Source organism: Pelophylax lessonae (genome assembly GCF_965119305.1).
Source record: "Pelophylax lessonae genome assembly, chromosome: 7".
Classification (NCBI taxonomy): domain Eukaryota; kingdom Metazoa; phylum Chordata; class Amphibia; order Anura; family Ranidae; genus Pelophylax; species Pelophylax lessonae.
The window spans coordinates 276,116,948-276,405,305 of NC_138774.1; the positions used below are offsets into that span (position 1 = coordinate 276,116,948).

Consider the following 288,358-nt stretch of genomic DNA (forward strand, 5'->3'; position numbering starts at 1 on the left):
CACTTAAACTTGCTACATAGTGAAAAAGTCTATTAGGAGAAAAGGGGCAGTACCTGTATGTTAAAGATGATACAGCAATCGGTGTCCTCTCTGCACCACAGCCAGCAAACAATAGCGCTGGCTGTGTGTTTTGCGAGAGGTGCACTATAAGAGTGCTGGCCGATTGATGAGAAATGTGTGTCAGCTGGCTTCATGGGGGAGGGCTTCCCGGAACGCTGGTGCCGGGCCCGCCCCCAAACGACGTGCGTCACACATGACACGTGTGGGCGGGAGCGGCATCTGCGCTCCACCGACACGGAGATCAGAGCCGGAAGTGTGGACACACTGCGGCTCCTGATTGGTCCAGGCTGAACCACATGGGGACAGAAGATGGAAGGAAAGGACCAAAATACCACGCGCGCAGCGCGGTGTATGTCTCCCCGTGCCGGGACGTCCAGTGAAGGAGGGGCACGACCCGGAACAAAAACAATTTGCTGGAGAAAGTTCCAATAGCATAATATTATGGAATTATTAGATTAGTTGCAGTACAAAAAGATATACTGTGATTGTATCAATCAAGGGTAGAGATAATGACTATAATTATTGCATATACCTGTCAGCAAAGGCACAGCCCACAGATGTGAACAATTGGAAACACTGGAGAACAAAAATGACAGGGTCATCAACAACAGGGGAAAATACGCATAACAATGTATGGCAGTAGTAGAGAGTTGTAGAGGAACAATATAAAGTGATTTGAAACAATCATCAAAAAATATACATATATTGAAAATACATAGTATATTGAAACATATGATTTTTATAATCAAAAAGATTGCACTTATACAATATGATTTAAAAATAAGGCAATAGAACCATATTGACACATAGACACCAATATACAAAATGATATTACATGAGACCCCATTATGCTAAGGGTGGATATATAGAATGATGACAGTCAGATTGGGAGGGAGAATTAAACCTCCATCCCTCCAGAGTTAAAGCCCTCAAGGAAGGGCTTGAACGACAGGGATCCATTAAGCCCTGGGGGCTCAGTGGCCCTGAGCGAATAGATCCACCTTAGTTCAAGCTGGAGGAGGGACTTATTCCAGTCTCCTCCTCTAGGGGCAGGGTGGACTCGGTCAAGGATTAAGAACTTTACCTTGGGCATTTTGCCGGCATGTGTTATAGTACCAAGACCAGCAAGGCTTGTTGACCACCTGAGCCAGGGGAGATCCCATCAAGGGATGCTGTGCCTCGATCCTCAGTATTGGCAGCTCCTAATCCCCTCCATCCATGCGTCCGGGCGGTTTATGGAATAAAAAAGGGGGCTCCAGATGGTGTATTATCGTTTAAAAAGATTTTTATTGTTTTCCACAATAATAAAACAAAAAACACAGTAAAACGCCAGCAAAGTGGAGCCCGTGGGTGCAGAGCGATGATTACCGTACTGCGTTCCACTGGGCTCCTGTGACTTATACGGCGTGCGTTCCAACAACGCGCGTTTCGTCATAACATTTACGTCTTCAGAGGGCTGTAGCTCCCACGCCCAGAACTCAGCTTTGTTTCCCAGAGTCATGGCTTCCTGTAGGATTTACCATAGTTATCTTCTTTGCACTGACCGCATACCTGTTCAGTCCCCGCTTCTACTGCGGCCGTCTGGTGGAGTTCTGTGAGGAGAACGCCTATAAAACAGTACAGGTGAGGGGGTGGGGGGACCTGACAGAGGAACTACACAGCCCAGCATGGGGGGGAGGGGTTATTGATTATTAGCGGTCTCTGATTTCTGAAAATCGTTCGATTCCCCCAGCAATACAGTCAGTGTTGATGGGGCAATCCGTCCTGTGCAGCTATTGTGTTCTTCTGAGGGGGGGGGGGGGGCAGGGGAAGCCTTCCCAAGCAGGAGAACACACAGTGATTATTGCTAGTGGCTATAGGTCAGTGATGGAGAACCTTGGCACCCCAGATGTTTTGGAACTACATTTCCCATGATGCTCATGCACTCTGCAGTGTAGTTGAGCATCATGGGAAATGTAGTTCCAAAACATCTGGGGTGCCAAGGTTCCACATCACTGCTATAGGTTAACCAGCTGAGATTTGAACCGTCTATGGCTGGCTTTAGGCTGGGTTCTCATTTTTGCGAATTGGATGTGGATATCACCACATCCAATTCACATGTCAGGAGATTTTGACCGACTCTCTATGGAGCCAATTCACATATCTCCGGAGCAGCTCCGGTGCGAATTGCACAAACTCCTGCGCTTCTTCTGGTCCGTTTCAGGTCCAAATTCAGCCAAAAATTGGGACTGAAATCGGGCCTAAAAACAGTGAACAGGGACGCACCGGACCCCTGCTGTAAACCGCTCTCTACGGCGGTGTGAACCCAGCCTAAAGTTCGGTACACACTAGAAGAAAATCTGACGAAAATTCCCGTCCGAGGTAAAATCGTACGATTTTCGGCTAGTGTGTGCACAACTTTCAGCAGTCGATGCCGACATTTTCAATGAAAAAAAAACAGAGGGACAAACACCAACATTTTTATCGTCCGTCCCCAGCAGGACCAATTTTCGTTTAATGTGTATGCAGTACGTCCGCAAAAAAGTCGGATACGTCCCAAAAAAAAAAAAAAAAAGGACGAGAAATTTCGTGAACATTATGCACGGTCAACTAAAAACGATTATGACCGCTGAGCATGAGAGAGAAAAAAGGATATGGGGTATAGAGGTGTACCGAACTGTTCGCCGGCGGACAGTTCCCGGCGAACTTAGCATGTTCGCGTTCGCCGCTGCGGGCGAACATATGCGATGTTCGGTCCGCCCCCTATAATACATCATTGAGGCAAACTTTGACCCTGAACTTCACAGTCAGCAGGCACATTTCCAGCCAATCAGCATACCTCCCTCCCACACCCTCCCACCTCCTATAAATAAGCAAGGGCAGCATCCATCTTAGATCATTCTGAAGCAGTGTGTGTAGTGAGAGTAGGAAGAGCTGCTGCTGCTGCTGCTGCTGCTGTTAAGCTAGGGACAGTTAGTCAGTGTTCCTGGTCTTGCAGTGTTCTTGGTCCACTACTGCTGTAAGGACAGCATCCTGACAGCACCCCAAAAAGCCCTTCTAAGGGCTGGTATTTGTGTAATTTTTTTTTATATATATATCTCTAGTGCCTCCAAAAGCCCTTTTAAGGGCTGGTAATTGAGTTTTTTCTTCATATATATATATATATATATATATATATATATATATATATATATATATATATATCTATTGTACACTGCAGTTGCCTGCCCGCTGTGTGCGAGAGGCCACAGACCCACCACAGACTGTACTGTGTGCACACCACACTCATTTCGGGTGGCACAGGCACAGTACCTTGCATTTTAAAAAATATATTTTTTTTCCTCTGTCATAATTGCAGTGAGTGCTGTGTCAGGTCCACAGAGTGCACTGTACCCACTGCAGTGCACTGCCCACCACTGATATATATACGGTGGCACAGCATCTTGTTGCAATTTGAAAAAAATATATATGTTTTATTATTGCAGTTGCCTGGGCTGCCAGTGACTGTCAGGTCCACAGAGTGTACTGTGCCCACTGCAGTGCCACTGCGTGCCCACCCACCACTGATATATAAGGCGGCACCACAGCTTGCAAAGTAAAAAAAATATATATTTTGTTAATAATTGCAGTTGCCTGGGTGCCAGTGACTGTCAGGTCCACAGAGAGTGTACTGTGCCACTGCCCACCCACCACTGATATACAAGGTGGCACAGCAGCTTGCAAAGTAAAAAAATATATATTTTGTTTATAATTGCAGTTGCCTGGGTGCCAGTGACTGTCAGGTCCACAGAGAGTGTACTGTGCCACTGCCCACCCACCACTGATATATAAGGTGGCACAGCAGCTTGCAAAGTAAAAAAATATATATATTTTTTTATAATTGCAGTTGCCTGGGTGCCAGTGACTGTCAGGCCCACAGAGTGTACTGTACCCACTGCCCAACACTCCTATAGGGTGGCACAGCACCTTGCACTCATAGTACAACACATTAAAAAAAAAAATGACAGGCAGAGGCAGGCAACCCCGCAAGGGCCGTCGTGGTCGTGGTGCTGTGATTTCCTTAGGCCGTAGAATAATGCCCAGTGTTCAGAGGCCACCACAGACCCTGAACTCAAAAAATTCTGAGGACATAGTTGACTGGCTTACACAGGACACCCAATCGTCTACAGCTTCCGCTCGGAACCTTAATGCACCATCCTCCTCCAGCTCAGCTTCGGGCACCTCTCAATTTACCACTCGCCAGCCCGCCGGCACCACCACCAACACTAGCACCACAGCCGCTTCACTTGATCCGTCAGAGGAGTTATTTTCACATCAGTTGGAAGAAATAAGTGATGCGCAACTATTAGTGCCAGAGGATGTAGATAACGGGGATATGTCTCAGTCAGGCAGCATTATACACATGGACGTACATTGTGATGATGATGATGTTGTACCTGCTGCTGCTGCCTTTGCTGAGTTGTCAAGTGAAGCGGCTGATCGTGACGATGTGTCTGTGGATGTCACCTGGGTGCCTGCTCAAAGAGCAGAAGAAGAGGGGGAAAGTTCAGATGGGGAGACAGAGAGGAGGAGGAGGAGACGAGTTGGAAGCAGGGGGAGGAGGTCATCGCAAGGAGCTAGTGGCGCAGTCAGACAGCATGTAGATTCGGCACCCGGGGTCAGCCAGACAGCACGCCAATTAACGCAAGCTGTTGCCACCACCAGAATGCCGTCCTTGCAAAGCTCAGCAGTGTGGCATTTTTTTTGTGTGTCTGCCTCTGATATCAGCGATGCCATTTGTAACCTGTGCCAAAAGAAACTGAGTCGTGGGAAGTCCAACACCCACCTAGGTACAACTGCTTTGCGAAGGCACGTGATCTCACATCACAAACGCCTATGGGATCAACACATGAGTAAAAGCAGCACACAAACTGAAAGCCACCATCCTCCTCCTGGTCCAGCATCTTCAGCCACGTCAACCACTGCTGTCCTCCATGCCCCCTATCAACAACCCGCCCCTCCGCCTCTCACCTTCAGCAGTTCCTGCTCACCTGCCCACAGTCAGGTGTCTGTCAAGGAAATGTTTGAGCGTAAGAAGCCAATCTCACAGAGTCACCCCCTTGCCCGGCGTTTGACAGCTGGCTTGTCGGAACTCTTAGCCCGCCAGCTTTTACCATACAAGCTGGTGGAGTCTGAGGCCTTCAAAAAATTTGTCGCTATTGGGACACCGCAGTGGAAGGTACCCGGCCGAAATTATTTTTCACAAAAGGCAATCCCCAACCTGTACTCTATTGTGGAAAAGGAAATCATGTCACGTCTGGCACACAGTGTTGGGGCAAGGGTCCATCTGACCACTGATAGCTGGTCTGCAAAGCACGGTCAGGGCAGGTATATCACTTACACTGCGCATTGGGTAAACCTGCTGGCGGCTGCCAAGCATGGAATGCGTGGCTCTGCTGCAGAGGAGTTGGTGACACCGCCACGACTTGCAGGCAGGCCTGCTGCCACCTCCTCTACTCCTCCTACTCCATCCTCTTTGCTAACCTCCTCGGCTGAGTCCTCTTCTGCTGTTGCGTCTTGCTCCACACCAATTGCACCCCCCCAGCTCCCCAGGGGCTATTCCACATGCCGGATACGACAGTGTCACGCTGTCTTGGGGTTGACTTGCCTGAAAGCAGAGAGTCACACCGGACCAGCACTACTGTCCGCCCTGAATGCACAGGTGGATCAGTGGCTGACCCCGCACCAACTGGAGATCGGCAAAGTGGTGTGTGACAACGGAAGCAATTTGTTGGCGGCATTGAATTTGGGCAAGTTGACACATGTGCCGTGCATGGCACATGTGTTGAATCTGATTGTGCAACGCAGAAGTACCCAGGCTTACAGGACGTCCTCAAGCAGGCCAGGAAGGTGTGTGGCCATTTCAGGCGTCCCTACACGGCCATGGCGCACTTTGCAGATATTCAGCGGCGAAACAACATGCCAGTGAGGCGCTTGATTTGCGACAGCCCGACACGTTGGAATTCAACACTGCTAATGTTCGATCGCCTGCTCCAACAAGAAAAAGCGGTCAACGAGTATTTGTATGACCGGGGTGCTAGGACAGCCTCTGCGGAGCTGGGTATTTTTTTGCCACGTTACTGGACGCTCATGCGCAATGCCTGTAGGCTCATGCGTCCATTTGAGGAGGTGACAAACCTAGTCAGTCGCACCGAAGGCACCATCAGCGACATCGTCCCATATGTTTTTTTCCTGGAGCGTGCCCTGCGAAGAGTGCTGGATCAGGCCGTAGATGAGCGTGAAGAGGAAGAGGAAGAGTTGTGGTCACCATCACCACCACCAGAAACAGCCTTACCATCGCTTGCTGGACCTGCGGCAACACTGGAAGAGGAGTCTGAGGAAGAGGAGTCAGAGGAGGAATGTGGCTTTGAGGAGGAGGAACACCAACCACAGCAGGCATCCCAGGGTGCTCGTTGTCACCTATCTGGTACCCGTGGTGTTGTACGTGGCTGGGGGGAAGAACACACCTTCAATGACATCAGTGAGGACGAGGAATTGGACATGAGTAGCTCGGCATCCAACCTTGTGCAAATGGGGTCTTTCATGCTGTCATGCCTGTTGAGGGACCCTCGTATAAAAAGGCTGAAGGAGAACGACCTGTACTGGGTGGCCACGCTACTAGACCCCTGGTATAAGCAGAAAGTCTCTGATATGTTACCCAATTACCGGCAGTCGCAAAGGATGCAGCAGCTACAAAATAAGTTGAAAAGTATGCTTTACACAGCATATAAGGGTGATGTCACAGCACAACGGGAATCCAACAGGGGAAGAGGTGAAAGTAATCCTCCTCCTACCACCACAACCACGCCGGCAAGGACAGGACGCTTTACAGACGTCTTGTTGATGGACGACATGCGGAGCTTTTTTAGTCCTACGCATCGCCACAGCCCTTCGGGGTCCACCCTCAGAGAATGACTCGACCGACAGGTAGCAGACTACCTTGCCTTAACTGCAGATATCGACACTCTGAGGAGCGATGAACCCCTTGACTACTGGGTGTGCAGGCTTGACCTGTGGCCTGAGCTATCCCAATTTGCCATTGAACTTCTGGCCTGCCCCGCTTCAAGTGTGCTGTCAGAAAGGACCTTCAGCGCAGCAGGAGGTATTGTCACTGAGAAGAGAAGTCGCCTAGGTCAAAAAAGTCTTGATTACCTCACGTTTATTAAGATGAATGAGGCATGGATCCCGAAGGGACTGACAGTGGGGGATGCATTTGACTAAAAAAGGCCTGGTGATGACTGAGATGCCTTGGGCTAAAAATGGTCCACACGCTGCTGTATTTAATCATTCTCTGCATGCCGGATGACTTACGTGACGTCTCCGCCACCAACTATGGTTCAAGCCGCAATGTTTTAGTGCACTTTCTGCCTTGAAAACCTCAATTTTTCAGGCCGCTGCTACAGCAGCGGCTGCAACAATACCTACTTTTTCATGCATGTGTACATGCCTAATTTTTATGGCCTCTGGTGCTACACTGTGGCTGCAAAAAAACAAAAAACAAAAAAAAAGGCACATACATGTGTCAATTCCCCTTCGTGATCGTTACCTTGTCGTGGTGAAGGGGCTTGCGTATCACAATGAAGCGATCACCTCTAGGAGTGTGTTGGCACACCCCAGATGATAAGGTCGTTGCTTCATTGTGAACAGACCAAAAGCGATCCGCGGGATAATTTTTCATAGAAAAAACATTCATTTTCTTTCATTCTTGCTGCGGAGCTGGGTATTTTTTGGCCGCGTTACTGAATGCTCATGAACAATGGCTGTAGGCTCATGCGTCCTTTTGCGAAGGTGACAAACCTGGTGGTCAGTCGAACCCAAGGCAACATCATCGACCTCATCCCATATGCGTTTTTTCTGGAGCGTGCCCTGCGAAGAGTACTGGATCAGGCTGTAGATGAGCGTGAAGAGGAAGAGTTGTGGTCCCCATCACCACCAGAAGCAGCCTTGTCGTTGTCAATTGCTGGACCTGTGGCAACGCAGAGAGAGGAGTCTGAAGAAGAGAAGTCAGAGGAGGAAGGTGGCTTTGAGGAGGTGGAATACCAGCCACAGCAGGCGTCCCAGGGGGCTTGTTCTCACCTTTCGGGGACCCTTGGTGTTGTACGTGGCTGGGTGGAGGAAGAGACCTTCAATGATGTCAGTGAGGACAAGGAACGGGACATGGCTAGCTTGGTATCCAACCTTGTGCAAATGGGGAGTTTGCGGTTGTGCAAATGGACTGACTGACTGTTAAACGGGGAGTTTGGTCTGTCAGAGTTCGGTCTGTCACTGTGAAGCGGGTGACGGGCGTAACCCTTACACTACTTGACCGATAAAACATCATACCTGATCGTATTCACACACTGGATGTTTTAAAGCATGTTATTCCAAACAATTTAGGAATGTTAGGTGATTTCTGCCCTTTATGGATCAAAACCCGACTCTGCGTCAACTACGTAATTTTCCATGGGAGTTTTGCCATGGATCCCCCTCCGGCATGCCACAGTCCAGGTGTTAGTCCCCTTGAAACAACTTTTCCATCACTATTGTGGCCAGAAAGAGTCCCTGTGTGTTTTAAAATTCGCCTGCCTATTGAAGTCTATGGCGGTTCGCCCGGTTCGCCGGTTGGCGAACATTTGCCGATGTTCACGTTCGCCGTTCGCGAACGGCGAATTTTAGGTTCGCGACATCACTAATGGGGGACAATCTCCCAATGTGAGAGGAATTATCCAACCAGTTGCCTTTGGAGCAGGTGTTAGAGATTTCGAGTTTAATATTATTTTAAATTAAAAAAGTCTCTGAAATACATTTGAATGTTATGTAATCTGTTCGTTTTTGAAGGTTACTTCATTATTAGGTCTTGTGAAGGACAGAGAAGCCACTTTCCTATGTATGTATTTCTAATCTGAGTTTCTATGTCTATAGAGTGGGGTTTTGTGTCTTAACTACAGTATCCCACAAAAGTGAGTACACCTCTCACATTTTTGTAAATATTTTATTCTATCTTTTCATGTGACAACACTGAAGAAATGACACTTTGCTACAATGTAAAGTAGTGAGTGTACAGCTTGTATAACAGTGTAAATCTGCTGTCCCCTCAAAAGAACTCAACACACAGCCATTAATGTCTAAACCGCTGGCAAAAAAAGTGAGCACACCCCTAAGGAATACTGCCCTGCAGACCAGGTCTCCAAAGTTAGATCATGGTCTACTTCAGTATGTCACAGTAAATGTTGGCATTCATGGTTCCCTCAATGAACTGTAGCTCCACAGTACCGGGAGCACTCATGCAGCCCCAGACCATGACACTCCCACCACCATGCTTGACTGTAGGCAACACACACTTGTCTTTGTACTCCTCAACTGGTTGCCGCTACACATGCTTGACACCATCTGAACCAAATAAGTTTATCTTGGTCTCATCAGACCACAGTAGATGGTTCCAGTAATCCATGTCCTTAGTCTGCTTGTCTTCAGCAAACTGTTTGTGGGCTTTCTTGTGCATCATCTTGGGACAACAGCCATGAAGACCAATTTGATGCAGTGTGTGGCGTATGGTCTGAGCACTGACAGGCTGACCCTCCACCCCTTCAACCTCTGCAGAAATGCTGGCAGCACTCATACGTCTATTTCCCAAAGACAACCTCTGGATATGACGCTGAGCACGTGCACTCAACTTCTTTGGTCGACCATGGCGAGGCCTGTTCCGAGTGGAACCTGTCCTGTTAAACTGCTGTATGGTCTTGGCTACTGTGCTGCAGCTCAGTTTCAGGGTCTTGGCAATCTTCTTTTTTTTTCAGATCCTCAGTTGAACTTCCAGTGACCAGTATGAGAGAGTGAGAGCGATAACCCAAAATTTAACACACCTGCTCCCCATTCACACCTGAGACCTTGTAACACTAATGAGTCACATGGCACCAGGAAGGGAAAATGGCTAATTGGGCCCAATTTGGACTTTTACACTTAGGGCTGTACATACTTTTATTGCCAGCGTTTTAGACATTAATGGCTGTGTGTTGAGGTATTTTGAAGGGACAGCAAATTTACACTGTTATACAAGCTGTACACTCACTACTTTACATTGTAGCAAAGTGTCATTTCTCCAGTGTTGTCACATAATACCATAAATAATAACATATTAGATTTTCTTACTTCAGGAGTACATAGTTGCCAACAGTCCTGATTTGCCCGGTGAATGTGACATTCACAGGATTTAGACCCATGTCCCGGTCTGAGCCTGTCCTGGGCAGACTCATAGGAAATAGGCTTTGTCCCGAGCAGGAGCGGACTTGGGGTGGTCTGATTCTACATAAAAAAAGGCGCACCGCTCCAAAATCACCCGGTGGGGCATTAGCATGGTCAGATAGTTGGCAAAAAAGTGTCATCCTTGGACACCTACATAGTAAGCTGGGTGGGCTGGGAGTCGGGACTGGGTGATTAACAGAGAGATGTAAGAGAAAACTTCAGCCAGCTACTTTTTTTCCTTCTTTCCGCTTCCCTCCATTTTGCTTTCCTTCCTTCCTTCTCTCTCCCTCTTTCTCTCCATTCCTCTTTCTCCCTCTCTTTCTCTCTCCCTCACACTCTATTTAACCACACCCCTTTAGGCCACACCCAATATTTAGCATAATTTACACCACGCCAATGTTTCGCCGTGGTGCATTTAGCCCGCCGCACTTTTTCACTCCTTGACCATGCCTACAAATGAATGCCCCACCCCTAATCAAATAATACTCCGCCTACATAAAAAAGTGGACTCTATGGGAGTGTATAATGTGTTTGGAAATTCTAGAGAAATACTTAAATTATGCATTACAATTTAAACCCATTAGATTTTAGTCGACTAAAATGTACTGCAGTTTTCAGTTGACTAAATACAACTAAAACATTAGCAGATGACTAAAATGGGACTAAAACTACAATGGCATTTTAGTTAAATAACTATAACTAAAACTAATTAGAAATTTGATGCCAAAATTAACACTGGTCAGAACTGTCCGGAGGCTGAAGTGGTTAGGGGAATCTCCTGGGGCCCCAAGGTCACCAGATCTAGTGTTCCCATTAGAGGATTTCCCCTCTATTACTGTTCTGGAGGCAGCCCAAAATAGTAAGGGCGAATTACCTTAACCACTTAACGACCGTCTACCGCAGACCTACTGCGGCAGGCAGCCGCTCCTGGGCAAATCGATGCAGGTCTACGTCGCTCGCTCTCAGGAGGCTAGGGGGCGAGCACACGCCACTGGCGCGCGCACCCACCCCCGCTCGTCAGCGGGGAAGCCGATGCGTGTGTCAAGTGGCTCCAATTGCTGCCCGACACCCGCGATCGTTCCCCATTGAGACAGGAGGACGGTCAGCTGTTGTAAACACAGCCAACCATTCTTCTCCCTGAAATGATCACAGAGCTCATGTGATCCTTCTATATAGGATCACAGGTCTCTATGGTCATTTCAGAAGCCACGCCCCCCACAGTTAGAATCACTCCCCTAGGCTCACATTTAACCCCTTGAACACTTACTGTGTTAACCCCTTCCCTGCCAGTGTCATTATTACAAAAACAGTGCATATTTTTAGCACTGATTACTATAGTAATGTCACTGGTCCCCCCAAAAGTGTCAAAAATGTCAGTTAGGGGTCCGATTTGTCCACTGTAACGTCGCAGTCCCACAAAAAAAATCACAGATTGCTGCCATTACTAGTACAAAAAAAAAAAAAAACACATAAAAATTACATAAATCTTTCCCATAGTTAGTAGACACGATAACTATTGCGCAAACCAATCAAAATACGCTTATTGCAGTTTTCTTTTACCAAAAATATGTAGCAGAAAACAAATTGGCCTAAAATGTTAAAAAATTTTAGATTTTTACTTTTTTTTTTTGGGAATGTTGTATATATCAGAATGTGAAAAATATTGTTTTTTTTTTTTTTTTCAAAATTGTCGCTCTTATTTTCAAAAATTAAAAATTGCACAGGTGATCAAATACCACCAAAAGAAAGCTCTATTTGTGGGGAAAAAAAGGACGTAAATTTCATTTGGGTACAGCGTCGCATGACATCGCAATTGTCCGTTAAAGTAACGCAGTGCTGAATCGCAAAATATGGTCTGGTCAGGAATGGGGTAAAATCTTCCGCTCTTAAAGTGGATAAAAATCCGCTCATTGAGAATTTTTTTGTCAAAGACATGTAGCTAAATACATTTTGGCCTAAATATATGACAAAAATTGAATATATTGGATATTTTTTAACAGTTAAAGTAGAAAGTGTCAATTTTTTGCAAAATTTTCACACTTTTTTTATTAATTTCGCAAAAAATCAAAAGCGCAGAGGTGATCAAATACCACCAAAAGAAAGCTCTGTTTGTGGGAAAAAAAAGGACGCAAATTTCGTTTGGGTACAGCATTGCATGACTGAGCAATTGTCAGTTGAAATCGCGTGCCAAGTTGAAAAAAGTGACCTGGTCATTGAGCAGCAAAATCTTCCAGGGCTAAAGTGGTTAATGATGGTTGGAGTGGATTTAGAAATGTGGAACAAGGAGTCCGCTTTTAGAAGAAATGAAAACCAAAACTCAAAAACGAAAGTGAGGAGAGCGCATACTAAAGCAGGAAACGCCTCTCTGATTCCGGGAAATTGCCTCTGAGAAGAGAATTCTTTACATGCTCAGCTCTTAGTGCAGACAGCCCGGGAGGCAGATCAGAGGGTTATAGTGTAAATAGCCACAAGGGGAAGGGGCTACCTATAGCGCTTGCTAGGGATGTGCAATAAAAATATTACTGGTTAAAGTGCTGTCAGTGCATCGGATTATATATTGTATTGCAAAGAAAATGGTATGAAGTGGGATGGATGCATCTGTAGTGCTAGTTGGTTTTAGCCCCCGTTCACACTGGGGCGACCTGTGAGGCGACCTGGTCGCCTCACAGGTCGCCGCAGGTCGCCTCCCATAGGGAAGCTGCGGACCAGTTCTGATAGGAGCGACACAAGTCGCTCCGACTCAGAAAAAGGGTCCGGAGCTTCTTTGGGGCGACCAGGAGGCGACCGCCATAGACTTCAATGTTACGAAGTCCGTGGCGGCCGCTCCGAGGTAGCGGCGCGCTGCTCGCACCGCGACCTCGGAGGTCGCGGTGCGAAGTAGCGTCGCCCCAGTGTGAATGGGGGCTTAAGGTGCTGACAGTGCAACAAAACAATAAATGTGTGCAAATGTTGGACACACCTAAAGTGCAAATATTTAAATTGGATACTTGATAAATCAAGGTAATAATAAAACATAAAACAGCAAATAAATACAATAGAAGTGATACAAATTTAGTGCACTACTATAAGTGGTTAACATTGTTCCATATGTGCTCAAAAATATTCGTTCATAAAGCTCCTCATAAAAAAATCAAACGTTCTTAGCTGTCAGGTAAACCCACATGGTCTGATTTTTGGGGCCTATACTGGCCGACACTTCTGTATCCTGTGAATGCCTAATGTACCTCCAGCCACCAAATACTACGTTCTTAGCTGTCAGGTAAACCCAGGTGGGCTAATTTTTGGGGCCTTTCATGGCCGACACTTCTGTATCCTGTGAATGCCTAATGTACCTTCAGCCACAGAATACAATGTTCTTAGCTGTCAGGTAAACATATGTGGGCTAATTTTTGGGGCCTTTTATGGCCGACACTTACTTCTTTATCCTGTGAATGCCTAATTTTTCAGACTGGAATTGAAAATCAATGGGTCTGTAAAGGTTCTGCCAAATTGTGGAATGGATGCGGACCCATTTTACAGATGTGTGAATGGACCCTATATGTATTTGACATGTATTTACCGGCTGTTTTATGAAAGAAAAAAAAAATCTTTTGCTGTAAAAAAAAAAAAAAAAAAAAAAACGTTTTTAGGGCAACTTTTCCAATTGCAATACTTCTGTTATGACATTGCCCATGTGCTGGGACTATTTGTGCACAGCTAGTAAGTCTTTTGTGGCTGCAAATATGACCTAAAGGTTTTTAAAGTTTGCCTCCCATTAAAGTCAATGGGGCCCGCCGCAAACTTGCGGTTCGTGGACTTTTGAGAAAATTTGCGGCTGACGTTTGCGAACCGCCCCGGCCGATGTTCGTCCATCACCTGTACGTCATTTCACTTCAAGTGGTTGTACCGGATTGATGCCTGCAGCTGCAGGCATTGTCCTGATACCGTGTTTTGGAGCCGACAGTCGGCTCTCATGTAATAACAACCAAAGCGGCTAAACTCGGCTGTTATTACAAGCAGCAGGAGAGGATGTTCCTCCCTCAGCCGCTAGCACGGGCTTTCCCGTCCTACTGGGAGACCCGAGCAACCAGCCTGAACATCCGCCGGCTGACTGGAGTCCCGAAGAAAGCTGGATTCAGCTTTGATCGGGTCTCGGATATGGTAATATAACAAATAAAATTGCTGCGCTAATAATCACAATATTTAAAATACGTTTTTTGATAAACACTGGTATAAAGGTATAAAACTCGTACAAGAAAAGCTGCTGACACAAAGAGACAAGAAAACAATGTCTTCAGCTGAAATTGTGGAGAGTGGTGTCGCGCTAATCAGGATATACAACTGCAGTAAACAATAAACAATAAACGTCCCATGTGCAAAAAATGTCCAAAAGGAGAAGCAAGGGTGCAAGCAGAAGAATCCACCACCAAGATAGAGTCACTAAATTACCTTACCAGCTCCTTAGACCCCACAGGGTTTAAACAGCGTCCAAAGCTCTAATATAGCTGTAGCAGGCAAGATCCAATAGCATCCAGACCCCTCCTTCAATACCGGACCAGAATAGACTCCAAAGGACTCCTTATGCACTCAAGAGACATAAACAGGATCCTCTCATGGTGTAGTATGATCACTTATTTATTGGTAAATGAAAGAAAGCAGCTTACATGATATAACTCGGCAGCATTCAGTATAGATGAAGCAGCGTGTTGTTTTCCCCACCAACAAAATGGCCGCCGTGTCCCTCGTCTGCGCATGCGTCAATCCGTCAGCCATTTCCGACGCGTTTCGTCATACAATAACGTCGTCAGGGGTGTGGCTAGACGGAGACTTGCGCCAATAAATGGTAGAGGGAGGCGGAGTGCCAAAACGGAACCCGGAAGTGGACGTCTGTCAAGAACATTCCGACCTCCGAAAATCCTTGGTAACTTCCTGCAATGATCTTAAATTCATACAGGGAACCATAAGGAACAATCTTTTTATTGATTAATAAACCCAAAAATGCAATTGAGCGTACAATGGGTTATAATGTACAGAACTCATCCCAATATAAATATAAAGATGATAACTAAGCCCAGATTGGGAAGCGGCTCCATCTGGTGGTGGGAAACCATATCGCACACTCCAAATAAATGACAATGCATAAACACAAATCACACATTTAAAATTACTGAGGCCAAACTCGAAATAAAATACTATATACTACAATGCAGCATCTTGCAACTGCATATAAAAACTATTTATAAAAATTAATATATAAAATCCATTAGTAAATAGAAGGCTGGATATAATGAATCTAAAAAAATATATATATATATTTTTTTTTTTTGAGGAAATAATAAAACTATAAAAATGCATGATGTTGAAATGCTGGAGGTTCTAGGAGATAAGGAGGAGGAAAGGCGTTTAAGAATTGCTGATAAAAGCGTTTATGTCCCAATCGATGTTCAAACCAAAAGGGGCATAACACTTCATCTTATAGATCCAGGAAGTTTCCAACCTGGAAACACCTCGAGTCATATTACTCCCCCTCCAACTCTCCTAAAAACGATCTATACCTAAAAACACAGTGCCACTAGGATCCCGATTGTGACATAGGTCATAGTGTCTAGAGACACTATGTTTCGGGAATCCTTTCACTATGTTGGCCACATGCTCCTGTAGGCGAATATGGAGCTTGCGGATGGTTCGGCCAACATATTCCTTACCACATGGGCACCTAATCATATAGACGACGTGCTTAGTACAGCACGAGATAAATGGTCGAATCTTATGGGTCTCAAGCGTAGATGATAATTGAAAAGAATCAATCCTCCTGCCAACGTTGATTTTGCAAGTGGCGCACCTCCGGCAAGGGTAAACCCCCCCTTTCCTGAAAAAAAGAAACCCTTTTGGGTGGGTTTAAAACATTTGGGGCAATCTGTAACCGCAATGGTGGTACCCCTCTAAATACCACACAAGGTGTTTCAGGCAAAGAGGGGCCAAGCACACTATCATTGCACAACACCCCCCAATGTTTCCGCAGGATCTTTTTAATTGAATAATGTTGCACGGAGTAGGACGCGAAAAACGCATGTTGGAATGAATCATTCCTATCCCTAGTCCTCACCTGCAACAGATCCGCTCTTTCCCGTTGATCGGCTTTAAGGAAAGCATTGTCTAGTTCCCCCTCACCATAGCCCTTCTCCAAAAATCTTTTCCTAAGAACTAAAGCTTCATTCAGGAAATCTCTCCGATTGGAGCAATTCCGCTTAAGTCTCAGGAATAGACTGACAGGAACGGACCTCAACCATGCTGAGTGATGACAGCTGGTTGTTTCAATAAATCCGTTCCTGTCAGTCTCCTTGAAAATCGGATGTATGGTAAGTCAGAAACTATGTCATGACATCATTTCCGTTTAACTGGCATCCTAAAGACGGCAATTTAAAAAAATCAAAAGTATTCAAAAACGCTAATCTTGGCTTTTTGAATGCTTTCAAAGGCAAAGGAGGGATTTGGGGTCATATAGACCCCAGATCCCGACATAAGGAGTACCTGTCACGTGCCTATTGCTGTCACATGGATGTTTACATTCCCTGTGACAGCAATAACAGTGATTAAAAAAAAAAAAAATTAAAAGCAACAGTTTAAAAAAAAAATATATATATAAACTAATAATAATAATAATAAAAAAATTGAAAGTGGTCCTGTCCCCCTCGTGCTAGCGCGCAAAGGCGAACGTGTGCGTCACTCCTGAACACACGCAAACCGCGATCGTCCCACACATGTGAGGTTACACCACAAACGTCAGATCATGGGCAGTAATTCTAGCACTGGACCTTCTCTATAAATCTAAAGTGGTAACCTGTAAAGGCTTTTAAAGCGTCGCCTATGGATAGTAAAATGTATGTCGTTTGTCACCATTGTGCGGGCGTACACAATTTTAAAGTGTGACATGTTTGGTATCTAGTTACTCGGCGTCACACCATCTTTTATAATTTATATTATTTGGGTTATGAATTGTGTTTTTTTGCATTCAAATTTTAAAAAGGCCATTTCTTTCCCCAAAAGCTACTTTTGAAAAACCGCTGCGCAAATATCGTGTGACATAAAAAATTGCAAACCCACAAATTTATTCTTTGGGGTCTCTGATTTGAAAAAATATATAATGTTTGGGGGTTCTAACAAATTTTCTAGCAAAAAAACAAAGCGATTTTCACATGTAAACAAAAATGCCAGAAAATGCTTGGTCTTAAGGTGGTTAATAACAGGTAGGGGTGGATTTAGAAATATATGGCAATGAGTCATTTCTCAGAACAAAGTACAACCTGAACTCAGAAACGAAACTGGGGAGAATGTGTGCTAAAACAAGATAAAACACTCTGGGAGTGCCCCTATCAGAAGAGAGTTCTTTGCATGCTCGGCTCTCAGTGCAGACAGCCTTGAAGGCACGTAGGCTGGTTGAAGCTCCCATGGCCAGAACTCGGCACTCTCTCCTGGGGTCATGGCTGTCTGTGGGGGTATTGTTGGGTCCCCTGTTTTCGGCTGTGTTGGCCCTGGAGCCCGTCACCACAGCTGTCGCCATTGCCACCGCCTCTGTACTGGCCGGATACTTTTCCTTACCCCGCTTCTACTGCGGCCGTCTGGTGGAGTGCTGTGAGGAGAACGCCTATAACAGTAAAGGTGAGGGGGGGGGGGGACCTGACCGAGGAACTACACAGCCCATCATGGGGGATTGATTGGTTATCAGCTGTCTTCAGAAAATAGGTACAGGAACTCAATCACAAACACACACACACACTCCAAACCGCATCAAATAGTAGATTGGTGAAATTTCACTAATGGTGCAGAGTTCAGGAGTGCCCTGCATACTTAGTTCAGCAATCTTTAACAGCTGCTTACCTCTGCAACCCCTGCCCACATTTCACTTTCACCCCTCTTCAGCTCTCACCTCTGCATGCAACCCACCTCCAATGCCCCTATCTTCTCCCCACCATCTTTCTACTTTTGTTGCTGTATTACCACCTCAATACTGGGCACTTTCACCCCCTTCATTCCCAGACCAGTTTTCAGCTTTCAGAATGACAATTACTCAGTCATGCTACACTGTACCCAAATTAATTTTTTATCATTTTGTTCACACAAATAGAGCTTTATTTTGGTGGTATTTATTCACCACTAGGTTTTTTATTTTTTGCAATATAAGTGAAAAAAGAGCGAAAAGTTTGAAAAAAAAACATTTTCTACTTTCGGTTTCAAAAGAAATCCAATAAAATCAAATTTCGTCATAAGTTTAGGCCAGAATGTATTCTGCTACGTGTCTTTAGTACAAAAAAAATCCTGATAAGTGTATGATAATAGGTTTTTGTGAAAGTTATAGAGCCTATAAGCTTGGCTACGTATCATTAAAAATTGATCAATCCTGATGTACTGACTACCTAATTCATTTATTGAGGCCCTAAAATGTCAGGAGAGTGCAAATACCCCCCAAATTACCCCTTTTTGTAAATATGACGGTCCAATGTATTTAGGAAGAAGCATAGTGAGCTTTTTGAAGTTGCAATTTTTTGCCCACAATAGTTTGGAAAAAATAAGTTTTTTTTTCCCCACAAAGTTGTCATATTAAGTTATTTCTTACACATGGCATAAATAAACTTGCAATTACACCCCAAAATATATTCTGCTCTTCCTGAGTATGGTGATACCACATGTGTGAGACTTTTCCACAGACTGGCCATATACAGAGGCCCAACATCCAAGTAGCACCGTCAGACGTTCTAAAGGCATAAATCACACATTTCATTTCCTGAGTACCTATCACATTTGTGAAGGCCCTGGAGCACCAGGACAATGGAATTACCCACAAAATGACCCCATTTTGGAAAGAAAACACACCAATGTATATTCTACGAGGCATAATGAGTCTTTTGAACATGTCATTCTTTGTCCACAAGTTTTTGGAAAATGTGGAAAGAAAATGAAAATGCATTTTGTTTTACACAAAGTTGTCCATTTATAAGATATTTCTAACACATAGCATGTACATAGCAAAAATTACACCCCCAAAAAAATTCTGCTACTCGCCCTAAGTAAGGCGACACCACATGTGTGAGACGTTTCCACAGCCTGACCACATACAGAGGCCCAACATCTAAGTAGCACCGTCAGGTGTTCTAAAGGCATAAATTACACATTTAATTTCCAGAGTACCTATCACATTTTTGAAGGCACTGTGACAGATGTTGATCACTGGGATGTGGCAGATGTTGATTGTGACAGATGTGGGAGATCACGGACAGATGTGGCAGATGATGTGCACCAGATGATCAGGGATAGATGTGGCAGATGATTACAGACAGGTGTGGCAGATGATCATGGACAGATTATCACAGACAGATGTGCCAGATGTTCACTGTAACAGATTATTTTAATGGGACAGATGTGTGACAGATGTTGGGGACACTAGCTGGGTGATCAGTGAGTAAAACAGCTCAAAACTCACTGATCCCTGGCAGCACAGATCCGCTCTCCTTCTCACTGACATACTCTGCCTGAGGAGAAGCAGAGCCAATTGCCGTTACAACGGCTGTGTTGACATTACATGATGGCTGTGATTGGACACAGCCATCATGTGAGCAGGAGGGCCAATCATAGAGCCCTCCTGCCAGGCGAGCGGTGTTGTGTCTGGGGGACCCAGGTCCACCGGGGATTGCACAGCTGCGTGATCTCCCTCCTTCTGAAGGACATTCAGGAACGTCCACTCAGAAGGAGGAAGCTCGAACCCGACCGTTTATGTGCAGTTGCTGGGTGGGAGGAGGTTAAGCAGAAGCACCCAGCCTGCTCTAGTACTTCCCCGCACACTGTAGTTTCCTCTGCCTCTCTCACTTGCAGGGAGATCATACACTGAGGTTGTGGGCATCTGTATTGCACCCCGGGCACCTGCATCTCCCTTGTCCCCATCCTGCACTCAGCGGAGACACTCAGGAAATCAGATCTGTGGGAGCCTTTGGGAGACAAGCTGTCACTTAAAAACACAGAAGCCAGACTTCTATGTTTACAAGTGATGTTTACAAGTGATAGTGATGAGCAGGGAGCAGAGGGCCAGAGCCAAAGGTGGTGGAACTGAGTTCCACAAGTTCCAGCTGAAAAAAGCCTTGGCTGTCTCTGATTTCCTCTTATATCCATGAATCTGATTGTTACTTGCAGGGTATGGACAGACAGAAGTTTTTTCCTAAGCCAGCCATAGATAAATCGATTTTCTTTCCTGCAACCATGGGTTGCAGGAAAGAGAATTGATAGATTCCCCCATAAACACAGTCAGTGTTTATGAGGGAACCCCTCCCACGGAGCTATTGTGTTCTCCTGGCGGGGGAGCAGGGAGCCATCCTGACCAGGAGAGCACAATAGCTTTGTAGGAGGGATCCCCCATTCTCTATAGCTGCTAGCAATAATCACATGAAAAGTCAGACAGGCTGGTTTTAATTAGCCTGCCCATACATACAGTAGTTCAATTCTCCGCTTGTCCCTGTGGAACCAGCTGAGATTCAAACCGTCCATGGCCGACTTTAGTCTTTTATGGTGTAGTGAGGGGATACGACTCCTGTCCATTTATTTGTGCACCCTTGAGGAAATGTTCTTTCAATTCCTGTCCTGGAGACACAACAGGAAGTGGGAGACATTCTCCCAAACTGAGAAGAAACACCCAACCAGTTGTCTTTGCCTGCCGCCTGTACTGACCCTGGCCTGTTTCACTATTTTTCTGTCTGCTGCTTGTAACAATCCCATTTGCTGACCATTTCTTCCTGCCTCCTGAACTGACCCATCTGCATGTCTGTGTAACGTTCATGCGTTTTTGTTAGTGGATGGATTTACAGCTGCAGAATTATTACACTCAGTAGCCTTGTAGAGATTCTGTTGAACAAACATATCCAACTCTCAGGACTTCATCACCGTGCACAGCCTGTTATATACCATATATATATTAATTAGATGTTTAATGGAGGGATAGAATATATGAGGATGTATAGATGAGAGACAGGCTATTGTATGGTGAGCACTAGAAGTAGTATTAGGAGAGTTGCAGGTGATGGTAAAGCAGATAGGTTCTGATGTCTAGTATAGTGCAGATGGTAAGAGGACACAGATGGAGTATACTTAGACAGAGTAACCTAGTGCAAGGATAGTTGAAGGTAGTCCCAAGAGCTAACAGTCTATGCAGATGATAGTGAATAGATAGATACAGATAGTCTTGGTAATTGCAGTAGATGACAGTAGGAGATTGGTTAGTAAGAATCCCCTGTGGGGTACTTATCCCTTAGTTAGGTTAGTAGTAACAGTGTCCATAGGAGAGAGGTGATCCCATAGCGAGATACGGATCACCAGCGAGGTTCCGGCTTCAGTTCAGCAAGGGAGAATGTCAGCAGCTCCGACTTCACAGGAGTAGGTGCGGTGAACATGTGGTTTGAACGAGCGGCGATTGAAATAGCCGCTCATAGCGGTGCTCAGCAATGATGTCATCCGGTCTTAAAGGTATATGCGTCTCTTGTTATACAAGATGGGACGCAATTAGCAGAGGAGCAATATGGAGACCAGAGGTACCAGAACATTACAGTACCCCCCCTTAAGGCTGGCTCCGGAAGGCCTCTAGAACTGGTTTTTCCGGATATTTCGAGTGGAAATTGCGAATCAGTCTAGGGGCATGTATATCGGAGGTATCCAGCCAGGTGTCATCTTGGGGCCCATAGTTCTTCCATCGTACAAGATACTGGAGTCTTCTTCTATTGAAACGGGAATCCAAAATTTCTTTTATCTCAAATTCTTCTCCACCTTCCACTTGTACAGGAGGTGGAGGTGAGATAGTAGGCCTTATTCCTTGGTTAGGAACATGGGGCTTCAGTAGAGACACATGGAAGACAGGATGTATCTTGAGGTCTACTGGCAATGTACTGCAGCTTTTCCAATAAGCTTCTCTATTGGAAAAGGTCCCAGAAATAGAGGTCCAAGGTTTTTACTAGGGATTTTTAGTCTCAGATTTTTTGTAGAAAGCCAAACAAGATCCCCAATGGCATATTGGGGAGAGGGTTTCCTACGGAGGTCGTAGTACTTCTTTTGTTGGCTATGAGCATGGGATATGGTATTGTTGAGTAATCCCAGAGAATCCTTTATCTGGGCAAGATAATCAGATGCCACTGGATTACTTGATGGCAAGATACGTGGAGGAAGGAGTGTGGGATGAAACCCATAATTTAGGTAAAACGGACTTTGTTTAGTAGTGCTATGAGTCGCGTTGTTATAGGCGAATTCCGCCAGCGGGAGGAGATCTGCCCAATCGTCCTGTAGATACGAAGTATAGCAACGCAGATACTGTTCAATGCACTGGTTAACTCTCTCTGTCTGTCCGTTGGTCTGAGGGTGGTAGGGAGAAGTAAGGTTACGCTCTATTCGCAGTATCTGACATAGAGCTAGCCAAAACTTTGAGATGAATTGTAAACCACGGTCAGACAGCAGTGTTTTTGGAATACCATGTAACTTAAAGACATGTTTCACAAGTAATTCCGCTGTTTGTTTGGATGAAGGTAGTTTTCGGATAGGAGTGAAATGTGCCATCTTGGTCAGATGGTCCACTGACACCAAGATGGTGTTGAATCCTATGAAGTCTAAGGATACCACTTCCCACGGAACCTGGGGTATCGGTAAACTACAAAGTAACCCCGATGGTTTCGTGTTGTCAATTTTAGACCTTGCACAGATATCACAAGATGAAACAAACTTTTTTACGGTTGTCTTCATGTCTGGCCACCAAAATTGCCTAGTGAGTAGATTGAAAGTTTTAGTCATACCCATATGTCCTGCCATAGGTACATCATGCGACAATTCTAAGATCTTGGTTCGCATAGTAGGGGGTATGTATAATTTATTGTTGTAGTAGAGGAAGCCAGAGGCGTAACTAGAGCCTTCAGGGCCCTGATGCAAGAAACCATGAAGGGCCCCCCCAGATCCCTGGCCGGGGCCCTTCCCTTCAAGCCCAGGGCTCTTCCCACTAATCCTGGGGCTCTTTATTCTCATTGCATGGCCTTTTATTACGGTCCCGCAGCAGGATCCTTTCACAAGTTCTGCAGTGGGCTCCCTTCCTGCAATCTTGGGGCCTCCCCACAGTGGTGCAATGCCAGGGCCCGGTCGCAAGTGTGACTTTTGCAATCCTGGAAGTTCACCCACTGGTTTGCTACTGGGCCCCCTGGAGCATGGTGCCCGGTAGCAATCGCAACCCCTGTAGTTACGCCCCTGGAGGAAGCCTTCTGCGTCAGTAGTTAGTTGTGGTGGAGGTGAGTCCAATCCTATGCTGTGCAAAATCTCCTCCTTCAGGGAGCGAACGACTCCGATAATACGTTCAAGTGGTATTATAGGAACTGAGGGAACCTCAGTACAATCTTTCTCTGCTAGTCGTGAAAGTGCATCCGCTTTTTTATTTCTGTCTGCGGGCGTATAAGTCACTAAAAAATTAAATCTCAGAAAGAATAACGACCACCGTATCTGAAGGTGGGAAAGAGTTCTATTAGTTTGAAGGTATTGAAGGTTTTTGTGATCAGTATATATCAGAATTGGCAATTGAGTGCCCTCAAGTAGATGTCGCCAATTCTCTAACGCCAGTTTTATGGCTAATAACTCCTTCTCACCTACTGGGTAGTTCACCTCGGGGCTACTTAATGACTTTGAGAAGAAAGCAACTGGGTGAAGAGGTGAGGTGTTTGTTGGTCGTTGTGAGAGAACTGCTCCTACTGCCATATTAGACGCATCTACCTCCAAGATGTATTGAAGGGATGGGTCTGGATGGCATAGTATGGGGGCAGTATTAAAGCTTGATTTCAGCAGACAGAATGCTCCATTTGCTTCTTTTGACCAATTAAATGGTTTCTTCGTGCTTGTAAGTTGTGTGAGAGGTTTCACAATCGCAGAGAAGTTCTTAATGAATTTCCTATAGTAGTTAGAGAATCCTAGGAACCTTTGTAATGCTTTGCGAGTGGTTGGCACAGGCCAATCCAGAATGCAGGATATTTTGCTCATGTCCATTTTAAATCAACTTTTTAGATATAATATATCCTAGGAATAGTACTTCCTCTTTATGAAACAAACAATTCTTTGATTTAACATATAAGTTATGTGCAAGTAGTCTTGACAACACAAGTCTCACATGTTTTATGTGCTCAGGTAAGGAATGAGAATAGATAAGAATATCGTCCAAATATACTACAACACAAACATCAAGCAAGTCTCTGAATATCTCATTTATAAACCGTTGGAAGGCTGCGGGAGCATTACATAGCCCAAATGGCATTACAAGGTACTCAAACAGTCCGTATCTGGTTCTGAATGCCGTCTTCCATTCATCCCCTTTACGGATTCGAATTAAATTGTATGCCCCTTTTAGGTCCAATTTTGAAAAGAAAGAAGCCCCACGCACCTGTTCGATAAGAGGTAAAGGATAACGATCCTTTATTGTAATGGCATTTAATTGTCTGAAATCAATGATAGGCCTAAGGCTAGAGTCCTTATTGCGGACAAAGAAGAGTCCAGCAGCAGTGGAGGAAGTAGAAGGTCGGATGAATCCTTTTGCCAAGTTCTCATCCAGATAGTCCTTAAGATGAGAGAGTTTATCCTGTGAGAGAGGATAAACATGTCCGAAAGGCAACTTGCTATTAGGGAGTAGATCGATACAACAATCATAGTCCCTATGGGGAGGTAGCATTTGAGCGTTTTTCTCAAGGAAAACCTCTGATAAATCCTGATAACACTTGGGAATAATGTCATCCGGCAGTACAGACAGGATCCTATCATGTGTGGGGAGGTTACACGTCGTCTCACAATAGTGAGAAGAGAAAGCTAACGTTCTTGTTTTCCAATCGATGATTGGTTGATGTATGTGTAACCAGGGAAGTCCCAAAATGATTGGAAAATGTGGTGAAGTTAATACATCAAACGTGGTGGTTTCCACATGAGACTCGTCAGCAGTTACAAGGAGTGCCTGTGTATGACTGGTGATAGGACCAGAGGATAAAGGGGTACCGTTAATAAAACTAACGGAGACAGGTTTGGGTTTTGAAACAATAGGTATTTTATTAAGGGAGACAAAACAAATGTCAATGTAGTTTCCACAAGATCCATCATAGCCTTGGTGGTGATCCTAGTTTGGTCCCACTGCAATGTTAATTGAACAAAAAGATAAGGATTAGAAAAGGAAGTTGTCAGTCCCCCTAGCAAGACATTTGAACACTCACCCTCTTTTCTGCGGACAAGGGGACAGCTGTTTATCAAATGATTCGGGGATGCGCAGTACATGCAAAGATGTTCGGTTTTCCTCCTGGCACGTTCAGAAAGGGTCAGAGGTGGGCGTATCATTCCTACTTTCATAGGAGTAGGGTCAGCAGGCAACATCCGAGAAGGACTGGAAAATGGTGAGCCCATCTTCTCAGCCTTTCTTTCTCGTAGTCGTCTGTTAATATTGATACTGGTCTGTATCAGTCCCTCTAGAGTGCCAGGTAAATCCGCTCGGGCGAGCTCGTCTTTAACGGCCTCAGATAGGCCGAGTCTAAACTGCGTTCGCAAAGATGTGTCGTTCCACCCTGAATCAGGGGACCATCTTTTAAAATTCGCCACGAAATCTTCAACAGGTCTCCTTCCTTGTTTTAAGGCCAGTAATTGGGTATCAGCGGTACTCTGCTTGTTGGGGTCTTCATATAAACTAGCGAGTTGTGCTAGGAATAAGGGATAAGAATTAAGGAGTGGATCATCCTTTTCAAAGAGAGCGTCTGCCCAGGCCCGGGGTTCACCCGTTAAATAGGAGATGACGGTACAAACCTTAATTTGGTCAGTGGTGTAGGTTAAAGGTTTTAACAAAAAAAACAATCGACATGCGTTTTTAAATTCACAAAATTTGCTCCGATCACCAGAAAACACTATAGGAGGGTTTATCTTAGGCTCACGGGGCTGAGCAGCAGGAGGCTGTGTGAGGCGGCCAAGCTGCTGTCTCAAGGTCTGATTTTCATTTTGTACCTCTGTAAGCGCAAGGATCAATGCATCTACTTGCTGTTTTAATTGTAGTACATGAGTGGATAATTCTGCTGAATCCATATTTTTTTTTTAAAGGCTCGTTCAATCTGTAACGTTCATGCGTTTTTGTTAGTGGATGGATTTACAGCTGCAGAATTATTACACTCAGTAGCCTTGTAGAGATTCTGTTGAACAAACATATCCAACTCTCAGGACTTCATCACCGTGCACAGCCTGTTATATACCATATATATATATTAATTAGATGTTTAATGGAGGGATAGAATATATGAGGATGTATAGATGAGAGACAGGCTATTGTATGGTGAGCACTAGAAGTAGTATTAGGAGAGTTGCAGGTGATGGTAAAGCAGATAGGTTCTGATGTCTAGTATAGTGCAGATGGTAAGAGGACACAGATGGAGTATACTTAGACAGAGTAACCTAGTGCAAGGATAGTTGAAGGTAGTCCCAAGAGCTAACAGTCTATGCAGATGATAGTGAATAGATAGATACAGATAGTCTTGGTAATTGCAGTAGATGACAGTAGGAGATTGGTTAGTAAGAATCCCCTGTGGGGTACTTATCCCTTAGTTAGGTTAGTAGTAACAGTGTCCATAGGAGAGAGGTGATCCCGTAGCGAGATACGGATCACCAGCGAGGTTCCGGCTTCAGTTCAGCAAGGGAGAATGTCAGCAGCTCCGACTTCACAGGAGTAGGTGCGGTGAACATGTGGTTTGAACGAGCGATGAGTGAGAGCAAGCCGGCGATTGAAATAGCCGCTCATAGCGGCGCTCGGCAATGATGTCATCCGGTCTTAAAGGTATATGCGTCTCTTGTTATACAAGATGGGACGCAATTAGCAGAGGAGAAATATGGAGACAAGGGTACCAGAGGTACCAGAACATTACAGTCTGGCTATGTTTCTGTGAGACACCAGTCCCAGCCATCCCCTGCAGATAACTGCACTCCTAGAACCACAGGAACTATTTTGTTCTTCCTTTCTTTAGCCTTCTGTGCTTCCTGGCCAGTGAACATAGCTGTCTTGGGGGCAGCCATGTGCCAGTAGGTTAGGCTTGCTTGTCTTATGTGAACGGAACCTCCTATAGTTTATGTTACAGTAAACTATATTTCCTGACTACTTGTCAGGAACCATGAATCAGACTGAGACAGAAAATGCAGTAAAAATCATACCTTTATTGTAATAATAAAAATAGTACAGATCAGAAAAGTAGTCAAAACATAAGTCGGGCTTCGGAAGCCAAAACGGGAAATCAGCCAATTAAATCAGGAAGCCAGTGATCAGGGAGTCAGAAATCAGCGCAGTCAGAAGCAGAAGGTTGGGATCAGGAACCAGAAGGGACATCAGCCGGGCAAAGTCTTTAGCAGGAAACCAGCAGAGAAACTCAGGATATCTTGACAAGGCGAAGGCAGGAAGGGAATTAACAAAAAAGCTTAAATAGACAGAAGGGGCTGGCTGTAGGTGGGACTGACCAGCAGATAATGATAACCAGGTGAGCCACTGAGGAAACAATGAGTGCTGACAATTATCCGACAGCTGAGCAGCCTGAGCACAGAGAAGAGAGCTGCTGCAAGCGCAGCCCTGACACCACTCATACAGAAGTTACCACATTACAGTGCATTGCTTTTGATACAATTGGTTGATTTGTTTGATACACAAGATTCAAATGTCTGGTATAGAATGGGTCAAAAAAATTGTCTTCCAAAGACTCGCCATCTCTCTTTGAAAAAACTTAAGGGTGTTTTCTTTCCAAAATGCGGTCATTTTGTGGGTGTTTCCACTGTCCTGGTGCTCCAGGACCTCCAAAAATGTTATAGGTAGTCAGGAAATTAGATGTATAATTTATGCTCTTTGAAAGCCCAAATGTGCTCCTTGAGATTTGGGTCCTTCTATATGTCTAGGCTGTAAAAAAGTCTCACGTATATGGTATCCCCATACACGGCAGGAGTAGCAAAATGTGTTTTGGGGTGTAATTCTAAGTGTGCCAATGATGTGTGTTGGAAATATCATACTAACAACTTTGTGTAAAAAAAAAAAAAAACATTTCCTGCATTTTACAAAAATATTAGCAAAAATAATGTGTTACAAAAATAAAAAAAGTTATATAGTTTCTTCATTTTCCAAAAAATTGTGACATAAAATTAACAAATTAACAAGCTCACCATGCCTCTTACTAAATACCTTGGACTATATACTTTCCAAAAGGTGGTCATTTGTACTGTCCTGGCATTCTAGGGCTTCATGAAGTGAGATAGGCAGTCAGTACTTCAGAATTGATCAGTTTTCAAATATACACCGATCAGCCATAACATTATGACCACCCACCTAATATTGAGTATGGCCCCCTTTTGCTAAAATTGCCCTGAATGGCATCCACATGATTGGCAGGACCCAAGGTTTCCCAGCAGAACATTGTCCAAAGCATCACACTGCCTCTGCCAACTTGCCTTCTTATACCACATCCTGGTGCCATCTCTTCCCCAGGTACAGTAAGTGACGCATACACACTCGGCCATCCACATGATGTAAAAGAAAACGTGATTCATCAGACTAGGCCACCTCTTCCATTGCTCCGTAGTCCAGTTCTGATGTTCATGTGACCATTGTAGAAGCTTTTGGCTTTCAGTGCTGTCTATTACTATTACAGGTAAATGCACAGACCTTGCTGCTCTCCACGGGTCAGGGAACACCCAATGGAGACACTGTAGAAAAAACAAAAAGAGGGCACACCAACCTTGCGCATTACACAAGTAGTTTTTATTGATATAAGAAGAAAATAAATATACTCACAAACAGGTCAAAAATAAAAGCATTTCAAAGTCCACAATAGACACAAAGCAACCAGGTGACCGGGACCGTGTTCAGCAGGCCGGAGAACCTTCCAGATGGCTGATGCCTTTCGTGGGGGGAGCCACTCTTCCTCAGAGCCAATCTGCGATGTTGCATTGGTCCCAGGAGAGACCCATCCAATCGCACTCTCCTGGGACCAGGGGTTCTGTGTCCCCCGCTGCCGACACAGCATCGCACTTCTGGGGCCACTGGCGCTAGCTGTCTTTCTCTCAGGAGAGCATGCTGCTGTACTGCATGTCCCGCTCACTCCCCATCTGCTCAATGTGAGCCGGATGTTCCGGTTCCTAGACCCTAGGGCTGGCACGTTCCGGAACAAGGAAGTGGCGGGTGGAATGCACCAATGTTTGTTCTACACTAAGCAGTCATCCACTCCACTTCACACTATACTGAACAGTGCAGCCCATCCAGCTAGTCTGCACCCAGGACCAGGAACTACACCTGGTAGGTGGTCCTTCTTGGACATTTCACATTCAAAAATATGAGTCCTATTTTACTTAATTTCAATGTTTTTTTTTTTATATTGCTGTAATTTTAATGCTCAGGAATGTGACCTGTTCTTTTACCACTTCCACCCACCAATGGGAGGGTCTCAAGATCATGTGACGAGACCCATTTGCTATATTAAATGTGCCAATCCAACATTACAGAATGGCTCTAAGGAAGAGGGGATCTCCCCTCGAAGCGCTGGAAAGTCCTCCGGCGTTCTGGACACGGTCCCGGTGACCTGGTTGCTTGTGTCCATGGTGGACTTTGGAATGCTTTTATACCTGACCTGTTTGTGAGTATATATTATTTTTCTTCACATATCAATAAACACTATTTGGGTAATGCTCAAGGTTGGTTCGCCCTCTTTTTGTTTTTTCTACATTGCACGATTTCCACTCTATTCCTGTTATTTTCACAACCCAAAATGTTTGACTTTCTATCACTTTCAGTGATAATGGTTACAAGGAAATAAAACATGAGAGGTGTTCTAATCCCTCTCCACTCTATACAAAACTAAAACATTTTTCCTTTAGTTATACTTTAACTTAGAGTGGTATCCTTAGGATGAGTGCAGAGTTAATAGCCAGCTCTACCGACCTTACCAAAATCCACCCTCCAACAGCTACCGACAACCTCACGCAAATGCTTTCTTTCAGAAAGTCTGTGTTTGCTTAGACCAGTGTTTCTCAACCTTTTTTCAGTCCATGCACCCTTTAAAAATTATGGACATTCTCTAGGCACCCCATTCTAAAATTTAAAAACAAATACACTTTGCAAACTGGTACTGACTAGTATTCCAATGTTTCTCTACTCCCTCAGTTTTTCTCCATCACTCAGCTAATGTGACCCCCAGCGCTTATGGAGCACGGCAGAGGAGGGTCAAACAAGAATGCTATGCAGACGACTGACATCCTCCTTATCAACCGATGATGTCATTGGTCGTTAGGATGCTGGCAGCTAAAAGGCTGTAATGGTTCACAATGAAAACCTGTGACTTAGTGTAACTAAAAGGCAGGTCTCATGCACACGCTGGCTCGTATACAATTTTTGGGCAATTTTTAGGTATTTTGCCAAGGCACCCCTGAAGAAAAAGGCACCATGGTTAAAAAAAGGTGGCTTAGAAACATCAAACATAACAATGCCGGAGCCTTGTGATTGGTCACTTAAGAAGTGAGTGCTGCATTTTGGGATGTGGGAGGGTGTGGCTTGTCTCCCATATCTGCAAAATCTTTGGAGATCCCTATCTTTTTAAAGAACAGTACAATTGTTCTCCTTGTGTAATATTTTCCTTCCGCTCCCTGATACAGGTAAGGCCTCATACACACAGACATCTAGAGGCTGCAAAACCCTCTAGAGTAAACTCTCCATCACTTTCCCGCTTTGTGTACAGTCGCCCATACAAGTGAATGGCGGCACGCAGCTGTACTCGTAAACGCTGATGGCCTCTGTATTGGCTTTTACCCACACACATGTGTATGATGAATACATTTCTTTCTGCGCAGCGCCTCTGTTCACCCCTCTTTTGGCTGTTTATATGTGCCGATGGTGGCACTTATAAATGTGAGTGTATTAAATATTGATTTAGGTTATTATGAAATAAAAATCAAACGATATTGCGCAATTGCATGTCCTTTATTTTTTATGGGAAACTGTATTATCCTCCTGTCTGGTGGACAAGTCTCATACCTTATTCTGTGAGCCAGGTCGCTACCTATCAAAGATACAACATCTATCCTAGGAGGCTACCTGTCCATAATTGAGCAAGTTGGGTCCCGGAGGCCCTCTGTTTTCTGGTGAGTTACCCTCACATTAATAAGTGGAACACAACACAGGCACGAGCACTTTTAAGCAATAAGAATTGTTAGTGCACCTTATCACTAGCGTGGTGAAATTTCCTTCACATTGCATACATTTGTGCACTAAATGGACTGATGGACTTTTGCTATATCTTATTTATTTATATGTTCATTTTTAATATTTAAGTTCATATTTCAACGCTTAGCACTTTCATTTGCACTTTGGATGTATTTGTGCACTTTATGAATTGATTTTTTTTTATATTTATATGTGTTTATCGAATCAATTTATTAATTTACCTTATTCAAGGATTTATTTATTTAGCACCTAGCACTTTCAGGTACAGCGCCTCAAAACTCTCTTTTTTATATGTACAACTATTAGTTTAGTTCTTTCACATTTTAGAATGGGGTGCATCATTTTAAAGGGTGACTTGACTGATAAAAGGTAAAGAAAACATTGATCTAGAGGAGGGGTCGGGAACCTTTGTGGCTGAGAGAGCCATGAACACCACATATTTTCAAATGTAATTCCGTGAGAGCCATACACTATATTTCAGGAATCAGGAACCTTTATTTAATATTCATATTCATGGGTAAAACAGTTCCGCAGACTACCGTTCCAGTGGGGGTGGAAGCTGACTGATTGTAAGCCTCTGGGTTGCTGTTGGAGAGCGGACTATAGGTCAGTGAGTAGATGGAGCCGTGTGAAAGTGCCTGGAGTCCGGTCAGGAAGAGAGCAGAGCAGGCAGGTATGCAATGAGACCAGAGTGGTGAAGCGCCTGCAGGCCTGCGAGTGATGGTGAGTATAGGCCCTGAGAAAATGGTGGCTGGCCACTGAAGGCCTCATAAGTGGATGTGAGAGGAAGCTCCCGAAGGTCCCCGGGTGTCAGAGGGGAAGGAGATCGTGTCAGAGGGGCACAGGGATCGGATGGCAGGTCTCCTTACCAGGCAGTGATTGCCAAGGCCCTCAGATGCACAGCACACAAGTCGGTACTGCGAGTAGGCCGCGGGGTCTGTAGCGCGGCAATCCGGTCACCCAGAGACAAACTGAGGGTAGCGGTGGGTAGCCCACAAAGTGTACCGTCGATGGGTGCAGAAATCTGCTTGGCACCGGGCACAGCTACGCGGATGGCACTGGATTTAGTGGTAGACGCGGCGGAGCTCTGGGACTTCACGTCCAGCGCGGCTCACGTCCGGACACGCCCCCTTTATTAAAGATTTGTCTGCGAGCTAGATACAGCCATCAAAAGAGCCACGTCTGGCTCGCGAGCCATAGGTTCCCGACCCCTGATCTAGAGGTTGTTTTGTTACTGGAGGTAACGAAAGGTAAGCAAAAAAAAAAATCTAAAACAATTCTCCAAATGGGTGGGAGGATTGGAGGAACAAAGATGTACCTAGACTTCTTATTATTTTTGCATTTTATTTGCTTGGTATTTCACTGTAACATTTATTTTTATCAGCTTTCCAGAAAGACTTGGAAAATAAACTGATTGGGCAGCACCTGGCCCGTGATGTCATCTTCCGAGCAATCACAGGGTTTATGAACAATGAAAACCCCAAGAAGCCCCTGGCTCTATCCCTGCATGGTTGTATTGGCACCGGCAAGAACTTCATCAGCAAACTCATCGCAGAGAACATTCATGAGAAGGGGATGGAGAGCAAATACGTCCATCTTTTCATATCAGATTTGCATTTTCCACATGACACATTCTTTGATCTGTACAAGGTACTCTTACCTTTTGTAGAACTTACTACAAAATATCACAATTTAAAGAACTCCCCTCTAATAACACGCTTGGTCTTTATAGGGAAAAATGTATATTTGTTTTACATTGGTTGAAGAAGACTTTGTCCATCTCTTTAGCCTTAAACAAACCCCTCAGAAACCTAGGTAATTTTGACAAAGACAAAAATACTTTATTTGATATAACCAATCCCGTTGGAAGACTCTTCCTATCACAAGGATAGGACTGCCCCTGTGCCTAATTGGGGGGGATTTTACCATTCCACTGAATGTTCTATATGAGTCATTTTAAATATTTATTGTGATGTATTTTAGCTCATTGGTAGTGCCAAACAGTGAGTTTACGCCACGCCAGAAGTCAGTTTTATGGCTTTTTCTGCCCACTTTTATTGAAAACAAAGACAAAAGAAACACAAAAGTTTGCACGGATATCTTCCTACGCAGGGGGTTCTCAGTGCTCCCAGTGCTCATGCACAAAACGCTGTACTTCCGTTAGCTCTGACTGTTTCTCCTGCAGCTCCCTGCTGCTACATCCTCACAGGCTGTAACAAGAGCAGCCTTAAAACATCAAATGAGGATATATGCAACCGGTCAAAATTAAGAGATTTATATACCAATGCCAGAAGCCTGACCAACAAGATGGGAGAGCTGGAGCTACTGATGTTTGAGGAGGATTTTGTGGGTATAACAGAGACTTGGTTTGACAGCTCTCATGACTGGATGGCGACCATTCAGGGGTACTCCCTTTATCGCAGAGATAGAGAAGGTAAAAAAGGGGGAGGGGTATGTCTGTATATTAAGAACAGTGTACAGGTAAATATGAGGGATGATATTAATAATGGAGCTATGGACGAGGTAGAATCCCTATGGGTAGAACTTCAAAGGGAAGGCACGGTGGGGAAGGTAATATTGGGCGTATGCTATAGGCCCCCCAACCAGAGGGAGGAGGGGGAGGCGGACCTCCTTTTACAGATAGGATTGGCAGCAAGGATGGGAAATGTCATTATAATGGGGGACTTTAATTATCCAGATATAGACTGAGCAGAAGGAACCACGCATTCAGCCAAGGCTCGGCAGTACCTAAATGTTTTGCAGGACAATTTCATGGGTCAGATGGTGAATGCACCGACAAGAAACAATGCGGTACTTGACCTACTGATTACCAACAATACAGACCTGCTTACGGATATAGAAATATGGGGCAACTTAGGAAACAGTGACCATAGGTCAATTAGTTTCAGTATTAATCATATTAATAGGAAAAAGAAGGGTAATATAAGAACACTGAATTTCAAAAGAGCCAATTTCCCAAAACTGCGCTCGCTGCTAGAAAATATCAAATGGGATAGAACCCTGGGAACAAAGAACACGGAGGAAAAATGGGAGTGCTTCAAGAGCATACTTAACAAAGGGATTGACCAGTGCATTCCAAAGGGAAATACATTTAAAAGAGCAAAACTAAACCCTGGTTGGCTAAACTCCAACATAAAAATGCATATTAATGCTAAAGGAAAGGCCTTCAAAAAATACAAGTCTCAGGGGTCATTGGCAGCATTCAAGCATTACACAGAGTGTAATAAGAAATGTAAAGACCAAATCAAGGCAGCTAAAATAGAACACGAGAGACATATAGCAGAAGAGAGTAAAAAGAACCCCAAAAAATTCTTTAAGTATATAAACAGTAAGAAAGCGAGGCCAGAACACATTGGCCTCATAAAAAATGACAAAGGAAATATGGCCACAGAGGACAGGGAAAAGGCGTAATTTCTTCTCTTCGGTCTTCACAAAAGAATTGGGGGGCTACACTAACCTAGCTTGTAAGGCCAAACTAAATAACACACCTCAGGAAGTACCGCCATGGCTAACAGAAGATAGACTTAGAACTAAACTAGAGAAACTCAACATAAGTAAATCACCGGGACCGGATGGCTTGCACCCGAGGGTTCTTAAAGAGCTCAGCCAGGTGATTGCCAGACCATTATTCTTGATCTTCAAGGATAGTTTACAGACGGGCATGGTGCCAGCTGATTGGAAAAAAGCCAATGTGGTACCAATATTTAAAAAAGGGCCGAGACATATCCCGGGTAACTATAGGCCGGTCAGCCTAACATCAGTAGTCTGCAAGATTTTGGAGGGGATGTTAAGGGACCACATACAAGACTTTAGTAATGAAAACGGTATTATTAGTAGTAATCAGCATGGATTCATGAAAAATCGTTCTTGCCAAACCAATCTATTAACCTTCTATGATGAAGTGAGCTGCCACCTAGATAAAGGTAAGCCTGTGGATGTGGTGTATCTGGACTTTGCAGAGGCCTTTGACACCGTTCCCCACAAACGCTTACTGTTCAAACTAAGGAAGGTAGGTATGGACCATAAGGTGAGTACCTGGATAGAGAACTGGCTCCAGGGGAGAGTCCAGAGGGTGGTGATTAATGGGGAGTACTCGGATTGGTGTGGAAAGTGGGGTCCCCCAGGGTTCTGTCCTGGGACCAATCCTGTTTAATTTATTCATAATCATAAATGATCTAGAGGAGGGGATATCTAGTACAATCTCAGTATTTGCGGATGATACTAAACTAAGCAGGCCAATATCTTCTATGCAGGATGTGGAAACCTTACAAGCGGACCTGAACAAAATAATGGGGTGGGCAACTACATGGCAGATGAGGTTTAATGTTGAAAAATGTAAGTAATGCACCATAAAACCATAAAGCAAGCTACTCACTAGGGGGGGGGGGGGAACCTCTGGGTGAGTCTAGGATGGAAAAGGACCTGGGGGTACTGGTAGACAACAGGCTTGGCAGTGGCATGCAATGCCAAGCCGCTGCAAGCAAAGCCAACAGAATACTGGGATGCATAAAAAAGGGGATTCACTGCAGAAATAAAGAGATTATTCTCCCACTCTACAACACTCTGGTCCGGCCACATCTGGAGTATGCTGTCCAGTTCTGGGCACCGGTCCTCAGGAAGGATGTGCTGGAACTGGAGAGAGTCCAGAGAAGGGCAACAAAAATAATTAGGGGAATGGAGGGCATCGGCTATGAGGAAAGACTACAAGCACTGAACCTATTCTCTCTGGAGAAGAGACGATTGAGGGGGGATATGATATCAATGTACAAATACTGTACTGGCGACCCTAGCATAAGGAACAAACTATTCAGAGAAAGGGAATACAATAAGACACGTGGCCACTCACTAAAACTAGAGGAAAGGCGGTTTAACCTTAAAATACGTAGGGGGTTCTTCACTGTAAGAGCAGTAAGGATGTGGAATTCTCTTCCACAAGCAGTGGTATTAGCAGGAGCATCAATAGTTTAAAAAAACTATTAGATGGGCACCTTAAAGACCACAACATAGAGGGGTATACAATGTACGGTTAACAGCAAACACGCACGCGCATCATAGGTTGAACTGGATGGACGGATGTCTTTTTTCAACCTCACTAGCTATGTAACTATGTAATCTCTTCTTAGACCATTGAGTTATGCTCCTCCAATCAGGAATAGGCACTAGGCAGGAAAAAACTTTACCACGTGTATCACTGCCCCCTAGAGGACTGCTGAATATAACACTTTCTGGATTCCCTTGGGTTACCTGTAGCAACTGCTTGCAGAAACTTATCACTTTAAATACTTGGCTCAGTCAATGATCAATCCAGGGGATGTTGTTTTGTAGTTTTATTTGGAATTGGGATAGGAGAAGGGATGAGTGGGATACTCCAACTAGTAACTATTCACAGTATTGAGGACAACTGACTTGAGGAACCCATGGGATAGTATCAAAGCCTGTGTGTCAATGGCTGGGTTTCCTCCACTGTCCAACGTGCCTCCCCATTGGACACAGTGGGGACACTCCCTCTGCCCAAATGCATCACACACTGAGCACATTGAACAGGCCTAACTACAAATCATGCTCCCCTGATAAGCAGAGTTCATCTACGTTTTGCTTGCTGCTCTCCTGATAAGCAGGCAGAGCCAAAACCACTCTCCTACCTAGCACCTATCTAGGAGGGTGCTACACGCCTATGGGGGCTGTCTCTGCAGGCATAACCCCATACACTCTGCTTCAGCCTGCAGTTTGTTTCTGCCTAGTTTAGGAATAGGACATAGCTCCCTGCTGGGACTTCGGTCTTAGCTGTTAAGGGAAATTTGTTATGTTATGATTTTTTTATTTTCATTAGTTAGTTCCTAGAGAACTGAAAGCAACAGCCGGCTGTGGTTTTGGATTGAATAATCTAGATCCTTAAGGTCTCCCAGCCTGGCAAGCGAGCGTGAGCAGGTTATAGTCCAGAACTAGGCCTCGCCACGACAGTGCCCCGATGGATGGGGACAAGCCTGCGAGTGGACCACCTCGCTGGGATGCGATTAACCTGGAACCCCCTGGGTTGCAGCATTCCCCTGGCTGGCAGCTGCCCCTTCTTGGGTGGGCGGTGATCTGTTTGGAGTGGCGCCCACCTGGTACCGATGGTATGGTGAGTACTATGGTCCCCCCAAAACCTCTGGCGGTCTCAGGGGGGACGTGGGCTCCCTCCCTGGAATAATCGGACCCTCTGGGCTCCCTCAGTTCCCCTGGCATCTTGGACAGACTGGGCCCAAACCCCTCAGCCTTTTTTTTCCCTACCCCTAGCAGGTTCCTACCTTGGGGGGCGGTAATATTGCGGCCACTGCGGCGCCGTTCTGTGGGGGTGGCTTGTATTGGTAGGGTCCATTCCTAGGGACCTACCGATGCCTACTGTTTTAGGGCCCTTTTGGGGGTCCTGGAGACTGCATGGCGCTCTGTGGGGCTGCCATTTTGCTGTAGATCCATGCTTTCTATATTCCCATTGTAATACATGGACAGCCATTTTTTGTTAGTTCCCCATAGGAATGCACGGTGCAGCAATTTTCTTGTGGTCCATATCGCTGGACAGGCATGCACCAGGGCACTTTAATCTAGCAGAGACAAAGGCTGTTTTCTTTCCTTTTCCTGTGAGACTGTTTTTACTTTCATTTTCACAGAACATGCTGGCAGCCTCCTGAGCAGTTTGGTAAAGTTTTCTAGGGTCTCTTGTGGGTTTCCCCCATACACTCTGCTATTAGATTGTACTAGTGGTGGTGTTTGCAGACAGCTGAGATAGTGGTGGGATCACGATTAGTGATTTTTAAAGGGGCACTGCATTATTTCCAGATCAGTGTAAATATGGAATCCCAGAATAACATTTTACCTACAGACCCCTTAGGTGCGGCTGCGGACCCTTCTGGGTCACAGGCCTGTTTTACAAAGCCTGGTGTCAAAGGTAGATTTTGTAATTACAAGTGTTGCCAGCCGGAAACGCCATCTGCCTTCAACTCGATTGGCAGTATCCTGAGATTCTGAGGCAGATATGGCCGCTGCAGACATACCCCACCCTGATGGGTCGGTGTCTTCGCATTCTGACGGCAAAGATTCATCAGCCAAACTTTAAAATTGGCTGATGAATTTACAGCATTGGGTACGCAGGTGTCTTTTGGCTCCCGCAAATCCCAAAAATTGCGAAAGGTGTTTCCCTGTCCTGAACTTTTTCACAATATAGTTGATGAACAATGGCGGTGCATCCAGCACATGCTGGTAGTGCCTAAGCGATTTAAACGCGGTTACCATTTTGCGGATTCAGTTTCCAATTGGTGGACTGTACCACTGATAGTATATCACACGGTTTCCAGGCTGAATAAGTCTACTGTGGTTCCGGTGAAGAATCACTGTCTTTTATGGACCCCGTGGATAGACGGGTGGAGTCTCTGTCCCGCCATCTACACGTGATAGCGGATTCCATATTGAAACCTATTTTTGTGAACATTCTGGTGTCACAGATGGTTACTGAATGGGTAAAGTTACTTAAGAGTAACTTGGAAGCTGCAGAGCTCCCCCCTGCGGTGTTTAAACTACTGAACCAGCTAGCTCAAGCCCTGGTGTTCATGTGTGACATGTCCCTGGACACGGCTCTGCTAGTGGCCAGGGTGTCTGCAGTGGGGATTGCTATTAGACGCATGGTGTAGCTGAAAAGCTGGTCTGCTGACCAGGCTTCCAAAAAAGCCTTAACTGATCTTCCCTTTACAGGGAAGAGGTTGTTTGGTTCCTCTTTGGATGAGTTGATCAAAGGTCTCACTGGGGGAAAGAGTACTCTTCTTCCCCAATCCTTTAAGGGCAATGCGCCACGTTCTAGTTGGGGGCCTTCCTTTACTGCTCATAAGAGTCTTTTTTGTACCTCTGGGTTGCAAGAAAAAGGCAAATCGTTCAGGTCTTCTGGGGGTTCCAAGGAGTAATGGTCGGGAAATGCAAGGACCGGCCAGTCCGGATCTGCTGACAAATCTTCATCTGCATGAAGGGGCGCCCTCACCCACTTCTGGGGTGGGGGGGCATCTTCACTTCTTTCCGGATCCATGGACCTCCTTGATTCAGGACAAATGGGTTCATGAACTGATCCGATCTGGGTACAAGATCGAATTCCAGTCTCGACCGTCAGACAGGTTCTTCCCGTCCAATCTTCACCTATCTCCAGACTGGCGAGGACTTGCGAGGGGCGATACACGATTTGCTGTTGCAAGAAGTGATTGTGGCAGTTCCCTCTCAGGAACGCTTTCAGGGGTTTTATTCAAACCTGCTTACCGTGCCCAGAAAGGAGGGCAAGGTGCGTCTGATCCTGGATCTCAAGGCCCTGAACCGCTTTGTGTGGGTACAGAAGTTTTGGATGGAATCCATCCGCACGGTAGTGGCGTCATTACACCAGGGAGACTTCTTGCCCTCCATAGATATCAAGGATGCATATCTACACATCCCTATCTACGCTGGGTACCAGAGGTTTCTTCGTTTTGCAGGAGCAGAAGAGCATTATCAATTTGTGGCGTTACCCTTTGGTCTCGCCTCCTCCCCCAGGCTGTTTACCAAGGTACTAGTCCTGGTGTTGGCATTGCTGCACGAATGGGGGATTGCGGTACTCGGTTACCTAGATGATCTCCTGTTGAGAGCAAACTCCCATTCAGCCCTGATGGCGACCTGACAATCACTGTCAAAACCCTGCAGGAGTTCGGATAGACCATCAATTTTAACAAATCTGCCATGATACCTTCCTTGAGACTGAACTATCACGGCCTGACTCTGGATTCTGCTTTGGCAAGGGTTTTTCTTTCCCTGGACAAGCTGCAAAAATTGCAAGGGGGCGATTCCGTTGTTGTTGGGAAACAATCTGTCTTCACTGCGGATTTGCATGCAGGCCTTCGGTCTGATGGTATCAAACTTCGAGGCGGTCCAATTTGCTTAGTTCCATACAAAACCTTTGCAAAGGGAGATTCTTGTCAAATGGAACAAGGATCCAAAGTCCTTGGACACTTTGATTCGGTTGAGCCACAACACAAGATCTTCTCTGTTGTGATGGCTTAATTCACCAGCACTATGCCAGGGCAAGTCCTTCCTCTCATTGTTTTGGACGGGGGAAACCACGGACGCCAGCCTGTCAGGCTGGGGCGGGGTGCTGCGGATGCTCTGTGCTCAGGGAACCTGGACAGTAGAAGAGTCCAAACTACCGATTGGAGCTCAGAGCAATAAAGCTTTGTCTGAGCCACTGGACGACTCATCTGCAAGATTGTCCTGTTCGGATTCAATAGGACAATGTCACGGCTGTGGCTTGCAAATCACCAGGGGGGCACAAAAAGTGTCTTGGCGGCCAAGGAAGTGGCCGAGATTCTGGCCTGGGCGGAAAGGTTTGTTACAGCCCTCTCTGCTGTGCACATTCCAGGTGTGGAGAACTGGAAAGCGGATTACCTGAGTCATCAGGTATTGGATCAAGGGGAGTGGTCCCTACACCCGGAGATTTTTCATCTCCTGTGTGTTTGGTGGGGAACACCCGAGGTCAATCCGTTTGCTTCTCATCTCAACAAGAAGGTGCAGAGGTTCTTTGCCAGGTCTCTAGATCCTCTGGCCGATGCCACAGACGCACTGGTGGCTCCTAGGGGTCAGTATCGGCAGATTTATGCCTTTCCTCCGCTGAAACTCCTGCCGAGGCTTCTACGCAGGATAGATGTGGAAGGGATTCCGGTCATTCTGGTGGCCCCAGACTGGCCTCGCCAGTCTTGGTATGCAGACCTAGTAAGGTTGGTCGCTGATGCTCCATGGAGATTTTCTATCAGGGAAGATCTGTTGTCTCAAGGCCCGATCTCCCATCCTGCTTTACAGTCGCTGGCTTTAACGGCATGGCTGTTGAAAGCCAGGTGTTGAGAGATAGAGGTCTTTCTGACGCTGTGATTCCTATGCTATTGAAGGCTAGGAAGGTGACTTCCAGGAAGATATATCATCGTATGTGGAAATCGTACATTTCATGGTGTGAATTGCTGAAGTTGCATCCTCGCTTGTTTTCAATAGCTAGGGTTTTGGCCTTTCTGCAGAAAGGGGTTGAACAGCGGTTGGCTTTGGGCACTATCAAAGGCCAAGTGTCGGCCTTGGCTATATGTTTCCAACGCCCGTTAGCTGTGCATGCCTTAATTCATACCTTCATTCAGGGAGTGTGTCATATGGCTCCTCCGAGATGGTCCCTGCTACCACCATGGGATCTCAATCTGGTATTTTCTGTTCTTCAAAAGCCTCCTTTTGAGAACATTCGGGAGATTTCTCTGTTTTCGTTATCTCAGAAGGTTGCCTTCTTGGTGGCTATCACTTCTGCCCGCAGAGTATCTGAATTGGCGACGTTGTCTTGCCGCTCACTTTATTTGGTGCTCCTCAGAGATAAAGTGGTACTTCAAACTAATCGGTCGTTTCTTTCTAAGGTGGTTTGTGATTTTAATCTGAATGAAGACATTGTGCTGCCTTCACTCTGTCCTAAGCCTGAGCATCCCAAGGAATTTGCCTTGCATTATTTGGATGTGGTTTGGGCAATCAGGGTTTACCTGGAGGCAACTGAGTCTTTTAGAAAATCAGATGCTCTTTTTGTCCTTACTGAAGGACCTCGTAAAGGATTGACTGCGTCTGCTGCGACCATATCCAGATGGATCAGGCAGACGGTAGTTCAGGCTTATTCACTGAAGGGTCAAGTTCCTCCTTTCCTAGCGAAGGTGCATTCTACTAGAGCGCTGAGGGCTTCTTGGGCTTTTCACCATCAGGCGTCAGTGCTGCAAGTTTGCAAGGCGGCAACTTGGTTGTCTGTGCATACGTTCACCAAATTTTACAAAGTAGATATGTTGGCATCTTCCTTTGGCCGCAAGGTTTTGCAGGCTGCTGTTTAAAGAGAATCTTTTTTTGTTTCTCTTTGAGGGTGCATGTTTTGTTGTTTCTAGGTGAGCTCCAGTGGTTCCTGGTTGAGCTCCATGTTACCTGGTTGGCTAGGTTTGGCCTTTTGGTAGTTACTTCTCCTTTGCGTTGTCTTCCCACCCCTCATGATTATACTGCTTTGGGACATCCCAATGGTCTAAGAAGATATGGAGCTGCGTCTGTCGATGAATGATAGAGAAAACTTGATTTTTGTAGGAACTTACCGAAAAATCCTTTTATCTGAAGTTCATCGACAGATGCAGCACGCGCCCCTCTACTTCTGAAGTATAGGGTTTTTTTTTTTCTTCTAAACACTGCTTGCAACGAAACTGCAGGCTGAAGCAGAGTGTGTTGGGTTATGCCTGCAGGGACAGCCCACATAGGCGTGGTAAAGTTTTTTCCTGCCTAGTGCCTATTCCTGATTGGAGAAGCATAACCCAATGGTCTAAGAAGATATGGAGCTGCGTCTGTCGATGAACTTCAGAGAAAAGGATTTTATGGTAAGTTCTTACAAAAATCCAGTTTTTTATTCTGCATGATTGTGTTAATTTATCATTGTGTCCATTAGGGATGCAATAATCAATACTATTTTAATAGGAAAGATTGCTCACAGCCATTGTGGCCCACATTACAACTATGTTGGTAATGTAGAGCTCAACACATGCACAGGGTTAATGGTGGGAAATGCCTCAAATAATAAAATAATACAAGGAAGCAGCTGGAAACCTCAGTTATTTTCTGTTCCAATTCCTTTTTATCAGTGGAGTGCACTGTCTAACTAAAACATCTCCTAATTATGCATTTGACATACGGAGTGTTGGCTTTTTTATGTTACTTTGCCTGAGCAGTGCAATCTATATTGCTACTGGGACAGACTTTTTATGGTCAGACATTCTTCTCGACATACATAGACAACGTGATTGTGATTCGAAACTCAACAGTTTCTCTACCCTAATGCATACTCTGCATTAAGTTAAAAGGCACCTGACTACCTTTTCTAGCCCTTCGTCCCTAAACACTTACCAGACTCCTCTCACCAATCTAGAGCTGTCCCATCTGTAGCACCAGGTCTCACAGGAGACCCTGAGGGCAGCAGGAGACATAGACTCCTCCTGCAGTCAGTCTAACTCCTGTGAGGAAGGAGCAGGGGCACGGCTTGCTGGTGCTAAGTGAGTCTGTGGATGTACACAGGCCGGCTTGGGAGCATGCCGCATAGTTGCCCCCATAGCACAGGAAGGAAGAGCGGATAGTGCTGGTACGGGACCGCTCTATGCAATATTATTGCACAGAGCACGTAAGCATAACCTCAGCACACAGCCTGTGATTGACAGATTCAGCTCTGTTACTGTGTGCTGGGTGAAGGGGGAATGTCCCTTCCCTCCAATCAGCTCTCACTGAGCTCGGTAGAATGTAACTTCAGCTCCCCACTCCCTGCTTTCTGAAAACTCAGACAAGCTGTATAAATTCTGCACTTTGAGCGACTGTAGAGAAAAGAGACAGCCCAACCAGCCACCACTCAGTCTTGATGTCCGAACGACCAAGGTTTTGTAATCATTACAAATTTCCCATTAATATCACTAAGTCAAAGATTTTTCTGGTGACCATTTGCCCTGACCTGATGTCCCAATAAAATTTGCTTTTCCTTTTGTGTGGAAGGAGCATACATTTTCTTACTTGGGAATGTTTATTTTAGCAGAACTAAAATTATTCTACTCTAGTAATTATGAACAGCTGCTGCAAAGTGAGGAGAAATACCTGGAGAGCTGGAAAAACCTGCAATTAACATAGTTGGGCCACATAAATGCTATTAAAATGAACACCTTGCCTTGAATCTTATAATTACTGCGAACCGTCCCTTATAAGTAATAGAGCTTAGAAACATTAATGGAACAAGATGTCATACATTGAAAGAATAATGACACAATGTCCAAGCAGTGTAAACAGCTGAATGCAGTCCGAAAATCTAAACATTCAAAGGGTGCTGAAAATGTACCTTTAGGGTTGACAAAGAAGCAGAATTGCTTTGAAACGCGTTCCTGTTATAGGGGAGCACCACGGTTACAGCAGCGGCTTTGTGTATCTCTGCCTGCAGCATCGGTTCCTCGAGCAACCTATGTTTCTCTGCGGCCGGTGCATCAGTCCCAGCCATCTGCCATATTCCGCACCACTCTCCTACGTTTGTGAGTGCATTATTGTATTGCTTTTAATTCACATTAAAACTTTCCTAACTATACTGCACTATGAGATTTGCGCTCCTTTTTTTCCCTTTTTCTTTTATTATACCTATTTTCTCATAGGTCCCCTCTGGCTCCTTGGATGCTATTTTAAGATCTGGGGTGATGGATGTAACGTGAACTATACACCTCCTGGCCACTTGCTCTCATTAGACCAACTCCTAGTTTTTCCTAATTTGTATGGATAGTTTACTGATGGGAATAGTAAATGCCCCCCCCCTGGAATCTCAACTTCCCCCTTTAAAGTGATTTTTAAGAGGAGGAGAGAGGCTGCGGGTCAGGTAAGCGGTGATTGGCAATCTAAAAACTTGTAAAGAATGGCTTATTTTTATAAAACACAGACACAGGGGCACACAGGATTATTAAACAGACTGTAGACAGGATATGAAACTTTAAATTAAATTAGAGCAGCAGGAGGGGGCGGGGCACTGACACAGGAGCAGACAGGCAGGGAGGGAGGGGGGAGAGAGGACAGAGGAGGACAGGTGAGCAGCGGATGACGGAGGCACATAAACTGACCACGGTGTCAGGGCTCAGCAGCTATGGTATACCGTGGTCAGTTTACAGAGGGGAGGACATAGCTGAGCAGGATCAGCCAGGTATTTTCAGTGATAGAAGGGGCCAAATTACACAGCACAAGCACTGTGCTGTATAACATGCTTTAAGGGAACAGGATAATTTTTTTTTTAGGTTAACAAATGCTTTAAAAATAAATACTTGAAATAAGTATAATGACTAAGCCCCTCCCCTTCATGACATTGTTAAAAAGGGGTGGAGCATAGGTGACCTTAAAATTATGCCCCCTCCTGAAAAAAGTTATGCGGACGCCCATGGTACCAATATTTAAAAAAGGGCCGAGATATATCCCGGGGAACTACAGGCCAGTTAGCCTAACATCAATAGTCTGTAAGATATTGGAAGGGATTATAAGGGACTATATACAAGACTTTAGTAATGAAAATGGTATCATTAGCAGAAATCAGCATGGATTCATGAAAAATCACTCTTGCCAGACCAATCTATTAACCTTCTATGAAGAAGTGAGCTGCCATCTAGACAAAGGAAGGCCTGTGGATGTGGTGTATCTGTATTTTGCAAAGGCATTTGATACAGTTCCCCACAAACACTTACTGTACAAATTAAGGTACGTAGGTATGGACCATAGAGTGAGTACCTGGATTAAAAGCTGGCTGCACAGGCGAGTCCAAAGGGTGGTGATAAATGGGGAGTACTCGGAATGGTCTGTTGTTGAAAGTGGGGTCTCCCAAGAATCTGTATTTGTGGACGATACTAAATTAGACAGGACAATAACTTCTACACAGGGTGTGGAAATCTTACAAGATGGCCTGAACAAAATAATGGGATGGGCATCTACATGGCAAATGAGGTTTAATGTTGAGAAATTTAAGGTAATGCATTTGGGTACCAAAAATACGAACGCAATTTACTCACTAGGGGGGAGCCTTCAGGGAAATCTAAGATGGAAAAAGACCTGGGGGTCCTAGTAAATGACAAGCTCAGCAATGTCAAGCTGCTGCAAGCAAAGCCAACAGAATATTGGCATGTACTAAAAAGGGGATTCACTCCAGAGATAAAACAATAATTCTCCCACTCTACATGACTCTGGTCCGGCCGCATCTGGAGTATGCCGTCCAGTTCTGGGCGTCGGTCCTCAGGAAGGATGTGCTGGAACTGGAGAGAGTCTAGAGAAGGGCAGCAAAGCTAATAAAGGGACTTGAGGCTATTCGCTAAAATTAGAAGAGAAGCAGTTTAACCTTAAACTGCGTAAAGGGTTCTATACTGTCAGAGCGTTAAGGATGTGGAACTCTCTTTCACAAGCAGTGGTATCAGTGAGGAGCATGGATAGTTTCAAAAAATGATTAGATGGGGATGGGCATCTTAATGACCACAACATACAGGGGTATTCCATGTACTATTGACATACACACACACACTCATCATAGGTTGAACTGGATGGACTGGTGTCTTTTTTTCAACCTCATTACCTATGTAACTCTGTGAACAATTTGGGGCATTTTCTATGAATCAATTATGTCACTTACAGAATGACCTCAACAAAATAACAGAGTGGACAACTACATGGCAAATGAGATTTAATGTAGAGAAGTGTAAGGTATTACACTTGGGGGCAAAAAACATAAATGCAAATTATGCTCTGGGGGGAATCTCTGGGGGAATCCAGAATGGAGAAGGATTTGGGGGTTCTAGTGTAAGATAGACTAAGTAATAGCATGCAATGTCAAGCTGCAGCTGGCAAAGCCAGCAGAATATTAGCATGCATAAGGAAGGGGATATACTCCAGAGATAAAGCTTTAATCCTACCACTTTATAAAACCATGGTCCAACCACACCTGGAGTATTCTGTCCAGTTCTGGTCGCCAATACTCAGAAAGGATGTGCTGTAACTGGAAAGAGTTCAAAGAAGGGCAACTAAACTAATAAGGGGATTGGAGGACCTTAATTATGAGGAGCGATTACAAGCGCTTAATTTATTCTCCTTGGAGAGGAGACGCCTGAGAGGGGACATGATAGTGATTTACAAATACCTCAATGGCGATCCCAGCATAGGTAAAAAACGATTTAGTCTCAAGGAGTTCAAGAAGACACGTGGCCACACAAGGAGATTAGAGGAGAGGCAGTTTAACCTTAAGCTGCGTAAGGGGTTCTTCACTGTAAGGGCGGTGAGAATGTGGAACTCTCTTCCACAATTGGTGGTAGCTGCGGGGAGTATGGCTACTTTTAAAAGACTCTTGGACATGCATCTCACAGATCACAACATTCGGGGTTATGGGAAATGATCAGGCCACTGACACACACCTGTACAGGTTGAACAGGATGGACTGATGTCTTTATTCAACCTCAACTACTATGTAACTGTGTAATTGTTGGGGTTTTTTAAAAAACTGACCCCAAAGCTCTGACCGGTAACATGAAATCTGAATCCTTGTGCATGGTGAGTCACAGTCAACACCTCCTATCATCCATGTATAAACTACTACTGTCATGGTGCTCACAGCAAACCCTGCACCTCGTGAGAGAATGGGAGGTGGAACTGGGACTGGAGTTCTCCCTGGCTCAAGTTCAAAAAATGACTCGGTTGAGACACACCTCCTTGATCTGTTCCAAAATGCGGGAGATGTGGTACAAATTTTTATCACGCTGGTTACAGGACCCCCTTTGAAGCTGTCTAAAATCTTCCCAGGCGTTAATCCCTCGTGCTGGAGGGTATGTCCCCAAGAAGTTTTGAGAAGACATTTCACTCTACATTTAAAAAAAACACTCTTTGGTCTATACAGATCACGCCCCTGCATTACTTATTTAACAATGTACCTTCATCTATGAAAGCCTACAAAAATAGTGTTACACCACACCTCCTAAACGCAGCAAAAAATTTGATTCCTTGCTTCAGGCAACAGGACTGTTTCACCATGATATGAGAATGGAAACCGGAGGTAGATAAGACTATGGAGTCAGAATGTTGGCTATATATGGTTAGAGATAACCAAGAGATGATTCTGGACATTTGGTCGAGGTGGATGTACTATTTCTTCTGAAATTGATACGTTTGTAAATGAAACCCTGACCTCCTATTCCCCCTGTCAGCAGATTGTTGGAATTAGGGTCTTCTCAAAACACTTTATTTTTGAGCTACTTGCCTAGCACACACTTGAGAGAGGCAGTTTGAGCTATTTGGCCACCTCATAGATCTTATGAGAAGTCATGTAGAATGAACCACTTTTGTTGTTTGGTTTTCCCTGGACTTTCTAATTTTCTTTTCTGGTCCTATTGCGGTTATAATTTTTCTTTCCTTACTTTTTCCTTTTTTGATGATAAAGTTTTGATGATAGATATGTGCAATCCCTGGCACATGATGTGTTGTTACAAGAGCACTTGTTAACCGATATTGTATATGCCTAAGGCCCCGTTCACACTGGGGCGATCCGACTTCCCGGGGCAACCTCACAGGTCACGGCACGCTGCTCGCACCACGACCTTGGAGCGGCCGGCATGGACTTCATAACATTAAAGTCAATGCAGGTCGCCCCAAAGAAGCTCCGGACCCTTTTTGTCGCTCGTAGAACGGGTCCACAGCTTCTCTATGCCAGGCGACCTACGGCGACCTGTCAGGCGAACAGGTCGCCCCAGTGTGAACGGGGTCTAAAGGTCCACAATATATTGTTTGGTATCTTTGTATAAAAGACACTATAATGTGTAAATAATGGATCACAGGACAAATTGGGGTTCTATTAGTAAAACTGGAGAGTGCAAAATCTGGTGCAGCTCTGCATAGAAACCAAAAAGCTTATTTTTTTTTTTTTTCAAAGCTTACTTGAACAAGCTGAAGTTAGAAGCTGATTGGCTACCATGCCCAGCTGCAGCAAATTTTTCACTCTACAATTTTAGTAAATCAACCCCATACTGTTATGGTTTTGTACTTTGTTACTATCTTTATTCTTACTTTTGTATTGTTTCTGTAAATCAAGCATCTAAAAACAATAAAAAACGACCATGCAAAAAGTAAAGACTGCAGATAAACAGCTGCAACATATATGTACAAACCCGATTCCAAAAAAGTTGGGACACTGTACAAATTGTGAATAAAAACAGAATGCAATGATGTGGAAGTTTCACATTTCAATATTTTATTCAGAATACAACATAGATGACATATCAAATGTTTCAACTGAGAAAATGTATCATTTTAAGGTAAAAATAAGTTTATTTTAAATTTCATGGTATCAACACATCTCAAAAAAGTTGGGACAAATTCATGTTTACCACTGTGTGGCATCCCTTCTTTTTATAACAGTCTGCAAATGTCTGGGGACTGAGGAGACAAGTTGCTCAAGTTTAGGAATAGGAATGTTGTCCCATTCTTGTCTAATACAGGTTTTTAGTTGCTCAACTGTCTTAGGTCTTCTTTGTAGCATCTTCCTATTTATGATGCGCCAAATGTTTTCTATGGGTGAAAGATCTGGACTGCAGGCTGGCCATTTCAGTCTTCCCTGAAAGAGACGACGTCTGGATGGGAGCATATGTTGTTCTAGATCTTGGATAGACCTTTCAGCATTGATGGTGCCTTTCCAGATGTGTAAGCTGCCCATGCCACACGCACTCATGCAACCCCATACCATCAGAGATGCAGGCTTCTGAACTGAGCGCTGATAACTTGGGTTGTCCTTGTCCTTTTTAGTCCGGATGACATGGCGTCCCAGTTTTCAGAAAAGAACTTCAAATTTTGATTCGTCTGACCACAGAACAGTTTTCCACTTTGCCACAGTCCATTTTAAATGAGCCTTGGCCCAGAGAAAACGCCTGCGCTTCTGGATCATGTTTAGATATGGCTTCTTTTTTGCCCTATAGAGTTTTAGTCGGCAACGGCGAATGGCACGGTGGATTGTGTTCACCGACAATGTTTTCTGGAAGTATTCCTGAGCCCATGTTGTGATTTCCATTACAGTAGCATTCCTGTATGTGATGCAGTGCCGTCTAAGGGCCCGAAGATCACCACCATCCAGTATGGTTTTCCGGCCTTGACCCTTACACACAGAGATTGTTCCAGATTCTCTGAATCTTTGGATGATATTATGCACTGTAGATGATGATAACTTCAAACTCTTTGCAATTTTTCTCTGAGAAACTCCTTTCTGATATTGCTCCACTATTTTTCGCTGCAGCATTGGGGGAATTGGTGATCCTCTGCCCATCTTGACTTCTGAGAGATACTGCCACTCTGAGAGGCTCTTTTTATACCCAATCATGTTGCCAATTGACCTAATAAGTTGCAAATTGGTCCTCCAGCTATTCCTTACATGTACATTTAACTTTTTCGGCCTCTTATTGCTACCTGTCCCAACTTTTTTGGAATGTGTAGCTCTCATGAAATCCACAATGGGCCAATATTTGGCATGACATTTCAAAATGTCTCACTTTCAACATTTGATATGTTATCTATATTACATTGTGAATAAAATATACGTTTATGAGATTTGTAAATTAGTCCATTCCTCTTTTACTCACAATTTGTACAGTGTCCCAACTTTTTTGGAATCGGGTGTGTAGAATGATTTGTTTCATCTTTTTGTATCACCAGGCCAGTCACCTAACTGGGTATATGTAAGGGTTTTCAACCACTTTAAACATTTGTAACTTTCTTTTAGGTAAATATTAAATCATTGGGTTTAGTTCTGCTTTAAGGGTCTTAGGAGGTCTGTAATCCATCACCCTATATATAATTTGTCTGATATGTTGATACCCAAGGTCCTTTTTAATTTTTCAGGATCAGATACAGTCATGGATTATTGGAAACGTCACCATCTGTCCTCGATCCATATTCATATTTGACCAGATGGACGAGATGCATCCGGGACTTATCAACATAATTAGGCCCTTTCTGGACTATTATGAGCAGATTGGTGGTGTGTCGTACCGTAAAGCTATCTTCATTTTTCTCAGGTATCACAGAAAGAAAAAAAAAACACTTCTTATTGTGGATTAATTTTCAATGTATGTACGATTAGCTACCTAAAGTGGAATTAAACGCACTTTACTTCCATCCTCTCTAACGGCCTGAGTGCCTCGCAGGCATCTTCTCCCCATGTTCCAGTCTTCAAGCATCTCCATTGGCCAGCACGACATGAAGTAACTCCTGTTCATGCGCAGTAGTCTGTCATCCCAGCACACAGTGCCAGTGATGTAAGCTGAGCTACACATGCGCAGCTCAGTTTACATAGTTACATAGTCTGTAAAGGTTGAAAAAAGACATCAGTTTATCCACTTCAACCTATGATGTGTGTGTGTGTTTGCTGTTAACCGTACATTGTATACCCCTGTATGTTGTGGTCTTTAAGGTGCCCTTCTAATAGTTTTTTGAAACTATCAATGCTCCCTGCTGATACCACTGCTTGTGGAAGAGAATTCCACATCCTTACTGCTCTGACAGTGAAGAACCCCTTACGTATTTTAATGTTAAACCATTTTTCCTCTACTTTTAGGTGAGTGGCCTCGTGTCTTATTGTATTCCCTTTCTCTAAAAAGTTTGTTCCTTATGCTAGGGTCGCCAGTACAGTATTTGTACATTGATATCATATCCCCCCTCAATCGTCTCTTCTCCAGAGAGAATAAGTTCAATGCTTGTAGTCTTTCCTCATAGCCAATGCCCTCCATTCCCCTAATTATTTTAGTTGCCCTTCTCTGGACTCTCTCCAGTTCCAGCACATCCTTCCTGAGGACCGGTGCCCAGAACTGGACAGCATACTCCAGATGTGGCCGGACCAGAGTCTTGTAGAGTGGTAGAATAATTTCTTTATTTCTGGAGTGAATCCCCTTTTTTATATATCCCAGTATTCTGTTGGCTTTGCTTGCAGCGGCTTGGCATTGCATGCCACTGCCAAGCCTGTTGTCCACCAGTACCCCCAGGTCCTTTTCCATCTTAGATTCACCTAGAGGTTTCCCCCCTAGTGAGTAGCTTGCTTTCGTGTTTCTGACGCCCAAGTGCATTACTTTACATTTTTCAACATTGAACCTCATCTGCCATGTAGTTGCCCACCCCATTATTTTGTTCAGGTCCGCTTGTAAAGTTTCCACATCCTGCATAGAAGATATTGGCATGCTTAGGTTAGTATCATCCGCAAATACTGAGATTGTACTAGATATCCCCTCCTCTAGATCATTTATGAATAAATTAAACAGGATTGGTCCCAGGACAGAACCTTGGGGGACTCCACTTTCCACACCCGCCCAATCTGAGTATTCCCCATTAATCACCACCCTCTGGACTCTTCCCTGGAGCCAGTTCTCTATCCAGGTACTCACCCTATGGTCCATACCTACATTCCTTAGTTTGTACAGTAAGCATTTGTGGGGAATGGTGTCAAAGGCCTTTGCAAAGTCCAGATACACCCCATGCTGCAGAAGTCTGCAAACAGGCAGGTAGGTATATTTTATCACAGAAGAGACATTGCATGTCTGTGGAAAACTGCTTTCAGTTCCTCTTTAAAGCAGATCAAAAGTCAAAGCTTGATTTTAGGTCCAATCTGCTACCACAATGCTGTTTCAAAACATATATTCTTAATGGAAGCCTTTGTTAAGGAAAGTGTAGGGATGCCACTGGTGTCGCAAACCAGTATGTGGACCCTGCTCCTCCTCTGTGCAACTTTTCTGAAGTTTAAGAGGTAACTGGTAGTCTGCAGGGGGACCCCTCCTGTGAGTTTGGGCTTAGCTGCTGGCTACCCTCAGGTCACTCAATGGGTACTTGCAAGCGGAGAGTCGGTGCCAAGGGGCAGAAGTGCATTTGATGTCTGCAAGTGCAGGGATGGCTCAGTGGAGACTCGGACTATGGATGCAGTAGGGGGCTGTAATGCAGTGAAATATGCAAGGGCAGCTGATGCTGTGGGCACTGTGGAGGCTGCAAGACAGCTGAGCAGAAATGGAGGCTGTGGGTGCAATGGAGGTGCATTGAAGACTGTGGATGACGCCAAGGAGCGTGCAGAGGCTGTGGGTGCAGGGGTAACTCGGGCTATGGGTGTAGCAGTGGCTAGGCTTTAATTGCTGGGCAGACCAGACTGGGGTTCTTTGCTAAGGCAATAAGCAAACAACTTTGAGAGCTCAGGGAGCTAAATTACACTATGGTTGAACAGTGATGTTATGTCTTGTTCAAGTTTAGATGGAAGGAGCTATTGCCAAAAAATTTGGGTAAAACCTGGAAATTTTTGCAGCTCTGGGAGATAAATGAAGCCCTAGCACTGGAAGCTGGCAGGTAAGTATCTGTGACAACTAGTGAGCTCTATTTCTGATGTAGCACCACCCCCGCAGGAGCTGCTGATTATGTTATTGGGTCTACACCCTGCCTAACAACCCTATAGAACTGGCTCGATCCCTCCTCAGGCACAACTGACCAGAATAGGACTGGACCTTCAAATGGATACACAGATTGGACTACAATACTTCAATATGCAACAGTGACTTATTACCTTCTTCAATGGTAGTCTTTCTGGGTGACACAATGGAACAGCACACAGGATTGTAATTAACCAAAGCTTAATTTACTGTATATCAAATTAAGCAAGTGAGATACAATGAAATACGGTTATTTTAAAGGGTTACTTAAATCGGCTTTAAAAAGATAAAAGAAATATCCCACACTACTCCCTCATTGATGCTAGACACAGTACAAGATAGATAGGCCTATCTGAGTCCCTTCGCCAAAGTCCTCTTCTTTCTTCTTCTTGAATCTTCGCTAGCAAGATAACTGCGCAGATATATTTGTAATCCGCATTAGGAATGAAGATCAAGAGAGAGAAAAAGAGCAGTGAGCTGTTGGTTGTCACCACAGGGTATCTGTGTAGCTGAGCAATAACTTCTGTGAGAGAGATGGGCCTCTGGCGACTCCTTTACAGATATTATTGTTTGTCTATGAATCTCCTGAGAGAGTATGCTGATCTACCCCGGGGTTTATCACCTTCTGTTACACTATAGTTATCTGTGGATAACGTTACTTCTTTTGGTAGATAAAGTCAGGTTTGGGCAAGTGCCCTCTCACCAACAGGATTTTCCCTTAGAACTCTCCACGGCTGTCTTAGTCTCATTTCTCTGTCCCCAGCCGCGCGAGGTGTTTGGGGTGGATGGCTCCGGTCTCTGCAAACAGCGATGGGACCTCTGGGAAGGGTCTCTTGCTTTGCATGGAACGTTTCAGCGTCGTCACTTCAGGCCCAGAGGCTTCGGCCTAGCATGCAGCATCAGCCCACAGCGCTGGCTTCCTGCTTGTCTCACTGTGTCTCTCCCAAGAGACTGAGCCTGGCTCCTCCCTTCCTTTATAAAGCTTCCCCCAGAAGGCTGTGCGGTGAAGCAGTGCATCCTGGTAGTCCAAGAGCACTATGGATGATGAAGTCTCTCAACTTCCTGAAAGGAAAATCACATCACAAGAAATTCCATAGTAGCTGCAGTGTGTCGTTTTGGCCACTAGATGGAGCCGAGTTCCTCTCAAATGTCAAACAATCATCTTTCAGGCATATTAAACACCGCTACACACTCCCCCCACTTAAGAAACTTTGGTCCCCAAAGAGGACAACAGCATGTACTCCAGTGCATATGTTGGCAGTACACAACAAAAACATTAACATATGCATAACAGGGAATTATCTTCCTTTTCATAAGCAGAATTCAAACTCAACAACTGCATATTACAACACAGGTTCGACATAGGAACCTCCCACCAATTGTCAGGGGAGGGAAGGTAATTCTGTTCACAGACCCCCGACACTTGGGTGGCTTGTACAGATGTGCCTGGGGGTGAGCTAGGGTTGTCCTCCACCAAATCTGCGGTGGAAGAACTAGGCTGATCAAGAGATCGTTTGGAAGTAAAGATAGCTTCTTCCGAGCATTCACCCAATTGGTCATAGGTCAGTCTTTTGGGTGGGTGAATGACTCTCCTGTCCCTCTGTTCTTTGGGAGGCACGATCTCAGAGGTACTAGGACCAGCCACTTCTGGGGATTCTTCAATGTCCTCCTCCTCATGTTCCAACACACAGGAATCTGATGTTTCAAGAGCGGTCAGTTCTTCTTCAGAGAAAGGTGCAACCTCCTCCTCAGGATCTTCATCATCAACTACTTCTTCTGGAAGCATGTGAAAAGGTATGAATTCGGGGGCTTCTGCCCGAAGGGTTCCTCTTTCAGCCAATTCGGATGAAGACAGGGAGGCAGGTGTGGGTTCTGGTAACTGAGATGACCACATCCAGTCAGGTACCTCCTCTTCATCTTCCAGATCTTCAGATGAAGAATTTCCCTCCCTCACATCTGGGAGTGTCGACTGAGATCTGGTGACTGGTCTGGATAGGCGGGAGGTCGAAGGGGTATCTGGCGAATCTACGACAGGAGGCATGCGAACTGCTTCAGAGAGAGGCAGTAGATGGTTCCTATGCCAAGTCTTCAATGGGCCCACACTTCCTTCAGGCCGAATTTGATACACAGGGAGGTTTGTTAGTTGCTTGCAGATAACATAAGGTTGGGATTTCCAGCGGTCTGCCAACTTGTGTTTTCCCGGGACACCCAAGTTCCTCAACAATACCCTGTCCCCGGGTTGCAAGTCTTGGATCCGAACTTTTAAGTCGAAATTCCTTTTATTCCTCAGTCCACGTTGATCAGATGTGGCCTGAGCTTTATCATAGGCCGATTTCAGACTCTTCCGCAGTCGGTCCACATATCCCTTGTGCGATGCTGAAGAGGTGTGATCGGGCGAGATGCCAAAGGCCAAATCCACTGGCAACCGAGCCTCTCGTCCAAACATTAGACGATAAGGGGAATATCCAGTAGCATCACTGACAGTACTGTTGTAGGCATGCACAATGGCAGCTACATGTTTGCCCCAATGCTGTTTCTTCTCTGAGCTCAAAGTCCCCAACATGTCCAAAAGAGTCCTGTTAAATCTTTCCGGCTGGGCATCCCCTTGTGGATGGTAGGGAGTAGTTCTAGTCTTTTGGATGCCTAACAGATCTAACAGTCTCTTGATCAGTCTGCTTTCAAAGTCTCTTCCCTGATCTGAATGGAGGCGTTGTGGTAACCCATAGTGTACAAAGAACTTTTCTACAAGAACTTTGGCTACCGTTGAGGCCTTCTGATCCTTTGTTGGGAATGCTTGGGCGTATCTGGTAAAATGGTCTGTTATCACAAGGACATTCCCTTGGCCACTCAGATCAGGCTCTAGGCAAAGGAAATCAATGCACACCAGTTCCATGGGTCCCTGGCTTTGCAGATGGCCCATTGGGGCTGCTTGACGTGGCAGAGTCTTCCTTTGTATACATCGGACACAAGAATGACAGTATCCTTCAACTTCGGCCCTCATACAGGGCCAGTAGAACCTGTCTCTGACAAGCTGAAAAGTTCTTTCAGGTCCCAGATGGCCATGATTATCATGAAGAGCAGCCAGAACTCTCTCCCTGTATTTAGCTGGTAAGAACAGTTGCCACTTCTCCTCCAGATCTTCAGATGGGCCTCTTCGGTAGGCCACCCCTTCTCGGATCTGTAACCGGGTCCACTCTCTATGCAACAGGCGGGCCCCCTGAGGAGAATCGGTTAGAAGCAACTCAGGGCGCTGGATCTCCAAGGCTTCCAAAAGAAGTTTTCCCAGAGGGTCTTCCAGCTGCTCCTTCCTCAAGTCCCTTTTGGATAGCCGGGGTAAATCTTCCCCTTCAACCTGGGTCCCCCTGCAATAGTATTTGGGTACCCTGACAGCCGAAACCCCAATCTCTTCGGCTCTTGATCCTCCTCTGGATCGAAGTTCAGTTCCCTGATATAGGGCACGCACCCCTTCTGGAGCCAAATGGGTCCATTCTTCATCAGGTTCGTGTGGTGCATGCAACCTTCTGGATAGGGCATCTGCATCCCTGTTCCCGATTCCTGGCCGATACTTCAGGCTGAAGTTGAAGCTAGAGAGGGCAGCCAACCATCTGTGTCCTGTGGCATCCAGCTTGGCTGTAGTCAACAGATAGGTAAGGGGATTATTATCCGTCTTGACAATGAATTCAGCTCCGTACAGGTAATCTTTCAATTTGTCAACCACTGCCCACTTCAAGGCCAAGAATTCAAGTTTGTGGGTAGGATAATTCCTTTCAGCAGGTAGTAGACTCCTGCTCACGTAGGCGACAGGTCGCAAGTGACCCTCATGTTCCTGGTAGAGTACCCCACCCAGCCCATCTCGGCTGGCATCGACATGCAGTTCATATGGTTTCATGGGGTCTGCATAGGCCAACACAGGGGCAGTGGTTAGATTCTTTTTCAGCTGAATGAAAGCCCCTTCACATTCTGGGGTCCACTGATCCTGGATGGATTCCTTAGCCTTCCGGGGTCCCATGGTGGACTTCGTCGGCTTGACCAGTTCAGGAACGTCATCTTCCTCGTTCTTTAGTAGCTCATTGAGGGGTCGGGCAATCTTGGCGAACCCCTCCACAAACCTCCTGTAATAGGAGCAAAAGCCCAGGAACGACCGAAGTTCGGTCACATTTGTAGGTCTCGGCCAGGAGGAGACAGCATCCAGCTTGTCCGGGTCGGTGGCTACCCCTTCTGCAGACACGATGTGGCCCAGGTAATGGACCGAGGATTGATAGAACTGACACTTCTCAGGAGAAAGTTTCAGGCCTTCTTCGTGTAGCCTCTTCAGGACCTTTTCCAACCTCTCCTCGTGTTCTTCCAAAGTCCTGCCAAACACGATAACATCATCCAAGTATACCAGTACCTCTATCAAATTCATATCCCCAACAGTCCTTTCCATCAGCCTCTGGAAAGTAGCAGGGGCTCCTGACAACCCCTGCGGCATGCGATTGAACTCAAAGAACCCCACGGGGGTTATGAAGGCTGTCTTCTCCCGGTCTTCAGGGTGCATGGGGATCTGATAGTACCCACTCTTTAAGTCCATCACACTGAACCACTTTGCCCCTGACAGGCTCTGTAGGGCGTCTTCAATTCGAGGAGTGGTATACTGGTCTGGGATGGTTCTTCTGTTCAGTGTTCGGTAGTCGATACAAAGCCTCAAAGATCCGTTTTTCTTCCGGACTACCACTATCGGAGAAGCATATGGGCTCCTGGATTCTCGAATAACCCCAGTCTTCTTGAGTTCCGCCAGCTGCTGACGTAGATCTTCTAAGTCACCCAAGGGAACTCGCCGGACTCTTTCTCGGAAAGGTTTGTCCTCACTCAGGCGGATCTTATGAGTGGCACTCCTGGCGCAGCCCACGTCAAACTCATCCTTAGAAAATATTCCTCGCCATCGAGCAAGTTGTGCCTTGGCCCTCTTCACCCATTCCGGTGGGAGGGCAGCGCTTCCAGAGCAGAGCTCTTCTATGACAACTTCACCACTTCCCTCCTCTTTAAGATCAGATGGGACAACTGGGGTAGCCGGGTTAACTTGGCCCAACAGCAATCTGGCCGGTACCTTCACCGGTGTAGTAGAGGTGTTTCTGACACTCACTAAAACCCTTCCACGGTTTTTCTGTAACACCTTCAAAGGGATCACTTCAGGGATTACTTCTATCCCTCTCTCCTCTTCCTGTGGACCTGATTCAAAGATGATAAAAGGGCCAGGCTGTTTCCATGTGAGTTTAACTGAAGCTTTCAGACAAGCCACCTCTCCTGGCTGCAAGACCTTTTCTGTTCTGTCCAACTTCCAGAGTCTTCCAACTCCTTCTGCAGGAGTCTCTTGCTCCAATACTAGTCGTTGATAGGCCTGCCGTAGCATGGGGTGAATCCTTGGCGCTGGAGAATCCTGTCCCTGGACCAGTTGTGTCAGGAGGCGCCTTACTAGGTCAGTGTTGGTCCCTACAATGAGAGAGCTTTTGTTGGCCCCTGGCGGACGAGGACAGACCACCGCTAGGGTGTCAAAGGTTTCAGCTTCACCAGCCACTGATGGGTCAAAGGTCAACTTGATTGGCAGATACCCGTCATAGGGAAAACTTTGAGTCCCGATACCCCATATCTCCAGATCTTCCAACTTCTGCAGAGGTAGATGGGTAAGGTGTTTATCATAGAAGTCTCTATACAGAAGAGTCACTTGGGCCCCAGTGTCGAGGAGGGCTCTTGTGTAAATTCCTTCTACCTGGACGGAGACCACAGGGGAAGGCCCGACCAAGTTAGTTGGGAATTCTCTTGAAGTGGCCTTGTTGTCTGATTCAGTTCTCTGCACCCAAGCTCTTTTCTTCTTTCTTTTTTTTCTTGGATTCAGTCCCCGCTGGGCACGGTGTGCATTGATTTTCCTCCCCCCAGTAGCCTGGAGTATAGAACGAGGGGCGTTGTACCTAGATCTTACTCCCTGACTCAGTTTCCCTGAACCAGTGAGCCTCCTGGAGTCCCTTGAAACTGGCGGGCACCCGGTTGACTCCTTCACCGGGGGCCCTCTGAAGTTTTCCGCTGGCTTGCGAGGTTTTGAGACAACCTTTCCTGGGCTGGGACATACTCCTCTAACATGACCTACTCCCCCACAGTTGAAACAAGTTAACAATCTTGTAGGTCTCGGTTCCGGATCTGCTCTAAGGTTAGCAGGTTCATCTGGCTTCTCTGATATGTTCCCATTAGGTAGAGTGGATGCCTGACTAGTCAGGATAGACACCATTTCTATCAACTGGGACACCTGGGTCTTTAGGAGTTCAACTTGCGAATCACCTTCTTCTACACTTATCACTCTGACTCGAGCAGTTGAGTCAAACTGCCGACTCTTCTTTTTGTTGTCCAACATGACCTCTTCCTCTCTGACCATTCGAATCAGGTCAGGGTATTCTAGAATGCCACTGTCTTGACGAGTTCGCAACAGTATGGCAATGGGATCTAAAGGTTGAGCCCCTCTCAGCACCTGCCGTGCACGAGTCTCATCTACCTTCCGGGGGTCTATCCCTTTCTTTAACAGGATCTGGTGGATGATCTTATCCAGGCGTCTAATAAATTCGGACAACTTCTCTTCCTCTTCTTGGTAACAGTGGTCTAACTGGTAAAGAAGTTCAGCCACGTTCTCCGTCCGACCAAATACATCTTGTAGAATGTCTAGATAATCCTGTGCAGTACAGTTCTTTTTGCTTAGCTTGAGATTACGTACGGCCTCTAGTGCAGGTCCCCTTAAACTTTCTGTGATTCTCTGTTTCTTATGCTGTTCTGGTACCTCCCACTCTTCCAAAGCCTGAGTGGCGGTATCTAACCACTCTTCAAACCCATCTTCTGTTGAAGGCACAGGCTGTTTCCCAGAGAATGTCCTGAGCTTCCTATATCCAGTCATCAGATAGTTTGGGGAGTCCTTACTACATTTTGCTACGATTTCCCCGAGAACAGCACACAGTTCTGAGCTAAAGGTAGACAAAGGTGGTGACTCTGGACTTCCTTCTTGGAAACCTTTTTCTTTGCTGGATCCCCCAGGAGTGGTGGATGAGGGACCTTCAGTAAGGACTTCTGGATGTATTAAAAAAAGTTCTGTTTGGTCAGTAGTCTTTACACTGGTTCCCTTAAAGTAATCGGGGACCCCCTTCCTCCACTCACACAATGCATACGTGTGTGGAACGGTGGTGTCTGTCTTTATGTCAGTCACCCAGAATTTCCTGTCTGTGGACAGTGCCCTTAAAACTGGGAGGAGTTTTTCCTCAGTCCAGACCTCTTCCTTGATTTCAACCACCAGGCCATTTTCCACTACGACATTCTCTTCCCTGCACCACTCGGCTGCAGCGGTAGGATCCATTTCTGCGTTGAGGGGGATTCTGTGGCTGAGAGGGTTGTGTTGCAGGACTGTAGAGATCCCGGACGAGCCCCCACGTGTAGCACCACCCCCGCAGGAGCTGCTGATTATGTTATTGGGTCTACACCCTGCCTAACAACCCTATAGAACTGGCTCGAACCCTCCTCAGGCACAACTGACCAGAATAGGACTGGACCTTCAAATGGATACACAGATTGGACTACAATACTTCAATATGCAACAGTGACTTATTACCTTCTTCAATGGTAGTCTTTCTGGGTGACACAATGGAACAGCACACAGGATTGTAATTAACCAAAGCTTAATTTACTGTATATCAAATTAAGCAAGTGAGATACAATGAAATACGGTTATTTTAAAGGGTTACTTAAATCGGCTTTAAAAAGATAAAAGAAATATCCCACACTACTCCCTCATTGATGCTAGACACAGTACAAGATAGATAGGCCTATCTGAGTCCCTTCCCCAAAGTCCTCTTCTTTCTTCTTCTTGAATCTTCGCTAGCAAGATAACTGCGCAGATATATTTGTAATCCGCATTAGGAATGAAGATCAAGAGAGAGAAAAAGAGCAGTGAGCTGTTGGTTGTCACCACAGGGTATCTGTGTAGCTGAGCAATAACTTCTGTGAGAGAGATGGGCCTCTGGCGACTCCTTTACAGATATTATTGTTTGTCTATGAATCTCCTGAGAGAGTATGCTGATCTACCCCGGGGTTTATCACCTTCTGTTACACTATAGTTATCTGTGGATAACGTTACTTCTTTTGGTAGATAAAGTCAGGTTTGGGCAAGTGCCCTCTCACCAACAGGATTTTCCCTTAGAACTCTCCACGGCTGTCTTAGTCTCATTTCTCTGTCCCCAGCCGCGCGAGGTGTTTGGGGTGGATGGCTCCGGTCTCTGCAAACAGCGATGGGACCTCTGGGAAGGGTCTCTTGCTTTGCATGGAACGTTTCAGCGTCGTCACTTCAGGCCCAGAGGCTTCGGCCTAGCATGCAGCATCAGCCCACAGCGCTGGCTTCCTGCTTGTCTCACTGTGTCTCTCCCAAGAGACTGAGCCTGGCTCCTCCCTTCCTTTATAAAGCTTCCCCCAGAAGGCTGTGCGGTGAAGCAGTGCATCCTGGTAGTCCAAGAGCACTATGGATGATGAAGTCTCTCAACTTCCTGAAAGGAAAATCACATCACAAGAAATTCCATAGTAGCTGCAGTGTGTCGTTTTGGCCACTAGATGGAGCCGAGTTCCTCTCAAATGTCAAACAATCATCTTTCAGGCATATTAAACACCGCTACACTGAAAACACTAAATGCTTGGCTGTCATACTGACCCTGTTTGTGTATTATCCTGTGACCTGGAGCATGTATGCAGATATGGACCTCTGAATACTCTCTGACTTCCCTAATCTGCATACTTGTTGCGCATTGGTGACTCAAAGTAACTGGTATTAAAGCCAGTGCATCAGCAAAAGAACTAGCCTTTTCAGGAGGCCAACAATAGCAGCTAATGTATTTTTTTAATAAAGGGTTTACTTTAATGAGAGCCTTCATATGCTTACCTGCTAAACAAAGAGGTCATAATCTTCTTCCAACCCTGTGCTGCCTTAAGCCCCGTACACACGCGTCGAAAATCGGCAGGGAATTTTCGTCCGACGACCGATCTGCCGATTTTCGGCTTGTTAGTATGATGCTTCCGACAACCAACTCCGAATTTTCGGCCGAAAAAAAATCTAGTGTGCAGGCTATAAAATTTTTGTCCGCCGTCAAAACACGGCCGATTTTCGTGCAGTCAGTACAGATTTCGACAGGGAAAAATCTAATGAGCGAGACTGGGCATGCTCAGAGAAGAAAGAACACAAAGAAAGCAAACCAACACATGACAACACTTCTGAAGTAGAATTTTGTCGGGCGAGAAAATTCGTGTGCAGTCTAGGAACATTCCAACCAACAAAACACAACTCTGGACAAAAGACGGACGATCGGTCGGCCGATAATCGTTGCGTGTGTATGGGGCTTTATTCAAGTTGTGGCTAGGAGTGGCAATGAATCTCAAACAAGAGCACAAAGAGATGTGTGCAGAGAGATCAATATCCAGTCCTAAGCCGTGCACCACCTAGAGGGCTACGGAGGAGAGGTCCGTTTGCTACCATATCATTACCTATCCCCAGTGTTGTTGACCCTTTAGGGTCCCTTTTTCTGGTAAGCAGGTTTTCATTGTGGTGGCGGACACGAGTTTTGGTGGTGGAAGTTCATTTGTTCACTTTATCAATTTATTCCACTTATGGTTGGATTCCAAACAATTTCTCACTTTATTTGGACTTTCAAGATTTATTTTTGTATATTCATTCATTTTTATACATTAATTACATAGTTACATAGTTAGTGAGGTTGAAAAAAGACATCAGTCCATCCAGTTCAACCTATGATGTGTGTGTGTGTGTGTGTGTGTGTGTGTGTAATTGTTTTATTCACCTGGACTTTTTATGGTTATTAATATATTTCTTATCAATATTTTTATCACTATTTGTGCAATATTTGTCACTTTTGTAAATTTTTCTACGTAATTTTTTGTATTTAATTTCTAGCACAACTTATGTTTTTAGATTTGCTTGTATAGTGTGTATCTCACTTTGAAGTTGCAGCTTTTGACTGGTTTATTTAGCGCAGTTTCTTTGTGAGAATATATATTAATAAATTAGGGAGTGGTGAATCGGTTGGTCTGCTGGGAGATGTAAGGACACCATCAACCAGTAGAAGGCCCCTCGATGATAGCCTTCCCTTCTTCAGAATAAATAAACATGTTCCATAGTGTCCAGTTGTGCGTGCCTGCCTCTCACTTTTGCCGGGTGGTCAAATCAAGGTTCTCCATCCAATTTAACTCCTCGACCTCCCTTAACCACAGCCCAATTGTTGGAGGCTGGTTCTGTTTCCAGGTGAGGGAATGCATGACTTGCCCGCATTCAGAAGGTGTCGAAGAATAGATTTCTTGTAGACCTTGCTGGGATTGGGGAAGCATGCAATAAGAAAAAGCTGGATCCTCTGGGACCCTGTAGTCAGTACATTTTTGGATTTTCTTATGGACCTCTTTCTAGAAACTCCCTAGCTTAGTACAGGACCAGAAGGTATGTAGCAGCATCCCACATTCCTCCTGACATCACCAGCACAGAGCGGAGGTGCCCTGGAAATACTTATGAAGTGGAGATGGGGTGCGGTACCACCGAATAAGGTTCCTGAAATTGGTTTCCTGCATTTTTGTGCAAATTGAGGATTTCAAGGCAAATCTATTTATTTGTTCTACCCGGGTCCGATTCCCCTTTTGTTAAGTAGGGTAGCAGAAAGTCACCAGGTATGACCAAAAGGGTGTACATTCCCAAAAGGAAAAAAAAAGATTGTTTATCTTGCAGTACACTAACCATTTTTTCATTAAGCATTATCCAGATTAATTTACGATTCATCAAAGATAGATAAACCACTGTGCCCTGCCAGGCTGTGGCTATCACTATCCTAGTGACTAGGAACATCCACTAAATCAATGTCTGAGTATGCCTGGCAAGATTATCAACTGGTTCATTAGGAGTGAATATTACTAGGGTTGCACAATAGTGATTTTATCAGGGAGTGCACTCGCATCCAGAATTGGCAGACCTTGGGACAGGTCAACCATGTCTATGTGTGTAATATTGTTCCCACCTAACCACACCCTTAGAAGCAAGAGGAAGAAAACCTCTTGTGCATTTTAGAGAGCTGCTCGGGAAGTACCATCTAGAAAAAACCTTATAACCAGCTTCAATCAAAGTTGCATTTATAATGTCTTTGTGGATGTGAAAGGTCCAAGCCCTCCATTCCTCTTCATTAATTTGCTCATCCAGGTCTCTTTCCCACGCAAATTGGTACGACAATTTATTAGGTGTAGTAACAAACATCTTATAAAGTGTCGATATGCTACCTCCCTCACTTTCGGAAGTGAGTGTAAATTATGCAAGATTTGTTGCAATCTAAACAGGGTGGCATCCCAAGTTGCTGAGTAAATAAGAAGATGAATGAATACCCTAATGATCAAAATAATGTCCTATGTGATATAGGCCTTTATTCAACCATCAAGGGAACTGGTGGGGCTGTAGGCCAAGTCGGAATGCAGGATTATTAAATAGTGGGGGCAATGGCATGTGGCGAGGTTGAAGATGTTCTCTCTAAAGCCCCGTACACACATACCGATCGTCGGCATACAAATGTTCGTCTTTTCTCCCCGGGATGTCGGTGTCTGTTGAAAAGTGCAAAGACAGCACAAGGACAGCACAAGAATTTTGTCTGCAGACTTCAGCTGACTGCAGAAGTGATGTCATGTAATGGTTAACTTTCCCTGTGTTTTTTATTTTCTGAGCATGCCCAGTCTTGCAAATCTGCGGTCTGTCGGCCGAATTCTGTACTGACAGGCGAACAATCGTCCGTTCTGGTGTCCGCAGACAAAAATTTTCATGTTTGCACGAAAGACTTTTGTCCGCGGATTGTGCGCAGACATCTGTCGGAGGCACCATACTAACACGCGTACAATCGGCAGATCTTTCGTCCGCCGACGTTTGTATGCCGACGATCGGTACGTGTGTACGGGCCTTTACAGGAGGAATCCCACAAGTTCAAATAATGAGACTTTAGGGAGTTTAGACACCCACATTACTAATTCCAATGGTAGGGAAGCACAAACTTGTGCATCTAAAGATACCCAATCTAGCTTGTTGAAAACAGAGTCAATTTGTGTCAATTGGGTTAGTTGGTCGGCGTTATAATACTTTGTAAAATACAGGACTACCAACTTTCCCAATTCTTTGGTAGCATATAGAGTATGGCCTACCAACCTACTGCCTCTGGATCTCCAGATAAATTTCATTATCCTGGTTTGAAACCTATTAAGGGCATTAACAAGTACTGGTATAGGCAGAGTTCCAAAATAGTATAAAAAGTAACGACATTTTAACCAACTTTATCCTACCCATCCAAGACAAGGAGGTTTATTTACTAAAGCTGGAGCGTGCAAAATCAGGCTCACTTCTGCATATAAACCAATCAGCTTCTAACCTGAGCTTGTTCAATTAAGCTTTGGCAATAAAACCTGGAAGCTGATTGGTTTCTATGCAGAAGTGAGCCTGATTTTCAACTCTTCAGCTTTAGTAAATAAACCCCAAGGAGTTAGTTGATCATGTTTCAACTTCCTCCATTAGTTTGTCAAGCAGAGTCTGGTAATTGCACCTATAGAGAGATGTTATGTGTGGGGTCAGCCTAATATCCAGACAAGGTAAAAAGACTGATTGCCAGGAGAATGTATACTGGGACCTAAATCTCCGTAAGGTATGTTCATTCAAATTAATATTCATTGCCTCTGACCTATCCCAAATTACTAAGAGGCCAGAGACCTTTCCAAAGCAGCTTAGAATGGAGAATAAGTTCAGGGGAGTAGTATGTGGGGAAGTAATAGACCTCTTTTCACTTTTCTATATCAAGGATAATGGGATCAGATCGGAGAGCAATAGCTTAAGTTTCAGTAGCGTTAATAAATAGGAGGTAGAAACCCCTGTCTGGTTCCCAAAGCCATGGCAGTAGAGTCAGATTTGTAGCCCTTTATTGATATTTGGGCTGTTGGAAAGCTATATAGAGTATGTAGAAAAGAGAGGCATTTGGGACCAAAGTTCCATCTGGACAAAATTTGCAAGCGGTAGATCCAGGAAACTGTGTCAGATGTTTTGCGTATATCTAATAATAATAACATTCTCTTCCAAGGCTTTTCCCCATCCCAAATCAAATCTATAGACCTCAGAATTTGGTCTGCCGCCTGGCTATGTAGAAGGAAACCTACTTTGTCTACATACATGGATATAATGCGGCCTATAAAGCCTTTCAGTCTAATAGTGTATATCATGGTTCACAATTTTAGATTGCAGTTTTAAAGAGATTTGTCTATAATTTGGGATATCACTGGAGCCTGTTTGCAGCTTCTCCAGAAAAGAATCTGTCACTTTGTCCACTCGTCTGTTTTTTTTTTTTTTCTAGGTTTGGCTATATTAGGATAAAAAACACTGCATTACATATTTTTCCTTTGTTTCTGTTAGCAATGCAGGGCGCGATGTGATCAACAGAGTGGTGCTGGAATCCAAAAAGAGGAGAGAGGATCTAGAGCTGCAGGATCTGGAGTCTGTGCTTTCTGTGGAAGTATTCAACAACAAAGATAGTAAGTGATTTTAGATCAGGGCTGAACATTTGAATGTAGAATTTGGTCAGTTCAGTCTGATTTGTATCGGTGACCAGGCTGTCTCCTGGGATTTGTTCTGCCCTGCACTGGAGGCTGCAGGCAAAGCATACAATTCAGTAATAAATAAGTTGGATAGCTATTTTGTGCTCGCTGCTTTTTGTATTTGGAGGCTGTGTTTGAAAAAGAAGTGTTCCACAAGGATGTGAGCCTAAGCGTGTGCATGAAGATAGGAAGTGGCTAAAGAGACACAGGGGATGTATTCTGGAACATTGGTTTGCTTTTTCTTTCAGGAGATAGTATGGAAAACCCAGTATAACTCCTTCCAGTATGCCTCAGTTTCATATCAAGATTCTTTGTTGCAACTCTCTGCAGCTTTGCCCTGGGGACAGCACAAGAACACTGCCAGGAAGAAGAAGCAGGACTGGCCTGTAATGTTGCCTTCTAAGCACTGGACTTTGCATTAGATGCTTACCTAGGCTGTCAGACCACAGCTGTGGCTTACATCAACTATCAGGGATGATCCAGAAATCTCTCCGCTCAAAGAGAAGATCTGATTCTGGATTGGGTGGAACTACATGTTCCAGCTTTGACTGCCATGTACACATTCCTAGTGTTGAAAATTGGCAGGTGGACTTCCATAGTCATCATTGTCAGAATTCCAGAGAATAGTCTTTTTCACCTCAGGATGTTTCTGGACTTTGGTTGCACATGGGGGGCATGGGGCATGGACCTCTTGGCTTCCAGGTTCAACAACAACCAGAACCGGTTTGTTTCAAATTCCACTTATCCTATATAGCCTTCGCATTGGATGGTCTGGTGACTCTGTGGGATCATTTAAAGTGGTTGAAAACCCCAAAAAAAAGCCTTTTATTGCAGCTCACCAGTCATTACAAGTAATGCTTGAATTAGTTTTCTTTTAGGCTTTCTTCACTTTCTTTTCACCTGGTGTTCTGGCTAGTAAGTCTGTTTTTTTTTTTTTTTAAAAAAGCTCTCTTGCAGATGTAGCAATTACAGGCATGAGACAAACTATTTACCACTGACAGGGGTGCTTACATCAAACAGCTTTTATTTGTTAATGTAAAACCCTTATCCCAAAAGAAAAAAAAGAGATGCTGTAACTGTGTGTTTAGTAAGGTATTTAGTAAGAGGCATGGTGAGTTTTTTTAAGTTGTAATTTTTTGCCAATTTTTGGGGGAAAATGATGAAAGTAAATTTATACACACATATATATATGTATATGTATATATATATATATATATATATATATATATATATATATATATATATATATTTACAAGTTACATTTTAACAAGTTAAATCTCACACACAGCATAGGCATGCCTATATTTACACCATAAAACACATTCTGCTATGCCTCCTGAGTACACCACATGTGTGAGACTTTTTCATAGCCTAACTGCATAGAAAGACTCAAAATCCAAGGAGCACCTTCAGGCATTCCAGTAACATAAATTACGCATCTAATTTCCTGACTACCAGTCACATTTTTTGAGGACCCGGAGCACCTGGATAGTGGAAACACCAACAAAATGACCACATTTTGGAAAAAAAACACCCCAAGGTATTTTCTAAAACGCATAATGAGTATTTGGAAATGTAATTTTTTTGCCACAAGTTTTTGGAAAATGTGGAAAGAAAATGAATTTTGTTTTTTTTTTTTTTTGTTTTTTTTTTACACAATGCTGTCAGTTAATAAGACAGCATAAACATACTTAGAATTACACCCCAAAACACATTCTTCTACTCTCCTGAGTATGGGGATTCCACACGTGTGAGATTTTTTCACAGCCTAGCTACACAGAGAGACCCAAAACCCAAGGAGTACCTTAAGGCTTTCCAGGGGCATAAATTACGCATCTAATTTTCTGATTGCCTATCACACTTTTGGAGGCCCTGCAGCACCAGGACAGTGGAAAAAATTGGGAACACTGGATCTGTTGACACTGGCACTAGTATAACAGTGGTCAGGACACTGGTATGGTGTATAGCAATCTGGTGTCACTGTAGTCAGGGACACCAGCAGGTGCTGTAAGTCTGGTGACAGTGAGACAGGTTGGCAGGTGGCTGGCTGCACTGCTTATTTACACTACAGGGAGGCTAGTGATCAGGGACACTGTGGGTTTGCTGGCACTGATACGTGTGTGTTTAAAACTGTGGCAGATCCCGTGTAACACTTACAGAACCCCTGGGCTGTCCTTACAGTTCTTGTTTGCCGTTGTTCAGTCTACTTAAAACAGCGGCCTAACACATTGTTCTGAATACTTCTGTGTCTAGTAATGTGCTCCAAGAAAAGGATTTTATGGTAAGTCAAAAATCCTATTTTTATTTAATAAAAAAAAGGCAATTGTTTAGGATGATGTAAATTAGTTTCATTACATCTACTTTGAATCCTGCCAACGAGTGTAAAGCCCTATCCATCTTATCACTACCCAGTGAGAGTTCCCATATTGGCTTCTATGGTGATGCCATTGGGTAGTATGTGGAGCTTAATTCTGTTGGCGGGGTTTTTTGCCAAAGTTTCTGAAGTCCAGGCCTCTGGTGACAGGGTGTCTCTTGTGGTGACTGCTCTGAGTTTAAAATTTTCTAAACAATTTCGGGTGGAGGAGAAATATAGGTTACATCAGGGATTCGACAGCTCAGCATATTAAAAAAAGCAGTTGATACTTTAAATTACTCATCTTAATGGAGGGGGAATCCTGGGGTGCAGAGCAAAGCAGCCATCATGCATACAATTTTGGCAGACCCAGGACTGTTTGCATAGAAAGAAGATTTAACAGGGAGACAGCGTACATTATTATTACTTTATCAATTTGAGAACTACTTTAATGAAACTCTGTCACTTTAAAAACTGAAAACTGTTGACAGGTATGCAGTCACTCAGGGGTACACATACCTGCCCAGTCCTTATCTGCATACCTGCTGCAGCTTTTCATTTTGTCTGCTTTGCCTGAATGCAAAGCTCTTCTGATTAGGCAATGTTTTAGCATTTCCTCATTGTGCTTGAGCTTGCCCAACCTCTCCCTCCTTCCACACATTCCTGGAAGCCAGTGAGACTGCCCGTTATGTTGATTGGTCAGTAGAAAATTGTAGGGCTTAGTAGCAAACTCTAACAGTAAATGGAGGTGTCTAAAATATTCTTCATCAGACTGCCTGGCATTTAGTAAAGAAAGCTTCTGAAGGTATGTGTGCCTCAGAGTGCTTGCCCTTTATACCTGTGTAGCACCCTCCTAGATAGGTGCTAGGAAGAGAGAGTCGTTTGCTCTGCCTGCTTATCAGGGGAGTAGCATGTAAAACATTAGCCTGCTCCATCTGCTTATCAGGGGAGCCTAATCAGTAGTTATGCCTGTTGCATGTGTCCATGTGTGATTCATCTGGGCTGAAGAAGTGTCCCCACTGTATCAAATAGGGGAGCCGGTTGGACAGTGGAGGAAACCTAGTGACACACAGGCTTTGTAACTATCCCAGTGGGTTGGCACAAACAGTGGTGCTTCCTGGGATATGTTATAAAAGCCAAGGGCACATGTGACAGGGTGTCTTTGGGCGGGAAGTTAGGTCCCAAGAGGAGGGTGACGGCTGTCTCTCCTCCTGTTTGTTGTGGAAGGTTGTCGCAGGCGGTCGGCCTAGTGAACCAGGAGTGTGGAGCTGAGCCAGGAGGTCCAGGAAAGCTGACAAGTGGAGTTGGAGGCAGAGCAACCTTAGGAAAAACAGTGTCCATGTTCAGGAAGCTTGCCAGGGGTCTGCCCAGGAAGGGGGACCGCTCCAGTGGAGTGTCAGTGAACAGGAGTTCAGCACACACAGTGAGAGAAAGGGGGTGCCAAGTTAGACCCTGAAGAGTAACTTAAACAGGATCATACTTTCTATCTTCACTTCAGTGGCAAGGTGAAGTAGCGGCCTTGCCGCACACACTACAGTCAGTTGTCCTCAGAATTGTGCATAGTTCATAGTTGGGGTATTCCACTCATCCCTTCTCCTATCCCAGTTTTAAATAAAACACAAAAAAACTAAATCCCCTGGACTGTTCGTTGTCTGGGCCAAGCGATTAAAGTGATACGTTTCCACAGACCGTTGCTACAGGTAACCCAGGGGAATCCAGAAAATGCAATTCTCAGCAGTCCTCTAGGGGGCAGTGCTACACCTGTGAAGTGCTTTCATTTTTCAGTCTGTGTAAACCAATGTCTACCAAGGTATGTTTATAAAAGTTCTGGTAATCAGTGGGTTAAAGCAAAGCTCTCGGCTGCTTCTGTAGTCCTTAGGTTGGTATTGATTTTTAGAGCTGCCAAACAGCTTTCAGCTAAAAGTGATCCAGGTGGCTCTAGAGCTGCACAATCACTTTTACGAGGATCTGAAGGTGCACCTCCACCAGTGGTACTCACAGTAATCTCTCGTTCCTCTGGGGAGCCCCAGAAATTTGGTATTTATAATTCCCACTCTTCCAATTTTCTTTTTACAGTGCTTCCGGGATGATCAAAGCAATGCTCTGGGCCAGTGCTGACCAATCAGAATCACTCTGATCTATCCCGGAAGCACTGCAGAAAGAAGAGTGAGAAGAATGGGGATTTCAAATCTCCAGACTGCTGTACTGACTTTGTGGGCACTGACAACTCATCATCCATCGAGCTAAGTACAGCGGGGATTAGGGAAGTGGGGGTTAGGGAGGGTGCACGGTGTTAGTTCAAAAGGTCAACTAACCCTTTAAACTAAGAAAAATATAATGAAAGAAAAAGTGTTTAAAAAATAATAAATAAAAGTAAAAAAATTTATATACAGTATCTCACAAAAGTGAGTACACCCCTCTCACATTTTTGTAAATATTTTATTCTATCTTTTCATGTGACAACACTGAAGAAATTACACTTTGCTACAATGTAAAGTAGTGAGTGTACAGCTTGTATAAGAGTGCAAATTTGCTGTCCCCTCAAAATAACTCAACACACAGCCATTAACGTCTAAACCGTTGGCAACAAAAGTGAGTACACCCCTAAGTGAAAATGTCCAGTTTGGGCCCAAAGTGTCAATATTTTGTGTAGCCAACATTATTTTCTAGCACTGCTTTAACCCTCTTGGGCATGGAGTTCACCAGAGCTTCACAGGTTGCCACTGGAGTCCTCTTCCACTCCTCCATGATGACATCAGAGCTTTGCGCTCCTCCACAGATGCTCAATAGGGTTTAGGTCTGGAGACATGCTTGGCCAGTCCATCACCTTTACCCTCAGCTTCTTTAGCAAGGCAGTGGTCGTCTTGGAGGTGTGTTTGTGTTCGTTATCATGTTGGAATACTGCCCTGCAGCCCAGTCTCTGAAGGGAGAGGGATCATGCTCTGCTTCAGTATGCCACAGTACATGTTGGCATTCATGGTTCCCTCAATGAACTGTAGCTCCCCAGTGCCGGCAGCACTCATGCAGCCCCAGACCATGACACGCCTACCACCATGCTTTACTGTAGGCAAGGCACACTTGTCTTTGTACTCCTCACCTAGTTGTGGCCACACACGCTTGACACCATCTGAACCAAATAAGTTTATCTTGGTCTCATCAGACCACAGGCCATGGTTCCAGTAATCCATGTCCTTAGTCTGCTTGTCTTCAGCAAACTTTTTTTGTGCATTATCTTTAAAAGAGGCTTCCTTCTGGGACGACAGCCATGCAGACCAATTTAATGCAGTGTGCGGCGTATGGTCTGAGCACTGACAGACTGACCCCCCACCCCTTCAACCTCTGCAGCAATCATACGTCTATTTGCCAAAGACAACCTCTGGATATGACACTGAGCATGTGCACTCGACTTCTTTGGTGGACCACGGCCAGGCCTGTTCTGAGTGGAACCTGTCCTGTTAAACCGCTGTATAATCTTGGCCACCGTGCTGCAGCTCAGTTTCAGGGTCTTGGCAATCTTCTTATAGCCTAGGCCATCTTTATGTAGAGCAACAATTCTTTTTTCAGATCCTCAGAGAGTTCTTTGCCGTTAGGTGTTATATTGAACTTCCAGTTACCAGTATGAGAGAGTGAGAGCCATAACACCAAATTTAACACACCTGCTCCCCATTCACACCTGAGACCTTGTAACACCAATGAGTCACATGACACCGGGGAGGGAAAATGGCTAATTGGGCCCAGTTTGGACATTTTCACTTAGGGGTGTATTCACTTTTGTTGCCAGCAGCTTAAACATTAATGGCTATGTGTGGAGTTATTTTGAGGGGACAGCAAATATACACTGTTATACAAGCTGTACACTCACTACTTTTACATTGTAGCAAAGTGTCATTTCTTCAGTGTTGTCACATAATAAAAATATAATAAAATATTTACAAAAATGTGAGGGGTGTACTCACTTTTGTGAGATACTGTATATTTAAAAGCACCCCCGCACACACCCCAACACAAACATATCGGGCGCAGGGTGCACGTGTACGTAAACATAAATTGCACTATACGTGAGGTGTTGCCGCAACCATCTGGGGGTAATAATTGTAGGGACATAATTCACAGTTAACTCTAAACTAATAACTCAAATAGGCTTTTACCATGTTTTTTGCAATTTAAAAGGTGCATCTAATTTTAAGGCTTGGCAATGTTCGGTATCTATGTACTTTTACCAAAATTGAGATATAATACTTAATTTGCACTATAAATTCCAGAGTTTTCTTCTGAAAATATGCATTTGACAAGCAGCGTACAAATATTGTGTAACGTTAAAAAATGGCAACTGGTACTATTTTATTCTCAGAAACTTGTTTGTGGGTTTCAAAGTAATTTCTAGCAAAAAGATTTTATTGTGTGCAAAATTTTTTAAAAATGCCCAGTAGAAAAGCGTTAAAGGAGATGATATTTTGATTGAATATGGTTGATCAGATGATTATTCCACTGTTAATCCGCCATGCTTTTATCTCCAGGTGGCTTTTGGCACAGCAGCCTGATTGAGAAGAATTTGATTGACTTCTATGTCCCATTTCTACCGCTGGAGTACAAACACGTAAAGCAGTGCGTCATGGCAGAGCTAAGACATCGCAAGTTAATGCCCGATAAAGAGATGGCAACCCGTGTGGCCAATGAGATGCCATATTTTCCCGAGGATACTCGAATGTTCTCTAAAAAAGGCTGTAAATTCATCATAAGAAAACTGGACTATTATCTCTAGTCGCTGCTGTCTGGTTTAGCCAGCTGCTGGTCAGTGGAGGCACGATCCTCTTCGCTTTATCCTTATACTGGGTGTGCAAGATTTGGGTATTTCATGAATGACTGGTAAAAAGTCCAAGGAAAACAGAAAAAAGCTAGCAAGTGCGCTGTTCAGAAAAAGGATCCTCGGGCTGGCTGATATTTGTAGTTCAGTAGGAATGATGGATCATAACCTGACCAGTGCCATCTTAAGAGCATTAAAGGGCCCCGGGCAATGCAGTACACTGGGGCCCTGCCTACACAATCACCCAATAATAATAATAAAAATGCATATTATCGATAAGGCGATATTTATTGGTACAGCAGTGCCAGGTTAATGACAGCTACCAAGTTCGGCAGCTGATTCCGGTAAACACACACACGGACTGGAGTCAGACTCAACTGTCCTGTGTGTGCCTGTTCCCGATGAGGCGGACAGGCATTCCTGCCGTTGTGGGCTCCCCCTCCACGGTCTATGAGGTCTGACAGAAGCACAGGACCTACAGGTGCTTGACACCTGCTAAGTTTGGCGGCGGGATGCACACGGGAATCGGGACTAATGCTTGGCTAGGGCTGGGTCATTGGGCAGGTGGGGGCCCCCGGGCAACTGCCCAGCATGCACACTCTATAAGATGGCCCTGAGCCTGACAGGGTGTTGTAGCTCTCTAGAATTCCACTGGGTGGCCAAAACATATGTAAGCAAGTACAAAAAAGGAGAGCGCGCACGTCCACCCTAGTGTAACACACCTTTATTACGTGATTCAATAAAAAGACTTCAGCTATTGCAATTACATTTAACAATTTATGAATTAGGCACATACAATTCTTTAGTAGTGGTTTGTATAATGTGTTTATTGTGGAAACAGAATTACGTGTAGTTTTTTGCTCTTGTTTTATATAATAACTTTAATAGTGCAAGTGATTATTATTAATATGATCATTTTGTCACTTGTAGGCACATCTATTATTGTTCATCAAGGTTTGTTGGAAGGTTGGTGCCACAGTCCTACCATTTAAATACATCTTCCATTGGTTAGCCTCTCCTGGTTTGGCCCCTTCAAGATCTGTGACTGAGGAGAAATTACGAACCCTATATAATTAGTAATGACTCTTGAGTGGACGTGACTTAATAAAGGAGGCCACGCCTTCAAAACACGTCATCATGGCAAAGGTCTGACTTCAGCTCTCTCCCTCTGCCTTCTCCTCATGTTGGATTTCCATCTGCCTGGCTGGACCAGGCGCATGTGCATCAGGTTATGCACACTGTGGTTGAGTCACGGCTGAGAACGTGCTGTCAGGATTTGGGCAGCCATCTAGTGAGGTTGTGGTCTTTCTCCCCCTTGGGATCTTACAGGGGTGACCCAGGAGAGCAGCCAGAGAGAATTTTATGTGCCAAATTCATCAATTGCTAAATGTGTGTGCAATAGTTGAAGTCTTTTTATTGAATCATGAATTAAAGATAGGGCGGACATGCACTCTCTTCTTTTTTTTGTTTTTGCATGAATGACTGGAGCACATTTATCCATTCTTCTCAGGTACTTTCCAGCACTGCCTTCTTTCCTGGTGTATTCAGCCTATCATCATAAGTAAATCTACAAATTTTAAGGCTGGATATTTATGGCTAACTAAACCCCAATATACCCCCCCTCTTGAGGAGAGTATATGAATATAACTTTACTGCCCTTGTGAATAAAACAAAACTTTTGCTGGAGAAATGGAATATAGGAATACATTCCTGGTTTGGTAGATCAAATTTGATAAAGATGACTATTCTTTGTATTTTTAAAATTTTGAAATTTTTGTATCTTTTTCAAGCCTTACCTATTAAGATTTCAGTTCAATATTTCAAACAGGTTCATTCAGCATTCATTAAATTTGTCTGGGCAAAAAAGAAACCTAGGCTATCAATTAAGCTCTTAACTCTTCCAAAAAAATATGGAGGTGTGGCATTACCAGACACACACAGATATTACCAAGCCTCTCATCTTTGCAGACAAATAGATTGGTGTAGACACAGTGAATTTAAAATTATGGGTACAATTGGAACAACTCAAACGTCTATACCCTTGAATTGAGCTGCCTGGTGTTTTGACTATCTGCCGGTGACATTGAAAGTCCATCCGCTGATACGGCAATACGTTAAGAATAATTTCACAAGCCTGTGCACAGGTGATGGAGCAAAAGTTGGAATCTCCATTATTTCCCATATTGGGAAATCCAAAGTTTCCTATGGGCATCGAAAAAGGCCCTTTTGGATATCCGAGAGAAAGGGGGTGTTTTCAAGCGTCACATTTCCTGGGAGGAAATAAATGGCCGACGATAGAGGCATTGGTGGGCAAAGATGACATTTTTGGGCTTCCATTTTGGAGTGCCCTACAGGTACACCATTTCTTAAACTCTATTCCAGATCCTCAGGAATATGGAAGACAGTTGACACCTTTTGAAAACTACTGTTCAGAATCGGGAATAATAGCCCATGCTTTATCTAAAACGTATAATTTACTAGTGGTACCCAGGGAACAACTTAAAATGCCCTGCCTGGTTAGATGGGAGGAAGAAATTAACGGTGCCTTTTCCTCCGGACAGCAACAGCGAATAATTGATTGGGTCTTCAATTCATCTATGTGTTCCAAAATACAGGAGACAAATTATAAAATATTAACAAGGTGGTATTATACCCCTCAGAGGTTGAATGGCATTTACTCTAATATATCGGATCGATGCTGGCGCTGCCGGGAGGAACAGGGCACAAGGTTACATATATTTTGGACATGCCCCAGGATAACAAGGTTCTGGGAGGAAGTTAGAAGGATTATACAGAAATTCACAGAGGAAGAGATCCCATTGGACCCGGCCTTTTTTCTTCTACAGATATCAACAACGTCAACAAAAAAATATTAGATAAATTGTAAGTCAACTTAAAAGACCCGGGGGCAAATCTGCGCTTAGGAATGTGTATTGAATTAAATATATATAACAGTATATGAATAACGTGATATATAAATCATTTATAGTGCTAAAACAAAAAATATATTAACTGAATTTAATTAGGCTGCTGCTGATTAAAAAGGAATAAATTCCTTCAAAGTGTCTATTTGCAAATGTGTCAGCGCTGCTCTAAAAATTGTGCAATAATAAATTATACTCCACTATACCATTTAAATACAATGATTAAATTAATATTGTTAATATACTAAATAGACAATTACTTAATAAATTCATAAATAATACCGTTAGCATAAATAAATCTAGTGACAATAAAGTGATAAGTGCTTGTGCAAAACAGTTATAGCTGAGTTTCTCCTCCTAATATTTGAGAGTCCTTTCATCAAACTGTCCAAATATAAATCAAGGAAGTGATCAGTGTCCACTGGGTACACTGGATAGCAATCGTGAGTTCACACTGTGCTGCAGTGCTGTGCTCCCCCCTTTCCTCCCTGATTACCAAAAAACGGTAAGAGATAAGCCTTATAGATTTCCACCAAGGCACACACCTCCTCTCAGGGATGGGGGGTCACTCCAGACTGTCCTTATGATGTTATTTCCAGGGCTCTATCCTCCTCACCACCATTTACCATCTGTAATCGAACTCTAAACCAATCTCTTTTCAAATGGGTACAATCCCATTAGGGAGTAAGAGGAGTTGAGATGATTGACGGCTGCCATTGGTTCTCCCCCCCCCCCCCCCCTTTTTTTTTCTTCCTCTCTTTCCTTTTTTTTTTGTTTAAATATAAATGGGGAATGTGGGTGTGAGTAAGATGGGCATAATTTCCCCGGGTGGGGGAGTTGATATGACACCAGAGTTACGGTATTGGGAAGAGTAAATAAATTGTATCTCTTCTTTAATATGCACATTTATGTATTATCAATAAGTTATTATGTCTGTGATGTCTGAAGAATTGTTAACCCACATTAATTCTTTAATAAAAGCTATATTTGCAAAAAGAAAAACTAAACCCCTGTTTTGCCGCAAACTGTTGAACAGGTTATTTGTTTGGTAAGCAAACCGGTTAGCAAATTGAACTGGGAAATTTTTATCTGTATTTGTCTCATGTGCGTTGCCCTTCCATGTGTTGTTTGCTATGAAGGCCAGTTATAGGTGGGGGCAGGGGCCATTTTCTTTGTTGTTTATGTATACTGGTGAGCGGACACACTAGATGCCTTTGCTGTTGTGCTATTGGCTGGGCATCTATTGTGCCCCCAAGTACCTTTAGGAGGGTTGGGCCACCTCCAGGCTCACCTGCCCCCTATCTATCCATTAGCTTGCATGTGCTCCCACTGTGGAGACTCTCATAAATTTACAAGAGTTAGGACTGCAGGTAATACAAGGTGCCTTGAAGTGGCCCTGCAGCTTACACATGCGTTTGCAAATGTGTGCTAACGAAACCCCTGTTTTGATGCAAACTGTTAGACAGGTTAATTTGGTTGGTAAGCAAACCGGTTAGCAAATTGAACTGGGAAATTTGTATCTGTATCTGTCTCATATTCATGGGTTTGCATAAACCTGATCGTGACTGGTTCTCTTTTAATAATGGCATTTTTGGCCCATCAAAACTCAACTGATTCATCCAACTTATTTTTAGGGTTCTTTAGTTAGTTTAATTTGGCAGATATATATAATAGATCGCAAATTCTCACTTGGGTAAAATACTGTGTATAATGTGTTTGGAAATTCTAGAGAAATGCTTAAATTATGCATTACAATTTAAACCCATTCGATTTTAGTCGACTAAAATGTACTGCAGGTTTCAGTTGACTAAATACAACTAAAACATTTGCAGATGACTAAAACTTAAATGGCATTTTAGTTAAAAGACTATAACTAATACTAATTAGAAATTTGATGCCAAAATTAACACTGGTCAGAACTGTCCGGAGGCTGAAGTGGTTAGGGCAATCTCCTGGGGCCCCAAGGTCACCAGATCTAGTGTTCCAATTAGAGGATTTCCCCTCCATTACTGTTCTGGGGGCAGCCCAAGATAGTAAGGGTGAATTACCTTAACCACTTAACGACCGCCCACCGCAGATTTACTGCGGCAGGCAGCCGCTCCTGGGCAAAGCGACGTAAGTCTACGTTGCTCGTTCTCAGGAGGATAGGGGGCGAGCCGATGCATGTGTCAGACTGCTCCGATTGCCACCTGGGATCATTCCCCGCTGAGAGAGAAGGACGGTCGGCTGATGTAAACACAGCCGAGCATTCTTCTCCCTGAAATGATCACAGAGCTCATGTGATCCTTCTGTATAGGATCTCAGGTCTCTATGGTCATTTCAGAAGCCACCCCCCCACAGTTAGAATCAATCCCCTAGGCTCACATTTAACCCCTTCCATATTTTTAGCACTGATTACTGTAATAATGTCACTGGTCCCCCCAAAAGTGTCAAAAAAGTCAGTCAGGGGTCCGATCTGTCCACCGCAATGTCGCAGTCCCACAAAAAAATCACAGATTGCCGCCATTACCAGTAAAATAAACAATAAAAATGACATAAATCTTTCCCATAGTTGGTAAACGAGATAACTTTTGCGCAAACCAATCAAAATACGCTTATTGCGATTTTCTTTTACCAAAAATATGTAGCAGAAAACAAATTGGCCTAAAAAGTTAAATTTAGATTTTTAAATTTGGAATGTTATATATCAGAATGTGAAAAAATCGGATTTTTGTAAGATCTTACCGTAAAATCCTTTTCTCTGTCGCTCATTGACAGACGTAGTCTTCTTGATTCACAAGAACTGGGTTATGTTGTCTCCGCAGGAGTAGGACTAGGCAGAAAGAAAAACGTTCTGGCTCCACCCTAGGGGCAGTACCAGAGGGTATATCCTCCCTCTCTCTGCTACAAGGCATCAGTTCTGTCACAAAGCAGCAACAGAGAATTTAACCCAACCCAACTCAATGATAGAGGGGCGGGTACTACGTCTGTCAATGAGCTAAGAGAAAAGGATTTTACGGTAAGATCTTACAAAAAATGGATTTTTGTAAAATCTTACCGTAAAATCCTTTTCTCTTAGCTCATTGACAGACGTAGTCCTCGGTGATACACCACCTTCGGGTTATGTTGCCTCCACAGGAGCAGGACTAGACAGGAAATTAAAAAGCTCTGGCCACACCCTAGGGGCAGTCCCAGAGGGTATATCCTCTCTCTCTCTGCCTCAGCAAATCAGTTATGTGAAAAAGCAGTCTTTAGAGATTTTAACCCAACTCAAAAAACAGAGGGGCGGGGACTACGTCTGTCAATGAGCTAAGAGAAAAGGATTTTACGGTAAGATTTTACAAAAATCCATTTTTCTCTAGCGCTCATTGACAGACGTAGTCCTCGGTGATACACCACCTTCGGGACGTCCCAGAGCAGTATCACAACTGAGGGGTGGGAAAATGAAATCAAATCCCAATCTAGAAGGCCCAACCGGTGCCAACTAGAAGTTTACAATGCTCATCCTTAATGATGAGACTCAACAAAAAAAGAGAAAAAAATTTTTTTTTTTTTTTTTTTTCAAACAGAAAAAAACCCTCGAGGTAGACCACCGGTCTCCTCAAATTGCGGCCTGCAAAACCTTGCGGCCAAATGAGGCATCCGCCGATGCCGTCACATCAATTTTATAGAATTTTGTAAAGGTATGTACCGACGACCAGGTGGCCGCCTTACATACCTGGACCACTGACGCCTGATGGCGAAAGGCCCAGGAAGTACTGAGCGCTCGAGTGGAGTGCGCCCTAACAGGGAACGGAGGACTCTGACCCTTAATAGAAAAAGCCTGTACCACCGTTTGTCTAATCCATTTGGCAATGGTCGCGGCAGATGCAGGCAAACCCTTTCTGGGGCCATCCGTGATCACAAAAAGTGAATCTGTCTTACGGAAAGATTCCGTAGCTTTCAGGTATACCCTGATTGCCCGAACCACATCTAAGGAATGCAACGCATGTTCCCGATGATGCTTGGGCTGAGGACACAAGGAAGGTAGTACAATATCTTCATTCAGATGAAAATCTGAAACCACCTTAGGAAGAAAAGATGGCTTAGGATGAAGTACTACCTTATCCCTATGAATCACTAGGTATGGGGACTGGCATGATAATGCAGCCAGTTCTGACACCCTGCGAGCAGAAGTAATAGCCACCAAGAAGGCCACCTTCTGGGATAAAGTAAGCAAGGGAATCTCCCTGATGTTTTCAAAGGGAGGTTTCTGTAGAACCGACAAAACCAAATTAAGATCCCAGGGCGGTAAGGGCGCGCGGACTGGAGGAGCCAGGTGCCGCACCCCCTGGATGAAATTCCGCACCAAGGATTTGGTAGCTAAAGGCTTCTGAAAGAAGATTGCTAATGCTGAAACTTGACCCTTGATGGTGCTCAAGGCTAGCTTCTGCTCAACCCCTTGTTGCAAAAAGGCCAATATTCGAGTCACCGAATAGGTACGTGGAGGAAATCCTAAAGATTCGCACCACGCAATATAAGTCTTCCATGTGTGATAATAGACTTTGCTGGAAGTCGCTTTCCTTGCTTTAATAAGGGTAGGAATGACTGAAGTAGACAAACCTCTGTCCTTCAGTACTTGGGTCTCAATGGCCAGGCCATTAAACCCAGCGACTGTAAAGCATGATGGTAAATTGGTCCTTGAGACCACAGACACTCCCTGAGACGAAGTTCCCACGGAACGTCTACGACTAACATGTCCAAGTCGGCCAGGCCGGCTTGAGGAGGCCAGCCTAGAATTTCTAGGACCACTGGCGCTGATAGAATCTGAACCAGGCGTCCCTAGAGGTATCTGGCCCCGACCATCCGAGAAAGTCTGGTCGTTTTCTGTTCCCACACATTTATCAGATACCTGATAGTTATCAGGAAAGGTGATCTTTTCTGGTTGAACCTCAGGGACCGAAGTCACCCGACTAGAGGCTACTTGGCCTATCTGGTCAACCAGATCCGATTCCTGTGAGGTATCGGGACTAATCTTAGGAAAAGGTAAAGGAAAAGATCTATTCAGGGAACGGTAACTACCGCTTCCTGTAGTACTTAAATGTTGGAAGGGAAGAATCGCACCGGTAGTAGTGGTTGATGCTCGATCTAATGTCCTGAATACCGGTGAAAACGTCCCCCCACCCTGAAACCGGGTGGGGGCGCACCTTCAGGCTGTGTACTCCTTTGCTTCGGGTTTGGCTGGGTTGGTCCTTTGCTTGTCCGACCAGCCCTTCTTGAACCCTCCTGGAGGAGTCTTGCCTTTCCCGCTAGTACCAGCCGGGCGCCCTTTATGGGCGGTAAAGAAAGGTCCTCGCTTGTTGCGAGGTCCCTTAGCTTTAGCAGCCTGTGGCAAAAAAGTGCTCTTGCCCCCAGTGGCATCCTTAATGATTTCATCTAGGTTGGCCCCAAATAGACGATTCCCCTGAAAAGGGAGATTAGTCAAGGTCTTTTTGGAACCTAGGTCAGCTGACCAGCATTTTAACCACAGCACACGTCTGAGGATCACCGCTGACTTAGATGCATGCCCTAATAAGGGAGTAGTGTCCAAGGCTGCGTCACAGATAAACTGTAGCCCTTGTATAATCTGTTCCATCAAATCAGATGTCTCCTGGGGAATATCTTTTCCCCTAAGATCTTGGCGTACCATTTTCGCCCATTCCGTAAGTGTCTGGGAAACTAGACCAATAACAATTACTGGTCTAAATGCTGACCCTATCAGAGAGAAGATGGTGCGGGACTCTGCTTCCATCTTTCGATCCACCGGATCCTTAAAGGACGAAGTGTCCTCCACTGGAATAACCGTGGCTTTATTCAGCCTGGATATAGGTGGAGCCACCACTGGTGGTACCGTCCATTTCTTAATGATGGATTCCTCAAACGGATAGCGTCTAGCAATACGCTTGGAAATAGTAAAGGTACGTTTAGAATGCTCCCATTCTCCTTTAATCTGATTACCGAAACATTTAGGTACAGGAAAAACCTTCACCGTTTTGATGGGCTTATTAGTACCAAAGGGAATCTCTGTTTCAGTTGCCTCTGCCGGTAAAGCCTCAAGTTTTAAGGTTTCCTGCACTGCCACAACTAGTGTGTCCACCAATGCTTCTTCCTGAATTATAGCAGGAGAAGAAGCGTCCTCACTGTCTGAGGGGGCTTTACCTGGGATAACAGCCCTTGCAGAGGAACCTGCAACTGCAGTGACCATCTCTGAATCAGAGTCAGAGGTGTCAGATAGTATAGGGGTAGGCGGGGGTCGCTTCCTTGACCCCCGTCCCTGACAGGCCGCCTCCACCCTAGCCACCATAGACTCCAAAATAGCTGTAAATGACTCTATACTCTGTGCACCGGTGGGTCCCGTGGCCCCCTCGAGGGAAACAGGTGGGGGAATATGTGTGGCAGGGTCCATGATAATTCCAGTCACTTCCTGGATAATATAATTCAAAAATAAAAAACTTTTTTTTTTTTTTTTTTTTTTTTCAGACCCCCAGCGCCACAAAAGCCCCTTAGTGTTACCTGCTAGGGATCCCTATCGATCGAGAGAGAGAGAGAGAGAGATAGACCCCCAGGCTCACCACTTGATGCTCAGAGTTTAACTGCAACAGGTTACAGCGCTGTCTTGACAAACAGGAAGTCTTTTGGCTGGCTGCCCAGGAAGAAAGGAGGCGGCTCCGCCCCTCTGCACGCCTTCCGGCGCCTCCCCCAAGCTCCACGAGGTGTTTGGATCACCTCAAACATGGCCGCCCCCATGCTGGAGACACGAGGCTACGCCAAAATGGCGGCTCGTGCGATCCAGCAAAAAAAATGGCGGCGGCCTGTACTGAATAGCGGTGTGCTGCAGGGCACACAACACTCTCTCTGCATGGGGATATGGCGTGGTTGGCGGTACCGGCCCTGGCGGACCGCATGGCCATTCGGCCTGCTAATAGCTGGAGATCTGATTAGGAAGGCAGTCTACATGTCCGTGGCTTCTGACTGGTAGGTAGCTTATTCTTAACACCGTAAGATTCCCAGAATGCCACAGATTACATCTTTTTAACATGTATACAATTAGATTGTTAGCTCCCAAACCAAGCCTCCTGGCTTTTTGCACATAAAATCACACTCAAAGTAGGAGGATCTGTGTCATGTTATAGGATAGAGAGGGACTCTATCTTACCATACAGAGAGGGGCCCGCGTTCACCACAAGACCCGTCAGGGGAAAAGGGGGAACATACTACTCACCATACCGGAACCAGGCGGGCACCAACTCCTGACAGTACCCCTCTCCACCGGGGCGGGAGGGCTGTCGACCGATACGGACGCCGTGACTCATGGTCTTTGACGTTTAACTCGCGTGGACAGTCCTTTAATGGGACTTTGTCGCGGCCGACCCAGCGCGGAGCTATGGCCTGCACGTGCTCGTAGGCTGAACTGGGGTGACCACCGGATCTCAACATCCAGCCCGTCGCCCAGTTCAGCTTTCTTGCTTGAAGATCTCACAGGAACACTGGAGAAAAAAAGCTGTCTAAAAAATCCTTTAAGAAAAAATTCTTGCCAGGACCTAAGATCCCAGCAAGGTATCTAGGTCCTTACTCCTAACTAGACAGAAAATAACTGATTTGCTGAGGCAGAGAGAGAGAGGATATACCCTCTGGGACTGCCCCTAGGGTGTGGCCAGAGCTTTTTAATTTCCTGTCTAGTCCTGCTCCTGTGGAGGCAACATAACCCGAAGGCAGTGGCGGTTTCGGGCACGGGCGAACGGGGCAGATGCCCGGGGTGGCATCACGTGGGGGGCGGCACTCGGCACACGAACGACTCCTGGAGAAAAAGAAAATCATCTTTGGTGCGGCGCCGCTGCCGCCCCTGCTGCTGAAGGAGCCGATGGATGGATCGGTAAAGTTTGCCTGGTGCGCTCCGAACTAGCGGGGGCGGGGGCGGGGGAGAGGCGAGGAGGAGCCGAGGAGAGTACACTACACACACAGCCAGGGGTTATGCAGCGGCGGCGCGCTCAGAACTAGCGGGGGGGGGAAGGCGAGGAGGAGGAGCCGAGGAGGAGAGTACACTACTACACACAGATTATGCAGCGGCGGCGGCCGCGCTCAGAACTAGCGGCGGGGGCGGCGAGGCGAGGAGGAGGAGCCAAGGAGGGTAGTGTACACTACTGTAGTCACTTGCAGGTAAGTTGCTCTCGCTCTCCTCTATGTTCGCAACTGGGAATGGGGAGGAGGAGGAGGGGGGGATCACATGACAGCATCCTGGAAGGGGTACGCTGGTCTCTGCATTGAAAAGGGGGTACCCTGGTCTCTGCATTGAAAAGGAGCAAGCTGGTCTTTGCATTAAAAAGGGGTACGCTGGTCTTTGCATTGAAAAGGGGTACGCTGGTCTTTGCATTGAAAAGGGGTACGCTGGTCTTTGCATTGAAAAGGGGGTACCCTGGTCTCTGCATTGAAAAGGAGCAAGCTGGTCTTTGCATTAAAAAGGGGTACGCTGGTCTTTGCATTGAAAAGGGGTACGCTGGTCTTTGCATTGAAAAGGGGGTACCCTGGTCTCTGCATTGAAAAGGAGCACGCTGGTCTCTGCATTGAAAAGGGGGTACCCTGGTCTCTGCATTGAAAAGGAGCACGCTGGTCTCTGCATTGAAAGGGGGCACGCTGGCCTCTGCATTGAAAGGGGGCACGCTGGCCTCTGCATTGAAAGGGGGCACGCTGGCCTCTGCATTGAAAGGGGGCACGCTGGCCTCTGCATTGAAAGGGGGCACGCTGGCCTCTGCATTGAAAGGGGGTACGCTGGCCTCTGCATTGAAAGGAGGTACGCTGGTCACTGTGCTTTGAAAGGGGGTACGCTGGTCACTGTGCTTTGAAAGGGGGTACGCTGGTCACTGTATACCTTAATTACTGAAGGCCCCTTTCACACTTTTGTGACCTCAAAGTCACAATATTTTTTTTACAGAGTTTTTTGCCGCAAAGCAATGCCTATTACATTTTTCTGTTTGCGCCCCCCCAAAAATTTTGAGCACCAGCTGCCACTACCAGGCTGTGTCCAGAAGGATTTATTTATTAGAGAGCACGCTGCATGGCTGGGCCACCACCAGACCAGACACTGCTTGATGGGCCTACTTTAGGCCTGATTCACATGTATGCAGGTTGGGGACCCACATTTTCAAAGGCAAAGCATCCTATTCATTTGAATGAGCTGCTTTCCCACAGAAAAAAAGGTGCATGCAGCATTTTAAAATTTCAGTGGCATCATGCACCATGCGACTTACCTGCAGTTCATTCACTGGCAAGTTTGCTGTATTTTTAGGTATGTGGGCCATGCATTTAAAAACACAGTACATTTGTGTTAACTGTGTCATGCAAACGCACTGTGTTTTTAAATGCATGGCCCACATACCTAAAAACGCAGAAAGCTTGCCAGTGCAGGAACTGCAAGTAAGTCGCATGGTGCAAAAGCAGGATGGATTTCAAGGCCCCTGAAATTTTAAAATGCTGCATGCACCTTTTTTCTACGGGAAACGCAGGCATAGCAGCCCATTCAAATGAATAGTATGCTGTGCCCTTCTAAAATGTGGGCCGCCAACCCACATACATGTAAATCAGGCCTAAAGCAGTAGTAAAGTAATTTACAAATAAAAAAACTGGTCCCCCTGCAGGTTTAAGTCATACCGCACTAGTATACACATTGGTGTGAGAATGGCTGCAATGTAATGGGGTGTTGGGATGTTATAAGGGGTATTGCGATGTGTAAAGGGGCACTATGAGGTGAAAATGGCTGCAATGTAATGGGGTGCTGTGATGTGATGAGGGATACTGTAATTTTTAAAGGGGCACTGTGACATGAAAAATTGGACTGTTATGGAATGACATAGTATTACTACAATAAAATGTGTGGTGTGTACAAGATGTGAAGTTTTGTCATGTTATTTTTTTTTTTGGGGGGGGGGGGGCGCCGGGAGGGAGTCTCGCCCGGGGAGCAATTTAATGTAGAACCGCCACTGCCCGAAGGTGGTGTATCACCGAGGACTACGTCTGTCAATGAGCGCTAGAGAAAATCCGATTTTCTCTGCCGCTCATTGACAGACATAGTCTTCTTGATTCACAAGAACTGGGACATCCAGAAGCAGTGCCACAAATGAGGGGTGGGATTGACAGAAATCAAAATCCAATCTAGAAGGCCCAACCGGTGCCAACTAGAAGTTTTAAAGGCTCATTATAAACAAAGAATAAGACTCCAATAAAAATTTCCAACGGAAAAACCCTCGAGGTAGACCACTGGTCTCCTCAAATGGCGGCCTGCAAAACCTTGCGGCCAAACGAGGCATCAGACGATGCCATTACATCAACTTTATAATGTTTTGTAAAGGTATGCACCGACGACCAGGTAGCCGCCTTGCACACCTTGGACCACTGACGCCTGATGGCGAAAGGCCCATGACGAGTGGAGTGCGCCTTAACAGGGAACGGGGGCTCCCGACCCTTAATAGAATAAGCCTGTACCACCGTCTGTCTGATCCATTTGGAAATAGTCGTGGCAGATGCAGGCAACCCCTTTTTGGGTCCATCCGGGATCACAAAAAGTGAATCCGTCTTGCGAAACGAGTCTGTCGTTTTCAAGTATACCCTGATCGCCCGGACCACATCCAAGGAGTGTAAAGCAAACTCCCGAGGATGACTGGGCTTAGGACACAGAGAAGGTAATACAATTTCTTCATTCAGATGAAATTCTGAAACCACTTTTGGTAGGAAGGATGGATTCGGACGAAGAACCACCTTATCTCTATGAACCACCAGATATGGGGAACGACAAGATAATGCGGCCAGTTCTGACACCCTGCGTGCAGAAGTGATAGCCACCAAGAAGGCCACCTTCTGGGACAACGTAGGTAGAGGAATCTCCCTAATATCTTCAAAGGGAGGTTTCTGAAGAACCGACAATACTAAATTAAGATCCCAGGGTGGTAACGGCGCGCGCACTGGCGGAGCCAGATGTCGCACCCCCTGGATGAAATTCCGCACCAAGGAATGAGTAGCCAAAGGCTTCTGAAAGAAGATAGCTAATACTGAGACCTGACCCTTGATAGTACTCAAGGCCAGTTTCTGCTCAACCCCTTGTTGCAGAAAAGCTAATATTCGACTAACCGAATAAGACCGTGGACGGAACCCCAGAGGTTCACACCATGCAATGTAGGACTTCCATGTGCGATGATAAATCTTTCTGGAAGTCGCTTTCCTTGCTTTAACTATAGTAGGAATAACTGAAGCTGACAATCCCTTGTCCTTCAGCACCTGGGTCTCAATAGCCAGGCCGTTAAAGCCAGCGATCGTAAAGCAGGATGGAAGATCGGTCCCTGAGACAGTAGGTCCTCCCTGAGAGGAAGTCTCCACGGGACGTCCGCCACCAGTCTGACCAAGTCGGCGTACCAAGCTCGGCGAGGCCAGTCCGGAGCTACCAGGATTACTGGAATTCCTTCCTCCTCTATCCTGCGAAGAAGTCTTGGCAGTAACCCGAGAGAAGGGAAGGCATACATTAGCTGGTATTGCCCTCACGGGGCGATCAGTGCGTCTGCGGTCTCTGCTAGAGGATCGCGGGAGCGAGCCACGAATCTCTGTACTTTCCTGTTGAATCGTGATGCCAACAGATCCACATCCGGGGTGCCCCAACGTAGGCACAACTGGTGGAAAACTTCTGGATGGAGGGACCATTCCCCCTGATCCAGAGTCTGACGGCTGAGATAATCTGCCTGCCAATTCTCCACCCCCGGAATGAACACTGCAGAGATAGCTGGAACAAATTGTTCCGCCCAGCGAAGAATGCAGGCCACTTCCTTGGCCGCTCGGACACTCTTGGTGCCCCACTGGTGATTGACATAAGCCACGGCCGTGGCGTTGTCCGACTGGATCCGAACCGGGCTGCCCTGGAGCTGCTCGGTCCAGTGAATCAGACAAAGTCTGATCGCTCTCTGTTCCAATACATTTATCAGCAACCTGGATTCTTCCGGGGACCAAAGTCCCTGGACAGATAACTGACCGAGAACTCCTCCCCATCCGGATAGACTGGCATCCGTGGTCACTATCGTCCAATATATTGGCAGAAATGACTTTCCCTGGCTGAGCATCGGAGACCGAAGCCACCAGACCAGAGACTCTCTGGTCTGTTTGCTCAATCGGATCCGATTGTCCAGGGATTCCGGATTCCGATTCCATCTGAGAAGAATCTCTTGCTGAAGAATTCGGGTATGGGACTGGGCAAATGGGACTGCTTCGAAGAAAGCCACCATCAACCCCAGAACCCTCATGCAAGTCCGAAGAGAAGACCAGCTGTTGGATAGTAACAACTGGACTGCTGATTGAATCTTCCGGAGTTTCCCTACCGGAAGGAAAACTCTTGTCCTGACTGTGTCTAGAATTAGACCCAGATATTCGAGCCTCTGGGTGGGAACCAGAAATGACTTTTGCTGGTTCACCAGCCACCCGAATTCCTGTAAAGAAATTATCGTAATTTCTATGTTTTGTAGCAGGGTCTGAGGAGACTCTGCATGAAGCAGGAGATCGTCTAGGTAACCTAGAATCGATATGCCTCTTTGGCGCAGTAGTGCCAACATTGGGGCCAACACCTTCGTGAAGACCCGAGGCGAGACCGAAAGGTAAAGCCACAAACTGATAGTGGTTCTCTTCTACGGAAAATCGTAGAAACCGCTGATGTCCTGCGAAAATGGGAATGTGAAGATAGGCGTCCTTGATGTCTATGGACGCTAGGACATCCCCTGGATGCAGGAAGGCTGCTACTGTGCGAATGGATTCCATCTTGAATTTTCTTATGTTGAGAAAGGAATTGAGTGCCCTTAAGTCCAGAATTGGACGCACTTTGCCCTCTTTCCTGGGTATTGTAAATAGGTTTGAATAAAACCCCTGAAAACGTTCTGTCCAAGGAACGTGGACTACCACTCCTTGTAGTAAATCCATGACTGCTCTCCGCAGATCTTCTAGACGATCCGGGGATAGTCGAATATTGGAAGGGAAGAATCGCGCCGGTGGGAGAGATCGAAACTCGATCTTGTACCCTGACCTTATGACTTCGCAAACCCACTTGTCCGGGATTCTGGAAAGCCATGGATCCGGGAACCGGCGAAGACGTCCCCCCACCCCAGTTATGGGTGGGGGCGCACCTTCAGGCTTTGGACGACTTATCTTCAGGTCTGGAGGGGGCGGGCTTTTGCTTGCCCGACCAACGTCCCCTGAAGCCTCCTGAAGGAGCTTTAGAGGACTTAATTTTTTCACCCGCGGGACGAAAAAACTTTGTGAGCAGAGAAAGAAGGCCCTCGTCTTTGACGAGTTCCTTTACCCTTAGCATTTTGCGGTAAAAAAGGTGCTCTTTCCACCCGTGAGATCCTTAATGATCTCATCTAAGTTGGCTCCAAATAGACGCTCTCCTAAAAAGGGGATATTAGCCAATGCTTTTTTGGAACCTTGGTCGGCTAACCAACCTTTTAGCCACAGTGTACGCCTGAGAACCACTGCTGAAACTGATGCTCGCGCCAATAATGGAGTGGCGTCTAACGCCGCATCACACACAAACTGTAACCCCTGTATCATCTGTTCCAACAAATCTGATACCGCCTGAGGGACCTCTTCTAAGTCCCGGCGTAACCACTTGGTCCATTCAGTTACAGTCTGCGAAACCAGCCCAATAGCAATTATTGGTCTGAAAGCTGATCCAATCAAGGAAAACATGGTGCGAGACATAGCTTCTATCTTGCGATCCACCGGATCTTTAAAAGACGGAGCGTCTTCTAAAGGAATAACCGTGGCTTTATTCAATCTAGCAATTGGTGAATCCACCACAGGTGGTTCTGTCCATTTCTTAATGAGGGTTTCCTCAAACGGATAACGCCTGTTAATGCGTTTAGAAATAGCAGAAGTGCGTTTTGGCAGACTCCATTCTTCTTTGATTGGATTGCCAAAACATTTGGGCAATGGAAAAACCTTCGCCACTTTGATGCGTTTTTTAGTCCCAAAGGGGATTTCATTTTCAGCTATTTCCGACGGAATACCCTGTAATCTTAAGGTTTCTTGAACAGATACAATGAGTGTGTTTACCAACGCTTCCTCTCGGGCTATGGCTGATGCCGAAACATCCTCCTCACTGTCTGAAGAAACAGTACCCGAGACACCAATCCCAGATGAGGTACCTGCAATTGCAGGAATAGGCTCAGATTCTGAATCCGAAGTTTCAGATAATATGGGGTTAGGCGGGGGTCGCTTCCTTGCGCCCCCCTGACAAGCCACTTCCACCCGGGACACAAAAGTTTCCATAATAGCTGACAATGATTCAATCGTCAATGGGGTGCTGGAGGATCCTGCAGACCCCTCGGGGGGTGATCCGGTGGAGATACATGAGTGGCAGGGTCCATGTTAACCCAGGACACTTTTGTCAGAAAAAAAACTTTTTTTTTTTTTTTATGTATCCCCCTAGCGCAATAGCGCCCCTCAGAGTACCTGCTTCTCGACCCCCACAGAGAGAGAGAGGGACCCCCAAGGCTCACCACCCGATGCAGAGAAGTTTCCAACACACTGCAGTCAGCGTTTGTCTTTTACAGACTGGAAAGAGCTGTGTTCGTTTTCCCGGGTAGAAAGGAAGTGGCTCCGCCCCCTGTGTACGCCTTCCGGCGTTCCCAGCTCTCCACGAGGTTAGTTGGGCTCATCAAACATGGCCGCCCCCATACGGGAGACAATAGACTCCAAAAACATGGCGGCCGGCGTGACCTGAGGACATTCATGCACCCGGTCTACAGCAAAATGGCGGCGGATTGCCGAAATCGTTTTTTCCAGCACATCCACCTGCATCTCTGCTAAATGGCGGTTTATCGATCTGCAGGAGGTCCACTACAATTAAGGTAGGATTATACCTCCTATGACTGCTGCAATACTGCAGTCTGCTGGGTAGAGTGTTAGCTCCCAAACCAAGTCCGCTTGCCCACCAAACACATGCTGTATTTTACAAGGGGGACTTTTAGTGTCAGACAGATACTGACCATGTATGGAGGGGCCCATAATTCATACTGCCTCATAACGAGGAAAAAAGGGAACGTTTACTCACCATACCGAACCGACAGGCACCCTCTCTTCACAATACCCTCTCCACCGGGGTGGGGGGTTGTGGACCACTCCGGACGCCTCGACTCTCTGGTTCCTGGCGTCCAAGCGAGACTTTTAACTCGCAAGGTCAGTCCCTCCAATGGGACTCCGTCGCGGCCGACCCAGCGCGGAGCTCTGGTCTGCACGCGCTCGTAAGCAGAAATCGGGGTGACCACTGGATCTCAACATCCAGCCCGTCGCCCGGCCCCGCATACTTACTTGAATGTGTCGCGGCCGACCAAGCGCAATGCCATGGTCTGCGCGCGCTCGTAGGCCGGCTGGGGTGACCACTAGTGTCGCCCAGTCCGGCGTATTTGCTTGAAGATCTCACAGGAAAAAACACTGGAGAAAAACTACCTAAAAAATATTTTTTCTAAAAAAAAAAAAAAAAAATCTTGCCAGGACCAGAGATCCCAGCAAGGAACTTAGGCCCTTACTCCTGACTAGACAGAAAAAAAACTGATGCCTTGGAGCAGAGAGAGGGAGGATATACCCTCTGGGACTGCCCCTAGGGTGGAGCCAGAACGTTTTTTCTTTTCTGCCTAGTCCTACTCCTGCGGAGACAACATAACCCAGTTCTTGTGAATCAAGAAGACTACGTCTGTCAATGAGCGACAGAGAAAGGCCCGTTGGCGCTTCCATGACGCCAGCCAACGCTCACTGACACTGTAAATATTCTGTAGAACACAGAAGTGCTGAATCCTCGACTATTAGTCCAGAAGATCCAGGACTGAGAAGTGTAGAACCCCTGACACCTTTGTGCTGTAGAAGTCACTGAATACTGTCCCCCCCCCCCCCACCCCCACTTTCTCTAGCTTGAGGTAGTATGAAGTAAAACTCTGTATAGCTATACTTGCAACTGACACTCTATACCATTCAGGGCCCAACCGCAGGCGCCCCCTTTAACTTGAACTCTTCAGGGTCCACTGACTATGTACCCCCTCTGTAGCTTCAGGGTCCTCAACCTAGGTACCCCCTTTACAACTAGCTGGCACTGGATCCCAGAACCTCTTCCGGAGTGGTCCCCTCTAACTTCAGGCAGACCTCCAGGGGCAATCCTCAGTACTCACAACCTGTGTAGGCTTTCCTGGGACTGGACCCCTCTCTCGCTCTCCGCAGGCTCTCGGCACACCGGATCCCCTCAGCTCACTCAGCATGCTCTGGATACTTAGGCGACACCCCGAGACATCCACCTTCCTCAGACAGGAGGAGAGACAGCCACACTCTCCTTCCTGGGACTCTGCTCCCACCAAAGACACCCTGTCACGCTCTTCCTCCAAACTTATACCCAATCCCAGAATCCTTTGCAGCCTAATCTGCCTTCTGGGGTAGTTACAAGCTGGAATGTGTCCCCTGATTGGGCTTCCCACACTGCCCTATGAGTAGCCTCTCACAGGAACCAGTGGGGATACTTCTCCCTTCAGCAGGCACATCTGGAAGCCCTGACACCCTACCTAACAAATCACAGCCCTGCTGTTAGGCAGACAAGTCCCACTATATCTTTACCTAGCACCTACTTGTAGGGTGCTACAATGAGAAAACACACTGACCAGACAGAATGGGTCTTATATACCATATAGTACTAAGACCAGCAAGGCTTGTTGACCACCCTGGCCAACCAGCAAGGCTTGTTGACCACCCTGGCCAGGGGAGATTCCATCAAGGGATGTTGTGCCTCGATCCTCAGTATTGGCAGCTCCTTATCCCTTCCATCCATGCGTCCGGGCAGTTTATGGAATAAAAAAGGGGGCTCCAGATGGTGTATTATCGTTTAAAAAGATTTTTATTGTTTTCCACAATAATAAAACAAAAAAACACAGTAAAATGCCAGCAAAGTGGAGCCCATGGGTGGAGAGCGGTGATTACCGTATTGCGTTCCATCCGGCTCCTGTGACGTATACGGCGTGCGTTCCACCTCAAGCACGTTTCATCATAACGTTGACGTCTTCAGAGGGTTGCCATGGCCAGAACTCAGCTTTGTTTCTCGGAGTCATGGCTTCCTGTAGGATTTACCATAGCTATCTTCTTTGCACTGACCGCGTACCTGATCAGTCCCCGCTTCTACTGCGGCCGTCTGGTGGAGTGCTGTGAGGAGATCGCCTATAACAGTACAGGTGAGGGGGGGGGGGGGGGGACCTGACAGAGGAACTACACAGCCCAGCATGGGGGGGGGGGGGTTATTGGTTATTAGCTGTCTCTGATTTCTGAAAATCAATACAGTCAGTGCTGATGGGGGAATCCCTCCTGCGCAGCTATTGTGTTCTTCTGAGGGGGGGGGGGGGGGGCAGGGGAAGCCTTCCCAGGCAGGAGAACACACAGTGATTGTTAGTGGCTATAGATTAACCAGCTGAGATTTGAACCGTTTATGGCTGGCTTTAGGCTGGGTTCTCATTATTGCGAATTGGATGTGGTTTCCCCGCATCCAATTCACATGTCAGGAGATTGTGACCGGCTCTCCTTGGAGCCGATTCACATATCTCTGGAGCAGCTCCGATACGAATTGCACAGAGTCCTGTGCTTCTTCTCGTCCGTTTCAGGTCCAAATTCAGCCAAAAATTGGGACTGAATTCGGGCCTAAAAACAGTGAACAGGGACGCACCGGACCCCTGCGGTAAACTGCTCTGTGCGGCAGTGTGAACCCAGCCTAAAGTGGGGCACACACTAGTAGAAAATCTGCCGACAATTCCCATCCGAGGTACAATCAAACGATTTTCGGCTAGTGTGTACACAACTTTCAGCAGATGATGCCAACATTTTCAATGAAAAAAAACGGAGGGACAAACACCAACATTTTTATCATCTGTCCCCAGCAGAACCAATTTTAATGTGTATGCAGTATGTCCGCAAAAAATCGCATACGATAGACCGCGCATGATCTGAAGTTGCCGACGAACTCTAGGAACAAACGTAACAAGAAAAAAAAAAAAATTGGACGAGAAATTTTGTGAACATTATGCAATGCGGTGAACTAAAAACGGTTATGACCGCTGAGCATGAGAGAGAAAAAAGGATATTTCGTCCGATTTTCGTCACATGTGTACGAGCCTTTAGTCTTGTATGGTGTAATGAGGGGATCATACGACCTCTGTGTGTTTATTTGTGTACCATTGAGGACATTTTCTAACACTTCCTGTCCTGGAGACACAACAAGAAATGGGGGATAATCTCCTAATGTGAGAGGAATTATCCAACCAGTTGCCTTTGGAGCAGGTGTTCGAGATTTCGAGTTTAATATTATTTTAAATGATAAAAGTCTCTGAAATACATATGAATGTTATGTAATAAGTAATGTTTACGAAGGTTACTTCATTATTAGGTCTTGTGAAGGCCACTTTCCTATGTATGTATTTCTATTCTGAGTTTCTATGTCAGTATATTGAGTGGGGCTTTGTGTCTTAACTACAGTATCTCACAAAAGTGAGTACACCCCTCACATTTTTTGTAAATATTTTATTATATCTTTTCAAGTGACAACACTGAAGAAATGACACTTTTCTACAATGTAAAGTAGTGAGTGTACAGCTTGTATACCAGTGTAAATTTGCTGTCCCCTCAAAATAACTCAACACACAGCCATTAATGTCTAAACCGCTGACAACAAAAGTGAGTACACCCCTAAGGAATACTGTCCTGCGGGCCAGGTCTCCAAAGGGAGAGGGATCATGCTCTGCTTCAGTATGTCACAGTACATGTTGGCATTCATGGTTCCCTCAATGAACTGTAGCTCCTCAGTACCGGGAACACTCATGCAGACCCAGACCATGACACTCCCACCACCATGCTTGACTGTAGGCAAGACACACTTGTCTTTGTACTCCTCACCTGGTTGCCGCTACACACGCCTGACACCATCTGAACCAAATAAGTTTATCTTGGTCTCATCAGACCACAGGACATGGTTCCAGTAATCCATGTCCTTAGTCTGCTTGTCTTCAGCAAACTGTTTGTGGGCTTTCTTGTGCATCATCTTTAGAAGAGGCTTCTCTCTGGGATGACAGCCATGCAGACCATTTTGATGCAGTGTGCGGCGTATGGTCTGAGCACTGACAGGCTGACCCCCCACCCCTTCAACCTCTGCACCAATGCTGGCAGCACTCATACGTCTATTTCCCAAAGACAACCTCTGGATAGGACGCTGAGCATGTGCACTCAACTTCTTTGGTCAACCATGGTGAGGCCTGTTCTGATTGGAACCTGTCCTGTTAAACTGCTGTATGGTCTTGGCCACCATGCTGCAGCTCAGTTCCAGGGTCTTGGCAATCTTCTTAAAGCCTAGGCCATCTTTATGTAGATCAACAATTCTTTTTTCAGATCCTCAGTTGAACTACCAGTGACCAGTATGAGAGAGTGAGAGCGATAACACCAAATTTAACACACCTGAGACCTTGTAACACTAACAAGTCACATGGCACCAGGGAGGGAAAATGGCTAATTGGGCCCAATTTGGACTTTTTCACTTAGGGGTGTACTCACTTTTGTTGCCAGCGGTTTAGACATTAATAGCTGTGTGTTGTTATTTTGAGGGGGACAGCAAATTTACACTGTTATACAAGCTGTACACTCACTACTTTACATTGTAGCAAAGTGTCATTTCTTCAGTGTTGTCACATGAAAAGATATAATAAAATATTTACAAAAACTGTGAGGTTTTGTGAGATACTGTATTGAAAGATTGTATTAATATGCCGTATGATGTTTCAGATATATATTTCAGTTCATGCTCATTCTACGATAGACTGTGGCCCCCTTGCATTTACATATTAACGAGCTAAGACTGAAAACCATTCATCCACCTTGGTCAGCAGACAGCCATGTTTTGCATTTAGACGACATGTTAAACCACCTATCCATTCATTCATTTGAACACTTGTCAGTTGGATACTTAGCATTTAGATTACAAGACATGTTCCATAGACTAAAGGCCCGTACACACGTACCGATCGTCGGCATACAAACGTCGGTGGACGAAGGATCTGCCGATTGTACGCGTGTTAGTATGGTGCCTCCGACAGATGTCTGCGCACAATCCGCGGACAAAAGTCTTTCTTGCAAACATGAAAATATTTGTATGCCGACACCAGAACGGACGATTGTTCGCCTGTCAGTACACAATTCGGCCGACAGACCGCAGATTTGCAAGACTGGGCATGCTCAGAAAATAGAAAACACAGGGAAAGTTAACCATTACATGACATCACTTCTGCAGTCGGCGGACAAAATTCTTGTGCTGTCCTTGTGCTGTCTTTGCACTTTTCAGCAGACACCGACATCCCGGGGAGAAAAGAGGAACATTTGTAAGCCGACCATCGGTACGTGTGTACGGGGCTTTACATTAACACAGACAAGCTGAAAACAGACGGACCGACTCTACAACAAAACACCTCATATTGACACAAATGCATAGGGAAACAAAAGCCTTTCATGTACAGTTTATGTGAGATATGTCATATTGTTAAATCATGACTTGTAACCAGTTTCAAGCAGTTTCTGCTGCCGAAATATCCTTTAAATGGGAGCACGAAACTTGAAATAAACAGTTGTGACTGCACTACGTTTGAGTGCTATGTGTTGTCATAACTCCCGGCCGGACGGAGGGTGAATTCATTATCTATTGGGAGGTTAGCAACTGAAGGGCTGTAATATCATCGTGATTGCCTCCTGACGAGAATTGAGCTAACAGTTTTGGTGTCAGAAAGTGAGATCTGCCAAAAACACAGTATGGGGTAAGTGATTATATTTTCTATTATTATTATTATTACTACCCTATACTGTCAGAGCAGATAAACGGTACCCAGTTAACTGGGTCAGAACAGATCAGAACTGGATCAGAACATTCAGGGGTATGTGAGATGATTACAGCCACACACACCTACACAGGTTGAACTGGATGGACTATTGTCTTTATTCAACCTCACCTACTATGTAACTATGTAACTGCTAATTTTAGCACCTCCCGGGAATCTGAGATTCCCAAAGATGGGGTCTGATACTCCAGCGCCTGAAGCGCCAAAGATAAAATGGGGTTTGGAACCCGGTTACAAAGCAGTACTGTGTGTGATGGTGAATTCTCCCTCCAAAACCTTGTATATATTTGTATAGACACTTAAGTGTATTTAGTCGTTATATAAGATTGCATGCCATTGTATAGATGTATGTGGAGATTGTATGTGATATTAAGCTGAGCCTGAAGGTATAAAACTTGCCCACCAAAGGATAGTTAACACCAAACCATAAATTGGATATATATATATAAATCTGATTATTTAGACGCAGGAAACCACATAAATTGGGAAACTAGGTTTTTCCAATAAAGTATAAACACTGACGTCACTACCCCTATATAGATATATATAAACCTCGCTGTTTGTCCTTCCTGTGGGATCTCGTCAAGTTTCGGCTGCGTCTGCTGCAACCATATTGAAGTGGATCAGACAGACTATTGTTCAGGCCTATTCATTAAAGGGTCAGGTTACTCCTTTCCCTGTGAGGGCACGTTCTACTAGAGCACTGAGTGCCTCTTGGGCTTTTCACAAACAGGCTTCTGTGGCTCAGGTGTGTGGAGCGGCGACCTGGTTGTCTGTGCACAATTTTACAAAATTCTACAAAATTGATGTGAAGGCATCCTCGGATGCTGATGAGATTTGTTGTTCTCTTTATGGGGTAAATTTTTGTTTTGGGGCAAGCTCCTGTTGGATTTAAAGATCTTTCTGTTGCCCTGTTGGCTACGTTTTCTAGCCTCGATGAAACGTTAATGGTTGTGGTTATGTTCTTCCCACCCCTCATGCCTACACTGCTATGGGACGTCCCATTGGTGAAGAAACTATGGAGAGCTGCGTCTGTCAGAGGACATAAGAGAAAATTGGATTTTTGTAAGAACTTACCGTAAGATCCTTTTCTCCGAGTCCTCGGACAGAGACGCAGCTCCCGCCCCTCTATTTTGGGGGTTGGTTGTGTCTTCTTTCACTGCTTGCTACAAAACTGATTATTGAGCACAGTGTGTCTGGGGTAATGTCATGAGGGACAGTCCCTATAGGTGTGTCAGGTGAAAGGTTTCTGAAAAGTTTCACTGCCTAGTCTACTTCTGTAGATGGCGCATTACCCATTGGTGAAGAAACTATGGAGAGCTGCGTCTGTCAATGGACTCAGAGAAAAGGATTTTACAGTAAGTTCTTACAAAAATCCAATTTCTCAGTAGCGTTAATAAACATGAAAAAACAGGGACCTCCCTTTCTGGTTCTTGCAGTGATGCTAATAGAGTCATATTTTTAGCCCCTCATCGATATTTGGACTGTTGGAAAGCTATATAGATTACTTAGAAAAAAGAGGAATTTGGGACCAAATTTCCATCTGGACAAAATTTGCAAGATATAGATCCAGGAAACTGTCAAATACTTTGCGTATATCTAATGATAATAGTATTCTCTTCCGAGGCCTTTCCCCATACCAGAAATCAAATCTTTAGACCTCAGTATTTGGTCTGCCACTAACCTGCGTAGAGACAATCTTACTGGGTCTATGTACTGTAAATTTTTGGTTCACAATTTTAGATTGCAGTTTTAAAGAGCTTGGTCTATAATTTGCAATATCACTGGAGTCTTTATGCAACTCCTACTGAAAAGATTCTGTACTTTGCCCACTCATCAGGTTTATCTTTCTAGGGGTTAGGATAACAAACACTGCATAACATAATTTGCTTTGTTTCCATTAGCAATGCAGGGGGTGAACTGATCAACAGAGTGGTGCTGGAATCCGGAAAGAGGAGAGAGGATCTAAAGCTGCAGGATCTGGAGGCTGAGCTTCCTGTCAAAATATTCAACAACAAAAATAGTAAGTGCTGTTGGGCCAGAACTGAACATTTAACCACTTCCATACAGAGCAGTTACACCCCCTTCGGCCCAGACCAATTTTCAGCTTTTGGCGCTCTCACATTTTGAATGATAATTACCCAATCAAATTTTTTATCATTTTTTTTCACACAAATAGAGCTTTCTTTTGGTAGTATTTAATCACCACTGGGTTTTTTATTTTTTGCGATATAAGTGAAAAGAGCGAAAATTTTGAAAGAAAACACATTTTGTTTTAGTTTCTATTATAAAATTTTGCAAATAAGTAATTTTTTTTCATAAATGTGGGCCAAAATGTATACTTCTACATATCTTTGGTAAAAATAACCCAAATTAGTGGTTATTGTGTAGTCTGTGTGAAAGTTAGTCTACAAACTATGGTGCCAATCATTGAAAATTGATCACACCTGATGTACCGATGGCCTAGCTCATTTCTTGAGGCCCTGAAATGTCAGGACAGTACAAATACCCCCCAAATGACCCCTTTTTAGAAAGTAGACGTTCCAGGGTATTTAGTAAGAGGCATGGTGAGTTTTTTGAAGTTGTCATTTTTTCCCAAATTTCTTGGGAAAATTAAGAAATTATTATTTTTTTTTTTTTTTTTTACACAAAATTGTCATAATAAGTTATTTCTCACACACAGTATATGCATACTTGCAATTACACCCCAAAATACATTCTGCTACTCCTCCTGAGTATGGCGATACCGCATGTGTGAGACTTTTACACAGCCTGGCCCCGGGGACATGCATTGAGGAGAAAACGAGCGGCTCGTGCTGGAGCTGCTCATGTGATCGGCTGTGATTGACACAGCCGATCACATGGTAAACAGCCAATTTCATTGGCTGTTTAACTTGATCGGGGATGGGCTCAGTCCGGGGAACGAGCCTCATCCCTAATCGCCGCGCTGCGCGCCCCCGGGGGAGCGCAGTAGCGGCGAGAGCGGGCGGACGTCCTACGGCCGACGAGTCCTTCCTGCCGGCGTCATTTTACAATGGCCCGATATGGAAGTGGTTAAATGTAGAATTTGCTAATTTCAATACATTTTGTGTTGGTTACCTGTCTCCTGGGATTTGTTGTGTCCTATGCTGGAGGCTGCAGGCAAAGCACATCATTACATATTTACATAGTAGTTACATAGTAGATGAGGTTGAATAAAGACATCAGTTCAACGTGTGTGCGTGTGTGTCCGTGGCCTGCTCATTTCCCATAACCCGGATTGTTATCATCTGTGAGTTGCACTTCCAAAAGTCTTTTAAAAGTAGACATACTCCCTGCAGCTACCACCATTTGTGGAAGAGAGTTCCACATTCTCACCGCCCTTACAGTGAAGAACCCCTTACGCAGCATAAGGTTAAATCGCCTCTCCTCTAATCTCATTGTGTGGCCACGTGTCTTCTTGCACTCCTTGGGACTAAATAGTTTTCTACCTATGCTAGGATCGCCATTGATGTATTTGTAGATTGCTATCATGTCCCCTCTCAGGCGTCTCCTCTCCAGGGAGAACAAATTAAGCGCTTGCAATCTCTCCTCATAATTAAGGTCCTCCAATCCCCTAATTAGTTTAGTTGCCCTTCTTTGGACTGTTCAGTTCCAGCACATCCTTTCTCAGGATTGGTGACTAGAACTGGACAGAATACTCCAGGTGTGGCCGAACCAGGGTTTTATAAAGTGGTAGGATTATAGTATTTATCTCTGGAATATATCCCCTTCCTTATGCATGCTAATATTCTGCTGGCTTTGACATCCGCAGCCTGACATTGCATGCTACTGCTTAGTCTATCCTCCACTAGACCCCCAAAATCCTTCTCCATTCTGGATTCCCCCAGAGGTTTCCCCCTAGAGCATAATTCGCTTTTATGTTTTTTTGCCCCCAAGTGTAATACCTTACACTCCTCTACGTTAAATCTCATTTGCCACGTAGCTGCCCACTGATAATTTGTTCAGGTCTTTCTGTAAGATTTCTATATCTTGATGAGAAGTTATTGCCCTACATATCTTTGTGTCATTCACGAAAACTGAGATTAAGCTACTGATTCCATCCTCTGTTATTGATGAATAAATTAAACAAAATTGGTCCTAGGACTGAGCCCTGGGAGACCCCACTTACCACTCTAGACCAGTCTGAATACGCGTTATTTATCACCACCCTTTAGACACGCCCATGTAACCAGTTCTCTATCCACGAACAAACCCTGAGGTCGATGCCTGCAGAACTTAGCTTGTATATTAGACACTGTTCCCCCCAAACGCTTAATGCCATAGCAAAATCCAGATACACAACATCCACAGGTCCCCCCCCCCCCCCCATCTAGCTCACCTCCTCATAAAATGTTACCCTTCCAATAATTTACATACAATTGATGTCAGGCTAACCGGTGTATAGTTTCCCGGAATATCCCCCCTCCCCCCCTTTTTTGAATATTGGTATCACATTAGCTTTCCTCCAGTCACCTGATACAGTTCTTGTCAATATACTGTCTGAAGATTAGGAACAATGGTCTAGATATAACCCTACTGAGTTCCTGGAGTACTCTCGGGTGCAATCCATCTGGTCCAGGTGATTTAGTAGTATTAATGCTATCAAGTCTTTCCTTGATTTCGCCCTCTGATAGCCACTGCGGCAAGTCGTGTGTAAAAACTGAGAAGAAGAAAGTATTTAGCACAATTGCCTTCTCTGTGTCCTCTGTAACCAACCTCCCATCATTGTTAATTATGTGTGCAACCTGCTCTGACCTCGCTTTCTTACTATTAATGTATTGAAATAATTTTAGGGTTTTTTTTTTACTCACCTCTGCTATGTGTCTTTCAAAAAATCTTTTTTTTTTTTTTTTAAATCTGAAAAAAAAAAAAAAAAACTTTGAGAAATCTCACACCATTACAACAAGTAAATAAACAGTGAACATCAACATTGGAAAAATGTTTGTTACCCCACAGAATGCCTCTTATTCCAACAGTAAGAAACAAATACTCATTGGTATGGTGTTATGTGGACTATATGCCTTGGACTAAGAATAGCCTTCCCCCACCCCTTTACCACCAGTCAGTTATGAGGAAACTGCTAGCACTACAACACAAAGTTATGTTAACAAACGGTCCATAATGAGGTCGTTAGGAGCCATTCCCGGGCAGTTCAATCACATTCCCCATATCTTGGAAAACTTTTGCGGAGAGCGCCTATGTTGGTAGATAACCTTTTTCATGCGGAGAGTACTACCCATCTGTTCCAACCACATCCCGTACCTTGGGGAGTCCGGTGCTACCCAATGTCACAGGATAAGCAAACTGGCTTGAAAGAGAGCCCAAGTGGCGCCCTCCCTCAAAAACGTATCCTCCACTACCTGGTCCAGGATGCACAGAATACATTGTCAGGGATCCCTAAGGAAATCCACCCCCAGGGCTCTGGTAATAGCAGATATCACAGCGGACCAGTATCTGTGCAGCTTTGGACATCTCCACATCAAATGAATTAAGTCCCCCGTCGACACCGTCCACAAAGGTCATCGGCACGGAGGCCCATGGCATGGAGTTTCAAGGGAGTATGATGCACTCTAAGTAGGATGTAAAGCTGGGAGACCTGGTGAGATACATTTAGGGAACAGACGCGTACCGCCTCCAAGGCCTCCTCCCACTGCTCACCCGGGATCTCCCCCACATCAGTGCTCCATTGGTCACAAGCCCTGCCAGGGTATTTTTCCAAAAATGTACTTAGTAGTGAGGCATAGCAACTGGATATGAACCCTTTGGTGTCAGTAAATTGCTGCATAAGGGAGAAGACAGGGGTCGGGGACAAGAATAGCTATCCCAGGGCGACCTGTGCCCGCACCGCATTTTGTAGTTGCAAATAGAACCGCATGTTATCCGGAATTAAAAAGCGGTCCTGGAGTTGCTCAAAGGGCAAAAGGGACCCTTCCCATAATATATGCGTGAGATGAGTCACTCCAAACGCACGCCACCTACCTGCCTGGTCTAACTTACTCAGTTCAGGGTACGTCTGATACCAAATCGGGCTGAACTTCGTATACCCCAAGGCTTGCTGAATCCGTTTGGTTTTGTCCCATACCTTTTGGAGGAGTCGATACGTAGGGTAGCAGCTATTTGATTTGACAAAAAAAGTGGCGCCTCCACTCCCTCCGGTATCCCACATGCACAAGTGAACCTCTGCATGACCGTTAGCGACGCGCCGGCCCGCGTCCCCTAGACCACGCCCACCAAGTGTTGCAGCTGGGAGGCCAAATAGTACAGCCATGGGTTAGGGAGAGCAAGACCACCCCCGTCGCGGGGTTTCTGCAGCTTTTCCAGGCATATCCTTGCCGCCTTTCCTTTCCACATGAGGGACCTGAATAGGGTATTCACGACGCGAAAGGTTTTCAGTGTAATTACAACAGGGGAGTTATGGAGGAAGTATAATAATTGCGGCATCAAGATCATCTTAATAAGATTCACCCTTCCCCAGTGGCGGACGGTCGATAGGGGGCGCAGGTGCGCGCCGCCCCCATCATCTTCAAAGAAAAAAAAATTACCATTTAAAGCCCACTATGGGGTGCCGGACCTATTTCTGGCTATGGGGGGGGGGGGTGTTTGGCATTCCACGTGGTGCCAGGCAGAGGCGCCGATTGGCAGCCGTTCCCCCACTAGTCCTGTCCTGGCTATAATTGGTCCAGACTCCAGCCTGGACCAATCATTCAGGACATCCCGCCTGACGTCGTTGGGGGCAGTGCCGGTGCGTGCGTCAGTCACTCACCATCATCGCCCGACTCCGTCACCTTCCCGCCGCCGTCAAAGCGAAGAGAGGAGCAGCGCGCCGTGGACGTCTCGCAGTCTGAGTGTGGAGTCACAGGACAGGAGTCGAGTCAGCGAGCCAGCCCACTGCCCAGGAGAGCAGGTAAGTGAACAGTAAATGAAGCCGCTGCAGTGCGATGCCATGCCCTTACCATGACCTGTGCCATGCCCTTACCATGACCTGTGCCATGCCCTTGCCATGCCTATACCATCACCTGTGCCATGCCCATACCATGACCTCAAAGTCACGCAATTTTTTACAGCATTTTTTGCCACGAAGCAATACCCATTACATTTTTCTTTTTGCGCCCCCCCCCCCCCAAAAAAAATTTTTGAGCACCAGCCGCCACTGCCCTTCCCGCTAGCGAGAGCCAAAGTTTATACCATATTCAGATTTTGTCACGGAAGCTCATTAAGAGGGGACTTATGTTGAGTAGGCTATACTGAGTCGGGTCCGCAGAAACCATCACCCCCAGATATTTGAGTTTATGGACCACGGGGACCGGGCAGAGAGATCCCAAGGACGGAGCAGTATACTTATCCAACTGCAAAAAGTGCTGATTTGGACCAGTTTATGGTGAGTCCGGAAAAGCGACCAAACTCGGTAATAACAGTCATAACTTCCCTCAGGGAATTGTCTGTGTCACCCAACGTCAGGAGCATATCATCTGCGTATAGCAGGACTTTGTCCTGATGGGGGCCGTAATGAAAGACTACGATAGAATTCTGGGCTCTAATGCATGCCGCAAGGGGTTCAATAGCTATAGCGAACAAGAGAGGGGAAAGTGGACATCCCTGCCTCATTCCCCTATCCAAGCTGAAACAGTTATAAATCCTGCCCCCCTCCCATATGGAAGCCTGTGGCTGATGGTACAGCAGCTTTACCCATGACAAAGATGGAGCCAAATCCGTAGATTTCTATTACCGCCCAAAGATAGTTCCATGCCACGCTATCAAACTCCTTATTGGCGTACAGTGATAGCAGTGCCCTCTCTCCCACATTATCCGCCGGTGTTTGGATTGCAACAAATAGTCGACGAAGGTTAAGAGCCGTGGACCTATTGGGCATGAAGCCCGCCTGGTCTTCATGGATTATATGGGTTATGACCGTATTTACTCTGCGTGCTAATACCTTAGCCAATAGCTTGACATCCGCCTGGAGCAGGGAGATGGGTCTATAGGATCCCGGGTCCGTGGGAGGTTTATCTGGTTTGAGCAGTAACACAATGCTAGCCCTGGACAGATTCCGGCAGTACCCCCTGTCTCCCTAGCGGTCTGAAACACCTCCAGCAGCTTAGGCAGGAGCAGCCCAGAAGTGCCAATGGGGAGACCATCATCCCCGGGTGCTTTAGATCCCCGGAAAGAGGGCCACAGTTTCCAACAGCTCCTCCTCAGTAAGTGGGGCCGCCAGCTGGTCCCGTTGTTCCTCCGTCAGCTTTGGGAGAGGAATGTCACTTAAATAGTCCTGCAATTCCTCCGGGCTATAGGTAACCTGCGAGGAGTACAGATCAGTGTAGAATCTCACAAGTTCAGCCATAAACACATTCCTGCGTATTCACCAGACAACCGTCAGGCAGCTTAAGGGCCCCAATGGGGGGAACCGAAGGGCGCGCCCCCACTAACCGTGATAGCAGGCGGCCCGTCCGCTCCCCCTCTTCATAAAAGGTTGTTTTTGCAAAGAAGCGTTTTTTGTCCACCTTGGAGCGGACTTCCACAACCCACACCGATTGTGCTGATAACCATGCCGCCCTCGTATCATCATTGGGGTTGGCTATATATTCCCCCTCCAACCTTTGTGCACATTGGGATAATTGTTCCTCAAAGTGTTAAGATTTCGTCTGGACCCTCTTAATGTTGGCTATTAAAACCCCACGAAGAAAGCACTTAAAAGGCATCCCACCTCATGATCACATCCCCGGAGTGGTCGTGCTCCGCAAAGAAAGTGGCAATGGCCGCCGGAATGTCGGTGTCCGGCAGAAACAGTTTCAGCCAGAAGGCATTCAAGCGCCACTGTGCCCTGCTCAAAGCCACCTGTGGCCGTACCAGTAGCCAGACCACTAACGGAGAATGATCCGAGATCCCTCTCCGGGCATACTCTATCCCTTCCACAATGGGGAGGGCTTCCCTATTACCTACACATAAATCAATACAGGACAAGGAAGAATGCGTCTTCGAGAAGCAGGAGAACTGGACAGAGTCAGGGTTTTTCAGGCGCCATACCTCAGACCAGTCCACCTCCACCAGGAAGCGGGAGAGAGCCGTGCCCCTGGCAGAGGCCTGGGAGGAGGAGGGAGGATGTCTATCCCTGGCAGGGTCCAGTATCCCATTAAAGTCTCCAACAACATAGAGAGGTATTCCCAGCTTGTCCATCGCAAATTGCAACAATTCCCTGGAGGACCTCAGAGGAGAACGGAGGTCTAACATATACTATCGCTAGTACACACGTGACTTGAAACAGCATACAGTGTAAAAATATAAATCTCCCCTCCGAGTCGACCTGCACCCCCAACTCCTGAAAAGCCAGAGACCTGTGAATCAGAACACTGACCCCCTTGGAGTATGGAGTGGGTGGAGTGGTATCCCCAGCCCACCCATGAGTACCGAAGACACCCCACAGAGTCCCCCAGCAAATTACCTTTAATGGCCGGGTGACACTTTTGCTTTTGCAGTTGGTGTGCCACCATAGCCCTTTTCAGTGGGCACCCCAGGCCACGAACATTCCACGAAACTACCAGTACACCTGCCATGGCAAATAACATGAAAAATAAAAGACTCCAGCCCGAGGACCCCGTCCGCAGGTACCAGATCGGAAACATATGTGTTCAACGGGGCAAGAAGTGTGATAGATCCAAATAAGCAATCCAAATGAGTGAACTTGGCATTAGTTTTCCCAATCCAAATGGGTAAACTTGGCATGAGTTTTCCCAAAAACAAACTTGATGTCAGAAGAACTGTGTCTCAGTAGGTCAAGGCACAACGGTGCCTCGACAGAAATCTGGTAATGAATGGGCGACCTAGTCCAGACAAACTTTGCAACGGCCGAACAGTCCAGTAGAGGTCTTCCATTATGTGCATACAAATAACCAGGAACCAAGTCAGAGCTAACATTCGACGTTACATTCTATAGTTGGAGCCGTGCATCGATAAACGTCCCCGGCCGGGTCAGTATCAACCCCCACGTGTGATCACACCCACAGTGAAGAAAAAATGATAACAAGGAGGTCCGGTTGCTCGGTTAGTCCCCCCTCACTCACCGGGGTCTTCACGTTGCCTGTGGCGGAGAGAGGGCTCGAGTATATTCAGCCAATTCAATAAATGTTGCCCTTTGTTTTTGAACCTCCGCCGAAAAGTCCGGGTAAAAGGACACTGGCTCCGTTGAACCCAATGTCCGCCTTTTCGCGGGCAAGGCGTAGCACCTTCTCCCTGTATCTGTAGTGTAGGATTTTAGCTAGCATGGGCCTGGGGGCATTTCCAGGTAGGGCCTTAGTAGGGACCTGATGTGCCCGCTCCACCGCAAACGGGGGAGAAGCACTCCCATCCAAAAACCTCGCCTAGCCAGGTTTCAACGAAGTCTGTGGGGTCCCTGCCCTCCACCTTCTCTGGGAGCCCCAAAATGCATACATTGTTCCGTCGCAGGCGGTTCACGATGTCATCCGTTTTGTCCTCATTAGCCTGCACTTGTCTTGCAGTTGCCCTGGATTCTGTTATCAGGGCAGGCACCTGGTCCTCCAGGTCGCAGATGCAGCTTTCTGCGGTCTTGGTGCATTCGCGTATTTTTTGTAAATCCTGTCTAAGAAGGGTGACCTCCTTAGTAAGACCCCCCAGTCTGTCCTTTACAGTATTCACCAATGCAGTGCACTTATGCACCGCTTGTAATATTTGGCCCAGGGTAGGTTGATCCTCCTCCATCATGTCCCCCTCTGGCTCATTATCCAGTTCAGGCTGCGAAGGGATTCCTGTGTCTCCTAGGCCCTGTATTGTGTCCCCAGGTACCTGCATGTCTTCAGGGTGGGCAGAGTCTGCAGCGCTGGCTCCCTTTATGTCACACAGCTTCTCGGCATTAAGAAGAATGTCCCCAGCATTGTCCCTGCCTGCAGGGCGAGAAGTTTTGGGTTTTGTGCCAGTGTCCCGTGTCTTCTCCGGGCCGCGGGAGGTGTGCTGCGGTGTTCCTGGGCCGGCACCATCTTGGCTGGCTGGGACAGTGACACTGCCTTCTTTTAATTTGCTCCCGCGGGTCATGGCAGCACCCGAGCGCAACATGCAGGGTATCGCTGTATCAGGGGGGGTTCCCAGGAGACAGAATCTGGTATTCAAGTCACAGTAGCCGGCCGGGGCAAGGAGGTAATTACCGGATCAGAGGCGGGAGCTCCGCGAGATGTGACTGCTCACATGCCCGTGCGGCCACGCCCCCTTCTAAATCATTTTTAGCCGTCCTGATTCCGTTTTTTACATTCAGTAATTCTGTCATTTTGAAATAAGTAAGATGGATAGCCATTTAGTGCTAGTGCTAAGCATGTGAGCCTGGGCACGTGCACGAAGACAGGAAAAGGGACAAATTCTGGAACATTGAGTTGCTTTTTCTTTCAGGAGATAGTACAGGCAGTCCAGTATAACTTTTTTTTTTGCTAGTGTCCTTAGGAAAATGGACATTCTCTATTCTCTGAGGGAAGTAAACCATTTCCTATTGTAATTTTTCATTTTGTCAGGATTTTTTTCTAAGATCAAGATTCTTTGTTGCAACTTTCTTCAGCTTTGCCCTGGGGACAGCACACAAACGTCAACACCAGCATCAAGAAATAGAAGTTGGGCTGGCCGGTAATGTTGCCTTCTAAGCACTGGACCCTGCTTTAATGCTCATCTAGGCAGACAGGCAACACCATAGCCGTAGGACTTGATAAAGCGCATGTGCGCAAAATGCGTAGTCACCGTAACGGCTTGCTTGTGTTCACACTGGTTCCTGCACTTGAGTGGCATCACTTCCGGACACCACGCTACCCTCGGTGATCCAGTGTGATGGCTCTCACTCGCCGGCGGCATCCGGCAAGGATCACCTTCCTACTCCATGGCGGGTCCCATCCCCTGGCCATCCATACCACCTTCGAGAAGTACAGCGTTGGTTTACGTCGTAATTTGACATTTGGCATCTGTCATCTCTCAATGCCCTCACCGCCATCAAGACCATTTCTCAGTGGTTCTCAACCAGGGTTCCTCCAGAGGTTGCTAGGGGTTGAGCAATTTCTGCCTCTCAGATAAGTTCCCACTGACACCACTGATCTTTTTAGCTATCTGGAAGAAGGTAATTCTTCCCAATGTCCACAAGTGTAAAGAACATTCATTCCACTGACTAATGTATCATGAGTTGTAAATATAGTCATTTTTAGCAGGGGTTCCCTGAGACCTGAAAATTAGTTAAAGGGTTCCTTTGTGTTGAAAAGGTTGAGAAAGGCTGCCATATGTGGTAATGTGCCTGCAATCCCTGTTTTTAACCACTTGCCGACAGCCGCATGACTATTTACTGCGGCGGTTAGCCCCGTACAGGCAAAGTGACGTAGGGCTACGTCGCTCGCCTACAAGCCTCTAGGGGGTGAGCTCCCGCCCCTGCTCATTTCCTAACATGTCCGCGCGAGTGACCGGCGATGTCCGCCGGTCACCCGCGTGCAGAGAGAGAAAGGCAGGCGGCTAATATAAACAAAGCCGCCTGTCCTTCTCCCTGATCTAACTGCAGAGATCATACGATCCTGCTATGTGTGGTTACATCACTAGCCATGCCCCTAGGGACACACTTAACCCCTTGATCACTAATAAAGTTAACCCCTTCCCTGCCAGTGTCATTTTTACAGTAACAGTGCATATGTATAGCACTGATTACTGTAGTAATGTCACTAGTACCCCCAAAAGTGTCAAAAATGTCAGTCAAGGGTCCGATCTGTCAGCCGCAATGTCACAGTCCCGCAAAAAAAAAAAAAAAAATAAAATCGCAGATCACCGCCATTACTCGTTAAAAAAAAAAACCCAATAAAAATGACAAAAATCTTTCCCTTAGTAAATGCAATAACTTTTGCGCAAACCAATCAAAATATGCTTATTGCGATTTTTTTTTTTTAACCAAACATATGTAGCAGAAAACAAATTGGCCTAAAATGTTAAAAAAATTTTGATTTTAAATTTTTTTGGGGGGGAATTTCATATAAAAAAAATGTGAAAAATATTGTTTTTTCAAAAATTGTCGCTCTTTTGTTTATAGCGCAAAAAAAAAAAAAAAAAAAAAAAAAAAATCACACAGGTGATCAAAAACCACCAAAAGAAAGCTCTGTTAGTGGGAAAAAAAGGACGTCAATTTCATTTGGGTACAGCGTCGCACGACCGCGCAATTGTCCGTTAAAGTCACGCAGTGCCGAATCGCAAAATAGGGTCTGGTCTTTGAGCAGCCAAATCCTCCGGGGCCTAAGTGGTTAATACATGTCCAATAAATCGTTATTACCTATGGACCGCTGCCTGCAGATCCTCCTTTGATACCACATTGTCATTCCTGTGCGCTGTCCAATTTTGTTGCTCAATTCCTTTGCATCCACATCCTATGCCTGGGACTGGCAGTGGCAGCACAGGGATTTTCTCTTGGGCATCCAGTGTCTTCGTGGTTATTCCCTCTACAGGGGGTCTTATTTATTAGCACCTAGACTTCATGTAAATAACACCATAGGTGTGACTTACATCAACCATCAGGGAGTAACCAGACATCTCTCCACTCAAAGCAAATCTTTTTTTGGATTGGGTGAAACTACACCTTCCAGCTCTGACTGCCATGCACATTCCGGGATTTAAAATTTGGCTGGTGGACTTCCGTCACAGTCTAAACTCTGGAGAGTGGTCTTTCACCTCAAGGCATTTCTGGACTTTGCTTGCAAATGGGGGGCATGGGGAATGAACCGCCTAACTTCCAGGTTCAACAACAACCAGAATTGGTTTGTCTCAAATTCCACTTATCTTAAAATGTGATAGTAAAAATAACTGCGCGCCTATGGTATATATGTTATGTGGTAAGCTGCACGTTTCAAATAACTATAAATAGTTATGACAAAAAATCAATTTTCAAAAAACTGCGCTATTCTATATATATATATATATATATATATATATATATATATATATATATATATATATATATATATATATATATATATATATATATATATATATATATATATATATACACATATATACATATACATATACATATATATACATATACATATACATATATATATACACATATACATATATATATATACATATATACATATATACATATATACATATATACATATATACACACATACACACACACACACATACATACATATATATATACACATACATATACATATACACACACAATGTTGTATATGCAACTGTTTCATGGGATAAATATTAAAAGTATATGGAAAAACCAATATGTGTAGTGCGGAAATTGCTTACCCTCTATATCATGTTTGGCCAATAAATAGCAATACAATTTACCTAAAACACTCCCATCATATAAAACCTTTGTAAATATTCAATTTATAATTCCAATTCTATAATTATTAAAAACTTATTAAATATCATAAAATGGAAGAGGAAAAACGTTGGTATATTAGTGCGGGAAGAGTCTTAGATAAGGTGCAATGGTGCAAAGAAAGTCTCTGTATATTCGTGACAATATTGTGCTCCCTCGCCGTTCACCGCTGGTGCTCAAGTGGTAAGAAAACTCACTTACCAGACGAAGTGGATTCCTGATGGCGTACGCCAACAAGGAATCAAACCAGGCTTGGTTATTGTGTCTCCCGGCTCCTAGCACTCGGGTCCCCCGATCGTGGGCTGTTCTCCCAGGTGGGTGTTTGACACACAGACTCCTTTTCTCCCAAACGGTATTGTGGCTCTCAGAGTGGAAATATAAACAAAAAGGACTTCCCCCCCCTCGTGCAGAGTGTTAAAAAAAACTCTTTTTTATTTCCACATCAAATAAAATGCTGTGAGCAAATCTTTAAAAGCCATTCCGGAATGTGCAAACAAAATGCTCATTTAAAACTCTAGTGCAATAAAACCAAGTCCACTTCAGTGTGAAAAAAACTCTCAAATACGAACAGTCTGTAATGACAAAAAATGCAAGGATAATTTTGCCCCTGTCCTCACGGGTGCAGCTCCAGCCTCTCGGTCGGACGTTTTCCGTGTGTAGCGGTAACCTAGCCGGACCCGGAAGCGTGGTCTCCGGCGTGCGTTCCACCTGCGGACTCTGGGCGGGGCAACGTGCGTGCCAACTTGACGCGTTTCGTCAGAATGTGACATCTTAAAGCCTTCACAGTGGATGATCTGGTGACTCTGTAGATCAGTTAAAGTGGTATTAAACACAAAAGCAAACCTTTTTTTATATTGCAGTTTACAAATCCTTATATGTGATGGCTGCATTCATTTTCTTTTTAGGCTTTCTTTCCTTTATTTTCACCCCGTATTCTAGCCAGTAAGTCTATTGCTTTTCAAAATAATAAGTTCTCTCTCTCTCTCAAATGAAGCAAAAAAAGGGAGGAGCGCAATCAAAAATTTAAGAAGTGATATACATCGCTTAAAGTGTACAATAAGTACATTACCGACTCACCCAAGTAATGGGTGGGGTTCTCTGAGCCAGGGCAAGCAATGAAAAAATAATATTAACTTGAGCTTAAGGGAACTAAAGTTAAAAAGGGAGGCTCCGAATGGATACTCACTGCAGCATATGTACAAAACACGGTTTTATCGATACAAAATTCCAATAATTACCAAAAAGCAAAATCAAACCTTCACCACATCATTAATAAAACATTCATGACAACGTTGTCAGGAACAACTACAAAAACAAACCAGGCTCTCAAGCATACTGGGAGACTGACAGCAGTTGCAAATTTATGAGGGCAAACCAGCAACTCAAGGGTGGCAACTGGTGGCAGATGTATAGGACAGTGGCCAGATGAAAAATGACGCAAAGGGGGCCACAGATGACCAACAGTCCATAGGTGGATAGACCATGAGTGGATGTAACAATTCTATGGTAAAGGCGGACTGCAGACTTCAATTGAGTGGGAGGCACCTAAACGCACATGTAATGAGCTCATGTAGCAGTAAGTAAGCAAACACAGAGAGCGAGCATCAGGGGTGGACTGGGGTGGGGGGCAGGGAGGCAATTGCCCTCCAGGCTGTTCTGATGCCTCGTAAAAAAAAGGCCGCTTGCTCCGCACCGCTTCCACCACTGCAGACAGGCATGACACCCGCCGGCCGCTGCTAAACTGTGATATACTTGCAGAGCTGCAGCGGAGCAGTGCGGGTATAATGTGTGCACTCCTGCACCGGACCGGCAAAAGTCCAACACAGTCACTTCCCTGTCAGGCAGAGTGATCTCCGCCCGTCAGGTGCTTCCTAGTCCTGGCCTGGCATGATGTCATTCAAAGGCCGGGAGGTGGGAAGAAATAACAGAGGAGAGTTTGCAGAGGCTAATACACCTTACCTAAGGCACTGTTGTGTCAGTGTCTTAGCTGTGTGAATTGGCTGGAGTGATTAACTCGTTGGGTGGGTGGGGTTCATTTACAATGCTGTTTGTAATATGCAGCATGGAGGGGGTTAATGTACTGCCACTGATGCAATAGTGTACAGTGGCAGTTAATAACCCCTTTGTGCTGCATCAGTAGTGTTATTTAACCCCTTTGTGCTGCATTAGTGACAGTGGCACCAGTGGCAGTGTTAATTAACCCCTGTATGGTGCAGCGTGAATTGGTTTATAAACACTGACACTGGTGCCACTAATGCAGCACACACACAGGTTAATAACTGCAACTGGTTACTAACGCATCAGTGGCCAGTGGTGTATTTTATTTTTGTGCTGCCCTAGGCAAGACTAAGATCAAGCATCCCCCCCCCCCCCCTAAATTTGTCCCACCCCAGCCGTAGTATACTGTTCTTGTCTCAGGATCTGATGAGGAAGCCACAGCTGTTCAGAGAATGGCTGCAGCTTCCTCTTTAGACCCTGAGACATGAGGGCAGAGGATGGGATCAGTGGGATTTTGGACGGGGTCGGCAGGGCAGAGGATGTGGCGGCACTGGTGGGCACTAATCAGGAGCAATGATGAAGCTGTACTGATAGGCGGCACAGATGGGCACTAATAGGCAGCACTGAAAAGCTGATTGGGGGCACTGATAGGCTGCCCCGATGCGGAACAATAGGCTGCCCCGATGGGCACTGATCAAGCTGCACTGATGAGCACTCTCATTTTGGAAGCCAAATTTTTTTGGAAAATTGTGAAAGTAAATATTTATATATATTGTGTATATACAGTATCTCACAAAAGTAAGTACACCCCTCACATTTTTGTAAACATTTTATTATATCTTTTCATGTGACAACACTGAAGAAATGACACTTTGCTACAATGTAAAGTAGTGAGTGTACAGCTTGTATAACAGTGTAAATTTGCTGTCCCCTCAAAATAACTCACACAGCCATTAATGTCTAAACCGCTGGCAACAAAAGGGAGTACACCCCTAAGTGAAAATGTCCAAATTGGGCCCAATTAGCCATTTTTCATCCCCGGTGTCATGTGACTCGTAAGTGTTACAAGGTCTCAGGTGTGTTAAATTTGGTGTCATCGCTGTCATTCTCATACTAGCCACTAGAAGTTCAACATGGCACGTCATGGCAAAGAACTCCCTGAGGATCTTAAAGAAAGAATTGTTGCTCTGCATGAAGAAGGCCTAGGCTATAATAAGATTGCCAAGACCCTTAAACTGAGCTGCAGCACTGTGGCCAAGACCATACAGCGGTTTAACAGGACAGGTTCCACTCCGAACAGACCTCGCCATGGTCGACCAAAGTAGCTGAGTGCACATGCTCAGCGTCATATCCAGAGGTTGTCTTTGGGGAAATAGATGTATGAGTGCTGCCAGCATTGCTGCAGAGGTTGAAGGGGTGGGGGGTCAGCCTGTCAGTGCTCAGACCATACACTGCACATTGCATCAAATTGGTCTGCATGGCTGTCATCCCAGAAGGAAGCCTCTTCTAAAGATGATGCACAAGAAAGCCCACAAACAGTTTGCTGAAGACAAGCAGACTAAGGACATGGATTACTGGAACCATGTTCTGTGGTCTGATGAGACAAAGATAAACTTATTTGGTTCAGATGGTGTCAAGCGTGTGTCGTGGCAACCAGGTGAGGAGTACAAAGACAAGTGTGTCTTGCCTACAGTCAAGCATGGCGGTGGGAGTGTCATGGTCTGGGGCTGCATGAGTGCTGCCGACACTGGGGAGCTACAGTTTGTTGAGGGAACCATGAATGCCAACATTTACTGTGACATACTGAAGCAGAGCATGATCCCCTTCCTCGGGGACTGGGCCACGGGGCAGTATTCCAACATAACGACCCAAAACACACCTCCAAGATGACCACTGCCTTGCTAAAGAAGCTGAGGGTAAAGATGATGGACTGGCCAAGCATGTCTCCAGACCTAAACCCTATTGAGCATCTGTGGGGCATCCTCAAACGGAAGGTGGAGGAGCGCAAGGTCTCTAACATCCACCAGCTCTGTGATGTCATCATGGAGGAGTGGAAGAGGACTCCAGTGGCAACCTGTGAAGCTCTGGTGAACTCCATGCCCAAGAGGGTTAAGGCAGTCCTGGAAAATAATGGTGGCCACACAAAATATTGAGACTATGGGCCCAATTTGGACATTATCACTTAGGGGTGTACTCACTTTTGTTGCCAGCGGTTTAGACATTAATGGCTGTGTGTTGAATTGTTTTGAGGGGACAGCAAATTTACACTGTTATACAAGCTGTACACTCTCACTACTTTACATTGTAGCAAAGTGTCATTTCTTCAGTGTTGTCACATGAAAAGATAGAATAAAATATTTACAAAAATGTGAGGGGTGTACTCACTTTTGTGAGATACTGTAACCTTTCAGTAAACACCATTCATCCCTTTTTATTACTGAATATGTCTGAACCCATGGTGTCAGAGGACTTGCATGGTCGGGACAACCAGTGGAGTACAGATTCAGCAAGCGGCCCTTACAGGGGTAGCGCTAAACCTATTTTTATTAAATTTAAAAGGCAATTGGTACTACACTATTTTACACCCTAGGCAAGACCAGCTACTTGCGCCTCCCCCCCCCCCCAAATAAAAAGGGAAGGGGTTAAAAGCTCCTCTATGTCATATCCAGTGACCCTGATCTGATGGTTCCTCCATGTAATGCTGTCATACCCAGGGACTCCCATATTCCTCCATGTCACACCTGGGGACCCTGATGTCCCCCTATATCACACCCAGGGACCCTAATGTTTTTCCATGTCACATCCTGGGACCCCAATATTCCTCTATGTCATGCTGTCATACCCACTGACCCCGATGTTCCACCATGTCACACCCAGGGACCCCTGTGTTCCTCCATGTCACGCTGTCATACTCAGTGACTCCATGTCACACCAGGAGCCCCTGATGTTCCTCCATGTCACACCTGGGGACCCTGATGTTCATCCATGTCACACCTGGGGACCTCAATCCCCCATGGCACACCCAGGGATCCCAATTCCTCATTGCACACCTGGTGAACCCAAACCCCTGCTACACTCGTGACCCCCATCGCCCTCTCCTGGACCACAGTGCTCACCGTAGCTTCAACCGGCTCCTGGTGGAGGGAGAAGCAGCAGTCAGAGAGCTCCACACATCCTTCATCACCAACCTCCTTAGACCATTCCTGTGCCTTGTCTTTTGCTCCAGTAAAGGTGCCGCCCTCCAGTGCCGAGCTCCGGCTCAGGTTCAGCTCTCCTCCGCTCCCTGCTCAATACCGACCCAGGGAAATGAATGGCTGCCCACCAGTTCTGTGTAGAGAGTTACATCCTGCCCAGGGTTTATGCCACTCAGCTCCAGACAAAGAGGAGGATCATGCAGGCAGCACTGCAGTGGGCTCCCTTCCCTTCCTCATGGATGCGCCCCTAGGTGGCTGCCTAGTTTGCCTAGTGGAAGCACCGGCCCTGCACATGTACATAAACATAAATTGCGCTATACATAGGATTCCCAAAAAAAAAAAAAAATTAAAATGTAACATTTTAGGGCAATTTGTTTTCTGCTACATATTGCGCAAAACTATGGGAAAGATTTGTCGTTTTTATTGTTTTTTACTAGTATGGGCGGCGATCTGCGATTTTTTGCGGGACTGCGACATTGCGGCGGACAGATCGGACCCCAAACTGACATTTTTGACACTAGAGTGATCAAATATCACCAAAAAACTATTTGTGGGAAATAAAGGACATCAATTTTTTTTGGGTACGGCGCCGCACGACCACGCAGTTGTCAGTTAAAGCAACGCAGTGCCGAATCACAAAAAAATGGCCTGGTCATTAACTACTTGCCGACTGCCAACAGTAATATTACTGCGGCAGTGCGTATCCCCTGGGTCCAGCGATGTAGACCTACGTCGCTGGACTCCTAGTGTTTCCGGCGGCGCACGCGCATTGCCAGAGATCGTCAGGGAAAGTGTGAGAAGACTCGACCTGCTTATGTAAACAAAGAAGGTCTTCTCAGAGACAGGCGGAGGAGATCACAGGATTCAGCATAGCTGAACCTGCGATCTCTATGTCTGTCACACGTCAGTAAGCATGAGGCATACATTTAACCCCTTGATCACCAACAGTCTTAACCCCTTCCCTGGCAGTGTGATTACAGTAACAGTGCATATTTTTAGCACTGATTACTGTAGTAATGTCACTGGTACCCCCAAAAAAGTGTAAAAATTATCAGTTAGGGGTCCGATTTGTCCGCCGCAATGTCGCAGTCCCGCAAAAAAATAAAAAAAATAAAAAAAATAAAAAAAATCGCAGATTGCCGCCATTACTAGTTAAAAAAAAATAAAAAAATTACATAAATCTTTCCCGTAGTTAGTAAACGCAATAACTTTTGCGTAAACCAATCAAAATACGCTTATTGCAATTTTTTTTTTACCAAAAATATGTAGCAGAAAACAAATTGGCCTAAAATATTTAAAAAAAAAAATGTTACTTTTTTGTGAATTTCATATAAAAGTGAAAAAGTTTTTTTTAAATTTTCGCTCTTTTTTTTGTTTATTGCGCAAAAAATAAAAATCGCACAGGTGATCAAATACCACCAAAAGAAAGCTCTGTTTGTGGGGAAAAAGAGAACGTCAATTTCGTTTGGATACAGCGTCGCACGACTGTGCAATTGTCTGTTAAAGTCACACAGTGCCGAATCGCAAAATAGGGCCTGGTCATTGAGCAGCCAAATCCTCCAGGGCTAAAGTGGTTAAAGTAATTTTCTAGCAAAAGACTTTAACCACCTTTCTACTGGGGCAATTTTTTTATTTTTTGCACATGTTAAAGATGATTTTATTTTGATTGAATATGGTTGATCAGATGATTATTCCACTGTTAATCTGCCGTGTTTTTATCTCCAGGTGGCTTTTGGCACAGCAGCCTGATTGACAAGAATTTGATTGACTTCTACGTCCCTTTTCTACCGCTGGAGTACAAACATGTAAAGCAGTGCGCCTTGGCGGAGCTAAGACGTCGCAAGTTAGCGCACAAAGAAGATCTGGCATCTCGTGTGGCCAATGAGATGACTTATTTCCCCAAGGAAACTCCAATATTCTCCGATAAAGGTTGTAAAACTGTCGCAGCAAAATTGAGCTTTTATATCTAGTCACATAAACCTAATCGTGACTGGTTGGTTCCCTTTTGAAATTTACATTTTTTAGCGCTAAAATAAATTAAAATGTATGTCCAATACAAATACTGTATATCAAACTATTGTGTCACCACAAATTGAAAAAAATACTCCTGATGACATCTGTGACGAAACTAGTAGGACAGAGACGGAACACACACCACTACTCATATGCGATCCCACCACGGCCATCTTGGATTCTGGAATATGAGTTGTTTATACGATATGGGGTGTCTGGTTGTCATCTCTTTATTGTAAGTGCATTTACTACTTTCAATTGGTGTTTTAAATCGGGATTACACTATGGAGATCATGTCTTTCATATTACTGTGTCCGACTGAGTATATATGCACAGCAATCTATTAAAACCCAGCAGTACCATCATTTGCCATGTGATTTTTGAGGAAAGCTGGAAATCTTGGATTGATACACCAGCGCTGGTTGACCACTACTAATTGGGGGTCATATGATTCTGGTAAAGTTGCAACAAAAGTTCCAGTGCTATCGCTGCGACAACTGTACTGTGGAAATTTCCAAGCCAAACTGGTGCTGCTGCCAATAAGTTGCTGTAAACCAGCCTAAAATTGCCAGGAGAAAAAAGGAAGGCAGCGCTAACCAGGTATTGGTATAGTCAATGTACTATGTATACAACCCGATAGATATAAAAACATTTATTGAAAAAGTCAGTTTTAAAAATATATTATGGAATATCAATAAAACCAACCAATGCTGTACCAGACCAGTTCCAGATGGTGATCGGTGAAGGACTGCAGGCAGGGCCGCTGATAGGGCAGTACAGCCAGCCCTCCTGTACTAGGCCCCATCATTTCAAAAGGGGGGCCCAGGCATCTGCTGAGCAGGAGGGCTGGCTGTACTGTCTTATGGCAGACACCAATCTTCCTATGCCTCTCCCTGCGGCGATGCCAGCTTCTCCTCCCCTTTTCTCTCTCCAGCTGCACTGCAGGGGGATTGGTTCTAGCACATGTGCCCCCTTCCATGCGCTGTCCAGGCCCCCGTGTGCACTTCTTCCCTGCAGCACTTCCGGCTTCCTTCCTCTCCTGCCGGCAGCTGCTGCGGGTACACAGGGGGAGGGGTGTTTTAGGATTGAGAGCGGGGAAAGGGGCCGGTAAATATATAATTATACAATTTACTGGTGCTTCCTTTCCTGAATGAACTCAGTGAGTGATCAGTACCTATCACTCCTGTGTCCATTCATCGCAGAAGCATGATAAACTGTTTACTATGCTTCAGTCTGTATGAGCAAGAAGCTTCAGAGTGCTGCCAGCATATTTATCTTTACAGTTGAGGCTGCCGAGAAAGGGACTGATAAACCTATGTCCTCAGTCACTCAGCCTGGGGGGGGGGCCTGTCAGATAAATAAGCTGTATGGGGCCACATGATTTCTAACAACAGCCCTGACTGCAGGTCCACTGGGTGAGCTAGTCCGAACCCCTGGGGTTGTATGGGGCACCATGATTTCTAACAGTAGCCCTGCCTGCAGGTTCACTGGGTGGGTTAGTTCCGAACCCCTGGGGTTGTATGGGGCACCATGATTTCTAACAGCAGCCCTGACTGCAGGTCCACTAGGGGGGGTTACTTCCGAACCCCTGGGGTTGTATGGGGCCCCATGATTTCTAACAGCAGCCCTGACTGCAGGTCCACTGGGTGGGTTAGTTCCGAACCCCTGGGGTTGTATGGGGCCCCATGATTTCTAACAGCAGCCCTGACTGCAAGTCCACTGGGTGGGTTAGTTCCGAACCCCTGGGGTTGTATGGGGCCCCATGATTTCTAACAGCAGCCCTGACTGGGTTCGTTCCAAACCCCTGGGGTGAGCGGAAGGTGGATAACCATCCAAAGGCTATGGGAAAAGCTGTATGGAAGTCATTTGAATGGGAGCTAAGCCGGACCAGCCAGCGCTCATTGCGTGACGTGTCAGCAAACCAGAAGCGAGGTGGAAGTCTGGAACCAGGAGGTTTAACCAGCCTGGAACACATGGAGACTTTGCCATGACTGACTATACTAATGCCCGTTTAGCACTGCCTTCCTTTTCTCCTGGCAATATGATTCTGGTAAGCCTCCCTTGGTTGTACACCGAGGTGCTGTGTGTGGTTTTTTTTTTTTATCAACCTCTTAAGCAAACCAACGTACCTGTACATCGGCTTGAGGAAGTGGTTTGATGCCTGCAGTCGGAGGCATCACCCCGGTACTGTTTAGAGCCGGTTGGCTTTCTAGTGATAACAACTGAGCGGCTGCAGAGGTGCATTGGTTGTTATCACAAGGAGCGGAAGGGGGACAACCCCCCTCCCGCTGCCTTCCACCACTCCACCCCGGGTCTCCCATCCCACCGGGAGACCCAAGCGACCAGCCGGCACATCTTCCGGCTGCCTGTGGTCCCGGACTGGATTCAGCTTTGATCAGGTCTCAGATGTAGTAACCAGGAAGCAACGTCACAACCTCATTTCCGGTTTACTCGGCTGCCAATGTTGCCGATTTAACTGCTTGCCGACCGCCAATAGTAATATTACTGCGGCAGTGCGGCTCCCCTGGGTCCAGCGACGTAGACCTATGTCACTGGACTGCTAGTGATTGGAGCCGTGCTCCGCCGTTTTTTGGGGGGGGAATGTTATATAGCAGAATGTGAAAAATGTTTTTTTTCTTCAAAAAATTGTTGGCTCTTTGTTTATAGCGCAAAAAAAAAAAAAAATTATTAATAATAATAAGAATAATAATAATAATAATAATAATAATAATAATAATAATATCGCACAGGTGATCAAATACCAAAGGAAAGCTCTGTTTCTGGGGGAAAAAAAAAAAAGGACAATGATTTTGTTTGGGTACAGCGTCGCACGACCCCGCAATTGTCCGTTAAAGTAACGCAGTGCCGAATAGGAAAATAGGGCCAGGTCAGAAAGGGGGCAAATCCTTCCGGAGGTAAAGTGGTTAAAAAAAAAAAGAACGGTATTAAAAAAAAAAAAAAAAAAAAAAAAAAACGCAGATTTTGAATACTCTTAAGTGCAAAGGAGGGATTTTGGGGTCCTATAGAGTACCTGTCACTGCCTATTGCTGTCACAAGAGATTCTAAATTCTTCTGATTAAGTTTACATTATATTTAGGAGGAGGGTGATCCTTTTTCCAACTCAGTGATTTTTTTTCCCCTGACATGTTATCACTTTTACTTGGATGTTATCAGTTGAGTAAATACAGCTGAATAAAACAAGAAACTGTCTGTTCATTCCAGGCTGTAAAGCAACAAAATGATTATTGTAAAGAAAAGGGGGGGGGCAGTTAATTCTATTCTTTTCTATACCCACTGTATTTATATAAGATAAGAACATCTCCCTGTATTAAATTTGAAAGTTTTGTAACCCTTTCCTCCTTGAGCCCTATTGATATTGTTCCCTCCTCACTGCACTAACTGGTTCCACCACTTTATGTGATTTGCTGCCCAAAAAAAACGGAGATGGATTTTCAAGATGAGGCTGTACTATATTTTAACCTCATAACGACCGCCCACCGCAGTTATACTGCGGCAGGCAGCCGCTCCTGGGCAAAGTGACGTAATACTACATCGCTCGCTCAGGAGACTCTAGGGGGCGCCCCCGCTCGTAAGCTTGGGAGCCAGTGCGTGTGACAGGCGGCTCCGATGGCCACAGGCCACTCGCAATCTCCCACAGCAGAGAGAGAAGGACAGACGGCTGATGTAAACACAGCCGTCTGTCATTCTCACTGAAGTGATCACAGAGGCTATGTGATCCTACTATATAGGATCGCATGTCTCTGTGATGACTTCACAAGCCACGCCCCCTGACAGTTAGAATCACGCCCCTAGGGACACCTTTAACCCCTTGATCACCTATACTGTTAACCCCTTCCCTGCCAGTGTCATTACAGTAACAGTGCATATTTCTAGCACCGATTACTGTAATGTCACTGGTACCCCCAAAAGTGTCAAAATGTCAGTCAGGGGTCCGATCTGTCCACTGTAATGTCGCATTCCCGCAAAAAAAAAAAAATGACAAATCTTTCCCGTAGTTAGTAAACCCGATAACTGCGCAAACCAATCAAAATACGCTTATTGTGATTTTCTTTTAACAAAATATGTAGCAGAAAACAAATTGGCCTAAAATGTTAAAACATTTGATTTTTAAATTTTTATTTTGGGAATGTTATACATCAGAATATGAAAAATATTTTTTTTCCTGAAAATGGTCGCTCTTATTTTTCAAAAATTAAAAAAAAAAAAAAAAAAAAAAAACAGAGGTGATCAAATACCACCAAAAGAAAGCTCTTTGTGAGGAAAAAAAAAAAAAAAAGGATGTAAATTTTATTTGGGTACAGCGTCGCACGACCGTGCAATTGTCTTAAAATAACGCAGTGCAGAATTGCAAAATATGGCCTGGTCAGGAAGGGGGTAAAATCTTCCGGTCTTAAAGTGGATAAAAATACGCTCATTGAGAATTTTTTTTTTGTAGCTAAATACAATTTTGCCTAAATATATGACAAAAATTGAATATATTGGATATTTTTTAACAGTCAAAGTAGAAAGTGTCAATTTTTCGCAAAATTTTCGCTCATTTTTATTAATATCGCAAAAAATAAAAAAGCGCAAAGGTGATATAATATCACCAAAAGAAAGCTCTGTTTGTGGGAAAAAAAGGACGTAATTGGTCATTGAGCAAAATTTTCCGGGGCTAAAGTGGTTAATGACGGTTGGAGTGGATTTAGAAATGTGGAACAAGGAGTCGGCTTTTAGAAGAAATGAAAACCAAAACTCGAACGAAAGTGAGGAGAGCGCATACTAAAGCATGACTAAGGCACTTCAGATGTGCTCTTGAACACCAAAACCTGTCCCCAATCCAAACCCCCTTTTTGCTACCCCAACTATCTCTATAAAATGGCAAACAATTGTTGGAGTAAGCCCCCGTTCACACTAAGGCGACCTGTGAGGCGACCTGGTCGCCTCACAGGTCGCCGCAGGTCGCCTCCCATAGGGAAGCTGCGGACCCGTTCTAATAGGAGCGACACAAGTCGCTCCGACTTAGAAAAAAAGGGTCCGGAGCTTCTTTGGGGCGACCAGGAGGCGACCGCCATAGACTTCAATGTTATGTTATTTAGTCCGTGGCGGCCAATCCGAGGTCGCGGCGTGCTGCTCGCACCGCGATCACGGAGGTCGCCCCGGGAAGTAGCGTCGCGTGTATGTGAACCGGCGCTAAAATATTGGCCATAATGGCCATTTATTAAAACCAAACTATAACAAACATTCTTTAAATCAGGAAAACAGATAATACAGTAACAAGAAAACTGAGGTTGCCGATCTTTGGATCAATAATCAATCGTCCACTTTTGTATTCTGCTTAACTATTTTCTTGTTCCCCAGCCGCACCCTCTGGCTCGGGGACGACCTCGATATTCAGCAGATACCACCATTTTAACCTACCAGCAGAGATGTTTAGTAACTAAGTAGAACTACTTCACTACTGTACTTAAGTACGGAAAGGCGGTATCTGTACTTTCCTAGAGTAGAATTTCTTTCTCCCACTTTTACTTCACTACATTTTTTCGATCATTTCAATACTTCTACTCCGATTTTTTTTTTGTGCTGCATAGTTACTCGTTACTATTATAAAAATTACCACTGCCAGAACAGTAGATGGCAGGTTTCATGAAGCTCAAAACATGTGTATTATCAGCACATACGAAAATAAATGCTACTGTATTTATAAATAAAAGCTGCATTTGAAATAAAAAACAATATGATGTTCAAACTTTTGACTTCTTTCTTTAATAACTACATAACACAGTACTTGTACTTTTACTTTCAGTACTTGAGTAGCAATTTTTTTTCAAAACTACTGGTACTTTTACTTTCAGTATTTGAGTAGCAAAATGTTAAAAAAAAACTACTTGCAATACTTAAGTACAAAAAAATGTTGAATACTTTAGTACTTCTACTCAAGTCCTTTTTGATTGAGCACTTCCACTTCTACTCAAGTCACTTTTTGATCGAGCACTTGTACTTTAAAGCCCCGTACACACGCTTCGAAAATTGGCAGGGAATTTTTGTCCAACGTCCGATCTGCCGATTTTCGGCTTGTTAGTATTTAGTATGATGCTACTGACAACCGACTCAGACTTTTCGGCCGAAAAAAATCTGGTGTGCAGGCTATAAAAAATGTTTTCGCCGTCAAAACACGGCCGATTTTCGTGCAGTCAGTACAGATTTCGACAGGGAAAAATCTTATGAGCAAGTCTGGGCATTCTCAGAGAAGAAAGAACACAAACAAAGCAACCAAACACATGACATCACTTCTGAAGCAGATTTTTGTTGGGCGAGAAAATTCGTGTGCAGTCTAGGCACATTCCAAACAAAACACAACTCTGGACAAAAGACGGACGATCGGTAGGCCGATAATCGTTGCGTGTGTACGGGGCTTAAGGCACTTCAGTGGTGCTCTTGAACACCAAAACCTGTCCCCAATCCAACCCCCTTTTTGCTACCCCAACTATCTCTATAAAATGGCAAACAATTGTTGAAGTAAAATATTGTCCGTTTATTAAAACCAAACCAAATTATAACAAACATTCTTTAAATCAGGACAACAAATACAGGTTCCTCTCAAAAATTAGCATATTGAGATAAAGTTCATTATTTTCTGTAATGTACTGATAAACATTAGACTTTCATATATTTTAGATTCATTACACACAACTGAAGTAGTGCAAGCCTTTTATTGTTTTAATATTGATGATTTTGGCATACAGCTCATGAAAACCCAAAATTCCTATCAAAAAATTAGCATATTTCATCCGACCAATAAAAGAAAAGTGTTTTTAATACAAAAAAAGTCCCGCAAAAAAAATAAATAAAAAACAATAAAAAATGACAAAATAGCTTTTGCGCAAACCAATCAAAATACGCTTATTGCAATTTTTTTTTACCAAAAATATGTAGCAGAAAATAAAATTGGCCTAAAATGTTAAAAAATTCTGATTTTTTTTTTGAGAATGTCATAGCAAAATGTGGGAAAAAAAAATTCTCTCAAAATAGTAGCTTTTTTTTTTTTTTAAACAAAAAAAGCACTCGCACAGATGATCAAATACCACCAAAAGAAAGCTCTATGTGGAGAAAAAAAAAGGACGTTTGGGTACAGCATCGCACGACTGCGCAATTGTCTGTTAAAATAATGCAGTGCCTAATCACAAAATATGGCCTGGTCAGGAAGGGGGTAAAATCTTTTGGTCTTAAAGTGTATAAAAATACACTCATTGAGAATTATTTTGTCAAAGACATGTAGCTAAATACATTTTGGCCTAAACATGACAAAAATCGAACGTATTGGATATTTTTTAAAAGTAGAAAGTGTAAATTTTTCGCAAAATTTGCGTTTTTATTAATATCGCAAAAAATAAAAAGCGCAAAAGGTGATAAAATACCACCAAAAAAAAGCTCTGTTTGTGGGGAAAAAAGGACATAAATTTAGTTTGGGTACAGCGTTGCATGAACGTGCAATTGTCAGTTAAAGTCGCGCAGTGCCAAGTTGAAAAAAGTGGCCTGGTCATTGAGTAGCCAAATCCTCCGGTCTTAAAGTGGGTTAATGGGGGTCAGACAGCAATAAAACCTGACAAGTGTTCCTAATTCTTCTCCATTCTGTCCAAAACTAAAAAAAAAATAAAGTTTTGCCTTTAGTCATTGAAAGATTGTATTAATATGCCTTATGATATTTCAGATATATATTTCAGTTTATGCTCATTCTACGATAGACTGTGGCCCCCTTGCATTTACATAGTAACAAGCTAAGACGGACAACCATTCATCCACCTTGGTCAGCAGACAGCTATGTTTTGCATTTAGACGACATGTTAAACCACCTGTTGATTCATTCATTCGAACACTTGTCAGTTGGATACTTAGCATTTAGATTACAAGACATGTTGCGTAAACAATTGACAATTGCTTACATTAACACATGACAACTGAATGCAGCCGGGGCGACTCCGTCACAGGACACAAATTATTATACGGGAACACCTCACATTGACACAAATGCATGGCAAAAGCAAAGGCCCTTTCATGTATTGTTCTGTCTGATATGTAATTTGACTGATGAATTGTAAACCGGTTTGGAGCAGTCTTTCCTGCTCAACAAATGTGCTTTAAATAAGAGCTACACTTGCAATAAAATTAGTTGTGACTGCACTACGTTTGAGTGCTATGTGTTGTCATAACTGCCGGCCGGACGGGGGTGAATTCACTATCTATAAAGGGGGGTTAGCAACTGAAGGGCTGTAATATCATCGTGATTGCCTCCTGACAAGATTTGAGCTAACAGTCATGCTTTAATGACGGTTGGAGTGGATTTAGAAATGTGGAACAAGGAGTCCGCTTTTAGAGAAATGAAAACCAAAACTTAAAAACGAAAGTGAGGAGAGCGCATACTAAAGCAGGAAACGCCTCTCTGATTCCGGGAATTTGCCTCTGAGCAGAGAATTCTTTATATGCTCAGCTCTCAGTGCTGACAGCCCGGGGAGGCACATAAGAAGGTTGCAGCTCCAATGTCCAGAACTTAGCTTTGTTTCCCAGAGTCATGGATCCTGTAGGATGTACCATAGGCATCTTCATTGCACTGACCGTTTACAAGTTCTATTCCCCCTTCTACTGCGGCTATCTAGTGGAGTGCTGTGAGGAGAACGTCTAACCATACAGGTGAGGGGGGACCTGACAGAGGAACTACACAGCCCAGCATGCGGGGGGGGGGGGAAGTTATTGGTTATTAGCTGTCTCTGATTTCTGAAAATCGTTTGATCCCCCATCAATACAGTCAGTTTTGATGGGGGAATCCCTCCTGCGCAGCTATCGTGTTCTTCTGAGGGGGCAGGGGAAGCCTTCCCAAGCAGGAGAACACACAGTGATTATTGCTAGTGGCTATACATTACATAGTTGCCAACATTTGAAAAAAAATTTCCAGGGACACTTGCGGCACAGCAATTACCACGCCCACCTCCCTGAAGCTCCGCCCACTCCACATAATCTCCGCCTACTTATCAGATTATAGGGTCTACTCAATATAGAGAGAATTACAGGAAATTGAAAAGGGAATTTCAAACTTAGGCCAAAGTAGCAGAGTTGGAATAATTCTCCCATTCAGCTGCACTACTTCTGCCTAAAGTTTAAAATCCTCATCACAATTCCCTGCAATTCTAAAGTGTCAAATGTGCTCAGGTGTGACCATAGAAAAAAAAAATGTAATATATAAATATAAATAAAGTGCAAGGGACAATGTAAATTACCCCGGACAGGCTCCTATTTGCCGGGACTGTCCCAGCAAAAACAGGACAGTTGGCAAGTATGGATTAACCAGCTGAGATTTGAACCATCTATGGCTGGCTTTAGGCTGGGTTCTCATTATTGCGAATTGGATGCGGGTTTCTCCACATCCAATTCACATGTCAGGAGATTGTGGCCCGGCTCTCTATGGAGCCCCATTCACATACAGTCAGGTCCATAAATATTGGGACATCGACACAATTCTAATCTTTTTGGCTCTATACACCACCACAATGGATTTGAAATTAAACAAGATGTGCTTAGGGCTCAGTTCACACTGGGGCGGCACGACTCTGTACTACTCGGGGGCGACTTGTGCATTTCCATGCACCACGACTTCGGAGCGACTTGCATGGACTTCACATAATGGAAGTCTATGCAAGTCGCTTCGAGGTCGCCCCGAAGTAGTACAGGACCCTTTTTCTAAGTCGGAGCAACTTGTGTCGCTCCTAATAGAACGGGTCCTGTAGCAGTCAATGGACCGCGAGGGAGCGCAACTTGTCAGGCTGACAAGTCGCGCTGGTGTGAATGGAGTCTTAACTGCAGACTTTCAGCTTTGAGTGTATTTACATCAAAATCAGGTGAACAGTGTAGGAATTACAACAGTTTGTATATGTGCCTCCCACTTTTTAAGGGACCAAAAGTAATGGGACAATTGGCTGCTCGGGTGTTCCATGGCGAGGTGTGTGTTATTCCCTCATTATCCCATTTACAAGGAGCAGATAAAAGGTCCAGAGTTCATTTCAAGTGTGTTATTTGTATTTGGAATCTGTTGCTGTCAACTCTCAATATGAGATCCAAAGAGCTGTCACTATCAGTGAAGCAAGCCATCATTAGGCTGAAAAAACAAAACAAACCCATCAGAGAGATAGCAAAAACATTAGGTGTGGCCAAATCAACTGTTTGGAACATCCTTAAAAAGAAATAACGCACCGGTGAGCTCAGCAACACCAAAAGACCCGGAAGACCACGGAAAACTGGTGGATGACTGAAGATTCTTTCCCTGGTGAAGAAAACACCCTTCACAACAGTTGGCCAGATCAAGAACACTCTCCAGGAGGTAGGTGTATGTGTGTCAAAGTCAACAATCAAGAGAAGACTTCACCAGAGTGAATACAGAGGGTTCACCACAAGATGTAAACCATTGGTGAGCCTCAAAAAACAGGAAGGCCAGATTAGAGTTTGCCAAACAACATCTAAAAAACCCTTCACAGTTCTGGGACAACATCCTATGGACAGATGAGACCAAGATCACCTTGTATCAGAGAGACCAAGATCACCTTGTATCAGAGTGATGGGAAGAGAAGAGTATGGGGAAGGAAAGGAACTGCTCATGATCCAAAGCATACCCCCTCATCAGTGAAGCATGGTGGTGGTAGTGTCATGGCGTGGGCATGTATGGCTGCCAATGGAACTGGTTCTCTTCTATTAATTTTTGATGTGACTGCTGACAAAAGCAGCAGGATGAATTCTGAAGTGTTTCGGGGAATATTATCTGCTCATATTCAGCCAAATGCTTCAGAACTCATTGGACAGCGCTTCACAGTGCAGGTGGACAATGACCCGAAGCATACTGCCAAAGCAACCAAAGAGTTTAAGGGAAAGAAGTGGAATGTTATGGAATGGCCAAGTCAATCAGCTGACCTGAATCCGATTGTGCATGCATTTCACTTGCTGAAGACAAAACTGAAGGGAAAATGCCCCAAGAACAAGCAGGAACTGAAGACAGTTGCAGTAGAGGCCTGGCAGAGCATCACCAGGGATGAAACCCAGCGTCTGGTGATGTCTATGCGTTCCAGACTTCAGGCTGTAATTGACTGCAAAGGATTTGAGACCAAGTATTAAAAAGTGAAAGTTTGATTTATGATTGTTAATCTGTCCCATTACTTTTGGTCCCTTAAATAGTGAGAGGCACATATACAAACTGTTGTAATTCCTACACCTTTCACCTGATTTGTATGTAAATACCCTCAAATTAAAGCTTAGTCTGCAGTTAACGTACATTTTGTTTGTTTCATTTCAAATCCATTAGAGCCAAAACGATTAGACTTGTGTTGATGTCCCAATATTTATGGACCTGACTATCTCCGGAGCAGCTCCGGTGAGAATTGCGCAGAGTCCTGTGCTTCTTCTGGTCTGTTTCAGGTCCAAATTCAGCCAAAAATTGGGGCTGAAATCGGGCCTGAAACAGTGAACAGGGACGCACCGGACCCCTGCTGTAAACCGCTCTGTGCAGCAGTGTGAACCCAGCCTTAAGTGGGGTACACACTAGTAGAAAATCTGCCGAAAATTCCCGTCCGAGGTAAAAGTGTACGATTTTCGGCTAGTGTGTACACAACTTTCAGCAGCCGATGCCAACATTTTCAATGAAAAAAAAAACGGAGGGACAAACCCCAAAATTTTCATCGTCCGTCCCCAGCATGACCAATTTTCGTCTAATGTGTATGCAGTACGTCCGCAAAAAATCGGATATGAAAGACCGATCTGAAGTTGCCGGCGACTTGGAAGTCTAGGAACAAAAAAAAAAAAAAAAAAAAAAAAAGACCAAAAATTTCGTGAACATTACGCACTGTCAACTAAAAAACGGTTATGACCGCTGAGCATGAGAGAAAAAAGGATATTTGGTCCGATTTTCATCAAGTGTGTACGAGCCTTTAGACTCGGTTCACATTAGCGCGACTTGTCAGCCTGACAAGTCGCGCTCCCTCGCGGTCCATTGACCGCTACAGGACCCGTTCTAATAGGAGCGACACAAGTCGCTCCGACTTAGAAAAAGGGTCCTGTACTACTTCGGCGTGACCTCAGAGCGACTTGCATAGACTTCCATTATGTGAAGTCCCTGCAAGTCGCTCCGAAGTCGTGGTGCACGGGACTGACAAGTCGCCTCCCGAAGTAGTAAGGAGTCGTGTCGCGCTAATGTGAACCGGCTCTTAGTCTTGTATGGTGTAATGGGGGGATAAGACCTCTGTGTTTATTTGTGTACCATTGAGGACATTGTCCCCCATTTCTTGTTGTGTCTCCAGGACAGGAAGTGTTAGACAATCTCCCAATGTGAGAGGAATTATCCAACCAGTTGCCTTTGGAGCAGGTGTTAGAGATTTTCGAGTTTAATATTACTTTAAATGATAAAAGTCTCTGAAATACATATGAATTTTATGTAATATGTTAGTTTTTGAAGGTTACTTCATTATGTCCTTGGACAGAGAAGCCACTTTCCTATGTATGCATTTCTATTCTGAGTTTCTATGTCAGTGATGGTATTGCAGCAGAGGAGAGCTTGCTTCAAATAGACTGATAGCATATATTTTAGAAAGGGGGGGGGGGGGGGGGGGTTATGTTGAAATGCAGGGACAGGGTGTGTCAGTTATGTGTTACACAGAGATAAGAAAAAACACACTATTCCTAAAGAGCTTCTTCAGCGCAAAAAAAAAAAAAAAAAAAAAAAAAAAAAAAAAAAATCAAAAAATGCTCTTTTATTACTAATTCAAGTTAACAGCCAAGTTACAGGAAGCCTAACGTGAAGTGGGCAGGCTGTCATTGCTGTTTTTTGCTGTGTTCACACTGATGCAATCCAATTCCTGCATCATATCAAAGTTCACACTGTGGTCTGTTTCCCCATCGGGGGGGGGGGTCATTAACCACTTTAGCCCCCAAGGATTTGGCTGCTCAATGACCAGGCCCTATTTTGCAATTCAGCACTGCGTGCCTTAAACGGACAATTGCGCAGTCGCGCGACGCTGTACCCAAATAAAAAATTGACGTCCTTTTTTTCTTTTTTTCCCATAAATTGAGCTTTCTTTTGGTGGTATTTAATCACCTGTGCAATTTTTATTTTTTGCACTATAAACTAGTGCTGCAACGACGCGTCGACGTAATCAGTTACGTCGGTACTACGGTAATACGTCGGCATGCGTGAAAGGCGTCGATGCGTCACATGCCCCCTGCTCATGCCGGCCGTTCTCCTCCTCCCCCTCGGAGTGCACGAGACTGGCACTGAGGCATGAAAAGACGGAGATAATAAGGTAATCACTCAGACATCAGTTTACATTAACCACTTAAGCCCCGGAGGATTTGGCTGCTTAAAGACCAGGGCCTATTTAGCGATTTGGCACTGCGTGACTTTAACGGACAATTGCACGGTCGTGCGACGCTGTACCCAAATGAAATAGGCGTCCTTTTTTTCCCACAAACAGAGCTTTCTTTTGGTGGTATTTGATCACCTGTGCGATTTTTACTTTTTGCGCTATAAACAAAGGAGCTACAATTTTGAAAAAATCTTTTTTTATATGAAATTCCCAGAAAACAAAAATGTAAAAATCAAAATTTACCATTTTAGGCCAATTTTTTTCTGATACATTATTGCGATATTTTTGGTAAAAAAAAAAAACGGATTTTGATTGGTTTGCGCAAAAGTTATTGCGTTAACTACGGGAAAGATTGTCATTTTTTTTTTTTTTTTTTACTAGTAATGGCGGTGATCTGCGATTTTTTTTTGCGGGACTGCGACATTGCGGCGGACAGATCGGACCCTTGACTGACATTTGACACTTTTGGGGGTACCAGTGACATTACTACAGTAATCAGTGCTATACATATGCACTGTTAAATGACACTGGCAGGGAAGGGGTTAACTTTATTAGAGATCCAGGGGTTAAGTGTGTCCCTAGGGGCGTGCTTCTAACTGTCAAGGGGCGTGGCTTTTGATGTAACCACAGACATACGATCCTACATAGCAGGATCGTATGATCTCCCCTGTTACATCAGGGAGAATGACAGGCGGCTTTGTTTACATCAGCCGTCTGTCTTTCTCCCTCTCCAGCGGGAGATCGCGAGTGACCAGCGGACATCGGAGCCGCCGGTTACTCGCGCGAGGATATTACTGACCGATCGGGAGCGCGCCCCCTATTGGCTCGCGGGCGAGTGACGTACCGGTACGTCACTTTGCCCTGGAGGGGCTGACCGCCGCATATATTCGTGTGGCGGTCGGCAAGTGGTTAACCTTACACACTGGAAGGGTCCTTGGAACGGAGTCACTGACACTAATTTTGCAAATATGTGCTAGTACAGTCTGCTCTCCTCTCATATAAAGTATATGCACACTATAGAGCTTTACCCCGCTCTCCTCTCATATGAAGTAGAAGTACACTACAGTGCCAGCAGCTTTGCTTGTATGCCATTTCACTCATATAAATTTAACTTTTGATTGGTTTGCGCAAAAGTTATTGCGTTTACTAAATACAGGAAAGATGTGTTATTTTTATTGTTTTTTTTTTTCTTAATAGTAATGGCAGCGATCTGCGATTTTTTTTTTGTATGCGGGACTGCGACATTGCGGAGGACAGATCGGACCCCTAACTGACATTTGACACTTTTACCAGTGACATTACTACAGTAATCAGTGCTAAAAATATGCACGGTTACTATAAAAATGACACTGGCAGGGAAGGGGTTAACTGTACTGGTGATCAAGGGGTTAAATGTGTCTCTAGGGGCGTGATTCTAACTGTCAGGGGGCGTGGCTTGTGAAGTAATCATAGACATGTGATCCTATATTGCAGGATCGCATAGCCTCCGATTACTTTAGTGAGAACGACACACGGCTGTGTTTACATCAGCCGTCTGTCTTTCTCTCTGCTGTGGGAGATTGCGAGTGGCCGGCAGCCTTCGGAGCCGCCGGTCACACGTGCTGGCTCCCCAGCTAACGAGGGGGGGTGGGAGCGTGCCGCCAGCGGCGCGCACTAGTCCCATAGAGTCTCCTGAGTTAGCGACATAGTACTACGTCAATTTGCCCAGGAGCGCCTGCCTGCCGCAGTAAAACTGAGGTGGGCAGGGCTGAAGTGGTTAGCTGTACATTGACACCACTACATTGACACGCAGCGGTTCGCAGATGTCAGATTGAACCGCCAGCGATTTAGGTGCAATACAAGAACCCACACAGGAATCGCAGGGTTTCCCGCATAACACCAGTGTGAACCCAGCCTGAACCTCTAAGGCCCCTTTCACACTTGTGCGACTTGTCCTGTGATTTGGGACTGCAAAAATCGCATGGCAACTCGTTCTCCATGATTTCCAATGTGTACCATTCATATCTGTGCGACTTGAAGTCGCACCAACTTCAAAGTTGAGCTGTTATTAGAGTTGGGAGAGACTGATAACACTGAGCTGACTATCTGAAAGAGGAGCCAAGGAGGAACCAGGGAGAGAGAGGATGGTGAGTGTATCTACATAGTGGAGGGGGAGTACATGTGAGAAGCAGGGAGGGAAAGGCTGACTGGGTGAGAGAGGAAACTGGCAAGCCCTGCAGAGACAGTACAGGGGAGACAACTGATAGAGAACAGACTATGACAAGTTGACAGAGGCTAGTGGGGACTTTAGGTGAGGAGGGTGTAGTAACTGTACTGCTGAGTATTCGGAGTATTCTGGATATCTGTGTACTGCTGGGTGACAGAAACAGTACTCAGATACCCACAATACCCAGCAGTATTCAGAGTATTGTGGGTAACTAAGTGCCCGGGAATACCTTTGCGACTGGAAGTAAGCAACTGGGAGTAACCTTTTGCGACAGAGTAACCTCTAGCATCTGGGAGTAACCTTTAGCGACTGACTGAACTGCGAATGACTGCGACCGACTGATCTGCAACTGAGTAGCGTGTGACTTTCTTGCGACCGAGTAGCGTGCGCCTGGGAGTAACCGCCTGGCAGGGAATACCTTGTGACTGGTGAGTACCTGGGAGGACTGGTGAGTATCTTAGGGTTAGTACCAGGGGAGATCGAGGTAGAGTAGGTAAGGAAAAGCAGGTCATTAAGAATTATCCCCATAGAGTAGAGGGTAATGTGACAGGATTGGGGATGCCCCTCAGTGCACTTCTTGCTGCATGTATGCGTTCCTTAATGAACCAATCGAGGGCGAATACTGTTGTGCAAGATGTGTGCAACTTGTTTCTCTGGAAGCTCAGATCCTGGATCTAGAGAACAAAGTGGCAACACTGCGTAGCATCAACAACCTGGAAAGGAGCTTGGACATTACCCATCAGGTGCTGGCAGGGGCCAGCATAGAGGAGGGAGGAGAAGAGGAGATGCAGGCATCAGAGGTAGGCAGTTGGGTAACCGTTAGGAAGGGTAGAGGGAAGAGTGCCAGTGAGGCCAGTCCCGAGTTGGAACACCCCAACAAATATTCCAAGTTGCATGTTGATGTGGAGATCAGCTCAGGGGTGGCAGTGTTGGAGCATCCGCCCTCCCCCAGCTGCCAGGGGATCGGCGGCTCCAGGAAAGAGGGGGGCCAAGACTCAGGGAAGGTTAGACAGGTTGTGGTAGTGGGGGACTCAATCATCAAGAGAACAGAAAGGGCAATCTGTCAAAACGATCGTGGTAGCCGAACAGTATGTTTACCGGGCGCTCAAGTTCGGGTAGGCAGATTATTGGGCGGGGCTGGAGACGACCCAGCGGTCATGGTACATGTGGGCACCAAGTAAGAGGAAGGTGGAGAATCCTAAAGAACGATTTCAGGGACTTGGGGAATAGATTGAGGAATAGGACCTCCAAGGTGGTTTTCTCTGAAATACTGCCGGTACCTCGAGCCACACAGGAGTGGCAGAAGGAGATTAGGGAACTTAACAAATGGCTGAGGAACTGGTGTAGGAAGGAAGGGGTTTGGTCTCCTGGAGAACTGGGCTGACTTCTCAGTCGGCTACCGGCTCTTTAGTAAGGACAGGGTGCACCTTAAAGGGGACGGTACAGCTCTTTTGGGGAGAAAGATGGCTACCAAGTTGGAGGGGCTTTTAAACTAGGAGATGGGGGGGGGCTCAGAAGTAGAGTCAGTCAGGAGGGAGCAAAAGATAGAATGTATTAGGGTCAGCAGCGACAGTAAATCCGAAACGTCAATTGGAGGGTCTGTGCAGGCAAACATCAGACCAAACAGGAATACAAACAGGAAGAAGAATAAGCACCATTCACTACCAACCTCCACAAATCTAAGAGGGGTATATGCAAATGCCAGGAGCCTAGCCAATAAAATGCATGAGTTGGAAATGTTAGTACATGAGGAGGACATTGACCTTGTGGGAATTACAGAAACTTGGTTCAACCCCCTCACATGGCTGGCCAATATCCAAGGGTATTCTGTGTACCGGAAGGACATGGTTGGAAAAAGAAAGGGGGGGGGGGTATGTCTATGTAAAGAAAAAAGTAAGGGTGATAGAGAGGATTGATTATGGAAGGGATGATTACGGAGTTAGAATCCGTGTGGGTAGAACTCCATAGGGAAGAAGTACAGGTAAAAGTAATTGTGGGGGTTTGTTATAGGCCACCCAACCAAAGGGAGGAGGTGGAGCTGGAATGTATATCACTGTTTGGTAAAGCAGCAAAGCTGGGACCAGTCATATCAGGGGACTTCAATTATCCCAACATTGACTGGGAAGAGGGGACTACACACTCACAGAAGGCCCGTCTCTTCATGGAAACCTTACAGGACAACTACATGTCTCAGTTGGTGGATTCTCCTACTAGATAATGCAGTGCTGGATCTATTGATCACTAATGACCCAGACCCAGACTTGTATAAAGTACTCGAAATTTCTACTTGAGTAAAAGTACAAGTGCTCGATCAAAAAATTACTTGAGTAGAAGTGGAAGTGCTCGCAGAAAAAGTTACTTAAGTAGAAGTACTAAAGTATTCAACATTTTTTTTACTTAAGTATTGCAAGTAGTTTTTTCAAAAAAATTGCTACTCAAGTACTAAAAGTAAAAAGTACCAGTAGTTTTGAAAAAAAATTTCTACTCAAGTACTGAAAGTAGAAGTACAAGTACTGTGTTATGTAGTTAAAGAAAGAAGTCAAAAGTATGAACATCATATTGTTTTTATTATTTCAAATGATTTATTCAAATGATTAACCTGTGTTTGTTAGTAGTTTCTTGATGCACTTTAAGCGCTGTAGCACCATTTGTTTGTTTCATATTTTCTTTTTATTGGAAAGATTTGGTATAGCAGCTTTTATTATACACAGCCTTTATTTTCGTATGAGCTGATTTACAAATGACATTATACACATTTTTTTTGAGCTTTATGCAACCTGGCATCTACTGTTCTGGCAGTGGTAATTTTTTTAAAAGTAACGAGTAACTATGCAGCACAAAAAAAAAATACTTGAGTAGAAGTATCAAAATCATCGAAAAAATGTAGTGAAGTAAAAGTAGGAGAAAAAAATTCTACTCTAGGAAAGTACAGATACCGCATTTCGGTACTTAAGTACAGTACTTAAGTAGTTCTACTTCGTTACTATACATCTCTGCCCAGACCTAATCTCGGAGGTTGGAGTCCAGGACAACCTGGGCTCTAGCGATCACAGGATGATCACATTTAGCGTAAATAACAATGTAACAAGGCAAGTGGGGAACATAAGAACCCTAAACTTCAGAAGGGCTAACTTTCCCCAATTGTGCTCAATGATGGAAAGGGTAACCTGGGACCAAACCCTAGGAAAACTGACTACGGAGGAAAAATGGGAATGCTTTAGGAACATATTAAACAAATGCATCTCACAGTGCATTCCTATGGGAAATACATTTAGAAGAGAAAGTCAAACCTGGCTGGCTAAACCGTAATGTTAAAAAAAATTAGGGGGAAAAAAATGGCCTTCAAGAAATATAAATTTAGAGGGCACATTAGCGGCTTTCCAGCAGTACAAGGAGGCAAATAAGAAAAGTAAATACGAAATCAAAATGGCTATAATCAACTTCGAGAGACAAATAGCGGAGGATAGTAAAAAGAACCCTAAGAAATTATTTAAATATATCAACAGCAAAAAAACAAGGGCAGAGCATGTTGCACACGTAATGAACGATGAGGGGAGGATGGTTACAGAGGACACGGAAAAGGCAACCGTGCTTAATGCTTTTCTCCTCAGTCTTTACACAGGAAAAGGAGGGGTACACTGACCAAGACTGTATGGTTAGCAGTAATTCACAGGACTTGCCGCTATGGCTAACAGAGGGTGAAATCAGGGAAAGGCTGGATAAAATTAATAAATCACCAGGTCCGGATGGCGTACATCCGAGAGTACTCAAAGAATTTATTAAAACTATATCTAGACCACTGTTCCTGATCTTTGCCGATAGTATTATGACAGGAAATGTACCAGGGGATTGGAGGAAAGCTAACGTGATATTGATATTCAAAAAAAGGGCAGAGGCATATCCCGGGAAATTATAGGCTGGTCAGTCTGAAATCAATAGTATGTAAACTTCTAGAGGGGATGATAAGGGACTATATCGTAGAGTTTGCTAAAGACAACATCATCAGCAGTAATCAGCACGGGTTTACTAAAGGGCGTTCTTGTCAAACCAATCTCTTAACATTCTACGAGGAGGTGAGCTAGATAGGGGATTTCGCTAAGGCGTTTGATACAGTTCCCCACAAGCGCTTAATTTATAAAATAAGTTCTGCAGGCATCAACCACAAGGTTTGCTCTTGGATATGGAACTGACTAAAAGTGTCCAAAGGGTGGTAATAAATAGCGCATACTCACACTGGTCTGGGGTGTAAGTGGGGTCCCCTAAGGCTCAGTCCTGGGACCAACCTTGTTCAATTTATTCAAACAGCATTGAGGACGGGATCAGTTTTTGCAGATGACACAAAAATTGTGCAGGGCAATAACTGCACAGCATGAGGCAGATATCCTACAGAATGACCTGAACAAAATAAGTGGCCAACGACATGGCAAATGAGGTTTAATGTGGAGAAGTATAAGGTTTTGCACTTGGGGACTAAAAACATAAAAGCAAAATACACTTTAGGGGGGGAACCTTTGGGGGAATCAAAAATTGAGAATGATCTGGGAGTCTAGGTAGAGGATAGACTAAGCAATAGCATGCAATGTCAAGCGGCAGCTGCCAAAGCCGGCAGAATATTAAAATGCATAAAGAAAGGGATGTATTCCAGAGATAAAACTATAATTCTACCACTTTACAAAACTCTGGTCCGACAACATCTGGAGTATTCGGTCCAGTTCTGGTCGCCAGTCCTCAGGAGGGATGTGTTGGAGCTGGAGAGAGTCCAGAGAAGAGCAATTAAACTAAATTAGGGCATTGGAGGACCTTAATTATGAAGAGCATCTGCAATCGCTTAATTTTTTCTCCCTGGAGAAAAGACGCCTGAGAGAAGACATGATAGCAATTTAGAAAATACCTCAATGGTGATCTCAGCATAGAAAAAAAGCTATTCAGTCGCAAGGATTGCATGAGGACTCGAGGACATACAATGCTATTAGAGAAGAAGTGTTTTGACCTCAGTCAAAGCAGGGGGTTCTTTACTGTTAGGGCTACAAGAATGTGGAATTCTCTACCAAAGAGGTAGTTTAAGCAGAAGTATGGCTACTTTCAAAAGACTCTTGGACGTACATCTCAAGGATCAGAACATTAAGGGGTATAAGCGATTGATTACGGCCATGCGCGCCTACACAGGTTGAACTGGATGGACTATTGTCTTTTTTCAACCTCAACTACTATGTAACTATGTAAAGTACTCCCTGCACTACTTTGGCTCAATTTTAATGTTGAGGTCCAAAGACATAGGCATTGCTTCAAGCCAAGTCAAAATCGCATCAAACTCACGGTAAAACTGCCGCAGCAAAATCATGCGACCCAAGTCGCACAAATTTGAAAGGCGCTTAAAAGTCTTCACCACTGTGCTGTAAGCACACAAATTGCACATGGTTTTTGGGTGTCCAATTAGGTGGTAGTACTGCCCACCAAACTCTACAGGGGATTTATGCCATACTATGATACAAAGCATCACACCCTGGCATGTGGCATATGTATACATGGCATATACAAAACAATTTATCAAGATTTTTCCTTCTATATTTTCCTTATATCCAATATTTACTATAATCTGTACCCAGGACTAGCTACATGTTGTAATGCATATCAGGTTTGACCTGCGTACTACTACTCTCTAAGAATAAGAATGTTGTGTGGTGTGTAGACATGCATTAAGGGAAGCATGTCAAACCTGCTATGCATTAGAGTGTATACCTCCATATAGCTGCTTTTGCAATTTAGGGGGCACATGCTGTAGCCAGTACATACATTTCAGCGCTGCATATTCTGCTACAATATAAAGTAGTGAGTGTGCAGCTTGTATAACAGTGTACATTTGCTGTCCCCTCAAAATAACTCACAGCCATTAATGTCTAAACCGCTGGCAACAAAAGTGAGTACACCCCTAAGTGAAAATGTCCAAACTGGGCAAAAAGTATTAATATTTTGTGTGGCCACCATTATTTCCCAGCACTGCCTTAACCCTCTTGGGCATGGAGTTCACCAGAGCTTCACAGGTTGCCACTGGAGTCCTCTTCCACTCCTCCATGATGACATCACGGAGCTGGTGGATGTTAGAGACCTTGCGCTCCTCCACCTTCCATTTGAGGATGCCCCACAAATGCTCAATAGGGTTTAGGTCTGGAGATATGCTTGGCCAGTCCCATCACTTTTACCCTTAGCTTCTTTAGCAAGGCAGTGGTCATCTTAGGTGTGTTTGGGGTCGTTATGTTGGAAAACTGCCCTGCGGCCCAGTCTCCGAACGGAGGGGGATCATGCTCTGCTTCAGCATGTCACAGTACATGTTGGCATTCATGGTTCCCTCAATGAACTGTGGCTCCCCAGTGCTGGCATCACTCATGCAGCCCCAGACCATGACACTCCCACCACCATGCTTGACTGTAGGCAAGACACACTTGTCTTTGTAATCCTCACCTGGTTGCTGCCACACACACTTGACACCATCTGAAAATATGTTTATCATGGTTTAATCAAACCCAGTGGCGGCTGGTGCTCAAAATTTTTGGGGGGGCGCAAACAGAAAAAATGAGTGACCAGCATGCCCCCAATCAATGCAGAGCGCGACAGTGTGCCCCCAATCAATGCAGAGTGCCACAGCATGCCCCTAATCAATGCAGAATGCCACAGCATGCCCCCATGAATGCATAATGCCATAGCATGCCCCCCAATCAATGCAGAGTGCCACAGCATGCCCCCCAATCAATGAAGAATGCCACAGCGTGCCCCTAATCAATGCAGAATTCCACAGCATGCCCCCAATCAATACAGAGTGCCACAGCATGCCCTCATCAATTCAGAATGCCACAGCAGGCCCTCATCAATACAGAGTGCCACAGCAGGCCCCCCAATCAATGCAGAGTGCCACAGCAGGCCCCCCAATCAATGCAGAGTGCCACAGCAGGCCCCCCAATCAATGCAGAATGCCACAGCAGGCCCCCCATCAATGCAGAGACCAGCGTGCGTGCCCCCTTCAATGCAGTGTGGGCTTCCCCCCCTTCCCCAAATTAATAAGACTGGCACACGCGGCAATTTATTACGGGAACTCCACTGGCATCTGGGCTGGCAATGCACCCTGCGAGCTGAATTACCTCCTCCGTACACAGCCATTGCCAGCCTAGATGCCAGCGGAGTTCCCTTAATTGCCGCGTGTGCCAGTCTCATTAATTTGGACGGAAAGCTTCATCAGCATGTCGTGAAGTGCACAGTCTGCAATGAGGCCATGTGTTAGTTTTGGACCCATTGGAATCAATAGAGGATTATTGTAGGATCGTTTTCTGTTATACATGCTTGCATGCTCATAGACCCTGCAGGGTCTCTTACTGGAGGTGAGAGGCAGTGATATCTGTGGTGATGGGAATGATTACACCTCATGTATGTCCTTTTGCATGACTTCTATTTGTTCCAGCACCTGGGTTTTTGAGTGTAATACTAAGGACTTGCCTGTTACACCAGTTTTATCCTGAATCATTGGACTCTGATGGACTTATTTGCACTATACAAGAGCATTTAATTTTAGCATTATAGGAGTTTTGTGAAATTGCACTGCACTTTATATTATATGCAAGAGTGGGTGTTACTTTTATATTTAGAGTAACTACCTTCTTGGGACACACTTTTTTCTGACATCGTCTTTACATACAGTATAGGAACGCACTATGTTAGATGTTCTATAGAGAGAGATGAGAAAAGGACATCCTACACTCTGAAGACACAGAACACCTCTCTCTCTCTCTCTCTCCTGTCTATTTCAGTTTTGTTCGGTTTTCATAGGTTTTGCTTTACTTTAAGAAAATAAACAACTTACTTGAAGTATCGTGACAGCCGAGAAGTCAATTTCAAACAGCAGGCATCCCCATTGGGCGATTTTCCCTCAGCTCCTATTCTGGTGACAACTCTGACAAGTTGGATTTCCCCTCAGACTATGGTCATCTGGACTGATAGAGAGGGTGAATCTCCGCAATGGAGACAGACAGAAGTTATTTCTCAATTACATAGTTAGTGTGGTTGAAAAAAGTCCATCTAGTTCAGCCAAATAAAAGGAGGGGGGGGGGAATCAACCAATAAAAGGAAGGGGGGGGGAAATCACACAGTTAATGTAAACTACTGAGCTGGCCAGAACCGGCTCTTGAGGGAGTCAATTCCACATTTTCACAGCTCTTACTATGAAGCATTTCTGTATTTGGAGATTAAATCTTTTTCCCTTCAGACATAAAGAGTGCCCCCTTGTCCTCTGTGATGACCTTAAAGTGAATAACTCAACACCAAGTTCACTATAAAGACCACTTATGTATTTATACTTGGTGATCATATCCCCCATAACAGCAGGGGTCTGGTGTGTCGTGCATGCCCGTTCACCATTCAGGTCTGAATTTTTGGCTGAATTCAGACCTGAAATGGACAAGAAGACGCACAGGACTCCTGTGCAATTCGCTCCGCAGCCCTCCCAGAGCTGTGTGAACCAGCTCCATTGAGAGCTGGTCACAGGCTCCTGACATGCGAATTGGATGAGGGGTCATAAGTGTGAACCCAGCCTGAATCTTCTCTTCTCAAGAGAATAAATTCAGTTCCTCTAATCTTTCCTTATAGCCAAGCTCCACCTTGCCTCTTATTTTGATTGCCTTTCTCTGCACTCTCCACTTCCCCAATATCCTTTTTAAGAACTGGTGCCCAAAACTGAACTTCATTTTCCAGATGAGGTCCTACTAATGATTTATACAGGGGCACAATTATATCCTTTCTGGAGTCCATACCTCTCAATACAAGAAAGGACTTTGCTCGCTTTGGAAACCGCAGCTTGGCATTGCATGCTATTAAGCTTATGACCTGCCAGAACACCCAGATCCTTCACCAGTGATTCCCCCAGTTGCCACATCAGTAGTGGGAAATTTGAGTGGAGAGTTTTTGAAAAAAAAAAGTTCTGGAGTCTTTAGTAGCTTTTTTCTGTCAACATTAAATATAATTTTTTTTCTATTTTTTTTTCTTTCCTTCCTTCTACTAACTATAGCGGTTGTTTCTTACCTGCAAGGGAAAGGCATAATGTGCTAGTATGCAGAGCGCATGTGCCAGTGATGCAACTGGCTGCTAGCTCAGTAAATATCTCCTAAACGGTGCATGTTTAGGAGACATTTACACTAACCTAGAGGTAAGCCTTAATATAGGCTTACCTATAGGTAAAAATTAAAGATGGAAGTTTACTTCCTCTAAGTGGAGTGGGTAATTGGTCACAGGTTCTCCAGGTACTATATAACTTTTAGTAGAGCACATATTTGAGTTTGCCACATTTTGATGATTGGAAGCTAAAGAGTGGAAAACTTGAGTGAAGGGTGAAAAAACAGTTTTGCTTTTGACTGCTGGCGATTGCTGTGGTTACAGTTTTGCTTTCTTTGGGGTCTTTAGCATCTGATCACACTGAGCAATCCCTATCAATGGATTACTGCTCCCCGTTATGCAGAGAGTACTTAAATTTGCCTGACAGTCCCCCTGTTAAGCAGGGAAACCCAAAAACTATGCACTCTGTAGCACTTATCTAGGAGGGTGCTACAAGTACAAATAGGCTGCAAGCACTACTTTGGCAGATTACACCACACCAAACCACATAGAACTGTAGTGCCATGCAGATCGGTGGCTGCACGTTTGCAAGATGTATTTGGGTTGCTGTTAATTAATGGCACCCGCATGCATCTTAAAGGGGTAGTGCATTCACATGCAATGCAGGAAACGCATGCAACGTATCTTTCACCTTTCCCACAAAACATTCTAATGTGAACTGGCCCTTAAAGCACAGTCGTTCTGAGAAGTAGTACAGGAAGTGGAAATACCGTAGACACTTCCAGAGAACATACATGGAATATTTTCTAGTATTTGGAAAAAAAAAAAAAATCTGACAGGTGTTCTATTCCATCTCCGTTCTATACAAAATTAAAGAAAAGTTTTAAGAAAAACCCCTTGATAAACGTCATTGGACGAAACATGTCAGGGAGGAGATACTAGTGCTGACGTCAGGCCACTGTCCAATAACAGGTCAGTAGTGGCACCCATTGTCCTATGGTTTTATAGTTCATTGTAATTTGGCTTTTAACATACACATCCAATAAATACTACACTATGGAGACTTCATCTGACTCCCGGTGAGCTTTATTTACCACAGCTACATCTGGATTGTGCAAGTTGCTGAACAACCTTCCCCACAACAGATTTACACAGGTGAGTGTCCATTTCACAGGGGTGTGGTGGATGATTCTGGAGCACTGTACTGGATCACTTCTTCACTTTTCAAGTCACCACCAATTTTTTGTGCATATCTGTGCACTGAGCTTTGTGCTTTCACCAAAAAGTTTATATTGCTGATCCTATCATGGGACTGTGCCTTTAAATCTATATTTTTCACTATATTGTTTTTTGTTGTTGATTTTCATTTCTAGATTAGACTTGTATAAATACATTTTTTTTACTTTAGCACTTTTTTTTACTTTATTTTAATGTGTTGTCCATTTAAAACAGTTTTCACATTTCATTGTTGTGCATTTTACTTTTGGCGCCTCACACTTTTTCTTAAGAAATATACCAAACTTAAAAATAATCTTATCTGTGTCAGCTGCCGCCCCACCACAGTGCAGAGATACACCATTTTTTTCTAAAGAAAAGTTTTGCCTACAGATACATTTTAACGACCTCCTGTCCAGTCACTGTAGATCAAAGGCCGGGTGAGACGAGCATCATTACGAGAGGACTTGCCCATACATCCTCCCAGAATGGGCACTGGTGCATGCCCCCAGGGGAGCACAGCGGCATAATCTGTGACACAGCGGAACACTAATTGCCACTGGTACCATGTGACCACTGTGACCAATCACAGCGATCACTAGACCAGTAGCAAACAACAGCTTTCATTCAGATGCCATTGCCTATTACTGTGATCTCTGTGGTTGGTCCTATACCATGTGATAACTGTGGCCAAGCCAGCAAAGTTGTCCCTAATTGTTGCCACACTCCCCAAACCTGTGCAGCCAGCAACAGTGTTCCTGATCACTGCCACTCCTGTTGCCTCTGCCTGTATAGCACCCTCCTAGGTAGGTGCCAGTGAGAAAGTATACAAAAAAAAAAAAAAAAAAAAAGGTACATTATAAACAGGTCATAAAAGATAAGAATGAGTGAAAACATATCACTCAGACCACATAAAAAGCATGTACTCGATGACAATAGTGTACATATCTGTGCAATGGATTTGCAAACCAACTAAACAGCACTCAAGCATGTATGAGCCTACTGATAGCGGTTCAAACCAGATGTCCCAACAGGTTTCGAAATCCTGAAAGGATTTCTTCATCAAGGAAAGAGGAAGCACAGAGTTGTCTATTTTTGAGAAATAATGCAAAATGTAAGCATAACATCTATATGTAAGTAAGTACATGTAAAGAGTTTACAATATAAGTACACAATAGGGATTTACAGTCAAGCAAAGTCAGCTATAACGTGGGTAACAAACCATAACAGGTAGAAACAGTAATGCTTACCACACAGGAGTATGTCATCCAGGATCAAATAGCAGTTACACCTTGAAGGGAGGGAGATCTAGGAAACCTAAATCTTCCATGGATACAAAGGGATTGGAGTAAAGGGTGTAAATTTTGTGCCGCCCCAAGGGTGTTGCAACAGGCCAAACAGAGGGCCAATCATAAAGCGGTGGAGGAGAACGATAGTGGCTTCATTTCACCAAATGCATCGCGTCGTGCCCCCTGGTTGCTCACGAGAATCACCCTAGGTAGGAGCTAGTGAGAAAGTATAATTTGATCTCTGTCTGCTTACCAAAAGAGCTGCAGGTACATTTATATTGTTCTCTGCCTAGCAGAGAGCAAAATCTGTTAGTGAGGTCTGCTCAGCGTGCTCAGTATGCGGTTCAGTCAGTCCAGAGAGTGTTTCTCACACTGGTCGAATAGGGAGGCATGTTGGACAGTGGGAGGAAACCTGAAGAAAGTGCACAGGCTTTTGATACAGCCCTGGTGATTTGGCAAAGGAAAAGCGCCTCAGTGCAGGCTGGGACACTGTATAAAAGCCAGGAGCACATGTGCTTGAGGTCTTCCTGGAGGGTGGGGGCGGCTGCCTCCTCTTCTATAGAGGTGCCATGTGGCCTCAGGGGGTCGTCCTGAGGGCCTGAAGAGTAGAAGTGAAGCGCTGAACCCAGAGGTCCAGAGGAGCTGACTGAGAGGGGAAGACACAGGAGGATCGGTCTCTGCAGTACAGTGAGTACAGAAACTCATGTCAAGGGGCTTGACCTGAGGGGGGCCACCCCTGCTCCCAGGATAGTCAGTGGACGGGTGTCCGTGGAAAGGGGATGCTAGTGAGAGTGTCCTGAAAATAAGTTATTGTCCAGCAAGTCGTCTTGTCAGAGAGTAAAGAGCAAGAGACTTAACCCCATCTACACTTGTGGCAATGTGAATTAACAGCCTGGCTGTTCCTAATTACCAAGAAAGTCCTGAAGATAGAAGTCCTCAACCAATGTGAATAGTTTAGTTGGAGAATCCCACTATTTCCTTCTCCTACCCACACAAATAAACCAAAAAAAAAAAACACACCCCTAGAGTGTTCATTTGTGTGACGAGACATCGGGAGTAAGGAGGGACTTTATCCAAAAGGTAACTGTGTGCTGGTTACCAGGGGAGCCCATCAAGATTTTACTCAGTAGTTCATGTGGGGACAGTGCTACACCTGTTTGACTACATTTCTCCCTGCTGCCTGGATCAATCCTTTGCCTGTTTGCTGACCATTTTTTCTTGCCGCCAAGAGTGACCGATCTGCACGCCAGACTGACTAGGTTTCTGAAAGACACCCGTCCCAGGCAATCTCTGTGGACAAGTGCACTCCTGGAACCACAGGAACTCTTTTCTTCCTCTCTTTAGCCTCCTGTACTTCCTGGACAATAATCATAGCTTTCCTGGGGGCAGCCATGTACCAGTAGGCAGGGCCGGAGTGGGACTCATTTTCAGCCCTGGAGTTTCATGCCTTAGACCGGCCCACTTTAGTTCACGACTGACTATATTAAAATAATGTAACTAAAACCTCAGAATATAAGTTTGCAATGGCGCACTGTTCTCTACAGCCTTGTAATTCATTCAGGGAGTGAGAGAAGAAGGGGTGAAAGAAAGAGGGAAGGAGAAAGAGGAAAGAAAGAGGGAAGTGCGCTACATACAGAGTACAGGGTTTAGCAGCTTATTATGCACAAAGTGCAGAGTTTAGGGGGGAGTTATGTACAGAATGCAGAGTTGAGAAATGTATAACACATAAAGTGCAAGTTTGAGCAGTGCACTGTGAACAGTGCAGAGGTGAGGAATGTGCTACGTACAAAGTGCAGAATTCAGCCGTGCGCTATGTACAGATTGCAGGGTTGAGGAGTGCACTACCTACAGAGTGCAGAGTTGAGGAGTGTGAGTGTGCTATGTACAGAGTTTAGGAGTGCACTAAGCACAGAGGGCAGAGTTCAGGAGTGTGCTTTGTACATAGTGTGCAGTGTACAGAGTTCAGCGTTCGGAGTGCATTGAATTTTCAGTACAGGGTTCAGAATTGTGCTAAAGAGTGCAGGGTTCAGAAATGTGCTACATACAGAGTGCAGGGTTCAGGAGTACGCTACATGCAGAGCCCAGGAGTACGTTACATTCAGAGTGCAGATTCAGGAGTGCGCTGAATACAGAGTGCAAGGTTCAGGATTGTGCTATGTACAAAGTGCAGGGTTCAGGATTGTGCTCTGTACAGAGTGCACTACATGCAGAGTGCAGTGTTTAGGAGTACATTGCATTCAGAGTGCAAGGTTCAGGATTGCACTACGTACAGAAGGCAGGGTTCAGGAGAGTGCTATGTACAGAGTAGAGGGTTCAAGATCGCACTACCTACAGAGGGCAAGGTTCAGGAGCGTACTATGTGATGAGTGCACGGCGCAGGACTGCACTATCTACAGGGTTCAGGAGGGCACTACCTACAGAGTGCACGGTTCAAGATCGCACTACCTACAGAGGGTAAGGTTCACGAGTGCGTACGTATAGAATGCACGTTTCCGGATTGCACTACCTACAGAGGGCAGGGTTCAGGAGTGTGCTATGTGTAGAGTGCATGGCTCAGGATTGCACTACCTACAGAGGTCAGAATTCAGGATCGCACTACCTACAGAGGTCAGGGTCCAGGATCACACTACCTACAGAGGTCAGAGTTCAGGATCGCACTACCTACAGAGGGCAGGGTTCAGGATCGCACTACCTACAGAGGGCAGGGTTCAGGATCGCACTACCTACAGAGGGCAGGGTTCAGGATCGCACTACCTACAGAGGTCAGGGTTCAGGATCGCACTACCGACAGAGGTCAGGGTTCAGGATCGCACTACCGACAGAGGTCAGGGTTCAGGAGTGCAGTACCGACAGAGGTCAGGGTTCAGGAGTGCAGTACTTGCCAAAATGCATGTAAAAAACAGTCCTTTAGGGTGGTAAATCTCTTCCTCATCTAGATACAGAAGTGTAGTGGTGAGGAGGAGATTTACCGTCCCAAAGGACTGTTTTTTTACATGCGTTTTGGCAAGTACTGCAATTGTAAGTGTTTTTAATCTTTTTAAAATACCTCACTTTTAAAACCAACTATGCTAAAAGCCTATTCTTTCATACCTTGCGTACTCATTCCCCAGCGTAGCGTTTTTCAGCGGAAGAGGAGCATACATCTTGAGTGGAACCACACCTGACTATAAACAAACATACAAAAAGGCACAATATAACCTGTAATGGGTTAAAATTTAATTTCACATGGAGTTGTTTTGTAAGGGCTTCCTGGCACACAGTTGCTGATCTACAGATGGCGTTCTATTTCTCACACATTATATTTATTGATTTTGCATATTAAGGAGATTATAGTATGTTTTCTGTTTCACTATTATACATGCTTTTTTGGAAGATTACTTAGGATCTTGAGTATATACATGTGTATGTAGGTTAGCACTGTCACTTTCAAGTAATATATAACATTGTTCTTTTTGTCATTTCTGAAAAATTGCCAGGTTTGTGTTGGACAGCTTATGCTATGTACAGAGGGCAGGTGTGCATATCTCACAGGCCAAACCTTCCCCCCCCCCCCCCCCCAGTACAGAGCTCTCTCCAAAATTTCTGCCCCCTCCCTCCCATTACAGATCTTTTCTCTCCTCCCTGCCCAGTGCAGTACAGGGCTCCCCTCCCTGTCCTCTGCCCCACAGAAAAGAATAGACTGTACCTTACAGGCTGATGCCACGGGCTTCTTGTGATACTGTAGGCTCGAGGCAAGAGCTGTGTGCCCCGCCCCTTCTCATCGCACCATGCCCCCTGCTCATCCTGCCACGCCCCCTCATCTGTTGAATATGCAGGAAGAGCAGGGAGGGCTTTGGGTGTGCTGCCGGGATTGCTGTCACTTATAAAACACAGAAGCCGGGCTTCTGTGATTATAAGTGACTGTAGTAAGCGGCAATGCAAGGAGCCAGCGCCGAAGGTCCTGGCTGAAGAAAAAAATCCATTATTCCTGCATGAAAAAAATCCATTATTCCTGCATGAAAAAAAAAAAAAAAAAAACTGCCAGCTGTCCCCTGGGTGCCGCCTTCTCCTCCTCCGCTCCTCCCACCAGCAGTCCCCGCCCCTGTCGGCCGCACAGTGAAGATGCAGGGAGGAGGTGGGTGGAGCCACATGCCACACATTCCAATAGGCGCGGAGGAGGATGAGGAAGATCTTCCTCCGCTGTGCATTCTGGGTCCTCTTCTCTGCACGTCACTGGTTGCTAGACTCCAGGCGGCTGGCCATCTTAGCAACCAGTCTAGTGCACGCTAAAATTGCTGCTGCGGAGTCCTGGGGGATCAGATCTGGGAAACTTACACCCTGCGTGGGGCCCCCCAGGCAACTTGGCCAGTCCGCCCCTAGCAATGGCAACGGCCCTAGTGGCCAATAAACGACCAGCCCACCGGGAATTCTCCCGGTGCTCCCGATTAGCCAATCCGGGCCTGCCAGTAGGCTAGGCTTGCTTGGCTTATGGGAACGGAGCTGCTATAGGTAACGTTACAGTAAACTATATTCCCTGACCACTCAAATAGGAGGTGACCATTACAGTGCAGTTGCTTTTGATACAATTGGTTGATTTGTATTATACACACACATTGGTTGATTTGTATTATACACACAAATCGGCTTTAAAAACCCAAATGTGCTCCATGAGTTTCATCCTCCCACTAGGCGTGGTCAATAGCTCAAGCTCACCTAGTGGGAGGGCGAAACACGTCTAGCGATACCAGAGCGTACTGCGTCATTTCCGGTAGGTGGAACGCGTGACGGAACGCCACCGGAACCACCTTACCACACACAAATAGGAGGAAGAAAGTCATTTTTAATGTGAGTGGATATTTTTCTCTTAATAAATCTACAATTATATATTATATACTTCACCATGGAGATTCCTTTTTATTTGAGTCACAGAGAACATCTAGCAGTCTAACAGCCTATACCGGGGCTATAGCCATCCTTACAGACGTGACCAGTAGCAGCACTTAAAAAAACGGAGGCTTACGATCTTCATCTTTCCGGTGAGTGGGGACACCATAGGGGAGCACTATTCAAGCACGTTTGCAGCACCTAAAAAGGAGTTTAAGCACCAAGAGCCCCTTATACAGACTTTATTATTTGTGTATATTAACTGTGATTTGTATTTATACTAACGAATTGTTACTACGGATATATACATGAGATTTTTTACTGGAATGCACTGATCATTACATTACACAGATTCTGCACAGTTAGCACTTTATTTCGATATTAACACTTCTGATTATATAATATATATATATATATATATATATATATATATATATATATATATATATATATATATATATATATATATATATATATATATATATGTAGCAGTGCTGACATCTTTTGGATTTCATTTTTAAAGGCACAGGCACTTATGTTTGCAGCAGCTCAATTATATTTGCACTTTATCCATAAGCGCAAGGTTCCTTTGTTGCATTTACCCATAGCAACAGTCTGTAAAATCTTAGTACTTGGCTCAGTCATTGAACAGTCCAGGGGAGTTTTTTTGTATTTTATTTGGAACTGGGATGGGAGAAGGGATGAGTGGGATACTCCAACTTACTAACTATGCACAAACTTAAGGACTTCTAGCTGCGGTGTGTGCAGCAAGGCCGCTGCTTCACTTTGCCACTGAGGTGAGGATTTAAAGATGGACTTTACTTTAGGTTTCTCTTTGCCCCTGACTTTTATGACCAATCCCAGGATGCACTGCGGTTGTGCCCTCCCACTGGGACAGCCACAAAAGCCTGTGTCACTGGCTGGGTTTCCTCCACTGTTCAACAGGCTCCCCAACTGGATACAGTAGGGACACTCCCTCAGACCAAGTGACTCACACCTGGATACATGCAACAGGCAGAACTAGAAATCCTGCTCCCTGATAAGCAGAAGAGCAAACAAATACCTTTACCTAGCACCTGACTAGGAGGGTGCTACATGTGTTTATTTTAAGTTAGGGTGTTTAGTTATTTTTTATTTTTTTTTTTTAAGGGTTAGGGGTTAGGTTAGGAGTTCATTATTTAGTTACTATTATCTAGTATTCATTTGATTTTTTTTTTTTTTACATTTAGTAGTAGTAGTAGTGTTAACACCCTAACAAAAAAAAAGTAAAATAATAAATAACCCTAACCCCTAACAGTTGACCTACAGCAGCCTGTAAAAGAAGGTTACTGATAATATCAGGTAGTGACTCCAGACTTCAATGGTTTTTTTGGGCCTTGTGACGGACCCAACCTGGGACAGGGTTTTTTTGGAGGAGACTTATGGGCCCCCCTTCTACCCACTGATTATGGCCCATGGAGGACACCAGGGATTTTGTCTGCTTCTCCCGGTCAGAGCATGAAAAAGAGCCGGATTCTGAAACAGTTTGACTGGCTGGGAGAATCTACCAGACTATGCGGCCAGGAAATTCTCAGAACAGTGCTCCTTCTGATAGATTGTGCAGAAGCACCTTCATCAGCCAGGGATGAGGAACTCTTCTTGGGCATATTGCTTATCTTGCTCGGCCTCAAGAGCTGCATAATGCAGCATTTGCCCATTTTGCCCCGGCAATATAACACTGCACTTCACATCTGAACACATTGAGATTATATAGGTCTGTTCACACTTGAACATAGTGTTTTGCATATTGCATATAGAACACATGGGAGATTGGAGGTTATATTATAATATTATGAACTTTATTTTTGTAAATGTAATAAATTGTCACTTTATGATTTAGTGGTTAATTGATTAGGAGTGTGGATGTTTTGTAGCGCTAATTTATGGCACAGCACTGCAATCAATTATAATCTATTTAGGAATTGTGTTAAGAGTTTTAGGGTTTTTATTTGCCGTTTTGGAACTGTTGCCAGGCTGTCTGGGGTGGGCACTGACCGACCAATCCTGGCTTGTCTAGGTGCCTAGCAGTTAATTAGATTACTGATCGACCGATATCGTTTTTTTTTTAATGCCGATACCGATATTTTGGTCATCGGATATCGGTATCGGTCGATATTTTCAGACATGTAAAAAAAATTTTTATTTTCTAAAGGTACTCCTTGTGGAGGGATCTGGGGGTCTAAAAGACCCCAAACCCCTGCTCGGCCCCGAAAAGCATTCAAAACGCCAAGTTTGGCTGTTTTGAATTGTGTCATTTTTTTTAAATTCGGCACCGAGTACCCAGAAGTGATGTCATGAAATCACGTCCGGGTTTTTTTACATGGAGACCCAGCTCTTCTCTTCGGCAGCAGCGGTAGGAAACCTGGGCGAGCCGCGAAAGGGCGTACCCTCCCGCTCCTTGTAATGACAGCTGAGAGGCTTCTCAGCCGCATCGGCTGTCATTACAGGTCAGCTGACCGTCAGCTATGGACACCGGTACCGGGGTGATGCCTCTAGCTGCAGGCATCACTCCGGTACAAGCACTTTCCGAAATATCGGTAACCTCCGGGGCAGATTCTGATATATTGGGGAAGTGCATATCGGCCCCCGATATATCGGTGTTGCCGATAACTGGTTGAGCCCTAGTTTAGATCACTGTTAACTGTTAATTGGATTGCTGTTTGAAGTTTGCATTGTTCATGTGGTGACTGCCCCCATTTTCGAAATGTATTTCTGTTTATTAAAAGTGATTCCTTTGGTTTTAACCTCAACATTTTGTCTGTGTACGATGCTTGGGGTAAAGGGCTAGTATTCGCTGGAAGGGTTTGGAGGGCAGGAGGCACAGTTTGGTGGTGCCAGGCGGTCCGTCACAGGCCTCATTTACATGTGGAGGTTATAAAAATAGGCAAAGCCACAGTTTTACCAAGCTCCAAGTTAACCTGGTCAGTAACCATATTAGTACACACTGATGTGCAGTGGATTGCTGTTCAGAAACAGGTCTATCTGCTTAGTTAATGTGGTGCACTCCACTCCTTACAGTTTCCTATGCCATTATAATAGATCAGGGAACAAAGTTATTTCTCTAGATTGTGTACATGCCCAGAGCTCAAGGGAAATGTTGTACAGCAGGACACACCTACATCAATGGGGGGCCACACTGCAGGATATTGTCTTTACTTTTAGAAGAACGCGTATAAAGCCGAGTCATGGTATGACTTGAGAGCAGAACCTTTTGTTAACCAGGGTTATTAAACAGTTCTACAGGGGTGCCTTGGAAAAATTGTTAAACATTTACACAAATTTCCCTAAAATTCACCCCCACAAAAATCCCAAAAATTGTCAACAAGCAAGTGAGTGGACTAAGCCTTCCTTTAGCCTCAGGGTTTCACTGTGCAGCATTACAACCTTGGTGACCATGGGGGCCAATCACCGGCATCCATACAACCAATGACTTCACATCGACTAAGAAGTAAGATGTCAGACACCTGCACAGTATCCTTGTTTAGCCCTTCCCTGCCCCTCTGTCAGCACTAGGGTCCAATTAGCAAATAGAGGGAGAAAAACTAAAGACAAAGAAATTCTGAAATATTAGTACCAATTTGCAAACGTGGAGGAATATATCACCTCTAATGTTGGGTGGTCCACGTGTGTGGATGCCTTCTGCAATATGTACAACTATTAGTTTTTTTACATTTTAGTATGGGGTGCCTTGAGATTGTGCATCGTTTCAAAGGGTTCCTCGACTGATAAAGGTAAAATAACACTGATCTAGAGGTTCTCTCACTACTGGAGGCAAGCTAAAGAAAAAAAAAAAAAAATTCTGAAAAATTCTCTAAATAGTTGGGAGCAGATGAGTTTTGGAGAAACAAATATATGCCTGGACTGTTTTCACGGATTATTTTTGTTTTTTTATTAGCTAGTCCTCCACTGTAACACTTCTTATTTTTATCAGCTTTCCAGGAAGACTTGAAAAATAACCTGTTTGGGCAGCACCTGGCCCATGATGTCATCCTCCGAGCAGTCACAGGGTTTATGAACACTGAAAACCCCAAAAAGGCCCTGGTTCTATCCCTGCATGGTTGGACTGGAATCGGCAAGAGCTTCACCAGCAAACTCATCGCAGAGAACATTCATAAGAAAGGGGTGCAGAGCAAATTTGTCCATCATTTCATAGCCACTAAACATTTCCCACACGAAAAATGTATTGATCTGTACAAGGTACTCTTACTATTTGTAGAACTTACACACAAAATATTAAAATTTGAAGAACTCCCCTCTAAAAACACGCCTGGTCTTTACAGGAAAGAAAGGAGTATATTTATTTGTTTTACATAGGTTGAAGAAGACTTTGTCCATCTCTTTAAAGTGGTAGTAAACTCCACTTTTTAACTTGTACCTGCAGGTAAGCCTATAATAAGGCTTACCTGTAGGTACAGTGAATATCTCCTAAACTTGCACAGTTTAGGAGACACTCAGCATGCAGCCGGTGACGTCACTGGTCCATGCGCTCTGAAAGTCCGGCATACTGCACTAGACCTTCAAAGCCCATGCCACAGCCGAAGGCTGCGCGGGAGTGTCGTCATCGCAGGCAGCCCTGGTCACTCATGTAGCTGGAGGCTGTGAAACCGGAAGGAAGACCAGGGGAAGACAGAAGCCCTGTCAGCAGTGACAGTGTGCCGCTGGAGGGCTTTGTTCTAAGGCATACTAGCACATTGAGACATTGCAGTTTAGTACCGCTTTAACTTCAAACAGCAAACAAACCCCTCAGAAACCTAGTTAATTCTGAGAGAAATAGTTCGATATAACCAATCCTGTAGGGAAGACTTGTTTCTGTCACAAGGATAGCTGCCCCTGTGTCTTTTGGGCTGATTTTACCATTCCATTGAATGTTCTATACGAGTTATTTTAAATATTTACAGTGGGTATAGAAAAGAATCAACCTCCTTTAAAATAATCACATTTTATTGCAAATGAAGACAGACAGTTCTTGTTTTATCCAGCTGTATTTACTCAGTGCAACTTATAACAGTCAAGCGAAACTGCGAAAGACATAATTTCGACATGTCAAGAAAAAAAAAAATTCAAAAACAGAATCACTGAGTTGAGAAAAGGATCACCCCCTCCTAAATATTATGTAAACTCAAATCAGGTTTAGCTAATCACCTTCTCAATGGAATACAAAGACATTTAACTTTCAACTGTGATCAGCTGTGGGGTCATTTTGATTAACTCAGCATGAAAAGATCTTTTCTGGGAGCATTTGAGTCCCTGGTAGTACAACTGAAGCAAACAATCTACTATGGGTGGCGGGTGGCAAGTCACTGTCAACAGATCTCCGGGATAAAGTTTTGGACAGGCACAAGTCAGGAGATGGGTACAAAAACATTTCAAAGGCTTTATCAATGCCTAGAAGCACAGAGAAGTCTATTACGAAATGGAAGGTATTTGGTACAACACAGACCCTCCCTGGGTCAGGACGTCGCTCCAAACTGGATGAAGGAGCCAGGAGGAAACTGATCAGAGAGGTTACAAGAGGCCTACAGCAAATCTGAAGCAGTTTGATAGGGTTGCAAGAAGAAAAGTCACTCCTTAAGAAAGGCCACATGCAGTCACGTCTGAGCTTTGCCAAAACTCACCTTGAAGATTCTGAGGCCACATGAGACTAAAATTGAATTATTTGGCCTTAATACCAAATGGTGTGGCGGAAATCCAATACAGCTCACAATCCAAATAACAAAATTCTTATGGTAAAGCATGGAGGTGTTTACATCCCGTTATGGGGGGTGGTAACATCCCGTTATAAGGGTGTTTCTCTGTAGCACTTGTCAGGATAGAATGAAAAATGTATGGGGCAAAATGGTGTTAATTATTGAGTAAAATCTCCTGCCCTCTGCCATAAAGTGGTCAATGGTAAGAAGGTTTACCTTCCAACATGACAATGACCCAAAGCACACAGCAATAATGAGCACACAGTGGTTGAAGGAGAAAAAGGTGAATTCCCTTGCATGGCCTATTTAGAGCCCAGACTTAAACCCCATTGAAAATCTGTGGAATGACTTGAAGACTGCAATCCACAAACAGTCCCAATCAAATGTAACTGAACTCGAGCAGTTCTGCAAAGAAGAGTGGGCAAACCATGCAAAGTCTAGATGTGCAGTTAGTAGAGATCAATCCCAACAGACTAAAGGCTATATATTTAAGTAAAAGGTGGTTCAACAAAATACTGCCACGATGGTGATCCCTTTTCGCTCATTGATTCGGTTTTTGATTTTTTTTTTCTTTTTTCTGACTTGGTGTTTTATCTTGCACTTGTTATGAGTGTTATAAGTTGCAGGGAAAATGACTGGGAAGCACCTCTACTGCCACACCGTAAGGGGGATCCCGCGGTGAATCCGCCGCTGGTACCACCATTATGTGAAAGGAGCATCTGCAGATTAAAAAAATACTTTACCGTCAGAGTACCGACGTAAATCTGCGGTGGAAGTGGTTAATCGTAAATTTGACATAAATTGAGTGTTGACTGTTTTATGTTACTTTGCCTGAGCAGTGCCATCTATACTGCTACTGGGGCAGTCTTTATGGTCAGACACCCTTCAGAGCATGCGTAGACCACATGATTGTGCTTCTAAACTCAACAGGTTTTTTACCTTACCCAATACCTTTTCTAGCCCCCCCATCCCTAAACACTTAAACTCCTTTCACCAATCCAGTGCTGTCCCATCTGTAGCACCAGGTCTCACAGGAGACACTGAGGACAGCCGGAACCATAGACTACTCCTGCAGTCAAACTCCTATGAGGCTAAGTGTCTGTGGAAGTACACAGCCCGGCTTGAGAGCATACCGCATGGTTGCCCCAATAGCACTGTCAGAATATTTATACTGCTCTGAATATAACAGTGTCTATTTATGTCAATAAACAAAGATCTGTGAGGAAGGAGAATCTCAACTTATTTCCACAAATCAATATGTAGAGAATTCGTTTTAATTGATTTCTTTTTAAAAGCATATACCAATCTTAGTGAGTACAGTCTACAGTATGGAATATATAAAAATATTTATTCACAAGACATGTATTCACAATGATCAAACTGGAAATGACACAAAAAAAAAAGATAACTCTACATAAAATACAAACTTAAAACAATCAATGCAATGTGATGTGTAGCTCAATAATGAAAGTGAAAGCAAGATTACCTTTTCTCCCCAGGTATAGCATAAACCATAGGTAAGTGTTCTAAATAATCAGACCACAATTGTCTGAATCGCATATCCGATAGTCACTTCACTGCAGATGGCGCGAGAATAAGCCATGCAAAACCGAAGACTAAAATCGCAATAATGCGCTGAATCTAATAAAAATGTATAAAACAAAAATCAGCTTTTTAGAGAAAAATCTACTATGGTTTATACGGCTGGGATTGTAATCTTATTACCCTTAAATATGCAAGGTTAATAATATAATATCAAACAACACAGCAAGGTTATATTTACCACACTTAAGATGGCTGCTAGCTTCAAAATGGTCATTACCAGAGTCCTAAGATGAATGCCTTCTTAAAATGGTGGCTTCCCTCCAAGTTTCAGATAAATGATGGAGCAAGAGGAGTATGTTCAGATGAGTATATAAATGGATGTAGTAGTGTGTATGTTGCAAGTGTAATGTATGTTGTGTAATGTAATGTGTAATGTCTCACATCTGGGGTCTCCATTTTATATGGTATGAACAAAGGACTATTAAAATTAACATAAGTTAAACCCAGAGGGATGAAACATTATCCCCATTGGTTGGGATATTCTATCCATTAACTGGTGAGGTCATAGTCACGCCTCTCCTAATAACCCAATATTTTGTATAATAAAATTAAAGGATGATTTCTCTATATTTAAGAGTAATCATAAAAGCAACATAAAAACTTGTCCATACTCTCAGTACATACATAAATGTCCATCTAATCTCCATCATTCACCCTGGCAAGTAATGCCATTTCAATAAAGATAATTATTAATATATATCTATCTATCTATCGGAAAATACCATTTACCCCGAGACTGCATTTAGCAGCATGTCCAAAGGGGGCAGTATTGTACCGTTCATTAAATTCAGTGTTTAAAATAATTAGAACATATTCTTATCTGATGACCTTATTGACCTCTTGCTAGAGAAAGTCCATTAATTTGATTCTGTCACACACTTCAGACATTTAGGCTAGGATTGGAAGATCTATAGCGATCATAAAAACTTACACTAGACCTTCACACAAACTTCTCTAAAACGAGGTAATTAGTATTCACTCTTTAAGTAAAATTACTATGTGCAAGAATAAAACCAAAATAGGATATACAGATAATTTTTTTTAAATAGGTATATGCCTTACATAATATGACCTAATTATTGCTAATATCTTCTCACACATAATAATGTATCTTTAAAAGTATATAGTTCAAATGTCTGATAGAGTATACTGGGCTATTGTTAAATACAGACAGACTAACAACTGGCTAAAATCAGTGACTAGTATGGTGTCTCGCTAATTGACCCTTATCTGATGAGATGTCAATGTATCACTTTATTTATGACAAAAGGAATTCAAAGACCTCTGTTGAAATTCTACTCTTGTAACAGACATTTTGCAACAGAACATATATGAACTTTCATTCACCTTCAAAACAAAAGAAGCTGTGCTGTTCAAAATCTATACGAGACTGAATATACATGCCTTTTTAAATCCATTTTTTTCTATTATTTAATCCCAATAATCCCGACAGCACACAGGTTGCTAAAGGGGGCACCCGAGGAGCAGATAGTGCCAGTGGGGGATGACCTAAGAGGGAGGTAAGGGACCCCTTTGTGCAATGTGGTTGCACAGAGCATGTAAGCATTCCCGCCCCCCCCCCCCCCCCCCCAAGTTAAGAAAAAAAAAAAACCTTTAGCATCACTTTAAAGTGTAGCATAAACCCTTCTATCTGCTGAATTCGGAGCCATCTTAGCCTCTATTTAGATCTGTAGTTTCCATGGTGCTGCACGTGGTCAGCTAGGACACCAGTCATTTGAAGGCATGGACGATTGACCGTAACAAATATTACCAGAGGTCAGCTATTGCACTGTTTTTGGTTTCAGCGGGCTGGTCCCACCCCACTTTTTGCTTGTCCCCGCCCATTCAAGGGGAGGTGCTCCAGGTCCTCATGTTGTGTACGAGAGTTTAAATTCAGTGGAAGGAACTTGTGTGGTTTGAATTTGATGAAGGAGGAGTTCCCTTTGAAATGAGTTATCCATAAAGGATCCAAGTGAGGTCCCCTGCACTTTGGAGTGTGTCAAGTCGAAGACTACTAGGCTACAGATTAGTAGCTCGATGAGCGATTTTAATTCACATGCAAGTATTATTCTTGAACTTAAAAAAAATGCTTTGGGATAATGAACTAGGCTGGTGCACCCTCTTTTGTAGCCATTTATGGGACCTCTGAAGCTGTCCAAAATTTTCCCAGGCCTGAATGCTTCCTGCTGTAGGGGGATGTCCCCAAGAAGTTTTGAGAAGACCTCTCACTTTGCATTAAAAAAACTCTTAAGCCTAGGCAGATCATACCCCTGCATTACTTTTTTCACAATGTACCTTCATCTATGTAAGCCTACAAAAATAGTGTTACGCCACTAACAGTTTGATTCTTCGGTTCTGGCAAAAGAACAGTTGCCCCACGATTTGAGAATGGAAACAGGTGGAAGATAAGACTATAGAGTCAGAATGATGGCTATATACGTTTAGAGATAACCAAGAGGTGTTTCAGGACATTTGGTTGAGGTGGATGTACTATTCTTTTGAAATTGATAGGTTTCGTAAATGAAACAGTGACCTCCTATTCCCCCTAGCAGCAGATTGATGGAACTCGGGTCTACTTCAAATACTTTATATTTGAGCTCCTTGCCTAGCACACACTTATGAGCTCCTTGCCTAGCACACACTTAAGAGGCAGTTTGAGGTATTTGGCCACCTCATAGATCTTACAAAAAGATGTTGTGTAGTCTGAATCACCTTTGTCGGCTTTTCCCTGGACTTTTCTTTTCTGGTCTTATTGTACTCTTTTACTTAGTTTTTCCTTTTTAATGATAAAGTGTCGATGATGGATGTGTTATCCCTGGCACACAATGTGCTGTTACAGGGAAGTTCTTTGATATAGAGCAGGGATAGGCAAACTGTGGCCCTCCAGATGTTGCAGAACTACAAATCCCATGAGGCATACCAAGACTGACAGCCACAAGCATGACACCCAGAGGCAGAGGCATGATAGGACTTGGTAGTTTTGCAACAGCTGGAGGGCCACAGTTTGTACACACTGTATGACAGGGGGTATGCAATCGGGTGCAGCTCTGCAAAGAAACCATCAGGTTCCAGGTTTTATTGTCAAAGCTTAAAATAGAACTAAAGGCATTTTTTTTTTCTTTTGGAGTGAAGAGGAATTAGCACACTTGTCAGTTTGTATTGCTGTCTGTGCCTCTGTTAAAGCGGAGTTCCACCCAAAAGTAGAACTTACGCTTATTTGATTCCTCCCCCTTCAGTGCCACATTTGGCACCTTTTTTTTGGGGGGGGGGGGGGGAGCGGGTACTTGTTTTTGACAGGTACCCTGTCCACACTTTCATCAGAGTTTGTATATCCCTGATATAAAGGGTCTCCCTTTTGGCTCCCAAGAGTCCTTGGTAACTGATTATCATATGCTTGAAGGTCCACAATAAATTGATATTTTTGTAAAAAAGACACCATAATTTGAAGATGGACACATGGTTATGGTTTTGCAGTTTGTTACTATCTTTATTATTACTTCCTTCACTGGGTGTATGGAAGGGTTTACAAACACTTTTAAATATTTGTAACTTGAGCTTTCTTGTAGGCACAATATGAAATTATTGGGTTTAGTTCTGCTTTGAGGGTCCTTTGAGATGTCTAATCTGTAACCATATAGAATTTGTCTGATATGTTGATATAGTCTTATGTTAATATTCCAAGGTCCTTCTTAGGCTCCGTTCACATGTAGGCGTTTTGGGGCGTTTTTCTGCTCTAGGATCAGCTCTCAAAACGCCCAACAAGACAAATCCTATTCATTTCAATGGCCCCTGTTCACATCTGAGTGTTTTGACGCTGTATACAAAACACCCAATGCTCAAAAAAGTACATGAGCTTCTTTTTGGGCAGATTACAGGCGTTTTCCATTGATCTCTATTCAATCTAAAAACGCCTGCACAAAAATCGCGGTAAAAAACGCGCGAAAAACACTACGCTCAGGTGTGAATGTAGCCTTAATCTTTCAGGATGAAATACAGAAGTTGATTACTGAAAAAGTTGCCAGCTGTCCTCGATCCATATTTGATGAGATGGACAAGTTGCATCTAGGTCTTCTTGATACCATCAAGCCGTTCCTGGACTATCATGAGCACATTGATGGTGTGTCCTACCGTAAAGCAATCTTCATTTTTCTCAGGTACAAAAGAAAGAGGAAAATAACTTTATCGTGCTTCGATTTTCAATATATGTATGATTAGCTACTTAAAGTGAACTAAAGGCACTTTACTTCCATCCACTCTAACAGTCCAGCTGTCCGGCCAGCATCTTCTCCCCACGCTCTGGTATTTGGGCATCTCCATGAGCCAACTTAACTCCTGTACATGTGCAGTAGTCCGTCATCCCAGCACACAGAGACCTTGCCGGCAATGTAAGCTGTACAGCTCAGTTTACATACTGTACAAGACTGCAAACAGGCAGTGCAACAGAATTGCGACCCACACTGTACTTGTGGACTTCCATCAATATACGGCTTCCTCCCAGTCGTGAACATAGATATCAGATTTTCCCAGCCACCCCATACAAAGCTAGCCGACAACTTAGCTTGTACTGGAATCTCCTGTTTATTGAACAGGCACACACAATTTATATACACATGAGCACATCCCGCCTCCTGATCAAATTAGCCCTTCAGGTCAGGGGTTGCCGGATTACATTATCATATGCAGATGAAGTTGTATACAGAAATATAATTAACATATCTAAAAAAACAAACAGTATACCATATCCACTCAACAGATGACAATTATTCAATCAACCTGAGCCAATTAACTAGCAGACGGCCATCGTCGCTCCTCAAATACAATACACATTATCTCAATACACATCTAAGCAAAATTTTGGTTATTTAGGAGTCACAGACTTCATGGCAAAAGGCTATAGGTCTCACAGTGTAAAGTGGGATTAAATCTTCATATTTCTTGAGAGATATTGTTTACAAATATTACTCTCCCATTGAAGGTATCCAAACCATTAGTATCTGTCTTTCACTCCCAGTGACGGTGAGTACAGTCGCATATCTTCCCCCTAAAAAGGTAGACTAACCAGGTACCAGACCTTCAATCGGTCTGTGCCCGAGTTAGTCGGGTAACAAGTCCCAAAGAGATAATTCATCATGGCAGCTTCCTTGAAAAAGTTCCACATAGTTAGCATAGGCGTGCGCACAGGGTGTGCCAGTGTGCCTGGGCACACCCTAATCACCCCTTGTGGTGCAGATTACCCCTATTTAGAGCCCTGATATTTCACCAAAGCTCCCTAACTGGGCTAACAAAAAATAAAATTGTAAAAAAAAAAAAAAAAAAAAAAGTGTAAAAAAACAATAAAACTACAAACACCGATCTCTACCCTACTGACACCATCAGTATATACACAGGGATATGTGTTTGGGCTTTGGGGTGCACACACTAATGCAATAGGCTGTGCACACCTATGATAGCGAGTTTGTCCCGGCAGGGCGCATGGAGCTCTCCTAGCTGATCAGTCTGTGGAAGTCTGGTTTGGGCAGGCCAGACTGGGCTTCTTGGTCACCCTGTAGCCCTAATAGACACAGGGTGACTTACACATAAGAGGGGCCTAGGGGGCTGAGAGAGGTATTTCCCAACCACTCTAAGGTAAGCTGTGTTCCACCTAGGGTTGCCAACCGCCCCTTAATTTACGGGCGCCTATAAAAAAGATGGCAGTGGGCCACTGCGCATGCGCTGTTCCGAAGCCTGTCGGGCTCGGAAAAGCTTGCCTATTTCTGGCTGGGCGGGCGCATGCGTAGTGATGAACTGGCGACGGTTGGCGCCATTTTTAAAAGAGACAGCACTGTCACTGTCTGTCAGCTAGAGAAGAGGACAGGTCCTGTTCCCAGTATCAGTACTTCATGTGATGTGTTGGAGTAAGATAACTCCACGGCTGCCTGACTAAGACACTATAGTAAAATAGTGCAGGAGTAAATTGAACAGCCCGTCGCAGCATGGAACAATTACAGGAACTATGTACTGTATGGGGAGCAGGATGTGAAAAGGGGACAGAGAAGAACAGTGTTGTGGGGGCTGAAGGCAGGGGGCAGAGAAGGACCGTGATGTGGGGGCTGAAGGGGACAGGGAAGGACAGTGCTGTGAGGGCTGAAGGGGACATGGAAGGACAGTGCTGTGGGGGCTGAAGGGGACAGGCAAGGACAGTGCTGTGAGGGCTGAAGGGAACATGGAAGGACAGTGCTGTGAGGGCTGAAGGGAACATGGAAGGACAGTGCTGTGAGGGCTGAAGTGGACATGGAAGGACAGTGCTGTAAAGGGTACATGAAGGTGGGCAGATTAGGACGCTACAGTTGGGGGGGGGCAATGTGGGTGTCTGCAGCCTCTGAATACCTCCTGTACCATGTCTACGCAGCCTCTGACCACCCTCAGGCAAGTGACCATGTCGCCAGGCCAGTCTAAGGGGGGGGGGGGTCACTGATGTAATGGCTGGTCCCCCCTCCCCCCCACATCAGAGTTCCTGATATTCCTCTCCACATCAGAGTCTGCAGGATTCTCCCCTTACAGGGCAAGGGGGAACTCTGCGGACCCTGATGTAAAAAGGGAACTCTGATGTAAGTGGGAACTCTGATGTAAAGGGGAATGCAGTGGACTCTGATATAAAGGTGGTTTCTGGTCACCAGAGCACCCGCTTACTTCATAGTTCCCCCTTAAATCAAGATCTGCAGCATTCCTCTGTCAGAGTTACACTTTAAGGGGGAATCCTGCACACTGATATATGGGGGAATGCTGTGCTGGCTTATATTAATCTGACCTTCATGTAAATGGAGAAATATGGTTTTTGACTTGTGTAACTTAAAATCATTGCTAATAGCACTATCTGCATGTTTATAGTTTAAGTATTGATATTTGCACGGTTAGCACTAAAAACAGCCATTTTATGTACATTTTTGCAGTGCCAGTAAAAAAATTGGGGGTTGGCAACACTGGTTCCACGGGCCCCCCCAACCAAAGCGACTCCTGTCACATCTCTCCCCTTTCAGAATGAGACTAACATAGGAGGGGACCCCAAAAGGGTTCACTATAAAGGTAGTCTGTAGTTCGTCCCCCAATGTCCGTACCCACACAGTACCCCAAGCAAATTGTCCCGAATGGAGCATCACTCACCCAGCCAACCTCTGCCTCTCTCGTAGAACATACCCGCTGCGGGGGAGAAGCGTGGAATGGCCCATTTCCCTGGAGTTCTTTCAGCTGCTGGAGAGAAAACAGGGTGGCTGGGCTCACTCCCTCATGCTGTTGGGGACCTGGGCCGACTGCCCAGCATCCCTGGGATATAGAGGTGAAGACCGCAGTCCCACTACCACAGGAACTCCATCTTTTGTACGTTGAGGGCAGAGGCCAGCCGCACTCTGTTGCCAGCTCTTCTGCTAGGTTGGTGTCATTTTGGGGCACCGTCTGCTTCTGGGAAGGGGAGTCAGATGCTCCATCTTCCTTACCCTCATCTGGCGGTTGGGACAACCTTTCTCTGGTCCTGTCTCCAAGATGCAAATTCTGGCTGGCGAGGGAAGACCGTTTCTTACACTCTGACTGTTGGGGAGGGACGACAACAACCTCCTCTCCCCTCTCACCCTGGGCCTACGGAACTGCCACAGGTGTGGGGCAGAGGTCGTTGACTGTCTGGCTGCCAGCGATTCAGCTGGGTGTAGAAGCTTCACTACATCAGCTTGCTGCTGGGGCGAGGGGCCGATTTCCCCAGCTTCCTGGGACTCTGTAGCCTTTGCGGATGCTAGGCAGAGGTTGGTAACACTCTGCCCTGTTGCCAGCACTTCTGCTGGGGACTCCATATAATCCGCTCCGGCTAACTGTTGGGGAGGGAGACTGGCTTCCTCCACTCCCAGACTGTAGATCTCTCGCTGGGGAGGAAGGATGACCACCTTCTCCGAACTGTGCAGCTGCTGTTGGGCAGTGATCACCACCTGACTAATGAATCGTTTGATGCATGTGTCTTTACAGAGGAAGACGTTCTAAGATTGCTGTCTAAAGTGAAGACAAATAAGTCACAGGGTCCTGATGAGATACACCCAAAATTATTAAAAGAGCTTAGTGGTGAGCTGGCAAAACCATTAACAGATTTATTTAACCAATCATTAGCAACAGGAGTCGTCCCGGAAGATTGGAAATTGGCAAATGTCGTGCCCATTCACAAGAAAGGTAGTAGGGAGGAATCGAGCAACTATAGACCAGTGAGTCTGACATCAATAGTAGGCAAATTAATGGAAACCCTATTAAAGGATAGGATTGTGGAACATCTTAAATCCCATGGATTGCAAGATGAAAAACAACATGGGTTTACTTCAGGGAGATCATGTCAAACAAATCTTATAGATTTTTTTGACTGGGTGACTAAAATAATAGACGGTGGAGGTGCAGTAGACATTGCATATCTAGATTTTAGTAAGGCTTTTGACACTGTCCCACATAGAAGACTTATCAATAAACTGCAGTCATTGAGCATGGACTCCCATATTGTTGAGTGGATTAGGCAGTGGCTGAGTGACAGACAACAGAGGGTTGTAGTCAATGGAGAACATTCAGAACAAGGTCATGTTACCAGTGGGGTACCTCAGGGATCTGTACTGGGACCAATTTTGTTTAATATCTTCATAAGTGATATTGCAAAAGGCCTCGATGGTAAGGTTTGTCTTTTTGCTGATGACACAAAGATATGTAACAGGGTTGATGTTCCTGGAGGGAAACGCCAAATGGAAAAGGATTTAGGAAAACTAGAAAAATGGTCAGAACTCTGGCAACTGAAATTTAATGTGGATAAGTGCAAGATAATGCACCTGGGACGTAAAAACCCAAGGGCAGAATATAGAATATTTGACACAGTCCTGACCTCAGTATCTGAGGAAAGGGATTTAGGAGTAATTATTTCAGAAGACTTAAAGGTGGGAAGACAATGTAATAGAGCAGCACGAAATGCCAGCAGAATGCTTGGATGTATAGGGAGAGGTATAAGCAGTAGAAAGAGAGAAGTGCTTATGCCGCTGTACAGAACACTGGTGAGACCTCACTTGGAGTATTGTGCGCAGTACTGGAGGCCATATCTCCAGAAGGATATAGATACTCTAGAGAGAGTTCAGAGAAGAGCTACTAAACTAGTACATGGATTGCAGGAAAAAAACTTACCAGGAAAGGTTAAAGGACCTTAACATGTATAGCTTGGAAGAAAGAAGAGACAGAGGGGATATGATAGAAACTTTTAAATACATAAAGGGAATCAACTCGGTAAAGGAGGAGAGCATATTTAAAAGAAGAAAAACTACCACAAGAGGACACAGTTTTAAATTAGAGGGGCAAAGGTTTAAAAGTAATATGAGGAAGTATTACTTTACTGAGAGAGTAGTGGATGCATGGAATAACCTTCCTGCAGAAGTGGTAGCTGCAAATACAGTGAAGGAGTTTAAGCATGCATGGGATAGGCATAAGGCTATCCTTCATATAAGATAGGGCCAGGGACTATTCATAGGATTCAGATATATTGGGCAGACTAGATGGGCCAAATGGTTCTTATCTGCCGACACATTCTATGTTTCTATGTTTCTGGGCCTCTTCTCTCAAGGAGGCTGAAGCTTCTGGTGGTGTTGAGCAGCGCTCAGTGATGTTAGGCCCTGATGCCAGGTTTTCTGCAGGAAAGTAAACTGAAAAGTCGGTGGCCTTGCACACATCTTCCTGGGTCCCCAATTGTTGCAGGCAGACAGCAGCGCTATGCCTGGATGCCCGCTCTTCTGCTGTAGGCTCACTGGGATGTTCCCCCTCAGCAGAAAAGTCTATAAAATCCCCAGCCTCTGGAATAGCTTAAAGTCCAGGGCATAGGCTGGTGGGACTTGGGCCCAGTGCCAACACTTTGGCGGGTGATTTATCATCCATATCATCCTCGGATTGGAAAGTCAATTAAATCTGATCTGTGCCAGTGACAGGAAAAGGTTGCCAGAAAAAAAAAATATGGCTGCGACGCTCCGCTTGTAACTGCATGCTGAGACCAATGCGAGTGCCTTCTACAATGTCTCCCTCAGCTGTGGCGTGGGAATGCGTTTTGGGCGAAGCACTGATTTGATCAGCAGGGGAGACATTGCATGTAGATGAGCCCTCACAGTCCGGTACAGCGAGTTGTCTTCAGCTCCTGCAAAAGCCCAGAAGTCAGTCAGGTTTTTCCTTGTCCAGAGGATTTTCACGATAGCATGAAGGTGCAATGGCGAAGCATTAAGCACATGCTGGTGCCCAAGCGCTTTCAGCGCCGTTATCCCCTTGCAGTGTCACCCGATGTGGATCACACCCATTTCCCGGATGAATAAATCCACTGTTTCCCATGGATTCCCCAGTGTTTCAGGACCCGATGGACAGGCAAATGTAATTCCTTTCTCGCCACCTGCACATGTTGGCGGTTTTGATTCTCAAATCTGTATTCGCCTCCGTCCTAATTTTTCAGACGGTTACGGAATGGGTCAAGGTGCTTAAGAGCAACTTGTACGCTGAGTCGGTTCCTTCAACTCTAATTGAGCTCACGGATCACATGGCCCAGGCCATGGTGTACCTGTGTGATGCAGCCCCGGATGAGGCCCCTCTGGTTGCCAGAGTGTCTGCGGTGGGGGGGGGGCGCAATACGCCGCATGGCGTGGCTGAAGACCTGGTCGACGGACCAGGCTCCTAAGAAGGCCGTGGCTGATCTTAGTACTGGACACTTGTATCCAGGAAAACGTGGTTGCAGGTAGAATAATCTAATAATAATCTTTGCCGATATATGTCCTGGAGCTTGGGGCGATCACACTGTCTGCTCCATTTGGCACCTCAGTTACACGGTCACCCGGTTCGGGTTCCAACCGACATTGCCACGGCTGTGGCTTACATCAATCACCAAGGGGGCAACGGGTAGCCAAGGAAGTGGCCGAGATTCTGACTTGGGCTGAGGCGCACGTTCCAGCTCTCATGCAGTTCACATCCCAGTAGTGGAGAACTGGCAGACGGATTACCTGGTAAATCAGGTTCTGGATCAGGGGGAATGGTCCCTGCATCCGGAGGTTTTTCACCTCTTGTGTGCCCGATGGGGGAACTCCAGAGGTGGATCTGTTTGCGTCTCATCTAAACTGAAAGGTAGAGCGGTTTGTGACCAGGGCTTGAGATCCTCTGGCCGATGCCGCAGGCGCATTGGTGGTGCCTTTGAGCCGCTATCGGCTGATTTCTGCCTTTCCTCCGATACAATTGTTGTCTCTCGGTTCCTTCGCAGGTTGGTGGTAAAGGAGGTGCAGGTGTTTCTGGTGGCACCAGACTGGCCTCGCTGGTCTTGGTAAGGATGGCCGTCGAGCCTCCCTGACGGCTGCCTCTGTGAGAAGATCTGTTGTCTCAAGGACCGATTACATTCTGCTTTACGGTCGCTGGCTTTAACGGCTTGGCTGTTGAAGGCCAGGTGTTGGGAGACAGGCATCTCTGATGCTGTGATTCCTATCTTGTGGAGTGCTATGAAGGCTACTTCCTGCAAGATTTATCATCATACTTGGAAGATGTATATTGCCTGGTTTGAGTCGCAAGGGTTGCATCCTCGTTCCCTTTTGGTGGCGAGGGTCTTAGCTTTCTTGCAGAAAGGAGTGGAACAAGGTTTGGCTCTGGGCACGATTAAAGGTCAGGTGTCGGCCTTAGCCATTTCCTTCCAATGTCCCTTGGTGACTAACTCCTTGCTTCACCCCTTTATTCAAAGGGGTGCGTCCTCTGACTTTGCCGCAGAGATCCACTTTACCTCCATTGGATCTGAATTTGGTTTTGTCTGTTCTGCAATGACCTCCCTTTTGAGTATATCAGAGAAATCTCTCTGCCTGTGTTGTCTCAGAAAGTTGCCTTCTATGGTATTTCATAGGGATTCACTGGATGTGGTTCAGGCGATCGGGGTATATCTGTCGGCCACAGATTCCTTTCAGACATCTGATTCGCTGTTTGTCCTTCCTGTGGGAATCTCGTCATGGTTGCAGCAGACGCAGCAAAAACCTATCAAAGTGGATCAGACAGACTATTGTTCAGGCCTATTCATTAAAAGGGTCAGGTTCCTCCTTTAGCTGTGAGGACACGTTCTAGAGCACTGAATGCCTCTTGGGCTTTTCACCATCAGGCTTCTCAGGTGTGTGAACGGCGACCTGGTCGTCTGTGCACACTTTTACAAAATTCTACAAGATTGATGTGATGGCATCCTCGGATGCTGATGAGATTTTTTGTTCTCTATGGGGTGAATTTTTGTTTTGGGGCAAGCTCCTGTTGGATTTAAAGAGCTCTCTTTTGCCTTGTTGGCTATGTTGTCTAGCCTTGAAACGTTGGTTGTTGGTTGCGTTCTCCCCACCCCTCATGCCTACACTGCTATGGGACGTCCCATTGGTGAAGAAACTATAGAGAGCTGCGTCTGTCAGAGGACTCAGAAAAGGATTTTACAGTAAGTTCTTACAAAAATCCAATTTTTCAGTAGCGTTAATAAACATGAAAACAGGGACACCCCTTTCTGGCTCTTGCAGTGATGCTAATAGAGTCAGAATTTTAGCCCCTCATCGATATTTGGACTGTTGGAAAGCTATATAGATTACATAGCAAAAAAGAGGAATTTGGGACCAAATTTCCATCTGGACAAAATTTGCAAGATATAGATCCAGGAAACTGTCAAATACTTTGCGTATATCTAATGATAATAGCATTCTCTGAGGCCATTCCCCATCCTAGAAATCAAATCTTGAGACCTCAGTATTTGGTCTGCCGCTAGCCTGTTTAGAGAGAATCTTACTTGGTCTATGTACTGTAAATTTTGGCTTGTAATTTTAGATTACAGTTTTAAAGAGATTGGTCTGTAATTTGCAATATCACTGGAGTCTTTATGCAACTCCTGAAAAGAATCTGTACTTTGTCACTCACCAGGTTTATCTTTGTCGGTTTGGCTGTGTTAGGATAACAAACACTGCATAACATAATTTGCTTTGTTTCCATTAGCAATGCAGGGGGCAATGTGATCAACAGAGTGGTGCTGGAATCCGGAAAGAGGAGAGAGGATCTAAAGCTGCAGGATCTGGACTCTGTGCTTTCTGTCGAAATATTCAACAACAAAAATTGTAAGTGCTGTTGGGCCAGAACTGAACATTTAAATGTAGAATTTGGCAATTTCAATACATTTTGTAATGATTACCTGTCTCCTGGGATTTGTTGTGTCCTATGCTGGAGGCTGCAGGCACAGCACATCATTACATAGTTACATAGTACATAGGTTGAATAAAGGCATCAGTTCACCCACTTCAACCTGTATAGGTGTGTGTGTCAGTGGCCTGCTCATTTCCCATAACCCTATCCTATAGGGCAGATTTGGAGGTGGGACTAAACCTGGTACGTATGCTGCCGTGGAGTCCATCAGGAAAGGAAAATTACGGTATTTGATAGCAATTTTCCATTTTTTTAACATTTTAGGCCAATTTGTTTTCTGCTACATTTTTTTTTTGCCAAAACTCACATTAAGTGTATTTTGATTGCGCAAAAGTTATTGCACTTACTAAGGGAAAGATTTAGGTAGTTTTTATTAGTAATGGCGGCAATCAGCAATAGCTATTGGCACTGCCACATTTCGGCGGACACTAAATGATACTTTTTGGGGACCAGTGCTAAATATGCACTTACTGTATAAATGACACTGGCAAAAGGAGAAAGAGAGAAAGAGAGAAAAAGAGAGAAAGAGAGAAAGAAAGAGAGAAAGAGAGAAAGAGAGAAAGAGAGAGAAAAAGAGAAAGAGAGAGAAAAAGAGAGAAAGAGAGAAAGAGAGAGAAAAAGAGAAAAGAGAGAAAAGAGAGAAAGAGAGAGAAAAAGAGAAAAAGAGAGAAAGAGAGAAAAGAGAGAAAAGAGAAGAGAAAGAGAGAGAAAAGAAGAGAAAAAGAGAGAAAAAGAGAGAAAAAGAGAGAAAAGAGAGAAAAAGAGAGAAAAAGAGAAAAAGAGAGAAAAAGAGAGAAAAAGAGAGAAAAAGAGAGAAAAAAGAAAAGAGAGAAAAAAGAGAGAAAAAGAGAGAAAAAGAGAGAAAAAGAGAGAAAAAGAGAGAAAAAGAAAAAGAGAGAGAAAAGAGAGAAAAAGAGAGAAAAAGAGAGAAAGAGAGAGAAAAAGAGAGAAAAAGAGAGAAAAAGAGAGAAAGAGAGAGAAAAAAGAGAGAAAAAGAGAGAAAAAGAGAGAAAAAGAGAAAAAGAGAGAAAGAGAAAAAGAGAGAAAAGAGAGAAAAAGAGAAAAAGAGAAAAAGAGAAAAAGAGAGAAAGAGAGAAAAAGAGAAAAGAGAGAAAAGAGAGAAAGAGAGAAAGAGAGAAGAGAGAAGAGAGAAAGAGAGAAAGAGAGAAAGAGAGAAAGAGAGAAAGAGAGAAAGAGAGAAAGAGAGAAAGAGAGAAAGAGAGAAAGAGAGAAAGAGAGAAAGAGAGAAAGAGAGAAAGAGAGAAAGAGAGAAAGAGAAAAAGAGAAAAAGAGAAAAAGAGAGAAAGAGAGAAAGAGAAGAAAGAGAGAAAGAGAGAAAGAGAGAAAGGAGAGAAAGAGAGAAAGAGAGAAAGAGAGAAAGAGAGAAAGAGAGAAAGAGAAAAAGAGAAAAAGAGAGAAAGAGAGAAAGAGAGAAAGAGAGAAAGAGAGAAAGAGAGAAAGAGAGAAAGAGAGAAAGAGAGAAAGAGAGAAAGAGAGAAAGAGAAAGAGAGAGAAAGAGAGAAAGAGAGAAAGAGAGAAAGAGAGAAAGAGAGCTTCGCTGAATCACACGATCTTTCCCTGCCTCTGACAGGAGAGCCGTCTTACATTGTTTACATACCAGACGGCTCTCCTGTCAGTATTGCCGAAGATTGTGGGAGGCTATTGAGCTCCTTCCACAGTCTGGCTTCTGCTGTGTCCATTCACAGCAGGAGCGTGGCTCCGGTGGCACGCGCGCCGCCAAAACCGCGTGCACAAAATCACGTAGATCTACGCGATTATGCGCAGCCGAGCCGCCCTGATGCAGTAAAGTGGTTAAGACTTGACAAGGTTTGGTATCTTATTTATTTTAACGCAACCCCGTCTTTTATATTTTCCAAAACTTAGATATAATGCTGTGCTAATTTGCACTAAAAAACTCAATTTAGTTTATTTCTTCTGAAAATAGGCATTTGACAAACAGCTGTGCAAATATCGTTTAACAAAAAAAAAAAAAAAAAAAAAAAAAAAAAAAAAAAAAATTAGCAATTGCTACTTTTTTTTATTCTCAGAAGTTTGTTTGTCGGTTTTAACCACTTGAGCTCCGCCCGCCGCAGTCTTACTGCGGCAGGCAGCCACTCCTGGGCAAAGCCACGCCCTCTGACAGTTAGAATCAAGCCCCTAGGGACACATTTAACCCCTTGATTACCCATACTGTTATCCCTTCCCTGCCAGTGTCATTATTACAGTAACTGCATATTTTTAGGACTGATTACTGTAGTAATGTCACTGGTAACCCCAAAAGTGTCAAAATGTCAGTTAGGGGCCTGATCTGTCCGCCGCAGTCCCGCGAAAAACAAAAATTACATAAAATCTTTCCATGTTTAGTAGACGCGATAACTTTTGCGCAAACCAAAATATGCCTATTGAGATTTTTTTTTACCAAAAATATGTAGCAGAAAACAAATTGGCCTAAAATGTTTAACCACTTCAATACAGGGCACTTTCACCCCCTTCTGCCTAGGCCAATATTCCCCTTTTAGCGCTGTTGCATTTTGAATGACAATTGCGCAGTCATGCAACACTGTACCTACACCAAATGTATGTCATTTTCCCCCCACAAATAGAGCTTTCTTTTGGTGGTATTTGATCACCTCTGGGTTTTTTCCTTTTTGCTAAATAAAAAAGACCGAAAAGTTTGAAAAAAAAATAAATAAATTTGTTTATGTTATATAATTTTTGTAAATAAATATTTTTTCCCTGCACCGATGAGACTGCACTGACAGGCACTGATGAGGAGGCACTGATATGCAGCATTGGTCGGCACTGATAGGCGGCACTGATGGGCAATAATGGGCACTGGGGGGCGACACTGATAGATGGCAATGATGGGCACTGGTGGGCAGCACTGATAGGGAGGGCACTGACGGGCAGCACTGATGGGGAGGGCAATGGGGGCAGATTGCCATCCTTGTTGGCCATAGTGGGCATCCCTGGGGTCATTGGTGGGCATCCCACCAACTAAGGAAAGCCGATCAACAGCTCTTCCTGTTTACTATGTGACCAGCCGTGATTGGACACGGTTGATCACATGGTAAAGAGCCTACATTAGTAGGCTCTTTACCGAGATCGGAGATGCAGGGAGTCAGACTGGGGGGGGGGGGGGGGCACGCAGAGCTGCATTATCCTGCCGCCGTCATATGACGTCTGGTTAGGTTAATACAACCACAATCCCACCGTCATTTGCCTATAGGGCAGGCGGGATGTGGTTAAAAATCAATTTCTTTTTTTAAGAATTTCATACACACATATATACATACATATATATATATATATATATATATAGTGAAAAAATTTTCAAAATCTCGCCTTTTTTGTTTATAGCAAAAGACGTGTGCAGAAAATAAAATAAAAAAAACTTGCCCCAGTAGAAAGGTGGTTAAAGATGATATTTTGATTGGATATGGTTGATCAGATGATTATTCCACTGTGTTTTTCTCTCCAGGTGGCTTTTGGCACGCCAGCCTGATTGACAAGCATTTGATTGACCTCTACATCCCTTTTCTACCCCTGGAGCGCAAACATGTAAAGCAGTGCGTCTTGTCGGAGTTAAGACGTCGCAATTTAGTGCCTGATGAAGAGCTGGCATCCCGTGTGGCCAATGAGATGGTTTATTTCCCCAAGGAAACTCGAATCTTCTCCAAAAAAGGTTGTAAAAAACTGTCGAAACAAAATTGAACCTTCTAGTCACAGAAACCCAATTGTGACCGGTTCCCTTTTGGAATTGACATTTTTTCAGCGCTAAAATAAATTAAAATGTCCAATACAAATACTGTATATCAAACTATTATGCGTCACCACAAATGGAAAAAAAATACTCCTGATGACATCTGTGACGAAACTAATAGGGCAGAGACGGAACACACCACTACGCATATGCGATCCCACCACGGCCATCTTGGATTCTGGAATATGAGTTGTTTATATGATATGGGGTGTTGTGGTTATCTCTTATTGTAAGTGCATTTACTACTTTCAATTGGTGTTTTAATCGGGATTACACTATGGAGATCATGTCTTTTTCATATCACTGTCCAACTGAGTATGTATGCGTAAGATTTTTGCGGAAAGCTGGAAATCTTGGATTGATACACCAGCGCTGGTTGACCACTCCTAATTGGGGGGGGTCATACGAGTCTGGTTGCAACTTTATCAAAGTTCCAGCGCTGTCACTGCGGCAACTGTACTGTGGAAATTTCCAAGCCAAACTGGTGTTACTGCCAATAAGTTGCTGTAAACCACCCGAAAATTGCCAGGAGAAAAGGAAGGCAGCGCTAACCAGGTATTGGTATAGTCAAAGCACTATGTATACAACCCGATAGAGATAAAAACATTTATTGGAAAAGTCAACGTTTTAAAATTGTACACAGTGCCTTGCGAAAGTATTCGGCCCCCTTGAACTTTGACCTTTTGCCACATTTCAGGCTTCAAACAAAGATATAAAACTGTAATTTTTGTGTGAACAACCAACAAGTGGGACACAATCATGAAGTTGGAACAAAATTTATTGGATATTTCAAACTTTAACAAATAAAAAACGTGTAAAATTATTCAGCCTCCTTAAGTTAATACTTTGTAGCGCCACCTTTTGCTGCGATTACAGCTGTAAGTCGCTTGGGGGTATGTCTCTATCAGTTTTGCACATCGAGAGACTGAAATTTTTGCCCATTCCTCCTTTCAAAACAGCTCGAGCTCAGTGAGGTTGGATGGAGAGCGTTTGTGAACAGCAGTTTTCAGTTCTTTCCACAGATTCTCGATTGGATTCAGGTCTGGACTTTGACTTGGCCATTCTAACACCTGGATATCTTTATTTGTGAACCATTCCATTGTAGATTTTGCTTTATGTTTTGGATCATTGTCTTGTTGGAAGACAAATCTCCGTCCCAGTCTCAGGTCTTTTGCAGACTCCATCACGTTTTCTTCCAGAATGGTCCTGTATTTGGCTCCATCCATCTTCCCATCAATTTTAACCATCTTCCCTGTCCCTGCTGAAGAAAAGCAGGCCCAAACCATGATGCTGCCACCACCATGTTTGACAGTGGGGATGGTGTGCTCAGGGTGATGAGCTGTGTTGCTTTTACGCCAAACATAACGTTTTGCATTGTTGCCAAAAAGTTGATTTTGGTTTCATCTGACCAGAGCACCTTCTTCCACATGTTTGGTGTGTCTCCCAGGTGGCTTGTGGCAAACTTTAAACGACACTTTTTATGGATATCTTTAAGAAATGGCTTTCTTCTTGCCACTCTTCCATAAAGGCCAATTGAGGTTCTGTTAAATAAGCCCATTCAGGCAGTACATAAAATTCAGGCTAAACATATTGCCTCTCTCTTCATTGCAACTAAGCAAACTATTACCAGCTCCTGGATATCCCCTGTACTCTATAGCACCCTCCTAGGTAGGTAGGAGCACACAGGCAAATCTATATAGCCTTCTGCCTACCAGGGGCATAACTACAGGGGTTGCAATTGCAACCAGGCCCTCTGTTTCAGGGGGCCTGTGCAGCTCCCCTGTACACCTGGATAGGAGGGGCAGCATGTAGAGAAATCACTGTCCTCCTCCTTCCTCCTGTAGCTGCAGGAGGAAAATGGAGGAGATTGGTTCCTCTGTATGCTGCCCCCACCACTCCTCCTATCCAGTTCACTTGTGTTCTGCTGTCTCTGGGCCCCTGTGTGCTCCCCTGGTCCCCCCTCCCCCCACCGTGCTCCCTTCCCTCTCCCGCCAGCTGCTGCAGGGGATGTATCACAATAGAGAACCAGGAAGGGGTCGGTAAATATGTAATTTACCAGCTTCTTCCTTTTCTGAAATGGACAGTCCTAGTCAGTGAAAAAAAAAAAAATAAAGATAAAAATACAATTAAAATACCACAATAAATAAAAACTACCGACACCAGTGGGTGAACTTCCATGATCGCAAAGGTCACACTTGTGACCAGGCCCTGGCATTCCACCACTGTGGAGAGGCCCCAAGATGGCAGGAAGGGGGCCCACTGCAGAACTTGTGAAAGGGTCCCGCTGCGGGACTGTAATAAAAGGGCCCCACAACGAGAGTAAAGGGCCCCAGGATCGGTGGGAAGAGCCCCAGGCCAGGGGGTTTGGGGAGCCCTTCATGGTTTCTTGCACCAGAGCCCTGAAGGTTCTAGTTACGCCTCTGACTGGTCCAACAGAGAGGCATGTTGGACAGTGGGAGGAAATCTCCCACTGGGACAGTGGGAGGAATACCGTATAAAAGCCAGGACCACATGTGCTGGGGGGGGGGGGGGGTCTTTGGCTGGTGAGCAGAGTCCCAGAGGGAGGGTAGTGGCTGCCTCCTCCCATGTAGCACATGACATCAGGAGGTTGTCCTGAGGCCAACAGAGCTGAACCCAGAGGTCCAGGAGAGCTGACTAAGGAGGGGGGGGGGGCACTGGAAACCCTAGAAAAACAGTATCTTGAGTACAGGGGGATCGTGTCAAGGGGCCTAACCTGAGGGGGGCCACCTCAGAGTAGGATAGTCAGTGGACAGGTTTCAGTGGTCAAGAAAAAGGCTACTGAGCAGAGTGTTCTGAAGAAAGTTTTAGTTTATCAAGTCATCTGGAAAAAGACTTAACCCTAAATCCACCTAAGTGGCAAGGTGGATCATGAGCCTGGCTGTATCAACAGATAGATGTCCTCCAATGTCTTGTGAATAGTTAATCTGGAGTATCCCACTATTACCTTCTCCCATCCCAAATTTATAAAATACAAAACTACATACCCCTGGACTAATTATTGACTGAGCCAAGTAGTAAAGTGATACTGTGAATGTTGGAGTTGTTAATGGTAACCCAGGGGGACCCGAAGAGTGAAATCCAGCAGCCCTCAAGGGGGCAGTGCTACAACTAATTTTCCAGGAAGTTACAACTCACCTGAACGGCATCATGGGTAATGAGAAATTGATGGCCATGCTGAAAGATAAGCATGACAATTTCCTGAAAAGCTCTACTCTGTGGATGGACTATTCTCAGCCTAACCCCAAGGGCATGGGTGCTCAACCTGTGGCCCTCCAGCTGTTACAGAACTCTAGGTCCCAAAATACTTTACATAGGTTTGTGGGACATTAAATGAGGCAAATTGATCTTGGATTATATGAAACAAACATTTTAATATTTAAAAAAAAAAAAAAAAAAAAAAAAAAAAAAAAAATCCATTATTGGCCTCCCATCGTAGCAACTGTGGATTATACACCAGTAGAAAAGGTTTACTTCAATTCATGATAAATATACAAAAAATAGAAAATAATAATGATTATACATTTCAAGGAATACAACATAATAGGTCAAATTACAATTAAAAAAAAGGAGGTAGGTATGTCGAGAAGAGCTGACATGTAAGGGAATGCATTTGGTGGTTCTGTGGCCCACTTCATCAGGAGTTAGGATGCAATAGAGATATCTAAAGATATAATAGAACAATATTAGAAAAAATTCCCTATGCCACAGGGGATGACAATAGCTCCCTAAAAATTAGGTAAGAGGGAGAAAAAAAAAAAAAAAATATATATATATATCACAATTCCCAGCCGTTTTGCTGGATATGGGTCCGCCTGGGTTACCGCTAGTAACAGCACATTTAAGCATGTTCCTCAAAGTGTGAGCACTGAGACAATGACCAGTCCAGTATCTTTGGGGTTTTGTATTTATTTTGTAACTGGGATAGGAGAAGGGATGAGTGGGATACCCCTTTGGCTCAACTATGCACAAATTGCTAGGGACAATTGATAAATGCCGTTGGCGCTGACTTGACGCTGGCTGGATGCCGTTCAACGCTGGCTTGCTGACTGTTAACGCTGAACTGACTTGTGACTGCTTTCCTGAATAAAGAAGTCCTCTTTAAGCTCCCCTAAGCACTCCTTGATGAGGTAGCTACTTGTAAACTGCTGCACTGCTGAACACTTCAGGGCCCACACCGGCGCCCCCTTTCACTCTTTTATGTTCAGGGCTTAGACACTGGCACCCCCTTTCTAAGCCTTCTCTACTGGTTAGCGGTCTCCCGGATCCCTTTGACCTTCTGGAATGGCCCCCTCTCCTAGGCAGACCCCTGGGCAGTTTACAGTACTCACAACAATGTTTTTCCTGGAAACTTCTGCCCAGCATCTCCACTCGATCCACAGCACTCTGGATCCCTCTCTGCAGCCCAGCTCAGCCTTCGTCCTCTAGGCCGACTGCCCAGGACACCTTGCTTCCTCTGACAGGAGGAGAGACAGCCATTAGCCCCCTCCTGGGACTCTGCTTCCCGCCAAAGAAGCTCTGTCATGTTCTCCCCTCAGACTTATACCCCATCCCAGGCTGCATTGCGGCAGACTCTGCCCACTGAGATATAAGCCCTAGGGTGCTATTGGCCACGTTTCCTCCACTGTCCAACAAGAGTCCTCATTGGACACAGTGGGGAGAATCCCCAGACACAGACACTCCTGGAAACACATGACAGGGTAGCTGAATGATCAGGCCCCCTGATAAGCAGACAGGGCCATACAAATACTTTATTCCTAGCACCTACCTAGGAGGGTGCTACAATAAGATAAAATATTTTCCTACAGGTCAGCTCAAAAAAGCAACCAGCTCAAGGGAGAAGAATGGGGGCGTCAAGCATATGACTCACCCGAGGCTGAGGTGGGAGAGACCAGCTCCAGCCACAGAGAAACAAGCCAAGGACAGGCCAGGTCTGCGACAAACCATTTCCCAAGTAATGATATGTAGAAACTAGTATCATCCACGTAAATCTAAGGATATATAAAGTTATATGAAATGTATTTTAAAACTTGAAATGATGCACTGGGAGATGAAAAAAGTGACTGCAAATGCTGGGTGAATAGCATGAAACACGGGGATCCAAAGGGGGACCATGAGTAGACAAACTAAAACTAGGACACCAAAGACACATACCATGACTAAGAATCCAGTGTTTGAAAGAGGGGGGTGAGGTAAATGGCGCTGCCTATATTGGTAAGTCCAAACTAGGTCACACACAATTAGTATTTAAAACATAAAAAAACTCATAATGGTATTACCTTCTTAAATCACCACATTAAATCTATGTGCACAGACATAAAAACATATAGGTGCCAGCAGTGCAACAAAGTGCTATACGGTAGTGCAAAGATGGAGAATAAATATATCAACATGACTAAAGTGCTCAGTGGGACGTGTACTTCTATTACCTGTTACATGGGTATATCATAAATAGTCATATGCATATAAAAATATATAAAAAAAAAAAGTGACAAGGTGCAGCACAAATTACCAAAATATTCTATATATATTATATATTATATATATATATATATATATATATATATATATATATATATATATATATATATATATATATATATATATATATATATATATATATATATATATATATATATATATATATATAGAGCGAGCTTTTTCTCAGAAAATAGGTACAGGAACTCAACCATGACCCCCAAACCCCCCCCCCCCCAACCTTTAAACTGCATCAAATAGGGGGTGTGGTCAAATTTGACTTAAATACCAGGAGTACATTTCGTACAAAATGCAGAGTTTGGGGGGAGTGGTTACATGCAGAGTTCAGGGGTGCGCTGCATACATACAGAGTGCTCTACACTCAGAGTGCAGAGTTGAGCCTTCTTCCACTGCTTCCACCCCCCCCCCCCCCCCCATCTACATTTCACTTTCACCCCTCTTCAGCTCTGACCTCTGCATGCAATCACCCCCTCCACTGTCCCCATTTTCTCCCAACCTCCTAAAAGCTCCATTTTCCACATGTCCTACTTTTGTTGCTGTATTAAGCTGAAAGACCTGAGCCAGAGGTGGTGGAACTGAGTTCCACCAAGTTCCAGCTGAAAAAAGAGATAGATAGAGTTAGCTAGAGTTAGCTAGATAGATAGAGTTAGCTAGAGTTAGCTAGATAGATAGAGTTAGCTAGAATTAGCTAGATAGATAGAGTTAGCTAGAGTTAGCTAGATAGATAGAGTTAGCTAGAGTTAGCTAGATAGATAGAGTTAGCTAGAGTTAGCTAGATAGATAGTGTTAGCTAGAGTTAGCTAGATAGATAGAGTTAGCTAGAGTTAGCTAGATAGATAGAGTTAGCTAGAGTTAGCTAGATAGATAGAGTTAGCTAGATAGATAGATAGATAGATAGAGTTAGCTAGATAGATAGATAGAGTTAGCTAGATAGATAGAGTTAGCTAGATAGATAGAGTTAGCTAGATAGATAGAGTTAGCTAGATAGATAGAGTTAGCTAGATAGATAGAGTTAGCTAGATAGATAGAGTTAGCTAGATAGATAGAGTTAGCTAGATAGATAGAGTTAGCTAGATAGATAGAGTTAGCTAGAGTTAGCTAGATAGATAGAGTTAGCTAGAGTTAGCTAGATAGATAGAGTTAGCTAGATAGATAGAGTTAGCTAGATAGATAGAGTTAGCTAGATAGATAGAGTTAGCTAGATAGATAGAGTTAGCTAGATAGATAGAGTTAGCTAGATAGATAGAGTTAGCTAGATAGATAGAGTTAGCTAGATAGATAGAGTTAGCTAGATAGATAGAGTTAGCTAGATAGATAGAGTTAGCTAGATAGATAAAAATCTCACAGGGTATAAATAACCGTATACAATGTGCAATAGTGACGTGACGGAAAGAGAATACTAAAGTGACTAGTGCAATATCACCCAAAGTATACGCAACTGCTGACCCCTAAGGGAAGCCAAAATAAATCAAAACTACTCGGTGATGGGTACAGGTAATTCCTGAACGAATAAGTGATTGGGGTAATGTGATTGGTTGGTGTAAAGTCCAAAGAATTAATTGGGTGAATCTTGAGGTGGTCAAATCTGGATGTGCAGGTGAGGAATCAAATGCTACCCTCTCAGTAAAGCCCGCACTCATCGGAGCTATGTACCCCTACAGGGGTAACCAGAGTGATGTAAATCAGGGGTTCACTCTTATTAGGTAGGGACCCTGGTACCAGTGGCTCCAGTCAGATCTCTCAGGGGTATGTAATGTAGCGGACCCCCAGAACCCCCTAGGGCCTAGTGATGACCCTCAGAGGCAGAGAGGGCCTACATGCCTCCTGTGGGTGTGGATTGGCAGGCATGGTGGGTAGTGATGCAGGTAAAAGAAACGATGGGCGCCAGTCACTTTTATGCTGAAGTAACCAAATAGTTTATTTCTTCTCAACAGGACAAGAATAAACTGGGGGAGAGAGGGGTAGGGCTCAGGACAGAGAACAGTCAATTTGGCAGACTCGGATTACAAAAAGACAGGTACTCAGACAGCGGTACAGGATAACAGACCTTGCGATTCATTCAGTATCCATAAAGCTTCAGATTGATCTGGGAGGCAACTCCTCTCCACCAGATTCAATCTCTTTTGTGGTCTGTACTGGCTGGACAGCTGTCTTCCATATGAAACAGGCAGATTACTCACACAGGTTACTGGATGTCTATGGATGTTCTTTTCCATGTGGGTCGCTGGCTTTCCTCAGCAGAATCCCAGGCATGTGACTAGGCCCCAGGCTTCAGGCCTAGCCAGCAGCAGCACAATAGCACACACCCCCCCCTGAAGGGGTCCAGGCGGGAAGAGACCGATTATTGGACCTCCCCTCAATTAAATAGAGTCTCCCATAATGCCGCAGCCGTACTCTAATTGGCTGAGAGAGACATGGCCATTAACAGTTTGTTTAACTAATTCTCACTCTAGTGTCAGAGGCAACAGTGCCACCTACTGACGGAAGGGAGAAACGCAGTCAAACCCAGATTAAGAGAGGAAGTTCAATTGACCACAGTATAATTATAGCCAAGCTAGTTACTGCCCAGCAAACTAAATTTCAATAGCAACCCTGCATTAAGTTAAGGGTGCTACAGTAATATACTTAATAGGATCGGTATAGCATCAGCTTTCAAAAATATTTAAGGGCAGACCCGGACCATGTGTAAGAAGATCCTCATATAGTGAAGTATTGTATTAAAATATTTTTACTTTATTCAATATAAAAAAAGGTACTCACATAATAGAGAAGGTAAAGGAGCATACATGAGATAGGAAGCGCAACTTCCTTGTTAGCGGTGAACTTCCCAGAACGCGATCCATTTCCCAAGTAATAATATGTAGAAACTAGTATCATCCACGTAAATCCAAGGATATGTAAAGTTATATGAAATGTATGTCAAACTTGAAATGAGGCACTAGGAGATGAAAAAAGTGACTGCAAACACTGGGTGAATAGTATGAAACACAGGGGTCCAAAGGGGGACCATTAGTAGAGAGAAGCCAAAACTAGGACACCAAAGACAGATACCATGACCAAGAATCCAGTGTTGGAAATAAAAGGACAAAAAGATGAAATGAAACAAAAGAAAAAGTTATGGAAAAAAGTAACCAGGTAAATAAAGTGTACCTCTGCAATGAAAGAATGGTTGTGAGTGATAGTACTGAAGGTGTGCCGCCATCTTGCATGTGATATTTAAGTGTCCAATTAAGTCTCAATGAGTTGCATCTGATGTGGTAACCACACCTCACTGATTACCTGGCCCTCCTCAATCTTATACCTGCAGGCTTGGGTTCAGCCCTCCTCAGTCTTATACCTGCAGGCTTGGGGTCAGCTCTCCTACCAACATCATGGAAAAACCACACACCGATCCGACATGGACAGGTCAAGCGTGTAAGCATGATCCCGATGCACGGATAGACAGCCCCACCACCACTCAAAGTGCCAATGGCAAGGATAGGGAGGGGGCGTCCGGCCATGCATTGCAACCCTGGGATAGGACCAGCTCAAAACACACAAATCATCCCTAGAGCTGGATGCTCCTCATAACTCATGGAAAATAACAATGTAACACTTGTGAACAACGTATTTGCGGATAATAAACAATATTGAACAAATCATTTAACCACTTTACCTCTAGCCACTGTGCTGCTACTGCGGCACAGTGGTTCGTTATCGTCCAGCGGCGTAGACCTACGTCGCTGGACTCCTCCCCCTGTAGGCGGCGCGCTCCCGCTGTTTTCATTCACAGCGGGAGTTGGGCAAGGGGAGGAGCGGCGGCGATCGCCGCCGCTCTTCCCCGATCGTTGGGGAATCGAGTTAGGAGATCCACCCGCTCTGTTTACACAGGCGGATCTCCAAAGTGACAGGGAGTGACAGATCGGAGTGTTCAGCATAGCTGAACATCCGATCTGTCCCTGGCTCACTCAGTCACCTCCCCCCCCCACACGTTAGTAAGCACCAGGCATACATTAACCCCTCCCTCTCCAATAAAATTAACCCCTTCCCTGCCAGTGTAATTTTTACAGTAACAGTGCATATTTATAGCACTGATTACTGCAGTAATGTCACTGGTACCCCCAAAAGTGTCAAAAATGTCAGTCAAGGGTCCGATCTGTCCGCCGCAATGTCGCAGTCCCGCAAAAAAAATCGCAGATCGCCGCCATTACTCGTTAAAAAAAAAAACTCCAAAAATGACAGAAATCTTTCCTTTAGTTAGTAAACGCAATAACTTTTGCGCAAAGCAATCAAAATACGCTTATTGTGATTTTTTTTTTACCAAACATAGGTAGCAGAAAACAAATTGGCCAAAAATTTTTAAAAAATTTGATTTTTACATATTTTTTGGGAGGAATTTCATATAAAAATTTTTTTAAAAATATTGTTATTTTTTCAAAATTTACGCTCTTTTTTTGTTTATAGCGCAAAAAGTAAAAATCACACAGGTGATCAAATACCACCAAAAGAAAGCTCTATTTGTGGTAAAAAAAGGACATAAATTTCGTTTGGGTACGGCGTCGCACGACCGTGCAATTGTCAGTTAAAGTCGCACAGCGCCGAATCGCAAAAAGTGGCCTGGACGTAAGACAGCAAAATCCTCCGGTGGTAAAGTGGTTAAATGAGGCAAATTGATCCTTGATTATATGAAATAAACATTTAAACCACTTAAGGACTGAGCCCATTTTTGACACGTGTTGAAATCATTTTTTTTTTTTTTTTGGCGAGAAATTATATATATATATATATATATATATATATATATATGTATTTTTTTTTTTTAGCAAAGACTCTGGAGAATAAAATGGCGGTCATTGCAATATGCCATTTTTTGGGAAAAATTACATTTCACTGCATTTAAAAAAAACTAACCAGTAAAGTTAGCCCATTTTTTTGTATATTGCAAAAGATGATGTCACGTCAAGTAAATAGATACCCAACATGTTACGGTTTAAAATTTTGCACACCCGTGGAATGGCGACAAACTACAGTCAATAAAAATCTCCATAGGCGATGCTTTAACATTTTTTAACGGTTACCAGTAGCTCTTTTTTTTAAATTATTGCTCTCTCTCTCTGGCAATCGCAGCGATACCTCACATGTGTTGTTTGAACAGCGATTTAATTTGCGAGCGTGACTTCCGTATACGTTTTCTTTCGTGCGCAAGCTCACGGCGACGGGGGCGGCTAAAAAAAATTTTTTTTTTCCTTTTTTTTATTCATTTTTTTAATTTTAGCACAGGGTTTAAAAAAAAAAAAAAATCTGATCACTTTTATTGCTGTCACAAGCAATGTAAACATCCCTTGTGACAGTAATATGCAATGACAGGTACTCTTTATGGAGGGATCGGGGGTCTAAAAGACCCCAAACCCCTCCACTGCACTTCAATGTATTCGAAATTATGAAAAAAAATGCATTTTTGAATACAGTCACTTTTTAAATTTGGCGCCTTTAGCAGCCAAGTAACCCGGACGTGACGTCATGGACGCCGCCACCGGGTTACGTCATTGGAGACCCGATCGAAGCTGCATCCGGCTTTGATCCGGCTTTGATCGGGACTCCATCCAGCCGGCGGACGTGCCAGCTGGTTGCTTGGGTCTCCCGGTGGGCAGTGTTGAGGGGTTGTCCCCTCCCGCTCGCTGGGGTAACGAGCGAGCCACATTGGTCATTACCGCCTGAAAGCCGACCGCTGACTCTAAAAAGCTGTACCAGGATGATGCCTCTAGCTGCAGGCATCACCCCGGTACAACCACTTAAATGCAACCGACGTAGACCTACGTCGGTCTGCGTTAAGTAGTTACATTTTTTTTAAAAATGGACCATTATTGGCCGGATAGACAGCCCCACCACCACCCAAACTCTAGGTCCCATCATGCCTCTGCCTTTGGGAGTCATGCATTTAACTGTCAGCAGCTTGCAATGCCTTATGGGACTTGTAGTTCCGCAACAGCTGGAAGGTCGCAGGTTAAGCATACATGCCACCAGAGCTGGGACAAGGTCATCTCTAGAGCCCAGCGCGAACATGCCAAATTATGCCCCTCCCCCTAAAAAATAAAAATAAGCGTCATATGTCAACGAAAACCACCCACCCCCCCCCCCAAAAAAAGCAATTGAACACTAATCTAAATGCTCACTACCTAAGCATAAATTCCCCCTCCTCCCAGTTCAAATCTTCCCCCTGCTGAAATCCCCTCTCCCAGCATAAATATTTGTCCCCCCCATCCCCACCAGCTCAGATCCTCTCCTCGTATGCTCCCAGCAAAACAGAAAAAAAAAAAAAAACAATTTCCCCTTCCTAGCACAAATTGTCTTCCCCACTCCAAATCCTCAATTTCCAGTACAAGTCCCCTCCCCCAATCCCCTATTATAGCACAAATCCCCCTAGCACATATACCCCGCCCCTAAAAAAATATTTCCCCCTACCGTTTTAAATTTATAGCACAAACCCCCCAAATTCCATCTCGTAGTGCAAATCCTCTTCCCTCATCCCAACATAAATCCCCCCAAATTACCATTCCTAGCAAACCTCCTTAAATTTGCCCCCCTAGAACAATTCTTACACCCTGTTGCCCCCCCCCCCAAAAAAAATTTCCCTTCTCAGCACGAATCTCCTCCCCCCCAATAACCTTGTAGTGCCCCCCTAGCTCACATGATACCACAGTGCCCCAGGGCAGCTATCCCTCCTGCTCAACCCTTGTCCCGGCCCTGCATGCCACAGGGCGCTTCACCTGTGACCATTCCCTCCCTATTGGGTGTGAGGTAGTGGATTAAGGGCCAGTTCACACCACAGAAACACAGTCCAGATGCGTTCTGGATGCTTTTTTGCATGCATGTGTTTGACGCTTTCTGGTGCGTTTTTCTGGCACTTCCGGTGCATTTTTCCCCCCTTTTTTCTTCACCTTAAAAAAGAGTTCCAGTGCCTTTTTGGTGCATTTTTGGTACATTCCTGTGCGTTTTTGATGCATTTTACCACTTTCCAGTACAGCTCAGTGCATAAAAAATGCAGCATGTTCTACTTTTTCTGGAACTGACTGCACTGGTGTGAACTATGCCACTGGAAACCATATCACCTACTATCCACGCGTTTTTGATGCAGAAAAAAAAAACGCACTGGACTGCATGTGGTGAGAACTGGCCCTTAGACTTGTTGTGGCAATCTGAGGCCCTTTCTCCCTTTCGGCTGCCTGGGACTCTCCCTCTTGATTGGCTGAGACTGCACAATTTTCCATTAAAATAACGCAGCTCCTAAAGAGTAAAAAAAACCCCCAAACATCATCTATTTTTTGAAAGCAGACACCCTAGAGCAGTGATGGCGAACCTTGGCACCCCAGATTTTTTTGGAACTGCAGAGTGCATGAGCATCATGGGAAATGTAGTTCCAAACATCTGGAGTGTCAAGGTTCTCCATCACTGCCCAAGGGAATAAAATAGTGGTAGTTCCAATTTTGCATGTCACACAATATTACGCAAAGGTCTAGGAAACGCAAAAGTAAAGTGAATTTTAGGGCAAAAATTGCAATAAACTAGCACATTTTTTGATAAAATATAAAAGAGGTGGTTGCGTATATAGATACCAAACATGCCAAACCTTCAATTTGGGTGTGCCCATGAAATGGCAACAAACTTCAATACCCATCAAAAGCCTCCTATAGGTCATCAGTTTAGTGTTACGGAGGAGGTCTTGTGATAGAAATATTGATCTCATTCCAGCGTGTGCGGCGATATGTAACATGTAGCGCAATCTACTTTTTCACGTATAGGTGCCCCCGAGTTTTTGAGTACTTTTTTTTTGGGGGGGGGGGGTGATTTTATGTGCTTGGGTGTAAAACATTTTTTTGCAAAAAAAAGTATTTTTTTTTTCTTAACTTTTTTTTTTCATCATTTAGGGGACAAAAAGTCCCCTATGTGATGATTTGTAGGTGAAAGGTTCACATGCAGGGTCTTTTAGTTTCTTCTGAGCTCCACTGAATGTATTGCAATGCACATCGCATTGCAATCTATCATCTATCCCTTCCCCTGCTATGCTAACCAGGGAAGGTGACAGGGTGACACAGGAGTGACGTTATACGCGTCAAGGTGACAGGGTGACCCGGAAGTGACGTCATACGCGTCAACGTGACAGGGTGACCCGGAAGTGACGTCATACGTGTCAATGGAGCGGGATAAAGCACCTGGACCAGATGGCATTCACCCACGTATCCTAAAAGAATTGAGCGCTGTAATTTCTAAGCCTTTGTTTCTAATTTTTAGGGGCTCATTAAGGACTGGAATAGTACCACTGGATTGGCTTAGGGCCAATGTGGTGCCTATATTTAAAAAGGGATCAAAGTCTTTGCCAAGTAACTCTCTTGAGAAGAGGAGATTAAGGGGGGATATGATCACCATGTATAAATACATAAGGGGTCCATATAGTGAACTTGGTGTTGAGTTGTTCACTTTAAGGTCATCACAGAGGACAAGGGGGCACGCTTTACATCTAGAGGAAAACAGATTTCGTCTCCAAATATGGAAAGGTTTCTTCAGAGCTGTGAAAATGTGGAATAGACTCCCTCCAGAGGTGGTTCTGGGCGGCTCACTAGATTGTTTTAAAAAAGGTCTGGATTCTTTCCTAGGTGTAGATAATATAACTGGATACTAACATTTATAGGTAAAGTTGATCCAGGGAATATCCAATTGCCTCTCGGGGGATCAGGAAGGATTTTTTCCCCTGCTGTAGCAAATTAGATCATGCTTTGCTGGGGTTTTTCGCCTTACTCTGGATCAACAGCGGGTATAGGATTGTGTATATGGGATTGTATGGTTGGGTTTCCAATACTGTTTCTTTTTTTTTTTTTTTACAGTTGAACCAGATGGACTTGTGTCTTTTTTCAACCTGACTAACTATGTAACTATGTAACGTGACAGGGTGCATATCAGTGCTCCATATCAGTGCTACCTATAGGTGCCATCAGTGCTCTATTTTCGTGACTCCTCATCAGTGCCACCCCATCAATGCCCTTCAGTGCCACCTCATCAGTGCCCAATAGTGCATCCTATCAGTGTCCATCAGTGCGGCCTCATCAGCGCACATCAGTAAAGGAGAAAAATTACTTATTTACAAAATTTTCTGACAGAAGGAAAACGTATTTATTTCAAAATTTTCTATCTTTTTTAATTGTTTTTGCAAAAAAAAAAACAGCATTGATTAACCGCTTGCCGACTGCGCACAGTATATTTACTGCGGCAGTCGGCCCCGGCCAGGCAGAGTGACGTAGGTCTACGTCGCTCGCCTGTCACTCCTTCCAGAGCCAATAGCGGGCCTCGGCTCGTTCACGGAGGAGTGCGGGAGTGTGACTGGCGGACCCGATGTCCGCCGGTCACACTACGATCGCCGCTACAGCGGGAGAAAGACAGAGCGGCTTGTGTAAACAAGCCACCTGTCAGTTCTCCCTGTGTAAAAGTGAAGATCAAACAGTTCTACTATGTAGAACTGTTGATCTTTGTTTTTACACTAGTAGACCTGTCCCTGCACAGTTAGAATCACGCCCCTAGGACACACTTAACCCCTCCCTGTCCAATACTGTTAACCCCTTCCCTGCCAGTGTCATTTTTGCAGTAACAGTGCATATATATAGCACTGATTACTGCAGTAATGTCACTGGTACCCCCAAAAGTGTCAAAAATGTCAGTCAAGGGTCCGATCTGTCCGCCGCAATGTCGCAGTACCGCAAAAAAAATCGCAGATCGCCGCCATTACTCGTTAAAAAAAAAAACACCAAAAATGACAAAAATCTTTCCCTTTGTTAGTAAACGCGATAACTTTTGCGCAAACCAATCAAAATACGCTTTTTGCGATTTTTTTTACCAAACATAGGTAGCGTAAAACAAATTGGCCGAAAATTTTAAAAAATTTTGATTTTTACATTTTTTTTTGGGGGAATTTCATATAAAAAAAAGTGAAAAATATTGTTGTTTTTGCAAAAATTACGCTCTTTTTTTGTTTATAGCGCGTGATCAAAAAATCGCACAGGTGATCAAATACCACCAAAAGAAAGCTCTGTTTGTGGGAAAAAAAGGACATGAAATTCGTTTAGGTACAGCGTCGCACGACCGCGCGATTGTCCGTTAAAGTCACGCAGTAAAAAAACGCAAAATAACCCCTGGTCTTTTAGCAGGAAAATCCTCCGGTGGTAAAGTGGTTAAATACCACCAAAAGAAAGGTCTATTTGTGTAAAGAAAATGATAATAATTTTATTTGGGTACAGTTGTAGCATTCCCGTGCAATTGTCATTCAAAGAGCGACAGCGCTAAAAATTGGTCTGGGCAGGAAGGGGGTAAAAAGTGCCTGGTATTGAGGTGGTTAAAATGATCAGCTTTTATTTATTCATGGAAAACTTTTATCCCAATAAGAGAATCGCTGTTTGCTATAACTGACTATTAATTGTTGGAGTTTGGCTTCAATTTGTTTGTGGTTCTAAATCTGCTAGTACATCTAACACCCCCATCAGCCATAACATTATGACCAGTACACTCTCATCAGCCATAACATTATGACCAGTATACACCGATCAGCCATAACATTATGACCACTGACAGGTAAAGGGAAAATATCTCGTTACAATGGCATCTGAAAATTGGTGGGATATATTAGGCAGCAAGTGAACATGTTGTCCATGAAGTTGATGTGGTGAAAGCAGAAAAAAATGGGCATCGCAGTTTGTTGTGTATGGGGCTGTGAAGCCCATGGTGACCCGTGTCATAGTTACATAGTTACATAGTTAGTGAGGCTGAAAAAAGACATCAGTCCATCCAGTTCAACCTATGATGTGTGTGTGTGTTTGCTTTTAACCGTACATTGTATACCCCTGTATGTTGTGGTCTTTAAGGTGTCCATCCAATAGTTTTTTGAAACTCTCAATGCTCCCCGCTGATACGACTGCTTGCGGAAGAGAATTCCACATCCTTACTGCTCTTACAGTGAAGAACCCCTTACGCACTTTAAGGTTAAACCGCCTTTCCTCAAGTTTTAGTGAGTGGCCACGTGTCTTATTGTATCTCCTTTCTCTGAATAGTTTGTTCCTTATGCTAGGGTCGCCAGTACAGTATTTGTACATTGATATCATATCCCCCCTCAATCGTCTCTTCTCCAGAGAGAATAGGTTCAGTGCTTGTAGTCTTTCCTCATAGCTGATGTCCTCCATTCCCCTAATTATTTTTGTTGCCCTTCTCTGGACTTTCTCCAGTTCCAGCACATCCTTCCTGAGGACCGGTGCCCAGAACTGGACAGCATACTCCAGATGTGGCCGGACCAGAGTCTTGTAGAGTGGAAGAATAATCTCTTTATTTCTGGAGTGAATCCCCTTTTTTATACAACCCAGTATTCTGTTGGCTTTGCTTGCAGCGGCTTGGCATTGCATGTCACTTCCAAGCCTGTTGTCTACCAGTACCCCCAGGTCCCTTTCCATCCTAGACTCACCCAGAGGTTCCCCCCCTAGTGAGTAGCTTGCTTTCTGGTTTCTGGCCCCCAAGTGCATTACTTTACATTTTTCTACATTAAATCTCATCTGCCATGTAGTTGCCCACCCCGTTATTTTGTTCAGGTCTGCTTGCAAGATTTCCACATCCTGCATAGAAGATATTGGCATGCCTAATTTAGTATCATCTGCAAATACTGAGATTGTACTAGATATCCCCTCCTCTAGATCATTTATGAATAAATTAATTGTCCACAGCCTAAAGCTTCTACAATGGTCACATGAACTTCAGAACTAGACTACGGAGCAATGGAAGAAGGTGGCCTGGTCTGATGAATCACGTCTTCTTTTACATCATGTGGATGGCCGGGTGCGTGTGCGTCACTTACCTGGGAAAAGATGGCACCAGGATGCAGTATAAGAAGCCAAGTCGGCAGAGGCAGTTTTGGGCAATGTTCTGCTGTGAAACCTTGGATCCTGCCATTCATGTGTATGTTACTTTGGTGGCCCATGCCTCAATGGGTCAGGGCTGTTTTAGCAAAAGGGGGCCCTACTCAATATTAGGTGGTTGGTCATATTGTTATGGCTGATCGGTGTATAGTGCCTGCGTCTGGCTCCATAGTGGGAGCTTCACTGCACATTCTCCAAATCAGTGGTAAAGTATTGATATTTACATATTGTGTAATCTGGGATCAGAGGCTCCCAGGTTGCTCAACTTTTCAGCGTTTGCAAAGCAAAGACCGCCAGATTGGAAAGCCTTTATGTTAATCAGACATTACAGAGTTCTGTGTTAATCTGAACATCACATGCATTTATTGGCCTGGGCTAGGCACTCATGCCAATAGCTTTCTGCAAGGTGAGTAATAGCAACTCAGTCTGATTGTTGGCCAAAATAAACTCAACTTCTGGATGTGCTTTGCATCCAATGTTCATGTTGATGCTTTCTAACTGAGCCTGTACCCATAAAGATAACCTACCAGGATAACAAACATGGTAGCCATTGCTGGCGTCTAATTCTGGAATCTGTAACCCTTACCTTTTGCTTTTACTGCTTAATGAATCTCTAACCCAGCACTGATTTGCGGCCAATAAAATAAGTGCTGAAAAAATAGAATGATTGGCAGAGTCCTATTGATGTAGCTCAAGGTGTAGAGTGCTTAACCTGTAGTGTGCTCATTTTGTAGGTTGTGTGTTCAAATCTGCATGCATAAACCCCAGTTTTGTGTTTCTTGAGCCACCAAATGTTTTTTCAATTGTTCTCATCATGTCATCTTCAGTATATAGTTCTACAGAGAAGAGGCATTGTTGGCTTGGGCCTGTGGTGCATGGTGTTGGAGTGTTGCTGTTGAATGCTCAAAGCCCTGAATTTCTTAGTTCGAATCCAATGTCGAACAAGTGTGTTTTGGGCTGCTAAATGTTTTTCAATTGTTCCCATCATGTGATCTTCAGTATATAGTTCTACAGAGAAGCTGCATTGCTGGCTTGGGCCTGTGGTGCATGATGTTGGTGTGCTGCTGTTAAATCCTCGGAGCCCTGGGTTTCTTAGTTTGAATCCAGTGTGGAACAAGTGTATTGTAGGCCACTGAATGGTTTTTAATTGTTCCCATCATGTCATCTTCAGTATATAGTTCTACAGAGAAGGTGCATTGCTGGCTGAGGCATGTGTGGTGCATGGTGTTGGTGTACTGCTGTTGAACGTAGAATGCCCTGGATTTCTTGGTTCAAATCTCGGGTGTGGTGATAGCTTTATATTTCAAAGGCTGAGAGAGTCTATATCCATAATATAGGTGCACTAGCAACTCAGTCTGATGTCATCTGGTTCTGTGGCGCAGCAAAGAAGGCTCCTGATATTAGAGCCAGAGGACTGTAGGTTCGATTCCCATGAGTGAGCAAAGATGCTTCCTCAACGTTCCACCAAGCCTTTGGTGGTTGTGTGAAGGGCGGATGAAATTACAAGGACTCTCATGACTTGAAAAAGTTGGTGGTGCGGACCACCATTGTTTGAGCTTCAGTAAACCTGTGACCCTAGAAGTGGGACAGGAATACCTTGAAGGAGCTCAGGACTTGAAAAAGCTGGTGGTGCGGGCCACCAGTTGGGCTTCAGTGAACCTGTGACCCTAGAAGTGGGACAGGAATACTTTGAAGGAGCTCAGAAATTGAAAAGTTGGTGGTGCGGGCCACCATTGGTTGGGCTTCAGAGAACCTGTGACCCTAGAACTGGGACAGGAATACTGTGAAGGAGAATGGGCATGTTAGTGAAAACTAAGAGAAAATTGACAAAAAAAACAAAAAATTAAAATGTTTGATAGCATTTCTAATTACTGTGGTGTTGGTTCCTTTGTTCCACCACTGCTTGTGATTTTCACTCACAGGCATCTTGATGGTTTCAGGGCTGGAACTCACTTCAGTTAGGCTTCGTTCACATCGTTTCAAGGTCGACTACTCATCTGGAACTCACTTCATTCACATGGTGTCGAGGTTGTCATCCACTTCAGCGATGCATCTTTCACATGGTGTCAAGGTCATCGTCCACTTCAGCTTCATTTACGGTCGTCTTCATCCACTTCAGCGATGCTTCATTCCCATGGCGTCAAGGTCGTTGTCATCCACTTCAGCGATGCTCCATTCACATGGTGTCAAGGTCATCTTCGTCCACTTGGCTGGAACTCATTTCATCGAAGATCCATTCACATGGTGTGACGGTCCACTCATTAACCAAGTACGCTCCTTCGCTTCCAAGTACTTGGTTGCTGTTCTGCTTTCGAACAGCTTTGACCAAACTCCTGTTTGATCTGCTCTGGGAATCGAACTCACGGCCTTCAGATTCCACATTCACCACCCTACAGGCTGTGCCACTGGGCTGGTTGAAAATAACCTGCCAGCAGTGCCTATACATACTAAATGCAACCTGAAAATTGTAGTAACACATAGCAACCAATATGAAGCAGATTTAAGAGAGGATTGGTTGCTATTGATTTCAGCAGTTTGTATAACGTTAATAAATAAAACCAGAAAGGTGATCTCCCGGGGATTTGAACCCACAACCTTCTGTTTGTGAGCACACCAACATACCCACTAGGCTATAGCCTCTGATGGTGGACGGCCCTGAAAACCGGTTATAATATCATGAAATACCATATCATCGGTGGATGAATGTTAAAACATTGTACTAAATTGCCATCATCTAACAAAAACTAGTCTCCCAGTTGATCTTCCAAAAGATATTCCTATCTAATATGTTACCTTGATCATTGACCTTATTGGTGCTTTCAAAGTACAAATAACCCAAAGCAATCATAATGAAATACTACCTAGTCTGAAAGCAGTGCCTATACATCCTAAATTCTAAAAGAATGTGTAGTAACCCATACCAACCAATATGAAGAGGATTGGATGCTATTAGTCGCAGCAGTTTGTATAACTTTAATAAATAAATCCAGAAACATGATTGCCTGGAGATTTGAACCCACAACCTTCTGTTTGTGAGCATACCAACATACCCACTAGGCCATAGCCTCTGATGGTGGATGGCCCTGAAAACCAGTTATCATATCATGAAATACCATATCATCAGTGGATGAATGTTAAAACATTGTACTAAATTGCCATCATCCTAACAAAAACTAATCTAGTACAACTAATATTGTACTAAATTGACACAATCTCCCAGTTGACCTTCCAAAGGATATTCCCATCTGGTAAAACTGTATTTTCAATAATACTTTGCAAGCAGCAATTAAGATAATGATCAAGGTAAAGTATAATAACCCAAAGCAACCAATGAAATAATACCTAGTATGAAAGTTGATTGGTTATTATGGGCTTCTTCAGTTTATGTAACGTTAGTAAATGAATCATGAAAAGGTGGTTACTTGAGGATTTGAACTTGCAAACTTATCGTTGCTACCATCAGAGCCTAGACAAGCATGCCACTTGGCCTAGAGGAAATTCCTATTTGGTAAAACTGTATAATGAAGAGTCCATTGCCATGAACCACGGGGCACTATCGCAACTGCTGCCTACACAGTGCAGTAATCCATAGCAATTAATAAGAAAGGATAAGTCCTCTGAAAGTTTATTGGTTGTTTTAGGTTTTTGCAATTTTAATAAAAGAATCTGAAATTGAAATAGGAGTGACATGGGGATTTGAACTTGCAACCATTTCACTTGCTAACTCAGCGTCTTGCATACAAGACCACTGCCCCAGATGATGGGTGGGGCACAAAACTAGACCTTTAATTTAATTGAATACCATATGACTAGTGGATTCACACAATATACTAAACTGCTACCATCAGGCCTAGACAAATCTCCCACTCGGGCAAGAGGAAAACTGTACCTTCAAGACTCCATTGCCACAAACGACAGCGTACTATCTCAACTGCTGCCTACAAAGTGCAATAATGCAGAGCAAATATATCTGGATTTCTTAGTTTGCATCACTGATGTGGTAATAGTTTTAGGTTTCAAAGGCTTAGAGAGTCTAGATCCATGATATAGGTGAATTAGTGACTACTCTTGAAGTCTTCTGGTTCTGTGGCACGCAGTGTAAGGTCCTGTGTAAGGTTTCGATTTCCATAAGCAAGCCAACATTGTTCCTCAAAGTAGCTCCAAGTCTTTGGGGGTTGGTTGAAGGGCGGATGAAATTGTAAAGAACTATGATGAAGTGTTGTGGACTTGACTGAGGTGGTGGTGCAAACCACCATTGGTTGGACTTGAGTGAACCTGTACATTTTTTAAGTGTAGCTCCAGCCAAAACGTTTTAAGTTTTTTTGGATAGCATAGGGAAGGGTTAACACCCCTGTACCATTTGTTTTGCTGTCTCTACCCCTGTTCAGAAGATTTCACCTCACTTCCTGTCCCTATGACAATCGTATTTAGAAAATTTTGGGTTGTTGTGGAAACAAGGATTAGTGATAAAGCTTCATTGGAGACACCTTTTTCCCATGAGAACTCTTACAGGAGTCAATTTCCCTTCCTAGGGGTAGATTTCCTCTCACTCCCGTTTGTAAGTAGGAGTCGTTTGTAATGCCCCGTACACACGTGCAGATTGTCGGCCGAAAAGATTTGGCCGACGACCGATCAGCCGATTTTCGGCTTGTTAGTATGATGCTTCCGACAGCCGACAGCGCACTTTCGGCCGAAAAGAATCTGTCGTGCAAGCATTAAAATTTTTGTATGCCGACACCAGAGCGGCCGATTGTTCGCCAGTCAATACAGAATTCGGCCGACGGACAGCAGATTTGCAAGACTGGGCATGCTCAGAAAAGAAAAAACACAGGGAAAGTTAACCATCACATGACATCACTTCTGCAGTCGGCTGTAGTCGGCGGACAAAATTCTTGTGCAGTCTTTTGCACTTTTCAACAGACACGACAGCCCGGGGACAAAAGACGGCCGATCGTTCGGCCGACGATCTGCACGTGTGTACGAGGCATAAGTCGGATGTTTGTAACCCAGGGACCGCCTGTACTAGGGAATTGCTCTGTCCATCCCAATCTATGACATCTTGCAAAGTCAGGCTGAAGAACTTGATGACTAAGGATGGGCTCGATGTTGGAGTCGAACACACGAACAAATGGGAGGCTTGATGGAAAGTTCGCTGCCGACGAGCGCCCCATAATGCACTGCAATTTCGCAGTGCATTGACTGCAGATGATTGACCAAAGTGCACCTGATCTGTATGCTTTGGCCAATCACAATACAATGTGCTGTGGGAGCCATGATTGGCCAAAGTCAGGGTGCATTTGGCCAATCATGTTTCAGGGGCTAAGTCCGCACCCCACACTATAGAAGGCTGCTTATTTGTCAGCCGCGTGTAGTTTGTTAGTGCAGTGGTCCTCAATATCGGTCCTCGGGGCCCACTAACAGGCCAGATTTTAAGTATTGCCTTGAGGAGATGCAGACTAGAATACTGCAATCACTGAGCAGCAAATGAGATCACCTGTGGTGTAATTTAGTTATCTTGCAAACCTGGCCTGTTAGTGGGCCCCGAGGACCGGAGTTGAGGACCACTGTGTGGATATTAGGCAGGGTAGTTAGTGGATTGTGTGTGCAGTCAGTGTAGTGTAGTGTTGTGATTCTTGTGAATAAACACAGTGTAGTGGTGCCACTGAAGTGTTGGTGTGTACAATACTACTGTTTCACCCCAATGATCCCATTTTGCTTTCATTGATATTTTCTTTTTTTTGCAGCATCAGGTTCTGTTGCTGTATTATTAGTACTCCCCCCATCTGTGTGGCAGGTGCTATTTCTTCTGCAACAGCAGTGGTTTTATTTTTTTGTGGCGCAGCAGCACTAATAATATTTAGGGCATAATTGCTGACCCCCTTCTGCGTCGCAGGTGCTATTCCTTCTGCGTTAGATTTTTTTTGTGACGCAGCAGCACTAATAATATTTATGGCATGGTTGCTATCCCCCCCTTCTGCGTCGCAGGTGCTATTCCTTCTTCATCACCAGTGGTTTTCTCTTTTTGTGGCGCAGCAGCACTAATATTATTAAAGGCATAATTGCTGTCCTCTTTCTGGTTCAGCAGTGGTTCCTTTTTTTTGGCATTCTTAATTATTTCTTTATTAAAAAAAAAAACTATAATAAAATGGTTTATAGTGCACCAAGCACAAAAGTATTGTACACAAGCACCATATTTCCATCCCACGCTCTGTAATGAAAAGTTATAAGAATCCCCCCCCCCCAAAAAAATAAAATAAAAACAATAATAAAACAGATTACAGTGTTCAGGCTTCACCCAAACCCAATTTTTCTGCACCTACTTGACAGGTGTATGTAATTGCAATTTTTTTTTTTCAATTTTTTAACAGCAGGGGTCCCTTCCTGCACTCAGCAAGAGTAACTGTGAGGGGTTACAGCGTTCTGACACCACTAGGGATAGGTGAACGGTTCGGGCTGAGCATAAGTTTGGCCGGAACATTGCCCATTCAGGTTCTTGCCTAACAATTGAACATTCTCGGCACTTAGCGGGATGTTCATCCGCTGAATGCACATTCAATAGGTTGTTAAGACTTCCCTGCTGAGAGATGAATTTAAAAAAATAATTGTAAAACAAAATTAGGGTAACAACAGCTGGAGGGGACCCTTTGGGACTGGTTACGCTTTTAAGAGGAAGCCCGTGACAGAATTGAGAAACAAAATGGCATGGGGTCCCCCCCAAAATCTATACCAGGCCCTTTGGGTCTCGGGTAGATAGAACCCCTACCCATTTACCAAAAAAGTGTCAAAAGTAAGAACCACTGGAAACAGCTTTTGACAAGTCCTTTATTTAAAAAATAGTGTTCCTCAATGTAAATCCATCATTAATCAATATGCCCCCCTCCCCTGACCCGAAAAATAGAAAAAATAAAAAAAGCTGCCCCTCACGGGAGGCCTCCCGCCGTTTGCCCGATTAGTGCTTTGACAGTTCTTATATAGGCAAGGAGCAGACCCACCCAGTTACGTCACCCCATTGCACCTCCCCTTCTGACATTGTGACATCACATGACAGCAGAAGGGGCCAGTTACGTCACCCCATTGCACCTCCCCTTCTGACATTGTGACATCACATGACAGCAGAAGGGGCCAATGCCATCGGGTGACGTAGTCGGGTGGTTCTGCCCCTTGCCTATATAAGAACTGTCAAAGCGCAGAGCAGGTAGACGGCGGGAGGCATTCCAAGAGGCAGAGCGTTTTTTCTTTTTTGGGTCAGGCGGGCATCGTGACTGACGATGGAGTTACATCAAGGGACACTAGTTTTTTTATTTTTTAAAGGACTTGTCAAAAACGGTTTCCTGTAGTTCTTACTTTTTTGGTAAATTGGTAGGGGTACTATGTACCAGATACCCATTCACATAGGGGAGGGGGGATCTGGTGGCCCCCTTGTTGAAGGGGGCTTCCAGATTCTGATAAGCCCCCACCCGCAGACCCTGACAACCACAGCCCAGGATTGTCGGGAAGAGGCCCTTGTCCCCATCAACATGGGGACAAGGTGCTTTGGGGTGGGGGCCAGCGCCCCCGTGCACCAAAGCACCCACCCCACCATGTTTAGTGCATGTGGCCTGGTATGGTGCAGGAGGGGGGGAGCGCTCGCTCGTCCCTTCCCCCTTACTGATCTGTCAGGCTGCATGCTCAGATAAGGGTCTGGGATTAATTTTGGGGGGGGGGGACCCTCACCATTTTTTTTTACAATTTTTGCATGGAGTTCACCTTAAAATCTATAGAATGGACTGAGGGGGGGACCCTACATATTTTTTTTTCATTTGTTTTTATCTGTATTGCCGAGGGCCAGCAATACAGTACAGCCACAAGCAAGTTTAAATTACATTTTATTCTTTAGAAATGTCAGTATTGCTGCAGCAGGCTATATACATGGTACAGAAGTGTCACTTTTTAGGCAGACTAAGGGGACCCACCAGGCATGATATTTAAAGGAATTTTCTATTTGGAGAAACTCCATTTGACTTTTTTAAAGGGTTAGGCCACTAAAAACATATTTATTTTGTAGATGCTGGAAGGTAAAATGATGACAGATGCCTGATGCAAGATGCATATTGGCAGGGAACAGTGGCCCCTTGTCCTTAGGCCCCTTTCACACTACGTCAGTTGTCATCCATTTTTCGTCAGTTGTTATCAGTTTTTCGTCAGTTGTTATCCGTCTTTCATCCGTTGTCATCCGTTTTTACATAGAGATGCATTGATGTCCGTTTTTCATCCGTCAACGGATGGATGAAAAACTGACAAACTGACAGCGTGTGTGAAAGGGGCCTTAAGCCTGTAGGCTAGAATGATGAACTTTCAAATCCACCTGGAGATAGTGAAATAAAGGAACCCTCAGGAATGGCAAAATCACTCTGAATTCCAGAATACTGATTAGTAAATAAGCTTCCTTCATTGACCAAGTCCTTTGCACTGAGAGAGTGTCTATGACTATTTCTCAGCCTGAAAGGCTGGCATCTGTCATGAGAGCCTTCCAGACAAATGGGAGGAATGATTTCTCAAACTCCAGGCTGGGCTTATAAGCAATCATGCCACAGCAAGCCTGGTTTTGGATGTCAGGCACATACAATGATTCAGAGATTGAACCTTCTTTTCCCACATCGCCAGTATGTTGAATTGCAAAGATCTGGAGTGAAATTGGGCATATGGATTTGCTTTGAAAGAGGTGACCATCAAAACCAAGACCCTTAGGCAAAAAAGGAGAGTTTTGAGCTCAGAGAAGTATTAAGGAGAAGGCCTAGCAACTCCAAACAATGAGTCAACTCCCTCAGTAGGAAATCATCCAGGTATCCCACTAAGGGAAAACCTTTAGAGTGAAACTAGGCAAATACAAGGATGACTTCGAACCATTGAGAAAAAAACTACACCTGAACAGTGTGGAGGTCTGCTAATCTTTGCTTGGAAGTTGGCAGGTTTGACAACATGAAGCAGGGCTGTTGCAGAAATTGAAATTCTAAATTGTAGACCCTGGATACCATACTTTGTACTCAAATGTCTGAAATGTCCTTCTACCAGGTGGCAGCAAAGGCCAACAGACAACCCCTCACTCTGACAAGTTGGGGCATCCATCCCCTCATTATGAGGAGGACTTGCTTGTGGGTTTGGAGAATAATGGAGTCCAGGATTTACAGCAGCTTTATCTTGGAGGCCTGGGAGAAAAAAATATATTATTTTTAGCTTTTAAGATGGAGAGATTTGCACACTGAGGCTCAGTCTTCATATGCTGGGGCAAAAGGATGCGCTTTCCCCACGATGTCCTTGATAAAGTTATTAAGGGATTCACAAAATAGGTGTTCTGCATCAAAGGGTATACGCAATAAGCGTTTCTTACACTGATGTTCCACAAACCAACATTTGAGCCAAAGGGTCCTCTGCATGAGTACTAAATTATGACTTATTCTGGATATTAGGCAGATATCCACTGACCCATTAACACATATGATGAATAGGGCCACAGGCAGGAGCTCTTATTTGTTGGTTGACCAAGGGATCTGAGGATATCTCTGGATCCTGAGACATATATTTGGACCAGAAACCTAAGGTCTGGCAGGTGGACAAAGCAACAATGGCAGGTTGCAGGGCCATGCTTGTGAGAACAAGGCTTTGGAAAGGGCTTCTAACCTTTTAGCCACAGGGTCTATAAACACTGGAATGTCCTCTACAGTATGTAGGGATTTAGTACGCTCCCTGCGAAATCACCTGATCACCTGCCATTCTGTAACTGCATCAGCCATTTTAGAAGATATGATTATCATTTTAAAAATGCTTATAAGTATAATAGAGGTATATGGCTGGGTTTGTCTCAAACTTGGCAAACATGTTTTTGAAATAGAAATATTCTCCTATGACTACATGGAGGCCTATGACTACATGGAGGTATTATGACTTAAGGGTATGACACTAGGCAGAAAAAGAATCTGGCTACACCTATGGGCAGCCCCAGGGGTATACTCCCTTCCTCTGCTATAGGTACTCAGTTTTGTTACAAGCAGTGTCAGAAGAATTACAACTCCACAGAGGGGTGGGTGCTGTGTCAGTTAATGAACATCAGAGAAATGAATTTTAGGGTAAGCCAAAAATCCAATTTTCTCTTTCGTTCATTGACGGACACAGCTGTTGATTTTCATAACCATTGGGACGTCCCAAAGCAGTGTTAAACATGAGGGGTGGGAACAGCAAAAAAATTCCCAAGGCTAAACAGTTGCCAACCAGGCAACTGGAGCTCACCTGAAAAAAACAATACACCCTCAAAGATGACCAGGTCCTCTAAACAGCAGCCTGCAAAAACCTTGCGGCCAAAGGAAGCATCCACTTTGTGAAGTGTGCACTGATGACCAAACCTGATGATGCAAACCTGCATTACTGACGCCTGATGACAGAAGGCCCAGGAGGCACTAAGTGCCCGAGTAGAGTGCGCCTTGACAGGTAAAGGGGGAACCTGACCCCTGAGGGAATAGCCTGAAAAACTGTCTGTCTGGACTAGGGATAGGCTGATATGCACTTTCCCTGATATATCGGTATCGGCCCCGGAACTGCTCTATATTGCCGATATTTTTGTGATGTCATTCTGCCTTCCTTGGACAGCCTCGTCTTGAGTCGGGACTAGTCTTGCGGGAGTGTATCACAGCCATACACCCACCCACACCAGCCCGGTTCCAGTGAGCCACCCACATTCACAGGCCCTGTACCAGCCAGCCACAGGCACTGTACCAGCGAGCCAGCCAGCCACCCACAGGCCCTGTACAAGCCAGCCAGCCACCCACCCACCCACAGGCACTGTACCAGGCAGCCAGCCACCCACAGCCCCTATGCCAGCCAGCCACCCCCTGTGCCAGCCACCCACCCACCACAGGGTGCCAGTTTGCCACCCACAGACAGGGTGCCAGACAGCCAGCCACCCACCCACAGACAGGGTGCCAGCCAGCCAGCCACCCACAGGCCCTGTACCAGCCAGCCGCCCACAGCCCCTGTGCCAGCCACCCACCCACCACAGGGTGCCAGCCAGCAAACCACCCACCATAGGGTGCCAGCCATCCACCACAGGGTGCCAGCCAGCCATCCATCACAGGGTGCCAGCAAGCCAGCCACCCACCACAGGGTGTCAGACAGTCAGCCACCCACCACAGGGTACCACACAGCCTGCCACCCACAGACAGGGTGCCAGACAGCCCTAGTGCCAGTGTCTATCCCTAGTCTGAACCATCTGGAAATGGTCGCAGAAGAAGCAGACAACCCTTTCAGAGGCCCATCCGTGAGCACAAATAGTGACTCTGACTTCCTAAAAGACTCCATAGCTGCCAGGTACACCCTAATTGCCTGGACCACATCCAAGACATGCAAGGTAATTTCCTTTGGATGTTTAGGCCTGGGACACAGGGAAGGCAACACAATGTCTTCATTGAAATGGAAATCAGATAACCTTTGGGAGGATAAACGGACAGGGGCGAAGAACCACCTTATCTCGGTGAATCACCAGGTAAGGTGAACGACAGGATAATGACAGGATAACGCTGCCAGAGGTAATAGCCACCAAAAAAGCCACCTTCTGAGACAGCGTAAGCAAGGGAATCTCCCGAAGATTCTAAAAGGGAGACTTCTGGAGGACCGAAATCACCAAAATGTGGTTCCAAGGCGGCAACGGAGACCGCACTGGAGGAACCAAATGTCGAACACTTTAAAGAAAGGTACGCACCGGGAAATGTGTGGTCAAGGTTTGTTGAAAGAAGACCACCAAAGCCAACACCTTGCCCTTGATGGTACTCAAGGCCAATTTCTGTTCAACCCCCTGTTAAAGGAAGGTCAAGATCCAAACCAACGAGAAGGAGCGAGGATGAACCTCAAGAGACTCACACTGCGCAATGTGCGCCTTCCACGTACAATAGTAGATCTTCCTAGAAATAGATTTCCTAGCTTTTAACAGCGTGGGAATCACCGACCCAGATAAACCTCTATCCTTTAGCACCTGGCGTTCAACAGCCAAGCTGTCAAAGCCAGCGACTGTAAAGCAGGATAGAGGATTGGTCATAGGGACAGCAGATCCTTCCTGAGAGGAAGCTTCCAAGGAAAGTCAGCGGCCAGCCGCACCAGATCGGTGTACCAAGCCCAGCGGGGCCAGTCCAGAGCCACTAAGATGACCGGAATCCCTTCTGCCTTGATCCTGCGTAGAAGTCTTAGCAGAAGCTTGAGAGGAGGGAAGGCGTAAATCAGACGATACTGACCCCCACGAGGCCACCAGCGCATCTGTGGCGTCTGCCAGAGGATCCCGTGACACAAACCTCTATACCTTTCTGTTGAGCCAAGACGCCAACAGATCCACCTCGGGGATGCCCCCCTGGAGACACAACTGATGAAACACCTCCGGATGAAGGGACCACTCCCCTTGGTCCAACGCCTGCCGACAGAGGTAATCCGCCTGCCAGTTTTCCACCCCGGGAATGTGTTCAGCGGAGAGGGCCTGAAACAAACCATTCTGCCCACCTTCTAATGTCGGCTACCTCCAGAGCTGCCAGGACACTTCAGTGCCCCCCTGGTGATTGACATAAGCCATGGCCGTGGCACTGTCTGATTGAATGCGCACTGGACATCTCTGAAGATGATCCGTCCAATGGTCCATACACAGTCTGATCGCTCGGAGTTCCAAGACATTGATCGGTATTCTGGACTATTCCAGTGTCCAGATCCCCTGAGCAGAGTGCTTGCCGAGGACGCCTCCCAAGCCAGACAGGCTGGCATCCGTGGTGACCACTGTCCAATACAAGGGGAGGAAGGATTTGCCCAGACGAAGCACCGGAGAATGAAGCCACCAAATCAGGGAGTCCTTAGTTCCCCAGCTCAGCCAGATCGGATTGTCCAGAGATTGTGGAGTCTTGTCTCATTTGACCAGAATCTCCCTTTGCAGGGACCTCATATGGAACTGTGCAAACGGAACCGCTTTGAAGGTAGACACCATCAGGCCCAGCATTTGCATGCAAGTCCAGAGGGCTGACCATCTGCTGGACAACAGAAGCGAATTGCAGCCTGCAATTTCTGGAGATTGTCCAGAGGAAGGAGCACTCTGGCTAAGGCCGAGTCCAGAGTCAGACCCAGATAGTTCAGCTTTGTGGATGGAACCAGAGCATACAAAATTTAAAATCCAGACAAACTCCCGCAGAGTTCGTATGTCGATTTCCAGGTTTTCCACCAGAGGAGTAGGAGACTCTGCTCGCAGAAGGAGGTCATCTAAGTAGCCCAGTACCGCTATCCCCCGTAGCACCAGGAGTAACACTTTTGTGAAGACCCGAGGAGCAGAGGCGAGACCAAAGGGTAACACCACAAACTGATAATGCTCTTCTCCCACGACAAAGCGGAGGAAGCGCTGGTGACCGGCACAGGACACATATTGGAATGTGAAGGTAAGCATCCTTTACATCGATAGAGACAAGAAAATCCTCTTGATGAAGGGATGCCACCACCGTGCTATTGGACTCCATCCTGAACTTCTTCGCCCGAACAAAGCAGTTCATCGCCTTGAGGTCCAGGATTGGACACACCTTGCCTTCCTTTCTGTGAACTGTAAACAGGTTTGAGTATAAACCCTGAAAACATTCCGAAGTTGGGACCAGGACAACAACCCCTTGAAGCAACAGATCTTGTTGACTTTGTGGAGCCCATTGTCTTGTACCAGGGAGGTCCATGGGTACGGAAACTAACAAAGGCATCCCCCCACCCCCAATATGGGTGAGGGCGCACCTTCATGCTGAAGGAGCCTTGTCTGCGGTTTTGGAGAAGCCAGCTCTCGGCTTGCCAGACCAAGTCCATTTGGATCATCCAGGAGGCCCTAAATGCTTCGAGCCCTTGTCAGTCGACCCTGAGGGATAAAAAAACTTCTTATGAGCCGAGAAGGAGGGCCCACGTCTACAATGAGGTTCCTTGCCCTTAGCATCCTGAGGAAGAAAAGTGCTCTTCCCCCCTGTGAGACCTTTAACCACTTGCCGACCGCCCACAGTATATTTACTGCAGCAGTCAGCCTCTCCTGGGCAAACCGACGTAGGACTACATCGCTCGCCCAGGAGCCTGTAGGGGGCGAGCACGCGCCGCCGGAGGCGCGCTTCCACCCCCGCTCGTTCACGGGCATCCCAGCGTGAATCACCGGCGGCTTCGATGTCAGCCGGCCACTCGCGATCCCGCTCAGGAGAGGGAGAAAGGCAGGCGGCTGATGTAAACACAGCCGTCTGTCATTCTCCCTTAGATCATGACAGAGGCTATGCGATCCTGCTATGTAGGATCGTATGTCTCTGTTATGATCTAACAAGCCACGCCCCCCCACAGTTAGAATCATGCCCCTAGGGATACATTTAACCCACTGATAACCAATAAAGTTAACCCCTTCCCTGCCAGTGTCATTTTGAAAGTAACAGTGCATATTTAAAGCACTGATTACTGTAGTAATGTCCCTGGTACCCCCAAAAGTGTCAGTCAAGGGTCTGATCTGTCCGCCGCAATGTCGCAGTCCTGCAAAAAAAAAAAAATCGCAGATCGCCGCCATTTCTAGTTAAAAAAAAATACAATAAAAATGACATAAATCTTTCCCATAGTAAACGCAATAACTTTTGCGCAAACCAATCAAAATACGCTTATTGCGATTTTATTTACCTAAAATATGTAGCAGAAAACAAATTGGGCTAAAATGTTAAAAAATTTTGATTTTTACATTTTTTGGGGGGAATTTCATATAAAAAAATTTGAAAAATAGTTATTTTATTTTTAATATTTTTTCAAAATTGTCGCTCTTTTTTTGTTTATAGCGCAGAAAATAAAAATCGCACAGGTGATCAAATACCACCAAAAGAAAGCTCTGTTTGTTGTAAAATAAATTTGTTTAGGTACAGCGTCGCACGACCGCGCAATTGTCCGTTAAAGTCACGCAGTGCTGAATCGCAAAATAGGCCCTGGTCTTTGAGCAGCCAAATCCTCCGCGGCTTAAGTGGTTAATGATGTCATCCCGGGTAGCCCCAAAAAGGCGATCTCCTTGAAAGGGAAGATCAGTAAAGGTCTTTTTAGAAGTCTGGTCTGCAGACCAGCATTTGAGCCATAAGACATGCTGAAGGATTACTGCCGAAACAGAGAACTGAGCCATTAGGGGAGCCGCATCCAAAAAGGCATCACAGATAAACTGCAGACCCTGGACCAGCTGGTCCATCAGCTCAGCAAAGGCAGGAGGAGCTGTTCTCCCTCCAGGTCGGGGCGTAAAGGCTTAGCCTACTCGGTCAGAGTTTGCGACACCAGGGCAATGGTGAATGCCAGCCTCAGTGCCGAACCAGCCAGAGTGTACAATATTGCGGGCCACAGCCTCTGCCTTCCTGTCAGCCGGATCCTTAAAGGTCGGGGACTCTTCAACCAGAATCATGGTTGCCTTGCTCAATCTGGAAATCAGAGGGTCCACCATCGGGACTCCTCATAGGGGTAAGGCCTAGTATTTACTTGCTTAGGGAACCCAAGGGGACGCTTTGGTCGTCCCCACTGTTTAGCGACAATTCTGTCAAAATAGGCGGGGAAAGCAAACACCTTTCTCGATGGCTTGTGAGTGCCAAAAGGAACCTGCCCCTCAGTCGCAGCTGCATCCTCCATCTTCAAAGTCGCATGCACAGATACAATCAGTGCTTTCACCAGGGCCTCTCCATGCACGGTTGAAGATGTGGAGGAATCACACTTACTATCTGAGGATTCCAGGCGCGTGGTCGCAGACCCAGCAGGGTGACCCAGGTCCGCAGGATCTGATGAGACAGATGGCGCAGGGGAAGGCTGTGGTTGCTTTCTGCTAGCCCGTCGCCTGAAAGCCACCTCCACCCGGGACACCAAGGACTCCAGGACCGCCGTCAGTGAATCGATGGATGGTTGGGACCCGGACAGCCCGCAGCCTCAGAGAGGGGATCAGGTGGGGAGATGTGCTCCAAAGATTCCATGAGTTACCAGGGGGACCCCACAAAAAGTGTAAAACACTGCAAAGGGACAACCCCCACTGCGCTGGTAGCACCACCCGGTCGCCAGGCACAAAACACCAAGCGATCCTTGGCAGAGAGGGAGAGGACCCTACCAGACTCACAACCCAGCAGAAACAGGCATCTTCAGCCATAAGGATAATCTGCACTCCACGCGCAGCGATCAGAAAGTGACCAGATCTAGAAATCAGCACCGGGGGGGGGGGGTGGCGGTGAGTAGGGACTCCCACTGCCTCTATTTTCATTGGCAAACCACCGCAAAATGGCCGCCGGACTACACAAACATGGCCGCACCACGAGGCTCCCGGGGGGGATCCCTAGGCCTCAAGGACAGGCCCAGGCAGGAGACCCCACCAGGTAAACCCCCCCCCCCCCTAGTGAAGGAAGGTAGGTGCGCTAAACTTGAACACAATGTTCCCCAATTGGGAATAAATCACAACGTGATAAATTATATTACATGTGAAGAAACAAATTGCAATATACAAAGTAGGATGTAATAACGTGCTCTAGTGGTCAACTAAGCAATCAAGGGTGACATGTTCTCTTCAAAGTAATAACAGAAACTGAAGTAAAAAAGTCCAATCCAAACAAAAGTACTGAAAAAGTCCACATGGTGTTGTGAATAAAATGAACTCCTTGGTGAAAAAATCCACAGCAAACTAGAGTGCATATAGTCCCACCACCATATCTGGATTGGCTCCTTACCAAAAGGTAAAATTGTAAGGGCGTAAATGACACAAATCCAGATATAAGATACCCACACTGGATCTCTTAGACCACACTTAGGGAGAGGATGTGCCTCTTACCAGAAGGATCATAAATATGGGCCTGATCACACACTCTCATGGGAATGGGTGGTTTCCCTCCTCTGGTTCCTGGGTCTGGATGTGTCCCCTCCGATGCTTCAGATATTCTTGTAGTGCCCCAGAAATAAAAATCGTGCAATAGTGTAGTACTGTACAGACCGTTTAATATTAAAATAATAGAAACACTTACATACAGCCACTTGTTCCGGGCACAAAAAGCACAGTGGTGGAGAGGAGAGGGCCACGGCCGCCTGCAGCGCGGTCCGCGGCGATGAGTGATGACGTTGCGGCGCTCCTTTCTGGCGCGTTTCCTCCGAGAGGACGTCAACGGACTCCACACAGCCGACCATCTGATTGCCGGCGGTGCACCCCCCCTGCCCCCTTTGCCAGTATAGTGCCCTGCCCCTACCCCAGGAGGTGGACTTGACCACTCACACAGCCCCAGCAATGGTAGAGGGGGGCAGATGAAAGGGGGATGCCTGGCGGGAAGGAGGGGAACCTGGGGGTCCGACCATCCCAAGGAGTCCATGTCCACCCCAAAACCCTCCAGGGGGAGAGGGGGGATACCTACTCACCATACCAGCAACCAGACGGGCACCGCTCCAGACAGAACCCCTTTCCATCGAAATGGGGGGCTGTAAGCCAAGAGGAACACTGCGACTCAGGCCGAGACCCAGTCATATGCGACCTCACGAGGCGTTTAACTCGCAGGCCAGCCCCTGTCCAGTGTAGCTATGTCACAGCCGACCAAGCCCAGACCCAGTGGGGTGACCACTGCGTCTAGATTATCCAGCCCGTCGCCCAGTCTGGCAGTTGATTGTAGATCTCACAGGAAAATGATTGTAGATCTCACAGGAAAAAAACAGGAGAAAGAATTTCTATCTATAAAGAAAAAATTTGCCAGGACTAGCGAACCCAGCAAGGAACTAGGTCCCTTCTCCTGACTAGGCAGATTCTTTTTCTGCCTAGTGTCCTACTCCTGTAGGGGGCAGTATAATCAATATTTATGAAGATCAGGAGCTGTGTCCATCAATGAACAGGAACATTTAAAGTATTGTAAAGAAATGAAATAGCCGGATCCACTACAGGGGCGGCCCACTTTTAAGAACCCTTTCTCCAATAATCTATCTCTCTGCAAAGCAATTGGAAGAAGCACAGATTTTTTCTGGATTAGGCCAGTCACTATATAAAATGGCTTGCAATAACGAGTGTACAGGAAAAGTTTTAACAGACTGGGGACTTTTACACAGGCTGGTGATCTTGGGTATGGCTGATGCAGGTTGTTCCAAGTCCAGGAACATGTGTACTGCATCAGTAAAGACTGAAATAGTATTTTTAAGTTTTGGAGTTATGCCAGCAGACTGAGACTCTTCATGTAGTTAAGGAGGATTCTTGAGAAATGTTGTGGCCCAGGCAGGGGACATTGGTGTAGGCTATCAGTGTCATGTCTTTTTGGGTGTACATTGCAAACCCCTCCAGAAACAATAATAGATTGTGTGCTGACAAGGCCAGCAGGATTGCTGCCCTTGTGCCTATGATCTGCCATATTAAAGTATTCAAGAGAGGAATTTCCCACAGGAGATATTCAAAAAAACTCTGCGGGAGCAGGAAGCGGTAATGTCAACTGTGACAATGTCACCGTAAAGCAGCAGAGAGCCTAAGAGAACATCCTGAAGGATCGGGGAGTGGGTGAAGCTGAGGATATGTTGGGAAGCCTGAGAATGTCCCTGTTTGCTCTGTAAAATACTGCATGCATACACACAGGGGAGGACTGGGCCAGGGGGCAGGGGGGCAATTGCCCTCCGGGCCACTCTGATTCCCTGTAAAAAAGCTGCACCCGCTTCTGCCACAGACATGCCTAAAGGATTCCTGGTGAAGAAAAGTAAAAAGTCTCCACCGCTGACTTACTGAGTGCAGGATGAAGACAAGGACAGAGCGCAGGCCTCCCCCCCAGCATGAATGGTGTAAACTGTGTCTCAGCAGGGGCCAGTTCTATACACCACTGGAGACTCTCCTCCCCCGGCCAGCCCCGACCGGGCTGTCCCAGCTCCTCTCAAACGCTCCCTGCTGGCCAGGTTTGGAATGTCAGGTTCGGCCAGTGAGTAGAGAGTACCTGGAGTTGAGTTTCAGCCTGGAATGGGGGTCAGGAGGGGGCCGAGAGGAGGGAGAGTGGGAGGGAGGCCAATTCGCTGCACCATTGGCTTCTGGTTTATATTTGCCCCCTGGGCCGAAAGTTACCAGTCAGCCCCTGCATACACAGTAAGACAAGACACAGCAGGACACAGAAACTCATTAGGGGCGCACAGGTTTCAATGGATACTGGGCACCTCCCATTATGAAACTCCCAAAGGAATCTTCAAGAAAAAGGTATGCATTGTGGCCCTAGACCTGTAGATCACTAACTCTACTCTAATTTACACCAAAGGTGTCTGGGAGAGCGCCTCAGCAGAGTCCAGTGCATTCAAAGGCTATGGTGAGGATCAGGCGATCCAGAGAGCAGCGAAGTGAGCCCCATTGGCTCTGCAGAAACTAAAGAAGTCTTGCTAGGAGAAAAAAAAGGATGTTGATAAAAAGCAGAAAAAAAACAAAAGGTTTGATTCTATCTGAAGAGAGAATACATCTGTTTTTAGGCCTTTGTTTACCATTGTCCAATCTCTTGGAAGCAGCATAACCCAATGTACCTCAATTTTTCATCCTGTGTCTCTTAAGATACAATTATGAAAATTAATCAACAGAAAATACCTCCAGTGCAAAAAAAAACATGTCAAAACCTTCAGTAGATCCTGAGATTTAGACAACAGATATATTGTGCAAATCTTGACTTTACCTGTTAAAGAAGAGCCTATTGTTTCTTTCTGGTTTTCACTTTGATTTATACATATTGTCTTTTTTGTATTTTGGCCTATATTTTACGGGCCTACCTGTAAACTAAAACACCAAAAAATTTCAAGAAAGAATATCTGATTGGGGAAAAAGAATAGCCTGTCCTATTCCCTGCTTTGGTGTTGGACTGTCTCCTGCCTTTGGAACATCTGTGTTGGTCCTATGATAGGCATCTTCATGGTCAAATAGAGAGGCTCTGCTCTGTAACTTCCCCCAGGGCCATCCTTCCCGGGTTAGGACCACCTTAACGGCATTTGAACGCCTCAGGGCAGCCAGTAAACCCACACCCCGTGTGATCTCAGTTCTGCAACAATTGCGCCTCTCCACCATTCCCCCCCCCCCATTTAAACCGGGCTACATCTGGGAGTTAGAAGGTGACTTACAGAGTGAGTTCACTGAGGAGCAACTGCTTCATCTATATCAATTGACCCACTCTAGTTCGCTAGACTCCAAAATGTAAGAAAAAAAACTATAAATTATTGACCAGATGGTACGGAGTGCCTGCGACCCTGGCTCGAATCTACCCCTCAGTCTCTGATCTATGTTGGAGAGACTGCAGCCAATGGGGCACACTTTTGCATACGTGGGGGGAATGCTACAAGATCAGACCTTTCCGGAAGGAGATTAGGACTGCATAAATGATATTTTGGAGATTGACCTCCAGCTCCAACCGGCCCACTTCTTGCTCCATGTCCCCACTGTCCCTTTAATAAGATATTAAGCATTCTGAACCATCTGCTTAATGCAGCTAAACGGCTAATACCGATTCATTGGAAGAGCACCTATGTATCTAGCCGTAGGGACTGGATCAAGAAAGTAACAGAAATTATGGAGGCGGAAAAAGGGGATAGCCACATGTAGGAGAAACAAGGGCTGCTTTCACTCCATTTGGGCACCTTGGAAACAATATACTTTACACGTCACATAGGGTCTCCTCTAGTTTGGATACTGTTCTAGCACTAGCTTACCCCTCATTTTTGCAACTTGTGCAAGCAAACCATGAGCCTGAACATCTGAACCTTATCTTTAGACACAGATGTGATGGGAAAACCACGTGTTAGAGGAGCTTGTTTTTTATTCTATTTTTTCCATTTGGGCACCTTGGAAACAATATACTGTTGGGTCACATAGGGTCTCCTCTAGTTTGGATATTGCTCTCCTAGCACTAGCTGACCCCTCATTTTTGCAACTTGTCCAAGCAAACCAACAAGCCTGAACATCTGAACCTTATGTTAGACACGGATGGGACGGGAAAACCATGTGTTAGAGGAGCTTGCTTTTTGTTCTATTTTTTCCTTGCCCCTCTAAGAGGAGAAACCCCCCCCCCCCCCCCCCCGTTTTTTTTCCTTCTTTGTAGCTATGTTTGGTGGTGTTTTCCAATTCTTGACCAATGATCGTCAGTCCCTTGGCTGGAGCTTAGTTGGCACATTTAATAACCAGTCATGGCGTGGGGGAACCTTAAGCCCTGCTGCCATACCCAGAGCTTGGGCGGCAGTGCAGAGATTTTACTGCTCTTGTACAAGAAGGTAACACTCACTTGAGTGTACCTAAAATTTGTTTTCTGGTATCTAGGGAACCTATGAATTCCAATAAGCATGATTATATATGTCTCTCCAGAGTTGTTTTTCTTCTTTTGTACATTTGAGTTTTTTTTAGATGAATGCAATTGCTGTTTATAAAATATTTTCACTGATTCTTATGTGCTCTTTTTTCTTTTGTTTCTGGAAAAACTATAATAAAGATTATACAAAAAAATAGAGGTTCCTTGTTGCATTTCCTGCACAAATTGTGCATTTTTGTTGGTGGAATGGCATACTACCTTCTTCCAGGTTTACTATTTTTGAGTCCATACACATTGGACTCAAAATTGGGAGGGGGGGGGGGGCAGGGCCGTCTTTAACACAAGGAAAAAGGGGCAGCTGCCCTGGTCCCAGTCATTGTATGGGGCCCAAGGCAGCTTCCCCTTGAGCCCGCAAATAGTTGATAAGTGGATTCGGGAGGGCCCATGAAAATGTTTGCCCAGGGTCCGATCAACATTAAAGACGGGCCGGGGGGGGCATGACTCACCCTAGCATAACAGGGTCACTTGTCTTGTGTATCTAATGTTCTAGTGGACTGTTCTACATGTTGGGACCCAAAGCAGCAGCCAAACTACCTTCTCCAGCCCCTCTGTCCCCAGCCCTTGTTGGCATCTGTAACAAAGGTGTCTGAGATCCGGTCAACTTATATAGGAGGGCAGCAGCACAAGATAGTTGGCTATGGGGTAAATCCGACCCTGTTTGGGTATATGTCTAACCAAATGTATGCCAGCAAGTAGGTTGCTGGTGACAGGTCCTCTCTAGCAGCAGAAAAGGTAAGTCAAGTGCAGTCTGCGAAATAAAAGTCAACACACATCAGTTATATTTGTTTATTTCCAGCGGAACTGCAGTTCTCAGAACTGAATGGCAGACTGTATCATCATGCTTATGGTAATGGATATTCCAAAGCTTCTTTGTGTCCATTCAGCCCACAGCCAGGGTGCACAAGCCAGCCGGGCCCTGAGTGACTAGGCTGCCACGCAGACAAGCTTCTATAGTTCCATCACTTGCCATTCTGTTCAAGGGCATGAACTGCACAGTCTCTGCGGTGGCTGGTGCGAGACGTCACGTGACACAGTTACGGCAAATGACAAATCACATGGACACTACAGGTTGATTTAGCAGAACACACGGGTGAATCTAGAATATAGAAAATATCTTCTACTGTTCCAAACCATAATAAATGCAGCTTTTAGGCCTCAAGGTGCTGCTGTTTCACAGGGCCATCTACAGTTTGCATGTGTACTTGTTGGAGACAATGCAATTAATAGATTAACAACTTTTATAACCTGTCAGTAAGCAAAAACAAACAAAAAAAACATATACTGGACCTATAATTTATTAATATAGTCAGGTCTCCTCTATTCTCATATAGCAGGCAGGTCACCCAGGCCCTATTGGCACAGACACACTGAATTCCAGACCTGGCTATTGTGGCACGTGAGTGATTAAAAAATTATTTAAAAAAAAAAAACATAAAACATAGGAGAGATGACAGCAGCTGCCCTAGAATATTTAGTATACAATAGAACTATAGGGTTTGGCAGTATATTTAAAAAAAAAACCTCTATAAAGTCAACTTGTGCTGTGCCCATGTAGGCTAAAACAAGATGCCCAACCAACAGCACATGCCCATGCACCACACTGAACTATACCCTGTACCTCCAGGTATGGAGGAGCGTGTGACTCACTCTTAAAGACTTGCCCATTGCGGTCACATGGGTGCAGGCAGGTCCCTATCTAATCCTGATTGGACCATGGGCAAACATTTTCTTGGGGCCTCCAAAATCCACTTATCTACTTTTTACGGGCAGTGCGGACTCAAGGGGCAGCTGCTTTGGGTCCCACAACAATGAATGGGCCCGGGCAACTTCCCCTTTTGCCCTTTGGGTGCAGGGAGAGTGTGTTCAGCCCTGTGTTAACCTGGGCAAACAGAAGGTAAGTATATGCAGCTGGTGGGGCAGAATTAAAGCCAACTTGCTTCTCTATCCTGCATGGACAAAGCACAGGATCACTCCAAAGTGGCGACAGGGAACAAAAGGTAACATAACCTATGACAGTGCATAACATTTCTGGGAAAAAAAACACTTCTGTAACAGCTTTGGCAAGGAAATCTGTTTCCTTTATATTTACATAGGCGGGAGAAATTATGCAGTGCACAAGGAATATAAGCAAGGTCTATGGCAATAATATTTTTTTTATATACTTTTTACAATCTCGAAATGAAAAAGCAGCTGTTGAGTAAACGACACACCAAAAAATAGTTCTCCTTCAATAAACTTTTCATTAGATCTTTACGTGAGGTCAATGGTAAAGCTTGGATCTGCCACCAGTGCTGACAATAATATACTGTCCGCAGAGACTAAAATTTAGAGCAAGCTCTAGTTAGCTATTACATGTGGGAACATGAACACAAGTTACTCCTGAACAGCAGGAGGTGCCTGGACAGCTTGGAGGGCACAAGGCAGAGTTAGGTCATGCTGGGTCATACTAGTAGCTAAGGCCTGGATAGACACCAATAAAGCAGGCTTTACTCCATTTATATGCATGTCAGGGTCTGTTCACTTCGGAGTTAGATTCCTCATTCGTACCTCCTGCTACATCGGGCAGAGTCTATGGTCATTTGATGCATATGCTAGATGAGTAGAATTTAGGCCAGATGGCGGGGGAGCCGTCAGCCGAAATAGGATGCGTCGCACGGTCAAAACCAGATGTTGAGGCATTCCGACGAGGTAGCCACCTCGCAGGCTTTTGCCCCTGAGGACTGGGGCAGGTCGTTTGCTAGGCCAGGGCGCACGCATAGCCCGCTAAACGCTCGAGGGCAGGCTGGGATTCCATAAGATCCTCTGTCCTGGAGTACCAGGACGACCAGTCCGATTCCCAGCTCCGCAAACGCTGTAGTCTTCTGAAGATCCGACTAACTAAGTGCAGAACAAATAAAAAGCTAGTAGTGCAAAGAAAACACTTTTGCAGAAAATAAAAGTAATGAAACAGAAGAAAGGCTGAGACATGTAGCCCCAGCACAGGGATAGCCTATCTTACTCCTACCTAGGCAGAAGACAAACTGAGTTGGGAAGGCTGATAGCAGGGGGTATTGGACCAGAGGGACAGCCCCTACAGGTGTGTCTATGTAAATTGCTTTGTTCTTAGCAAGTCTTATGCCTAGCTTGCTCCTGTGGATAAGAGGTCAATACCCATTGGTGAAGACTGTATGAGTGGGCGGCGACTGTCAGAGGACCTAAGAGAAAATCTGTTTTTATGTAAATTTAAAAGTGTTTTTACATTGTCTAACCCAGGGATCCTCAAACTACGGCCCTCCAGCTGTTGCAGAACTATACATCCCATGAGGAATTGTAAAACTCTGACATTCTCAGACATGACTAGGCATGATGGGAGTTGTAGTAACTGAACAACTGGAAGGCCATAGTTTGAAAACCCCTGGTCTAACCCTTCAAACAGGGTTTTTCTTATGGCAGGTTGCCTTTAAAGCCCAACTCCAGATTTTTTAAATACGTTTAAGATTTGAATAGAGTAGGGAAAAGTTTGAGCCTATGTCAGGACTTTATTGTTATCTGTAACCCAATGGGGAGATGTTCCCTTACTTCATGTGACCAAGAAAGCAAGACAATGACAGCAATAAAAACCCCCTTAACGACCAGGCCATTTTTGTGCGCTACGGCACTGCGTACTTTAACTGACAACTGTGATGATGTACCTAATAAAATTTATGTCTTTGTTTCCCCACAAATAGAGCTTTCTTTTGGTGGCATTTATCACCTCTGCAAATTTTATTTTTTTGCGCTATAAACAAAAACATTTTTTCATCAATTTAGGCCAATATGTATTCTACTACATATTTTTGGTAAATAAAATCCCAACAAGTATATATTGATTGGTTTGCGCAAAAGTTATAGCGTCTACAAACTATGGGATATTTTTATGTAATTTTCTATTTATTTATTTTTTTACTAGTAATGGTGGCAATGAGCAATTTTTAGCAGAACTGCGACATTGTGGCAGACAAATCGGACATCTAACTGATACTTTTTGAGGACCAGTGACACAAATATAGTGATCAGTGCTAAAAAAAAAAAAAAAATGCACTGTGATCTGGGGTGATCAAAGGGTTAAGTGTGTCCCTAGGGTAATGGTGGCGAACCTTGGTACCCCAGATGTTTTGGAACTACATTTTCCATGATGCTCAACTACACTGCAGAGTGCATGAGCATCATGGGAAATGTAGTTCCAAAACATCTGGGGTGCCAAGGTTCGCCATCACTGCCCTAAGGGGTGGCTATTAACTGTGGGGGGGTTGCACTGTTTGGGGAAAGACAGAGATCCTGGTTTCCGCTTTCCATCTTATCCCCTTGCAAGAACAGCGATCTGCCTTGTTTACGCCTCTCCCGGTGATGATCACAGGCTGCCAGAGGACATCGGGTCTGTCGAATCCGTTGATTTGACATCTCGCAAGCCAATCATGGCGCCATCAAGTGGCTTTTGAACAAAATGAAGTATAGGTATGCTGTTTTGCGCAATAGCGCTACTTTGCCGCAGTATATACACGGCGGCTGGTCGGAAAGTGGTTAAATTCTCTGTCCAAAGGGACAGGAAGAGAGGGTAATGCTACCTAAAGCATCGACAGAGGTTTTAGTCCTTTTTTTTTAATCAATCCAAAACTAGGAAAAAGTTTTGCCTAGTGTTAGGCTTTCAACCCATTTTTTCATACAACTTTCCCATTAAAACACCTAAAAAAGTAATGCAAAGCATTCGCTAAATGGACGAGGTGGAGAATGGGACACCACCCCGCCTCTCCCCCTCGTCCAATCTGATCTGTTTTAGCTAGTTTTAGGCTTTCAACCCATTTTTTTCATAGAACTTTCCCATTAAAACACCTAAAAAAAGTAATGCAAAGCTTTCGCTAAATGGACGAGGTGGAGAATGGGACACCACCCCACCTCTCCCCCTCGTCTAATCTGATATGTTTTGGCTAGTGTTAGGCTTTCAACCCATTTTTTCATAGAACTTTCCCATTAAACCACCTAAAAAAGAAATGCAAAGCATTCGCTAAATGGACGAGGTGGAGAATGGGACACCACCCCACCTCTCCCCCTCGTCTAATCTGATCTGTTTTGGCTAGTGTTAGGCTTTCAACCCATTTTTTCAAAGAACTTTCCCATTAAAACACCTAAAAAAGAAATGCAAAGCATTCGCTAAATGGACGAGGTGGAGAATGGGAAACCACCCCGCCTCTCCACCTCGTCTAATCTGAGAACTCTTTGCATTCATTCAGAAAATGCAAAGCATTCTCTGAATGGCTCCCATGCTGAGCTGCTGACCTCCTGTGTTCACAATGCTTCAAGCTGCCTGCTCTGCAGGGGACCTGGAAGCAAGTGGAGATCACTGGAGTAGCGATGTCTACTTCAGCAATTTAGGGTGCAAAACATTCGCTAAATGGACAAGGTGGAGAATGGGACACCACCCTGCCTCTCCCCCTCGTCCAATCTAGAAACTCTTTGCATTCATTCAGAAAATGCAAAGCATTCTCTGAATGGCTCCCGTGCTGAGCAGCTGATCTCCTGTATTCTCAATGCTTCAAGCTGCCTGCTGAGCAGGGGACCTGAAAGCAAGTGGAGATCACTGGAGTAGCGATGTCTACTTCAGCAATTTAGGGTGCAAAACATTTGCTAAATGGACGAGGTGGAGAATGGGAAACCACCCTGCCTCTCCCCCTCGTCCAATCTTAGAACTCTTTGCATTCATTCAGAAAATACAAAGCATTCTCTGAATGGCTCCCGTGCTGAGCAGCTGACCTCTTGTATTCTCAATGCTTCAAGCTGCCTGCTGAGCAGGGGACCTGGAAGCAAGTGGAGATCACTGGAATAGTGAAGTCTACTTCAGCAATTTCCAGCTTCCAGGGGCATCGACCAGGTATAGTCTATACATAGTGTGAGGGATTAGCTCGGTGGTAGGCGTGGATGACCCCTTTGGGGGTGCGTTTTCACAGAGAGATAGCCCAAAAGTGCTTGCAAACAACAGGTTTATTCTTCAAACAAGTGCATGCAGCAAAACATCCAAAATAAAATAAAACAAAATAAATCCTTGCCTCTGTGGGCGGCTACCTTCTCACAACTGGAACCTACCTAAGAAGTCTTTCCAACCTACTGTTGGGCCGACACTGCTGATCCTACAGCAGACACTCAAATGTCCATTTGTTTGCTTTTCACACAGCACAAACATTGTCCATTGAACATGTCCCTTTGTTTTCTTTCACACAGCACATGTCCATTTATAACAGGATCCTTTACTCTTCACACTCTTCACATGGAACACTTTGTCTTCTCACCTTTGAGACGTCTTCACTCGTGGTTACCCTCCTTAGCTTCACATCGCTGTAGGGGGTCTTCTCCCATGCTCACCAGCTTGTCGGGAGGCACACATCCGACTGTCCCCCTCTCCCAGCCTACACGGCGACAGGCGGCAGCAGTCCTTCTCCCATGCCCACCAGCTTCGGGAGGTACACGTATGTCTGTCCTCCTCTCCCAGCCTACACGGCGACAGGAGGCAGCTTCTGGAGGCAGCAAACAACAGGAATTTCTCTGAACAAATTATAGAGCCTTAACTCCCTCATTCTGAACAGGTGAAGGCCTTTCAACTTCCTGCTGGCTAGCTCTGTAGCCAACACCCTAAATTAATTAATGGACTTCTCAATCAGGTGGAAAATGTATCTCCTTCCTGTGACTACATTCCCAGATTTAGCTGACTTCCTGTCACATACCCCCCCCTCTTGTTTCAACCCTAGGGTTGGGACACATATTTCCAGGCACGCATGTGTCAGGCACTGCTGACTCACTGATAAGCCTCCTATTATCCTCAAGCTTCCGGATGAAACTGTTTTGTCATCTTCATTGACGGATTTCTCATAAATGCCACACAGTTTGTCTCTCATCTCATATACACATTCTTCAACTGCATTTTTGGCATCATTTCGCTCCTTCTCGTTTCTGTCATCTTCATTGACAGCTTTCTCATAAATGTCAGACAGCTTGTCCCTCATAACCGTCTGTCCAATCCACCATGGAGGACCGTGATCCATAGGCAACTCAATTGGGCTAGTCTTAATGTCTTCAACATTCTTAAGACGCCTCTCTCTGCAATCCATAAATGTTTTCCACAAAACTTTGAGAACCTTTGCTTCACTAAGCTTTGTTCCAAGTAGGGACTCTTGACATCCCTCTGTGACTTGAGTTGCCTCTCCATACATCTGTACACAATCATTGACTTTTTGTTGTAAAAGGGAATGATCTTCCTTCTTGAGCTTTGCTTGCTCTAAGATGCTGTGCAGAGGATTTTCCAATTGAGACAACAGGCTGTCACACATTTCTTCAAAGTGACCCCTGTTCCTTTTCCCAGAGATATCAATATCATTCACCAAACATTTCATATTCATAGGCAGATCTGAAGCATTTGCACTCATCAACTTCTTAAACTTTTCGCCCTCCTGAGCGAGTCGCAGTAAAGGCCTACTATTTGATTTGATATTGAGTTTATATTTCTTGCCAAACTCTTCACAGAAGAAGCCAACCAGAACATCATCAACTTTCCTTCCACCAACATAGGGGTCAAAGGCAACAACACAGTTGAACCCAGCGATCTGGGTGGTATCCATTATAGACCTCCTCTCTGCATCAGTGAAGAAGCATGGAACTGCAACACATTCTTTTACAGGTTTCTTCAATGCACTTTCTGCTGAACTATTTGACCGCTCAAGGTCACCTAGTTCTTTTTCTCTATCTGAATTCCACATGGAATGCATCTCAAGATCACGATCAAACTTCTGCCACCCGTCTTTCACCAGTTTCATTTTAGAAATATTCTCTGAAAGGCACTTGAAATTCATTTGCTTCACGTTTTCACCAACAGCCTTAGTTTTCTCCACTAGGTGGCGTTTGCTTTTTCCTCCCAGATTTATATCACTTGCTTTAGTTTTCTCCGCTTTAGTTTTCTCCACTAGGTTTTCAGCCTGAACTGAGAAATCATCACATTTCTTACACAACTCCTTTATTTGCTGAAGTTCTAATGATACATTTTCCAATGCTTGAAGTTTTTGAAGGAACGGTTTATTCCAAAGGGGTGATTCAAGCCACGTGTCATCACATTTCTGAGGCTCACTCAGGACAGACCCCAAAACACTGATCCTTTTAAAAACTGCATCAGGCACACTATCCCCTCTTTGGGACAGATCCTCTGTTGCCTGGAATTCCTCTTCCAGTTCCTGCAACGGAATCTTCATCTCTTCTACTTGCTGTTCTAAGGCTCGCTTAGACTTTTCTAGCTCCTGAACGCTTTTCACAACATCATCCTTGGAGCTGACCAATTCTTCCATTTCTGTACGCAGCTGTTTAACACTTTCTAGTTCAGCCTTACACTCTAGAGCTTCCTCCAAAGAGCGAGCCAAGAACAGGGCTTTGCTCTCGTTATCACGCACCTCCGTTTCTGCACGTGCGCGTTCTTCTGCATATTTTGCAGACACAGTCTTCTCTTCACCAAGCATCTGATCAAACTTCTTTTTCACATCTTCAACACACTGTAATGAACCAACGCTTTCTTCCATGCGTTTTTTCATATCCGCTATCTGAGCTTGCAATGTTGCGACTTGCTCTGATAGGTTTTTCTTTGCTTCCGCCTCCTCTTTTAATTGTTCCAGGAAGCCATTTTTCTCATCTTCCATTTGTTTGAGCTTTGTGCTAAAACTCAGCCTTTGACACCTCTCTTCCTGTAAGAGTTCCTGCGTGTCTTGCAGCTGCGATTCCAAGATAGAAAAATCTTCCGCAATTTCTCTAGATTTGCGGTCTGCTTGAGAAAGCCGATTTGTGACACTGTCCAACTCAACCTGCAATCGGTTTGCCTTCTCTGACAGCTTAGCACACAATCGGTCACCTTCTGACACCTTGACTTGCGATTCCAGAAGCTGTGCCTCTACTTTTTCCCTCTTATGTTCACAATCTCCTTTTCCCTGCATAAGAGCCTTCACCTCATTGGCTAGCATCTGGGAATAAGAATGTAATTCTGCCACACAGGCTTCTTTCTCCTTTAACTGCTGCTGGACACGTTGGGCTTCCCCTTTCCAACTTTCACAGTCCGCACGCCATTCATCTACCACATTGCTCAAAGTAGTGAGCTCATACACAGTACTCAGTAATTTAGCCTCTCTTTCACTTTTCTCTTTGTCGCTGAGAGACAATGTCGCTTTCAGAGCAACATTCTGTTCCTGCGACTCCTGCAGGTCTATTTTTGTAGCTCCCAAAGACTGAAGACTTTTTTCCAGCTGATTACGCAACTCCAACATATCAGCCATACTTTGCTTCTGCAAAGTCTGAATTTCACTTTCCTTTTCCATGAGGATGGTATCTTTCTCCATTATAGTCTCTCTGCGTTTTTGCAACTCGACCAAAAGAAGAGCAGTGGATTCTTCCCACTGTAACACATGAGACTTGAGTAGTTCATTCGTTTCCTGCAAGTTTCTATGCTCCATTTTAAGCAATTCCAAGGCTTGTTCCTTTTCTTCCATTTTCCGTTGCAAGGCATCCAACTTAGCCCTGCACACATACTCGGTTTCCTCCATACCGATGGCCTCCATTGGCTGCTGGCGTCTCTGTTTCCAGCCTGCCATGCTCTCTTGATGAGCCTTTTGTTGAGCTGCAAAGCTCTGCTGAAAATCCGCATTTGCTTGCTGTTGAGCTGCATTTGATATAATCAGATGTTTCAACATCTCCTCCATTTTGAGTTTACTTTTCATCTGAGCACACTGCGTCTCCATAGCGGTTTCATCAGTGTTGCTAGGGACAACAACCTTCCTCTTTAGTAGACTCTCTTTAGGCATGGATGGGGCTGGTTCAGACGGCAACATCCCCTCCATCCATAGAATCCGGTCTCTCATTTCATCTATCTTTGCATTCTTCAGGCGTTTGGATCGCCCCATCTTCAATAACTCCACAAACAAATTTTTCACAGTCCAGCAAACAATTTTCAGACCACTGTCTCTTCAACACATGTAGTTTTTCTCTCTCTTGCAGGATCTCTTTTCCTGCGCACACAGTTTGTGCAGTCACTTGCACCAGACACAACAAAGTTCATCAAAAAATTTTGAGACCCCTGTCTCTTTAAAACACTTTTTTTTTTTTTTTTCTGTCAGGATCTTCTCTCCTGCACACATAGATTGTGCAATCTCATGCACCAGACAAAGTTCATCAAACATTTGCACTTCCTTGCAGGGATCTCTGCTTATGCCCACTGCATACCTCCACCATATGTGAGGGATTAGCTCGGTGGTAGGCGTGGATGACCCCTTTGGGGGTGCGTTTTCACAGAGAGATAGCCCAAAAGTGCTTGCAAACAACAGGTTTATTCTTCAAACAAGTGCATGCAGCAAAACATCCAAAATAAAATAAAACAAAATAAATCCTTGCCTCTGTGGGCGGCTACCTTCTCACAACTGGAACCTACCTAAGAAGTCTTTCCAACCTACTGTTGGGCCGACACTGCTGATCCTACAGCAGACACTCAAATGTCCATTTGTTTGCTTTTCACACAGCACAAACATTGTCCATTGAACATGTCCCTTTGTTTTCTTTCACACAGCACATGTCCATTTATAACAGGATCCTTTACTCTTCACACTCTTCACATGGAACACTTTGTCTTCTCACCTTTGAGACGTCTTCACTCGTGGTTACCCTCCTTAGCTTCACATCGCTGTAGGGGGTCTTCTCCCATGCTCACCAGCTTGTCGGGAGGCACACATCCGACTGTCCCCCTCTCCCAGCCTACACGGCGACAGGCGGCAGCAGTCCTTCTCCCATGCCCACCAGCTTCGGGAGGTACACGTATGTCTGTCCTCCTCTCCCAGCCTACACGGCGACAGGAGGCAGCTTCTGGAGGCAGCAAACAACAGGAATTTCTCTGAACAAATTATAGAGCCTTAACTCCCTCATTCTGAACAGGTGAAGGCCTTTCAACTTCCTGCTGGCTAGCTCTGTAGCCAACACCCTAAATTAATTAATGGACTTCTCAATCAGGTGGAAAATGTATCTCCTTCCTGTGACTACATTCCCAGATTTAGCTGACTTCCTGTCACAATAGTTACATTATTCCAATAAATACACCATGCCTGGAATTCTTCTTTAATTTGATTTGATTTCCCTTAATCAGATCAAATTAAAATCAAATTTAAAATCAATTAAATCATTTAGCTTTTCTTTTCGTAAGACTAAAAAGAAAAGAGGATGCTGTACTCATTCCCCCTACAGCCCAGTCCTCCTCTGCTCCTGCAGATAAAAACATACTTTATTAGGTCATTTAGAAAGTTTAAAAATGATCATTATGAACTGTGACATTTTTGTCCATTTGTTAGTTTATATTAAAAAAATTATGAGCAGGATTTTCTTTTAAATGTGCCAAATAAAAGCTGTATATGTACCTAAAATTATTTTTAGGTAGAAAAATTAGTTAGTCATGTTAACAAACACATACAGATGTAACTAAAATTGACCTTGTAAAAAGGAAAACCCCCAAAGAAAAAGGGATTTAAAGAGCGGGGAGAGGGATGGTGTGATACCAGAGGAGTATAGTAACAGGTATAGTACAAAGGATAGAATGTATATATAAAAAATATCAATCTTTATTATTACACATGGATATAAAAACACAATCTACATAGCAATGTATATCAACATGTTACATAAAAAAAGTGCAAAATATACACAGTAGATGCCAAACAGTATATGTAGAGCCAGAAACTCAGATATACGGACTCCAAACTCCTACGTGTTTCAACTTAAGAGCCAGTCTGGTAGATTGCAACCCGATATATGCTTATTGAAAGCCTTGGAAAAATATGTCCCCTGAAGAAGTCTTCTTAAGTTGAAACGCGTAGGGGTTTGGAGTCCGTATATCTGAGTTTCTGGCTCTACATATGCTGTTTGGCATCCACTGTGTATATTTTGCACTTTTTTATGTTGCTGTGTCATTTTCTATGTAACATGTTGATATACATTGCTATGTAGATTGTGTTTTTATATCAATGTGTAATAATAAAGATTGATCTTTTTTAAATATACATTCTATCCTTTGTACTATACCTGTTACTTAACTCCTCTCCCCCCTGCTCTTTAAACCCGCTTTTCTTTGGGGGTTTTCTAAAACATTAATCTCTGGGATCGATGCCTCAAGTTGTGATCTGTGTGTGGAACTGAGCAGCATTTAAAATTGACCTTGGCTTCTGGGCATTGCTAACCCTCAGTAAGGGGGGAATTGCAGTTGCTGTTCTCTAGGAAACATTGATTTTATCAGGGATTCACAATTCAAATCTATGGACTCCTGCAAAGTTTCAGCCTGCTTGCTTGTCACTGCACACAGTAGCTGTGCTAGAAATGAGAAATCAGGCCTACAACTATCAACCACGTACACAATTTTCACCCTCTGCACCCATCACAGTTTGCCCAAATTTGTTGAATCTAGAAGGAAAATGCTGGCTATCGTTCGCTTAATGTGGTGAATCAAGGCATAAAGATGTATCTGGATTCAGCCACATTTTATTAATGAGCTTCTATTAAACCTACCTCAAAATAAAAATTCTAATTAAGTGCAATAACCCATAGAGACAAATAAGAGTAAACTATGTGGATGTCACACCAGGGCAGGACTAGGTGGGATTTTTCTTCTATGAGTTGGTTGAACTCAGGGGCGTAACTACAGGGGTTGCAATTGCAACCGGGCCCCATGCTCCAGGAGGCCTGTGCGGCTTCCCTGTACACCTGGATAGAAGGGACGGTGGGGGCAGCATGTAGAGAAATCACTGTCCTCCTTTTTCCTCCTGTAGCTGCAGGAGGAAAATGGAGAAGATTGATTCCTTTGTATGCTGCCCCCGCCACTCCTCCTATCCAGTTAACTTGTGTTCTGCTGTCTCTGGACCCCTGTGTGCTCCCCTGGTTCCCCCCCCCCTGTGCTGCCCCCACCACTCCTCCTGTCCAGTTCACTTGTGTTCTGCTGTCTCTAGACCCGTGTGCTCCCCTGGACCCCCCCCCCCCCCAACTGTGCTGCCCCTTCCCTCTCCTGCCGGCTTTTGCAGGGGATCTGTCACAATAGGAAACCAGGAATGGGTCGTTAAATATGTAATTTACCAGCTCCTTCCTTTTCTGAAAGGACAGAGTCATAGTCAGTGGCATTGTAGAAAAATAAAATAAAATGATAAAAAATAATTCAATTAAAACACCAAAAAATAAAAACTACTGACACCAGTGGATGAACTTCCAGGATAGCAAAGGACACACTTGCAACCGGGCCCTGGCATTCCACCACCGTGGGGAGGCCCCAAGATGGCAGGAAGGGGGCCTACTGCAGAACTTGTGAAAGGGTCCCACTGCGGGACCGTAATAAAGGGCCCTGCAACAAGAGTAAAAGGCCCCAGGATCAGTGGGAAGAGCCCCAGGCTTGAAGGGAATGGCCCCGGCCAGGGGTCCCTTCATGGTTTCTTGCACTGGGGCCCTGAAGGTTCGAGTTACGCCTCTGGTTGAACTCCTAATATGGCCATAGGTGCTTCACTTGTGGCTCCCTTTTAAATACTTTAATATAAAAATACATCTGAAAAGTGCAGTGTATACAAAAGGGACATCTAAGGCCGTCTGAAAAGATCTTTTAGTTGCCTTCTTGGTACTATTTTGAGTTTGAGTATCGTTACATGCTCCGATTTTTAGATTTGTTTTCCTCTGCTGATACTGAAACGTCTTGTGGCATTGACCCAATAGGATTGATTTACTAAAACTGAAGAGGGTAAATCTGGTGCAGCTGTGGATGGTAGCCAATTAGCTTCTAACGTCACCTTGTTCAATTAAGCTTTAACAATAAAACCTGGAAGTTGATTGGTTTCCATGCAGAACTCCACCAGATTTTGCACTCCCTAGTTTTAGAAAATCAACCCCACTGTGCTTTATAGTGACTCCAGGCCTTTAGATAAGACAATCTGAGCAACGTCTGAGCCAACAGTGACTTCTCTCTGCTTTATGACCATCCAGCTAGAACACATTGAAAGGGCGTGAATCGATGGCCAGCTTTCCTTACACCAATGGTGACAAATACACGGACGCACATCACTCTTTATCATAAATGATGGAGTCTTCTCTTCACGATGCTGTACGGTAGTGGTTTGTACAAAAAGTGCCATTGACAGAATAACTCCTTGAAATCAAGACTCTTAGACGCCTTCACCTCAAAGTACTGGAGACATATCATCTCTTCATTGGTTGTCCATCCAACCTGTTCAAAAAGTTGGCATTTGATATGTAACCACATCTGTGGAGTTTTGTATCCATTATTATAAACCATGATGACAGTGGGATTACTAAAATTGCATAACCATAACTGTCTTGTTTTCAAAAATGTCCCTTCTTTCAAAGTCCCTCAAGACGCACCCTTCAAAAGGGAATTCCACTTTTTTTTAACTAGAGGAGGACTAGATAAAGGTGAAATCAAAACATCTGATAACCTTTGTCCTGCAATTAAGGAATCTTGTCAATGTGAAGTAATTATTTTGCCTATTATAGGAACATGAATGATGGAGAACGTTCCCTTTGGCTTAAACAGGGAGCTTGGCGTCCTCTCCATACTTGTAAAAGATTTTAACAAACCCTGAAAATCTTCCAGAGAAACTAAAGCTAAATTTCTTTCACCTTTAGCCCAAATCTAGTTAGAAAAATAGTTACAAGCGGGGTTCCTCTTGAAATTAGAAGTGTGTATTGGAAGATGGTGAAGCATTTTTAGCACTCATGCAGCAGGAAAGGGGTTAAGAAACCCAAAATAATTTAAGGTGCCCCTTAGGTGAGCATAGGCAAGGAGACAGGGCGAGCATGCAGGCAGAACAAAGAGTGACCAGGTGTGAAGGAGCCACGTCCAGATAGTAAGTAATGAACCAAAAAGTCAGGAGGAAAGGAGAGGCCAAGGAAAGGAAGGGCAGAGGAAGACTGACAACCACAAAGGGGGAAGAACATGGAAGGGAAGGGGCAACAAATATATTAATGTGTAAGTAGGGTCAGGGTGGTGTTTTCAGTAAAAAGGGTTGACTGTTTAACAATGTGTCTCGGGAAGGCACAGACGGGCATGTGCACAGGTCAGATATTCTTGGCTTTTTTTCTTTAAAAAAAATGGTTTATCAATATGGCTGCTTTTCTGTTAATGATCCAATTTATATTTCAATCTCTATGAAAACTCTAAACACAACGTATTTTCTGTTGTGTGCGGATCTAGGCTCCAGTTGGTGTAAAAAAATTTGCAGTCTCCACCTGTAGGCAATGGAGATCACCAAGAATATAATGCACCAGGATACCTGATAATACTGATATAGGCGTCCATTAATGGGTATCCTTGGCTGGAAAGTGCTGGGCACCAGTATATCAACTGCCTGTCAGGTCGGTGGAGTGTTTCGCCTACAAACACAGATGGTGACATGTCTGATATGCATATTAAAGTGAGCAGAGAATTTTGTCTGGAGTCCGACTGTAAGGTGGATACAGGGGATATGTGAGGGTCTAAGATTCCTCCTGTATATAGCTCGCCCCGAATTCCTTGCACCAGCACACCTTTAGGAATCTAGAATAGAAAAAAAAAAATATATAAAATACTCATATTAGAGATGAACGTTCAACAGCAAGTTGGAGCTGCCCAATAAATCTACATACTAACAAAAACAATCAAATTAGAGGGACTGTCCACCCATAACTAATATCTCAGATATGATAGACGAGACATAGGCAGACTGAAACTTGGCCACTTGGGTACTCTGATTCCCAACACCACCTAACTACCTTGACAATAAAAAGTAGCCTTAATCTCTTTTGGAATATTTCATTAACTTTACATCAAGAAATTGGAGACCCCATGGCAGGCAGAAGCTACTGTTTAGGTTATAAGAGATAAAACAAGCCAATGGACAAGTCACCTTTCCAGACTGATCTTCAGTTTTGGGTGGAATGCCATTTTAATAATTTCATCATTTTATATTAAGACAGACACAAACATCATCTACAAGAAAGTTGCAAGTTGGCAAACTAGTGTCAAACTTCCCTAGCTGAAATCTCCTTCGCAATAACTGTATGCAGGACAAAGAATGACCCCATTTGTAAAGTTAAGGGGGCTTTCCTGATCAAAAGGCAACCTTTTTGAAAAGAATTATAAAAGCTCATTCTGGGAGTCATCCTTATCCTTGCTTCACCAGTAAGTATCATGCCGTGAACCGTACCAAAGTGCTTGTGGACACCTGGTTTGTATACTTGTAAGCAATTTCAAAGAGTTTCCATGAGGCAGACGCAAAGAATTGCCCAACTCCAGTGGTAAAATCCCGCCTAGCCCCCCTCCTTTTGTTTCTCTGACTTCCCACGTCGCGGTTGCGATGGCCTACTCATTATAGGGTGGATTGGCGTCTTCCACCACTGGAGTTGGGCAATTCTTCGCGTTTGCCTCATGGAAACTCTTTGAAATTGCTTACATGTTCAATTGGGATGAAGGTGTCTTTTTATTTATGGGCATACATGGCCATTTAGCAGCTTTGTTCTATTCTGGTTTGTATACTTGTTACTGACAAGAGAAGGATAAGAATGCTTCTGAAACGAGGGAGACTTCTACTCCTAGTGGGTCTCCAGGAACCAGGCACTATAAGCTACACCCATTGATAACACATTAGGAAATAACGGGAGAAACCCCCAGGATACTGAGGGTTTTTCCCATTTTTTCCTAATAGTTTTTTAGATTTGTTTGGATGAGGCCCAAGTCCATTTTTCCTCTTTCTCATTGATGACACATTAGACTCACAAACCTATTATATGAGAGGGAATGGGTTTTATGCCCCAGTCAATGTAAACAGCACAAACATGACACTCTCTTGTTCAGAGGATGTTCTCCTAAATTGTAATTCTCTTTAAAGAGAAATTTGGTTGGCACTTAGATAACATGTGCAAGAGTTTTAGGACAGATCCTATAAAAATAAGCGCCCTTTCACACTGATGCGCTTTCGATGTGTTCCCATTGACTTACAATGGAAGGTAACTTTTAGGTTCGTTTTCGAAAACCTGCAGCATGGATGCAGGACTTTTTATAGTGCAGCGTGAACCGCTACATAGGATTTAATGGATAATAGGTTTCCTGTGGTTTTGTCTTCATGGAAAAGCGTGGCAAAAGCACCCAAGAGTAGCAAGGTTCCAGCCTTTTCAATGGCTCAGTAAGATCTTCTAACATCTGCCTGCAATGTTTAGATCAGCACCTGGAAAGCAGCAGTTCTGTTGCTGGAGTATAAGGAATCATATTCATATGAAGACACTTAAAGGGCTGCCTTTCTTTAGCTTAGCCCAGTGATGGCGAACCTTGGCACCCCAAATGTTTTGGAACTACATTTCCCATGATGCTCATGCAGTGTTGTTGAGCATCATGGGAAATGTCGTTCCAAAACATCTGGGGTGCCAAGGTTTGCAATCACTGGCCTAGCCTTTCAAGGGCAGATGGCTCAACACACGATCAAAGAACAGATATGTTTACCATTTTTACCTGCCAAAGGGTTTGTAAATCTATGTAGACAATCCTGTGATCTACACACATTTTCCAAATAGCAAAACAGGTGACACCCATAGTTTACATATAAGCATTTCAGCTACCTGTACCACTTCTCTTACATTTGACCAATTTTTTTTTGCCCTAAACAAATTGCTAAGCAAGAGGGACACAGCAGATAAGACTAGGTGTTTGATTTTGGCCAAAGCACCATAATAAAAAGAAGGTGATAAGAGGACCGCCTGAAGCCTGCATCTTGGTCATGGTGACCGCCATAGCTGTATTTAATTTTTTTTAAAACTTTCATGAAGGGTGGCACTATTCCTATTAGGGAACAACCGATTATTGGCAAAGCCGCTATATCGGGGGCCGATATGCACTTTCCCGATATATCGGAATCCTGATATTACCGATATTTTGGGAAAGTGCTGTACCGGAGTGATGCCTGCAGCTAGAGGCATCACCCCAGTACCGGCGTCAATAGCTGGCGGTCGGCTGTCTTGTAATGACAACCGATGCGGCTGAGAAGCCGCTCGGCTGACATTACAAGGAGCAGGAGAGGATGTCCCCCCCCTCCTGCCACCTTCCGCGGCTCACCCAGGTCTCCCGCTCCTTGTAATGACAGTCGACCGACTTCTCTGTAGCATCGGTTGTCATTACAAGACAGCTGACCGTCGGCTATGGACGCCGGTACCGGGGTGATGCCTTTAGCTACAGGCATCACTCTGGTACAGCACTTTCCGAAATATCTGCAATATCGGTAACCTTGGTGGCCGATTCCGATAAATCGGGGAAAGTGCATATCGGCCCCCGGTATATCGGCTTTGCCGATAATCGGTCGACCCCTAGTGAATACCCATGCGATCTGATTCCGGTGCGGACAAAAAAACAGGTCCTGCACGAGTTTGGTCCGAATGTGATGCAAATTCAGCCATACAATTTGCATCGCACAGACATCACATGTGATCTGCACAGCAATGCGGTGCGAAGCACATGCAATGTCTGGCATCGTACTAGTGTGAACCGGCCCTTAATGACAGGTCCTATGGCGGGTAAAGCATGAAACGCAAATTATCAGTATTTTGATTGTGTGTTTAACTGTTTGTCTGGAGATCTCGTCTGAAAGTACTTATCATTTGTAATGACACGCTGATAGAGAAGAAAATAGAATACTGTAATATAGTTACACAATAGCAATAGAAAGAGCACTCAAGCACATAATTATAATAAAAAGCAGAGATATGAAAAAATAACATGATTTATTGTGGAAAGAGCTACTGCCCCTGGTTAAAAAATAATATATGAGCGACAATAGTACATATATGAATCAACAGCATAAAAACACATTGTACTGATTTGCTACAAATTATTCGAAACAGAGCCAAAACCATGAGATCAGAAAATGCTTTTCTCTGCCTCTGATTAACAAGCTGATGTGTTTTTCACATGCTGCAAAGGATTATGGGAGAAATAATGACACAAACCTGACAACCGGTACTCCATGCCGTCTCATAAATAGTCAATCTTTTCATGTAAACTGTCTGAAGGTTTTCCTTCTAAGACTAAGAGGGCATTCCTATCTAAAATACATTTTGGGCAAGGTGCAATAAGTTATTAGAAGGGCCAGTAAATCAAGGTTTAAAGCGGACCTTCCCACCCCTACAATAAAATTCCCTGGTAAATACATCTCTGCACGCAGATCCAAAAACATCTGCAAGTGTGTTTTTTAATGAAATATTTGTTCTTTTACTTACATATAACGGAATCCCACTTCCTGGTCTTTTGATGCACTGGTGACACTGGCATGGCCTCACAGATGCCTCCTGGGAAGGCAACATCATCCTTGCCTTCCAGGGAGATCTCATTAGTACACTGCAAGATCTTGCAGGAAAACTGGATTTTTGACTTATCGTAAAATCCTTTTCTCTTAAGTTCATTGACGGACGCAGTACCCGCCCCTCTATTTTTGAGTTGGGTTGGTGTTACTTTCTGACACTGCTTGGATACAAAACTGACATCCTATGCAGGAAGAGAGAGGGTGTACCCTCCGGAACTGCCCATAGGTGTAACCAGAACTTTTTTCTGCCTAGTGTCCTACTCCTGTAGGGGGCAGTATAACCCATGCCATAAAATAAGAAAAAAAACAAGTCCCCAAGGCTAAACATAGCCAACCAGGCAACATAGGACTCATCAGAACAGCAAGATGAGGCCCACCTGAAACAAACAGAAACACCCCCAAGGAAGGCCTAAAGCCCTTCAAATAGCACCCAGCAAAACTTTGCGGTCAAAAGAGGCATCTGCAGATACCAGCACATCCACCTTAAAAAATTTGGTAAAGGTGTGAACAGACGACCAGGTAGCCGCCTTGCAACCTGAAGCACAGATGCTTGTATGGCAAAAAAACCCAGGAAGCACTAAGCGCCCGAGTAGAACGCACCGAAACAGGGAAAGGTAGGACATGACCCTTAATGGAATTAGCCTGCACCACCATCTGTCTGATCCATCTGGAAATAGTCGCAGCAGACGCAGGTAGCCCTTTTCTTGGGCCATCTGTGAGTACAACCTTTTCATAGGAGGAGCAGCATAACCCAACTGTCAATGAAGATATGGAGCTGTGTCCATCAATGAACGAAAGAGAAATGTAATTACCTAAGAGGAGCAGCATAACCCAACTTTCAATGGAGATATGGAGCTGCGTCCATCAATGAGCAAAAGAGAAATGTAATTTCCTTGGAGGAGCAGCATAACCCAACTGTCAATGAAGATATGGAGCTATGTCCATCAATGAACAAAAGAGAAATGTAATTTCCTAAGAGGAGCAGTATAACACAACTGTCAATGAAGATATGGAGATGTGTCCATCAATGAACAAAAGAGAAATGTAATTTTCTAGGAGGAGCAGCCTAACCCAACTGTCAATGAAGATATGGAGCTGAGTCCATCAATGAATGAAAGAGAAATGTAATTTCCTTGGAGGAGCAGCATAACCCAACTGTCAATGAAGATTTAGAGCGGTGTCCATCAATGAACGAAAGAGAAAAAGAATTTCCCAGGAGGAGCAGCATAACCCAACTGTCAATGAAGATATGGAGCTGTGTCCATCAGTGAACGAAAGATAAATGTAATTTTTCCTGTAGGGGGCAGAGTGCGCACGTGCAGGATCTACCCGTGCACCATCGTGGGAGGGCAGAAACTATTTCAGAAAGTTGAAGATATGGAGCTGTGTCCATCAATGAACGAAAGAGAAATGTAATTTCCTTGGAGGTGCAGCATAACCCAACTGTCAATGAAGATATGGAGCTGAGTTCATCGATGAACAAAAGAGAAATGTAATTTCCTAGGAGGAGCAGCCTAACCCAACTGTCAATGAAGATATGGAGCTGTGTCTATCAATGAACGAAAGAGAAATGTAATTTCCTAGGAGGAGCAGCATAACCCAACTGTCAATGAAGATATGGAGCTGCGTCCATCAATGAACGAAAGAGAAATGTAATTTCCTTGGAGGAGCAGCATAACCCAACTGTCAATGAAGATATGAAGCAGTGTCCATCAATGAACGAAAGAGAAATATAATTTCCTAGGAGCAGCATAACCCAACTGTCAATGAAGATAAGGAGCTGCGTCCATCAATGAACGAAAGAGAAATGTAATTTCCTTGGAGGAGCAGCATAACCCAACTGTCAATGAAGATATGGAGCTGTGTCCATCAATGAACGAAAGAGAAATGTAATTTCCCAGGAGGAGCAGCCTAACCCAACTGTCAATGAAGATATGGAGCTGTGTCCATCAATGAAGGAAAGAGAAATGTAATTTCCTAGGAGGAGCAGCATAACCCAACTGTCAATGAAGATATGGAGCTGTGTCCATCAATGAACAAAAAAGAAATGTAATTTCCTTGGAGGAGCAGCATAACCCAACTGTCAATGAAGATATGGAGCTGTGTCCATCAATGAACGAAAGAGAAATGTAATTTTTCCTGTAGGGTGCAGAGTGCGCACGCGCAGGATCTAGCCGTGCGCCATAGTGGGAGGGCAGAAACTATTTCAGGAAGTTGAGGAAGAGAGAATCCTCTGCCCTTACTAACAATGTCCACCAGGAAGAAGCATTAGCTATACAAAGGGATACTGAATTCAAGGCAACAAAACCCTGTTGTGAACAGTAGATATGTCTTTTTATATTGTCTATTCATAATGTTTCTAAAGCTGCCTTTCCTTTATTTTTGAGGGTCTGGGTGAAGGTCCGCATTAACCTACAAATATAAAAGTATAAAAGAGGAATTCATAAAATTTGCAGACACACATGTAAAAGTTAAAAAGGGGCTTATGTGAATGGACAATATTTTAATCCCTACATGCGGCTGAGCTCCTGTCCAGTAACCCACAGAAGGACAATGCAGGCTATCTTTTGCAAGTGTAGTTACAGAAGTATTACACTAAAAAAAAAAACACATAATACATTACAGCTAACCAGTCCCTAAATGTGGTGACTGCATTCGTTTTCTTTTATATGTTTTTTCCCCCTTTAATTCCACCTGGTGAGCCAGCCAGTAACACTTCCTATCTTAGGGTATCTCAATCAATGTGGATGGAGGGGTAATGGAGGCACCTTTGGACAGCAGCATTGTCAATTTGGAGAATGGATAATGTTAGGCTGGCCATACATGTTCAATGTTCCTGTACAATTTTCCTTTAGATTTACCAAAAACCATATAATATGAGGTCAAAACTAAACAACTTCCAATTAGGCAGGCCCTTGCACTACATAGTTTAAGGTAAATCTAAAGGAAAATTGTACAAGAAAATTGAACATGTATGGCTAGCCTTAGATGGACTAGTACAGTGATGGTGAACCTTGGCACCCCAGATGTTTTGAAATGACATTTCCCATGATGCTCAACTACACTGCAGAGTGCATGAGCATCATGGGAAATGTAGTTCCAAAACATCTGGGGTGCCAAAGTTCGCCATCACTGGGCTAGTAGATTTAGAAGAGAAGGACTTGAAAAACAAATAAAGATGAACCCCCGTGTATATACTGCAGCAAAGTGGCGCTATTGCGCGAAATGACGTACCATGATTGGCTAGCGGGGATGTCAATCAACGGATTCGGCAGACCCAATGTCCGCCAGCAGCCTGTGATCATCACTGGGAGAGGCGTAAATAAGGCAGATCGCTGTTCTGCAAGGGGACAAGATGGGAAGCGGGAACCAGGATCTCTGGTTCCCGGCACTGGGATGGTCGGCACTCAGGATGACATGCAAAAGTAAAAATCCATTATTGAAAAGAGATGTGAAACACTGTAAAAACAGACTACGCGTTTCAGAAGTTAGTCCTTAGCCACGACTAAGGACTAACGTCTGAAACGTGATGCTGCTTTTACAATGTTGTACATGTATTTTCAATAAAGCATTACTTTTTGGATGTCATCCTGAGTGTCGACTATCCGTTCTTCTTATTCTGGTTCCCTGAAGGTATCAGAAGCCTTGAGGTCTGAGCAGTGGGCGGAGCTGTTGAATGAGAAGGTAGAAGAGCCCTCACACCTATTTTCCATTACTGGCCAGACCACAGGGTGAAAATAAAGAAATAAAAGCCTTAGGCTCCTTTCACAGGGGCGGTGCACCCGATGGAGTCCATTCTGCTCAGCGGTGGGATCAATCCGTCTCCGGTCTGTGTGCAGAGATGGAGCTGTCATATCCCCTCTCTACTCTATGGGGAGATCGGATGAAAACGGACCGCCTGTCTGTTCTCATCCGATCCCATCCGATCCGATCCTCCAGACGGATGGAAAATAGGGTTTCCATCCGTCCGGATTTCACAGACAGGATCAGATAGCAGCGGGTGTCAGCGGAGAGGTCTCCGCTGACATCTGCCGCTCCATAGGGGTGCATGGAGCATCCAATCTGGTCCGCCTGATAAAACAGATAGGCAGATCAGATTGGAAATCCCGTGTGAAAGGGGCCTTAAATAAGAAAAACAATGCAGCCGTCACGTCTAAGGATATGTAAGCTGCAATATAATAAATTTTTGCTTTTAGGTTTAATACTGCTTTAACAGCTTAACAACATAAAGAAGTGGTCTAAATCTGGCAACACACGTCACAATATGGTTCTGTAATCTCCTTCATAATTATCAACAGCTACGTAGGGCAATGGCCTGCCTCGTTGGATATACGTTGAACAGATAGGTAGGCCATAACATTGTATGGTTAAGCTACAAATGATTGTACCAAGATTGTCCAATCAGATTGTTATAAGTGTGGTCAGCTTTGGGATGGTCTTAGGGATAGTTCATTCATTTCATGCGTTGCTTCAGTTCCAATGCTGCTTGCACTACCTGGGCTGTTCCTGACCTCCCATGGGGGGCAATTATGGGAGCATTTAACTTGCTACAATACAGTCATTTCCAGCTAGTTAGAAAATCTAAGTGTGAGAGGTGACCAGTTCTTCACTTTTCTATGTAGAAGAAGGGAGAAACGAAAAAAAAAAAAAGTGTGCAATACGGTCATTGCTGCCTGGGTATTGCCATTGGGTTGCTATCACTTGTTAAAGAATAGGCAAGAGTCACCCTACCCCGTGTTCTCGACAGGCAGTTTTAGGACACCCATAAACGTGAAGTGACAGAAAGCTCAATTTTTGAGGTACCCATAGACAAAGCAGCTTTTCTAAAGAAATAGCAATCAAACAGATCAGAGGAAATTTGTCTGGTCTACCTTTTTTAAGCCCTGATAAGCTGGCAGTGGAGGTGTTCTCAGAATCCTAATGTAACGACTAATCACATTGGCTTCTGTTCCATGTTCTTCAGTGTCAGAGATGGACAATCTGTCACTGGTGGTCTTTTCCTATTGTCTGTGTATTGAGGTGTGATGTGGATTCTTTTAAGCCTGTCTGTCCCATTTGAAGTAATTCAAGCCATATTCTCAGTGTCCATTAAGTAGCTGTCTATCATTTCCTTGGTCACCCTGTGTCCCTAATAGACACAGGGTGACTTACACATAAGAGGGTCCCAGGGAGGTGAGACTGGGATTTCCCAACCTCTCTAAGGTAAGCTGGGTTCCACAGGCCCCCCCGCAACCAAAGTGACTCCCGTCACACCTACCATATAAAAGTTTAAAGGAATCACATATGATGCAAAATACAATAGAAAGATTACTTATATCAGAGTTTCTCAACCTTTTCAACACAGAGGAACCCTTGAAATAGCTTTCCGGTATCAGGGAACCCCTGCTAAAAATGACTAGATCTACAACAGTGACAGTCAGTGGGAAGAGCATTCCTTGCATTTGTGGTCATTGGGAAGAATTTCCCCCGTACAGAAAGTTAAAAGTAATTGGTGTCATTGGGAACTTATTTGAGAAAAAAAGGTTGGTCAAGGAACCCCTAGCAACCATTCGAGGAACCCTAGGATTCCACGGAACCCTGACTTATATTTTTGCATTGTAGTGAGTGTCCCATTTCACATATAACAGGATTCGGTCAGCGCCTTTCTTAGATAGCCCCTATTCATCAGGACCGGCAGTGAAAGGGCCACCAACATCTATGCAAGTTCCATTGATCTCAGTAAAGTGGTCACAATAAGTTTATGGCAGCATGTGGTTACAGAAATCTAAAGCTATCAGACTAAAGAGTAGAGAAGTCTAGGACATAACGCTGTCCTGTCACAAGGTGGTAGTGTTGGAGGAAACCTCCTTCCTTCCCAATCTACAGAATAGACATGGACCCAAGGAGGAGTAACCCAATAGCTATCTTTGTGAAAATTAATGTAGCTTTAGATCACTGTAACCATATGATGCCATTAAATACAGTGCCTTGAAAAAGTATTCATACCTGTTAAAATTGCCAACATTTTGTCACGTTACAACCAAAAACCTAAATGTATTTTATTGGGATTTTATGTGATAGACCAACACAAAGTGGCACATAATTGTGAAGTGGAAGGAAAATGATAAATGTTTTTTATAAACTTTTACAAATAAATATGTGAAAAGTGTGGCATGCATTTGTATTCAGTCAATACCCCTAAAATCTAGTGGAAACAATTGCCTTCAGAAGTCACCTAATTAGTAAATAGAGTTCATCTGTGTGTAACTTAATCTCAGTATAAATACAGCTGTTCCGTGAAGCCCTCAGAGGTTTGTTAGAGAACCTTAATGAACAAAACAGCATCATGAAGGCCAAGGAAGACACCAGACAGGTCAGGGATACATGTTGAGAAGTTTAAAGCAGTGTTAGGTTATAAAAAGATATCCCAAGCTTTGAACATCTCACGGAGCACTGTTCAATCCATCATCGGAAAATGGAAAGAGTATGGCACAACTGCAAACCTACCAAGACATGGCCGTCCACCTAAACTGACAGGCCGGGCAAGGAGAGCATTCATCAGAGAAGCAGCCAAGAGGCCCATGGTAACTCTGGAGGAGCTGCAAAGATGCACAGCTCAGATGGGAGAATCTGTCCACAGGACAACTATTAGTCGTGCACTCCACAAATCTGCCCTTTATGGAAGAGTGGCGAGAAGAAAGCCATTGTTGAAAGAAAGCCATAAGAAGTACAGCTTGCGAGAAGCCATGCGGGTGACACAGCAAACATGTGGAAGAAGGTGCTCTGGTCAGATGAGACCCAAATTGAACTTTTTGGCCTAAAAGATAAACACTGTGTGGCAAAGAACTAACACACATCACCCTGAACACACCAACCCCACTGTGAAACATGGTGGTGGCAGCATCATGCTGTGGTGATGCTTTCCTTCAGCAGGGACAGGGAAGCTGGTCAGAGTTGATGGGAAGATGGATAGAGCCAAATTCAGGGCAATCTTAGAAAACCTGCCAGAGTCTGCAAAAGACTTGAGACTGAGGCGGAGAGCAGAACAACGACCCTAAACATACAGTTAGAGCTACAATGGAATGGTTTAGATCAAAGCATATTCATGTGTTAGAACGGCCCAGTCAAAGTCCAGACCTAAATCCAATTGAGAATCTGTGGCAAGACTTGAAAATTGCTGTTCACAGACGCTTCTCCATCCAATCTGACAGAGCTTGAGCTATTTTTCAAAGAATGGGCAAAATGTCCCTCTCTAGATGTACAAAGCTGGTAGAGACATCCCCAAAAAGACTTGCAGTTGCCGTTGCAGTGAAAGGCGGTTCTACAAAGTATTGACTGAGGGTAGCTGAATACAAATGCATGCCACACTTTTCAGATAATTATTTGTAAAAAATTTTAAAAACCTTTTATCATTTTCCTTCCACTTCACAATTATGTGCCACTTTGTGTCGGTCTATTACATAAAATCCCAATAAAATACATTTACGTTTTTGGTTGTAACATAACAAAATGTGGAAAAATTCAAGAGGTATGAATACTATTTCAAGGCACTGTAATTGTGACTGCTATACTGAAATCAGTGGAAAGTCTAGTGGCCCTTTCACCGCCAGTCCTGATGAAGCGGAGGCATCTATGAAAGGTGATGACCACAATGGGCTACTTGTGAAATGGGACACTTGGTATAATGCAAATATATAAGTGGCCTTTGTAATGTATCAAAAAAAGAATACTGTATTGTGCATCATATGTAGTTCTTTTAAATGGTGTGATTAATAAAGTGGGAAATATTTTTTAGATTTATGTGCAAATTTAAATCCGTGGGTGCCATCCTAGAAAGCCCCAATTTGTTTTTCTGTTGTAGTTATTTTATGTTGTACAAGTCAACCTGCCAGGGTAATGAAGGGTTGCTGAAAAGACTTTCCTGCTGTCTATGTCAACTTTTAGCGTTTTATGTTTCTGAACATGGCTCTTTGGGCAAACAGTCTAAGTCTGGGAAAGGTACAGTAGATCCTACAGGAAAGATGTAGGTGATACTTCTCCCCATTTATCCTTCCCATTAAAATAAATCAGAATTTCATATAACAGATTCAATGCCATCCAGATAGGAAGATTTTCGGGGTATGGTAAGGTTGGAATGTCTGTCCTGTAAGGCCTCATGCACACTGCTGCTCCTAAACTGATGTTTTTGGGGCTTATGGCTTTTTTTGCCTAAGCCCCATAAAACATCTCAATAATAGACTGTGTCCCTGCACCCGTAGACTTATAGAGAAGTTTAGAGGAGGCAGCATTTAGAGCATAGGTGTTCAACCTACGGCCCTCCAACTGTTGCAGAACTACAAGTCTCATCATGCCTCTGCCCTTGGGAGTCATGCTTGTAACTTTAAGCCTTGCAATGCTTCATTGGACTTGTGGTTCTGTAACAGCTGGAGGGCCACAGGTTGAGCACCCATGGTTTTACAGGCATTCAAAGCTTCTTCTCCTGAACGCAGAAGAACCGTGTTCAGGAGATGAGCTTTTGGGAATAAAACAAACCAAGCGTTAAGACTAGACACGTTTAGTGCTTGAGCATTTATTTATTTCTGTTGCAGAACTACAAATCTCATCATGCCTCTGCCCTTGGGAGTCATGCTTGTAACTGTAAGCCTTGCAACGCTTTATTGGACTTGTGGTTTCCATAACAGCTGGAGGGCCACAGGTTGAGCACCCATGGTTGAGAGGCACTCAAAGCTTCTTCTCCTGTACTCAGAAGAACCGTGTTCAGGAGATGAGCTTTTGAGAAAAAAACACACCAAACGTGGCTAAACATGCCTAAGACTAGACGCGTTTAGAGCTTGAGCATTTATTTCTGTTGCAGAACTACAAGTCTCATCATGCCCCCGCCCTTGGAAGTCATGCTTGTAAGTTTCAGCCTTGCAACGCGTAATTGGACTTGTGGTTTCCATAACAGCTGGAGGGCCACAGGTTGAGAGGCACTCAAAGCTTCTTCTCCTGTATGCAGAAGAACCGTGTTCAGGAGATGAGCTTTTGGGAATAAAACACACCAAACGTGGCTGAACGTGCCTAAGACTAGACGCGTTTAGCGCTTGAGCATTTATTTCTGTTGCAGAACTACAAGTCTCATCGTGCCTCTGCCCTTGGGAGTCATGCTTGTAACTTTAGCCTTGCAAGGCTTTATTGGACTTGTGGTTTCCATACCAGCTGGAGGGCCACAGGTTGAGCACCCATGGTTGAGAGGCACTCAAAGCTTCTTCTCCTGTATGCAGAAGAACCGTGTTCAGGAGATGAGCTTTTGGGAACAAAACACACCAAACGTGGCTAAACATGCCTAAGACTAGACGCGTTTAACGCTTGAGCATTTATTTATTTCTATGGCTAGGATAAATTAAAACTAGGAATCAGCAAACCTGATATAGCGAGGGCCGATATGCACTTTCCCCGATATATCGGAATCGACCACCAAGATGGCCGATATTGCCTATATTTCGGAAAGTGCTTGTACCAGAGTGATGCCTGCAGCTAGAGGCATCACCCCGGTACCGGTGTCTATAGCCAACGGTCGGCTGTCTTGTAATGACAACTGATGCGGCTGAGAAGCCGCTCGGCTGTCATTACAAGGAGCGGGAGGGGACGCCCCCCTCCCGCTGCCTTCCGCGGCCTGTCCGGGTCTCCGAACCGCTCCGAGGGGACTCGGACAACCAGCCTGCATGGCTGCCGAAGACCCGATCAAAGCCGCATTCGGCTCTGATCGGGTCTCCATGTAAAAACCCGGACATCACTTCCGGGTACTCGGCGACAGATTCAAAAAAATGACAGCATTCAAAACAGCCAATCTTGGCTTTTTGAATGCTTTTAAGTGCAGAGGAGGGGTCGGAGGTCTTTTGGACCCCCATATTACTCCACAAGAGTACCTGTCAGGTGATAAAAAAAAAAAAAATATCGGCCGATACCGATATGCAATGGCCAGAATATCGGCAACGAAAAACAGATATCGGTTGATCACTAATTAAAACTCAGGTTAATGAAATAAATAAATGCCCAAACGCGTTTCGTTTTAAAAAACGTGGCTTAGGTGCATTTTTAACGCTAATTTTTCTCCTATCAGGAGAAACATTGTTTACAATAAGCCAGTGTGCATGAGGCCTAACAGGCACAGGGGGTTTCTCAAAATGGATACTTGGCAATAGGCTTTCAGTATTATGGAAATCCCCCAAAACAATTACGTTTTTTTCACTGTAATAGACAGCCTTCAACATTATAAACATATATTATGGCTAACTGCATAGCAGAACATTGCTCCATCACATTGGGAAGCCATGGATTACCTGTGCTTGTACTCTATCATTACTATTAGACATATATCTTCTATGAGATAAATAAATTCTGGACTTTTATATACAATCTATAATTATTTTATACAAAAAATAATAAATAGAACGGGGTTGCCAATTTATATCCTATGACCAATGCACACCACTGGATAGAGTTTAAAATACATGGCTGATGTGCAGATATTAGAACAAGTACAATAAAGTGTTTGGCATTGCCAGTGATAAGCTTTACATGAAGAGTCAGCAAACTTTGAAAATGATCCTTGCTGTTAAGTTTGTACCATTGTGGGATAAGAGACTATTGGAAATCTTCTGCCTCCCAAATGACCAAGACAGCTGAAAATGCTCTTAAAAAAAAAACTGGATTTTTGACTTACCGTAAAATCCTTTTCTCTAAGTTCATTGACGGACGCAGTCCTCTGATGTATATCAGTAGGGTTATACTGCCCCCTACAGGAGTAGGACACTAGGTAGAAAAAAAGTTCTGGCTACGCCTATGGGCAGTCCCGGAGGGTACACCCTCTCTCTTCCTGCATAGGATGCCAGTTTTGTATCAAAGCAGTGTCAGAGAAATAACACCAACCCAACTCAAAATAGAGGGGCGGGTACTGCGTCCATCAATGAACTTAAGAGAAAAGGATTTTACGGTAAGTCCAGTTTTCTATATCGCTCATTGACAGACGCAGTATTCTCTGATTCATATCAGTAGGGACGTCCCAAAGCAGTACCCAAATGAGGGGTGGGAACAGCAGAACAAAAACCGTCCCCAAAGCCAAACATAGCCAACCAGGCAACTCAGGACTCATCCGAACAACGAGATGAGGTCCACCTGAAAACCAAACAGGAACACGCTCAAGGAAGGCCAAGGGGCCCTCTAAAGAGCAGCCTGCAAAACATTGCGGCCAAAGGAAGCATCCGCAGATGCCAGCACATCCACCTTATAAAATTTGGTAAAGGTGTGAACAGACGACCAGGTCGCCACCTGTAAACCTGCAGCACAGACGCCTGATGGTGAAAAGCCCAGGAAGCACTAAGCGCCCGAGTAGAACGCGCCAAAACAGGGAAAGGTGGAACCTGACCCTTAATTGAATTAGCCTGCACCACCGTCTGTCTGATCCAACTGGAAATAGTAGTAGCAGACGCACAGCCCTTATCTCAAGCCATCCGTGAATCTGACCTACAAAAAGATTCAGTAGTCGCCAAGTACACCTTGATTGCCCGAACTATATCCAGAGTATGCAGTGCACATTCCTTAGGATGTTTGGGCTTAGGACACAAAGATGGTAACACAATGTCCTCGTTCAAGTGAACTGACATCCTATGCAGGAAGAGAGAGGGTGTACCCTCAGAGACTGCCCATAGGCATAGCCAGACCTTTTTTTCTGCCCAGTGTCCTACTCCTGTAGGGGGCAGTATAAGCTTACTGATATGCATCAGAGGACTGCGTCCATCAATGAACGATAGAGAAAACAACAATTTCTACTTAGACATCAAGCAGAATATGGGTAAGGTGTGTGATAGGTATGAGGTCTGTTTGCTATAATCTGGTAGTGCAACAAAGCAAAGGATATCTGCAATACCATGTGCAGAGAACATACAGGACCTCTATATTGTCCTGGTTTAGCAACAAAGCAGACTTAAAGTGATTGTAAATCCTCACATATACCCAGTGAAGTGACTGGCCTCAGGTGATACACAGAGATGAAACAAATCATCCTACATAAGTTGTACCTGTTTATCTGCTACGGTCTTTCCCCTACATCTTTTCAAAGTGCGGAGATTACACGGGAACTCTCAGCTCTGAAAAGCGATGGGGGGGGGGGGGGTGTTTGTGGAGCTGAATTTACATTAGTGAGGAGAGCTCTGAGAGCTGATTGGAGAGAAGTGACACACCCCCTTCACACAGCACACAGAAACAAAACTATGGCTGTCAATCAGCTGGCCCCTCCCCCTGTCACCATTTTTCTCTTGGTGTCAGGAAAACATGTCAGTAGTGATAGCAGAGAAAGGAGGCAGCAGACAGAAATGGCAGTGCTCTGGATTGAGACAAGTACATACTATTGGGGGGATATGCTTTGTTCATATTTCATGTCTGAGGTAGAGCTGCACGATTCTGGATAAAATGAGAATCACAATTTTTTTTGTTGCTTAAAATAAAGCTCACGATTCTCGGCGTAACATCAGCTTTCAAATTATACAAAAAAAATCGGGCTAACTTTACTGGTTAGTTTTTTTTTATTCATTAAAATTTATTTTTTTTCCAAAAAATTGCGTTTGAAAGACCACTGCGCAAATACAGTGTGACATAAAAGATTGCAACGACCGCCGTTTTATTCTCTAGGGTAGAGAGAATGTACCAGTGACATTACTACAGTAATCAGTGCTAAAGATATGCACTGTTACTGTAATAATGACACTGGCAGGAAAGGGGTTAACATTATGGGTGATCAAGGATTTAAATATGAGCCTAGGGGAGTGATGCTAACTGTGGTGGGGCGTGGCTTCTGAAATGACCATAGAGACATGTGATCCTATATAAAAGGATCACATGGGCTCTATGATCATTGCAGGGAGAAGAACGGTCAGCTGTGTTTACAATAGCTGACCGTTCTTCTCTCTCAGCGGGGATTGATTGCGGGTGTCAGGCGGCAATCTGAGCTGCCTGACACAAGCATCGGCTTCCCCGATGACGAGCAGGGGTGGGAGCGTGCCGCCGGTCGTGCGCTCGCCCCCTAGCCTCCCGAGAGCGAGCGCCGTACATGTACGGCGATTTGCCTGTGAGCGGCTGCCTGCCGCAGTATATCTTTCGGCGGGCGGTCGTTAACCTGACCTCGTTTACAGACCAAAGTTCTTCTCTTTGATCTAGAAGAACTAAATGATACAATGTTCTTCTTATCTCTTTTGTTGTGAAAAACTTTGTGGCTGTTTTTTTTATTTCTTTGACAGCTGCGAGCAGAGAACGGCTAGGCACTAAATCGTGGAGATGCCAGTTTAAGATCATGAGGGGGGTTAAATCAAGATTTTTTTTAAAAAATAATCGTGCAGCTCTAGTCTGAGGTTTACAACCACTTTAAGGTTCCTTTGCTGAGTCAGGTCCATTACGTGCACCTGGGGGCTCACAGTCAGGGAAGTCTGGGACCCTTCAGTGCGCTCCATTCCAGTTAAGTGCCAATTTATTTAGCAAATCCTGGCCTCTGAGGGATGTGATATCATTATTTGAGATCCAATGGCATATCTTTGGGGATGTAACATAAACCATTACCACTCTGCTGTAAAGTCCTTACTGCCCCCAAAATCAGATTTACCATTAGGCACCAAGCTCTTGGAGTGCTACTACTGTATATTGTTGGTATTCATTTTGTTATTTTTGGTCAGGATAAAGAGGGAGAATCCAAGAGTGGTGGACAAAGTTATTTGAAAGGCGGAATTCACTATTATTTAATCAATATTTGCTGTTAACCCACAAATTGTGTGCCTACATGTTCCAGGGATGAAAATCCATCCTTGGTTGCCCCTCTCTTTGTCCAAAACCATTTTAGTAAAAGCTACAAACATCGGAGGCCAAAACTGATGACACTGCCCTGCAGAGACTAAGATTTTTAAAGCTATTGGCTTCAAGATGGAGAATGTTATACTACTGGGGTTTCAATCCCCCCTGACCCCAGGATGATGGGTCAACTCATTTGGTTGTGAAGCCATCAAATATTTTAAAGCAGGGAGATTAACTTTTGGCTCTTCAAGTAATACCATCTCTGGCAATTACCTTCTCCACAGAAAATGAATAACCTGCCCAGGTTAAAGAAATACTCAAACATAAACGAAAATGTTTCTATCCTTTCTAATAGCAGGACTGTAAGTCTCCATTCACACTAGTCCGACTCGTCAAGCGACTTGGTCAGCCTGACAAGTCACGCACCGTCGCGTCCCATAGTGTAGTACAGGAACGGTTCTAATAGGAGCGACACAAGTCGCTCCGACTTAGAAAAAGGGTCCTGTACTACTTCGGGGCGACCTGGAATGACTTGCATAGACATTCATTTTATGAAGTCCGTGCCGAAGTCATGGTGCACGTGACTTCACAGGTCGTCCCCTAAGTCGGATCGCCGTAGTGTGAACCGAGTCTTAAGATCTCCAAATATAACATTTTTACATTTGTGTTGAGGTTTCTGAAGCTATAAGTATCTTCAGTATACAATTTTGGCTTAGGGTCAAAAGTCAATTAGCGAGTTTGAACTTTTAGGCTAACGTGGCTATAGGCTCTTTGGGGGTAAAGAAATTTTTGGTAATAGAGGGATTGTTATTCAATACCCAACTTTTACTTAGGTCTGTAGCCGCCTTCAGCCTTCCACCTTAAGACTCTCTAGCTTTTTGGATGAGTAGACTTTCTTTAGTCCTCCAGAACCACTGTCACCACTTACTGAACTTACTTATCTACACCATCTTGATGTATACTTGTTGACAAATGACACATGGCAGGACATTTTACAAAGGGGTTATTTGCATGGAAGCTTGGTCAATGAGATCAAATCTACCATAATTCCATGGACTCAATCTTTCTACAGACACATCTACAAAATGGGGTTTAGGTGGATGAAATACAAGTTGTTTATAGACTTTTGAGTTGGGGAAACGGGCCATACAGCTCTAGCTCCCTTTACTGTTCTTTATACACCGCGTGCCAAGGACCAAGCTAACCGAAGCCAGTCACCGGGACAAGTAAGCAGGTGCCAAGGGACACACACATTGCTGGGGGTGAAGCCCCTTTTACAGACAGACAGGCAGATGAGGTTAGATGTAAGTCTTGGCACCTTTGGCATTTTTGTCCAAATAAACTTCGATGTAAGATGTTGGGACATAACCCTCCTCCTCCTCGCTTCTGCGAATCCGTGTCCATCCGTCTCCTTTGTCCTCCTCGATGACTTTCAGTATTTCACCTTCTGATACAGATATGGTTCCTTCATTTTCACCTAGTGGGACATGGTCAGAGTCAGCAACGTAAAATTACATGTACAGTTAGGTGTAGGAAAATATTAGGGTATTACCGTCAAAAGGGTATAAGGCTTTACAAGTTCCTATTGTGGGCAGGGGCTCCTCGTCATCAAAATCATCATCGAACTCTGTGGGCGTCACCTTCACTTCCGTCTCCTGGCTCTGATCTTCTGTGTAACTGCCATCTGGGCTGCTCAAGAGAGAAAGCCATAGAATCACTATAGCAACAGACTCCAGGACCACCAGAGGATGTTGTACTGTGAGCAGAAAATCCTCAGGCTATCTAATCTGAATAACAGGGAGGGTGGCTTAGAGCTCAACTCCATGCAAAACTTTTTGGTTTTCGGAAGGGGTTAGTAATTATGTCAGGTTTTACAGCTGGTGTTGAAGCTAAAGACATTTTTTCTGTGAAACTTGTGAAGCTGTAGTAGTCATTTGTGTTCCCATAGAGGGAAATGCTCTAGCTGTCTTATTCAATCCCTGTCACCAGAACAGGAAGTAGGGAGACTTGTCTCTCTTGGGGAACACAAACCGCATTAGAATTTTGGCAGAAGTTGTAAACCTTCCACACTACTAGAATAGGTGTGTTATCACTATCTGTCGTCTAACAGGGGAGATTTTCAGTCACTTCTGACTAGAGATGGGAAAGCCTGGGGGAAAAAAAGGAAAAATTGGGGGGAAAAAAGGAAAAATTGGGGAAAACAGTTCTCTTTTTTTTTTTTTTTTTCAAAGAAGTTCTTTTCCCAAGAAGAACTGGAAAAAAAGAAGTGTGGAATATGCTCTTTTACAAGAATAAGTAGTATATATAACATGAAGACCTTAATGAAAGATTTCTGAGACTTTATGTGAAGTCTTAAATTTTTGCAAGTTCTCTCTTTCTGAAGACTGCAAATCCTGGAATACAATTCAAGTAACACTGTACTTCTCAATGCAGTTCTCAAACTGCTTTTCTGCCACTAGGGGCACTGCAGGGGAAAGGTTCCAGTTTAGTTTGCTTGTAGGCTCCATCTTGTACCTTCTACAGTTGGGTGATTGTTGGGATACAGTAGATGAGCTTTTCTCAACCTTTTCAACACAGAGGAACCCTTGAAATAATTTTCAGGTCTCAGGAACCCCTGCTAAAAATGACTATATTTACAACTCATGATATATTAGTGTGATGGTCAGTGGGGTTAAAGTTCCTTACACTTGTGGACATTGGGAAGAATTACCTTCTTCCAGATAGCTAAAAAGATCAGTGGTGTCAGGGGAACTTATCTAAGAGGAAGAAATTGCTCATTGCGCAAGGAATCCCTAGCAACCTCTGGAGGAACCCTAGGGTTGCACGGAACCCTGGCTGAGAACCACTGCAGGAGAACCCTGGTTAAAAACCACTGCAGTAGATGATAGTTTCTGTCCTCTCAGACCTTAATTGACCAGTAAGAGGGTACTATTGTCTGACAAATTAGTTTATCTTTAAAACCTTTAAATTATTCTTATTAATGTTCTCCACCATCACAGCATAAGGTTTCCCTATAGTCTGGTCAGTAAATTAGTTTTTCTTTTTCTCCTTTCAGTAAAATTGTGAGACCAACATCTAGAAGTTTGGAAACATTTCCACAGCACAATTTCTGCTAAGAACCAAGCTACAATTTGCAAATATTGTGAGAAGAAATATTCTTTTCCAAATGCTACAAGGATGACAAAACACATCCTGGCATGCCAGAGGGGCCGGCCCTAAAGACATTAAAAATACTTTATGGAAGGAAATGATGAGAACCAGAATTAATGTGTAGAGTATCTTTTCCTTCTCATTCCAGAAACACATTCTGCCGCTTCTGGATCATCACAATGTTTGTTCACCAGCAGCATCTTCACGTAGGGAAGGGTTACAAACCACGGCCTGCAAAAATACACAATCCCTTCATTTATAGAGAAAATTACACCTGAAAATCAGGATAACATCGATCAAGCTTTTGCAGGAGCAATATATGCTTCTGGATAGGCATTGTCAATAACTGAAAATGCATATTGGCAGGAAGCTTTTACAATATTACGAAGGAAAGAGGGTGGTTACCTATTCTCATGTATAGCTTAAATAGTCTTAACATATATCCTTGTTATTCCATTTTAAGCACAATACTTTTATATACACTGCATTTCACGCTCCCAATTTAACAAAACAAATTTCAATTTGTAAAACTTTTCCACACTAGTTTTTTCATATTTTTCCAAAAATGTCCACTTTTTCTGGGAAAAAAATCCTGGAAATGTTACATCTCAACTTCTGGCACCCGCCACCTGCACAGGATGTGAGGGTACATCTTCCTTATATCTCTAAGAAATGCCAAGCTCTCCTTAGTTCCTCTGCTAAAAAATTTGCTGTCTGCAAAGCTCTATAGCTGAAGCTGAAATTTCCACAAGCAAGTGAATAAATCAGGGTAGCCAATCTTCTCTGTTCCCTCTGTACAGTTTTGTTAAAAGTTTCCAATTAAACAGACGGAGCCTGAAAGCAACCAGCTTAGAAAACCCATAGATTTCTGTCTTCACACTCAGTATACTGTACCTCTCCCGGTCCTGTGCACAGTTGTTGACTGGAGCAGTGTTTTGTGTTTCATACAGGCCACTTTGCCGACGGGAGCTGTCATTACGGACAGGAAGTCTTCCTTCGACTTCTGCCAGCCAACTCTGCAAAAAGTCCACATTATATATATTGGTCAATCTATTACTGTATAAAAAGTACAACTTCTGTATTACTTGAAGAGTATTTATATGGCTGAATTTCCCTATATGCTGCATTTATAAAGGGATACTTCCAGCCTAAACTTTAAGTGCATGTTGGTGAGAAAAAGTTGATGTGTTGTTGCTCCTCTTACTGGGAAGATTTAAAGAAAGGAGCCAACTTCCACTCAGACCCCAAGTGCCTGAAAACATGTTAAACCCAAAAGTACTGTGCTAGGTAATACAACCTGATTGGCTCATGGTGATAAATCACCCACCCTCTTATTTTTGAACACCCTGCAAATCAGGGGTAGGCAACCTTTCAGAAGTTGAGATCGACCTGGAAAACATGGAGAAAATGAAAGATCCCCAAGGGAAAAGGGATGGGGGAATGCACCCTTTACAAAAAATAAATATATCAAGCTCCCAAAAAAAACACAGCATGTAGGACACATAGTGTTCTATGCCCCCCCCCGCTTCACATCACTGCACCCCCCAGAAGTATTCTCTGCCCTCCATCACATCACTCCCCCAGTAGTGTCCTGTGCCCTCCCACTCCTACTAGTGTCCTCTGCTCCCCTTCACAAACCCCCCATGTAGTGTTCTCTGCCCCCCCTCGCATCTCTCCTCCCACTTTAGTGTCCTCTGCCCCTCCCCCTAAAAGCAGTGTCCTCTGTCCCCCACCATCATCCCCACACACACAAAAACACACACCAGTGTGTTAACACTATCCTACCTTGCACAGGTGTACTGCAGAGCAGTGAGCAGAATGTAGCTGAGTACTCAATGGAGGACGGGAGTGAGAGCCGCCGGAGGTTACTTTTCACATTAACAAGCTGGTGATTGGATGCTAGGACCGCCCGGCAATGTGAACTGAAGCAGCTCCCACCCTCCATCCAGTACTGTGATACCTCCCGCTCTTCGCTCTGCAGTGAAGAGAAAGGAGGCTGGGGGGGGGATCGGCAAAGAAGCGCCATGTTTGTGATCTACCTGTCGGTTGCCAGCAGTCCACAGCTTGCCAAACCCTGCTTGACATAGGATCAGGTCATGCAGCACAAGTTTAAAGTCAAAATTTTTGGATCTGTGCTTGCTCCAGGTCAGTGCCTCAGGAAAACTGGCACCACTGAATTTGCATGAAGGCAAAGAGGATTTTTAGGAGAGCTAAGCAATGACAGCCTACATGCTTCCCCTCAGTGCAAGTTTGCTTTAAAGTGGACAAGTTGTAAAGTACTGTCAGTTATAATGTCCAGCTGCTAAGAGAGAAGAGAGGAAGTCTAGTGTAAGTGCCAAGTCATGTGGCAGAGGACCATCTCTGATGGGGTGTGAGTCATAGGAAACCCAGTGGGGCCACCATTATAGTGAATATGTTATTTTGCCTCACATGGGCAAAGAACTAAGTTTGTTTTAAGGGGTTTGAAAAAAGGCCGTACTCTTGTGTAAAATGATTATATAGTCTGGTTAGAAAAGTCTCAGTTTGGAGGAAAAAAACGATATAAACAATCTGTTTAACCCTTTTAGTAAGGGTTTCCTGGGAGGTAGAGCTTGGGGTAAATGTCCCTTCCCTTTATCTGCTAGGACACTTTCCTACAGAAAGAAGAACACTCACTTCAAACTTTTGTACTTCCACCCGTAGTTTCTCAATGTTATTTCCAATCTCTATTAACTTCTGACCCACGCTGCCAGCATCTCCCATCTGTGGATTCTTCAGATACACATCCCTCATCTTCGTCAAGGCATCTCTGTGTTACAAATGAAAGAAAAAAAAAGACTATTTACAAACCTGGGGCAGTCAAAAACATTATAAGTAATTAGAAACTGAAATCTGGCTACTGTGGCTTCTGGTATATTTTGCACTCAAGTTTAGGTCAAGTCCACCATGGGCGACTTGCCAAAAACAGGCCTAAACCCAAACTAGATGACATTTAGCACTGTGTATCCTTACTACTTCTGTCATCCTCTGCATCCCAGTTCTTCTGATCATCTTCAGACTCTTCCTGTCTACATATTTTCCTCCAGCATTGGCTGCCAGACATTGCTCAGGGCTGGCTTCCTGATAGGGGCCAAAGTAGAGAAAGGTCTTGTGCCAAAGTTATTGCTCTCGCTCTAACGTTCACGGCAATACCTCACATGTGTGGTTTTAATGTTGTTTACATATACGGAAGCAACCTACGTATGCGTTCGCTTCTACGTGCGAGTACGAGGGAACCCACATCTCTCATCTGGGCTGGAAAGCTTTAGATAAAAAAAAATTAAAATAATCTCAGGTTTTCCAGCTGAACACACAGCAGTGTTTACAACTCCCAGGGCTGGACATGATGTAATGTCGCGCCCGACCTCCGAGTGTCATAGAGATGACCGGGGACCATCTAGTCCTCGGTGAGCTCTATGGTAAACTTCCGCCGCCGCCGGATTCCTTCTCCGGCTTGCAGATTGCACAGGTGAGCCGGTAGAAGCACCGGAGGGCGGCGGGGGGGGGAGGGGGGGATGTGATGTTGAACCCTCCCACCGGCTGTAAAAACAATCAAGTGGCTGAACTGCTGCTATGATTGTTTTTACTGTGCAGGGAATCGCCAGTAGAAAAAAAAAAAGATATCTGAATGATGCCTGCAGCTGCACCCATGATTCAGATATCTCCTCTGAAAGCCCAGGATGTCATATGACGTTCAGCGGTATGGAACTGGGTAAACAGTAAAGCTGGGCCAGCTTTTTCGATCCATCAGCGGGCTGATTAAAAAAAACTGAACAGATTCCTCCTTCCACACAAGGGAGGTGGAGAGGACCCCCCCCCCCCACTGTACTAATGTATTCAGACGAGGTGCTCTTGCAACCTTTGGTGGAGGCCCTGACTTTTGATCCCTTGTCTTGAGACCCTGAGGGATGAAAAGACCTCTCATGAGCCGAGGAGAATGGCCCACGTCTACGACTGGGCTCCTTGCACTTAGTAGCAGGCGGAGGAAGAGTGCTCTTCCCCCCTGTGAGACTCTTAATGATGTCATCCAAGGAAGCTACAAACAGGCGATCATTTACAAGAGGGAGATGAGACAAGTCCTTCTTAGAAGTCTGGTCTGCAAACCACCATTTTAGCCAGATAATACGCCAAAGGACCATTGCTGATACAGACAGCCTCGAAATCAAAGGAACTGCATTAAAAGAAGTATCGCAGAGAAACTGTAGCCCCTGGATCAACTGATTGGCTAGCTCGGCAAGACAGAGGGAAGCGGTTTCCCCTCCAGGTCCCGGCGTAAAAGTTTAGCCCACTTGGTCAGAGTTTGCGACACCAGGGCAATAGTAAATACCGACCTAAGGGCCGAAACAGCCACATCAAACATATGGCGGGCCAGAGCCTCCGCCCTTCTATCAGCTGGATCTGCAAAGGCCGGGCACTCCTCAACTGAAATGAAGGTAGCTTTATTCAACCTAGAAAGCAACGAGTCTGGTGGGATCGTCCACCTTTTAAGCAGTTAATCTTCATAAGGATACCGCAAGGAAAAAAGCTTGGGATCCACTGTGTTTTGGATAACCCCACTGTTTTGTGACAATGTTGTCAAAGTAAGTGGAAAGGCGAACACCCCTGCCGCTTGGAGGGCCTGTGGGTGCCGAAAGGGATGGGCACCTCCAATGCAGCATCAGCCGCAACCATCATTTTTAAAGTTTCACGCACTGACACAAACAGTGAATCCACCAGCGCCTTTTCGTGCGCAGCTAGGAGGAGCAGAGGAATCATCCTCGCTATCTGACCACTCAGGGTGCATGGACGCAGACCCAGCAGGGTGACTCACGTCTGCGGTGGCCAAAACAATTTCAGGATCTGATGTAACAATCGAGGGGGTTCACCGACTGCGATCCCGCAAAGGGGAAGACGACTGAGGGCCCACCAATGGACCACCTACTGGACTTAACAAAAAAGGGGACAAGGGGGTCCCCCTCCGAGCCCCTCCATAGAGGCCAACATAATAGTAAATAGCCCCTTTAAAAGACAAGCCACGGCCAAAATGTTTGTGGGCAGCGGAGGGGAGGATGGATGCCTAAACAGGAGGCAGTGGCTTCAGACACTCTCCCAGGGGCCACCCCACATAGTTTCCAACCAGTAGGCCGCAAAGCCGCTGCCTAAATTTGTGGCCGGATACGGCCACGTGAGGCGCGGACCCAAGGATGCAAAATTATCTGCTTCCCCAGCCCCACAGCTGCCACAGGGAGCCCAGAGGACATCTCTGCCCTAGTCACCAACCCCCAGGGTGACAGGAAACCCTGCTCAACCTCCCGTTGCGCACCAGGAAAAACTCGGTCAGCAGCAACTCCAACAAGCCCCCCCTTTAGAGCATGTGGCAAAAGCCAGCTCATAACCTTACCCATGGAAGGGGGGGGTGGGGGGCGAAAGACCCACAGTGACCACCGAAAGTTTAGAGGGGCTGGGGGGAAGAAGGGGAACCCAGGGGTCCCACCGTCCCAAGGAAAGGCCCACGTACACCCCAAAACCCTCCAGGAGTAGAGGGGGGACAGCTACTTACCATACCAGGAATAGAGTGGGCACCGCTCTGGACAGACCACCGCTCCATCGGAATGTGGGTGACTGTCGGCCAGGAGGAATGCTGCGACTCAGGCCGAGGCCAGGTCATATGCGCCCTCGCAAGATGTTTAACTCGCAGGCCAGCCCCCATCCAGTGGGGCTATGTCGCGCCCGACCTAGTGCGGAGCTGAGGCCTGCGCGCGCCCGCTGGCCAGACTGGGGAGACCCTCTGGATCAAGATTATCCAGTCCGTCGCCCAGTCCGGCAATTGGTTGTAGATTCCCACAGGAAAAAAATAACAAAGATAGGAAAAAATTCCATTTAAAAAGAAAAAATTGCAAGGACCAGCGATCCCAGCAAGGAACTAGGTCCTTACTCCTGACTAGGCAGAAAAAAAATAGCTGAGAGTGGGTGTATACCCTCTTGGACTGCCCATAGGCGTAGTCAAGCTTTTTGCCGCCTAGTGTCCTACTCCTGTAGGGGGCAGTATAACCCAATGGTTAAGAAGAACAAGCTGTGTGTATCAATGAACGAAAGAGAAATGTGCATGTGTGATTTTGGCTGCGTTAAAAGATAAGTTATTCTTTTACAAAAAAATGTCAAATGCATATCTTTTTGCAAAATATACATTTATTAATTTTTTTCACTGCAGACTGTAAGGAATTGCAGCTGCGATCAGCAGATTGTGGGTGAAATGCCTGGATCCTGCAGACAATCAGTAAGCTGTCTGCTCATACCTCCTACGGGCAGGCAGTTACTGAATGGCAGGAAAAATCAATGGACTACTGGAGCGCATACCAGCACCCTCACATGTCATTGAGAACTACAAGCAGTCAGCCGCAGTGGTTGATGGTACTTGTAGGCATTAATTCATAGGAAACTGTAAATGAATGACAAAGCTGTGTTTTTAAATTGTGACAGTGAGTGCGGGGAGAAGATCCCCTGCCTGCTGTTACAGAGAGGGGGGATCGGATGCAGGAGCTGGAACATGAATATGGGTGGAACATGCAACACGGTTCCAAAGGTGAACTTCTACTCTACCACTTTTGCTTATATTTTGCCTTCCCTAGTTCCCACTTTCCCCCTCATCTACATCCCAGTAAATTTTTTTTCTTTTTTATTACATATTCTGTTTTAGACTCAGGGTCCCTGTGCATCTCTTTGACTTCTTTATAAAAATGGACCCAAGCTGGCCGAGGCATTCCTTACCTCTGATCGATCTCTTTCTGGATGTCTTTATTTAGCTCGTCAACCTTTTGCTGCAGCTTTTTCCGCCTCTGTTCCGGTGGCAGGTTGCTGAAGTCCTCCGGTGTCGCCCCCTGGTGGAAACCAAAACACTATAAGGTCACGTTCACCATCTGCTCCAATGGCATGCACTAGCTAGGATCATGCATCACATGCCAAATAAAGGAGGAGGACAAAAAAAAAAAACAAATGAAAAATGAATTTCACACCACCACAGGCTAGCGATTCCCTACACCAAAGCTTTACATCGCAAAGGGCAATGAGAATTCCAATTACGGGATACTATTATTAGTGCCAAAAAGTTGGAAATATGGCACGTTTGTATGCATAAAACCTTCACTGCATTCCTAATTTGGAATTGTCTTCTTCAATTTACACCACTGAGTTCACATTTAGAGCCGGTTCACACTACCACGACTCAAAGTTGCCCCGAGTTTGAAGTCGCCCGTGCAGCACGACTTCATCGCGGCTTGCAAACGACTTCTCATTATAGAAGTCAATGCAAGTCGCTCCGACTTCACCAAAAAGTAGTGCAGGAACTTTTTTCTAAGTCAGAGCGACTTGAGTCACTCTGATTAGAACGGTTCCATTGCACAGCATGGAGCGCTACTTGTCAGGCGACCAAGTCGCCTGACAAGTCGGAGTAGTGTGAACCGGCTCTTACAGCTCTTTCTACATGTGATATATCTATGTGTTCTTAGAGGACCACTCATGACTCGGTTTATGTAATAGTATTCCCTATGGAGCTTTGAAGTTAAAGTAGGCAAAACTATAGGCAAAACTTTTTTCCATTTTGGATAGAGCAAGGGAGGGTTATAACTTTTTTCGCCATCTGTGTCCCATTGGGGAGATTTCCCCTCACTACCTGTTCCATAGCCAAACAGGAGGTGAGAGGTAATCCCTGCAAATTAAGGGATCATAAAAACACAAAAATTAGCCCTTGGGACTTTAGATGAAGCACAACACACCAAACTGTTGGATAAAAGTTATACAAATTTATTGAAAAATACAATGATGGTAAAATAGCATATCAAACGGATACCATGCAAAGGTGTTCCATCGGGTTGAGGTCAGGCCAGTCAAGTTCTTCCACCCCAAACTTGCTCATCCATATCTTTATGGACCTTGCTTTGTGTGCTGGTGCAAATCATTTGGTGGAGGGGGGAATATAGTATGGGGTTATTTTTAGGAGTTTGGCTTGACCCCTAAGTTCCAGTGAAGGGAATTCTTAAGGAGTCAGCATACCAAGACATTTTGAACAATTTCATGCTCCCAACTTGATGGGAACAGTTTAGGGATGGCCCCTTCCTGTTCCAACATGACTGCGCACCAGTGCACAAAGCAAGGTCCATAAAGTCATGGATGAGTGAGTTTGGGGTGGAGGAACTTGACTGGCCTCTACCCGATTGAACACCTTTGGGATAAATTTGAGCGAGACTGCGAGCCAGGCCGTCTTGTCCACATCAGTGCCTGACCTCACAAATGTGCTTCTGGAAGAATGGTCAAAAATTTCCATAGAAACACTCCTAAACCTTGTGGACAGCCTTCCCAGAAGAGTTGAAGCTGTTATAGCTGCAAAGGGTGGGCCAACTCAATATTGAACCCTACGGACTAAGACTGGGATGCCATTAAAGTTCATGTGCGTGTAAAGGCAGGCGTCCCAATACTTTTGGTAATTTAGTGTATTTTCTATAAGCGACCCTTTAACAGGTACTATAGGTCATCAGTTTAGCGTTACAAAGGAGGTCTGGTGGTAGAAATATTGCTCTCATTTCGGCGTGCGTGGCGATATGTAATGTATACCGCAATCGACTTTTTCAGACGTGCGTTTACGTTTGTGCAGTGGATATAAAAAGTCTACACACCCCTGTAAAATATCAATTTTCTGTGATGTAACAAAAAAAAAAAATTAACAAAGATAAATTTATTTCAGAACTTTTTCCACCTTTAATGCGACCTATAAACTGTACAACTCAGTTGAACAACAAATTGAAATCTTTTAGGTGGAGGGAAGTAAACATAAAAAGCTAAAATAATATGTTGCATAAGTGTGCACACCCTTAAACTAATACTTTGTTAAAAACCTTTTGATTTTACTACAGCACTCAGTCATTTTGGGTATGAGTCTATCAGCATGGCACATCCGGACTTCTTTGCAAAAACACTCCAAATCTGTCAGATTGTAAGGGTATCTCCTGTGCACAGCCCTCCTCAGATCCCCCCCACAGATTTTCAAAGGGATTCAGGTCTGGGCTCTGGCTGGGCCATTCCAAAACTTTAATCTTCCTCTGGTGAAGCCATTCCTTTGTTGATTTGGATGTATCCTTTGGGTCGTTGTCATGCTGAAAAATGAAGTTCCTCTTCATGTTCAGCTTTCTAGCAGAAGCCTGAAGGTTTTGTGCCAATATTGACTGGTATTTGGAACTGTTCGTAATTCCCTCTACCTTGACTAAGGCCTGTGTTCCAGCTGAAGAAAAACAACCCCAAAGCATGATACTGCCACCACCATGCTTCACAGTGGGTATGGTATTCTTTTGGTGATGTGCAGTGTTGTTTTTATGCCAAACATCTTGTTTGGAATTATGGCCAAAAAGTTCAACCTTGGTTTCTTCAGGCCATAACACATTTTCCGACATGCTTTTGGGAGACTTGGGATGTGTTTTTGCACAATTTAGCTGGCTTGGATGTTTTTCTTGGTAAAAAAAAGGCTTCCCGTCTTGCCACTCTTCCCCATAGCCCAGACATATGAAGAATACGGGAGATTGTTGTCACATGTACCACACAGCCAGTACTTGCAAGACATTCCTGCAGCTCATTTAATGTTGCTGTAGGCCTCTTGGCAGCCTCCCTGACCAGTTTTCTTCTCGTCAATTTTGGAGGGACATCCAGTTCTTGGTGATGTCACTGTTGTGCCATATTTTCTCCACTTGATGATGACTGTCTTCACTGTGTCCATGGTATATCTAATGCCCTGGAAATTCTTTTGTACCCTTCTCCTGACTGATAACCTCTGATGCTTCGGAAGCTCTCGGGAGGACCATGGCTTTTTGCTGTGACTAAGAAAATGTCAGGAAAGACCTACTAGAACAGCTGAACGTTATTTGGGGTTAATCAGAGGCACTTTAAATGATGGCAGCTTCTGTACTGACTACTGTTTACCATGAGTTTGAATATGATTGCTTAATTTTGAAAACAGCTACATCACCAGTTATAAGAGGGTGTGCACACTTATGCAACCAGATTATTTTAGTGTCAGTTAGATGTCCAGTGCAAATGTCGCAGTCCCGCTAAAATTCACTGACCGTCGCCATTATTAGTAAAAAAAAAAATAAAACCACAAAAAGTGATTAAATACCACCAAAAGAAAGCTCTATTTGTGGGTGAAAAAAATTACACAAATGTTTTTTGGGTACAGCGTCGCATGACCACGCAATTGTCAGTTAAAGTAAATTAATGCTGTAGAGCAAAAAATGGCCTGGTCATAAACTGGGTAAAACCTTCTGGTCCAGAAGTGGAAAAACAGTAACCAGACCAAGGACTTAACATCTGCTGCTTGTAGTACAGTATCTCACAAAAGTGAGTACACCCCTAACACTTTTGTAAATATTTTATTCTATCTTTTCATGTGACAACACTGAAGAAATGACACTTTGCTACAATGTAAAGTAGTGAGTGTACAGCTTGTATAACAGTGTAAATTTGCTGTCCCCTCAAAATAACTCAAACACAGCCATTAATGTCTAAACCGCTGGTAACAAAAGTGAGTACACCCCTAAGTGAAAATGTCCAAATTGGGCCCAATTAGCCATTTCCCCTCCCCGGTGTCATGTGACTCATTAGGGTTACAAGGTCTCAGGTGTGAATGGGGAGCAGCTGTGTTAAATTTGGTGTTATCACTCTCACTCTCACATACTGATCACTGGAAGTTCAACATGGCACCTCATTGCAAAGAACTCTGTGAGGATCTTAAAAAAAGAATTGTTGCTCTACATAAAGATGGCCTAGGCTATAAGAAGATTGCCAAGACCCTGAAACTGAGCTGCAGCATGGTGGCCAGGACCATACAGCGGTTTAACAGGACAGGTTCCACTCAGAACAGGCCTCACCATGGTCGACCAAAGAAGATGAGTGCACATGCTCAGCGTCATTTCCAGAGGTTGTCTTTGGGAAATAGATGTATGAGTGCTGCCAGCATTGCTGCAGATGTTGAAGGGGTGGGGGGGATCAGCCTGTCAGTGCTCAGACCATACGCCGCACACTGCATCATATTGGTCTGCATGGCAGTCGTCCCAGAAGGAAGCCTCTTCTAATGATGATGCACAAGAAAGCCCACAAACAGTTTGCTGAAGACAAGCAGACTAAGGACATGGATTACTGGAACCGTGTCCTGTGGTCTGATGAGACCTAGATAAACTTATTTGGTTCAGATGGTGTCAAGCGTGTGTGATGGCAACCAGGTGAGGAGTACAAAGACAAGTGTGTCTTGCCTACAGTCGAGCATGGTGGTGGGAGTGTCATGGTCTGGAGCTGCATGAGTGCTGCCGGCACTGGGGAGCTACAGTTCATTGAGGGAACCATGAATGCCAACATGTACTGTGACATACTGAAGCAGAGCATGATCCCCTCCCTTCAGAGACTGGGCCGCAGGGCAGTATTCCAACATAATAATGACCCCAAACACACCTCCAAGACGACCACTGCCTTGCTAAAGAAGCTGAGGGTAAAGGTGGTGGACTGGCCAAGAATGTCTCCAGACCTAAACCCTATTGAGCATCTGTGGGAATCCTCAAATGGAAGGTGGAGGAGCGCAAGGTCTCTAACATCCACCAGCTCTGTGATGTCATCATGGAGGAGTGGAAGAGAACTCCAGTGGCAACCTGTGAAGCTCTGGTGAACTCCATGCCCAAGAGGGTTAAGGCAGTGCTGGAAAATAATGGTGGCCACACAAAATATTAACACTTTGGGCCCAATTTAGACTTTTTTCACTTAGGGGTGAACTCACTTTTGTTGCCAGCGGTTTAGACATTAATGGCTGTGTGTTGAGTTATTTTGAGGGGACAGCAAATTTACACTGTTATACAAGCTGTACACTCACTACTTTACATTGTAGCAAAGTGTTATTTCTTCAGTATTGTCACATGAAAAGATAGAATAAAATATTTACAAAAATGTGAGGGGTGTACTCACTTTTGTGAGATACTGTATTTGTAAAAAGTTTCGAAAACCATTTATCATTTTCCTACCACTTCACATTTATGTGCCAATTTGTGTTGGTCTATCACATAATATATTTACAAAAATGTGAGGGGTGTACTTACTTTTGTGAGATACTGTATATAAATAGATGTGCACAGAATCCTGTTTTATGTCACGTGGTGAGGTCTGATTGATCAGGTTTTGTACAGGTACACTTCAAAGATGATTACTTATTGAATGAAATGGAATGCTAAGCTTTTACCCTTGCCTCGTTAAATGGACATATGGGCTGCTATTAAATCTTAAGGAGAACAGGATTGGCCTGTAATAAGCTTGTTCACCACTAGATGGTGCACTTTGCCTTCTCTAGGGCTGCCTTTCATTTGCGCACCCACACAGGTCTCTCCTTTCTAGACACAAAGCAGAGAACAATGCCTTTGTTTTATCATTAAGCTGACTGCCAAAGGAAAACTGGAGCCCTATAAAACACCCAGCCGATCTATAACCACATACAATCAATGAAACAAGTTGGCATGATTGTGCTTGTGATAAGAGGTAGGCACTCTGCGGCTTTGAGATGCAAAAAGCCTGAGCTTGAACCGTATCTGATCCTCTACTACTATAGTGACATTTCCCAGCGATGTCAGATCTGTCGCTGGTCAGCTCCCACCGCATTCCATCTGACAGCACGCCTGCCTACTCCTAGGTGCCCTCGCTGTGCCCTGGCATCTGCTCTTTCATCGCACAGGCAGGAGAAGAAAATCCCAGGTTGGTGCTGAAATAACAGCTGCCCAACAACTAGCCAATCCACCAATGAGAACGCTGGGCAGAGGGGAAATGTGGCATGGCGGCAGAGAATAATTATTGCACGCCATCTTCATTAAGGCTATGTTCACATGTGGGCGTAGCGGATCGTGGGCAGAATCACCACGATTCTGCCCGCGATCCGGAAATCATTGCAAATCGCACCCCAAACGTCCCGCAATTTTATTTGCGCGATGTTACCACGATTCGGCGGGCGGAAATCGCGGCAACATCGCACAGCGTTTGGGGTGCCATTGCAAATCACGGGCAACGCACAGGCGTTCTGCGATTTGCAATGATCACCGCGATTCTGCCCGCGATCCGTTACGCCCATATGTGAACGTAGCCTTAGACAAGAAGGGATTATATATTCTTTTAAGGCTGGCTTCACACATATCCCAGTGAGGTTTACAGTAGGGATCGATTGATTATGGGCAAAGCCAATATATCGAGGGCCGATCTGCACTTTCCCCGATATATTGGAATCGGCCCCCGGAGATTACCAATATTGCCGATATTTCGGGAAAGTGCTTGTACCGGAGTGATGTCTGCAGCTAGAGGTATCACCCCGATACCGGCGTCCATAGCCAACAGTCGGCTGTCTTGTAATGACAACCGATGCGGCTGAGAAGCCGCTCAGCTGTCATTACAAGGAGCGAGAGGGGACGCCCCCCCATCCCGCTGCCTTCCGCGGCTCACCCGGGTCTCCCATCCCACCGGGAGACCCTGGCAACCAGCCTGCACGGCCGCCGAAGACCCGATCAAAGCCGCATTTGGCTCTGATCGGGTCTCCATGTAAAAACCCGGAGGTGATGTCATGACTATGACTCGCCCCCTAGAGGCTCGTAGGTGAGCAACGTAGTACTACGTCACTTTGCCTGTACGGGGCTGACCGCCGCAGTAAATAGACGTGCGGCGGTCGGCAAGTGGCTAGGGGGGTGTTTTTCAAAGTGATTTCTAAAACAAAATAAAGTATGGAGACATGAATGGATGGGATAGTTTGCTTTGAATATTAAAAATTAATAATGTTTTTGGTTTGTGGTGCACAGATGCAGTGAAGATTCGCTTTAAGCCAATAGTAAAGTGCACCTGTCGTATATACAGAGGAGGGGTTATCATTTTGTGGGTGGGGTTCATGATTTGGTGCAAACCTTCCCAAATAAGAGCAGATCAGGTCCTCTAATTCAGTGGTCCTCAACTCTGGTCCTCGGGGTCCACTAACAGGCCAGGTTTGCAAGATAGCTAAATTACATCACAGGTGATCTCATTTGCTGCTCAGTGATTGCAGTATTCTAGTCTGCATCTCCCCAAGGTAATACTTAAAACCTGGCCTGTTAGTGGGCCCCGAGGACCGGAGTGGAGGACCACTGCTCTAATTGATCTCCTGCCCTGCTGTGAGCAGCCTGACCTACAGACTAATGCCTCGTACACACGCAACGATAATCGGCCGACCGATCGTCCGACTTTTGTCCAGAGTGGTGTTTTGTTGGTTGGAATGTGCCTAGACTGCACACGAATTTTCTCGGCCAACAAAAATCTACTTCAGAAGCGATGTCATGTGTTGGTTTACTTTCCGTGTGTTTTTTCTTCTCTGAGCATGCCCAGTCTTGCTCATGAGATTTTTGTCTGCCAAAATCTGTACTGACTGCACGAAAATCGGCCGTTGTGTTGACGTCCAACAAAAATTTTATAGCCTGCACACCAGATTTTTTCGGCCGAAAAATCGGAGTCGGTTGTCGGAAGCATCATACTAATAAGCCAAAAATCGGCCGATCGGACGTTGGCCGAAGATTCTCGGCCAATTATCAACGCGTGTGTACGGGGCTTTAGCCATTCATGGCAATCTCCGAATGTGTTCTGTCTAATTGTCATCAGAAGTATCAAAGGACCATTAGAGTCAATCTCAGGATTGGATATTTGCTCATCAAAACTCAGTGGTGGCACTAGGTCCTTGCAAACTGAGATAGGCAGAACCCACAAAAATTGCTGATTCCATTGGCTATGAATGGTGCTTCTGAAACCAAGAAGTCATGTCAAACATTTTAAATACATTGTTATATTAAACATCTCGGAGGTTGGTCCAAAGTAATCACAGCAAAAATACAAATACAGTTAATGATTTTAAATCACTCAGTAGATTATTTCAAGAAGGGATTTGAACACCTTAATACTTGTGAGATTTGGCTAGAAGTTTAGACAGCGTAGAACCACAAAGATACCCAAGGGATCACATGACGAAGGATCACACACAATTTTGTAACACCCGGAAAGGAAGAAGCACACGCACACAAAAATGAAAAACGCATGCAGTCTATGGATGAAGTGAGGACCATCTCCGGAGGCACAAACAGAAATTTTGTCATAAATTAGGGGTCAAAGGAGAAGGAACTCCCTAGATGGACATAGTCTTATACGACCTGAAGTTCCACCATGGCTGGAGAGCAGTGGGCTGCCTGAAAATAGTGCCGTGGGAACACAATCTATAACATTTGTTAAAATCTTAAGATTTATGGAGAAGTACTAAAAGGTAGTTGAATCTGAAAACCTTCTGGTGCTCCTGTTATATGAAAAATGGTAGCCTTCGGCAACCCTAGGTGGTAGCCTAAAACCCAACCGAAGCCTCAAATGTATTACTGTAATATAGTCAGGTTTCATATACATGAATAAATATGCTCTTCTTTGTGTTTTTACATAGTAAGTGATGCAGCAAAGGGTAAAATGCTGATGCACGTTGGAGAGTTGAACTGCTCCTTTCGCACAAGCAGTGAGCTGGTCTGACACCCACCTTTCCACACTGCCTGGGGGGGGGTCTAGAATACTGTTAAAGTGGAATTCCAGTCAAATTCAAACTAAGTCTAAATATACTCAAACCCCGATTCTAAGACTATTCTATCTACTCTATAAAAGAAGAGATGTCTACATTTACCTATTCTAAAGCCCCTCCAGTCCGAATACGTGATCAAGTCCCAGTCCCAACTTCAGTGTAGAGGAGGGACATTCTACAATGGCTGCCCCATAGTAAGCCTATGAGTGATGCCATCACCGCCCAGGCTCTGCAGCCTTGTCACTGCCTCTCCTCCACACTAACATCGGCACTGGGACTCGATCTTGTGACCAGATTAGAGCTGCTTCAGAATAGATGGGTATATACATTCCAGTCAAATTCAAACTAAGTCTAAATATATTCCAACCCCAAATCTAAGACAACTCTATCTTCCCTATAAAAGAAGAAAAGTCTACATTTACCTATTCAGAAGTCCCTCCAGTCCGAACACGTGATCAAGTCCCAGCGCCAGCTTCAGTGTAGAGGAGGGACAGTCTACAATGGCTGCCCCATAGTAAGCCTACGGGTGATGCCATCACCGCCCAGGCTCTGCAGCCATGTCACTGCCTCTCCTCCACACTGACATCGGCACTGGGACATATACTCCAACCCCCATTCTAAGACTATTCTATCTACCCTATAAAAGAAGAGATGTCTACATTTACCTATTCTGAAGCCCCTCCAGTCCGAACACGTGATCAAGTCCCAGTGTAAGCCTATGAGTGATGCCATCACCGCCCAGGCTCTGCAGCCTTGTCACTGCCTCTCCTCCACACTGACATCGGCACTGGGACTCGATCTTGTGACCAGATTGGAGCTGATTCAGAAAAGATGGGTATATACATTCCAGTCAAGTTCAAACTAAGTCTAAATATACTCCAACCCCCATTCTAAAACTATTCTATCTACCCTATGAAAGAAGAGAGGTCTACATTTACCTATTCTGAAGCCCTTCCAGTCCGGATATATGATCAAGTCCCAGTGCCAGCTTCAGTGTAGAGGAGGGACATTCTACAATGGCTGCCCCATAGTAAGCCTAAATGATGCCATCACCGCCCAGGCTCTGCAGCCCTTGTCACTGCCTCTCCTCCACACTGATGCCAGCACTGGGGCCCAGTCTTGTGACCAGACTGGAGCTGCTTCAGAATAGATGGGTATATACATTTTTTCTTTTACAGGGTAGGTAAACCAGGCTTAGAAGGGGGGTTGGAGTAGTTTTAGACTTAAGATTTTGACTGGAATTCCACTTTATTTGTAGAGTTGTGTAGGGGAGGGGGGCAGGGGGGACTACTGTGGTCCCCCCTGCCCCCCTCCCCTACATAAGGTGTGTATACTACTCAGGTGAATGCTTGATAACAGTTCAGCGTGGGCGCCCGCCCCGGCTCCCCATAAAGAGAAATTTGACGCACACCCCCGCAGGACTGATGTAAAAGAATTCATTAAATGTCTTCACACTCAGGAAAGCAAAACAGGACAAACTGTTGACATGTTTCACACCTAAATCACATGCTTAATCATGGCTTGGCTATGATTGAGCATGTGATTTAAAAGAGATGTATGGGTTATTTTTTATTAATACTTACCTAGGTGGATGCAGCATTGATCCGATGCTGCATCTGTCCCCCGACACCTCTAACACTGAGAACCGAGTAATCAAACACTGCTGATCGCTCAGTTCTCACAGCTCCCCGAGCAGAGAGCTGCTGACTGCCAGTCGGCGGCTCTCTGCTCTATCCCCTCCTCGCTCACTGGAGCGCTGGGCTGCAGAGGGGGTGGGAGCGGCTGGCTCAGGCTCTCAGCGACTTACTGACAGGGGTGCCGGGCCAGGCATGTGGTCGTGATGACACCCTAGCCTGGACCGACCCTGTGACGTCAGCAGAGAGTGGACTTCAGACCACTCTCTGCTGAAAAAGGGTTACAGGAGTGCAAAAGGAACTACACTCATGTAATCCATAGGAGAAGTACAGCCAAACGAGCTTGCGTGTGAAACGCGTCAATAGTTGATCCTGTCTTGCTTTCCTGACTGTGAAGACATTAAAGGAATTCTTTTGCATCAGTCCTGTGGCGGTGTGCAGCTGATTTCTCTTTATCCCAGACCACTGAACATCCAGGCTGCTGGAACAGACTCGTCATAGGGCATTTTAACTAATGCTGCATCACTTAGTAGGAAAAAATACACAGAAGGAAGAGCATATATATGCTGGCTTCAGTGGTGTAGTGGCAGCAGTAGGATACATAAAATCCTCCATCTGATAGCCTAATTAGACAGAAGAACACAAACAATTGGAAGGTCCTTCTAAAGAACATAAAAGTCTCCTACTGGCAGAATGTTGCAGGCTTAGTCAAGTTTAATTGATCCCGTTCTGCCCAGATGGAGGTGTTACTACAGTTTGTTTGTGGGATTTAAGTTAGCCATAGACATCAAAGTTCGTCTGGTTCAGCAGGGACCGGCTGAGTTTCAACCTGCTTATGGCCATCCCCGTTCGAAAGAAGTCAATTATTAGAATGGCTTCTGTCAAATGGACAAGTGTATTCTAACAGTGGGCTGAACAAAAAATATTAAACCATCTACGACCAGCTTAAGGCCGGGCCATACACAGTTCAAATTGCGGCCAGTAAAGCAGGAACCGGCCAAGATTCTAACCCTTAATGGGCAAGCTAAATGTACCAAGTTGATCGCTCTTGGTACAACCAGCCTTAAGGATTCTCTTGTAAATATCGCTAGCGGCTGCTATAGCCACTGGCAATAATCACTGTCTTCTCCCAGCAGGGACGGTCCCTTCCTCCGGGAGAAGACCATTGCTGATTCCCCTGTCAACACTGTCTGTGTTGATGGGGGAATCATGCAATGAAATTTGCAACCTGTATGGTCAACCTAAGACTGTAGTTTCCTATCATGTACCCCAATAACAGTAGAGAATACTGGAGGCATCTCTATGTACAAGGATGGGATGTAGAGGCCACAATTGTGTGATGTAAGCCCTGCTGTCAGTTTGACAGCACAGTTGGGTATAATTATGTTTTCGCTGCTGTCGATAACCTTCCAATCTAAAGATCCAATAAAAAATCCTAATGGCTTCATGGGTTATGTGTGTACATCTAGTGGTTTGGAAGGTGCTTTATATATGTAGAAAATATGATTTCACATGTACACGTGACTAGGGGACACATGGATACAATTTCCATGCCTCATAGCTCAGTACCTTTGTACAAGTCCATAGGGAAAAGAAAACTATCCAGGAAAACTAGAGAAGGATCACCAATCACACCCTCTTCCCTACCCTAAATAAAGGTAATTTGGAGACTGATTGGTATTGGCATCAAAGCCACTTTGTTCCAGAGTTTAGCCACAAAGTAAAATTATGTTGCTTTGAACCCCTTTTCTAAATATAAAAACAAGAAAAATTATTTTGGAAAAAAATTTTGGAAAATAATTTTGGAAAAGAATTTGTGTCTGGTTGTGCCTCAAGAGAAAAACATGTGAGTGTGGGCTTGTGCCAAAACAGTTCTTACCAACTTCAGAGAAAGCTTCATGGCAAAATTGGAGGTTCAAAATGAAAGAAAAAAAGGGGGTGGGGGAAGAGAGAGGAAAAGGGGAAGAGGAAAGAGAAAACAAAGTGTACATCAGCAAAGAATGGATGTCATGAGACTTGTTCTCTAGAGCTTAAACTACCTCTAGCACCATGACTCTAGAACTGGGTGATAAAATGTAACACCAAACACGACCTGTGCGAAAGTTCACAAGTTCAGAGGCTCGAGGCCTGGAAAACAGAAGCCCCCTCCCCACAACCATCATATCTATCTGTTATCATGGCAGCTGCCCGGCCAGGATGTTGTTAAAAGGTATTGTGCTTGGCACAGCTACATGTACAGTTGTAGATTATTATTATTATGGAACCTAATTGTTTTACTTGGACACTGTCCTCATAACAATCTCTACTACGGAGTGGAGAGCATGTGAAGAGTTTCCTTATTGTTCCATTTTAAAATTCACTCATATTCCAATGGAAAATTAACCCCACTACTGCAATAAAAGTGACTGGAAGTGCTGAAAACATTTGAAAAGAAAAAGGTGATTCTGGGATTGGCCGAGATATTAGTCACTTGGTCTTTTCTGAAGCTCATTAGATGTGACGGCCAGCTCTGCCTGAATGTTAGGCCTCAAGATCTTCTGAACTAAAGTTGACCATATACTGTTAATTTTTCATTTGAATATTTGTAGAAAAATTGCTCCTCAGAACATCCTATCTTTCCATCATTGAGTCAACTAAGTTCGCTTGAAAGCCCCTAAAAATGTTTCCTGCTATTTGAATGGAATCCCAGATGTATTAAATTGGTTTCATTACAATGTGAATGCAAAGGTTTTTATGGATGGGACCAATCACATTTAACTAGAGCACCAACATCCCCATGTATAAGTAGAAGGTAGAAGTAATGTGAATGCAAAGGTTTTCATGGATGGGACCAATTACATTTAACTAGAGCACCAACATCCCAAGGTAGAAGTAATGCGAATGCAAAGGTTTTCATGGATGGGACCAATCACATTTAACTTGAGCACCAACATCCCCATGTATAAGTAGAAGGTAGAAGTAACGTGAATGCAAAGGTTTTCATGAATGGGACCAATCACATATAACTAGAGCACCAACATCCCCATGTATAAGTAGAAGGTAGGGGGTTGTGGGACTTTAAGGGTGCTCCAAAACAATGGACGAAAGAAAAAACAATAAAAAAGCCAAAAGAGATGCTAATATATATTAAACTTTTATTTTGTAATAAATACATTTATACATGTTTAATATAGATTAGCATCTCTATTGGCTTTTTTGTTGCTTTTTCTTTTGTCCATTGTTTTTGAGCACCCTTAAAGTCCCAAAACCCCCTACCTTACCTTCTTCATTACAATGTGTGAGATTTTTCCTGGACAATAACCACATTCATATAGAAAAAATTTGCCATTGTGCTCCTCAAAAATTGCTTGTCACTATGGTCAAGAACAAACGTCGACTTGACCCTACAAAAAAAAAATTGCCATTCTCCTTCTCAAAAATTGCTTGTCACTATGGTCAAGAACAAATGTCAACTTGACCCCACCATTAGAAAATCTAATGAACATACAGAAAACTAAAATTTTTGAACAAAATTCTACTGGTGTATGGCCAGCTTAAAGCGGTACTTAACTCCCCCTTCCCATTTTCAAAACATATACTCACAACAGCAAACCCAGCGTTGTCCCACTGCGATACGCAGTTTGGAAAACATACACAGGGTCCCATGCCGCTATCTGGTCCTCCAGTCCTCTGGTCTGGCTCACCTGGTTGCCTCTTCTGGGTGCAGGCAGCCAGTTACTAATGGCACGCCCCATGGCTGCTCTGTGTGCCCAATCATACCCCCTCCTGGAAGATGTGATTTAATATCACAGGAGGCGGCAGAACTAGGTACACATCATTCCGGCCTAAGCCAGAATGGCAGCAGGGGGTGAGACCCAAAAATAAAATGGGAGGGGGTGTTCAAATAAAACAAACTCCCCTTTGGGAGTTTAAGGGGTTGTAAAGTCAGTAGGTTTTTTTATCCTAAGGCATTTTATGCATTTAGATAAAAAGCCTTCTGTGTACGGCATTACGTTTTCATTTCATTCATGCATGAGATGGTAAAAAAGATCACCCCAAAATGTTTTTTTTTTTTTTTTTTAGGTATAGTTAGAAATCGAGGCAAGCAAAAGGGGTCAGTCCGCTGAAATTTTTTTTGTTATAGGTGAAGCTTGTTGGGTACAGTTGGCCACTGGCGTCTCATATGTCATGGATGCTCAAACAAGTCTCCCTGCAAGAATTCCCAACACTATTCCTGTCCATCTGGGAGTTCTGGGTGATCCTGCCCACCTATGCCAGCTTCTGTTGTTACTTTCTCCATAATACAAAGTAAACTAAATAGCCAGCAGGGAAAGTAGGAATCTTTTGGCACTTTTCCACTGCAAGTACCAGCTCGGCTCTACTCGGCCCTGCTTGGCCCGGTTTGCTTTTCCACTGCTGGTACCGCATGGTACGGTGTTGGAACGGTTCGGTACGGTTTGCTTTTCCACTAAAGTAGTACTAAAGTTAAGTGGGTGGGATAACAACGATTCTCTGACCAATCAGTGGCTAGTAGTGACTGCATGCAAAGGATTGTGGGATATGGTACCGGTATGGTACCTCTTGGAACCACAATCGAGGTGGTACTGTTTTAGAGAGCCGTACCGTCGGTTCCATGTAGTGGAAAAGCGCCGCCATACCGTACCGAACCGTTCCATGCGGTACCAGCAGTGGAAAAGCACAAAAGCGAGCCGAACCATTCAGTTCCTTGCAGTGGAAAAGCATAATTTTATAATGCCATAGCAGGTGAGCAGGCATGGGACCTCAAAACCAAGAAGACCAAGAGTCCCAAAAATAGAAGAGGTTAGGTGGTTTAGCTCTACAACATCTACCAAAAACTGAAATATCAGATTTGGTTGGACTGGCCAGTCAGAATTATTAGTTCTGATCCACCCACTGACCACTAATTAAGGAAATGATAGGAAAACTACAGATATAATAGATGGATCAGTAGGTTATCAGAACCATCATGGCCGAGTCTACTTTGTCTCAATAAAAATGGATCTGTCACATCATTATACTGGCCAGTAAGACCAATCAAAAATGTAGCTTGTTATTCACTAATGTACAGCCCAAGGTCTTTGTGATACTAGTGATCCTGTCACCAGAGACAAAATCACGAAGATTATGTGTTGATGGGCTATTGTTTCCATTAGATGGGATTTGTATACGAGTCTTGAGGAAAGCAAAACCTTCTTGAAGCAGGTCAAATTCCGGACATAAGGTGGACAACAGCAGGTCAAATGCACCTGTCAATGAATTCTGAATGAACTCAGAATGGTCTCAAAATTTGGTCAAATAATTGCCATCAACATAAGCCCAAAGGCCCATCCCCTACAGCGTCATTTCCTTGTTGCCCATACTGGTTAGTGGTTCCTTGTGATTGAGATTCTAGTGTTTCAGCCAGTAAATGAGTGACTTCCATTAGGGAAGGTGGGAGTTGCAGTGATTCTGCCAAGGGCAAAATATTACGGCCACCAAAATCACCAATGTGACCTAGCCCCAAGCAGAGGCAGCCCGAAAGGAGGTCTTAAATCTATCAAAACAAGAAACAAGTGGGCGTTTGTGCCTTTGTTAGCCCTTCTGTTCTTTCTTTAACAAGAGCTGCAGCTTTAACAAAGCACGTGTGCCAATATAGCAATGTATGTGGCATGCATATTCGAAGGGTTTAGTGTATAAGGGTGTCAGACTTGGGCACATGTAGCATGCCCTCTTTAAACATGGTTTGCATTTGTAATAGGTTTGAGTGGCGTTTGCTTTCACCCTAACTCGTATACAGTAACATTTAAAAAAAAGCAATGTAAAAGCAACAAGAAGAGCAAGTGAAAAATTCTCCATATGATTATAGACACGTTCTTTTTGGCACCAGACCAAAGCAGAGACGCACTGGAATGAAACCATTCATATAAGGGGAATCCTGTACTTTGTGAGGACATGACGGAGCTTGTGTGAGCCCTTCTCTGTACTGTATTGTGTGTGCGGAGGAGACAAAGCTGGCTGGGTACAGTAAGTGGGCAGGGACACAAGACACAGAGCTTTTACTGCAGTGACTTCAAGAGGAGAATACAAAACACGAGCATGAAGCCAATCACTACGAGGTGAGGTCTTCTCCAAGGTGACAGAGCCGCGACTTCTCCCGACCTCCTTGCTGTGCCGAATGACAATGAAAATGAAAAGCTAAAGGCACAAATGTAACTAACAAGGGGTGACTTATCAGGAACTGCAATAAGAACTGCCTGTATTGCCCCACAAATAAACACTTACAAACCTAATTTTCAAGTCCTGGTTTCATTTTGATTAGTAACAAGGCAACACTGGCAGTTCTATTATTAGCAGTATGTTTTTTTTTTTGTTCAGAGAACATAAATCTGGTAGATAACAGGTTAAAAATAAACTGCATACTAGGGATCGACCGATTATCGGCAATGCCGATATATCGGGGGCTGATATGCACTTTCCCCGATATATCGGAATCGGCCCCTGAGGTTACCGATATTGCCGATATTTCGGGAAAGTGCTGCAGCTAGACACATCACCCCGGTACCGGCGTCCATAGCCGACGGTCGGCTGTCTTGTAATGATAACCGATGCGGCTGAGAAGCCACTCGGCTGTCATTACAAGGAGCGGGAGGGGACGTCTCCCCCCGGTCTCCTGTCCCACCGGGAGACCAGGGCATCCTACCTGCACAGCCGCCGAAAAGAAGACCCGATCAAAGCTGCATTCGGCTCTGATTGGTTCTCCATGTGAAAAACCCGGAAGTGATGCCATGACATCACTTCCGGGGTACTCTGCAGCAAATTAAAAAAAATGCAAGCATTCAAAACAGCCAAACTTGGCGTTTTGAATGCTTTTAAGTGCAGAGGAGGGGTTTGGGGTCTTTTAGACCCCCAGATCTCTCCACCAGAGTACCTGTAAAAATAAATAAAATTTTTTTTTAAATGTCCGAAAATATCGGCCAATATCGATATCCGATGACCAAAATATCGGTACTAAAAAAAAGTATATCGGTCGATCACTACTGCATACCCAATTTTAACTGCCACCTTTACTGTAGGTTAGGTACATAATCAGCACACCGAAAAGCTTATATAAACCAGCAGCCAGGCTCTATGCGCTTAAACCGGTAAGTCCAGTTGTATGAAAATCACTTGAAGGCTGAAATGGTGTCTAAAAGAGGTATGGGCTCCAGCAGCTTTTACTAAAACCACCTGGACTGGTTTTGTAGTGGAAACGGGAATCCATAACCAAATGTACTAACCCTAGAGAGCTCAGAGAACCTCTCAGTTCATATATTGCTATAAATGAGTTCTTGATAATAAATCATCTATGGTGGCTGTAAATAAATCAATTTCATCAAAGTCTTGAGCATTTGAAGTTAAAAAAGTGCAATTTCTTAAATGATGATAAATACGAAAAAGAGTAAAAAATTAAACAATGGCTGGATGTCCAAAAAACATAGAAAGCATTCCAAGCATGTGGCTTACATGTGCCCAAGTTCCATAACGCAAGCTGATGTGGGTAATGGCAGCATAATGGTCCTACAGTAGATAGAAAAGCCAACGAGCAATTGTGGAAACACTATGGGGTTAGCTTACCAAAGACAAATATATTATGCACAGTATATTTGTCTTTGGTAAACTAACCCCACCATGGTGTTCCCATCTACTGTAGGACCATTATGCTGCCATTACCCACATCAGCTTTCATTATGGAACTTGGGCACATATAAACCACATGCTTAGAATGCTTTGTGTGTTGTTTTTTTTTTTTGTCATGCAGCCATTGTTACATTTTTTTAATTATTTTGTGCATTTGTCATTATTTATTAAATTGTACTTTTTTTAACTTCAAAAGTTCAAGACTTTGATGAAGCTGATTTAATTACAACCACCATAGATTTAATATCAAGAACTAATTTACTGCAAAATATGAACTGAGAGGTTCTCTAGACACTTTTGGGTTAGTGCTTTTGGTTATGGGTACACCGAATAGCTTGTCCAAAGCTCTTTTAATAATCACATGTAAAAGCAATGTTTCGGAGCCATTGAGGGGACTTTCCTTATCAGGGAAGGACTCTTTCATCACCAATGCCTGATAAATGGGTTCTATAAGTGGATCTCAATAGTCGATTATGAGTGATTGTTAAAACAGGTTTGGACAAGCTATTTGGTGTGCTGATGACGTACCAAGCACATATGATTCCCAACGATGACGTACAATGTACCCAGGGCTGGCACTACCATGGGTCCCTCTGGGTCCATTGGACCCAGGCGACACTTTGAGAGAGGCAGCAAATTGACGCCCCAAATTTTTTTTTTTTCCAGCAGTTTTATGTGTCATTAGTTTGGGTGGCATTTCCCAATCTCATACTGGCGCCCGTAGTGCACACTGATGAGTATGAGAGTGTCTCCTCCGGGGAACGTCCCTCGCATGATTGTGGTGTGTGCAATGATGTCAGACATCAGCACGCTCCATCTCACGCAGGGCAGGCTGGATTTTCTAGGGCGGTGGCCTCGGCAGGCACAGGAGTGACAGGAGGACTGAGGACAGACAGTGGGTGTTTGGTGGACCAGTACGGTGGTGAGTTATGGAAGAAGAAAACAGTATATTTTCTAAATGTTAAATTTATTTATAATAATGAATGTGGGGGCCTTTTAGTAGGCAATTTTTTTTGTTGGGGGGGAGGGGGGCAGCATTAAATTCTTGGACCCAGGCAGCACACTGTCTTGGGCCAGCTGTGAATGTACCTATGATCTCCGAAGATGATGATGTACCGTTTACCTATGATTTGCAAGAATGACCATGTACTTAAGATTTGTGACAATGGCACCATCCTTAATAGTCACTCCAGCAAACCATTTGGATGACCCTGTTTCTCTAGGAATATGCACCTAAAAGCCTTGGACTGGTTAACCTTAGCCTGTCCACAACCACTACCCTCATGCCAAACCCCTAAAATTAGGTCTCAGCATTCACGACGCTTGATTTGCGTTAACACACATTGTGCTGGTGCACTGCCGTGTCATTTATTTCAATTGCACTCTAAAGGCACTTTTCCACTGCATGGAACCGAACGGTTCGGCTCGCTTTTGTGCTTTTCAACTGCATGGTACCGCATGGTATGGTGTTGGAATGGTTCGGTACGGTACGGCGGCGCTTTTCCACTACATGGAACAGTTGTGGTTCCAAGAGGGCCGTACCGGTACCATATCCCACAATCCTTTGCATGCAGCCTTGACTGTTTGTCACTACTAGCCACTGATTGGTCAGAGAATCGTTGTTATCCCACCCACTTACTTTAGTACTACTTTAGTGGAAAAGCAAACCGTACCGAACTGTTCCAACACCGTACCATGCGGTACCATGCAGTGGAAAACCAAGCAGGGCCAAGTGGAGCCGAGCCAGTACTTGCAGTGGAAAAGTGCCATAAAGCACCTTCAAAATGCATGGTAGCCTGTGAGCTGCACAATTAAAAAATGTAGTCTGCCTCAGATGCAAAAGCAATGAGGTTCCTTTCAAACCCATTCATTTTAAATGACTGTTTAACACTGCCTGTGTTAACGCAGCACATCACACTATATTCTGGTGTGAATGTGTCCTAAATTAGTAATTTTCAGACTGAACTAAAAAGAAACTTTTTGTGATATGCAGGGAAAAAAACATGACGATTTACAGCAAATAGGGGGAATACTGATCATAATTACATTTGTGCTTTGGATCGAATATATAAAAACAGTAGACACGCATGTGCACTTAAAAAATAAATATACTTCCAAATGCAGTCACAAATCCCAGTGGCACCTAGCAAATGATGCAATAGTAATGCATGTAAAGTGAGGGGAAAAAAAAGTATTTGATCCCCTGCTGATTTTGTATGTTTGCCCACTGACAAAGAAACAATCAGTCTATAATTTTAATGGTAGGTTTATTTTACCAGTGAGAGACAGAACAACAACAAAAATATCCATTTAAAATTTTTTTACATTGATTTGCATTTTAATGAGTGAAATAAGTATTTGAGCCCTTTGCAAAACTTGACTTAGGACTTGGTGACAAAACCCTTGTTGGCAATCACAGAGGTCAGACGTTTCTTGTAGTCGGACACCAGGTTTACACACATCTGAGGAGGGATTTTGTCCCAGTCCTCTTTGCAGATCCTCTCCAAGTCTAAGGTTTTCCAGACTGGCACTCGGTAACTCAAACCTTCAGCTCCCTCTACAAATTTTCTATAGGATTAAGGTCTGGAGACTGGCTAGGCCACTCCAGCACCCTAATGTGCGTCTTCTTGAGCCACTCCTTTGTTGCCTTGGCTGTGTGTTTTGGGTCATTGTCATGCTGGAATACCCATCCACGACCCATTTTCAATGCCCTGGCTGAGGGAAGGAGGTTCTCACCCAAGACTTGACGGCACATGGCCCCATCCATTGTCCTTTTGATACGGTGAAGTTGTCCTGTCCCCTTAGCACAAAAACACCCCAAAGCATAATGTTTCCACCTCCATGTTTGATGGTGGGAATGGTGTTCATTGGGTCATAGGCAGCATTCCTTCTCCTCCAAACATGGCCAGTTGAGCTGATGCCAAAGAGTTTGATTTTGGTCTCATCTGACCACAACACTTTCACCCAGTTCTCCTCTGAATCATTCAGATGTTTATTAGCAAACTTCAGACAGTCCTGTACATGTGCTTTCTTGAGCAGGGGGACCTTGCGGACACTGCAGGATTTCAGTCCTTCATGGCGTAGTGTGTTAACAACAGTGGCGGCCCATGCATAGCGGGCGCCAGGGCGCCGCCCCCCTACCCCTAAAAAAAAGAAAAAAAAAAAAAGAAAAAAAAAAATGACAGCGAACAAATAAAGTTTAAAAAAAAAAAAAAAATTGGGTTCGCCGGCCTTTGTAATGGAAGTGGTGGCTAGGGGGGGGGGGGGGGGTTACGTCCCAGAAGAGGCACCGATCAGCAGCCTTCTGGGGGCGTAACCCGATCGCAAGTCCTTGCGATTGGACACCCCCACTTTCGGATATCCTGGCTGTGATTGGTCCAGTCTCCAGCCTGGACCAATCATCATCCAGGCCATCGATCCCTGACGTCACAATGGGGGCGGTGCCGGTGCGTGAGTCAGTCACTCACCGTCACCGCCGCTCGGAGGACGAGGGAGAAGCCGCTCTCCTTCCCGCCGCCGCCGCAGAGAGGACGGACTGGATCGAGGAGGGAAGAACCCGCCGCCGTCAGGTAAGTGCATTAAATTGAAGGGAGCACGCACGCTGCACTCTGCATTGATTGGGGGACAATGCTGTGGGCACTCTGCATTTATTGGGGTGCATTGCTGTGGCACTCTGCATTTATTGGGGTACATTGCTGTGGCACTCTGCATTGATTGGGGGACAATGCTGTGGGCACTCTGCATTGATTGGGGGACAATGCTGTGGGCACTCTGCATTGATTGGGGGACAATGCTGTGGGCACTCTGCATTTATTGGGGGACAATGCTGTGGGCACTCTGCATTTATTGGGGGACAATGCTGTGGGCACTCTGCATTTATTGGGGTACAATGCTGTGGCACTCTGCATTTATTGGGGTACAATGCTGTGGGCACTCTGCATTTATTGGGGTACAATGCTGTGGCGCTCTGCAATCATTGGGGTACAATGCTGTGGCACTCTGCAATCATTGGGGTACAATTCTGTGGCACTCTGCAATCATTGGGGTACAATTCTGTGGCACTCTGCAATCATTGGGGTACAATTCTGTGGCGCTCTGCATTTATTGGGGTACAATGCTGAGGCACTCTGTATTTATTGGGGTACAATGCTGTGGCGCTCTGCATTTATTGGGGTACAATGCTGTGGGCACTCTGCATTTATTGGGGTACAATGCTGTGGGCACTCTGCAATCATTGGGGTACAATGCTGTGGGCACTCTGCATTTATTGGGGTACAATGCTGTGGGCACTCTGCAATCATTGGGGTACAATGCTGTGGCACTCTGCAATCATTGGGGTACAATTCTGTGGCACTCTGCAATCATTGGGGTACAATGCTGTGGCACTCTGCAATCATTGGGGTACAATTCTGTGGCACTCTGTAATCATTGGGGTACAATTCTGTGGCACTCTGCAATCATTGGGGTACAATGCTGTGGGCACTCTGCAATCATTGGGGTACAATGCTGTGGGCACTCTGCAATCATTGGGGTACAATGCTGTGGGCACTCTGCATTTATTGGGGTACAATGCTGTTGGCACTCTGCAATCATTGGGGTACAATTCTGTGGCACTCTGCAATCATTGGGGACAATGCTGTGGGCACTCTGCAATCATTGGGGACAATGCTGTGGCGCTCTGCAGTGATTGGGGACAATGCTGTGGCGCTCTGCAGTGATTGGGGACAATGCTGTGGCGCTCTGAATTGAAAGGGACATGCACGCTGAACTCTGCATTGTGGGGGCACAGCACAGTGTTTATTGCATTGAAGGTGGCACAGCACAGTGTTCATTGCATTGAAGGGGGCACAGCACAGTGTTCATTGCATTGAAGGGGGCACAGCACAGTGTTCATTGCATTGAAGGGGGCACAGCACCGTGTTCATTGCATTGAAGGGGGCACAGCACAGTGTTCATTGCATTGAAGGGGGCACAGCTTCAAAGTCACGCAATTTTTTTACTGCGTTTTTTGGCGCGAAGCAATACCTATTACATTTTTCTTTTTGTGCCCCCCCAAAAATTTTGAGCACCAGCCGCCACTGGTTAACAATTGTTTTCTTGGTGACTATGGGCCCAGCTGCCTTGAGATCATTGACAAAATTCTCCCATGTAGTTCTGGGCTGATTCCTCACCATTCTCATGATCATTGAATCTCCACGAGGTGAGATCCTGCATGGAGTCCCAGACCGAGGGAGATGGATAGTTATTTTGTTTCTTCCATTCGTGAATAATCGCACCAACTTCTGTCACTCTCTCACCAAGCTGCACTACAATCTTGTACCTGAAATCCTTGGACAGCTCTTTGGTCTTGGCATTGGTGGAGAGATTGGAATCTGATTGATTGCTTCTGTGGACAGGTGTCTTTTAAACAGGTAACAAGCTGAGATTAGGAGCACTCCCTTTAAGAGAGTGCTCGTAATCTCAGCTTGCTACCTGTATAGAAGACACCTGGGAGCCAGAAATCTGGCTGATTGATAGGGGATCAAAAACTTATTTCAGTCATTGAAATGCAAATCCATTTTTTGAAATGCATTTTTCATAATTTTTTTTTGTTGTTATTCTGTCTCTCACTGTTAAAATAAACCTACTATTAAAATTATAGACTGATCATTTCTTTGTCAGTGGGCAAACTTACAAAATCAGCAGGGGATCAAATACTTTTTTCCCTCACTGTATGGACAGTTTTACACCGAGGACTAAAACCTATATATATCCCTTACCAGTCTATAAACAGCAGTAGCTGGGTCACAAGGCCATCTAACCAGCTTCTGCATCATATATCATAGGCTGTGCTAAAAATAAAGCCTAGAGAATCCTGTTAGGACTGGGGATTGTTTCCAGCACTAAATTATCAGAAAACTAAAATTTGAATGCAAACATACAAATGTAGGAATTGTTTAAGAGAACTAATCAGGAGTGAACATTTGTATAAATTGCCACTCTTTAGCTGCCTTTATGAAGAGAGGTGTGTGTGCTGTTATTGACTTGGATTCTCTTCCCGTCAGAGCAGAAATGTCAGCCCAGTGTCAAGCTGTAAGGCCCCCTATGTAGGCTAATCTGTCCTCTGCCTGAATTCAGGGCTGATAACTAGCATGCATACCAGGTTCATAGAGGAGTTAAACATGTCAAATACCAAACTTTTAAAGAATAAGTTCACTTTTGTAAATAAAAAAATATATATTTTTGCAGGTAAAAAATGTGCATTTAATTATTATTTTTTAATTAGGAGCCTGCACAGCATTGCACTCAAACAGTAGATCACAGATGCAATCTCAGGCTCCTGCAGACTGTCAGTGTAGCTGTCTGACCATACCTAGTACGAGCAGGCAGTTACAGAATGACGGGAAGCATCAATGAACTACCTAAAGCACTGATCAATGCCCTGGTAGTTAATTGACAACTTGTCAGGAAAGAACTTGATCAGAAAATGGCAGATTTGCCAGTGACCAAGATGGCCACGCTAGCACGTTAGCAACAGGTACGCAATGGCGCATTGGCAAACGCAATGATGCAATGGTGCATAGGCATTTGTGGTACGTCCTAATAAATGCCAATTAACAGCATCCACTGCCTATATAAACCCAGCACTGGCTATCACTCATTGCTGGATTATCTTCAGCTAGTACCTGATCTCCTTCTGCCTTACTAGCCGTTACCGAACCGGCTATTCTTGACCTGCTCTGGCTCATCTCCTGGCTCTGAACCTGGCTTGCCCTACAGACTTTCTTCTGCCTGCTCCTGATTTTCTTCTCGTGTTTGACCCCGGCTTGACCCTGACTACTCTTCCTGCCTTGACCACCCGTGTTTAACCCTCGGCCTGGCTACTGACCTTGATTGCACTAACCTGCCTGCACTTCAAGTAATCCAGTGACTGTGACCATCTTATCCGCTACGGATCCGATTCCTGAAGCACCTACACCTGCAGGCAACCCGTGCACCTTTGGGCACTGCACCCTCTGTCACCATCTCCGGGGGTGCTCTGCACTCAGCCGCAAGGGGAGCCCTCTCGTCACCTCAGCCTCCAACCAGGTTTGTGACACAACTACAAACCGCCAGCAGCAATGGATGACAGTAGTTGTAGTTCCCCCATTCTTAGAACTCGGTGAATGCATGACGTGGCTGGATGGGTAAAGCCCTGCACAGCTGGGGATTTTTTTTTTAACATTGTGACAGCGGCTGCGGGGAGAAGATCCCTGGCCCACTGTACATGTTACACCCTGAAAGTGGGTGTAACATCTAACTTGTTATAGAAGGTGAACTTATCCTTTGAAGTGGATGTAAACCCTCTCCTATACCCAGTGAAGTGAACAGCCTCAGATGATAGAGAGATTAAACAAATCTCCCAATTTAAATTTTACATGTATAGCTGCATTCTTCAGCTTTCTATATTCTTCAGAAAGAGCACATCGTGTTAGAAATTTTTCAGTGGGTGTGGAGTCTGGGTTTTCACTCTGTGTGAGCTGATTGGAGGAAAGGCACACCCCCCCCCCCTCCAAATAGGTAGAGGAACAAAGAAACTTGCAGAGCTGTACTGTGAATAGACAGGCTCTCTGCTTATCTGTCTCTAAGTTCCTTCCCCGACACAAATTTCCAGCTGCTTTTATCTCCTGTGTCGGAGAAATTGTCAGAAGTTATCATGCTGATAACAGAGGAGCGGAGCAGCAGAAAGACACGGGACTTAGGGCTTTTGAGAGAGATAGGTAAACACTACAGATATACAGTATGTGTATAGGTCAGATTTCATGAATGGGGTTCACATCCACTTTAAGTTTTCATTTGTGTAATCCTGGCAGGACCTTAGTTATACGATGGTTTTTATTCAAATAGATTTTTATTTGATTTTCAAGAATGAGAGAACAACCATTTAAAACAGAAAAACGATAACATAGAATAAAGTTACAGTTTTTGGTGTGGTAACAAAGGCAACCAATGAACATAAGCCAGAATTAGGTTATCAGTTATACGATGGTTTTAAGAGGGGTTTGGTGTTAGCACTGAGCTCAAGATAGCAATGGAACAGTCCCAGAGCCTGACAATTTGCTCTGACAGGGAGAGAATACAAGTAAATAACTAAAAATCAAGCAATACCTGAGAGATAAGGCTGAACTATTATAACAGTATAAAAGGGGTGATTTAAAGCGGAGTTCCACTCATTTTTTACACTTACCCACATTGTAATGGGCACTAATAGTGGTGTAATGTTTGGCTGCTTATATGGTGAAATTTTGTAAGTAAGTAACTTTTTCTCATTTATCTTCCCCGTGACTTTTGGTCTACTGGGCCTGCATCCCTTTAGACGTGTTCCTATTGGGAGTATCTCACCAAAAATTACATTTTTGTTGCAGGGGATGCCAGAAATCTGACTTGTATCTTAGGCAGACTTCTGGGAAAATTGGTGAGCCAATCACACAAGCAGGAAATGGTGTTTCTGGGGGTGTGGTCAGTATACATTCTGTGTACAGAACACCTCCAGGCGGCCATATTGCATTGCAATTTCAGAAAATTACAACAGCTGCAGATTGAAAAGGAAAGGTTATTTTTAATAACATTCAATTACAATATGATTTGTGTCGGAATTGTATACGCTATATTGTTTTTTCTTTATTTTTTAAATTGTTTTCCCCCACGAAAGTGGAGTTACCCTTTAAAACAAATCTAAATCCCTGAGTACAATTTTGCAACTTTAACATGTTTTAGTAAAACTTTACATATCATCACAACTACTTTGTGCATCCAGGTATATTATTTGGACAAATTGGACTTTCATTTGGTGGTAAATGGATATAGATACCTCCAGAATTTTTTTTTATTATCAAATAAAAATTGGCCTAACATCATTTCTTTTTAATTTAGCTGTATATTTCTTAAAAAAGGAAAGGTAATTTTTAATAACATTCAATTACAATATGATTTGTGTGGCAATTGTATACGCTTTATTGTTTTTTCTTTATTTGCTGATTTTTTTTCCCCCACAAAAGTGGAGTTACCCTTTAAATCAAGCCTTTTTACTAGTGATTTAAATCATGATTTAAATCAACTTTATTTAAATAAAATCCACCCTGGGTACGTGTCCCTGCAGGAAAAAAACGTACCCGCAGTTCCTATCTCACCTGGACAGGAAGTAAGGAAAATTCTCCCAAACAAGGAAAAAAAAAGCAATAAAAAGAACAATTTCAACCTTCCTCACTTTATCCAAATTAAAAGAAAAATTGGCAGATTTTTTTTTTCCCCACAAATAAAAAAAATGGCTGATTTTATTCATAACCACACAAAATAAATGTAGGCAGCATAAAAAGTTGTAGAAACAATAGAAGTTACACAGAGAAATGTATATACATCAGCGATTATTTAAAGATTTATCGTTCAGAAAAAATACAGACTGTACTGAGCATTGCAGCCTGAAAGCTGATTTGAAAGCGCCAAGCTTTCCCCATGTCTAATGCAATACTTTGTTCCTCTGAAGCTTCATATACCCTAGGCTATACATTATACATTATAGATCACATTTTGCAGTGGCCTACTTTTGATGTGCCTGCTCTGTGCTGCCCCCTTCAGGAAATAATAGGAGAGTACCCGCACCCTTCTTGTGAACTTTGGCACAGATTTGACAAATGCAGTTTTGGATCCATTTACAGATGTATACAGACACACAACTTCTCCAGAGGGTTACCTACCAACTAATAATGCTCAGGATGGAGTCTACAAAGCATAACTACTACTCCTGTAATGCTTACACTGGTGCCAGACAAACACAGAGGACCTTATTTTATAACATGTCCAAATGATGGCTTGTTCTTGGTGCTCGTAGGAACCCCGTGAGATCCCCCCCGACTTTATCCCAAGTGCAGTAACGGATTAGTGATTATTTTTATTATTCTTTAGGGCTTATTCACATGAAAGTGATCCTTTGCAGTGCATTAACACATGTGCGTTGTTTTGTAAGGCATGCGCTAAAGGCTGACTACGCAACGCAACACATGAAAAAAGTGCATGATTCTTTCCACCAAAATGCATTGCATCACAACCCATGGTATAGGTGCTGTGATGCAATGTGGTACTTTGGGCTCTACTGTACCATGCCTAGTGGTAGGGATCGACCGATATCGGTTTTTCGCTGCCGATACCGATATTTTGGCCATTGCATATCGGGTTTGGCCAGTATTTTGAACATTTAAAGTTTTGCAAAATAAACACAATTTTCGACAAAAATCTGTTACTGAACCCTTTGGTGGGTGGTTAGCTTGCACCCTGTGGTGGGTGGGTGGCTGGCTGGCACCTATTGGTGTCTGGCTGGCACCCTTTGGTGGGTGGGTGGCTGGCTGGCACCCTGTGGTGGGTGGCTGGCTGGCACCCTTTGCTGGGTGGCTGGCTGGCACCCTGTGTGGTGGGTGGCTGGCTGGCACCCTGTGTGGTGGGTGGCTGGCTGGTAGAGGCCCAGAGCCTGTGGCTGGCTAGCTGGTACAGGCAGGGCCAGTGGCTCGCTGGTACAGGCCTGTGGGTGTGTGGGTGACTCGCTGGCTGGCACTGGGCAGCTGTGGGTGGGTGTATGTATTTGGCAGCTGTGTTAAACACACTGTGTGCACTGTACACTCACTGTCCCGAGACTCCCCGACTCCAGACGAGGCAGAGGGAGGCGGCCTAAGAAGGCAGAAGCTGTCCAAGTGCGTGGAGTCGCGTGGCACAATATACGCAATGACGTCACGACAATATCAGCAATATCGGTAACCTCCGGGGCCGATTCCGATATATTGGGGAAAGTGGATATCGGCCCTGGATATATCGGCCTTGCCGATAATCGGTCGATCCCTACCTAGTGGTGCCTTTCATCCTGAATGGCACCATAAAGCACAGACTGGAGGAGTTGCCACACGATGTGGCAACAATGTCAAAATGCACATGTTGCATGTGCAAAAACATCTGATTGGTCACTATGGGCAGCACCCCAACTGTTATTTCTGCTACTTTTTTACAAACTTGGCCCATTGTGTTTCTGGCACTGCTAAGCTTTACTTAAGAGCCCCTGGAATCTGCACAATAATTAGGCATCTCACAAGCGGTGAAATGTAGCCCCCGCCTCTCCTCTGCTAGAGAGTCGCACAGCAAACTGCTTAGGAGACCAGCGGAATGCAGTTTGTTGGATCTTATTTAATAACGATGATTAGCCGCCAAATCTCTGTCCACTGTGACAGCTAAGCCAATTGGCAAAAACCAACGCAGAACGTGGTCCATGGACATTTTGGGGTTCACTCCTTTAAGTGAACATGTTCGTTGGCTATCAATGGGAAACAGAATAACTTTCACCAGTCTAAAGCAGTAGACAGCCTGTTGTTTCTCTTGTGAATTTGAAAACTACATTCTCCAACATATCTTATCAGACTATGGCAAGCAATGCATGGTGGGACTAATGTACCAGCTTAAAGGCCGGGTTCACATATGTGCGGCCGCGGGTTCGTGCCTGGGGTCCGATGCGTGTTGGTTCACCGGTTCAGGTACAATTCAGGTTCGAAATTTTGCTTGAATTTGCACCTGAACCGGACTCAAAAACACGCAGGACCCTTTTGCAATCCACTCCGCGGCCGTCCTAGACCTATTATCTCCTTTCCACTGATCGGTACGGTTCGGTACAGTTCAGTACGGTTCGGAATGGTACACCTTGATCAGGCTTGCGTTTCCACTGCCAGCAGTACCTCAACTCAACAATACCTCAACAGTGTAGCTCCCCCCTGTTGGTACGGTACTATTGTGCTTGGTACTCCAACAAAAGGGTCCCAAAAAAGTGGTACGGTATGGTTCGGAATTAGGATACCATTCACAACTTTTGACAATGGAAACGGCAAAAATGGAGTACCGTACCGAACCAAACCGAACCATACGGCTCAGTGGAAACGAGGCATAAGTGAACCAGATCCATTGAGAGCAGGTCGCACTCGCATGTCATGCCAATTGAACGTGGGGAAACTCCAATTCGCACATATGTGAACCGACCTAAAGGGTCATACTACGTGTAACGTTTTTTTTAGATGTTTTACAGTTTAATGACTCACTGGCTTTTCATTGATTTCAGGGATACCAATAGCTGGAATCACATTTTTTTTTTTAATGGAAAACTGTCCCAAGAAGTGGACAACTCAACATTTTGATGGATACTTTTCCATATTGGTACTAAACTGCCCACA

At 44.6% G+C, this 288,358-nt stretch overlaps 2 protein-coding genes across 17 annotated transcripts in view; one reads left to right on the forward strand and one right to left on the reverse strand.

The window, feature by feature from the left end:
• The first annotated feature begins 17,716 nt into the window (after positions 1 to 17,716).
• Positions 17,717 to 119,765, forward strand: LOC309559690 (torsin-1A-like). Its single transcript, XM_082263096.1, has 5 exons — positions 17,717 to 17,937; positions 32,916 to 33,181; positions 50,993 to 51,168; positions 67,028 to 67,146; positions 119,500 to 119,765. The coding sequence occupies exons 1-5, from the start codon at positions 17,727 to 17,729 to the stop codon at positions 119,742 to 119,744; spliced, it is 1,017 nt and encodes a 338-aa protein (XP_082119222.1). The 5' UTR covers positions 17,717 to 17,726; the 3' UTR covers positions 119,745 to 119,765.
• A 110,282-nt stretch (positions 119,766 to 230,047) lies between these two features.
• FNBP1 (formin binding protein 1) overlaps positions 230,048 to 288,358 on the reverse strand; it is a gene marked incomplete at its 3' end in the record, with an annotated part of 375,759 nt that continues 317,448 nt past the window's right edge. For 5 of the 16 annotated variants that reach the window (XM_082263071.1, XM_082263068.1, XM_082263066.1 and 2 more), the window contains 5 exons: positions 257,994 to 258,121; positions 253,884 to 254,016; positions 252,123 to 252,244; positions 249,631 to 249,770; positions 248,771 to 249,555 (listed from right to left, as the gene is read on the reverse strand). In XM_082263071.1, the coding sequence (XP_082119197.1) occupies positions 249,377 to 249,555; positions 249,631 to 249,770; positions 252,123 to 252,244; positions 253,884 to 254,016; positions 257,994 to 258,121 (702 nt within the window). Of the gene's footprint in view, positions 230,495 to 248,770; positions 249,556 to 249,630; positions 249,771 to 252,122; positions 252,245 to 253,883; positions 254,017 to 257,993; positions 258,122 to 270,366; positions 270,382 to 288,358 lie in introns of those variants that run through there. The other 11 variants (XM_082263057.1, XM_082263067.1, XM_082263060.1 and 8 more) reach the window with 6 other exon arrangements.

What these genes read in the sequence shown, in the direction of transcription:
- LOC309559690 (XM_082263096.1), top strand. Translation starts at nt 17,727, where the DNA reads ATGGCCAGAACTCGGCACTCTCTCCTGGGGTCATGGCTGTCTGTGGGG. An exon ending in GAACGCCTATAACAGTAAAG is followed by an intron (nt 17,938 to 32,915) that starts GTGAGGGGGGGG and finishes TATTTTTATCAG; the next exon opens with CTTTCCAGAAAGACTTGGAA. An exon ending in AGTATTCAACAACAAAGATA is followed by an intron (nt 67,147 to 119,499) that starts GTAAGTGATTTT and finishes TTTTATCTCCAG; the next exon opens with GTGGCTTTTGGCACAGCAGC.